This window comes from Balaenoptera ricei, chromosome 13 (genome assembly GCF_028023285.1).
Source record: "Balaenoptera ricei isolate mBalRic1 chromosome 13, mBalRic1.hap2, whole genome shotgun sequence".
Classification (NCBI taxonomy): Eukaryota; Metazoa; Chordata; class Mammalia; order Artiodactyla; family Balaenopteridae; genus Balaenoptera; species Balaenoptera ricei.
The window spans coordinates 94523636-94767428 of NC_082651.1; the positions used below are offsets into that span (position 1 = coordinate 94523636).

A 243793-nucleotide genomic window follows, 5' to 3' on the forward strand; every position below is an offset into this window, starting at 1 on the left:
GGAAGACAGTGACACTAATATATCTTAGTTCTCAAAGTGACTGGAATAATGGCTCATAATGTCAGCCATTATGCCAGTCACTTTGCAGATGGTAATAGACTATTATTTAATCTTTATAATGATTTTATGAAACAGAGTTTTATAGACCAAAAACAAAACTCAGAAAGATTAAGGTCATATATCCAGTTAGCTTAGGATCAAGATTGGGATCAGGTCCCTATTTTTCCAAATGCTGGGTTCCTTCCACTCACCATTGTTTCTCACCATCTTCTCTGCCCATTCATTAATTCAGTTATTTATTGATTCATTCATCTACTCAATCCATCAGCAAATATTTATGAAGCACCTGCCATGTGCCAGACTCTCTTTCAGGCATTTGCAGTATACTGACAAAAGAGAAATGAAGGCTCTACCCTCATGAAGATGACATCCTAGTTGGGAGAGGGTAGTAAATAAATAAATAGGATTCAGGAGGTTGATCTATGAAATATATAGATAGAGGAATATAATTCAGGGGCGGGAGCCTTCCTGCAGAGGGCGACATCTGAGCTGAGACCTAAAAAATGTCCTCTTAAGTGGGTCCAGATGACATATCCTCCTGCCCTTCCACGTATCTTCTTTCAAAAATTGACCCGCAAAGTACTCTAAGCCACCCCCAGGCCTCCCATGGGGAGCAGTTTTGAAAGCTGGATTTACGGATCAGTAGGAACGAATCCCAGCCTGCCTGCCTGCCAAAGTCCCGTCAGCACTTACAGATGGTTTCCACAGATTACTGCTTTCCTATCTGTCTGGGCTGGCTCTCCCCACCCAAGGAGGCAAACAATCTACCAGAGGTGGATGATTAGGAAGAATTTTCCAAGCATCTTTTATGCAGCTACTGGCCCCTATGGTTTTCACCCCTGCAGGAACCCTGGGCTTATGTTCTTTTATCTTCCTACACCTCTCTGTCCCGATAGGGAAAAGAACTACCAGTGATGGTGGATCTACTGTGCTCCAAGCCGTGCACTCTACATACCTATCTGAAAATGCCTTTAGTTATGAGACTCTGCACATTACTTTCTTCTGTTTGGTGGCGCCATCTTGCATGTGCTCACAAAGATGGTGATTGGTTTTTCCTTGATAGAGGTATTCATTTGTAGACAAAGAGTTTGGTCCACCACAAATACATTCAGAGGCAGCCCTCACCCTACTAAACATGCAATATTAGGCTGTAGATGAGAACTACTGGCTCCAAACAGGGAGATGAAAGTATCTGGTAAAGGAGAGACAGCATGAGCTTTGAAGTCAGACAGACCTGGATTCTAAACCTACTTCATCACAACAATGTGATTTTCAAGGAATCACTTAATTTCCCCTATTAAGCGTCTATTTCTCCATCTGAAAAATGAGGTTATGTATATTCAGACAGGTTGAAAATAGTAAAGGAAAAGGGTTGGTCCTAGCCCAAGCATACAGTGTGAAACGTGTCTAAAGGAAAGAATGGCAGACATAGGTACCTTGGAAATTTACTATCATCTAATGTCTGGCCATCAATTATGTGACAGTAATGACATGATTTTTCAGCCCACCAAATGTCCACCCATCTCTCAGGATGGAATCACACTGACTAAGCTCACTGGAGTGATGGGAAAACAGAATATCAACTTTTAAAATGATAAGGAGGATTAGAATTGTGATTAAAAACCTCAAGGTCATATCAGCATGACTAATATTTCTCCTCCCTGGAAAGCACAGGGGAAGCCAAATTATAATCAGGAGGTCGACTCATGAACATGGAATCAGAAAAAGGAGAATTCGATGAAACACCTATTTCAAGGCATCAGGACAATGTGGCCATTGGGACCAAAGTATTCACAGCACCTCTCCGGGGACAGTGCCTGTATGGGCGCTGGTACATTTTGCCTCCATGCCTTCTGCTTCCTGGGCTCCTTTCTGATAGCCTCATTCTTTCCCTTAGAAATACTAACATGTTCCATTGAGTTTCTTCAAATCTTTTAGACCCAAGAAACTTTTTTCTGTTGCAAGTGATTTTGCACTGCCTTGTTATGATCTGCTAACATTGATTTTATAATTTAGCTTTCTGGAGGCAAACTTAGTTGTAGCCACAATATAGGTTTTCTAGGAATAGTAAATGACATAGATTTCATACAGCATTTGGAACATAATAGGTATTGGAGACATTTTGATGATGGTGATGATGATGATGATTTTGTGTATTGGTCAGAATACACTTGTGCTCCAATTCAGGGAATATTTCAAAAGGAACAGCAGGAAATGTAAAGGGTGGGGAATAGGTAAGTCACAAATCATGGTCATTTCATGATTATTTCTTCAAATAGCAAATCCTATGTCTTAACCATGAGACTAGGCATGTGATTCAAGCTGAACTAGCCTTAGAACCCCAGCCCTATAGCAACAGAGACTGGCACAGAAATGAGGCACATACCCAAAACCAGCCTAAGGGTATCCTTTGTAAGGCTGCTATGCTATTGTGCTCTGGTGTTTTGGACCTGCTCAGAGCATAGCCAGAGGCCACATCCCCGTGAGTAAAGGACAAGAGCATCCACTGAAGGAAGAGAAAATTCCCACCGTCCTGAGATGAGGTAGCTTGTGGAGCAGGAAATAGAGACTCAGAAAATGGGAAGATGGAGTTTCTTCTCATTTCTGGGACTTGTCCTTGGGTCTGTACCGTGAGGAGATAGATATATTCAGGGTGCTCCTGGTTGGAAGTCAAACACTGATTGCTGCCACATGCAATTACCCAGAGCCAGCCAGACAGACAGACAGAAACAGCCTGGAAAAACCCATGTGGATGGGCCAGGGTCTGTGTGCTGAGAGAGCAGATGTATATGGTACCCATTTGTGAGCTACTCTGTAATTCCCAGATTTTACTCCAGCCCTCACCTGTGCTCTGAAAAAATGGGGAGGGTTTGTGACCACCCCAGGCAGCATAAATGCCTCAGTCCGTTCAGGCTGCTATAGCAAAGGACCATAAACTGGATGGCTTATAAACTACAGAAATTCATTTCTCACAATCCTGGAGGATAGAATCCAAGATCAGGGTGCCAGCATGGTCAGGTTCTAGTTAAGAGTCCTGGACTGTTGACTTATTACCCTAACATGACAGACAGCAGAGAGCACAAGCTCTCTCATGACTCTTATAAAGGCATTAATCCCATTCATGAGGGCTCTGTCCTCATAATCTCATCTAATCCTAATTTCCTCCTATAGCCCCACCTCCTAATGTCTTCACATCGGGGGATAAACTTTCAACATATGAATTTTCAGGGAAGACAAACATTCAGTTCATAACAAAGAGTAAAAAGTAAGCAGCAACCCTAGGCAGCTTTGAAGCCTCGGCAGCCAGGATTGGTGACTGGCTCCAAGGGGAAGGTGCATCTTCCCACCCACGGTGTGAACTCCAAGAGCTGGCCTCACCCTCCAACCCTGACCTCCTCCACCACCTGACACATGCACATACAGATACACCCTCCACTGACAACCCCAAAGGACTTGGTTTGATGTTATGAAGCGTGTGGCCATTTCTCTTCTCCAGTTGCCTTATGTATAATTATGCTCAGTACGTTTATGCAGATTGATTTGTGGCTGTGGCTTTCCCTTCCTATAGGGAATTTGGGGGCTGCAGATATGGATGTTGCAGCCTAATAGCAGACAGAACCTATGAGCCTAGAAATGAATCCTGATATAATCTCATTAGACTGGGAGAGACAACGTGCTTCTTTAAGTAAAGAGGATATAATAAGGAGCAAAATTACTTTCCTAAAATGCCCAAAGAACCCACGATGTGAAAGAAAAATCCCACGTGTTCTATGGGATCCAAAGAAGGAGAATTAGAACTGATGGGTGTAAGTTATACCAAAATAAATTTTTATCTCATCTTAAGGTAAAAAAATGTGCAGATACCTATACTTGATTGTGAAGAGCAAAGGATGATTCCTGTTTTCCTTCCCACTCACCTTTAATTCCTCCAAAATGTTCTGTAGAGCACAAGTATAAGGGTTATGAGGCTAACGCAATTGTGTGGGGAACAGCAAAGGCACCAGCACCGCTAAGGGTAGCTCCTATCTGTTATGCTATTATCATGGGCAGGTACCTGCCAAGAGCTTTACAGACTTCTTCTCACTTAATCTTCACAGGGACCCAAAGAGGTAGGTACCATCGTTGGCCTCATTTAAGGATGAGGAAACAGGCTTAGAAAGGTTAAGTAACTTGGCAAATCAACTTTGGTTGTAACCAGTAAACCATACTGTATACATGTTTTCTAGAGCTGTTTTCAGTGTTTTGAGCCACTTAATGAAACATTGTGTGAAAAGGACTTGCTACGGAGGATCACCAGGCTATACAAGAGGGTGTTGTCCTGGGATCCCCTGGAAGTGCTGAGTGATCCTCACCCAAGGGCAATGGGGGTCAGGCTCCACGGAGGTCACTCCACCAACCTCCAGGTATGTTTCTTATCAAATGTTTGTTTTGTTGCTTTGCACACTCATGTCCCTAAGAATCTTGAGGAACTGGATTTTTTTCAAGATGAAATGAGAAAATCAGAGCAAGAAAGAAATATGCAGAAAAGTCCTTGGCAGGACATTGGAAGCTGCTAAAAGTTGGATGCAGAGGTGATGAACGGAAACGTCTGAAGGTACAATCTGAGTCCAGATGGCCAGCTAGATTATTCACACGAGAGTAACTATTTTGGGAGAGGCAGAAGTTCTAAAAGATTTTTTTTTGTCACATCCCTCTAAATAGAAGCAGTTACTCTTCAGGGACACAGTGTCACACATTGTATGCCAAAGTCATACTCAGTACAGAGAATTTTGTATTGCACGCTCACAAAACTTTAGCATCTTCTAATAGTTTCACTATAAAGTTGAAATGCCTTAATTTGGCACACACGATCCACATGTTTGGCCCCTACAGTAGCATCTCTCCCCCCTTCTACATATACATACTTGGTCCCAGCGACACTGAGTTGCCTGTGGTTCTAGAAACAAACCTACTGTTTCATGACTTTCTACTTCCGCCTTTATGTCCTCCCATCTTTTTCCTTAACTCTTATTTATTCTTCGAGACTCAGGTCAGCCACACATGGGCCTCCCTGAACCTGCCTGTCTTCTTTGCCTGTGTGGTATAGTATCCTTCTGTGCTCTACACCACTGGTCCCCAACCTTTTTGGCACCAGGGACCGGTTTTGTGGAAGACAATTTTTCCATGGACCGGCAGTGGGGTGGGGGTGGGGGGGATGGTTTTGGGATGACTCCAGCACATTACCTTTATTGTGCACTTTATTTCTATTATTATTACATTGTAATATATAATGAAATAATTACACAACTCACCATAATGCAGAATCCGCGGGAGCCCTGAGCTTGTTTTCCTGCAACTAGATGGTCCCATCTGGGGGTGATGGGAGACAGTGACACCCGAAGTGTGTTGCTTATGTCCAGTCTACTCCGTAAGATGCAGCTTAATTGTCACTTGCCACTCACTGATGGGGTTTTGATATGAGTCCGCAAGCAATTGATTTATTATGGTCTCTGTGCAGTCACACCTCTCTGCTAATGATAATCTGTATCTGCAGCCGCTCCCCAGTGCTAACATCACCACCTCAGCTCCACCTCAGATCATCAGGCATTAGATTCTCACAAGGAGCACGCGACCTAGATCCCTCACACGCGGAGTTCACAGTAGGGTTCGCGCTCCGATGAGAATCTAATGCTGCCGCTGATCTGACAGGACACGGAGCCCAGGGGATAATGTGAGTGATGGGGAGCGGCTGTAAATACAGATGAAGCTTCACTCGTTCGCCTGCCGCTCACCTCCTGCTGTGCAGCCCAGTTCTTTACAGGCCATGGACCGGTATCGGTCCGTGGCCTGGGGGCTGGGAACCCCTGCTCTACACAGCCGCAAGCATCCTGTACCCAACTGCAGCACAATTCATAGCTCACAATGAGTTCTGTCAATTGTCTCCCATCAGCACCTCCATCACTGATTCCACCACCATCAGACAGAGTAAGTGGAGGGAAAGGATCATATATATCTTCATTGATTTTTGTAGCCACAGGAGTTTAGCACTACAAATGATTTTAAAACTAAATGGTTTTAATTTTTAGTTCAGTTCCTTATAAGTTAAATTCAATAAACAAAAACCAATCAGATTTCTATATACTACCAGTGAACAATTGGAAACAAACAAAAATTTACAATAGCTCCCCACAAAATGAAGCATTGAGGTATAAGCTAACAAATCACCTACAGCAGAAGCCAGAAAACTTGATGGAAAGGGCCAGATAGATTTTAGGCTTTGAGAGCTATTACAGTGTCTGTTGCATATTCCTCTTTGTTTTTGTTTTGTTTTGCTTTGCTTTTGTTTTTGTTTTATGACTCATTAAAAATGTAAAAACCCTTCTTAGATCACTTGTCTTACAAAATGGGCCACAAACCAGATTTGGCTCACGGGTCATACTTTACAGATCCCTACAAAATCCTAATGAAAGACATCAAAAGCCTAAAAAATGGGGAGACATAGTGCATTCATAGATTAAAAGACTCAATAAAGTAAAGATGACCAAATGATCTATAGATTTAATGTAATATCAATCAAAATCCCGGAAGAACATTTTTGTAGATATAGACAAGCTGATTCTAAAGTTTATGGAAAGGCCAAGGAACTAGAAAAGCCAAAACTATTTTGGGGGAAAAAAAAGAATAAAGTTAGAAGAATTACACTAATCAATATTAAGATGTTACAAAACTACAATAATCGGGATAGCATTGATATTGGTGAAGGAATAGACACAAAGATCATGGGATAGAATAAACCCACAAATATGTCCATTGGATTTTAGACAAAGGCACAAAAACAATTCAATGAAGAAAGAGTAGTCTTTTCAACAGAAGTTTTGGAACAATTGGATAAGCCATATGCAAAAAAAAAAAAAATTGACCTAAACCTCATGCCTTATACAAAAATTAACTAAAATATATTAACTTAAATATAAAAACCAAATATTATATTATAAAGCTTTAAGAAGAAACACAATAGAAAATATTTGTGGTCATAAACCAAGAACACAATCTGTAAAAGAAAACAATTGACAAATTGGCTTCACCAAAATGAAAACTTTTGCTCTAATGACTTTTCTTTGGCATCATTTCATTAAAGTGAAGAGATGTTTATAGAGATTTAAATAAGTAGATGCCAGTGCCTTTCTGGACATTGTTATATACTCCTTTGCATTAGTCTTGATACAGAGAGCCAGACGTTTCCCTTGGGTTGAATAATGGCTGGAACTATACACCCATTCTAGAACCATCATCAGATACAATCCTTCCTCTTGCATGGTCTGTGCCAAACCGATCATTTTCTCAAAACAGGCAAAAATTAGAAAGCCATGTAGAGGAGAAACATTTACCTAGGAAAACAATAAACTAAATATTACATTTTTACAATGACATTTTCAAGTATTATTTCCTCCTGGAAATCTTCCTCTCTGAAACTCCTCATGTTAGATGTCAATTTAAAATACCACCACTGCATTTCTCTGTCCGGGCATTTCCCTTGAAGAGACTTTTCAAAACCTTGGTCAACGGGCTCTCTCTCATTCAGGATGAATGTTATGTATAAAGAATATCCTTGATATCTTTCCTACTAAGGGGAAGCAGATTCCTTTAAGTTTCATGGTAAATTGGGGGAAAATGTATGCATTAGTGTATTTTCTTCCAGGAGGCAAGAGAAGACTTAAACGGGGGATGCACACCTCAGAGGTGATTCTTTCTTCCCTCATTTCTGATCTCAGCTTATTTTTACTATGTCAAGCACATTACATTTCAGAGCTTTAATATACTTCTTTTTTTAATTTATTTATTTTGTTTATTTATTTTTGGCTGCGGTGGGTCTTCGTTGCTGCATGGGGGCTTTCTCTAGTTGCGGCGAGCAGGGGCTACTCTTCTTTGTGGTGCGCGGGCTTCTCATTGCGGTCACTTCTCTTGTTGCGGAGCAGGGGCTCTAGGCGCACAGGCTTCAGTAGTTGTGGCACGTGGGCTCAGTAGTTGTGGCTCGTGGGCTCTAGAGCGCAGGCTCAGTAGTTGTGGCGCACGGGCTTAGTTGCTCCGTGGCATGTGGGATCTTCCCAGACCAGGGCTCGAGCCCATGTCCTCTGCAATGGCAGGCGGATTCTTAACCACTGCGCCACCAAGGAAACCCAAAGCTTTAATACACTTCTTAAACATTCGATTTATACAATTCACAGCTTCTCAACTATCACGTGATCTGGATCCACTCACTGGCACAGCTGCTTCTGCTTTGGGCTCTGCTTGACCTAATTGGCTTCTGTTCAACTGTTCTTCCTTACAACCTGATTAGAATGAAGAGGAGATAAAAAGGGGAAGAAGAAATTTCTAGTAGAGGCGTAAGCAAGAGGTGGGAAGATGGGAGGACAAATGATAGTTAGAAAGAGGAGAGATTCTTTAACCCAAATTTATTTTAAGCACACAGTTTGGGCAGTTTTGTCCCTATTAAGCTATAGGGATGTGTGCTCCAGAGCAAAGTTTTGTAGCAATGGTCATGGGGAGATGCACAAGGATGAATGGTGGTTGCCTTGTAATGAACTTTTTATGAGTTCTCTCTGGTGGTTAGGTATGTGTGAAACATTCTTTCCTTGGGTCAGAGATTTTATTACCTTCCCAATGGCAGTATTTCACTGTAATAACTGATGGAAAAATCTGTGCAGTATTCAGAGGGCTGAATAATCAGCTCATAACAGCAAGCCACATCTATGGGGAGAAATTGGAGCAGTCTCTCCATTTCAAAGAGCCTAGATCAGTCCAGAAGAGAGCACTAAAGTAGCAAGATAAGGATGCTGGTCCTAGGCAGGCCAACTCAGGACCACCAGCCACAAAAGCCAAAATATCCAAGAGAGAGAGTTTATCCCAAGATGCTCTGGGACCTTCAGCTGCAAGTAGAGACAGAAGCTTCCTGAATCTTGGAAGAACCAAAGAATTTGATTTGACCAAACTTAGGGTGTCATGGTTAATCTTATTTGTCTTTGCCTAGAGCTACTAACTGCAGATCAAGGGTGGAATTTATCAGATTTTAAGTTGAAAACAAAAGATCTGGATAAGCTTTGCCATACTAGCCATGAAGAAACAAGAAAGAGAAAAAGTAAAATGTGGCAGGAAAGAAAAGAAAGGAAAGGAATAAACTACTGATTATTTAACACAGTAAATGTTTGTCCATGTCCTAAGAACTTTGCCTACGATATCTCATTGTTGTGGTCAAGACAAGACCAAATGCACCTTGCTCTCTGTGACTTCTCTTAGAAGACAGGGTCATTCAAACTAGAAGGACCTTAGCAACTGACTGGGTTTAACCTTGTTTTTCAGCAGAAGCAGAAACCTTTGTTCAAATGAAATCATCAAGAAAGTCGCTCTACAAAAAACAGATAAAAGCAGAAATATGATTTGAGAGGACTTGAGTTCCCTAAATAAGTGAGTTGATGATAAATCCAGGCAAGAGCTTGGGTCTCTTTCCTAGTGCATGTTCTTCCCATCATCTCACAATCATCTCTTTATGGAAAAAACCTAATAGACGTTCTTGAATTCATGTCTCATCTCTCCAAAAAGATCATAAGCCTTAAGGGCATATTTCAAGTCTCACATACTTCTTTGTATCCCTCACTGCATATCAACAAGGACTGACACACACCAAGACTCAATACATATCTGCAGACAAACTCTGGGGATTTTTCAGTAAGGTACATAGGTGCAGAGCAACTTTAAAAGTTATGAAGAAGTTGTATTGGGGAGGGGGCATTTTATGCCTCTATCTGGGTGAGCCCACTTCTTTTGAAGTGTACCCTGAACAACCTATGGGTACAGGCCACACAGGTAAGGACACAGGCTATGAGGTCTTACAGTCCTGTCAAACGGGCTTATTCCAAGTGGTGTATCCATGAAGGTACCATCCCAGAGTGGATACCTTCAAAACAAAGGAAAATAAATCATGTGTGTGTGAAGCTGGGCAAACACAAAACTGGAGGATGGGCAAGGATTAGCAAGCCAAGAGGTCCAAGTAGGTCATGATCCTAATTCTGCTAACATGGAGGAATTTGTTCATTAAAAATTGAAGTATTTGAATATTGTTGTTATTGTTAATTCTATAAGCATGTCTTGGAAGAGAATGACCAATTGGTTTCTTAACTCCTTGTCCTCTCTCTTTACTGCTGTATAACAAAATTAGACCAGATGGAGGCTCATGGGACATACAGGCCTCAGGTTCAATCAACACATGCTGTATGTAAGTGTTGGCAAGGATGTGGAGAAGAGGGAACCCTCATACACTGTTGGTGGGAATGTAAATTGGTGTAGTCACTGTGGAAAACAGTATGGAGGTTTCTCAAAAAACTGAAAATATAACTACCACATGACCCAGCAATTCCATTCCTGGGTATATATCCAAAAAAAACACAAAAAAACAAAAACACTAATTCAAAAAGATATATGTGCCCCATATATACAAAGAAGATGTGGTATATATATATTTAATGGAATACTACTCAGCCTTAAAAAAAGAAAGAAATTTTGCCATTTGTGGGAATATGGATGGATTTGGAGGGCATTATGCTAAGCGAAATAAGTCAGACAGAGAAAGACAAATACTGTATGATATCCCTTATTTGTGGAATCTAAAAAATACAACAAACTAGTGAATATAACAAAACACAAGTAGCCTCACATATATAGAGAACAAACTAGTGATTACCAGTTCGGGGGTGGTGCACAATAGAGGTGGGAGAGTGGAAGGTACAAACTATTGGGTGTAAGATAGGCTACAAGGATGTATTGTACAAATGGGAAATATAGCCAATATTTTGTAATAACCGTAAATGAAGTGTAACCTTTAAAAATTGTATTAAAAATAAAAAATTTTAAATAATAGTAATTTTTAAAACCACTTATTGTATGTTAGGCACTTTGCGAAGAGAAAGGATACCAATTTCTTTAACTTCAAGAAACAAATAAAAAAACATAATTCAAAAAGACACATGCACCCCAATGTTCATTGCAGCACTATTTACAATAGCCAGGACATGGAAGCAGCCCAAATGTCCGTCAACAGAAGAATGGATAAAGAAGATGTGGTACATATATACAATGGAATATTACTCAGCCATAAAAAGGAATGAAATTGGGTCATTTGAAGAGACATGGATGGACCTAGAGACTGTCATACGGAGTGAAGTAAGTCAGAAAGAGAAAAACAAATATCATATATTAACGCATATTTGTGGAATCTAGAAAAATGGTACAGATGAACCAGTTTTTAAGGCAGAAATAGAGACATAGATGTAGAGTACAAATATATGGACACCAAAAGGGGAAAGGGGGGATAGGATGAATTGGGAGACTTGGATTAACATATATACACTAATATGTGTAAAATAGATAACTAACGAGAACCTGCCGTATAGCACAGGGAACTCCACTTCACCTCACTGTACAGTAGAAACTAACACAACACTGTAAAACAACTATACCCCAATTTAAAAAAAAGAACCAAAAAACAAAAAAAAAAGAAACAAATAGATGCTCCTTTCCTTCAAGAATAAGAAAAACACATCCCTGCCTTCAAGAAGCAAATAGTCTCTTCAAAAAAATGCTGGGGTAATTTCAGTACAGGGGGCAGTGCTTAACACCATGTCTGGCACCTAATGGATGCTCGATCCACATTTGTTGATGGAGTGAATGAAGGAAGGCTAGAGGTACCACTAGGGTGGTGGGGGAGTGTAGCAGAGAGGAAAGGAGCACAGTCTAAAGCAGGAGGTGACTGTCAGAAAAATCACTTGGTAAAAATGTAATAAATGCGGGCTTCCCTGGTGGTGCAGTGGTTAAGAAGCTGCCTGCCATTGCAGGGAAGATCCCACATGCCGCGGAGCAACTAAGCCCGGGCGCCACAACTACTGAGCCTGCGCTCTAGAGCCCTTGAGCCACAACTACTGAAGCCCACCCGCCTAGAGCCCGTGTTCCGCAACAAGAGAAGCCACCGCAATGAGAAGCCCAAGCACGGCAATGAAGAGTAGCCCCCGCTCACCGCAACTAGAGAAAGCCAGCACGCAGCAACAAAGACACAACGCAGCCAAAAATAAATAAATAAAATAAATAAATTTATTTTTTTAATGGAATAAGTGCAAAGGGAAGAAACATTTTAGAGCACTTTGTATTTTATAAGATACTTTTGCATGAAACATCTCATTTGTACTCGTATCACCAAATAAAGAAGGTGTAATTCTCCCTCAGTCTCCAGATAAGCCAGTAGAGAAATAAGAAGCTGGCCGAGGTCACCCAGCTGGTGAGAGTCAGAGCTAAGGACCCAACCCCATTTCTTTCAGCTCTAAAGTGTGTGTGTTTTCCAGAAGGCCATGCTGACGAGACACGCCAAGTCTCAGCTCTCTTCTGGGAACTTGATATTGAAGGTGTACCTCCTCTTCCACTACAGTTTTCCAGTTGGCCCCTAAGGAATCATTTCAACCTCAAAATGGGAGGGCGGGGAACCTCACTTTCAAAATTTTTGGAGCCATCACCTTGAGTATGAAGGTTTCTTTTTCTTTCCCTGGCCGCATCCCATAGAAAAACAAATGGTGAAAAGGAAAACGATATTAGTAGTAAAATGATAACTTTAATAAAATAGTAGACCATGCTCCTTAACAAAAACTCATGAAATGAATGCAAAATGATCAGTCATAAACACAAGAAGGTATTTTTAGCAAAACAGTATCGCCATGCACACACACACAATTTTCAGGTATGGTTTCATCAATTTACCTACATGAGATATTAAACTACTTTTTGCTGCTCTCTGTGAGCACCGGGTTCCTGTACTTCCTTGCATGTAAATGAGAAGTAACTCAGGCTGTTAATGAGAACTCAACATAAAGGCAGCACCAAAGCGTGGCGCTGCATTTATGAAATGGTTGTTTACATTTGTTTAATTACCAGGTTAATTAGGGGGTCATAAAATCAGAATGAGCTGGGGAATTAAAGGGCTGGCAGAGAAAATACAATTGATCATCTTCTATTCCTTAACAAATAAAGGTTCACCTGCACATAATTGCTCCTAGAAGTTTGCTCCCTATTGCATATCTTGTCAAATCGAAATGAATCTTCCCAACATCGTAAAAGCCCCCAAGACCTCATTCCTCCTTTGGGGGTGGTAGAATGAGCCGTGGACCAGAAGGTGTGGATAGAAGTCTGACTTCACCGTGGAGAAGTCCCCAGGTTTGCTTCACTCTCTTCCTTCCCCTGTCCCACATCAGTCCTCCCCAGACACCCCATCCACAGTCTTCCAGCCAGAGACAGAGCAGTCATCCCAACACGCCTCACTCTCCTGCACCAGAATATTCCACTGATCAACCCATCTAGTCCAATCTGCCTCCTTAACACAGCCAATCCATCCCCTCCTCTCCAGCTCAGTACCATGGCCAGGGCTTACCACTCACCTGGTCTGTGGACATCACCTAATCAGCCTCCCTCAGCTTCCCTCTCTCCAGCCTCCATCCCCTAACTCTGAGCCTTTCTCTGTACTGCCAGAGTAAAGCTCTACATCACAAATCAGAACAAGTCACTCTCACAGCAGAAACGCTTTACTGTTTCCCATCACCTTTGGGGAACTCTGACAATAAGAATTCAATTCTTCCCACCATAAATGTATTGCCTAAGTATCACATCTTTCTTTTCCTCAGTTGATATTATTTGTGGCAATTGTAATATATATATATATATATATATATATATATATTCATTCAACTATATATATATGTACAGTTGAATGAAACATCAACAAAACTCTGGCTGTTTACAACATCAAAATGCACTTTTTAAATTCCAATTTTAAAAGAAAATCTGTGCCCTAGCCTATCACCCCCATTTCAAGTAATTATAGAAAATTCAAATTCACTTTTGCAAGAAAAATGTTTAGGTGATCCATTAGAGATGAATATGATGGGATTGGATGAGTATTTAATACGGCCGAGCATCAGAATGAAGGGAATAACTGTGTTGCATATTAAATTTAATAATAATCAGGATGGATTTTTATCCTTAAGTCCTTTATGTCCAGTCTGGTGGACAAGGGGCGGTTGAAACTCTTCCCAAGCTTGATTAACTCAGTAAGCAAGACAGAACTGGCTGCTGAAACTCTCAGTGGTAGAACGGGGTGTTATTCTTACAATCTATGCAAGAAATCATGGAGACAGCGTTGGTAGTCTCTCAGCCAATCATGGCTTGTGTCCAAAAGATTTTGTCATTTCAAATTCATCAGCCCATTCTCCCCTCGCACTACCAGGGCCACATATGAGCAGAGGTAGAAAAGGGAGTGCACGTCCCGTTGACTGGGTATTGCAGAAATGTGGCCGTCGAAATCAAGGTCTGAGCAGCGTCTGACACTTCACATCCTTGGGGCCACAGGCACAAGGACAGAATGAGGAAACTTAATTACAGCGTGTTCAAGGAGCTCATGGAGCTGCCCAGGGAGGGAGTCCTAATGGGTGTCAACACAATTAAGGATCTTCACACACATTTGACAGTCACGGACTGCGACACAGGCTCAATGTCCATGTCGTCAGCTCATCTCCACAGCGATGTCACATCCTGGATATCAATGCAGAATTGAATTAAAGGAAGCGATTGCACGGCGATTTCCCAAGAAATTGGCTTTCCAGTTTCTCTGTTAGCCAAGGTGGAGCAAGCCCCACGGTCATTCTGGAAGTCCAGCCACCCCACACCCCACCCCAGTCCAGGCTTTTGCCTAAAAACAGACAAAACCAGGATGGGTTCCCATCAGCATCTTGGCTGCCAACACTCAAGACACTCAGAAGAAATGCAGAAGCTGGAACAACGGAATGCTTATCCTAAACACTCCTTAGAGATCTGTGCTCCCAGGACTCCCATTTGCCCTCTCACCCAGCCTCATTCTCTCTTTTTTTAAAAATTTTTATTGGGGTGTTGATTTACAATGTCGTGTTAGTTTCAGGTTTACAGCAAAGTGAATCAGTTATACACATACATATATCCACTCTTTTTTTAGATTCTTTTCCCATATAGGCCATTACAGAGTGTTGAGTAGAGTTCCCTGTGCTATACAGCAGGTTCTTATTAGTTATATATTTTATATATAGCAGTGTGTATATGTCAATCCCAATCTCCCAGTTTATCCCTCCCCCACTTATCCCTGGTAACCATAAGTTTGTTTTCTACCTCTGTGACTCTACTCCTGTTTTGTAACTAAGTTCTTAGTTTGTAAATAAGAAAATTCCATCAATAGTGTGATTTCAGCTGTATGTATACGCTGCTGTACATATGGGCCAACACGAACAACCCAAAAAGTTCATTGGTCTTGATGGTGGTCTTGTGGAGTTTCATCTCCCCTTTACATGTCATTTTTGTAAAATGCTTTTTTTCCAGTGATGGAGATACTGATGAAAAAAGAGTCTATCCCATTAGAAATTAGAAGCCTTAAATAAATCATATTTGCATCTGTTTCTATCCAAGTGTTAATTAGTTTCGGTAAAAGGCTACTGTGTAGCAAGAATGATGCTAGATGTTGGTGCAGAGCAGATGGGAAGGGATGACGGCAGAGTAAGTGCCTTGGCTGGAGAATCAGATGGCCTGAGTTCAAATCTCATCTGAGTTCTACCCCTGAGAAGGGGGAGAAAGTCACTTACCCTGTCTGTTAAGGCTAACACCAAATTAATGTCAAGTAAGTCAGCAGGTAAGGATTAAGTGAAGTCCTTATAGGAAGCACCCTAGCAAGTGCCTAGTATAGAGGAAGCACTCAATAAAGAGAGGCCTTTATTTTATTTATTGAGAACCCCATGCTCAGCGCCATTCTTATTTTTCCACCAGACCCCTTCTCCAGCCTTCTCGCCTTCAACCGCCTTTCTTCCACGCTCTGCTCCCACCCCCTGCATCCCTCCCATGGGCACTCTTCTTCCTCTCCCCGCCCCTTCATTTCCCTCTGTGGCAATCAGTCCACAGTCAGGCTATGTATCTTTCATGCGGTAAGACTCCCTCTTTCAGCAATAAAGACCTAACCTCATGAAATGTGAGAAAAAGACGTCCCGGAGAAACAATCTCTTCATCTTTAGCACTTCAAAGTGACCCCAGCCACCAGATCAAAAGGAGAGAAAGCCTGAAAGCCTTCCATCAAAGGCTCCCACCATCCCACAGACTGGCAGCCTCTCGGCAACACCGTGCTTTCAATTTGTTGCCGCCATTGCTATTCACCACGTGTGAGCTCCCATCACTCAACCTTCACATGGAGATACTTGGAAATCTGGTCTGAAATCTTTCTTACCCGTAACCTTTGATTTATGTTGTTTCTGTCAAAATTACAAGAATTATGGTGGAGCCACTTATAAGATTAGTCACTGAAGCTTAGGAAAAGGGACCTGAACGCTGAGAAACCAACCCAGGACCAGAAGCTCCACAACCCTGGGGGAAGCCTCCCTCTATGGAAACCACAGCACGTGCCCACCCAGCAACAGCCCTGGGAATTGCTGGATAAGACCAGAAGCTCTCGAATACACGAAGAGGCAGACGTACTGCGTCTATCTCATTATGAATCTTTCTTGAAATCAATCACCAGATATTAAATTTGATTTTTAGTAAGTAATACACATTTTTGTAAACCCTGTGGAAAAGTCAGAACATATACAAGGTAAAAAATAACCCATAACCTCACCACTACAAATAACATCAGCAAACGTTTTACTGGGTATAAGAGGACATTCATAATGATAATATTTATAATATCAAAAAGTGGATTGATAGTTAAATATTAAGGAACATATTTATATATATTTTAGTATAATAGTTACATATTTATATAATTTTATTGTATTAATTTATATTGTATAAGTGTATATTTATATTTGTATATTGTATATTTTGTACATAATAATGTTTATACAATGTACAATACATATGATATATAAGACATATCATACAGATATATATATCTCATGTAAGTGTATTACATATACTTAGATTTATAGATTTAGATGTATATATATCTTTTGACATTATACATAATACTGTCATGGATGTCCTGTTACAAAATCATTGTACTGCTGAGGATTCACTTCTCTGGTATTGGGTAGGGATTAATAATCCATTACCCTCAAGGTGCAAGAAATATTTTTTCGTAAGCCCCTCATCTGCCGAGGCTGGCCAGAAAGCCATCTGCGGTCATTTTATGTGGTCCCTCTCCCTGCCATGGGTTGTGCCAGAACCAGGAAAAGAAAGGCAAGCTCTGGGCTTGGTTTGGATTGCTCACCAGTGCGGTTGCTCTGTGTTAAGGCCAGGTGGACCTTCCCAGGCCCCTAAACTCGCCTGGCAGAGCCTGGCCCTGTGCTGGTCCCACCAGGGGGCTTGAGCTATGGCTGCTCCAGCCAGCACTCACTGCCCAAACTCTGCAGGCAGCTGCCTGGCATCGCACGTCCCGTAAATGAAGGGCTTCCGCCTGTGGTTGAAGGCTCCACCTCGTTTCAACACAGGCTCGTTCTTAATTTAGCTTGTGATGTGTTTGCACTGTCACACATAGGATGCTGGGTCAAGTGCTCTCTATATATATGTTAAGACTTTTTTTTTATTGGGTTATAGTTATTTTACAATATTGTGTCAGTTTCTACTGTACACTGGAGTTCCCTGTGCTCTACAGCAGGTTCTCATTAGTTATCTATTTTATACATGTTAGTGTATATATGTCAATCCCAATCTCCCAATTCATCCCACCACCCCACTTCTCCCCTTGGTGTCCATACATATGTTCTCTACATCTGTGTCTCTATTTCTGCCTTGTAAACCAGTTCATCTATATCATTTTTCTAGACTCCACAAATATGTGTTAATAGATGATATTTGTTTTTCTCTTTTTGACTTACTTCACTCTGTATGACAGTCTCTAGGTCCATCCACGTCTCTACAAATGACTCAGTTTCGTTCCTTTTTATGGCTGAGTAATATTCCATTGTATATATGTACCACATCTTAAGACTTTTTAAAAAATCCTTTTAAATGATTACTCATGAAAATATCATATATACAAAAACACAGGAAATGCATAGATAAAGTATGCAGAATTATAAAATAAATATCATTATACCCAGGACCCAAGTGAAGATAAATTCTTACAATTCCTTTCAAGTTCCCCTCTCCCTTCCCCTCAGCCCAAAGGGAAATATAATATTGAATTTTGAGTTTATTAGTATTGTTACCTTGCTTTCACATAAAGTATAACTAAATAATAACTATCTCTAAACTTTGTAAGGTTTTGTATTCTTGAGGACTCTGTACAAACAGTATCACACTCTTTATGTTCTTTAGAAACTTGCTTTTATCATTCAGCTTCAAGTTCTTTTAAGATTCACTGTGGTTGATGCATGAAGCTATGGTTAATTCATTTTGCCAAAGTATAGTGTTCCAACAGGGGAATAACCACAATTTATTCATGCATTCTCCCCTTGATGAATATCTGGGATGTTTCCAGCTTTTTGCTATTACAAACAATGCCACTCAGAACATATTTCTGCAGCTCTCCTGGTGCACACAAACAGGAATGCATGTGGTCTGTATACCTGAGAGGAACTGCTGTGTCAGATGCATTACACAGCTTCACCTGAAAACATAATACCCATTTCTCCAACATGTTCATACACTTTTCACACTTCCCCCAGCATTCTGTCAAGTTCTGTTTTCTCTACTCTTCTTCAGTACATAGGCTTTGCCAATCTGGTAGGGATGAAATGGTATCTACTTATTTTAATCTGCATTCCTCTGATTTCTAATGAAAAAGAACATCTTTGCATGTGTTTATGGGCCATTTCCTATTTCCTTATCTCTGAAATGCTTCTTCTATCTCTTGCCCAATTTTTTTCTGTTTGGTTTGTCTTTCTCTTTTTGATCTGCTGTAGGTCTTTTTAGATATTAAACCATTATTGGTTATGTTGAAAATACAGATTTATAGTTTGTCTTTACACTCGCTTTATGGTGTTCCTTGATAAATTGTTTCCATTTTTAATCTTCTTATTAAAGTATAATTTACATACAATAAATTCCACAAATTTACATGCATAGTTTGAAGAGTTTTGACAAATATTTCACAGTAAGCAATCACCCAAAGTACATAGTTTACATTAGGGTTCACTCTTGGTGTTGTACATTCTATGTGTTTGAACAGTGTATAATGACACGTATCCACCATTACAGTATCATACCGAGTATTTCCGCTGCCCTAAAAATCCTCTGTGTGCCAACTATTCATGCTTCCCTGCCCTCAGTCCTTATCAACCACAGATCTTCTTACTGTCTCCATGGTTTGGCCTTTTCTATAATGTCATACAGTTAATCATGTAAACTTTTCAGATTGGCTTCTTTCACTTAGTAATATGCTTTTAAGATTCCTTCATGTCTTTTCATAGCTTGATAGCTCATTTCTTTTTAGCTCTGAATGATATTCCATTATCTGGGTGTACCATCGTTTATCCATTCAGCAAAGAAGGACATCTTGGTTGCTTCCAAGTTTGGGCAATTATGAATAACACTTCTACAAACATCCATGTGCTAGATTTTTGTTGACATAAGTTTTCAACTCCTTTTGGTACATACCAAGGAGCACAGTTGCTGGATTGTATGGTGAGAGTATGTTTGGTTTTGTAAGAAACTGCCAACCTGTCTTCCAAAGTGACTGCACCATTTTCCATTCCCACCAGCAACAAATGAAAATTCCTGTTGCTCCACAACCTCACCAGCTTCTGGTGTTGTCATGGTTCTGGATTTTGGTCATCCTTATAGGTGTGCAGTGGTAGGTTATGGTTGTTTTATTTTGCATTTCCCTAATGATATACGAAGTGGAACATGTTTTCATAGGCTTATTTGCCACTTGTATATCATCTTTGGTGAGCTGTCTGTTAAGGTCTTTGGCCCATTTTTAAATCAGGTTATTTGTTCTCTTATTGTTGAATTTTAAGAGTTCTTTGTGTGTTTTGGGTAATAGTCTTTTTCATCAGATACGTCTTTTTCATCAGATACATCTTTCACAAATAATTTCTCTCAGTCTGTGGTTTGTGTTTTTATTCTGTTGACAGTATCTTTCACAGAGAAGAAACTTTTCATTTTAATGAAGAGCAGCTTATCAATTCTTTCTTTCATGGATCATGCATTTGTGTAATATATAAAAAGTCACCACCAGGTCATATAAAATTTCTATGTTGTCTTCTAGGAGTTTTATCGTTTTGCATTTTACATTTAAGTCTGTGATCCACTTTGAGTTAATTTTTGTGAAAGGTGTAAAGTCTGTGTCTAGATTCTTTTTTTTTTTTTTTGCATGTGGATGTCCAGTTGTTCCAGCACCATTCATTGAAAAGACTATCTTGGCTCCATTGTATTGTCTTTGCTCCTTTGTCAAAGATCAGTTGACTATATTTATGTGGGACTTGGTTGTGGTGTATAATTCTTTTAATACATTGATGGTTTCAATTTGCTGATATTTTGTTGAAGATTTTTGCATCTATATTGATGAGAGATCTTGGTGTATAGTTTTCTTTTCTTGAAATGTTTTTGGTTTTGGTATTTGTGGGAAGATTTTTAACTATGAGAGAGAGAGAGAGAGAGAGAGATAGGGAGATAGATATGACTATTTCTTCTTCAATTCATTTGTTAAGCTGTATTTTCCAAAGAACCTGTACATTTTGTCTAAGTTATTAAAGTTATTGGCATACAATTCTTTTTAATATTCCTTAAAATCTACAGTGATTTCTTCTCTTTCATTCCTGATATTTATAGTGCATTTTCTCTTTTATTTTTTTCTTTGACTAGTCTTACTAAGGGTTCATCAATTTTGTTCATCTTTTCAAATAACCAAATTTTGGCTTAGTTAGTTTTCTCTAGGTTTTCCTGATATCTATTTCATTTATTTCTTCTCTAATCTTTACTATTTCTTTCTTCCAACTTACTTTTGTTTTAATTTGTACCTTTAACTAGTTTAATATACAAATGTATATCATTAATTTTAAACTTTTCTAATATAGGTGTAGTGGAAAATGGGAACTCTCATTCACCACTGATAGAAGCAGAAATTGGTGCTCCCACTTTAGAAAAGTGTTTGGTATAACCTCAACCAGTTTAACATGGATGTAAACTACAACTCAGAAATCCATTCCTAGTTATATACTCCAGAAAACCTTTTGCCCATTTGTTTCTGTAAGTATATTTACAGAAGCATTATTCATTATGTCAGGAAACAGGAAATAACTCAAATACTATACTAGAATAGTATCAATCAGTACTAGAACGTTAGCATGGATAAATAAACAATGCAATGGGACTTTACAGAGGAGGGAAAATGAATGAACCACAGCTACATTCACCAACATAAATTAATCTATATTCATGTTATAAATCTAAATAATAACATTGCATGAAAGAAATGGGCCACAGACTAATGCAAAGAAAATTATTCAACCCATTTAAAGTTCAAAAACAGACAAAGCAGAACAACTGTTTCTTATCTAGGGTTATTTACAAAGGTGAACTACTATGAAGAAAAATAAGAGAATGATTAACACAAGATTCAGGATTGTGATTTCCTTTCGAGGCAGCAGAGCTGAAAGTGAACAGAAGAAACAGCGGAGCTGGAAAGGGCGGACAGAGGATTTCTAAGGTACTGGTCATGTCTTGTGTCTTAATCTAGGTAGTTGGTGCATGGTTTCCAATTTATTATCATTAACTAATCTGCACATACACTGTTTATACTCTGTAGTATATTTTATATATGTCACCAAAAAATAAAATATTCCTCAAAAGAATGAAAAATGATTTTAAACTCTATGAAAATTCTGAGGCATAGGCAGGGCAAGGTTAGGTCTACTGGTGATCCATTTAACAAATATTTTCTGAGCACCAGCTCTGTTCCAGGTATTGTGTTGTGCGCTAGAGACATAGAGATGAACGGAATGGAGGGCGTGTCCTCAGAGTTCCCAGAAGAGGCTGATACCTACATGAGGGTAACCTCAGAGGCAGAATAAGCTAGAGGGTTTGTGAAGCCATGGAAAATGGTTTACAGGAAGAGCTTAGCATCATTGCCATATCCTTTGACCAATAAGAAAAGAGGAGACTGAGAGTTTTACAAAAGGAGTGCCAGGATCAGAGCCTTTTCTCAGGATGTCTAATGGGGCCAGGTATGCTGAATGGCTTGCAGCAGGCAGAGACCAGGGACAGAAAGCACAAGTGCGCAGACACTAGCGTAAGAGCTCACAGAAGAATTATCAACAGCCTGAACCAGGACAGTGAAATCAGGATGGAGAAACAAAGGATGTTGACGTGCACGTGGCAGCAGAGGTGGGAGGACTGTGTTGAGAGATGGGGATGGTTGTCTGTCAAACAGATGGAGATGTCAACGACGACCCAAAGAGCGGTTCAGCCTGGATGATGGGAAGATGGGTGGAGAATGGAGGTGGAGAAACATGAGCCAAGGAGAGGTGGCAGGGTGCGGGGAAGGAAGGGAAGAGAGCCTAGAGAGTTCTCTGTCAGGGACACACAGGGGCTAAGGTCAGGGTGGGCATCCCGGGAAACATGTCTTGGAGGAAGTAGGGAAAGGAGCGTGACTTCCCTGACTCCCTTCACTCCTGATGATTTTTCCTCCTTTGGGTCAGATGATCCTCTGCAGCTGCATGATCTTCCATTTGCTGACCAGCCTTACAGATTTTGAGAAAGAAATTCCAACCAATATCAGACCAATTCATATTTGCTTCTCTCTCACAGTTTAGGGTCTGCAGTGAAATGTACACTTTCAATCAAGGCTCACCTATGGACCACAGGCTGTATCCACATGGTAGAAAAAGCCGTTGTTCAAAACTTGCAACCTGACAGACTTAGGTTGGAATTTCCATTTCTTTCTAGCTCTGTGACACTGGGCAGTCCAGTCAACCTCTCTGAGCCTCAAATTCTCTCATCTATGTAACGTCAACAATAATACCCGCTCCAGATGTCTCACAAAGTCACTGAGTAGATATCATACAGACGTGAGCTTTACCACGATGGTCATAATGAGAACATTTGGTAAGAGCGGGAAATGCAAGGGATCAGAGCACCAATCGCTGCAATGAGGAAATAAAAAGAGAAAACCAACTGCATGAACTCTTCCCTATTTCATCTGCTGTTCTGGTCTTTTCAATAATTCCAATGAGTGAGCTTCTAAAACCCGTCTCAGGTTCTGGATGGAAGTGATATGGCAAGAGATCCACAGAACACTCTCAGGTTAAATTACTACCAACTAAAGGGGAAATACCAACCAGACCACACACCCTTCTTCAAAAGCAACTCCAGAAACACAGCATTTCCTCAACGCAAAAAGGAAGATAAGGGAGGGAAGGCAGGAAGGAGAGGGGGAGGGGGAGGGTGCTACTTGTAATAAGATCTTCTCTGTGCCTGGAGCTGTGCTAAAGATTTACACACACATTTCCCCACTTAGTCCTCACCACTGCCCTGCAGTGTAGGTATAATTTCCTAATTTAATAGATGAAAAACATTGAGGCTCTTCAGATGCTAAGAAAGCTGCCTAAGAGCCCGTGGTTGGACAGTGTCAAGGTTGAGATTCAAACCCTGGTGTGAGTCAAAGCCACTATGTTCTTACTCCACGCTGTCTCCCAAGCTGACCTGGGACACATCGTCACTGAAGGATTCCACACCCTGCACTAATCATTTACAATTTCCTCCTCAGTTCTTCCAGTTGGAGGAGGAAAGCCTAGCATGTAATTAACTTAAGGATGAGTCCTCCATAAATTATACTTCAATCTGGTTCTATATTTGAATAAGTTTAAAACAGAAAGGCTAATGAAACTAATGGTTACCAAATTACTAGATTTTGAAAATCATTGATTTTCTCATTTGCCTGCTAAAATTAATTGATCTCATTTACATATACAGATTGCATTTGCCTTAGCTTTGAGAATATTTATCTTCCAAGTTTTTCCACCAAAGTTTCAAAATCCATTTGCAAAAATGCAATTCTATTTCAATTATGCTCATTTGCATGGAAACCAAAGCCTTATTGCTTTTCTAATTAATACTATTATGATTGTTCCTTTTATTTGAATACAATGCCCTTGCAACTTAAAGAATAAATCTTTAACCCAGTCAAGCAACTTTAAAACTACATATGGAAATGATCAGTGTAATACAATTTCTTCTGGTAAAAAAGAGAAATAAAAGCATATTCTCCTGTTACAAAACACAAAAAACACTTTACAAAATACATTTTTAACAATATCTAAAACACAAAACCCTAAGATATTATGACCATATAATGTTAAATGCTTATATCTCACATGATTAGAAGGTATCTCTTGGAATGATTAATAAACAGAATAAACCCAACAAAATTTCTAAGAAATAGAGAAACAAAAGGATCCAATGACTTGAAAAGGAGCTAAAAATCTTATAATTCACTGGTTTTTCGTAGAGAAGGTCACCTCCTACAAAATTGGTAGGTTACAAATTAGCATTTTTTGTATTTTTTATATTAGCGTATATGTTTTACAATAAAATATAAGTTGAATAAAAACATATAGAAAGAGCAATTATTGTTTTGAGAAGCTTTTGTTTCAGTTTCATATTTTTATATGGGGGTATAGAAATATGTGTGTGAGCATATCTGTGTGTGTGTGTGTGTGTGTACATGTGTGTGTGTGTGTGTGAGCGTATCTGTGTGTGTGTGTGTGAGCATATCTGTGTGTGTGTGTGTGTCTGTGTGTGTGTGTGTGTGTGTGTACACGTGTGTGAATCTGTGTGGGGAGGGTGTGTATTGCCTGGGTCATTGCCATGACATAAAATGTATTTCTTACTGCAGATCAAGGTCAAGAAGTTTGAAAACCACTCATCTAATTGATCCCCTTTGTGCAGAAGAGTTTTGAAGGACTGATATTTCAAAGACAATAAATAATTGACTTCAGCATCAGGTACCATGGGTTCAAATCTTGGCAAGTAACTTCATCTCCCTACATCTCAGTCTCTTCCTGAGGAAAATGGAGATAATAATTGTAATATCTCACAGGTTTGTTTTTGAAGATTAAGAGAGGTAATATATTTAAAGTGTTTAGCACAGTGCCTGGCATAAAATAAATAGTAAATGTTGGCTATCATTATTTTCCAAGAACTGCTGAAGAGCTTCTTTGTCTCTGATTAAATTTATCTGCTTCTAGTTGTGTCCATTTCCCATCAGGCCACACCCATATTGAGCTCTTCCTCACCTCCAGGTCCTCTGCTAGGGGGAGAGATGAAGGAATGAAAAAACAGGGCACGCATCCATGGACCCCAATCTTATGCTACTTTCAAATAAAAGTGCTAGCACAGCCGAGAAGATTCTTAGTCACCTTAGAATTCCTCATGACATCTGGATCCTTCCTCTCTCACACTTGCCTCTTTCAATATGGTTTACTGCTGGGGCATAAAGTGGGAAAAAAGAATATTCTTTAAAAAAAATTGCAATAACCTACAAGAGAAAAGAATCTGGAATATATATATATATATATAATATATATTATATATATTATATATACAATACATGTTATATATATAACTGAATCACTGTGCTGTATACTTGAAACTAACACGATATTGTAAATCAACTACACTTCAATTAAAAATACATATACATTAAAAAAAAAAAGCAGACAGTCCAAATACTGATGATCCTGGAATAAGGAGATTTAGAGTTGCTAAAGCAAGGAAAATGTATAGGGTACGTGCAAGATATTATATTGAAAATATCACCTATTTAAAGGAGTTTATAAGGCGCGTTAAGGGCTTTGCACTTTATAGGGCAATAATAAAAGTAGGTAACAACTGCTGAGCTCTCACCCTGCCTGATGCCAAGTGCCTTACACATATTATCTGAACTCACGACACACACGATGCAGGTTTTCTGGTTAACCTCAATCTTCACGTGGGAAAGTTGAAGTGTCAAGAGGCCGACAAATGTATTACATGGTGAAGCTGAGATTCACACCCCAGACAGCTAACTCTGGGGCCAACATTCTTCAGGTTCTCGTGCCTTCCGAGGGCCAGAGGAGGCCATCAGAGGCTGGACATGAAGAGATCAGCATTTTCTCTGTTTTTTCTGTAAACTGAGAACAAGCCAAAGCTGGGAGAGCTGGAATCAGGAAGCCCCCTGGGAGGCTGCCAGCTAGCTAATCCAACAGCCCAGGCAGAGGGTGAAAAAGAAAGGAAAGGCATTGTTCTCAGGGTGGAGGGACTAGGGACAGACGTGAGAGATCAGATTGATACAGACTGGTAACTGTTTAAATATGAGGCCTGGGATGACCAGCAGGGACCAAGGACAACTCTTGGGTTTCCACCCCTGGTAGACGGATGCAACAGAGCCTAAAACCCTAAATGCCGCAGGTGCACGTTCACTGAAGTTCAAGTGGAACAACCCGGGGAAGACAAAGCAAATTTGCACACAAAGAGGCAACTGAGCACAGGAGGATCCTGGAGCCAGCCTGCCTGGCGATGAATCTTAATTCTGACACTTAAAAGCTTTGTGAGTAAGGGCAAGTCAGCTAATATATGTAAAACACTGCCTGACACACAGAACGCGGGAAGTGTTAGCTCTTGGTATGATTATATAACCAAATGAAATAAAAATAGGGCGAGGCAGAAAGTTCCTCTGGAATCACTGCTTCCTCCTTCTCCCCCATCCCTGTACCACGTCTTAGACGCCGCTTTAAGATGCTTAGGGGCAGCCGAGGTGCCAGAAGGAGTTTGAGAAGTACCCACCTGAAAGGGGTCCCGTCCTGTTTGTTCCTAAGCTCAGCCCTGTTCCCAATCAGGCCGCAGGACAGAATGGTCTCTATGTTCATCCTTCATTCTTTGCTTACTCTGCTGGGTCGGGTGATTGTGCGGCACTTGAATTTGGGACTGATTCCTTTCAGTGACTTTTTAGATATGACTGAGTCAGTCCTGCCTTCAGCAGTGGGAAAACAGCGCCCTCCTGAACTCCAGCCAGATTTTGCTGATTTACGTTCTCCAAGGGAAAGGGGCAAACGTGGAGAATTCACGTTTATTAAGAGTTTTCACAGTGAAGAGCACTTGATACACATCGGCTCGTCTAGTCCTCACAGTGGACCTGTAAGGTTGGCAGTAAAGTAAGGAAACTGAGGCACGGAGAGATTAAACCATGCTTCCAAGTCTCACAGGCTGGCTAGTGGCCAAGCGGGGTTCTAACCCAGGTCCCCTGACTCCATCACTCCTTACAGTTTGTCATCAGGGGCAAGGCCCCACCCAGAGAGCTGATTAACCTACCCTAAAATGCTATGTCACATTTCCAGTACCTTCCATTCAGACAGGATGCTTCCTAAAGGGTGAAAGACGCAATGGATTACAGTTTTCTCATGCTTAAAGTACTGAATTGCAGAGAGAGCTCACCAACCGCCAGTCATGTTCACTGGGTCCCTTCTACGAGCACCCCTCGAGGTTTTCTATGTGTCAGGCCCTGTAATAAAATAACTGAAAATTACGACAAACTTAAAATATAGTATAGAACAGTATGCAAAGAGATACAACCACCTAGATACAAGAAGCCATCTAGTTAAAAAAAATTTTTTATTAAATATTGACTAAATCTAATCAGGTTTCCCTTAGCAGGGATTCTCTCACATTTGTCCTAGTGTCAGAGGGTTTCTGGCTCTTGTGCATCCCATAAGTTTTTCCAGGCCTTGACACAGCGGTGGCAAGACAATTAGCCTGGTGTCCTTCCCACGAAATAAGACCCGTTGCCCCATCCCCACCTCATTTCAATCAAGACGATGCACAGTATTGGCCACCCCATGAATTTAACTTTCATCCTTTATCAGCTCTTAATAGCCATGGCATCTCTTCATTTCCTGAGCTCTGTGCTCCTAGCTTGGGCTTTAAGAGCTATGTGTGTATGACGTATGTTTCTTTCTTGCGCTGTCGTGTTTGGGCTGGATGCTTAAGTCTACCAGTTTCTTAAAGAGACTGATTCTTTTTTCCTACTTGAATATTTCCAGATTTCCACTTCCAGCCGTAGATTAACTTGTTTCAAACAATCCTCTTTCCAAGATGACTAGAAAAGCTAGACAAAAAAACTTTTTATATATTTGAAGGTATTGGAAGATGACTAAAGGAGCAAGAATTTCAGGGGCTAAAAGCCTGAAAAGAAGGGAAACCAAGAGAGGTGGTTCCAACTTCTGGCATGTTTTTGTTCTTGATCAGAAAGCTAGGGATGAGAAAAGCTGCAGAGATTTCGACAGTCCCGAGGAGAAAAGGCCTGGTAACACCCGGGCTTCCTGAAGAAGTAGAATGCAAGACCTTCACTACTTTGATCTTTATCATATACCCGGGACTGCAAGCCCCGCATATAAAATCTCTGATTCCCCGTGTGTGAGGGGCACAGTTCTGGAGGTGCTAGCCTGCTGTGTCTTCCCTTCTGCCTGGCAGAGGAATAAGGCCATCTCTCTTATCCTCCAAAATCTCTGTCTCCGTATTTCTGTCCGGCATCAGTGCACAGAGAAGCCTAGATTTTGACAACAAATCCCCAGAAAGGCAACATCCCAGGGACAAGAATGAACAAAACCCAACTGCATGCTACACACCTTAAAAACAAGGGTACAGAGAGGTTGAGAGTAAAAAAGAAAGAAAAAAATATTTCATGCTAACACTAACCAAAAGAAAGATGATTCACTAACGAGTGTAAAACAAAGTATCTTTGGCTATAAAGCAAGAAAAAAAAAAATCTCCAGAAATAAGGATGAAAAGAGTATATAAAATATAAAAATTCAAAGTCTGCAATGCCCTGTATCAGTCGGGGTTCATACAGAAGTGAGAGGCCACGCCAGAAAATGGAGCAGGGAAAATTCCAGACACAGAGTTGTCAATTAAGTGAAAAGTGGTGAACTCCTAACAGGGGGAGAAAGTGGACCTGCAGAGCTGAGAGGTGAGCTTGGGGAAGAGTCTAGAACCCAGGGAATGGCCCACAGGCTGAGGAGGAGCTCCTGGAGCCGCCACAGCAACGCCTGGACCCGCTCTCAACTCTGAGATTTACCGAGATGCAGGGTCGCCATAATGGGCCCCGCAAAAATATATATGTAATCAGTGATGAGAATGATATTTTCTGGAATTTAGTCAAGAATTCATCATAGAAGATAGACCACTTTCCTCTTTTAATTTTGTCACGTTTCTTTTCTGAGAAGATCCTGACAAAACAGCAATACTTTGAGAACCGTTCCTCCACAAATTTGCTTCCTTTTCCTTTTTCTTACTCTCGGCCACCAAGACCTTCCGGGCCACCCTCATCTCACACAGGACCACGGGGATTGTCCCCACGATCCTCACAAAGCTGGTCCGAATGAAAGCAGCATGCAAGGCGCTGGGGACCAAAGGAGATGTGTGCAGAACTCAGGACAAGAGAAAGTCCAGCTCACAGCCACTCCGGCACCACCGGCAGCTTGGAAACAGCCAGAGAGGAAGCAGCCTGGGCAAGGGGGACCCCAGCCTCACATACGTGCGCCCCTCTGATGTCAGCCGAAGCTCCGGATGCAGACGAGCGGGCTGAATTGGGTTCCATGCCTTAATCACAATGTTATTTTTCTCTTGGGGGTTCAATTCTGTGCTTGGCATCTTTTGTGCAATCTTTCTCAGCTGCCATGCAACCTTTGGAAATCTCCCGCCATGGCTTGCATCACTCAGGGTTACATGAACAGCTTAAAAGATGAACAAGGCCTAGAAAACTCTCAGAGGGCTTCTGCCACCCACAACACCAGGGTTTTGGACTCCTGGTCGGGGCAGGGCTCCCTCAACACCCACTCACCCAGCTACTCCGAAAGGAGGAACAGACAAATGGGGTAAATGGACACTTTTTTTCTCTTCTCTACCATGGCCTCTTTCCCACCCGGGCTGACAAAAGAAACAGAAAAGTATGTTCTCAGATCTGTTCTGCCCAGTAGGTGGCTGCCAAAGCATCTGCTTTGAATGCTTTCGTGTCTCAAATACCACTGTTACCATCCCGAGCGGATGCCAGGACTCCCACCATTAGAAACCCTTCATTCTGGCCTTGGAAACTGTGGGTTTCCAGATTCTCTGTTCAAACCCAAATAGCCTAACACTTTGAGACAGCATTTCCCAAAGTGTTTTCCTAAGAATGTTCCTCAAAATTTCTTAGAAAAATAGTGCTATGGTCTAAAAAGGAGAAAAAAAAAAAAAAAGAGAGAGAGAGAGAGAGAGAGGGAGAAGTGGCGTATCACGTGTCTTTCCTGAGGGTCATGATGCAAACATGTTAAAGGCTCTAAAGATCCCACAGTAAATAAAATCATTTCATTATGTTTAACAGTGTTTCCCAAAAAGATCTGCTCATGAAACCCTGTGTTGTTTTTTCCGTTTATAAACATCCCCCAAAACAAACAGAGTTTTCTTTGGAAAACCTGACTTAAGCCATCAATTTACAATAACAGTGAAGTGTGTCCAGATCACTGGGCTCCAAGTCAGGAAAATGTGAGCTTCCTTCACCAGTATATACCCCACCAAACCCCTATTTCATTCCTTTGTTGGTTGTTACAAACCTTCTCTGTCCTCTTCCAGCTCTTTCCACTATCACTGCTACCCTATCACAGCAGATACCCTTTCCCTGCTACCCTATCACAGCAGATAACCTTTTCAAATATTTCACTGAAAACACTGAGACCACCAGAAAGGAACTCCCTCAAATTCCTGCCCTGTCTTTGAAACTGTATCTATGTGTTTGCTTCCATGCCTCTGCCTTTTCTCCTGGTTCAGAGGAAGGAGTGTCACCCCTCTACTTGTGTCTACTTGCAGATACACCCTTTATCTGCATCATGATATTGTCACTTCTCTCTTCTGAATATTTATCCTCTACTCTGCTGATCTTTTAAAGCCCATGTCTGTTCCAAGTTGGATTTTAAAAAACTCATTCAGGGGCTTCCCTGGTGGCGCAGTGGTTGAGAATCTGCCTGCTAATGCAGGGGACACAAGTTCGAGCCCTGGTCTGAGAAGATCCCACATGCCGCGGAGCAACTAGGCCCGTGAGCCACAACTACTGAGCCTGCGCGTCTGGAGCCTGTGCTCCGCAACAAGAGAGGCCGTGATAGTGAGAGGCCCACGCACCGCGATGAAGAGTGGCCCCTGCTTGCCACAACTAGAGAAAGCCCTCACACAGAAACGAAGACCCAACACAGCCAAAAATAAATAAATAAATAAATAAATGACTCATTCAACAAATTTTCAGTACTTATTAAAAGGCACTAATTAGCAAACTAACACTCATATCTCACCCTTAGATTTCTTACCAAAAGTAAACAGAGACAGACAAGCAAACAAATGCCACCCTCTGGTTGGGCCAGGGCCCTGAGGGGAGTGAGTGCGGGGACCACAGGCACAGGAAGTCTGGGTGGTTTCCCAGTGGGTATGAGATGGCAAAGCTCCCAGAAGCTAGAACCACGCCTCACGCCACATTCTGGGGTAGCAATCACCTGCTCCCTCATCACTTGCACAGCCATGCTCCAAAAAATATAGTCCACTCTGGATATTTCCTCTTCTCCAACCACCCCTCCATTCACTTCCGATTAATCTGGCTTCTGAGCCAAACTTTCCAATGAAGCTGCTTCCTTGGAGGTCACTAGTCACATGGAACTTTCTACACCAATGGACATTTTCATCACCTGTGTCTTACTTGATCTCCCTGAAGCATTTAACACTGCACTCTGCTCCTTTGGCTTCTGAAGTGCCTCTCTCCCCTGAGTCTCTTCCTGTCTCTTTTATCCATCTGTCCTTCTTTGTCTCCATCATGGACCCCTCTTTTAATATCAAGTTTAACTCCTGACATTCCCCAAGGTCTTTTCTTGGCCCTCTTCCCTTTTCCCTGTACTATTCCTGGATCTATTTGATTCCCACATGCTCTCAGCTCACGGCCCACTCACGACTTTCTCTCTGACCAAGTAAAATCTCCCTGCCACACCCTCTGATGACACCATGTACTGCTCCTTCATAGCACTCACCTATGATGTAATTTTGCATTTATTTATGTGGCTGTTTGCTTAAGATATCACTTTCAAATAGACTGAAATTCCATCTAGGCACTCTGTCCAACAATAACATGCTGTTTAAACAATTTATGGTATGCATACTTGATGAAATACTATACAACTAGTGAAAAAGCATCCCCCCAAAATGTAATGATTTGGAAAACTATTACCTTGTACATTAAATATTACAAAAGCATATTGCAAAGCAATACCTATAGTATGATCCCACTTTGCAAATAAATATGTACATATGTTCAAAAACTCCTGGAAGAATAATCTGCTAAAGTATACATACTGGCATGGTGTAATTAAAAGAGATTTTTATTTTCTAAGTAACAGTAATAAGACTTACAAATGGGGGTTAATTTACAGGAAGATCTGTATGCTTAATGTTTCCCTGGGCTCTTTTTTTTTTTTTTTTTTGTAGCTGAGCACCTAACTGCCAAACTGACTAGCTGTGTTCAAATTTGTAACTATATTAGTACAAACATATCCACACAGGTGTTAGAGATAAGCAGATTTTCTTTGCTTACCAGAAGAGAGAGAAGCATCAGTGGGTCATAAAGGTCCAGAGCTGTGGGCAAGGGCTTCCTAGTCAACTCCTGGTTCCTCTGAAGTAACTTCTGCATCCATTCCACAAGCATTTATTGCACAGCCCCAGCTGGGCACTGGAGGAAGAGGATGAAATTGGATGCACTCTCTTAGCATAAGGAGGGTACAGTCTAGTGAGGGAGAGAGACAGGTAAACAAAAGGCCAATAAGAGTTACAGATGCTATAACAGAAGTTAGTGGGGGCACAAGGCAATGACGGTCATTTCCCTGCAGGAGCAGATGATGAGTGAAGGGCCACTAGGAAGGTTCAGAGGGTGACATAACAAGACTCACGTGTGTGTGGTACTCGACAGGTTTCAAAGGTGTCTTCACACTCTATTCTATCTGCTTATATCCATCCACGTGACTGAGGTTGGTAGTATTATTCCCATTTTATTTGGCAGATGAGTAAGTAACAGCTAAACCTTATAAAGCACTCACTAAGCATTTGACAAGTGTTAATCTCTCCTAATCCCCATCACAACCCGAGGAGGCAGGAACCACTATTATCCTCCTTTTACAGATAGGGATTGAGGCAGAGAGAGGTTAAGCAATTTGCCTGGCTCATCCGTGGAGAGACAGATTGAAAATACAGGCAGTGCGATGCCAGGGACTAAGCCCTGGACGAGAACTCGGTGCCGCCTCGCAGGAGTGCTTCTCTCACGGCCAGGAGGAGGCTGGGAAGAGGCAAATCCCACCCAAAGTTCCAGATACTCTGTCTCAAAGCCCCGCGCTGTGGTCACTCCTCCCCAGTACAAAAATTCTCAGAGACTTCGAAAAACCTAGAAACATTAGAAGGGAGAGGGAGGGAAGAAGCACACTAACTTTGACTGAAAGCCTCTTTCTGTGCCAGGCGCTGTACAGGGCACCTAACAAAGATTATCTCCTTTAGTCTTTCTTACAACCCTGAAAGTCTGTACACGTGATTCTTCCCATCTGCGCCAAGGAGATCTGGTTTAAGAGGAGGGGTGACTGGCAGCGCAGGTCCCACCCCTACAGGCAGTGCCCACTAGATCAGGCCCTGCCGGCCGACCGAGACAGGGGGTTCTTGCTCCTTCTCCACTCGGTACCCAGGAGGAAGCACTGCCATGGCCCACGTGGGCAGACGTGCCCCACCCCCCACGAAGGGCCTGCCACATGCCCCGCGCTGGGAAATAGAGATGAAGCCTGGTGTCCGCCCTGGAGGAGGTGCCAGCATGGAAGAGTCTCCCCACCACCTGCCAGGCTGCGGGGAAGGGCACGGAAGTGGGAAGGGATCCCGACTGTCCCTTCAGCATCCGGTGGTCCCCCACCTCCTCCCACCTCGGAGCAGGAAACAAGAGAGGAAACATCAACGCACGACAGCCTCTGCTCACGTTGCAGCAAGGCCGACGCCGGATGCCTGTGGCGCACTTTTGTTCACGGTCACGGTGAGTCTGGGGAGAGGCCATCTGGGCTACACCCGCGCCCAGCACGGGGCACAGGCCGCCCGGGGGATTCCTGCGCGCCAGGCCCGACTTCAGACACTGTCCTTTACTGGGCGCCTCCCAGCTGGGCCCAGGGGCCTCGCACGTACCCTCTCCTGCTTTGCAACCGGCCCCAGGAGCTGCTGCGGGTATTTCACACGCTGAGAGGGGCAAGAACCGTGGCCTCCCCCAGTGACTTATGCCCTCCGTTTGCAAATCCTGTTGTGCACGTGATGAGAATATGCTTAACCAGACGTGGAGGTAAATTGTGCAGCCTAGCATGGCAGAGGGAGGGGGCTCAGTTATGTTACGGGTTATTTCGGTGGGAATCCCACCCGGGATGAGGATTCCACTGCCCCTGACCGAAGGAGCGCGTCCGCCCAGCCAGCGGCACAGGGCCACCCTCACCCCCGCACGGGAGACCCGAATGTTTTACTTTTTTTAACATCTTTATTGGAGTATCATTGCTTTACAGTGGTGTGTCAGTTTCTGCTGTATCACAAAGTGAATCAGCTATACGTATACGTATATCCCCATACCCCCTCCCTCTTGCGTCTCCCTCCCTCCCCCCCTCCCTATCCCACCCCTCTAGGTGGACACAAAGCACCGAGCTGATCTCCCTGTGCTATGCGGCTGCTTCCCACTAGCTCTCTATTTTACATTCGGTAGTGTATATATGTCCATGCCACTCTCTCACTTCGTCCCAGCTTACCCTTCCCCCTCCCGGTGTCCTCAAGTCCATTCTCTACGTCTGCGTCTTTATTCCTGTCCTGCCCCTAGGTTCTTCAGAACCTTTTTTTTTAGATTCCATAAAAGACCTAAACGTAAGGCCAGACACTATAAAACTCTTAGAGGAAAATATAAGCAGAACACTCTGTGACATAAATCATAGCAAGATCCTTTTTGACCCACCTCCTAGAGAAATGGAAATAAAAACAAAAATAAATGGGACCTAATGAAACTTAAAAGCTTTTGCACAGCAAAGGAAACCATAAACAAGACAAAAAGACAACCCTCAGAATGGGAGAAAGTATTTGCCAACGAAGCAACTGACAAAGGATTAATCTCCAAAATATACAAGCAGCTCATGCAGCTCAATATCAAAAAAACAAACAACCCAATCCAAAACTGGGCAGAAGACCTAAATAGACATTTCTCCAAAGAAGATATACACATTGCCAACCAACACATGAAAGGATGCTCAACATCACTAATCATTAGAGAAATGCAAATCAAAACTACAATGAGGTATCACCTCACACCAGTCAGAATGGCCATCATCAAAGAATCTACAAACAATAAATGCTGGAGAGGGTGTGGAGAAAAGGAACGTTCTTGCACTGTTGGTGGGACCAGAACGTTTTAACACGCACATTTCAACACAGCGGTGGCTTGGGCTGCAAATGTTTCTCTCCTTTTCAAAAGCCAAAGGAGTCAGCCAGACCGTAAAGAGATTTAGGAGAGAAGCCCGAAGGCGAACAGATTTTACTCTTGGGACGCACAGCGCTCAGACTTGGCAATTCATTAGTTTAACTAGAAGTGAGGACCTCTGAAATTTCGAGGAACTCCACCCGGTGGGGGTTTGCCACTTTCGGAGTGTTTCTCTGGCGGCGCCCCAGCCTCGCCTGTGCCCCCCAATAAAAATAAGCGTGGTTCAAGCTCCATTCTGAAAAGAGTGCTGCTAGACCGCTCCAGACACTTCAGCATCTCAACAAGGCACTCGTCTCCATTCAAATGACTCCTGATCTGCTCCTTTAACAAGCTCTGGTATGTTCTATTATTGACTTGAGATGTTAATGCATTAAGAATCTCCATTAAGCACTGCTCTGGAAACGTTACTCTAAGTCATGCATGGTGCTGGATGCTTCACAGGTATTATTTGATTTCATCATCATAAGAAGCTCCTTTTTCAGCCCTAGAAACAGGTTTAAAACCTTGCCCCAAGTTAATGCAGCCAGTAATTCTCTTGGTTAAATTTACTGAACAGTTAATTTTAGCATAACTACAGACAATGCACGTATCATTCAATACACGGAAGGTTTCTTTCATTACCCCCAGCTACCCCCCAGTAGAGAACAGGGGCTCTCAGACTGTGGCCCGTCTTCTACTGACTCTCCTCACTTACTTTTTTATCAGCCCTAGTTGTAGTGGGGTCACCTCCCACCTGGTCTCCACCCTGGTGGTGCCACCTTCAAACACTGATCACTCAAGATGCTCATAGGAAGGGCTGAGTCACAAACAGCAACATGTCTGTGTTCCGGCCACTTCTTAGCCCCAGCTGCTCTGACCCAACTTTGTCCAGTACTAGAATCAAGGGCACGTGTCTTCACCACACACAGACTGCCTCTTGCTAGGTCTGCACAACTGTCTTCTGTGATAAATGGAGTATTTTATTCTCATTTTATAAATAATGAAATCGGGATTCAGGGAAGACCCGTGATAGAGTACAAGCTGTGGAACCACAAAGATAGGGCTTTTAATTCCCACCCCCTTCCTTCCTGAGCAAGCTTGTACAAGTATTTAGATGTCTCCAGTCTCAGGTTCTTCCTCTGTAAAATGGGACTAATCTTCCAGGTCATTGAGAAAACTGAGTTAAACAGCATGAAAAATACAAATCCCTGCCAAGAAATAGGAGACAGAAGCAGTGCTAATAAGCAGGGAAGCCACGCAGCGTCGGTGAAGGTAAAATGAGTTCCAGGCTGACTGAGCTTAATGACTGCAGGAAGCCTTGGGTTCAGAACCTCATTCTGAGTTCAAAGGGGTCAGGAAAGTGAAATCAGATTGTTAATATGAAATGAGTTTAAGAGGAGAGAGCGTCACCCCTCCTTTTGAAAAAGAAGACCACTCAACCCAGGCAATCAGCGAGTGCATCCTGCATTCTCCGGCTCCCCCGGAGTAGAAGGAACACCCAGCTCCTGGTCTCAGATGCGTCAGGCTTTACTGGGAGGCTAAACTCACATGGGAGTAACTGGAAAGGAAAGCTGAAATCTGCGCGCTACAAAGGCAGCCTGGATGGGGAGTCAGGTGGGAGGAAGGTGAGGTTTGGACTTGGAGGTGAAGCTAGGGAGGGGGACCAGTCTGGAAGTTTCTACTCAAGGTCGCCAAGACTGAAAACTATCGGAAGGTGAGTATGACCCCAATTCCTTAGACAAAAATAACAGTGAAAACTTTCGTTGACTGCCTCGTCCATGCAGAGAGTTCACTGGACTTTCTCATAATCCTGAAACTATTTTTACAGATCGTAAAACTGAGACCCAAAGAGTGAAATCCCTTGACAGAGGGCAAACTACTAGTCAACAGCAAAGCTGGGAGTCAAACTCTGATCTGTTGGGTTCTCTCTATGGCGACAGAGAGCAAGGAGGCTTACACCGAGAAAATCTCAAAGATTAGTGGAGGAGACCTTGTCAAGAAGGGTGGATGAGAGCTGAGAGGGTGCTGCTGAGCTATGGCCCTGAAGTGTCTGAGATGTGTCTCCCCTGGCCATTGGGCCCATGTTACTTGGGTGGGGAAGACAGCTTTAGAGACGCAGTAGCTGGTCAGGAAGGATGCTTTTGAATATCAGAGGAACAGGGATCCACAAATCCTGAAGTGTTCATGAAAAGCATCCCGAAGGAGCTGGGGTGGGTCCCACTTCACATCCTTCAGGGTTCCACGACCTCCAGCCTCCTCCAAGCATTCGAGAGGGCACCTGGGGCTGTTTTACCTTCTTTTCCTTCCAGCACTTCTCTTTTACAAACTAGCACAATATCAAGATAACATTTCTCACCCCCTAACCTTTTTTGTCGACTTTACTGATCGTCTCAGTGCCCTCCAGGGTTTGGGGGAAATTGCAGGCACTACTGAAAATTAGTACACCTCTTTTAGGCATAAATGAGGCATTATTTTGGTTGATAACTATTTATTGAGCATTTTCCATAAGCCAAGCACTGCACTGGGTACTAAGGATACAAAGTAAAATACAAGTCACTGATTTTAGGGACCTCAGAAGCTAATGGTGAAGAGAGGACAAGAGAGAAAACTGAAACTCAGACTGCTAAGCTATTTGCACAAGGCACCACTCACCAGGAGACAAGGAATTTGATGTCAGTTTACCCAGTAAGTCTATTTCTGGCACCTGATACGTAATACATAAATATGCTCACTAAAGCACAACTTTTAATCATTGAAAGCAATATATCTGCCCAAGAATTTGAACCATTAAATAATTTATAGTACATCTATTCAGTAAAGAATTTTGCTTCTATTTTAAAAAAATGATGCTTATAAGTTTTTTTTTTAATACCAGGAGGAAATGCTTGTGTTATGTTAAATGAAAAAAAATAATAAATGACACTGTTTAAAATATATATTAAAGGGCTTCCCTGGTGGCGCAGTGGTTGAGAACCTGCCTGCTAATGCAGGGGACACGGGTTCGAGCCCTGGTCTGGGAAGATCCCACATGCTGCAGAGCAACTGGGCCCGTGAGCCACAACTACTGAGCCTGCGCGTCTGGAGCCTGTGCTCCGCAACAAGAGAGGCCGCAATAGTGAGAGGCCCGCGCACCGCGATGAAGAGTGGCCCCCGCTTGCCGCAACTGGAGAAAGCCCTCGCACAGAAACGAAGGCCCAACACAGCCAAAAATAAATAAATAAATAAAATATATATTAAAGAAAAAAAGACTGGAAGACAATAGCCAGGTGAGTACTGACAAATGTTTAACAAGCAAAAATAAAAAAGCCTTGGTTTGTAGTACGTGCTGATTACTGTGATGTAAATATTCCCACCATGACCTAGTTCAAGCTGCCAATGTGACGTCACTATGTCTTTGAACATGAAATCGGGAATAAAAGCACCCAGTTGGCTTTCCCAAGCTGGTCCCAGCCAGTTACAGCACTACTGGCCATAACCTTAAGATGTTGACAATAGTTTGAATGATGCAATTATGGGCAATGTTATTTTTTATTTATACTTTCCAAATTTTTAGTAATGCATATCATGTTTGTAAAGCTCGTTTCTGCAGGGGAATGGCCTCCTAGCGAGTGTGGCCATTAGCTGAAGATCCAATTTGAGCAATACTGTTGGGCTTTTTCCTTGCACACCAAACTAAATACATTCTTGTGATCTGGTTTCACATTTCATTCAGTGAATAATGTCAGGAGCTCGAGTGAGCCAGAGAAGACACACCATTCTTCGTCCTAATACCACCCACCCAGCAACCATGGAATGATGCAAGCAAGGAGGACCCCAATACCTGAGCAGGAAGACAGGGGTCATCACAAAATTAGGCTATAGCTAACTGAGACCCTTACCAATGGTTCAACGTAGTCAACCAAGACAAAATCTTTTTCTTGGGTTGTGCGATTTTTTTCTTAATGAAACTCGAACGCAGCATTAGCCTCTGAGACATATAAGATCATATAAGTGACTCCTTAGGCAAGTTATTTATCTTGCCCAATCCTCAGTTTTCTCATCTGTAAAATGGGGACATTAGTACACACCAGTCACCATGTCACAGTTGAGAGGATCGAAGGAGATAGTAATCATGAAATGCTTGATAGCACTTAATAGGAAATATGAATTCTTATTTGCCTTCTTTTGCTCACTCTACTACCTTAGGAAGGAAAAGAAAGGTCCAAAGAAATGTCCACCAACAGAAAAGGGATTAATGATAAATGAGAAGCTCATGGTCTCGCAAATAGCCGCAGAGGCCTCAGAGCAGCAGTAGCACACATGTTTCCTATCTGCAATGGCACGAAACCACACATTTGTGTTTCTGTAAAAGCCTCCAACAGCTTTGCCCTAAATACACAGCTATCGTATAGCAAGAAAAAAAAAATAAGGCATTTTAGAAAGTCAGATTTATTTTGCATCTAAACCTGCAGCTCAGACAATAAGACATGATTTCAGAGTAGAAAAAACACAGGGTTGTTGCCTGCAATCATAAGACCTGCTTCCAGCCATCACCTTCCTGCCAAGAGATAAAGAATTTAATCAGAAAAGGTGGCAAATTGCTAAGCGCAATTCTGTGCAGCACACACACACGAAAGTATATACCTTGATTGAATTCACAGAACTACACTCCACTTTCGGAAAACAGAAGCGCTAATCGCTCACAACACTAAGTGCAAACAGATACCAGGGCGAAGAGGTTCAGATCCTCTAAACGGCCAGCCGAACTGGCTTGCGCTTTCTCACCTGGGAGGGCTGAACTCATCAGTGTTTCTGCCACTAAAGGAGAGAAAACTGTGGCCTGCTCTGGAGCAGAAAGGGTGCGGTGCTCTCCCGCTTTCTGCAGATGCCACATTCCAACCCACAGGCCCCTCTGGAGACACGACAACCAGCCTTCACTGGTTCTTTTGTCCTACTCTGACCAGAGTGTGGGCAGCAGATCGATTTCATGCTCAGATTTCATTTTTAACCCTTTTCTACATATTTAGCCATTTTTCTTCTTTCCTAGGATTGGAAGGCACTGGGGATAAAAAAAAAAAAGAAATGATTAAAAGCAAGCCAGTTGTGATGGTTAATTTTATGTGTCAACTTGGCTAGATTATGGTGCCCAGTTTGGTCAAACACCAGTCTAGATGTTGCAGTGGAAGTATGTTTAGGTGCGATTAACATTTAAATCAGTGAACTCTGAGTAAGGCAGCTCACCCTTCATCATGTGGATGGCCTTATCTTATCAGTGAAAGACCTTTAAAGGCAAAGACTGAGGCTTCTCAAAGAAGAAGGAATTCCACCTCCAGACTGCAACGTAAAAATTCTGCCTGGTTTCCAGCCTTCAAACTCAAGACTTTTCCCTGAATCTCCAACCTGCTGTGTGCCCTACAGATTTGAGACTTGACAGCCCTCACAACTGCATGAACCAATTCTTTAAAGTCTCAATAGATACATACATACATACACAATACATACATGGCATAAATATGTGCATAGGTAGAAAAAGATAGATGATAGATACACACATAGATACATAAATAGATAGATGTATCTATATATCTATAGCACTATCTGTAGATAATAATCCTATGGGTTCTGTTTTTCTGGAGAAGTCTAACTAATACACCAGCAAACACCCCTCTGTCCTCAAAGAGCAGCCAGTCCAGTGGGCGCAGAGGATTTGCAGGCAGATGTAGGGAGGTCCTCGGCATGTACGTTTGAGCTGCAGAGGAACACAGATACAACCCCTGCAGACTGGCCTGCTCATACATCTCCCAGGAGCTCCATTTCCACGATTACCTCCTGTCAAGGCCCTAGGTAGGTCTGAGGTCCGGTTCATGGGGTGACCATGTCCCCAGACTCCTACCCCACCTCCCCAAGCAATCAGGAAGTGCTGGTCACTTTATTCTCCAAGCAAGGATGGGAATGAGAAGCAGGGCCTCCACAGCGGTAGAAGAGAGAGTGGGGATGCCAGACCATCCAGGGCAAAGATCTGACTCTGTGAGCCCTGCCCTGTGGTGTTGCAAAGCTGCTCAGAGAATCTGGGCCAGATCCGAGTGAGGAGAAGGAAACAACCGAGAGAGAAAATCCAGTGAGAAGGTACGCCCCGGAGCAGTGGTTTTCAAACTTGAAGTTTGCAAAATCATTGCTTTCAAGCTTGCTGGAAAATGCAGATTCCAAAGCTCTAACGGGAAGATTTGGTTCAGAAGGTGTAGGATGGGGCTTAGAAACGAGCTTTCAGGAACACACCGCAGGCGATTCTAGTACAGATGTGTCGGCACCCACAAATGGAGGTTATTTCCTTGGCAAGCTAGACAATACACTGCTGAGAAGAGAGCGAATTCCCCCTTCGCCCTACTCCACGCTTCAGTCCAATCAGCTCCAGAGAAGCTGGACACCGAGGATGGTCGTGGGCGGGCAGGGCCAAAGTCATCCCAGCCTCCCATCTCTTTCTGACTCAGCCAGCTAGGAGGAGAAGTCGGCTAGAACAGGAACAGAAGACAGGGTCCTTGTTGCTCCTCAAGGGAGTGTTGGCTTAGCTTGAAACTTTGGGGAAGAAAAAACTAATTCTCACCGGTGCCATGAGTCAAAGGTTAACTTGAGATAGAATCAGCATTGAACTGACATTCATTTTCCCTCCTCCATCAGCAGAATTGTGATAAAGAAAATGTCATTAGTCAACACGAGGAGCTGGAGAAAAGGGACTCACCTCCTCCTTCTGCCTCGATATTGGAGCAAAGGACTCTCGTTGCTGCGACCTTCTCGGTGGCAGCACTTGACCAGCTCCCTCCCCCTGTTCATGTTCAGTGTCTCACCCCTTCCTTCATTTCCATGTTAATGAGCTATCTCCCAATCTCCCTGTTCCCTTTGCTGACCCCTATCCCTGCTGACTTGCTTACAGCCTGCAGGGCCTTCCTCTCTGCCAGAAGCATTACCCAGCCATCTTAATTACTCCTTCCTTTCTCCTCTGCGACCTGACCAGAGGCTGAAACACCACCTCTATTTCTCCATCAGTCATTTTAACTACTCCGCGGTTGCCTAAGTGTCCTCCGCTCTGTTCATCACTGAAGCACCCGGGGCTCCCTGAATAGCACATAAACCCAACCACACTTGGGGATGAAGGATATTGTAACATTCCACTTTATACCCCTTATCTATAACACGGATGCTCAAAATTACAAAGGGTGAAGCTGGAGGGTAGAGAGAGGGGGGCGGGGGGGGGGGGTGGGGGGGGAGTTGGTTGATTACAGGATGGTTTTAGGCAGTGTAGCTTCGGGAAAGATGATGGGAGTGCATGTCCGTCTGTTTGGAGGAGGGGAGATGGGAGCTGCATGAGGGGACATGGGACCAGGCGAGGGTGCACCAAAGCGTGGTAGCAAGGAGTCTGCACAGGCAGTGCTAAAGCCCACCGCGTCGTGTTTGGAAGACGGGATTGGGGCTGTTCGGGAGAAGATTCGTGTCTCAGGGTTTCCTGCCACAGCTAACAACCCAGACTCAGTGAGTCACTAAGGTGGACGACCGTCTTCTGCTTAAGAGCCGGGCTACTCTGTGTGTCCATAGTCACGAGGCATCTGAGAGGCAGTCATGACGGAGCTTACCGGCAAACGTGTGTGATGAAGCAGCTGTTGGACCCACATAGGTGGAGACATACAAGTCTTCCTAACCTGACAGACTTTCTGGCAAACCTCACAGCAAAGATAAATGTAACGGGGAAGTATCCGCGGCATTGCTACCACAGAAGGAGCACTGCCTGCCATCGTTGCCTCCTCCAACAGTGTGTTAGAGGTCCTAGATAATCCAACAGGCAAAAATAAGAAAAGGAAAACAACTGAAGTATAAGAATTGAAAATAAGGGGAGAACAAAAAAAACTATACTGGGACTCCCCTGGCGGTCCAGTGGTTAAGATTCTGCACTTCCACTGCCGGGGCGCGCTCAGTCCCTGGTTGGGGAATTAAAATCCCACACGCTGCCTGGAGTGGCAGAAAAAAAAGCAAAAAAACACCTATACCTATTTACAAACAATGCCGTTGTCTGGGGAAGTAAGCTGAAACACGCCGCCCCCCAAGATGCCCACTTCCTATCCCCTGGAACCTCTGAATGTTACCTTTTATGGCAAAAGGGACTTTGTAAATGTGACTCATTAAAAAAGTTTGAGATGGGGACATTATCCCCATCTCAAATGGGGGTAAGAGGGAGGCATGAACAAGTGTAACAAATCCGTAAAAGAGCTCAGAAAAATCCAGCAAAAGATGTACAGGATTTTTATTAAGAAAAATTATAAAAATCTGTGCAAGGACATAAAAGAAGACCTTTATAAATGGATATCTCTACCATGCTTATTATAAAGATCATCATCATAAAGAAGGCATTTTCCTCAAATTAATCTGTACATTTAACACATGAATTTCAACAAGGTTTTCAGGGGGTTTTGGGGGGGTCTGGGGGTTGTTTTATTTTGTTTTGTTTTTGTAGAACTTGATAAGCTAACCCTAAAATCCAAAAGGAAGTATGGGCAGGAAAGGGTTAACACAGCAGCCCTAGGTTGCTCAAATCCTGCACATTCCAAAGAAAGGCTTCTCTTCTGGACTGGTTAGCCAGCTCCTGGGAAATACCCCTGAGTCCTTGGAATATTCTGCCTGATTAGAGTGCTTTTGTGTGCTTGATGCCATGGGTCATGCTGTACTACTCTGGCCTGATAAAATCATCCTGAGAATGTGATTTATGGTGAACGACTTTTTCTCTCAGCGCTAGAGGGGGGTGCCCAGAAGGATCTGAAATCCGAGGAGCTGAGGTCAGTCATGCAGGTTGCCACGTGTCTACCTGACAGACCCCCCAATAGAAGTCCTGCACTAGATTCAGGTGTGCTCCCCAGGTCGTGACACGTACATGCGATGTCACACATTGTTGCTGGGAGGACTATGTGTCCCCATGTGACTCCGCTGGAAGCTTGCACCTCATTTCTCCTACACTTTGCCCCACGTCCCTTTTCTGTCTGATGATTTTGACCTGCAGCCTTTTGCTGCAATAAACTGTAGCTTTGAGTACAACATTCTGAGTCCTGTGTGTCCTCCTAGCAAATCATCAAGCCTGAGGGTGATCTTGGAAACTCCTGTCACAAAGAGCAAAGCGCTGGGAATAGCTGAAACCTTTGTGAAGAAAATCGATAAGTTTGGGAGTAGTGGGTTACTACACTTACCAGATTGAGGCTCGTTATAAAACTACCCCAGTTAAATTAGGAGGTGCTGGGACAGATGGACAAGTGGAATGGAGTAGAGACCATAGACACAGGCCTGTGTCTAGAAGCTTGAAAGCTGAACGCAAATGGGGAGGGGGTATTATTAGCTACTCAATAAATGGCGATTTTAAAAAGGAGGTCCCTAGCTGTCACCATATTTGAAAAATATGGAGCCTACATTCTTACTGGGTTGGGGAAGATGATAGACCATCGACATGATAAATAAGCAAATGTATAGTACATTAAAAGATAATCAAGTGCTCTGAGGAATAAAGAAAAAAGGCAGAGGAGGATTAGAGAGGTCAAAAATGATTGATACGGGCTGGCTGCATTTCTAAACAGGGAGTGAGGGTAGCCCTCGCTGAGAATGGTCTTAGTCTGTTCTGGCTGCTATGACAAAATACCACAGACTCAGTGGCCTTATGCAACAGAAATTTGTTTCTCACGGTTCTGGAGGCTAGAACTCCAAGATCAAGGCAGCAGTGTGGTCACATTTTCATGAGGGTCTTCTTCCTGGTTCCGTCCTCACATGGCAGAAGGGGCTAGGGATCTCCCTGGAGCTTCTTTTATAAAGATACTAATCCCATACACTAGGGTAGAAACTCCCAAAAGCCCTACCTCCTAATACTACCATCTTTGGGGTTAGGATTTCAATGTATGAGTTTTAGAGAGACACAAACATTCAGACCATAGCAGGAATATTTAAGGAGGTGAAGGCATTAGTCATGCAGGTATGTAGAGAAAGAGCATTCCAGATAGAGGAGACAGTCAACAGTTCACATGTGAGAAAACTGAGGCTAGGAGAGGTTAAGAAACTAGCATAATTTTACATAACTAAACAGCTGAGTATGGATTCAGCCCTAGGTCTCGCCAACTCTAAAGTCTATGGTCCTTCAGCTACACTGTTTAAAATTATTTTAAAATGTTCTTAAAATTCATAGCAAGGATTTCTTACCCAAAAGTCAAAATATTTTCAAAACATATCTAATAGTCATCCTCAGATGTGACTCTCAGTAACTTTCCACCCTTCTTTTCCACCAGCCCATTCCCAATGCTCCGGCACCCACGCCTCAGCCTCACCAAATCTTCACTCTTCTCCCACACACCACACATTTTCAGGCCTCAATTTCTTTCCTGTTGACCCTTCATTTTGCAACGTACTACCCCTGCTGGTGAACTAATGCCCCACAGTCTTTTCAAGTGGTATTTTCTTCATGAAAATTTCCCCAGCTTCCAAAGAAAAGACATGGCTCCCTCCTCAACGCTCCCACACAAATTCAGTCACAGAGAAGCCAATTGTGTGGCCTGTGTTTGTCTGTCTGTTCCTCCCTCCAGCCTGTGGACCCTAGACGACCCAGTCGGTATCTGATTCATCTTTCTCCCCAGCACACACCACAAGATAGAGGGCCTCAGTAGGTGTTAAATAAATGTATGTCAAGTGGAAAATGAGTGAAATATTAATGATGATGAAAACCAAAACATCATGAAGTAAGTAAATTGTAATGTTCAACAGGAACTATGGTAAATGGTAATAAAACCTAACATTTACATTTGATATAAAACAATGTGCCATGCAATGAGTACGTTCCAGATTTATTACATATTACATAAATAAAGGAAGACGTCAAAAAGGCAAATAATTACAGCCAAGCTACGTGCAGAGCCTGTTAATTTGTTATCTTTGTTGGAAGAGTGTCTCCATGTAAACACATTTTTTCAGAAACATGCTTCACGGAACTGGTGTGCTATAAACATGCCTTGAAAGTTAAACTCTGAAAATTGGGTGATCTCATTGAGTACAGATTTATATAAGACTTCCATTCATGATGGAACTCATCCTTCTGCCTCTAGGAATATCTACTTAATAATTTTAAAGATTCCTGCTTCAAATCTAAGCACTCTTAAACCACATTAATCCATGCATACTAATTACATATTTCTTTACAAAAAAGGAGATAGAAATTAAAGTTTCCCTTTTGCAGTATTCACAGATAAAATATTTGTTAATCAAATGAGTAGGGGTAATACGATCACAGGAAGAATTTGAAACCTTTAAGTAATCTCCCACTTTCTTGCTTAAGTGCACTTGCGCTATGCAATACGGTAGCTACTAGTGGCAGGTGGTTAATGGTCGCCTGAAATGTGGCTAGTACAACTAAGGAATTGAATTGTCAATTTGATTGGGTTTCGATTAATTAAAAATTAAATTTAAATAGCCACATTTAAGTGTAGCCAGTCACTACCATATTGGGCAGAGCAAATACAGAATATATCCATCCCCTCAGAAAGTTCTGCTGGAGAACATTGCTTGTACTGTGCTGTAGATGGCCAAAATACAATAAATACAAATGAAATTAACAAACAATGACCAGTTCATCAAAATACAAACTTTGACATTACGGCATATAAAGAGGAAGGGTGCTCCCTGCCTTCAAAGAGACAAATGTGTAAACAGTAAAATAGAGGGTCGTCCCTAATGCAGGTATGCACAAAAATTACATGAAAGAGAAGTTGACTATATCTACTAGATCAAGGAAAGCTTCAACATAAGACGTGCTATTAGAACCAATTCATATAGGAGAGAAAAATCTGAACAAGCGACAGCGTGGGAGTTGAGAACCATCAAGCCGAGAAAACAACCATGGGAGAAGGCACAGAAAAGCATCTTGAAAGATCATGATGTCGGGTGGCCAGCTCACTGCTTGGTGAGGTTAGAATGTACAAAGTGAGTGGAGAAGGGGCAAGTGACAGCTGAGTGAGGAAGCATGAAAGCCTGGGAAACCATGTGAGGGATTTCAGAACTGTCCCTGGGGACAGAAGGGATTGGATTCCGTTTCAAGTAGAAAGGTGACATAGACGGATCTGTGTTCTGGAAAGGTCATTCTGGCTGTGGAGAGGAAAATGGACAGGATGGAGATAGATTAGAGATGAGGAGATCCAGGAGGAGGCTCTGGACATAAAGCAGAAGAGAGATGACCAAGCTGCGCAAGGGCAGAGCAGGAGAGGCTGGAAAGGAAGCAAGGGAGGTGGGCGTTGTTTATTCGCAATGGATGAATATTTATTTTTAAAAGTTTTCTTAAAAAAAATACAGCAAGTGTGAGACATGTGATCATTCTGACATCCCAACAACATATGTTACAAGAAAAGGTGTTGCATCGATTTTTATGATGGGCTCTGATGAAAGCTCACAAAAACCACTTCAAAATGCTGAGCACGCAGCCAACCTGAGAAAGCCCACTGCTGGTGCTGAGATCAGGCAGCCAGCGTGGCAATGGAGTTATGGATTCCTGAAGATGAAAGAAGATACCAGCCATGACCGGGGAACAAGACATGGGGCAAAGGCAGCTGTCAGCATTTTGTTTTGGCTGCCCTAGCAAACTAATACATAGATATACTACAAAAATCACAATTTTCAGATGATTTCATACCGCTAATACTTGAATTTGAACATGGACTTGCTGTGGAAACTCATGCTTTAACATTACCCTACATGGTTTCCCCTTTTGCAAAGCAGGTTAGGTTTTAGGCATATGTTGTGAAATTATTATTTTTTGAAGTAAGGTTGCATGAAGATATTATCCCTGGAGTGAGTTCCAGTTTCATCTTCCATCTCCAAGTGGTTCCCTTATCCCCAGTCAAAATCAGTACTTTTTTCCAAACACAATAAACACCAGCTATGCCATGAACTTAACTGCAGCTCTAGCTATGGTTTATTAAATTTGCTTTCCTATGACCAAAATAAAGACATACAGAAAGGAATGAAGACTTAGAGCCCTCATATACACCATTCTCCATCTACTACATTAGTAATTATAACTTTTTCCAGTGTATCCAGACAGAATTTGGGGGTTGGTGTGGGAACAAATATGAAGAAAGTGGGATAATGGTGGAAAGAACATAAAGTTGGATCAGGCTGAATTGTGGATAGGGAACCACTATCCACAGAGATTCCAGGTTTAATGGTGTAGTTTGGGAAGGCTAGAAAGGACTTTGTTCCGTTGATTGGTTGGCTGAAACATGGACTAAAGGTGGCCTATACTAAATGAAGTTGAAATGCCAGAACTACCTTGGTTACCGCACAAATACCACACAAATTTTGTTTATTAACATAAGGTCATCTGAATCAATATTTTTGTCCTTTCTTTTTTAAATTACAGTAAGTCCCTTACATACGAACGAGTTCCGTTCCGAGAGCACGTTCTGAAGTCCAGTTTGTTCATAAGTCCAACAAAGTTAGCCTAGGTACCCGAATGGCTTTATAGTACTGTACTGTAATAGGTTTATAATACTTTTCACACAACTAATACATAAAAAACAAACACAAAAAATAAAGAAAACATTTTTAATCTTACAGAACAGTACCTTGAAAAGTACAGTAGTACAGTACAACAGCTGGCATACAGGGGCTGGCACCGAGTGAACAGGCAAGAAGAGTCACTGACTGGAGGAGGGAGAGGAGGTGGGAGATGGTAGAGCTAAAGGATTGTCAGCAATAGGAGATGGAGGGCAAGCTGCAATTTCACTCACGCCTGATGTTGATGGAACGCACGTTCGCAACTTTGAAAGCTCGCAACTTGAAGGTTCGCATGTAGGGGACTTACTGTACAGAGAATCTGTGATTTCAAAAAGTTCTAAAACCCTAGGCTAGACAAAACCAGGTTATGCAGAGTAGTTTTACAGTGGTCATGAAAGCAAAGACTTATTGGTGCAATTTTCTAAACTCTTTAAAGAAAGTCCCTGCTCCAAACCAACATTAATAGAGGGAAGCCCGTCATCCTCCAGGTCTAAGAAGTGCGCTAATTCATCAGGCAATTATGGCTCTTCTAGGTGCTCCCAGGGGCATTTGGAGTCAGCAAAGTATCAGACAGAAATTATCTTCTATATCCTCCCATGGCAGAGGGCTGCCAGGTCCCTCCTCTTCTCTGAACTCCCCCTCAACTGAGAAGAGCAGGACCTTCCATCTGTGTCTCTATCTTCTGTGCTCAAGTCCATCTGGGCTGCCACAGGGACCACCACCATCCAGGGTCAACCACATGTCAGAGTGGTAATACTGTTGCCGTGGATAGCGGCCCAAACTCCAACACCTCCTGTGAGTTTAAGTCTCCCCCGAGAACATTCTGTACAACATTAGGAGTCCATTCTCTCTTCTCCGTGCCTTCATTGCCCATGGCTCTGCAGTGATGATGGCCTGCTTGGAAACAAAGACCTAAACCCCACTGTATGGGCCCCACACATATCATTCCTCACAGCCCAGACCAAGCCCGTAGATGGATGGATGAGGGAACAAAAGTTCCCAGAGGCTGGAGAGCTGCCAGGGGCCATGTGCGGGAGGTTGGAATCTAGGCCGTGCCTCTGGATTTCATTCTAGAGACAAGGGTAAGGACGGGAGGGTGAGGAGAGTACATTCTGATTCCAGGACATGTGGTTGAGACGGCTCCCTCCCTGCCCAGCCCCAGGGTCCTCTCTCGGGCCTAAGCTGGTTTTCACACCCTTGGTTTCTTCTCAGCCCCAGGCCCTGGGAGGCCTCAATCTGCTTCACCACCCACAATGTGTCCTGAGGGATGTCTCCTTCCAGGCCTGCTCTGCTGTCAGGTGTCAGGTTGGTCCCAATTACTCTGCTGTCTGTTGCCTCTGAAGATGCACCTACAGGCCTTCGCATCGGAAGGTCCTAGAGCTGCAGCCAGCAAGGGACGGGATGGGAGAGTCACAGACGTAGGACTCTGAGAGCTCATGGTTTTCACGGTTGCAGGCCAGGTGTCATGGAAGGCCATGGGGCATACCCTAAAACTCTGCTGCTTTGTTCTTCTTCCTAGAAGGGGTGTACCAGCCCTCCTTGTGCCCTGCCAGGGAGGACCAGACCGGTACCGCATGGTGAGGCCCAGGGATGGGGGTCCAGGAGCGCACAGAGCAGGAAGTGCAGCGAACAGGAAACTCTGGTGGCAGAAAGTCGAATCCAGGGTGAGATGTTGCCAGACAACTTAGCTCGGCAGAGACTCAAGCTCATGGGGAAAATTCAGAGACTTGTTTACTGGAGAAGAAGTACCAGGAGGGTCTTGGTCACAAAGAATAAAGGAAAAGCTCTGTTTGCAGACATTCTCTCATTCACGCATTCATTCAGCAAACATTTCTGAGTGCTCCCCTATGCGAGGGTGGGTCTGAGGACCCAGAGAGCAATTGGATTTAGTCCTTGCCTTCCAGGGGTCTCATTCCCATAAAGAAGAAACCTGATTGGAAAACAAAGGTGTAAAGTCAAAAGCCCCCCATACTTATCCCATCCCTCAATGTAAAAATGTTGGCACACATTTATTCAGAAATTGTTCTGGGGTTATACAAAAAAAACCAGAACAGAAAACACTAGAAACACACTTGGCAGGCCGCACAGCCCCACGTCTGGAGGAACGTGCACAGCGGCGTTTCCAGGTGACCAGTGCTGGGTCGGGGAGAGCTGGTGAGCCCTGAGGGTGCGGCGGAAGCAGGGGGAGACACTGCGGGGAGACACGTGCTCCGAGCAGGTGGCGGGACGCTGCTGCAGGGCTGGGTCGCCGAGCCCACCCGTCAGGTTCCCTCTGGGCCCCCCGGGGTCTGGACAGTGCCCTGCACCAGCGAGGCTCGGCCTGCAGAGGACGCGACAGCGCATTGGAGCCCCGAGGGATATCGCTCACACACTGTTCTGAGTCCCAGGGCTGCCTCGGGGGAAGGCAGCGTCGGAGGTGATGCTCGTTGCAGAGCCCTGGGAAACGGACACAGACAAGGAGCGGAGGGTCCAGGTCTCACGGTGAGCCGGGCGGAGGTGGACAGGAGCGTCTCCTCCAGGCACGGACAGGGCTTTACACTGCATCCCACGCCTGCCATATGCTTCGCTGGGGCCTCCTGCAGAGGGAGACGGGAGAAAGCAGCCCCCGCAGAGCCTCACGGAGCCCACGTCAGCCTGGGACAGCTCCTGGGACAGCTTGGCCGTCCTTCCCAAGCACAGGGAATAGAAACCAGCTGGGACCAATGAGGGGCAGCGGCCTGGGGAACCAGCTCGGCCTCTGGATTCGATCCCGGTTTTCTCAGCACCTCTCAGCTGGATGGTCTGAGTCCTAACCCCTCTACCTGCAGCTTCCTCTTCAATAAAATGGAGATCATAAGACCTTTCTCCTGGGTTTTTGGGAGAATAAAGTGAGGGCATGTATATAAAATGCTCAGCCCAGGGCTGCCATCTAATAAAAACGATGACAGTGACGTTCATGAGAATGGTGCACGGGGCATTGCTTTAAGCACTTTGTGTGTCACCTTATTCATTCCTCCTAACAGTTCTAGGAGATAGATATTATTATGATCCCCATATTTGGAAACGAAAGTACAGAGAGGATAAGTATAACCTCTTTGTTGCCCGAAGTCACAAAACGAGAAGGGAGGTGAAGCTGGTGGAGCTGGAAGGGAGGTGAACCCAGGCCATCTGACCCCACTCCCTATGGCCTCAATCACTGGTGTGCACAGCTCCGTAAGTAGCAGAAGTGGTGATGGTCTTATCGTTTTGCCAACCTTGTAAGTTTACTGTGAGAACTAGAAATAAAACATAGAACGTTCCTAGAAAAGTCTGTGGGTATCCAAAACCTAGTAATGAATAATTAGCACTACTATCACAATTATTATCATTCTAACTAAGGCCAGTGGAAAGTGTGTATCTTGGCCCCCTTATAAAGTTCCTGTATGTTATCTATTGCTGCAATAATGCTATATAGCAAGTCCAGTAAGTCCCCTACATATGAACCTTCAAGTTTCAAACTTTCAAAGATGCGAACGTGCATTCGCATATCCAATCATGTAAGTTAGTTCACGTATCTGGCGTCCATTGTCACATGTGTGCATCCTCTACACGCCGTTGTGCTTTTGTGTAGTTTACTGTACAGTACTATATAGGGTACAGTAGTACGTTATCTTTATTTCAAGCCCAGGATGTCCAGAAGTAAGCGTAAAAGCAGTGGTGATGCAGCTGGTACTGTACTGTACTTTTCAAGGTACTGCACTGTAAGATTAAAAATGTATTCTTTATTTTTTCTGTTTGTTTTTTATGTATTATTTGTGTGAAAAGTATTATAAACCTATTGGAGTACAGTACCGTATTACAGTACAGTAGCCGATTGTGTTAGTTGTGTACCTAGGCTAACTTTGTTGGACTTATGAACAAACTGGTCTTATGAACGCACTCTGGGGACGGAACTCATTCGTATGTAGGGGACTTACTGTACCCACAAAACTGCAGTGGCATGCAGCAACAAATTCAGTGCACAGTCTGTGGGGTTTGGGAGCATGAGCTATGCTCAGTTATGTAACCTGGCCTCACTCACATGGCCTTGGTTAGAATCTCCAAGGAAACTGTGTTCTGCTCTGCTTATCTTTCAGCCCAAAGCAGACTAGCCCAGGCACGTTCCTGTGGTGATGACAGGAGGGCAAGAGCAGTAAACCCACCTGAGTGAGGGCTTTTGAAGCTTCAGTCTGCATCCCATTTGCTAAACCCTAGGGGTCAAAGCAAATCACATGGCCAAGCCAAAAGCCAGGTGGGAGGGCCCTCCACAGTTACAGGGAAAAGTTTGTGGATGAGGAAGGGTAAAAAAAATCTATTACAGTGCTCACTTCGGCAGCACATATACTAAAATTGGAATGATACAGAGAAGATTAGCACGGCCCCTGTGCAAGGATGACACGCAAATTTGTGAAGTGTTCCATATTTTTGTTAATATACAGAAATCTGTTGCATTTCTATTCACTAACAGTGAACTCTCAGAAAGAAAAATTAAGAAAACAATCCCACTTACAATTGCATCAAGAAGAATAAAATACCTAGGAATAAAGCTAACCAAGACAATAAGAGACCTGTACTCTGAAAACTATCAGACACTGATGAAAGAAACTGAAGATGACACAAACAAATAGAAAGATACAGCATGCTCATGAATTGGGAAAATTAATATTGTTAAAATGACCATACTACACAAGGCAATTACAGATTCAGTGCAATCAAAATACCAATGGCATTTTTCACAGAGCTAGAACAAATAATTCTAAAATTTGTAAGAAAACATAGAAGACCCCAAATAGCGAAAATAATCTTGAGAAAGAACAAAGATGGAAGAATGACACGCCTTGATTTCAAACTATACTACAAAGCTATAGTCATCAAAACAGTATAGTACTGGAACAAAAAGACACATAGATTGATGGAACAGAATAGAGAGCCCAGAAATGAATCCACACTTACGTGGTCAGTTAGTCTATGACAAAGAAGGCAAGAATATACCATGGGGAAAAGACAGCCTCTTCAATAAATGGGCAGCAACATGCAAAAGAATCAAACTGGACTACTTTCTCACATCATATATAAAAATAAATTCAAATGGATTAAAAACTCAGTTGTAAGAACTGAAATCATAAAACTCCTAGAAGAAAATATAGGCAGTATATGGTCTTAGCAATTTTTTTCTTTTTTTCTTTTTTTTTTTTGGATCTGTCTGCTCAGGAAAGGGAAACAAAAGCAAAAGTAAACAAATGGGACTACATTAAACTAAAAAGGAAATGATCAACAAAATGAAAAGGCAGTCTACTGAATGGGAGAAGATATTTGCAAACAATATATCTGATAAGGGGTTAATATCCAAAATATACAAAGAACCCATACAACTCAACCTTGACAAAGCAAACAACCCAATTAAAAATGGACAGAGAACCTGAATAGACATTGTGACAAAGAAGACATACAGATGACCAATAATCATCAGGGAAATGCAAATGAAAAACCACATGAGCTATCACCTCACACCTGTCAGAATAGCTATTATCAGAAAGACAATAAATAACAAGTGTTGGTGAGGATATGGAGAAAAGGGAACCCTCATTCATTGTTGGTGGGAATGTAAATTGGTGCAGCCATTATGGAAAACAGTATGGAGGGTCCTCAAAAAATTAAAAACAGAACTATCATATGATCCAGGAATTCCACTTTGGGGTATTTTTCTGAAGAAAATGAAAACACTAATTTGAAAAGATTCATGCACCCCTATGTTCATTGCAGCATTATTTACAATAGCCAAGATATGGAAGCAACCTGTGTCCACTGATTGATGAATGGACAAAGATATGATATATATATTCCATATACACAATGGAATATCACTCAGCCATAAAAAGGAATTAAATCTTGCCATTTGTAGCAATATGGATGGGCCCAGAGGGTATTATGCTAAGTGAAATAAATCCCACAGAGAAACACAAGTACCATATGATTTCACTTACATGTGGAATCTAAAAAAAAAGAACAAATAACAAAACAGAAACAGAGTCATAGATACAAAGAACAAATCAGAGGTTGCCAGAGGGGAGGGGAGTGGGGGGATGAGTGAAATAGGTGAGGGAGATTAAGAGGTGCAAACTTCAATTTGCAAAACAAATGAGTCACGGGTATGAAATGTGCAGCATGGGAAATATAGTGAATAATATTGTAATAACTTTGTGTGGGTATGTATGGTAACTAGACTTATCATGGTGATCATTTTGTAATGTATAGAAACATCACATCACTACGCTGTGCACCAGGAACTAACATAGTGTTGTTGGCCAATTGTTCTTTGCTTAAAAAAAAAATCCGTCACAGTTGCAAAACAAGTAGCTTCCCTCTGAGTTGCCACCAGTGTAATTACCTCCTGCCCAGGGTGAACCTACCACTTTTTTGTTGTGGTTCCTGAACTCCCTGTGCTCGGTCAGCACCATTAATCCCTCTGAAGTCAGCTTGTTTAATCATTATTTGCCAGACACCATGGGAGGCACTGAGAACATACCTGTCAACAAGACAAACAAGGTTCCCGCTCTAATGGAGCTAATGTTCCAGCAGAGGAGACATGCAAAAAAAATACCTAACATAATTTCAGATAATGAAAAATTCTATGAAAAAGTTAACCAGAGGGCTTCCCTGGTGGCGCAGTGGTTGAGAATCTGCCTGCCAATGCAGGGGACACGGGTTCAAGCCCTGGTCTGGGAAGATCCCACATGCCACGAAGCAACTGGGCCCGTGAGCCACAATTACTGAGCCTGCGCGTCTGGAGCCTGTGCTCCACAACAAGAGAGGCCGCGATGGTGAGAGGCCCGTGCACCGCGATGAAGAGTGGTCCCCACTTGCCGCAACTAGAGAAAGCCCTCGCACAGAAATGAAGACTCAACACAGTCATAAATAAATAAATAAATAAATAAAAGAACGTGAATTTCTAAAAAAAAAAAAAAGTTAACCAGAATTACTCGATAGAGAGAGGCTGAGAGTGGTCTTAGAGGACAGTGACCTTTGAGATTTACATCTGTATCCTCAGCCCTAAGCCCAACTGGCTAACATGGAATTAGGTTTCAATATATGTGGAAAGGAGCATGAACGGATGGATGAACAGATGGATGGATGGACGGACGGACGGACGGACAGACGTACAGACAGACGGGTGGGTGGGTGGATGGATGGATGGATGGATGGATGGATGGATGGATGGATGGATAAATGGATGGATGGACGGACAGACGGACGGATGGACGGATGGGTGGGTGGATGGATGGATGGATGGACGGACGGGTGGGTGGGTGGGTGGTGGATGGATGGATGGATGGATAAATGGATGGATGGACGGACAGATGGGTGGATGGATGGATGGATGGAAGGATGGACCGACAGACACTGGGACCTACCTGGCACTTCCTGCCATTGCCTCTACTCTCTCTGGCCCACTGGGGCCAAGAAAGATCATAGAGAGAAGACCCAGTTCCCTCTCCATGTCTGGACAGCCAGCCCTGAGACCTCAATTAAGTGTCTTCTCCACAAACCCAGTGGCTGGGGCATCTCAGCTCTCCGTGGTTAGCAAAGGGATTGCCTTCCTTCTGAACTCCCTGCTCAGTGTTGGAAAAACGTCCTCAGAGCTGATGCTGCCCACTGTCCTTTTGGAGAAATTCAGACCCACTCCTTTTGAGTATGTTTAGGTTGTAGGGGGCGGGAGTGAAAAGGATGTGAAGAAACATGGGACGTTGCCAGCTCTGGTCCCGCCCCGCCCAGATTTCCCTGAGCAAGAGCCACAGGTTCACTGTCCCAATATTTTGGCTTCTCACCAAAATGTACCGAATAACTAGGCGCTTCATGTGTATTTACTCTTCACAATAACTCACTGAAACTGGTTACATTGCCTCACTCTACTGAAAAGATGGTGATTTTCTTAAGGTCACCAGTATAGAATGGCAGGGCCACCACGCAGAGGCAGTTTTTCTGAAGCAACATGGTGGAGTGGAACTCAAACAGTCCTTCCTAGTCCAATAGACATGGATTTAAATCCACATTCAACCACTTCTTAGCCCTGTAACTGGGGCACACTGCGGTAGAGTTGAGTGTAACCGTGGCAATTCAAATCCTAGAAACTCGCAGATTCAATCAAGTCAAAAGTGTTTTACAAACATGTTCTAGCAGAGGGCATCTGCTGGAAGCTCATGTTGGGGGCTTACATTTTTCTTTTTTAAAATACTTACTGAAGTGACTGACAAAGTATATTTAAAATCTGAACGAAGTAATAAAAATCAGCAGTCTTCCCAATTGTGTATGCCTATAAGCAAAAAATCATCCTAAATGACACCTCTCCTTCACAGACCCGGTGGCCCATCGAACAAAGTCTCCAGATACGCATTCTGCTCGGGATGAGGGGCCTGGTGCTCCCCGGGGATCCTCTTCACCCCAGCCTCTCTCAGATTGTAGGTGCTGAAATTCGAGGCGGACGAAAAGCTGGAGGAAGCAGGCGGAAGGAAGGGTCTTTGAGCCGTTCTCTGGGGCAATCTGTACCATGGAAAGTTATTTTTAATTTGTTCCATATGAATCGTGAAAAAAACATGAAACATTCAGGGGGTTTATCATAATTCTCTATGAGATAAATACTGTGCTCTGCAATAAAAAAATGGAAAATATGTATTTAGTCCAAAAACTCCATTTAAAAAAAAAGTTAACATAAGGAAATAATTTCCTAAAGAGCCTTTCAGTCTGAGACCAAAGACGGACTCAACCATCTTAAGGATACAGATCAGATTTATCACTCCAGTTATGTCCCTCGACTAGGACAAACTTAAGCCGTGAGTTTTCCAAGCAGCAAGATTAAATTCTGAAGAACCCAAGCATGTGCTCCACCGTGCTGTGCATCTAAAGCCTTGCTCAATCCATGTCCTGCAGTCCCACATACCCTGCTTCAAAATTACTAGCTGTGGAACCCTGGACAAGTCACTGAGTATCTCTGAACTTCAGTTTTCCTATTACCATAATAACTACCCTCCATGGTAGGTAAGAAGATAAAACGATATAACAGAGCTTTGTTTGGTGAACCATCTAACTTATTTAGAGATGTTAGCTACTATTGCTTTTGTGGACTGAAAAGCAGACACAAAATATTTCCAGGACCTATCGGGAGCTCAGCAATATGCTAGACACTAAGAAAACAAACACAAGAAAAGCAGAAGATGTGGTCCCTGAGTCCAAGGAGCTTGTAAGCAAGTTTTCAGACATAAAGAGGAAACAAAGAGAGACTCATGTAAGATAACAAATAAGCAAGTTAGTATTTTTATGAAACGAAAATTAGTATCTTAAGATACAAATGACTAGAAGATTCTGGTGAGAGTTAGGCACATGTGTGTGGCTACAGGAAAACACAGCGGGAGGGAAGGCAGATGCCCAATGAGAGGTGAGCAAGATGGAGAAGACATATCTTAGACGTCAATTTGGCCAAGACAACGAGATCTAATTTTCCCTCTGGTCCTGGTCATCCTCCAGTCAACGCACACCTCCCAGATGTGGCCGTGGCCCAGCCAGGCTAAGTCAGAGGAAGACTTGGAGAAAGCCTGGTCTCCAGGCTGGCCATGGTAGAGTCACCCCTCTGGACACAGGCTCCCCATCTGCAAAACAGGACATCAGTGGCCCCACCCCCCCAAAGGGAGGGGCTTTGAGAGAGGTCATGCAGACTGTGGAAAGGGGACTAAGGACCACCTGGCCCGACAGGGGAGAAACAGACCAACTGGGAGGGAAAGGAGATGAGGAGGAAAATGCACTGAGTTCCTGCTCGGTGCCGGGTACCCTGTTACGTGCCTTGTTGCACATTTTCCCACTTAATTCTCTCAACTGGAGTTGAAATTAATATTCTCATTTTACAAAGAAGGAAATGGAACCTCATAGCAGTTGAGAGACTAGCCCCAGATCCCGTTCAAAGGAGAGATTTGAACCCAAGTCCTTCAGACACCGAAGCCCACACTCTTTATGGCTCCCAGAGGAGGTGGAAAGCCCTGGGCTGGGCAGACGTGGCAGGGAGGCCTCCACTCTGCCTTTTCCTCTTGGTTGAGAGAAGAGAGGCACTCCTTTGGGGGCGCGGAAGGAGGAACCAGAGGACTGCAGCTTAAGAGAGGCTCACGGCTCCCCCATGACAGAGGGGAGCATCCCAGGGGCCCAGCCCGGGTGGCCCCAGCTGGGGATACACTCAGTCCAGGGATGAAGATGGGGCACCTGACGACGTGCTCCCTGGAGGGCATGCGTGGCCCTGCCCTGGGGTCCAGGACCAGTGTAACCGAGGGGCTGGTCTCAGGGACCACCAAGGGGAAGCAGCACCGGGACACTGGGCCCAAAATTCGGGGAGGACTTTACTTCTGAGGGTGCTCAGCCAGATCAGAAGTGGGAAGAAAACTGAAGTTACAGGCAAAAAATGCAGGAACCAGCATGCACAGGCAGCCTGCATGTAACAGGTGGGCAAGGGTACAACAAGCCACAGGAGAAGCAAGGCCCACCTCCTTGCAAGAGCAAAGCTAAGTAGTTTCAAACAGTATTTTCACACTGGCACAAATTTGGAAAAAGGGAATAGAATTCAATAATCTACGAATTTTTAAAATAAAACATGATTTCAAAGAAATTTCACACATGAGGCAACCTCTGGAGCTGCCCCCGAAAAATCTCCCAGCCATTAGGCTGTGTGATGGGAATTTTCTGAAATAAAATCAGAGGAGACAAAGAGGAGGCAACACAAAGGGAAGGCAGCCAGGCCAGTCCTCAGGGGAGGCCGGGCTGGAGGCTGGAGTTAGATACCCAGTGGATGAGGAAGGGGGGCCAGGAAGACAAACAGGTGAACAAAGGACTGGCCTCTCACGGCCCATTTACACAAATTTAGAAGAGTGTCACCCAGGCAAGAGACATCTCCCATGCATCCAAGGATTTAATGTGAAAGAACTTGTCAAACTGCAGGTGTGTGTAAACTGCAAAGGGCTCCAGGACAGAAGGAATTAGCATCTTAATTATGCAGCACTAACCTGGGTGACCTTGCCTGTGTCTTGACTGGTCCTCTCTTCCCTAACCACACCTCCCTCCTCTGTAGCTCCTCCCACCTTCCAAGCTGATGCCCCACCCACAAAGATCTGCCCCTCTGCTCTCCTGGTCCACCAGTGGCAGATGTGAGCTTTGCAATAGTTGCTCCCTTTGGCCACTGTTTCTTAGACCCACAGTCCAGACACATGGTTCTGGCTGAATCACGTCTGCTGCTCTGGCGACTCTGGGAGAGACGGGTCCACAGCCTAATGGGACTGGGAGAGAAGGGAGTCCAGAAACATGCACAAGGGTACCTGCTGTGGGTTGAATTGTATCCCCCCAAAATTCATATGTTGAAGCCCTAATCCTCAGATCCTCCAAATGTGACCTTATTTGAAAATAGAGTGGTAGTTGTTAAGGTGAGGTCACATTGGAATAGGGTGGGTCCCACATCCAACGTGACTTGTGTCCTTATAAAAAGGGAAAATGTGGCGACAGACACACCCACGGGGAGAACACCAGGTGAAGATGAAAACAGATTGGGATGATGCTTCTCCAAGCCAAGGATGCCAAAGATTGCCAGCCAACCAGCAGAAACTAGGAGCGAGCACGGAACAGATTCTCCATCACAGAGGGAACCAAGCCTGGCAATGCTTTAATCTTGGAGTCTGGGCCTCCAGAACTGTGAGGCAATAAATTTCTGTTGTTTAAGCCACTTAGTTTGTGGTACAGTCGGCCCTCCAGATCCGTAGGTTCTGAATCCTTGGATTCAACCAACCCCATATCAAAAATACTTGGGAAAAAAAAAAATCTAGAAAGTTCCAGAAAGCAAAACTTGAATTTGCCAGGCACTGGCAACCATTTACATAGCATTTATATTATACTAGGTATCATAAGTAATCTAGAGATGATTTAAAGTATACGGGAAGATGTGCATAGGTTATATGCAAATACCACACCATTTTATATAAGGACCTGAGCATCTGTGGATTTTGGTATCAGGGGGATCCTGGAACCAATGCCCCACAGATACCGAGGGACCATTGTTCTTTTTAACAGCATCCCTAGCAAACTACTAAATGCCCAACCTCTCACACCAGGGTCAAAAAGGGCTTAAGAAAGTAGTATGGCTTGAGCCAGGTCTTAAAGAATGAAAAAGAGGATTCCAGGTAGAGTAGGGGCATGAAGGTTGTTCTGGGCAGGGGAAAGAAGACAAGATACAGCATGAAGATGTTCCCAATGAGCCACTGCTTGCTTTCCTGAGTGTCTAACTCCTGGAGAAAGAGGGGGCTGACAGTCTCAGTGGCACACAGCAGGACCCAGAGGAAGGGCCTTGGAGATGTAGAACAAATCTCTGGTTTTACGAACAGGGAACTTGAGGGTAAGGGAGGGGAAAGAAGCCACCCAGAGTCACATGGGGACAGGGCCCAGCCAGAAGTAGAACCTGGGACTCCAGACACCACTTGGTACCTTCTGTTTACAACATAATTGATGCAAATGGGCTATGATTAAACACAGACTTCTCTTTAAATCAAGGCTCATTAAAAGAAAAAAAATTATCCATGGGTTTTTTTGCAGCAACATGGATGAACCTAGAGATTGTCATACTGAGTGAAGTCAGACAGAGAAAGACAAATATCATATGATATCACTTATATGTGGAATCTAAAAAAAGGGTACAAATGAACTTATTTACAAAACAAAAGTAGAGTCACAGTTGTAGAAAACAAAACTTATGGTTACCAGGGGGTAAGGGAGGGGAGGGATAAATTGGGAGATTGGGAGTGACATATACACACTACTATATATAAAATAGATAACTAATAAGGACCTACTGTATACCACAGGGAACTCTACTCAATACTCTGTAATGACCTATATGGGAATGACCACTCTTTAAAAAGAGTGGATATATGTATGTGTATAACTGATTCACTTTGCTGTACAGCAGAAACTAATACAACATTGTAAATCAACTATACTCCAATAAAAATTTTTTAAAAAGAAGAAAGAAAAAAAGTATCCATGGCTTTTGTTGGTATCACACAAAATATTTTGTTTTCCAGTGTAATCAGTATAACATAAACTTGGCTCATAGCGAGATTCACACAGGAGAAGCTGCAGGCCTGGCACAGCCTGGGATGCTGTCACCTGCGAAAAGGGAGCTGTTTCTATCAGGGGTTCTCACCAGAAAAGGGGGTTTCGCCTTCCTAAGGGCGTCCTGCCCTGGACCAGAGAGGGAAACAGCGTCCGGTACTTCCCAACCACAGCCCTAATCACTTTAACACGTTTGTTTTTCTGCTCAGATTAAGGCCGTCGGGGACTCACTCTTCTTCTAGCCAGATTTAGGGAGAAATTTTGCTGTAAAAGTCATGGGGTGGTTGCACGGGGAAGGTTCCAAATCCTGTGTGGGTTCACTGGGCTCCTCCACCCGGAGGCCATGAGTCCCGGGCCAGGCGGACGGGGTCCATCCAGGAGGCTCCTCTCCTCCAGACACCAATAGGAAGAACTCAGAATTCGCGGTGGCAGCCTCAGCCCGGCTTCTCCTCTCCCAGGCTGTGTGACACAGGACAAGCCCAACCTCATGAGACGCAGCTTAGCGACCTCACTTGTACGAAGGCAGAGTGCTGGCCAGGTGACCTTGACGTTCCTCCCCTCCCCATTTGTAAAAGTGCTGTGCTCATTTTCAAATAAAAATATTAGGATTAAAGATCAAAATGGGCTTGCGTTTAGGAGCCAGTGACGTAAGCTGTCCTGATTCCCCTCTTCTCCACCCTTCTCCTCTGTGACCTTCCCCCTTCCTCTCTTCCTTTGCTTCAAAGTTAATCCCCTCCTCCAGGAAAGGGGAGAGGACAGAACCAGTGTGCATGTCCATCCTGTTTGGTCCCAGGCCCCTGGCTCTGGACTAAGCCTTTATGCAGTATCATCACTTCATTTAATTCTCAGAACTCTAGGAAGGAGCTATGTTTGTGCCCATTTTACATATTTGAAAGCTGAGGCTCATGGAGGTAAAGCAGCTTTGAGGTCTGGGTCTTGATCTCTAAACTAGCTCATCCTCTTTTCTAATTTGACCCTGCATCATAGTACCAAGTTGTACCTGGGATTCCTAAATCTATCCCCTTCTGCCTCCCCAGGGTCAGGTTCAGGCCCCCATCCCCTCTCTTCTTCACTGTTTCAATCTTACCCATCTAACTCTTGCCATCCAGCTTCTCCCATCTCTGCAAGTTCCCTTGTCCTCTTGAAGGTCCGACTCAATAGCCTTTCCTCCAGCCAATGCGCTCATACCATCAACAAATTCCCCAGTCTCAGGACACCAGAGGCCTTGTTTACCGGTGACTTTCTTCCCTGTGCTTTTGATTACTTCTCCTCTGCCTCTTTCACTCTGGAGTATAATGGAGGAAAATCATGGACTTAGAGGCTCATCCCCAATCAGCTACTTCTAAGTCTCACTGATATTTTTTTCCCTAAATCTTTCTCTGATTCCATCTATTCCCTGCCCGAACCTTCCATGCTTCCCCATAAACTACCACCCGGTTGGAAATAACAGCATCATGCAAGCTATCCACCAGACACAGGGGACGGGCGCAAGTATTTTGTGGATTCATCACAACGTGCTTACAGGGGAAAATAAAAATCAGGTCATCTTGCTTCCTTAAGAATGCTGATCTGAATGCAAAATTCAGATGCCACAGAACCACACTGTTTATTCAGATAGATGCCAAGAAAAAAAGCTTAACCCTTCCTAACTCAGAATAAATTTCCCTCGGCTAGAAAAGTGATCTCTTCTCAGGGGTCTGGAATATATACAATGTTTTACAAAGGCTAAATTAACATCTTTGAATAGAAGATGTATGAAAGGGGCATTAAAGCTCTAGATTTTGAATGCAGTATTACACGATAGAGTAACATCTAGAATGGAGAAGATTTTCTATTCCAAAGTGTTAAGGATATTATGAGATTCAGCTTCCAGTTCTGGCCGCTCCACACTTTAAAAATATCCCCTCTTTCTTCTCAAGTCCTCCTAAATAAAGTAAAAACTTTTTTTAAAAATACCTTAGCCAAGAATACTTAGAACTGGTCATAGCCAGAATATAAACAGTTAACAAGAAAGATGAGAGAGAGAAAGAGGCAGCAGGGTGGTGCTAATCTTATATTGACAATTAAAGGACGAACCAAAGCATCATACACAGAAAAATCAAGTCCAAAGTAACAAAGGGAGAGTTAAGTCCTAATGAAAACCCACTGACTGTTGCCTCTAATAACACAGTTTTCATGCACTAAGAGGTATGAGAGTGTGTCCAAAATTGAAGAGCTCAAATCATTGCCTTGTTTTCTGTTTCATCATTATTGAAAGAATGAGGTGATGTCATGTATACACAGGGTCTGCCTTAGTCCTTGGCACCTGGTAAGCATTTCATCATTTTTAATGCTTTTCAAAGTCAAGTTCAATAGGTCCTTTAGAACTCTCATTCTTATTGGCCACTTGATTGGAGGAACAGACCTATTTATTGAGGGTCTATTGTACATTCATCACTCTACAAGGACTTGTAAACTGGGGTGTGTGGGTGCAACCCATGTGATATTTGGCATGAAATGATTAAAGAGCTCTGCCCCCCAGCCTCCAACCATGGCAGGATTTATTTCTAATAGTGTGATGCATGGTGTCTACATTTCTACCCGACGGCAGACCCTGTTTTCAGCTCAGACTCCAATAAGGAAGTGAGTCTTGCTACCAAAAGACATTCACAACACCCCTCCTTTCTCCACAGAGCAGCGGAATTCAACACTGAAAGAGAAGAGGTGGGAAACTAAGAACAGAAGGGAAGCCATGCCTGCATTCACAAGAAGCAGGCAGCCAACAGTTCCGGCAGAGTGTTGAAGGAAGCTACCTCCCTCAGAGCTACAGGGGAAGTGACTGCACAAAGGAAAATGGAGCAAGTACACGCAGAGACGGGACAGATACAGACTCCTATACAGGAAGACGCCGTGGAAGCAGGTGGGCATCACAGAGGATGGGCAGAGGAGCCAGCCCTCTCGGACCGCGTCACACTGGTTACCAGTAACTCCTGATAAGGGGGTTCTCAACCCTGGGTGCTCTGCACAACCATCTGTGAAACCTGCTTGGTTGCACCCTAGCCTGACCTAATTAGACCCTCTGGAGGTGGTGCCCAGCATCTCACAAATATTAAACGTCATTATCCTGCCTTCTGACCACCACCTCCAATTCTTCCGTATCTTTCCTGCCTTCCTTCTCTTTACATCTGTCTTTGACCTTGAAGAGACCTCCAGGTCCTGGATCCCTCCATTTTCCCACACCCTCCTGGTCTCTCCTCCTTTCTCTCCCAATCTGAAGTCTGGATTAGTCTGTGGTCTTCAGAGAAACAGAGCCAATAGGATATAGAGATAGAGACAGACATAGAGACAGAGACAGAGACAGAGATAGAGAGATGATATAGAGACAGAGACAGACAGAGACAGAGAGAGAGATTGATTATCAGAGATTAGCTCATGTGATTAAGGAGGCCAAGTCCCAAGGTCTGCAGGGCAAGCTGGAGCCCCAGGAGAGCCAGTGGTGCAGTTCTAGTCTGAGGCAGGAGAAGACTCATGTCTCAGCTCCAGCAGTCGGGCAGGCGAAGCTCCCTCTTACTCAGTCTTTTAGTTCTAGAATGGTCCTCAACGGATTGGATGAGTCCCAGTGACATCGGGAGGACAATGTGCTTTACTCAGCCTACCTATTCACATGTCAACCTCATCCAGAAACATCCTCACAGACACACCCGGAACAATGCTTGACCAAATGTCAAGGAATCACGAGGCCCAGCCAAGCTGACACAAAGCAAACCATCCCCATGATAGCTTCTGCCATCTCTGCCAGGTGAACTCCAGCCTTTCTGAATTTCTACACCCAAGTGGCTCGGCGCTCTTGGGGGACAGTGCATACCCTGGAGTGGGACCAACTACAAGATCATCTCTCCAACGCCAGCTGGATCCTCAGCCCCTCCCTTACACCTCTTTGCTTATCCTGACTCACCTCCAACCCAAGTTCCTTCAATAATTATTCCACTCGTTTACCACTCCTCTCAAGTTCCCTACTAAACCCCTCTCATGGCCCTACTACCTCATGCCTCCCGAATTGTAAACCCAAACATACCCACTCCCATAACTACTTTATTCTTCCCAATTTTCCAAACTTTTCTCCACCTGCACTTGATGTCCACTACTATCATTTCCTCTCCTCTATCTGCAATATCTATCTATCTCTCCCCCCTCTCCCCCATCCTCTCTCTTTCCTGCTTCCTTTCCCTCAAACTTCAAACATGCTCACTTCTCTCCCATCCTGTGATTGACAGAACAATGCCCCCACCCAGAATCTGTGAATACATTATTTTATACAGCAAAAGGGACTTTGCAGATTGATTAAATTAAGGACCTTGTGATGGAGAGATTTTCCTGGATAGTCCAGGAGGACCGAAATGTCATCACAAGGGTCCTAATAAGCTGGAGGCAGGAGGGTCAGAGTCAGAAGATGTGATGACAGCTGCAGAGGTCAGAGTGATGCAAAGAGGGGACCACGAGCTAAGAAATGCCGACAACCTCTAGAAGCTGCAAAAGGCAAGGAAGCAGACCCTTCCCTGATAAGGAATGCAACCCTGCAGATGCCTTGATTTTAGGACTTGTCATCTCCAAAACTGTAAGAGAATAAATCTGTGTTGCTTTAAGCCACTAAGCTGGTGCTGATTTGTTACAGCAGCTGTAGGAAACTAATACACATCTTAAAGATAACCTCCCTTGATTCAAATCCCTCTTTAGGCCACCATCCACACTCACCTTTCCTTCTTATACAAGCTTCTAAAATTAATCGTCTGACCTCCTCTCTCATACTTCCTCACCTTCCATTCACTCTTCAACCTACTGCTTCCTGTCGCATTCCTACTGATGCGGATTTTATAATTTATTAGTTATAATAACTCATTGTCAAGTGCAGTGGAAACCGTCCAGTCATATCTTATTATGGCTACTCGATGAGGTTACTGAATGGGGCAGGGGAGGGGTTTGACTGCCACCCATATACTCACGCCCTGAAATCTACAGCTCCAGCCAGACCTCTCCCCATGTGCACGTCCACTGCCGGCTGCACATTTCCTTACAGGCTCCCACTGGAGCCTCAAATTCAAGTTGTTCAAAACAAAACTCATTTCCATTGCCTTGCCCATTCCCCGCCACCCCCCACCCCCCGCAAAATAAAAAAGCCTTTTACTAATTTATCTCAGTTTGAATTACAACCAGAAAACAAGTCACCGATTATCAACCCAGGGTTCATCTGCGATTTCTTGCCCCTCCTTCCGTCACCCATATCCCATCAAGCTTACCAGTCTTACACCCTATCTCCTGAATCCATACATTTCTCTTCATTCCCCACGGTTGCTATTTCATTCAAGGTCACCATTATTTCTTGCCTGGAATTACCTCAATTTATCTACCTGCTTCCATGCGTATTGACCTGCTATCCCCACTGCAACCAGAGTCATTCATCCAAAGTGCAAATCTGACTACTTACTCCTTGCTGACAACTTTCTGTGGCTTCCTGGATGAGACAGAGCAAGCTGTGTGGCTTACAGAGCCCTTGATAAACTCATGCCAACCTACCTCTCCAGCCCCATTTAACTTCAGCCTCTGTCTCAAGCGTCATGCACCAGCAGCAACGCATCGACCCAGGTATTCCCTGCTCCCATGTCTTATTCGTATCCTTCCAATTCCCTTCTTACAGTTACTTATCCTTCAAGACTCAATTGAAGCATCCAAAAGAAAACTTCTCTAGACTCTCCCAGGCTGAGTAAGGTTCCCCTCCTCCACGCTCCCGGAATGGGCTTGCCAGCTCTCGGCACGGGGCCCTGTGCGGAGCAGGCAGTGCTGTCGATGTTTGTTGAGTGAATAAGTGAACACATGAACAGTCCATGCTGGTTAAAGGGTGCACTGATCCAGGTGAGAAGCAGAGGCTCTAGGAGCACAGTGGAGGGTGCCTCGCCCGCCTGGAGAGTCAAGGAAAGCTCTAAGAAGGAAACAGCAGATCTGAGCTTGGGAGGTGACTTAGGGGAAGGAGAGGCATTGTGTGCTGGGCAGATAAGCAGAGGCAGCTTCCCAGGCACGTCACCTGGAAAGCATCATTGCCCAGGGACCCTGCTTGTTCTAATCCTCTGCAGCCACCATCTTGAAATTCTTCACTTTTGAACATGGAGACCTGCGTTTCCATTTTCACTGGACCTACAATGTAGGCACCTGATCGTGCCGATAAGACAAGCTTGTCCAAACGCAAAGGGCCAGGAGAGCCTTTGAAAGGGCTCATCGGGACCCCTGAAGGCAGCTCCAGTCTGATTGGGCTCCTCTAAGCCAGACACTCAGCCACAGTAAGAATGAATGTGTTCTCCCCACCCCATGCATCCTGATCTATTTATAAATGTTTAGAGTTTAGGAGGGAAACACCAAATCCACATTTCCAGGCCTTTTTCTACGCAAGACTTAAACGTGCGTATCGTGCAAATCAAATCCATATGTTTCAGATTCGTTTACACTTTGTTCATCAGAAGTCCCTCCTACTCCCTCCCCAGGAGGAAGTTCTCACATCCAAGAAGGCGTCGAAGCTCTCCTGGAGCTTCTGAGTTTAAAGAAAAAGGGAGGGGATTTGAAAACTCTGAATCTGACTAAAGAAAACTGGATTTAAACCTCAAAAGTTTCAATTACACTTTGCAGCTCTACATCCCCAAGTTAACGCAGCTCAACTCTGTCCCTTGAGTCACCCCAATAACCCTGTGGCAGGCACGGCCCCCAAGGAGGGACGTTTCCTCCCAGGGAGGAGGTGGGGCCTTGATTGTGCATTAGGAACTGGAAACTCGGAGGAAATCATATCGACAGTTGCTTGAGAAAAACTAAGCCTCTTGCTCAGACCACTGCGTTTAAAATCACAAATCTTTAGGACTGAAAGGGATCATTGAGATCATCTACAGTAATAACTACCATGTGCAGAGTACTTTACACTTGATAAATCACTTTCACACTCATTTTCTTATCTAATCCCCGCAGCTATTTTGTAAGGGATGGAGATGGCTATCATCACTTTCAGTTCAACAGCTAGGAAAATAAGGCTCAGAAAGGTTAGGTGGATTTTCCAAGCTCACACAGCAAACAGCAGCAATACCAGACCCAGACTCATGGTCTTGACACTCCCCCCCACCCCAACCCCGGGGCTTGTCCTCGACCCCACTCACCATTTCTCAGGATGAAAGAAGGCCAGCCACGCCCAAGCCCTCCCTTGTCTTGCCAACGTCCGCCCAGTTCCAGGCAAGGGTGACACAGCCAGAGCGTCCACCTCCCTGCATGGCGTCCTTTCTGCCTCTCTCAGCCCCCCTTTCTCTCTTTATTGGAGGAAGTCAGGGAGGAATTCTCCTTTCAGAGAAATGGCTTTATTGTTTCTGACAATGCAACACCCGCCCCTTGGAAATAGCCATAAACAGAGCAATTCAATTTAACCTATGTATCTTTCCAATTCTTCCACAACCTGGTAAAGTAGATATTCTGTAACCTATCTTCCTCAAAGAGGAAACTGAGTGTCAGAGAGGATGAATAACAGCCTCTGTGACATAAACGGTAAATAGCTAACAATGCCAAGACTTAAACCAAGTTTTCCGACACCAAACATAAAGATCTTTCCACTAAGACACAATGATGGCATTTGGCTCCCATCCCATGAGGACAGCCAGTGGCAGAAAATGGAGCCGATGGAAGGAAAAAGGGAGAGAGGAAAGATATCTCTCTAGGCCTGCAAATGGGACAGATTACTATAGGTTTTGCCTATTTGGCCAGGATTATTAAAAACTGCAGGAAAATCTTATGCACAAGGAGCAAGACAGACTGAGAGGAGGGACTGGGTTGGCTTAGAGCAAAATCTGAGAAGCACGTATGTATGTGCATACAAAAGACACGTAGTTTTACCTCTTTCAAGTATATGCAAACTAAGCTATAAATTAGTACTAATCAGTACCCCTGAGGTGAATTAATTAAAAAGTTATAATTCACAAGAGGCCTACATTACTTGATAATGTATCACCAAAGCTTATGAATATGAGAATTAATTACTTGGCCCAGATGTTGAAGGAATGTTTAATTTCCTGATCTCTTGGTTTCAAGTATCCGCTGATTTTATCCAGCATTGAAATGAAACTAACAATTATTATGTTTACTCAATTATTATTTTAACAAACAGTCATCATTTATTAATGAGTTAATATTCAGTGTCTTGCTGTGCTGATTATACATATCATTTCATTTAACCCTCACAACAACTACGTAAGATGGACATAATTATCATCATTTTATATGTGCTAAAAATAATATATATATATATATAGGCTCTGTGATCTAAGAAGCCAAAGTTACACAAATTAAATAAAGTACTGCATACACAAATTTGTGTCTGCCCAATTCTGCCCATGGCAATGACCTTTGCTCCAAATGAACCCCTTGACAATTCTGGATTATGAAGCTTCAAATGACTGAGAATTTATTCCAATGGCTTTGCCTGGTTTTCATTCAAACTTGGGAGTACATTTAAATCTCAAATCTACAGGCACATAAGTCCATTCATTTCCATGCTATGTGTTCATTCCTAACTTGTTTCTAAATTCTGCTTTAACCAAAATCAAAATCAAATGTTTCTTCCTGGTAGGTAGTACAAATATGGAGCCAAATTCCAGTCATCATTGTGAGGACTGGGGGAGCAGAATGAATGTAAACAAGTTATATCCACAAAGTCCCTACGCCCCACTGCATGCAGCTGCAGGAAAAAGGAAGCAGCGGAGAAAGTAGAATTTTTTTAAAAATATGGATTCCATGTGGTTCTGAGTTTTTAAGATGTTTTAAATTTTAATAGTAAGTTTTTATTTTCTATCATGAACATATTTTTCTTTTGTAATAGGAAAATGCATGTTAATTGTTGAAATTACAAAGGACAATTTGGCTGGGTATAGAATTTTTGAGTCATAATCCTCCCAAACTTTATAGATGCTATTCCATTGACTGCCTTTTTATTTTTTTAATTTTTATTTATTTATTTATGGCTGTGTTGGGTCTTCGTTTCTGTGCGAGGGCTTTCTCTAGTTGTGGCAAGCGGGGGCCACTCTTCATCGCAGTGTGCGGGCCTCTCACTATCGCGGCCTCTCTTGTTGTGGAGCACAGGCTCCAGACGCGCAGGCTCAGTAATTGTGGCTCACAGGCCCAGCTGCTCTGCGGCATGTGGGATCTTCCCAGACCAGGGCTCGAACCTGTGTCCCCTGCATTGGCAGGCAGATTCTCAACCACTGTGCCACCAGGGAAGCCCCCCCATTGACTGCCTTTATCCAATGTTGTAGACAGAAGTCTGAGGACTCCTTGACTTTCTCCCACTATACTTTTTTTTTTTTTTCTGTCAAGTTTTTTAGGATTCTTTGGTTGTCCATGGAATTCAATATTTTCTCCAGGATATGTAAAACTGTTTGTCAGATTTAATTAAATCTTCTGGATAAAGTTCACCTGACAGGTTCACAACTTACTTGGTTTTAGAAACATTTTATTCTGTATTACTTTGAATATTTTTGCTGATTTGTTCTTTAGGCCTAGCAGTTATTCTTTTTTCTAGTCCATGTTTATTTACATCATCTTTTCTCTGATTTTTTACATCTGTCATTTTTCTCTCCATCCATATTTCACTTTGATTTGGTGCTCTATTATTATTTTTGTACAACCCTGAATTTCTACTCTGCTATTATTGGTTTTACTTTATTTTCTGGAGTCTGTTTTATCCAGTTGTGGTAATGCAATTTCAATCAAAATACAATGGAATATCTTGGGAGACTTGACATCCTAAAGATTATCTATAGGAATAAATCTATTAAACTAAATGGGGGCTTCCCTGGTGGCGCAGTGGTTGAGAATCTGCCTGCCAATGCAGGGGACACGGGTTCAAGCCCTGGTCTGGGAAGATCCCACATGCTGCGGAGCAACTAGGCCCGTGAGCCACAACTGCTGAGCCTGCGCGTCTGGAGCTTGTGCTCCACAACAAGAGAGGCCGCGATAGTGAGAGGCCCGTGCACTGCGATGAAGAGTGGCCCCCGCCCGCCGCAACTAGAGAAAGCCCTCGCACAGAAACAAAGACCCAACACAGCCAGAAATAAATATAAATAAATAAATAAATAAAAATTAAAAAAAGAAAAACTAAATGGGACATTATGAGGGAGGGAATGGGGAAGAGTAGAAATAAAATGAGGGAATCCATGCAATAAAAGATATTAAAATGAACTTTAAAACTAAAATAACAAAAACAGAAAGAATCATAGCCTCTTGCCAATATAGGCAGGCAAATCAATGGAATGGTATAATTTTGTTTCAGCTGGGAAGAAAAAGGATTCCACTTGGCAAAGGCAATGAAACTCCTTAGGGAAAAAATACCATACTAGAACCCTGACTTATATTTTATAATCTAAGTTCTAAATGAATTAAAGATTTCATTTTTTAACACATAAGAATACTTAGATAAAATTGATCAGTATTTACATAATCTTCATATATAAGAAGACGTTTGAAGTATATCAACAAAGATAAAAACCATAAAGCAAAATCTAACAAATTTAGAAAAATAAACATTGAAGGTAATGGGAAAAGATACAAATGAGAATTTTTTTAAAAAGGAAAGAAAAGAAGAGAGAGAGAGAGGGCAGAAGGAGGGAAGTGTAACCGAGCAGGAGACTGTGGGGTCTTCCCAGAACAGGGCTTCCCCCATGCCCTCTGCCTGCCTTTTGTCTGTACAAAAACTTTAATCAAAGAATAAATTTAATCAGAGAAGTGAGAAAATGCAGAAAGAAAGGAAAACAGTCAAGCAAGACAAAATAATATTAGTTTGGCCATTAAGCAAAGTCAAGGACATTTAGTTCCTCCTCAAGGGCTGTAGATAATATTTGGAACCATGTCCTTTGAGCTGTTTTGCAGATACTGAAACTCCCACCAGGTGGAAGAAGTGAACTGTATGCTGCCCACAATGACACAGACCCCAGATCGGTTGGAACCAGAAGGTTAATGATGTTGACTCCTGATGACCTCACCAGCAACCAATCAGAAGAATGTCCACGAGCTGGTCACACACCCCACAATGCCTCTCCCTCACCCTGTCTTTATAAACCTTTCCCTGAAAGCCTTTGGGGAGTTCCAATCTTTTAAGCACTAGCTATCTGGATTCCTTGCTTGTCGCCCTGCAATAAACGCTGCATTTTCCTTCACCAAAGCCTGGTGTCAGTAGATTGGCTGGCTTTACTGTGCGCGGGCAAGTGGACCCAAGTTTAGTCCAGTAACAGAAGGAAGGAAGGAGGGAGGAAAAAAGAAATATGTATGGCCCAAAACTTAAGAGAAATAGTTAACCTCACTATAATCAAATCATTGATTATAATCAAATCATTATAAATGGAAGGTAACTCTTAACATGTTCTCAGCTTTTATCTCTTGCTTCAGAAGCTCTATTTTTATGCATTTGTGAGATGTAAAAGGATTTAATTGGACAGTCTTGTAAGGCCTGAAGTTGGCAGAACTTGCTGGAAACTGGTTAAAGGGGAGACAAACATGAAGTAGACTAATATAACTGTACCCAAAATAAAAAACACAACAGGTAGGACCAGGCTCAGATGACAGAAAACTCACCACGGCTGATGTCGTCCAAGAAGACATTCAGGAAAACTGGAGTCTTGAACTTGAGCTTGAGAAAAGAAAAATCCAGAACAGTGAACCTGAGTGTACTCCATACTTGGCAACCTGCCTCAGGTGACCAAGATGGCTGTGAATTCACAGAAGATAACTGAGCAGTAGAAAATCTACTCAGCCTAGATTGCAAGAAAATGTGCTTATGCATCATGCTTTATAGTTCAAAAAAATCCTTTGATACATTATTTTCACATAATCTTCCCACAACCCTTAGTGTTAGGCAATGAACAGGTCATAACCCTCCTTTTAAGAAGAGGAAACTGAGGTCTAGAGAGATAGGATGATGCACTTGCACTCGAACCACTAGATGTAACTGGAGGAAGTACTTCAGCCCCATCTCACAAGGGAAGCTTGCCTTCTTCTTCACCACCCTGTTGCCATGTGGAATAAAAATAACCAGCTCCACGCCTCTGCCGTACAGCTGCACCAGCTTCAAAGAGTGGATGCTCATCCAAATTTCAAGTTGCTGTGCTAAGGAACACCAATTGCTGTTGCATGTAAAATGTTCTTTAAAAATTCAGGGCTTCCCTGGGGGCGCAGTGGTTAAGAATACGCCTGCCAGTGCAGGGGACACGGGTTCGAGCCCTGGTCCGGGAAGATCCCACATGCTGCGGAGCAACTAAGCCCATGCGCCACAACTACTGAGCCACACTCTAGAGCCCGCAAGCCACAACTACTGAGCCCGTGTGCCACAAGTACTGAAGCCCGCACGCCTAGAGCCTGTGCTCCGCAACAAGAGAAGCCACCGCAATGAGAAGCCCACGCACCGCAACGAAGAGTAGCCCCCACTCGCCGCAACTAGAGAAAGCCCGTACACAGCAACGAAGACCCACCGCAGCCAAAAATAAATGAATAAATAAATAAATTTATTTTAAAAAAAAAAGAATCCAGATACTCTTACCACCAAGAGAATCCTTTTGCTGTATCTGGAGCCCATTCTCAAAAGAGTTAAGAAACACTGCAATGAAAGTATAAAAGTTGCTGCCACAATGGCATCACAGCTGTAAACAGATAAATCAGAAAACACCTACTAGGACATGCCGCCGACCACGACAGAACTTGCTGTGCTAATACTCCTCATGTTGGGCGTCTGTTTCTCCAGATACAAAACTACAAGTGAGATGCTCTCTAAATACCCTGTCTCCCTTGACTCTGAGAGGTACCATGGTTTGAGTAGGAAGTAGGCACATACTCAGAGAAGACTAAATAGGGCAAGAGGCCTGGAAACCATGTGATGACAAGGAGTGACCAAAGGAACCAGGGACTAGAGATGAGACGCTGAGGGACAAGAGTGATGTCTGCAGGGCTGGCTTAGGGAAGACTGACTCAATTCATCCTGGGTGGCCAGAAAGAGGGAAATTGAGACTGATGAGTGAAAGCCTGGGGAGTCAGAAATTGATTTAAAAAAAAAATAGAGCCATCCAAAGATGAAACAAGCAGCTTCCAGGGAAGGGAAAGAGAAGGGAGAGAGGAAAACAGTTATTGCACTTCTGTCTTGACCTTTGACATGCATGACCTCTGACCTCTGTAACAATCTTGATACCTGGGCATTATCAACCCTATTTTCCAGGTTAGGAAACTACTGCTCAGAAAGAAACCATTTGATCAACATCAGGGTAGTGAGTTACTGAATGCCCCATCAGGAGGATATTGAAACAGAGGACGAAATACTAATTTAAATGTATTTAGGCATCACATGTAGAAGGTTAGAGGAAAAGGTCTTTATGATCCCCTCCAGCCAGGGAATCCCATTATTCTATTGTATTTGGGTGCTACTTCCTAATCACAAAGAAGAATCATGTACTTCAAAATACTGAATGGGAAGAAAAAGCCCCATTGCTACTCAGCCGCCAGCACCATGATGACCGTCACCGTCACTGTCGTCTCTATCAGCAGCACCATTATCAGTAGCAACATCTACTATGTGCTGGGTACTAGTATAAGCTATAACTGGAGATACTGATCGCCATTCAATACAATAGCTGTCAAGGTAAGTTTCTTTGTCATCATTTCACGAGTGAGAAAACTGAGCCTCAAAGAGGTAAGTTATTATCATCTAGCAAGTTAAATGGCAGAACTCAGCCTCAAGCCCAGTTCTGTTTGATTCCAAAGCTGGTGCTATCTTCTGAATACCCCACTCTCTCCCTAATACTTCCTGCATGCCGCCATACCAATCTGGCACCTGAGCACAGGATATACCACATTAGGAAGCAGAGGAGCAGGTGTTAGAGCCGCCCCTGCTCCCATGGTTTAAAAAAAAAAATGCTCTCCTGCATGTAGCTATCACAACAGGTCTTGCTTCGATGTGCTACCACACTCCTTGAGAAACATGAACTTGATGGCATGCTAAGAATCAGCCTGGCTTCTCAGCTCTCTGTGGCTCTCAAAAGGAAGCTCCAGGACACTGGCCACTCCACTGGAAAGCTCTACCGACAGAACCTCAAGGAGGCAAGACGCTACCTTGCAGAGTGTACCTTATTGGAAAGATTCGGCGCCCAGGGCCATCCTCCCCACTCTGGGACGCTGATTTGGTTTGCCTTCCTCACAAGGTACCAAGGCCGTCAGTAACTTTCCCCACACACACACTTTTTCCGACTCTCTGGCTCTTTCAGCTGAGGCTGCAATGTTAAACACATAGTTCTGTAAATTAATTCTTTGAAGATTCACTCTTGTCAGCTAACTTTTCTCACTGCAATAAGCCAAGGAAGTCACTTCCTCGCAACTGAATTTTCCATTTTCATGTACTCCTGAGCCTCTTTAATTTGACAGTGTTCCAAAACCTCTGTTCAGCAGAACTCACGAGTTAGATCCAGGAATCTCAAAAATGTTCACTTAAAATTAACGGGGAAAGTGATAATCCCATCTTGGCCTTGGATTTTAAAAAGTGGGTATATCATCTGGGGTGAGAAAGGAGGCAGAAGATGAAGAAGCTTTCAGTCAGCATTTGACTTAATCCCAGTTTTTCAGTCTTGTTCTCCATTCCAGCCTCAGTACAGCAGTCATCTGTGCCTTGAATAGACTGGCCAGGCTACAGGTAAATGTCACTACAGGTGAGAACTTAGAAGAATGAGTCACAGCCTCTGCCCTCCAAGAGTTCACAGCTGAATAGTAAAAGGACACACCATCCACCACGGGGCAGGACAGACAGTCCTCAAGGTGCAGGGGTGTCCTGGGAGCAGCTCTGGGCCGAGAGGCTTGAGTCCTGGCTTTGGGTTCTGACTGCATCCCTCATTTACTCCATACATTTGGACAAGTTGCTCCCCCTCCTAAATTTCAACTTACTCATTTTTCTAAAACAGAAAGGTAGCACCAGAGGATAACTAAGATTCCTTCTGTCTCTAGCTTTCTAAGAGTTAGGAATAGCAAAGTGTTCCAGGAGAAATACAAAGGTTCTAGCAGAAAATGAGGAGAGTGGTTGATCGGGGAGAGTGCTGGGAAGGCGGCCATCGTGAGCTGGCCTTTGAGAAATGCCTAGAACGTTGATGGATCTGGAGATGAAGTGTTGAGAGACATTTCTGTCAAAGATGACACCCCTGCAGCTGCTGAAGAGGAGAGGGAGGGAGAGTAGAGAGGTAGGGGAAGGGAGAGACAGAAGGAAGAAGAAGAGCAGAGGTAACACCACCTGATGAATAATAATAGTCACAGCTGCACCACCCTTTACAGTTCAGAGAGCAGTTCCCCATACACTGGCTCATTTAACTCTCAGGACACAGCTGGGAGGCAGGGAGCGGCACTTTAGCCCATCTTATGGACTCAGAGTCGCTCGCACGTCTGGTAAGTGGTGGAGCCGGGACTCACCCTGAGGTCTGACCGACAGCAAGCCTCACATCACACAGCACAACTACAAGCTCGGCATGCTGCCACCACACAACATGGTGTGCAAAGGAGGTCTGCACATGTGCCCTCAGCTGTGTCAGTGGCTAACGTGCTCTCCAGAGGCAATGAAAGGGAACGCTGCTGTGTTCTTTTTTTTTTTTTTTTTTGGCTGCGTTGGGTCTTTGTTGCTGCGTGCGGGCTTTCTCTAGCTGCAGCGAGTGGGGGTTACTCTTCGTTGTGGTGCGCGGCCTTCTCATTGCGGTGGCTTCTCTTGTTGTGGAGCACGGGCTCTGAGCGCATGGGCTTCAGTAGTTGTGGCTCGCGGGCTCAGTAGTTGTGGCTCGCAGGCTCAGTAGCTGTGGCTCACGGGCTCTAGAGCACAGGCTCAGTAGTTGTGGCGCACAGGCTTAGTCTCTCCGCGGCATGTGGGATCTTCCCAGACCAGGGCTCGAACCCGTGTCCCCTGCATTGGCAGGTGGATTCTTAACCACTGCACCACCAGGGAAGCCCCCCTGCCGTGTTCTGATCAGCCCAGGACCACTGCTTTCAGCTCTAGGTCCCACACTTCATCAGGGAAATTGCCCCATTGGAACATTGCAGAGAATGGGTAGAATTCCTAAAGCCATGCAATGCTAGTCACAGTTGAGGGTTCTTGGGGCATTCGAGTGGAGAAGACATAGTGGATACGCAGTGTATTAGAATTATCTGAAGGGCTATTGTATCAGCCCGAGTCCCAACTGGAAACAGATGGCTTTATCCAATTGGGTTAATTCGAGGAAGATTTGTTTACGAAGGGACTATTTGCAATGGAATAGGTGTAAAAGGAAAAAAAGAAGAAGGCTAGAAGCAGAGAAGCTGTCCCCCCAAGACAGAGAGTATGTAGGGAGGAAGTAGTTTCTGAAACCTGAAGAAGTCATGTAGAGAGAAGGTCTCCTTGAAAAAAAATCAGTGACAATCAGTAAGAACAAACCCAACCAGAGAGAACCCCACTGGTAGGCGCCTAGGTAATACAGACATCCGAACTCACTCTCCTCTCTCCTTTCAGTCTCCTATGGCCAAAGCCAACCAGAAGTCAGAGCATACAGGACCCCACGGATGAAGCCCCTTGAATTCCATATAGGTCAGTGTCCCAGGGCAGAGCGCAGAGGGACGAGGTGAAGAGAGGGTCTGGAGGGCCAGAGGGATGCTATCAGACACAGCTGGTCTTGTAGAAGAAGTAGACGTGGGCGTGAGACCATAAGGGGAAAGGGGGGGGTGGAGGCAGGTGGAGAAGGAATTAGGACCAAGGAGACTTTATGAGGAAATGAATTTTAGCTAAATTTTAAAATAAGTAAGGAAGAAATTAATAGTCAAAAAGAGGGAGGTATAAATTAGGAGGTTGGGATTAACAGATACACACCACCATATATAAAAGAGGACTTACTGTATAGCACAGGGAACTCTACTCAATATTTTGTAATAACCTATAAGGGAAAAGAATCTGTAAAAGAATAGCCATATCTATATCTGTATCTATATCTATATCTCTCTCTATATATATATAAATATGTATGTATATATCTCTGAATCACTGTGCTGTATACCTGAAACTAACATGACATTATAAATCGACTCTACTTCAATTGTTTACAAAATCTAGTGAAAGAGCTGAACTAGGAAGACTGCAAGTTCATGCTGAGCTTCCCACCACCCAACTTCAAGTCGAAGTTAGAAGACCAGTGACACAAATTCTCTAGAGGAAATTCAGTGGTCAACTGGACTAAATAACTTGTAAAGTTTCCTCTAACCCTGATATTTCAACATTTTATACATAAAAAAAGGATAAAAAGTAAAATAATAGAAGGGTGTTTGGTTTTTTTTTAATCAATTCAGTTCTCCCAACCTTCCTCCTCAATCTTCTTCCCAATTAAGTACCTGCCTTCACTGTGCCTGGAAGATAATAAAAGATGTTTATTGACTAAGGATGGCACCAGAGTTAAAGTTCTGATTAGGTAGAATTTTGAAGTCCTTTGAGTTTTTTAAACAAACCTCTCACTTGCGTATTGTGAAAATAGAATGACCTTGACAAGGAAAAGGAATTTTTTTTTTAGACCAAACAACTGCAGAAGATCACTTTCTTCATCATCTCAAGAAGTGTCACATTTCCTCACAAAATTTTCAGCCATGATTTCCCCAGAATCTCTCTAAAATGGAGTCAAAAATTACAAATGAGGGAGTAGCTGAGAAGTGATTTGCAAACTTTATTAACCTCTAGATTTTTTTTCCCTCTTGTTTAGCAAATAACAATAACAATATGTTTCCCAGCCTTATTTACCAAAAGAGTTACACTGTGATCACTGTCAAGGTTAATTAACATCTGGATTTGCTGATGTTTCCATTTCCTGAATTTTCAAACAAATGCTTTAGAAGACTTTAGCAACTGCATAATTACCCATAATGTATTTCATATACTAGAGGCATCTCACGTGGACTTTGTATTAAATGAATCATAGCAATGTTGTTTTGAGTGAATAGTAGTTTCGTTAAGTCCATTGTTACTAAGTAATTTACACTTAGTTAGAAAACCAAGAAGGTCATTTGGAATTGTGTGCACTGAAATCTGCCATACAGATTAAGTGTACCTCCGTTACACAATGTGTTTCCCATTATTTCACAATGTCTTGAAGAATGGAACTAATAAAGCTGATATTCCATAGTGTAGGATGCAGACTAGCAGTTTGATGTAATGTTTCAGCTCACGATTCCTTTTATACAAGGAACAGATTAATCTATTCAACTGGAGAAAAAGACCACCCAATGTTTAACTGTGCAGGTGAGGTGCAAAGAAAAACTGGCTGACAACTGTTTTCTCCCAGAATTAATGGAACCAATTGGCATATCTGCCAAACAAGCATGACAGAGCCATAGGTCGATGGATTCCATTACTAGTCTACGAAAACCATGAATTAATTCAGTTATGCTCAGGAAGCCAAAATATTGCAGCCATTAGGGAATCTTTTAGGAACCATGGTTTTGATTTCTTTGTTCCCACATAGTCAGTTGTAAGCAGAAGATGTGATCATGAGCTCAAGCCATGTCACGACAGATTAGTAGAGAGCCATTCCCACACAGGCCGCCCCATGAGGAGGGCAAGAGGAACGTTGTGCGTGGCAAAATCTTCAAAATGCGATTCTCAATGCCAGAATTTCACCTAATCCCCGAGAAATTCTTGTCGCCTACATAATCTCTCCTACCCTCACAGTACAAGATTTTCAAGTCCTAAACCAAAAAAGCAATGCCGTCTCTTCTCTTATTCATTCAGCAAAATCCACCTTCATCCATACATTTGTTCACATTTGTTACAGACACTCACAGGCTCTTCGCCTACACTGAGCAGGAGGTCTTCACAGGCCAAGTTTCATCTTATCCACATACTAAGTCTGCCATGTATATACGTCATTGCTGTTTTCATCATTATTTTGTGTATCACTCCCTCCCAGCAATGTCAGTCTATGTGCTTGCTAACACAGCACAACTCACAGATGGGGAAACAAATTCGCGTGGGCAATGGGTTTGCCCAAATCACCTGGTGCCTTAGTCCGCTCAGGCTACTGTAACAAAAACACCTGAGACTGGGTGGCTTATAAACAGTAGATATTAATTTCTCACAGTTCTGGAGGCTGGAGGTCCAAGATGAAGATGATGGCAGATCCGATGTCACGTGAGGGCCTGCTTCCTGGTATATAGTCTTTTTGCTGTGTCCTCACGTGGAAGGGAGGAGGGAGTTCTCTGGGGTCTCTTTGATAAGGGCACTAATTCCATCATGAGGGCTCCACCCTCATGACCTGATCACCTCCCAAAGACCCCACCTCTTCATACCATCACATTGGGGGTTCAGTTTCATCAGATGAATTTGGGGGGGACACAAGCATTCAGTTTATCATACCTGGTTAATGGCCACAGAACTTAGGTATTGATAGCATTCCAGGTCAGTCTGACTGCAAGTTCCATGATCCTTCTACTGTAGCAAATGATTTCAAGTGCTGCAGCATCAACCATTTTCTCATGGGCTCTACCAGCGATAGTATGAGAAACATATTCTGGACACTGTCCAGTGGACTCACACATACAAATGCCTGGTACTCACTGAGCACTTCCTGTGTGCCAGGCACTGTTCTAAACGTTTTACAAGATGTTTTACACATCTTTCAATCCTTACAACTATCATGAGGAAAGTTATTAGTATTATCCTCATTCAACAGATGAGAAACATGAGGCACAGAGGGGTTAAGTAACTTTCCCAAGGTCACACAGCCAGGAAGTAACAAAGCTGAGATTCAAAACCAGGTAGTATGGCTCCAGAGTCTGTGCTTTCAACCTCTACATTACCCTCCATCAACATATGGGATCTTCACTTATTGAATAAAGTAACCATTTACTAAATGCCTCCTGTGTGCCGTTAGTGAACAGGTCCTGGGCACCCAAGAGGTAGTGAGATGATGTGGTCCTTTCTGTGCTAGAATTTATAGCATGATGGGAGAGGCAGATAGTAAACAATTAAGAGCTATGGAGGAAAACACACAGTAAGAAAAAACGATGATGCAGAGGCAGGGGACAAGATCCTTTTTAGACTGAGTGGTCAGAAAATGCTTCCTGGCTCTAATTTGATGAGAATCAGCACTGCAGAGAAATATAAATGATGGATGAGAAGGACACAGATTCTCCCTTCATAGTTCATTTCCTCAGCCTGAGTTTGCATCTCAGCCTGGACCATTACCAGCTTTGGGGCTTTGAATAAGTTACTTCCTTGAGATACCACATTCCCATCTATAAAAGGGAAGTAATAATAATAACTCCCTAGGCTGCTATGATCTTTAGAACGTAGAGAAAGCACCTAGTTCAGGCCTTGCTACCCAGTAGATGCTGAACAAAGGTCTGTCCTTGCCCTTATTTCTCCTCATGAGCCTCATCAGCCAAACCAGTCCTGGGGCCCTGGTACCAACGGGGGCAGGTGTCAATGGAATGGAATGTTCCAGCTCAGTCACCCTCACACCCAAATCCTCTTGGCGAGGCCCAGACCTGCTCCATTAGTGTCTGAAATAAAACACATCTGAGCGTCAGCTGTGAATGCAGCACTGTGAAGGCCATATGGGCAAAGTGAAGCCATCTGCATTTCCACATCTGCCCTCAAGTAGTGTATCAGTCAGAATAAGCTTGGTTCTGCTGCAGTTACAGAAAGAAATAATCCCAAATGCTCAGAGACTTAAAACAACAGAGGCTGATTTCTCGCTTGTGTTATTGGGTTGGTCAAAAAGTGTCTTTGGTCTTTTAAGTAAAAATGAAAGACACATTTTTCATTTACACCAAGAACTTTATTGAACAACGTATCACCCTTTTGTTCCACTACCTTCTGCCATTTTTCTGGCAACTTCATAATTCCATCTTCCCAAAACTTTTTATCTTTTTGAGCAAAGAACTGTTCCAGGTGTCTTTTACAGTCTTCCAGGGTATTGAAATTTTTTCCATTAAGAGAATTTTGTAAAGACGGAAATAAATGGAAATCCAAAGGTGCAACGTCTGGTGAATATGGTGGATGAATCAGAACTTCCCAGGCAAGCTGTAACAGTTTTTGCCTGGTCATCAAAGAAACATGTGGTCTCACATTATCCTGATGGAAGATTATGCGTTTTCTGTTGACTAATTCTGTACGCTTTTCGTCGAGTGCCGCTTTCAGTTGGTCTAATTGGGAGCAGTACTTGTTGGAATGAATCGTTTGGTTTTCTGGAAGGAGCTCATAATAGAGGACTCCTTTCCAATCCCACTATATACACAACATCACCTTCTTTGGATGAAGACCGGCCTTTGGTGTGGTTGGTGGTGGTTCATTTCGCTTGCCCCACCATCTCTTCCATTCCACATTATTGTACAGTATCTATCCACTTTTCATTGCCCGTCACAATTTGTTTTAAAAACAGAACTTTTTCATTCCATTTAAGTAGAAAATGGCATGAGGAAATATGGTCAAGAAGGTTTTTCTCACTTAACTTATGTGGAATGCAAACATCAAAGGGAATCATATAACCAAGCTGGTGAAAATGACTAGCACTTGATTTGGATATTTTGAGTATGTCAGCTATATCCTGCGTGGTGTAACGTTGATTGTTCTCAATTAATGTCTCGATTTGATCGCTATCAACTTCAACTGGTCTACCGGATCGTGGAGCATCGTCCAGCGAGAAATCTCCAGCACGAAACTTCGCAAACCACTGTTGACACGTTTGATCAGTCACAGCACCTTCCCCGTACATTGCACAAATCTTTTTTTGCATTTCAGTTGCGTTTTTACCTTTCTTGAAACAATGAAGCATAATATGCCGAAAATGTTGCTTTTTTCTTCCATCTTCAATATTAAAATGGCTACACAAAAATTCACCGATTTTGATGTCATTTTTTAAATGCACACTGATATGACAGCTGTCACATACAATCTAACAAGATTGTTTCTAATGAAGTTAAAGACAACTAAGTGCTACTAGAGCCATCGTACGAATAAAAACAAACGAACCTTTTGGCCCACCCAATACATGTCACTGTGACCTACTGGGAGACCCTGCCAGAGACCCAGGCTAAGAGAAGCTTGTCCCATTTCCACGATGGCTGAGACTGGACAGAGCAAAAGGGCGAACCAGATGCTGGCTCATGAGCTTCTGCTCCCATGACAAATATCACTTCTGCCCACATTTTGTTGTCTATGACAAGTCCCCCAGTTACACCAAATGTCAAGGGGCCAGGGGAGTGCCTGAAGAACAAGATATAGTCTCTCCACAGCTCCAATGTCCCCACAAGTAGTGTATAAAGATACTGTTCGTGCCCAAGAGGAGGGAACCTTCCTGGGAAGTTCTCTTCCAGGAAGGCTGGGAGGAAACTGCTCCCTCAAATTGCCCTGGTGAGCAATTTCCTTGAAGCCTTATGTTTTTTCCTAGAAGTTCATGTGAATTTTGCATCCAACTCCATTACATATCACTGTGTGTTTTAATATCAAAATCGATGCTTACAGAAGGTGTGCAGTGCTGTGTTTTTGCATTACACCTAACCCATCACACCTCATGTTTCTGGGAAAGCATAGTGACAGATCCCTGACATTCCAAAAAATTATTCTTGAAATTTTCACAAATTGCCAACATCTCTAAACCATCATTTAATTTTTTTTACTTAGATCGCTTTTTTTTTCTGGATAAAAATACTATTGACCGGGATTTCCCTGGCAGTCTAGTGGTTGGGACTCCACGCTTCCACTGCAGGGGGCACAGGTTCGATCCCTGGTCAGGGAACTAAGATCCCCCATGCCACGTGAGGTATGGCCAAAAAAGAAAAAAAAAAACAACTACTATTGACCGTTTACTGAGAACCTATTATGTGTCAACCATAATCTCATTATCTCATTCCATACATGATCTACATCACCTCATTCCATACTCATAACAGTTCTCTGAGAAAGGCAGTTTCTACTAATGATCAGAGGTAGAGGCTCAGGAAGGTCAGTGATTGGTCGGAGCCACATAATAAGAGGCTGAGAGGAATGGGAACCCCGTTCTGAATGGCTCTGTATCCTCCACCTTTTTCCACTACAACCATGTTCCCTCCCAGTTATCACTAGGAAATCAACCTCAGATCCCCATCAGTACAAATGAGAATCTGCAACACCAATGTTATTTCCTTGCATCTTTAGCGCACATCAAGAAAGAACCACTCGATTACTCCACAGGTGGCACTAAAAAGCTACTTTGAAATACAGGAGCTGGACAGGGGTGGCTCTGCTCTCAATCTGCTAAGCAACGCCGTCACACACCAGCCTCACGGCCACTGGGATTCAAGTTCACACCATGGGGAAGACGACAGACTACCACGCAGCGTGGACCTCGGAGTATCTGGTGATGAGTCCAACCAGGATTATAAAAGACACAAAGAAGAGTGTGGTCCCTGCTTCCCGGGATGATGGGAGGCTGGGGCCAACGGTAAGAGGAAAAGCAGCGGGTGTGAGCGAGGTGCAGGCTTCCTGATGGGCTCACCGCATCACCACGAGGCCCCAAAGGCCTTTGCCAAGCATCCTTGTGTCAGTTAACCAGGGACCCTGGAGGCAGTCGACACAAGCTCAGCTGGAGGGGAAATGTCACACAGCAGATCAGCTCTACCTGTCAGTTCTGGTTCCAGAGACAGACAGCCTTTCTGAACATTGCTCTGCTAAGTGGCAAAGCCACTACCTCTTACATTGTTTAAGAGATAGGTCAAAAAAGACGTTCTAAACATGAAAGCAATGGTTGTTATCAAAAAAGAAAGAAAAATAGATTCAACAACAAAACACGTTAAACCCCACAGGTCAAAAAAATTCCACAAACAAAATGAAAAGGCAAATGACAACCTAAGTAGGAAAATATTTGTAATTTAGCAAACATGAATACAGGGCAATTCATACAAATTGATGTAAAATGGACATCTTTTTTAAAGAAAAAGACATTCACAGAAGAACTATAAGTGGTCAATAAGCATTTCTAAAATGTTTATCCTTACTGCTTACCAGGAATGCAAATTAAAATAAGGTACCATTTTTTGCCTAATTGGCAAAAATGATCATTTTTCTCTTTTCAAGATAATACTTAGCACTCTTGAGAGTGCCACAGTGCAGGCTGTGAGAGAGTAAATTCCAGGAAAGCAGTTTAGCAAAATGTATCAAAAGCCCTAGCAATGTTATCTTCTTTGATCTAGTAATTCACTTCTGGGGATCTGTCCTAGGAAAATCACCAGAAATGTGGATAAAGATTTATATTCCAGCGTCTTCAATATACTGTCGTTTATAATACCTAAAAACAAACAAACAAAAAGAAATGCAAGCAACCTAAATAGCAAAAAGAAAAAAAAAACTTGATAAATTAAAGACAGGGTAAGGATAAATATGGTGGAGACATATGATAGAATATTGAAAGGTATCATATTGTCAAGAATTATTTGGTGACATGGGGAAATGTTCAGAATATAATGTCAATTTAGAAGGCAGGCTCTGATATTCTTCTAGAAGAAAATATTACACAAACATATATACACACACAGTCATAAATTCACTCAAAAGCTCATAAGACAGGAGGAAACACTAAAATACTGACAATGATCATCTCTGAGTGGCACATTATAGATGACTTTTGTCTTCCTTTAGATTTTTCTGTATCTCCCCAATTTTCCAAACGAACACAATATACATATAATACATGTATAATATATAAATATATCATACATACATTCATTTTTATCATCTAAAAAAAGTGTTTTGGAAACAAAATGTGATGCATGAACAGTGCCACCAATTATTCCCTCCTGGCACCCACGCCCTTGGGCAGCGACCACCACACAGATTCTGAGCCAGGTAACTTGGTCAGCGGGATGTTAGCCGTTTTGACACAAGCAGAGGCTAAAAGGCGCTCACACGCTGGAGCCTGTCTAAACTGGCTGCTCTTGGATCCTAAGACAACTACCGTGCGACAGAGCCTGGGCTTGTCCGTGGCGTGATGAGACACAAACTGCCCCAGTGCCCCAGCCGCAAGCCAGCTAACCTCGAGAAACAGCTGCCTAGCCAACCAGGAGCTCACCACTGATGCAGAAAAACCACCCAGCTGGTCCCAGTCCAAATCGCCAACCCAGGGAGTCCTCAAATAAGTAAGTTGTTGTTGTTTTAATCCAGTAAGATCTGGGGTGGTTTGTTATGCAACAAAAAATAAATGACATAGAAGAAAACATACTCTAGTCGTAAAATGGGGAAATCTTGGGTTTCTCCATTGGATACTTTATTTGACCTCTCACTGACTCTGTTTTTTAATCTCTAACATGAGAGTAACACTACGTGCTTCACTGGGTAGTTGTGAGAATCAAATGAGTTAATGTACATGAAAGCACCTGACATAGAGTGAGGCTAATGAATCTGAATTACTATTAATCGTTAGGAATTGTTAAGAAAAAAGAAACAGTTAAGAACGTTAGGAATAGATGAATCAGGATACGTCTATCTCCACAGTGCAGGAGTGGGCTAAAAATATTATTTTAGTAGTCAAAGGACTTCATTATTATGAGCAAAGGATAAAGCCTGGGGCTGGAAATTGGGAGCATGAGTTTTACACCCTAACTCTCCCACTGACTTGGAATGTGACATCGGATGCTTTTTTTATATAGCCACTAACTCGTAAGTGGTGGTCCCTCAGGTCCGAGCCAATTGCAACAGAGCAAGGGAAGAGCTCTAGCCAGGGTTATTTCGGATGTAAAGCTTGAAGTCCATCTTCTTACCTGGACTTTTACAAATTAGTTTCAAACTACTTCTGCCATTCACAGCCCATCCTACCCCATAAGCTTAGCACTTCAGCCAGATAAAACATCCCAATATTCTCGAGACAGAGCACATGGCTGTTGTACCTTTCTTATGCTGTTCCTCTGCTTGGAATGTCTTTTCCTATAATCAAATTCCCATGCATCCTTCAAGACTTACCCGAAGGAAGTCTCCTCTGAGCTCCCAGACAAAAGTGTCTCCTTCCCTTCTGTTCCAACAGCTATAGATTTTCGGTCAGGTTCTCTAGAAGCAGGGACTAAGTCAGGGATCCTTGTGCAAGTGATCCATTAAGGGAGGGCTCTCAGTAAGATCCTTATGGAGGAGAGGGAAGCAGATTGGACAGTGGAGAGAGCTAAGCAAAAATCGGGGCTCAGCTGAAGCCTATGTGGACTATAAAAGAAACCCTAGAGTTGTCCTACCTTGAGGCAAGGGGTCAGTCTAGTCTTCTGTATCCCGAGTTAACCTTTGGCTGGAACCCATCCTCTGGGGGAGAGCATAACCTTGCAAGCATTGCCAGGGCTGCAGCCACTTATCCAAGGCAATTCTCAAGAGAAGGAGCTATCAGGTAAAAGGGGTCTACATGGGCATCAACAAGGCAGTCCAACCCTTCACCACTCACATCCCTTGCCTCTCATATTAAGTTCACTCTATTAAGGCACAGCTTCTTGGGGATTCTGATTGGGCATACTTCCTGGGGAAACTTACAAGACAGGGGGCAGTTGCGTTGTTCCCAAGGTCGTATCTGAAGTTCATCGTCTCCTTGCTCCACCGCCCACACTGTTTCCCACCATGTTAGCTAGCACTGCTGACCTATGTGGATTTTCCTGAGGCAGAGGGAGGCCTGACTATCCCTTAAGGGGGCCTGAGCCCCTATTAAGCCATAGCTATGGAACTTGCTCATTTAGTGTCAAAATCGAGTGTGGGAGTGCCAAGAGATGCCCAGGGGACCAACTCAACGCCAAACATATTTCCCCTGCCCTCTTTGTAAAGCAGCAGCCCCACTTCCTCATGATGAGCACAGCCAATTACTTCTACCAGTAGAGGAACTCCTTTCTTTGCCTGATGATTATTGGCACAAAGAGCCCAAAATGGCCAGCAGATGCTGTAGCTTTAAGTCTATGGGTTCTTGTTGTATTCCTTGGTGATGACATTGCCACTCTGGGACCCAAGACCTCTAGACCCTCAGAGCCCAAAGTTGCAGAAGTGACTGGAAACATAAATTCCCCAAGTGGGTCATTAGGGGGTGATGGTGAGCAAAGCCACTCCTGCTCCCACCTCTTAGTTCCTGGACCCGTGTCATCTATCTATTCCACAGCGTGTCTCACTCCAGGGACTATATTTGTGTCTGTCTTCTAATGCCCCCTTGTCTAAGGGCTCCTTGGGGGCCAGGTCTGTTTTCATTGCTCCCTGCACATATCATAACTCACAGCGCCCAGCATACTGTGAGGGTGATGAGTAAAGAAGAAAAGCACTTTCTTACACCGCCTACAGCATGCCTCTGGATGGCCAGACTCACCTTCCTCCAACAAAATATCAATTCTCTGGTCCTAAAACCTGACGCAGGGACAATGGGTCAGAATGGTAAATTAGGACCATCCCAAGATACCTGCAAAACAAATGGCTACCCAATTTGGGATAGTTCCTTGAAGACCTGGCAAAATTAAAAATACCAGCAGCAGCACATGTGTGGTTGGGAAGAGGGAGAGGGAGGGAAAAGGCCAGGGTTTCCAAGGTAAAAAATCAGACTATGAAGATGAAACCCATTTCCCTGCCAGGCAAGACTCCCCTATGTGGGACTTGGGGCTGAGAGACCGTCACCTGGGATCACAGCAATGTCAGGTCTCTGTCCCCAGGACCACATCTGTTTGGGCTCTGGGAGTGGGAGATACGATGGGTGGGCAGAAGGAGTGACTATAGAGAACGCTGGACAAGGACCAGCTCCCTGGCCACAGCCAACACTGGATATCCTGCCTTGGCCAGAAGGGACCTGGAAAGGAAGCAGACACAGAACAATTGGGAAAGGTCGAAAAACCACAGGAGTCTGATGAATAAAGCCAAGAGGCTGCCCAGTGATGCAACTCATGGGAGACAAAAAAAAAAAAAAAAAAAAGAAGAGAAAAGAAAAAAATAAATAAGAAAAAAGAAACTTCCAGTCCTACCCGGGAGCATTCATCCTTCAGCTTGACCTTCCAGGAATCTGCTGACAAACACAAAGTGTTTTGTGCGACTTTCTGCCTGGGTCCTGGAATGACTGAGAAGGGGAGGAAGGCAGGGAAGGGGCTGGAGTGGGTGGGGGAGGCAGGGGGAAGGGGAGGGCCGGGGACCGGGGGAAACCTCGTTCCCAGCACGGTGCGTTGTTGGGCGCCATCTGCTGGTGGCCTGCGGAACCACACCCATCTCCCTGCCCAAACAAAGTAAAACAATGTTTCAGAGAGAAGGTACATGTCAGAGGAGAGCATCAAAAATCTGCCTCTGATGAGCCAGATGCTTCCATATACCTTGAATGTTACGTTCCCGTTAGGTGAGAATTGCTCTGCTAGTTTTACAGATGGGAAACTGAGGTTCAGGGAGATAATTAATTTCACAGAGGGCAAGACGATGAATTTGCTGTCATTGAAAAATCCATCCTCTTTCTGAACTCATAGAGCCTGGAAGAGTTCCTGAAGCATAAACGTCCTCTGAGTGAATAACTGGACCAGGCTTCAGTAACTGGGTCTTTTTGTAATTTGTCTGTATGAATCCAACAGAATAGGAAAAACTAAATGCAAAAATAAGAACAGCAGCTGTGTTTGTCAGTGGCGCTCAGGAAATGCCCGGGGCTTTATCACCCTCCAAGATTACAAACTACTTCAAAGCCTGGGAGGGGTTTGATTCCTTTTGGACCTCTGCCTAGCCCTGAGCTGTTCTGGAGGGGCCACATTAGGAAGGAGGTCAAGCTGCACAGGCAGGGGCCGGATTAAAGGGGCTCCAACCAGTCCTAGGTGGCCGGTGGCAGCCACCACTGAAGGTTCTGAAAAACCATTCACTATTGTGACAGCTTCACCCGCTTTGTTTCCTGTCCCAGACTAGGACCCTTCTTCCTCTCCAATGTCTGGTGATATTCAGGCTCATCAAGTCTCTTCATGCTGGGCCCTACCAACCGTTCCATTCATTTCCCCCCCCCCCCAATCACCCCCCAACACACACACACCCGACCTTTCTATAAACACAGAAGCATACCTACTATCCATACTCCTATACACAGGCAAAAATTGCACCAGTCATGGACTCCGGCACAGAAACCTCAACATCCCCAAACACACTGGGATCTGTCACATCTTTGAATCTTTGTAGTACTTCTCTTCCTCTTGTTCTCTCTGGCTGGGATGACTCTCCTTCTCAGGCAAACTCCTATTCAACCTTCAAGGCCCATCTCCAGTATCACCCCTTTGTGAAACCTCCCCCCCCAACCCCATTCACTCTTTAGTTGTTCCCTTATCTGAATACCCAGAGACTTTGTTCATATTTTACTACCATACATAAAGCACTGTCTTCATCTCTGCATGCCCTAGATAGAAGTAGATACTTGGTAAGTGTTTACTGAATGAGTACAGGAAAGAATGAGCACAAGCTTCTTATAAACCCCCTGAGAAAAAGAAAAAGAGTCAAAGCGGAAGGGAACCTGCACACCATCAGCCACTAGATCCCAGCTTCAGGACCAGGCAGCTCTCAGCCCTTGGTCTGGAGCCTCTCGGCAAGGGGAGCTGACTTTCTGGAGGGGGAGGGGAAGTGGGAGGTTCCTAACTTGTGGAGGAACAATGCACAGCTAGTCAGAGAGAAAAATGACCCTCATGTCAGCAGCATGTCAGAAGTACTGAGATCTAGAAGCTTCTGCATCCAGCTCAGCTCCTGTACAAATGTGGTCCAGCACTGGGCATTCATTTCTTGTGCTCAGGCTCTGATCTCTCTTTATGTTTACCTAGAAAATGGGATTTCCCGCATGCCCAAGCTAGGAAGCAGCACCGTTCCCTCATTTCTAAATGAACGGTTTAAAAATAAGAGGACAAAAATGACCCAAACCGGTGGTAAATCTGCTCATCTGAGATCTTCATCCCTGTCCCAAGGCCCTGAGTCCTGGATTACAATGATCCCGGCCCAGGAAGGGAGAAGAGCAGCGACAGCTAGTGACCATCCACTGTGCACCAGCTGCTTAACCCGCACAAACGGCTTCAAGGTAGATGTCACCATGCTCTTCTGCCAGATGAGTTCAGAGGCTCAGAGAAGCAGAGGAACTTGCCCAGGGCACCCAGCTTGTCAAGTGGGGCAGCCGGCCGCACTCGAGGGGGTGGCTCTCCAGCGCCTCGCCCTCTGCACTGCTAAGACAGCCTCCCACGCGCACTGGGGGCTGGGGAGCAGGTAGCAGAGCCAGCTGGCTTCCTTTGCTGCTTGCCCTCTAAATGACCCCCTTTCAACTCTTTATCCCACGTGGGAAGGACATGGACTCTACAGAGGGTTTGAGGGAAAGCTCCATCTACTCAGGGAAAACTGCAGAGAGGAAGGCAGAAGCTGAAGCCTTTGTTCTTCTTTGGATGAGCAAGTGTACCCACCGCGGACCAGGTGTGCCTGGCCCTCCCCTTCACGGCACCGCGGGAGAACCCACACTGCCCACACCTTGACTGCGGGGCAGTTTGTCAGGCCTTGGGAGTATAACCCTGGTTTAGGGTTGCACATAGGTGCACTACCACTTTTTTACCAAAGCTTGGCAAAGGCAGAGAAGTGAGAAGGTCATATATATAACAGGATGTGAAACTAAGTTTCAGGCTAGCAAACCCTTGATCAGCCTTCCTCAACAGTATCGTTATGGAGCATGTCAGAAACACTCACTGTATAAGCCAAACACTGCCTCATTTCTTTGGAACACAAAGGCAAAGAAAAACACCGAGTTATGATTCTTAACGGCAAAAACAAATGGCACATCAAAACGGCAGGACCTTCCCTCTGGGAGAGCAAGATGCGTAGCAGTGGCGGAGAGATTTGCACCATTATTTCTTACTTATTTATTCATTAACCAAAGTGCATTCGGTGATTACCAGGTCCCAGGCACTGTCCCAGGCCCTGGACATGCAGCAGGGACAAGATGGACAAAATTGCCCCTCTGAATGCAGCTTACATACCAGTGGAGGAAGACAGACAGACGAGGCAAGTTCGCAAAGCACAGGCAACATAAAAAGGTGATGCACACTGCAGAAAAGATACAACGAAGCAGGCAAAGGAATGAGAAGTGCAGGCGGCACCGTGCAGAGCACCAGCTCCCACAGCGCCACTCCCCTAAGGAGCTTCTGGAAAAGGATGGATAAAGCAAGGCTTCCCAGAGGGGGTGACCTTTGAGCAATATTGGCCAGCAGACCGGGGGCAGGGAGGGTGGTCATTTCAGCCAACAGTCAAAGGCCCAAGTGCACACGCAGACAAACGTCCTTAGGGGTGTTGACTAGCTGAACGTATTAGTCAGCTCAGGCTGCTGTAGCAAAACACCATAGACTGGGGGCTCAAACAACAGAAATTCATTTTCTCCCAGTTCTGGAGGCTGGAAGTTCAACATCAAGGTGTCAGCAGGTTGGGTTTTTTGACGCTTCTCTTCTTGGTTTGTAGATGGCCACCATCTCACTGTGTCCTCACGTGCTCTTTCCTCTGTACCCACACATCCCTGGTGCCTCTACATGTTCAAATTTCCTCTTCTTATAAGAACGTCAGTCATACTGGATTAGGGATCACTCTAAAGACTTCATTTTAACTTAACCACCTCTTTAAATGCCCCATCTCCAAATGCAGTCATATTCTGAAGCACTGGGGTTGGAACTTCAGCATATGAACTTGAGGGACATAACCCCTAGGTTATCAAGAAACAATTTCCCATGGATAAAGAAGAAGAAGAGGTGGTGTGTGTGTGTATATATATGTGTGTGTGTGTGTGTATACACACACACACACACACACACAATGGAATATTACTCAGCCACAAAAAAAGAATGAAATGTTGTCATTCGCAGCAACATGGACAGACCTAGAGATTATCATACCAAGTGAAGTAAGTCAGACACAGAAAGACAAATATTATATGATATCACTTATAAGTGGAATCTAAAAAATAATGCAAATGAATCTATTTACAAAACTGAAACAGACTCACAGAAAACAAACTTATGATTACCAGAGGGGATATGGAGGGCAGGAGGGGTAAATTAGGAATATGGAATTAACACATACACTCTACTATATATATAAAGTAGATAAGCAACAAGGATTTACCATATAACTCAGGGAACAATATTCAGTATCTTGTATTAACCTATAATGGAAAATAATCTGAAAAAAATATATATGTAGAACTGAATCACTGTGCTATACACGTGAAACTAATGTGATATTGTAAATCACTATACAATTAAAAAATGAAAGAAATTTAAATTGCCCAAAAAAAAAAGTTCCCCTTGACCCCTTCAGAGCAGAACTCCTCAAAGTGGTTATCCAAATTCATTGCTTCCATGTCCTCATTTCCATTCTTCCGAAAATGTTCTTCTTAGGATTCTAAAGCCTTCCACGGTGCCAAGTCCAATGGACCCATGTATCCAACCACCCAATGGGCATCCTAAATTTAACGTGTCCAACATGGAGTTAAGTGGGCTCCTCCCTTTGCCTTTCCTAATTCGCTTTATCTGCTACCACCGTCCTGCTAGTTTAACCCCAAACACAGGAAACACCCTTGATTTCTCCTTTTCCTTTAAGCCTCCCGTCTAAACAATCAAAATCCCTCTGGATCTACGTCCAGAATATTTCCTAAACCCACCTGCTGCTCACGGCCCCACCACCCCTTCCTTGGGGGAAGCCTCCGTCCACCCGATCCTCCCATTCACTGTTGCCCTCTGTTACTCATCCTTCCCACCACCTCCCCCACCCCCTTAAAATACCTCAGTGACTTCCCCGTGCTCTCAAAACAAACCCCACCTCCTCCCCATGGCTTAGGGAGGTCCTGAGCAATCAGCCACCTGCCATTTTCTCTCGGCTCCCGTCATGTCCCTTCCCTCCCCTGCTGCCACACTGGCCTCCTTTCACCGCTCTGAGCACACCTGGCTCTCTCCAGCCCCAGGTCTCTGTACTTGCTGTTCCCTCTGCCTGGAAAGCCCTTTCCCCAGCTCATCTCATGGGTGAATTGTTCTCACCCTCAATGCTCAACTTTAGCACAGACCTTAGCCGGTCACCTCTCCAAAGCAAACACTTCCCCCACCCGGCCCCTGCAATAATTCTGCCTCGGGGCTTCCCTGGTGGCGCAGTGGTTGAGAATCCGCCTGCCAATGCAGGGGACACGGGTTTGAGCCCTGGTCTGGGAAGATCCCACATGCCGCGGAGCAACTAGGCCCGTGAGCCACAACTACTGAGCCTGCGCGTCTGGAGCCTGTGCCCCGCAACAAGAGAGGCCGCGATAGTGAGACCCGCGCACCGCGATGAAGAGTGGCCCCCGCTCGCCGCAACTAGAGAAAGCCCTCGCACAGAAACGAAGACCCAACACAGCCATAAATAAATAAATAAACAAATACTTTAAAAAAATAAAAAATAATTCTGCCTCACCTCCAGGTAGCACCTTTTAGAGCATCCTCTTGATTACACTGCTACTGTCTGTACTTCAACTACAAGGGCAATGCCACGGCAGCAGGGACCTGGTCTCCTGTCCCTGGACCTGTGCGAATAGAAGAAGGAGCCACAGCTGAGCAGAGTCATCAGCAGGAGACGTGAAGAGAAGCATTGGGGTCTAAGTGCTCACACGGCATCATCCTGGACCAACACACGTGGCCGGCCCTCAGAATGTTCTAGCCTCCAATGACTCAGGCCATTCAGAGGAGGTGTCTCAGGAGGACTTTAGTCCTGGCCACCTGAGATGCATTTCCCTCTCAGCATTCGGGAAAGACCCACTCAACCAAAAACCTTTATCTTTGCAGGAATCCCTGCTCCCTGGCCCCAACTAACAGGACAAGAATTTTCTCCATTGTTTGGTGTTGCGATTCTCCCTAAGACCCTCCATTAGCTCCTTATCACCTACAGGCACTCCAAGCCGTTGCATCCAGCCCAGATTGCCCACTCTGGCCTCATCTCCCACCACCAGCTCAGAGGGCCTGCACTCCAGGCATATAAACCCCAAGACTCCTGCATGCCCCACCTTTAAGCTTTTGCTTACACTTGTTCCCTGAGCCTGGATTGCTTGCTTCCTTTTTCTCCATCTCTCTAGAATTAAGCACTTCTTCCGAGCTAGTCCCACACCTCTATATTGATATTTCCCTTTTGAGCCTCTTACAGCAAGTCTCTTGGATCGATGGATACCAGTTTACTCCACTAGATGGTTGTAAGACCCTAACACCAAACTAAAGTTGTTACTAGAGTATGATCCACCATGAGTCACCACAGGAAACATGGCTGGGGCAGGACAGCTGAGACGGATGCCACAGTAAAGATCTTACAGGATGGTGTGGAACCCAGTATGGGGATGCCGGCCAGTGTAGGAATAGAAGTGGACTTGGAGTCAGGCAGGGAGCAGTGTTCAAAACCCACCTCTGACGCTTCTTAACAAGGCAGACTTGAGCAAGCCACTTCCCTTCATCCCTAAGCAAGATCATGAACCCACGTCGTAGTTTCATGTGACGATTAAATGAGATCACGTAAAATACCTGGTGCCCAATCAGAGTCAGTAATTGCCCGTCCCTCCTCCCTCCCGTCCCTGGCGTCCCCAGGACTCTGCCGTGAGGCACGCTGACATTTTGTGACCTCTCTGCCTCTATCTCCTGCTCTCGGCTCTGACCTGAATCTCTCAGGTCTGAGGGATACACTTTGGGTGATGTCACCCCAGCCTTCCCCAGCTTATTCCCATCCATAGACTTCACTGTCCCAGCCCTGCCCCTGCTCACCTACCCTGATGCTGGCAACCACATGAGATTTCAAATCTCAGACACAGGTTTAAGTTCCAGCTCTGCCGCTCACAGGTCGTGTGATCTTAGACTCAGCAAAACATGTCTACGTGGGGTGGTATTTATCCCCTCACCAGCCATGCGTTCAACCCTCTGGCTGACGTGTGAATGTTCTCTGTGACCTGCAGACCCCACGCTCATTGTTGTTACTTGGAAGTCAGGAAGGGCGTTTTCTCCACTGTTCTCGTATCTGTGAAATTTAGGTTACTTGGCCAAAATTACAGACCGTGTCCTGTTGTATGATCCCTTAGGATAGTCTATCTATCTGCCACTCGACGGTGGGTTTCTTGCAGGTGGAGATGGTGTCTTCTCTCTGTCTTCCCCTTCCCTGGCACAGAGAAGATGCTCAGAATAAGTTTGTCGTGGGCGTCAATGATTCGCTGACTGAGTGACTCCAGTTTAACCGAACCTGTCTTCTAACATCTCTAGGCCCATTTCTTCATCTGCAAGATGGAGAGCACATGGCCCCAAGAGGCAAATGTAGTGAAGGTTTTCTTCATCCATCCCTTTCCTTCTGGAATTCTCCTCTGGACAGGTGCCCCACCTCCTGCCCAAGCTCCAGGGGTTCTCATACACCTCGAGGTGCCTCTGTCCAAAGGAAAGCCTGTAGATGAACTACGTGCTCAGCGTGTGAGCTTGTGACATCAACGCCTCACGGAATGTCTCATCAGGTGCAGTTCATGTGACTTACCTGATGGCTCACCTGTCCAGGACTATCCACACTCACTGAGAAAATGAATCACTTGGGGTTGGGGGTTAAAGGAGATTAGAAGCCTAAGTATTCTAAGCTGGTGAAAATCCAGACACTGAAACCACAGATAGGAAGCAAGTTTCTTCCAGGCTACACTCAAATCCACACCCCAGAGAAACATGGCTGAGAACAGACTATGATGTTTTCCATCCATCCAAATACCTACTGGGGTACAGTTCAAGCCCAGCCACTTCCTAGCTCTGTGACCAAGGGTAGGTTAATTTATCCCCTTGAGCCTCAGTTTCCTCATCTGTAAAATGGTGACAACAATACCTATTTAAAGCATTACTGGGATGATTAGAATAATTAAATAGATATATTAAATAAAATCAATAAAAAGTAGATATAATAACTAAATACATAGGATAATTAGAAACAGAAACCCATTCTATAATGAGTACATTATTTGCCTGCATAATAAATACTCAATAAATGAAATTAAATTTAGTATCTTGACTCTAGACTCACTTTTTGTGTGACTTTGGTCAGGATCTTTATTTTCTGCACCCTAGAGTTTTCATCTGGAAATTAGAAACAACTTCCACCCAGCAATGCCATGGTGAGTGTAATGCAATATCATAGACGTGAAACCATCAAGCCTGCCACGTGGCAAAATGTAATTTCCTTCCACGGCTTATCTGTTAGACAGGAGCTGGGGAAAGCAGGATGCTGAGATCATGTGTCCCTCCCTGCAGCACCAGAAGCCAAGGAGCTGCCCAAATTTGATTCTGGGATTCCACTTGAGCCCCGAAGCAATTCTTAGCAATGATGATGATGTGTGATGTTCGCCCCACCTACTATGTGCTAGGTTCTGAGATAACTGTTTCCTGGCTCCGTCCCAGGCTAGCTCCGGAAAGCAGAAGTTTTGTGAACGACAAACCTGTCCACAGGAGCTGGAGATCCTCCCGGGGAAACAGATCGCCCCTTCTCAGGCTGCCAGGCGCCCTCCCAGGGAGTGCGGGGCACACAGCTGCAGCTGGAGGCCGGCCGGGCCAGTGCACACTTGCCCAATTGTGTCAGGAACCAGTAGGAGAAACAGTGTCCGCTCTGAGATACACAATGCTGCTGTCAGCCTCCCTCTTCAGGTGCTGCCCACAGGGCACCTTTCCAGGGACCACGAGAGCTGTTCCTAATGCGTTCACTGCAGGGTGTCAGGACCTTCCCACGGGTCTGCTTTTTGCTTCAGTAAACTAGCAGATGGCATTCAGGTAACAGCGATAATAGGTGATGCCTTGAAAGGAACTTCCAGAGCCACCTATTTTAGCTCCATTTTCATCGTGAGAGGCCACTCTCCTGCCGGTCGTCATCCCAGGTGTTATTGGTAATAGGTATACTCTGTCCTCTTCGTACATAAGAGGAGAGAATCATAGACTCTTTGAGCCAGGAGGAAACTTAAAATTCACCTAACCAGTGGTTCTCAAACTTTAGGCTATACGAGAACCACCCCCTTCCAAAGGGCCTGGGGAAACAGATTGCTGCACCCTGAGCTCTGAATGCCCGATTCCAAAGGTCTGGGGTGGGACCTGAGAACACACATTTCTAATGACTTCCCAGGTGGTGCTGAGGCCGAGGCTGCCAGCCCAGAGCCCGCACTTGGAGAACTGTGGTCCAGCCCCATCAGTTAACTTAATGGTGGAGAAACAGGAGCCCAGAGAGGGGAAGGGACTCTCCGGGGGCGACACCAGGAGTGAGGGGGTCGGCTCCTGACAAGCAGGGCAGTCTTAGCCCGCCCACCCAGGGCCCTTCGAGCTTGCTTTTGCTGTGTAATTACCGGTGATACTCTTGTCTCTACCACTGGGAACTACTAACAGAAGTTAGGGTAGGGATTGCCTGGGATCTGTCCAATGTTTTCAGAAAATGGTCCCCAGATTTCTCAGGGGAGGAAAGAGCCGGGGCGATGGGGGAGGGCTGGTGACTCAGCGTGGCTGGGCTGGGGGCAGTGGGCCGGGAAGACGTGGCCGGTGAGATCCATTCCAGCCCGACCCCGCAGCCCACCCGGCCGGGCCCCAAGCCTTGTGAGAGATTCCCTGCCCGTACCTCCTTCTCTGCTCACCTGTCCCTCCATTTACCACTGAGCAGCATGGCTCAGGGAAGCTTGCCCCACAGCGGGTCAGAGCCAGTGAAGAGACAGATCCTCACAATCTCCGTGCAGAGAAACTCAGCCCGCTTTGGCACCGGCTTTGGGCTCGAGTCCCCGTCCATTATACACACGGCCTTCATTCCCCTCACCTTGAGGGCGGTCTTGAGCATGAGGTTTATAATAAGCCGAAGCACCTCTCACGATGCCTGGTATATAACACGTGCTCCAGTCATCGCTTCACCTCTTGTAGTTCTAACCCTGGGCCAAATGGTGACTCATCAGATTTTTATACGCGCTGAAGACTGTGCCACACACAGAAAAAACAGCAGAGAATTAGAGATGCCTTCTCTGACGAGGTGAAAACTCTGAAAAATGCCTTCGGAGGCTGTTCTGCAGAGCTGACGGGAGCTGGTCCATTTGGGTAGGAGAAAGGGCCCATGGCGTTAGCATCTCCACCCTTTCTGGGGCTCGTTAAGGGTTTGCAAGAGCCTTTTAAATATAGTCTGTTTTCAACCTCCTTCACGTGTCCCCTGCATTCAGGACCGGCAGCCACTGAGCCACTGAGGCCAAAAGACCAGCCCAATCAGTCTTTAGCAGGAGTTAAACATAAATCTTTAAGTTAAAGGGTCCAGAGATAAGAAAGGAAGCTACCAAAAAACAAACAAAAAAAACCAGATGGGACCAGCTGGGAACAAGGTGGTGATGAATATGACCTCCAACAGACCCCGTCTCATTATACGCTGATTTGACTACATCAGCATATTAAATGACACACCTACCGACGACCAGGGCCAGACATTAAGGACCAAAAAAGGATTAAAAGGGGGTGGCACCCCTCTCCCTCGAAAAGCCCCGTCCCTTCCCCATAGACTGATGCATATGCCTCCCCATCATTAGCCTCACTCCTCCTCCCTTTGTCTTTACTCTTTAAATTAAATTCCTCTTGCCACGTGGGCAAGAAATTGCTCTGTGAACTGAGTTCCCGCTTCTCCATTTTTTGGCCACTGAATAAAGCCTGTGCGGCATTGATCTCAGCTTCAGTTTCATTATTCCGGCTGCTCCTACCCGAACGGAAAAAGAACCCTTCCCACCAACACAGAGAGCCTTGGCCGGGCTAGGGCCCGAGCAGGGTCTATAAAATTTAATTCCATACCAGCTTAGCCTGGGGAAGAAACGACCTGCGGGAGAAAACAGAACACGGTAAAATCAAGTGATTGCACGAGTGTGGTTTATCAGTTCAGTCTAGCAATCAGGAGATATGAATGTTGTCCTATGAATTTTGTCCTTCCCTGACTTGGGTTTTTATGTAGAAACTACTTTTTGTTCAATCTACGTATATTAATTCATTAAATAGTAATAGCTAATACTTAGAATGCACTTAATAGGTGCCAGGAACTGCTTCAAATGTTCACAAACATTAATTCATTTATTCAATCTGCACAAGCTACAGGTATCCTCCCCATTTTAAAGGCGAAGATGCTGAGGCACAGAGAGGTTAGGTAACTTGCCCATGGACACACAGTTAATTAGCCCAGGCAGTGCGGCTCCTGAGTCATTGCTTTGAACCACTACTTACATGCCCTGGGCTACCCTCCCAGGATTCCAATTATCCCTGTGCGTGTCACAGGAAATCATAATTACTGATGTACTTGTTGGTCTGTCTCTTCAACACCCCCTGCCACCAGTCTAAAGATCCTCCTAGCCTTTGATTTGCTCATTGTGTGATCATTAGCTGTGCGTGAGAGCTTGGCACGTGCCTGGTGTCATAGGCCCACAGCAAAAGTTGAAGGGACAAATGCAGGGGTGAAGAGATTATGGGAGAGCAAATTCGCGTATCAGTTTGAAAAAAAATACAGTGCAAGAAGATCTAATATTGATTGGAAAAATCCTCTATGTCAGAAAATTTATATGTATGTTATTATTTTTCATCTGCAAAACAAGCCGGTGAAGAAATGTCAGCCTAATTTTACAGATGAGGAATGAAGGGGTTAAATAACATGCCCAAAGCCATTATCCCAGTATTCCCCAGGGTCAGAAAAAAAATTGTGAAAGTCTCTGACCTGGGAATAAAACAGATTACTAGATGTTCTTTCTAGAGCATCCTTTCAAGATATCTAAAACTTCTGTGCTTCTTTGTGCTATTTACTACTCTGTAAACTGTAGAAAACTGATAGTAATGCAAATAATTCTTGTCCATGGAAATGCAAATGAATTTTGGTCCTTGGAGTCGCAACTGATTATTGCCCTGTGGACACTGAATTGTTTTGCATCTATTTGCAAATTCATTTCCCAATTCCTGACTGCCTGTGTTTGTGTGTTCCTTGAATTCTCCATTGAACCTGTTTTTACATTTTACTGGTTCCCTCATTAATTAATGAGTTAAATAAAATTCTTGGCATGTATTCATTATGTATTTCCATGAGAGTCTTGATTTTACCTTTAATTTTAGCACCAATTAGGATTCAAATCCATGTTTGTTGGTTCTTTCCGATTAATTATACACACACATACACATATGTCACCGCTGATCACAAGTTCTTTATCATAAAGCTCTCTGTCAAAGGCAAACTAAGCTTGGCTAAAATGTCAAAGCAACACATATTTAAATAGGCCTTTTAAAAATTGTATTTTTCAGTACTGTCTATTAAGGACTGAATTAGAAAGGTTTGATTTGAGTAATGCGGCAGGTCACCCTCGGGGGCAGCCCTGGGTTCCCACTATAATATGTACCCCAGTCCTCTTTATTCTGTTCAGTCTTTGTCTCTGTGCTTGCCTGCCTCCCTCTCCACCAAGTCCACAGGGCACGAGCCACGTATTTTCTTCTGTTTCTCCTACCCTACACTGTAGCCCACAGCAAACCAACACATGGTCAGGGCAAAAGAATTCAGGGTGGATTGAATCGAACTGAACTGAACTGGGCCAGCCTCCAGCATCTACCCAGGAATCCTTACCTTCCCACAAAGCCAGGTCTTCGAGAACTGTCTTCCAGAGATGCTATCCTGAGAAACCTGGGGGAATCCCAGATTTTTCTCCCAGAAAGGTGACCAGAAGGTTATCAAGGCAGGAAAAATGGCTGCTGCCATCAGCAGACCCCGGGGTTAATAGGTCCGGTGCCCCTACCCATCTGTACACACACTAAATGAGACGGTGTGGCTTTAATGGAACAAATTCTGGAGTCAGCTCCCGACTCAAGTCCTAGCTACATCAGCCCATGTTTCTCTGAGTTTCAGCTTTATCATCTGTGATGGTTAATTTTTCTGCATCAACTTGGCTAGACTATGCCTGGTGCCCAGATGTTTGGTCAAACACTAGTCCAGATGTTGCTGTGAAGATATTTTTTTAGATGTGATTAACATTTAAATCAGTAGACTTTGAGTTAAGCAGAGGACCCTCCATAACGTGAGTGGTTTCATCCAATCAATTGAAGACCTTCGGAGGAAAAGACTGAGGTCCCCTGAGGAAGAAAGACTTCTGCCTCCAGACTCCCTTTGGACTTGAGCTACATCACCTCTTCCCTGGGTCTCCAGGCTGCCAGCCTGCCCTGCAAATTTCAGACTTGCAGCACCCACAACTCTGTGAACCAATTCCTCTCTCTCACTCTCCCCCTCCCTCGACCTCTTTCTCTCTCTGCCTTTCTCTCTTTAGATTAAAAAATATTAAATGACAGTCCAGGGGTGAACTTGCAGGACGGGGCTGTCTTGGATATTACAGAACAATAAAAAATTTACTTTCATAGACCCAGCGAGAGCCTATCCTACTTGGTTATTGTCCTGCAGATAAATGAAGGGCCAGAGGAAACTCTAATGCATCACAGTGAATTCTCTGCTCTCCGCTCTGTGTGGCCACCTCACTTCCAATAGGTGTCTGCACCTTTGCCTAAATAAACAGAAAACTTAATTCAACCGGAGAGTGGATATTTGCCTGGGATGAGGTGGTATCAAATCCATAATCCACCTGAAATGTTGCACAACTAAAAAATGAAAGATGATTCTAAAATCTGATCTCTTCTGAGGACCACTTTACCAACCGCAGAAAGGTCAGTGAGTGAGTAGGCTGTTGGGATAGTGTTTGGATGTTTTATGTCACCCATAGTCCCCCAGGCTATTCCATCTGATCAAATGCAGACTGAAACCAAGAGGGTGCCTGCTGCCACCAGACTCTGCATTCACATCGAATTGCATGTGTGTCTATGAGTGCAGCTGTCCTCCTGATGGGGACGTCACTCCCCAAGGTGTGAACCCACCCCCTCAATTCCTATCACTATTCCATGTGTACCACCAAAAGCTCTGATGGGAAAAAGCAAGACAATAATTAACTCCAAGGCCACATTTCCCCTCTTCTGAAAATTCACCTTTACTCTATTTCACTTTGTACATAAGTTCAGCCATATAGTCTAATACAGCCCTGGAGAGATTGTACACTGAGCCCAAATATACATTAAAGAATGCTCTCAGGGGCTTCCCTGGTGGCGCAGTGGTTGAGAATCTGCCTGCCAATGCAGGGGACACGGGTTCAAGCCCTGGTCTGGGAAGATCCCACATGCCGCGGAGCAACTAGGCCCGTGAGCCACAACTACTGAGCCTGCGCGTCTGGAGCCTGTGCTCCGCAACGAGAGGCCGCGATAGTGAGAGGCCCGCGCACCGCGATGAAGAGTGGCCCCCACTTGCCGCAACTAGAGAAAGTCCTCGCACAGAAGCGAAGACCCAACACAGCCAAAAATAAATAAATAAATTAATTAATTAAAAAAAACAAATGGATGCCATTATTTGGCATCTATATTTATAATTTACAAAAAAAAAAAAAAGAATGCTCTCAAATATGGACACTAAATTGTTTCCCATTTTTAAATTTCCACATAGGAATTAAAGGCCAAAGAAATCGAATCTAAAATAATTCTCCTTTCAAATGTCTCATTCTACTCAGGATTAGAGAAAGAGATCCTGATGGAAGTAGATTCTGGATGGATTTGTTCCGAAGCGTCTGCTTCCTGAGCTCCTTCCAATGGAAGGGATGTGATTTTTTTTTTAACACTTGCAAAGGGGCAGAAATCCAAAGCCAAGTCTCTCGTATGCCCCATTTTTCCAAAGATCCATGAAGAACCACAAGATTACCTCAGCACCACTCCCCCCCACCCACAAATGTTACAAAACCCTAGCAAATCCCTAGCTCTGTGAAAATTATGGTGGCGAGACCAGTTCACTGCACAGTTCAGCACTCAGCCAAACACCACTACAGATTTCAGAAATTTCTGTGAGAGGACAAGAAATGGAAAATACATGGAAAAAGTTCAGTCTGCTTGGTTTCAGCTTCAGCAGAATCCCTGTGAGTCTGGCCATTTGTTGGTCGTGTTTTTTTTCCAGAAGCACAAATTCAGCAGGAAGCCTTCACCTTGGAGGAGGTTCGCGGTGATGGCTGCAAATAGACTGCTCTTCAGAAAGTGACATTTGAGACACTGCCGTCTTCCTGAAAACCTGAGAAATCTGAAGTCTCTGCATTTATTAGAGGCTCCCTTCTGCCTCTTAAAGTCTCTTCATTTCTGTTTCCCCAGGTGTTCCTGGCACCCCCAGTGCCTAACCATGTATCACATCAATCTCTGCTCCCTCAGCAGAGCATACCACATTTATTTGTAGCGTTTTGTTTCCTGACAATTCCGTTTTGGTTTTTTTTCTCTGCGTTACTCAAGAAGATGGAATAACCCTCATAAAACAACTCCTTCCCCCGGCTCACAAAGGTCTTTATCCTTTTGTAGATAAAATCCACCATCACACTGCTGTGGTTGAACCCAATGTCTGGGTCTTTCAAATCTTTAATAATCAGAGTTTACGATGTGAGCACTTCCGAGCAAGCCGAGCCCCACCTCCCTGGAGGATGGAGATCCAGAGACTCAGATTCAGTTGGTCTGGGGCGGGACTTACACATCAGTGATGTTTAAAATACCACCCCCCTCCCATTAATTCTAACATGCAACCAAGGTCGAGGATCTCTGATGGTAGGACCTCGAAGGTTCTCTGTTCTAAGACTTCTCACCAGCATCAGCCACAGCTGTAATTCTGATGGGGGCACACAGCTGCAGCCTCCCCAAGGACAACGGAGGCCCACAGGGTCTGTAAACGCTCTGCCTCCCCACCAAGAATCTCCTTCTCTTCATGTAAAACTTGCAAAGTTTATGCTCAGAGATTCCCAGCCAGGACGCACCGAAATGTATCAATTACTCCTCCTCCGTTCTGCATGAAGAACTAACAGGCCTGTAGGAACCAAATATCAGGGTTTTTTTTTTTTAACCTGGACAAGGTGTCCACAGCCCCCGCTCTCCTGGAAGAACAGGAGAAGAGCTGGGATGGAGATGACCTGGATCTGAGCCCAGATGAGGCTCCGCCTCCTTCTCCTCAGGTGTGAAGTTGCTGGGAGCCCACCTGGCCAGCCTTGGGCTCAGAGGTTGAGAGAGGAGCGGGCAGAAGGTGGGTCCCCCCGCTCACACGTTTTCGGAGCTGGGCTCCGGGGGGCTCTGAGAGAGTCTGAGACTTGTTCAGCCAGAAGTGAGGCGCATCCTGGCGCAGGGGGCTCTCTGAGCGGACCCGCCCTTCCTCCTCTTGCGGTTTAGGCCTCGGGGACAGGCAGCCAAGCATCCCTGCAGGGGACGGGGACGGGAAGCAGCTTTGAGGGAGGGGCCAGGGCCTGTGTCTGAACCTCTCCTGTCCACCTCGTTGGGGACAAAACGTGTGTCCAACTGGACGCCTTACCTGCCGCCCGTGCCAGCAGGTGGGGTGTCCTCGGGGCTGAACCACACAACGCGTCTCGGGCTGACTCTTCATCTGCCGGGTCCCTGCCCTCGGCTGGTCCTGTTCCCCTGGGCTTACAGGTAGGGGCTCCTCCGGACACTCGCGTTCATGTCGGACATCGGAATTCATCCTGGGTTCCGCCCCAGGGGCCCCAGTTCCCTCTCCTCAAGCCGTATGACCGCCCAGCTCAGGGTCCTCAACATCTCCTCCGGGAGCTGCCCCGATAGTCTCTAGTGAGTCCCTTGGCCCGGCCCATCGCTCTGGCCCATGGCGTGACTGGCACTCAGGCCACCCCCTCCTTCATTCGAATGGCCACCAACTGCACGTGAGGCAAGACCAGACCCTCTGGCCTGGCCACACCGTGACGTGGCCACCTCTCGACCGTGTCTCCACACCCTTCAAACCCCTCCTTTAACCACATCAAGTTCATAAAGCTGCTCCCACCCCCCTGCTTCCCGGGTGGAAAACATCTAGGCATCACTTGAGACTCAGTCCAGGCACCTCCGTAACACCCACCGTCCCCGCCCCCAGATAAACTTGCCCTTCCCTCCACGCTGCCACCCCCGCCTAGGACCCTGGACGTTTCTATCGCTGCACCTGCCCCACCTCAGCACACAGTTTCTTTTTCTTTTCTTTTTTTTTTTTAATTAATTTATTTATTTATTTGTGGCTGTGTTGGTCTTCGTTTCTGTGCGAGGGCTTTCTCTAGTTGTGGCAAGTGGGGGCCACTCTTCATCACGGTGCGCGGGCCTCTCGCTATGGCGGCCTCTCTTGTTGCGGAGCACAGGCTCCAGACGCGCAGGCTCAGTAGTTGTGACTCACGGGCCTAGTTGCTCCGCGGCATGTGGGATCTTCCCAGACCAGGGCTCGAACCCGTGTCCCCTGCATTGGCAGGCAGACTCTCAACCACTGCGCCACCAGGGAAGCCCAGCACACAGTTTCTTAAACATTCATCTCCTCCTGACCACGAGCTCCTCGGAGCCCCTGGCACCTGGCATTTTTATCAGGCGTATAGCGGGTCTGCAATGTATTTTACTCCTTCAGAGGCTGGCTCTATTGTCGAGTACTAGCTCTAAGGTACCAGACACCACTCTGATTGATCCATGAACACTCACTCTAGGCATAAAGCAGCTAATAAATAAATGGATTGGTGCTCTTGAGATTTGGTCACTGGATGGAATAAAAAGGATTATCCTTGAAGAGTTTGATGAGTGAAGAAGCCTTGTCCCTTAGGAAGAGTGGAAGCATGGAGGGGAGGGGAGGCGAGTGCTGGGTCTAGTCTCCGCAGGTCGTTTCTCTCTCCTCTTCCTGCTTCTTTCCTGCTCCTCCTCTGTGTTGCTCTTTTTGTTTCTTTCTCACTTTATTTCGTTGGCGTCCTTTTATAATTTTCATCTGTTTTACTGAAACCATAATAATATATTCGCATAGTCCTAAAAGTCAGAGAGTGTTACTAGGAGACACAGAACCAAAATCTAGCCTGGCCTGTCCACCACACACATAGCCATTCTGCTCCTTGGAGACAGGCCTTTCCAACTCTTTGAGCTGTTGATTCTGGTATTTAATTTTTTCTATTTCTAAATAATATGAACGTACTATAATATTTGCATTAACCAAATTTAGATACTACTTATTGACTTACTATGATAGATGAAGATTTTATCTTTCATAGAGCCTCTTTTCCCATCCCCAAACCTCCTAATATAAACACCATGGTATTTTGTATTTCTATAACTTTTTACTTTTCCTGGGGCTGAGAGTTGCTCCTTTTTTTATTGCTTATCATTCTTTCATTGTAGTTCTAATTCCTCCCTTCTCCAAAAAAAAAAATGTTATGGGAGAAGAAAGCTTCCCAGTAGCATTTTTTCACATTGTCAAATACCTCTCTCCTTTTTTCTCCTTCTTTAACAAACAGAAAAAGAAAACATAGAACTCAGGATGAAACACCACCTCTCCTAAAGCACAGTGACCTCGCTGTCACAGGAGGCCTGGGCGGCCACCTCCCTCCCCAGGACGGCTCTGCCATCATGCTCCTCTCCAATCAGAATCTCTTCTCTCAACTGTTCTCGCGTTCTGTGGATCAGCTAGGTAGCACTAGCTGCTGTCGCAAATAAACCTCTGAATCTCAGAGGTTATCACCATGGAAACTTATTTCTCCCTCTGCAAAGTTCATCTGCGTATTTGGCAGGTGGCCTACTACAGAGTGATTCAGGGATCCAGGTTCCTTCCATCCTGTGGCTCTGCCCCGGAGACCTTCGCTTCCAGTGACGCAGAGAGACAGGGAATGTGAAGAAGGCACACCTGTTTTTCAACTGCTTTGGCCCAGAGGTGGTCAGATGACTGCCGCTTTTAGTTCCGTCGCCAAGATGGGGGTGACACAGCCCCACCTAGACGTGGGGCTGGGGGCTGGGGGCTGGGGAACTTGGTCCCTGGGAGGAAGCTGCTTTTCAGCAACGACTCTCCAGGAGAGCAGGACTCTTCAGAGGACAGCTAACCACCTCTGCCCTACCTCCGAAAGCTCAGGGTCTCCAAATGCCCTGTCCCTGCCCCATTTTCACAGGAAGTCCAAAACCAATTAACATTTCCAGCAGGATATTATACAGCAGGAATTCAGCAACGGAACACGAGTGTCATTCCTTTGTGTTGCTAGGCTGCTGAAACACATCTGTGGCAAACAAAGAACAGAAGGCCGAAGACGAGTGCCGTTCACTCGCTCCCATGCCCCAGACGCTGCTTCCTCAGTTCACGCTCTGGTGCGTCCAATCGGTAGGTCTCATGGTGCCTGGCGGGTCCTCCCGTGCAGCCCAGAGTCGGTGTCTTTGGCAGGAGTTTCAGTGACACGTGCTCCATTCGCCCACCCAAGCAGAATTGGGTGCTTGCAGATATTTCCGAATTGAAAGGTCAAGCTCTGCTTGGTGAGAGGCACAGGGCCTGGGTTGCATTCATCTCTGGTCGAAACAGGAAGTGCTTACCCCGTTTTTCAAAACGTGTTAGCTCGAAAAGGCACTGTGGCGCACACAATGGTTCCACCCTGAGTAATTTGTGGAAGATGCTTCAGGTCTTTCTCACGGCCTGTTCCCTGCTCTGTGTCCTCTTGTCTCCACCAGCTCAGCCAGGACACGTGTTGGTGCCTCTTTTGTGTGCAGAGCTCTGGGCACACGGAGGGGTTGCTCTGATCTTTGCCCACTTCACCTCCATCGCCCCAGGGGCCACCCATACGCCTGCCACTCTCGGTGGGTGCAGTGAGACAGGGCCTCTTAACACTTGAGGTCATGCTAGATTTGGAGACCCCAGTTCCTGCTCTGCCTTTCACTCATCAGAGGACCTTCGACCAATCACAGTCTCTCTGAATGTCAATTTTCTCCTCAGTAAAACAGAGCGAATGTAAAAAGTGATCTGAAACAGCAATGACAATAAAACTTAGGATTGTGCCATGTCCAAAGCACAGACATGCCCATAATTCTGCGCCATTATTTGCTTCATGGCAGCCGCGTGGAGCCAGCAGGGCTAACGATGCTCTCCCACTTCACAGATGAGGAAACTCACGCCCAGGTAGGATGCTGGTGCCCGTAAGGAAAGACCGCAAGACCGGCTCGGGTTGCAAATCAACCTTTCTGGACATACACGAGGTGCCAGGCACTGCGATCATTGCTTCGGAAAAGAAATATAAGAGCATGTCCTTCTATGGGGCTCAGAGTTGAAGTGGGATGACACAGGGAAATGGAGACTTCCCTGTTCCTGGCCCGGCTCGGGCTTGCTCAGCAAGTCAGGATGAACTGAATGACTGGCGTGTGGCAGCCATCCAGAGCGCTTCACAGAGACCATAGGAAGGTGAGGCTTACACCAGCCTTGAGAGATGCTTGAGGCGCGCCCGGGGTGGGGGCGGGGACCAAGCCAGTGAGCTCAGGAATGTGCAAGCTCTCCGTAAACTGGAAAGAGACGCTCAGAGGGGCGCTACTGTAAATGCGGCCTATCGGCACGCCAGCTGAGAAATATCCTTAGAGGACTTGTTCCAATGAACATATTGTCAAAGAAAATAATCAATAACCAATCTATAATAAGAATAAAAAAGCGTTTTATTTGAGCCACACTGAGGACTATAGCCCAGAAGCCACCTTCCCAGATTACTCTGAGCAAGTGCTCCAGAGAAGCATGGATCTCAGCACAGTTTTATATCAGAACAAAGAACATGAAGTAAGTCAGGGATATATTTCTTCAACCTTAAAACAAACAAACAAACAGACCAGCACGTGCACATCGAGTCAGTATGGCCTTGGCACCTGGGAAGGGAGTCCTATCATCAAAGGAGTCCCAGCATTGGTGTCCCAGGAACGGAGGCATTTAATCTTTATTTTAAAAATGGGCATTCTTTAGTTCTGGTCATTGTGCCCTTTTCGTTAATCATTAAAGCAGATGTACAACGTACATCTTTGTGGCTTGGTAGGCCACAAAGAAAGCTGTTCTAATTAGCATAAAATTCGAGTTATCTCATGTATAAGCCAGAATGACTTCCCCGGAACTCAATATGTGAACATTTCTTTTAACAATATGAACAGGCATATCAACTATACCGAAACAAACGGCCTCAGAAAAGCCATGTTTTATCCACAGGCATGGGTGAGACCCTCCCCACAGACATACAGGACATGCTCAGTTTTAATGTCTGCCCTTTTCATAAGCTCACGTTTTCATACATTGTACATCCACAGCCCTAAATTATTTCTTGTATCTGAATTTCAATTTTTGTACTTTAGCTGATGATTTTACACTGTTGTAAAAGGATGCTCATTGCCAGGTACTGCAGTTCTGCTGAGAGAAAAAGCCAGGCCTTCTCTGAGGCCCAAGTCAACCTCATTGTCCTCACCACCCCACCCCACCCGCCCCGTCCCCGTCCCCATCCCCAGAGGATGTCAAGGGTATCTCAGGAACCTAGGTCTGGAGCTTTCTCATCAGCTGCGTATTGCAGGGGTGAGGAGCTGAGAGCTCAGGTGAGATAGATGCCACCCAAGGTCCCATTCATCTCCAGGTGTCAAGGTTAGATCGCTCCCCCATCTTTTCTCCAGGTGCCATGTAAACTGGAACAGACCTTGAGGATCTGGGGGCTGCTCAGCTCCCCTGCCCCAGTTCCTGTGACAGGAAGTGCTCATGGGCAGGAGAGGTGCCAGGCCTGGTTCCCCATTCCCTGGGAAAGCCATCCCAGGGCCCCCCCAAATTCACGCAAAGGTTCTTACCTGACCACTCGCCAACTTTCTCTCAAAGCAAGCAAAACCATCCTTAGAAGTTTCAAAATCGCTTTGGTTCCCTGGAAACAGAATTGCCCACCTGCCTCCCTTAATGCATGCAGATGTGCATTTAGCCCATCAGACCCTCCGCATCGTTGGAGGGACGGTCCCCGTCCTGTGGGAGGAGCTGCCAAGCAGGCCTCCTCCTCGCTGTTCCCTCTGGCGGGTGGGGGGCTGAGCTTCTGTCGCACGATGCGGGTGCAGGCCGGCTGGGCCCAAAAGCGGCAGGCATGCCCCCTTCTCCACGGAGCCAAAGACGGGAGGAATTTTCTAGTTTGGGGGGGTGAAAAGAGATATTTAAACGCTCCAATGAAACTTGAGGCAACTTCCATAACTTCTGTCATTTGGGGGAAAAAAGCTGACCCGTGAGTGCCCATTTTCTTCACTTGTGCTCCATCAACCAGAATCCTGGAGGAGAGAAGGGCGATGGGCTCCCCAGACCCAGCCTCCAAGTGTGCTGATGCATTAAGTACCAAATGATGTCACACGATGTCCAAACGACAGTTTTATGGCACTTCAAACAGATTAGGACAATGGGATCTCGGTAGTGCGAGCCCTGGCTAAATACCAAAGTCCCCATTTCCAAGTCGGTGCCACGCGCGTCCCATCAGACAATTTACTGAGGGGACCCCCATCCTGCTGGAAGAACCTGCAACCGCTCATTAGCCGTCAGTGTTGCTGGAAATGGGAAATAAGGACTTTTTCATGACTGTATTTTGCAGAAGTCAGTGTTAATAATGATTTAAATGATGACCCACCATGCTCAGAAATCAAAAGAATCAAGCTGACAAATGAAACATAAAACACGGATACTTCTATTATAAACCCAAATCCAGCATCATCTCGCTAGCCTTAACACATCATTTTCCACCACATGACATTCAGGTTAATTTGAATTTCATTGGTGCTTTAGTTTTATCTGCTCTTAATTTTAAATGCATTTTGGTTTTATTATTGTATAAGGGCTCTTGCTTTCTGTTTACGCGTACTTAAATACAACTATATAAAAATAATTTAGTTCAACACCGCAACATTTTGAAGATCACTGTATTGTTTGAATTGGAGGAAAGATGCTACGTAGCATTTGTCCACTTAACACACACTCTCCAGTCCTAAGAGGTTCACCTATTCGGGTACCGTAAACTTATTTCTGCGGAAGGTCCAGATGAAAACAATTTTACTGCGTAAGAAATTATTTCCATTATCATCCTTTGTGTTCTGCATGAAAACAAGAACACGAACTTTTGTCCAGAACCAAATCTCCCTCAATAAAACAGAGGTTAACCGTCTCACTCAGTCAACAGGCACTGTTTATTTTTAGGATATCCCTGAAATATGAATCAAAAAGACAAAAGAATAAAAGCGAAACTATCAGGCCACTCTGGAAGGAAAAATATAAAGTTCCCAAATGAATGTGTTCCTTGAAAATATAAACCATTTCTTCTTAGCTTGGCTCTGTCATGCATCTCGGAAAAGGATGTTTTTACAATCAGAGCAGAAATATGACTGGCGCTCCTACATTTACATTTCTTTGTTGCAAAATGAATGTAACTTGTTCGGATTCCAGCAGCGGAGAAAGCAGCAGAAGTCGTGGTTACTTTCCAAAGTGAAACCTAAAACCACCATCTCCGGTTCACAAAAGGCAGAATGAGTCACCGGAAGAGGCTACTTGCTTGCAAAACTCATTAAAAGCAATGCAAGGCTGAATGGACTTCCTGCACCAGTGAAAAGATCGCTGGCAACAGGACAGCAACTCAAGGCTCCAACAATCTGGGGGAGGAAGGGAGCCGTCAGAAATCCGGGCCGAGCCCAGGTCTGCTGGTTCACACGCACTCCAATCTCCTCCCAGCCGGGACCAGCGGACAGAGATGCCCAGGAAGGTGGTTCAGGCTGGCAGCCGTGCCTCCAAGGCTCAGGACACCCTGGAGTCGGTCGAGGCGCTGTATTGGGTTTCCAGGGGCCCCCATCCTTCAGCAGCTCCTTTCTGTGGCCCTGACCAGGCCAAAGCTAGATGTCAGCTGCTATAATACAGAAGCAGCTCCCTGGGGAACAGGATCCGGCCTCAGGTGTGTCCTCTGGAACTTGAGCGTGCATCAGAATCCTGGGGAGGATTTATTAGCACTGACTGTGGGCCCCACACCCAGGGTTTGATTCAGGAGGCCCAGGGAAGAGCCCAGGAACGTGCATTTCTAGCAAGCTCTGATGCTGGCGCTACAGGCCCTGAGACTATATACTTCTGAGAACCACGAATCTAAATGGGTCTTAGACCTGAATGACAAGCAGCCACAAGCCGCTCCCCCCTCGAGGCCGGTTAACGATGTCTGACCAGGGGCCATGCCAACTGAGGGCACTCTGGTACCCGAATGGTCCCGCATGTTACTCCTTTCTCTCCCCATAAGCTCACAACACACCTGGCTGGCCTCCAAGGCAAGCACTGCAGGGAGGGGCCTTTGTCAAGCCAGGACAATGCGTTTAAAGGCTGAACTGCCAACCAAAACAGACTGCGCCCCCCGGTGGCCATCTGGGGGCCGATGACTTCCAGGGCCAGCTTCTGTCTGCTCAAGTTCTGGTTTCCTGCTGACACCACGACCTATCGCAGTGGTGGTGACACCCACCTCCACCTTCCACTGCAGCAGAAGTTGAAAAAGGGGTCAGAAACAGGAAGGAGACTCTAGTGGCGTTTTTTTTGGTTGGTTTGGGTTTTTTTTAATTTTTAAAAAAATTATTTTATTTATTTAATTTTTGGCTGCGTTGGGTCTTCGTTGCTGTGTGCGGGCTTTCTCTAGTTGCGGCGAGCGGGGCAGTGCCCGGGCTTCTCATTGAGGTGGCTTCTCTTGTTGCGGAGCACGGGCTCTAGGAGCACGGGCTTCAGTAGTTGTGGCACATGGGCTCAGTAGTTGTGGCTCGTGGGCTCTAGAGCGCAGTCTCAGTAGTTATGGCACACGGGCTCAGTAGCTGTGGCTCGCGGGCTCTAGAGCGCAGGCTCAGTAGTTGTGGCGCACGGGCTTAGTTGCTCCGCGGCATGTGGGATCTTCCCGGACCAGGGCTCGAACCTGTATTCCCTGCATTGGCAGGCAGACTCTTAACCACTGCACCACCAGGGAAGTCCTCTAGTGGTGCTTTTAACCACCTTATCTTTGCTTAGCGCGGAGACGGGATGCCCCGCCACCCCCCGCCACTGCAGACCCGTAGAAGCAGGGCACGGTGCTTTGTACAGACACTTTCAAGGGGAGGCAGATGAGTAGGAAATGATGGGTGATGTGACAGAGCTCCCTGGAAGAGTTGGTTAGGACGACACTCCTGCTGGAACAAGGAAGTCAGATTCCAGAGTTTCATTTTTTAAAATAGGGCCTGTGTAACTTTCCTCCACTCCTGTCCTCCTGTCCCAGGAGTGTACCAGGGCTGCCTGCGTTACCTTTTATAGGAAAGGTCACTCTGAGGTCCAAAGCCGGCGGTCACTGACCCATCGGCAATGTTCCTTGAGGTCTGATGACGTCACTGGCAAATCTGGTGGGGTGTATCAGGGTTTGAAAACAAGGATAGGAAGTATTTTGAATATTCAGGTGATTACAGCTGAGACATTGGGGAAATGCAAGCTACCGAACTGGTTTCCCCAGCACACGTGTGAGGGCTGCCTGCACAACCGAATGGAAACAGCATAGCCTACTGGCTCCACGGAGAGAAAGTGGTGATGGGCGAGCAGGTGGGGATTGCCGGGCCCAAGACTGCAGTTTATACTGATTTTTGCTTTCCAGGTAAAAGCACCTACAACTTGAAATCGGGGTTGGAATAAATCTGTGATGTTCAGCTAAATGAGAGTTTTGTTTTGTTTTTAAGATACAGAGGCATGAAGAGATGAACTGTTTGGATCTGGGCTTCAGGAAGAGCTCAGCCTGGTACCCTGTGGAGACATCTTTGAAGCATTTAGGGACCAATATTCTTACATTTATTCCCAAAACACTCAGGCTGATGCACACAGGTAAATCAATAGGATGTCTCAGGCATGTCGACAATGCACAAAATCAATAGGAGTTATGATGGCTTTCAAGTGATCTGGGTGAACTCGCCAAGGGTTTTGACTGACTTGTTCAAAATGAGAGACAAATCGGGTACACCACAGAAAGTGTCCAAAAAATGAGGACAGTGGACATGAGGCAAGGGAACCTGTATTGTCTCTTTTATTTTACGTATATTATAGTGTTTTGGGATCTTAAAAAACTTGCTGGCTGGGAAAGACAGGCTGGCCATTTTGTAGAGATAGCAAAGGGCCCAGCTGAAGCATGCCTGTGATATGCAAACTAGCTGATCCAGAGCCAGGCCTCCTGTCTGGCCTGTGCACCTCCAGAAGGCACTAGCCCTCTGCCTTAATCAGCCCAGGGCAAAGGCATCAGGCAACCAAGGGCCACCCCTATAGCTCAGAGGCCACTGAAATGATTCGCACTAGGCAGTCCTAAGCTGTTCACCTTGCCCTGCCTTTCCTGCAGAAGTCCCAGCAAAGGCCGTGGCCTCAGCTCCCCCCCCTCACTTGTCTTTTGCCTCCTGACCACCCTGGTGCTTCCCCACGTGGCCCTGCTGGCGAGCTGCCTCCCATTCTGAGAACCTGCAAGTATAATACGCTTGGTTTTCCTGAGCCTCTCCTGTGTTTTCTCTTGTGGCTGCACCTGACTGACATCCCATTCAAGAACAGGGAACGGAGCCCACCTGTGTAAGAGCCACGTGTCAAACACCGATCATAGGCCAGGTCCTGGGAGGCACCTCAGGTACAGCGTTTAACTGAACCCTCCCTGCTCCAGTCACTCCCAACAAGGTGGGACGAGCCCAGGGGGGCAGCCCTCTCCTCTCCCCTCTGTCTTCACCCCTCCTTCCCCGCCAAGTGCATACAGAGGGTATTTCACCAAAGGCATCAGAAGAGACAGGCTCTTTTATTCCAAATATTGAATGAACAGTTCACAGCGTTAAGGGTTTCGTTTTTTTGTTTTTTGAGTAGAAAATAACATGCTTGATATCACACAGTAGGAAATCAGCATCTTAATAACTTACCAAAAACTATTTAAAATTCACACACCCGATTTTCAGGGAAGTCTTTCATTCGTCTCATTTGTTACAATACATCCTAGCTTTGCATCCAGCACGATGCAATGAAGTATTACAGTGATTTTTATCATTGTACCAGCATATACAAATACAGATCAAGCGTTGTAAATAAAATATATTTAAAGTGGCGATCCAAACCTAAAATGGAAAAGGGACTCCTCTTTGAAGATGTCATCATTTTCTCCAGTGTACCAGGGACATATATTTTTCTTCATCACGTGTGATGAATGTTTGATGACTTGTCGCGATGAAGGGATTCGTTTCCATCGGGCAACTCTGAAATGCGTGGTCCAAATAGAGCATCCTAGCACGTGGCTTTGGGGTCACTGAGTTACGGTTGTGTGAGCACAGATAAAACCAGGTGGCACAGGCGTGAGTGCTGTCCGGGCACGAATCCCATTTTCCGAAGCCACGAGGCAGGTGTGAATGTCACTGCCTCTCCAGGGGTCACACTCTGAACCTGACCCAGACCCGAGTGCGACTTTCTGGAAGGCGTGCTCTGTTTCAGAGGGCAGTGGCGTGGAAGCTTAGCGTGCATCAAAATTGGGGGTCCAAAGTTGCATGCTCTTGCGAGGGAGAACTACAGCTGGTCGTCTTGATGAAGGGTGCCCGCTCCGAGGGACAGGCCACCCGGTCTCACAGCCAGATTCCTCCCAGTGCAAGGGAGAAACTGTGCCGGCCTCTGCAGGCCCGTGAGCTTCTACGTAGTTCACAGCAGTTGAAGTTCACCCCAAAATACCCTCGTGACAGAAAGAATGAATGTAGCCTCTGAAGGTCACTAATGGCTAGCCCAGGTTAAGGCAGGACTATTTTAAATCATTTTTAATGTCTCCAAAAGGGCATCTGCACACGCGGCGTGTGCTGCTCCGCGAATCTGCGACCAGCTACGCACGGGTGTTTGCGTTTCTCCGCGTGGCCACGCGAACCGCTCGGGAAAGGCGTCCGCTGCCAGCAGAGCCCACCGGCGACAGGGAAGGCAATGCTTCTGGGTTTTCTTTCACAGAAAGAGTAAAACTGCATTCAACTGTTTCACTGTTTGCCTCCATGACTCTAACCGTGCGATTTAAATAGGAGAGCATTTCAACCACTGGAGTAAAACGCTCTTTAAAAAAATAAGAGCTCGAAAAGTGAAATCTTTTACCAAAATAATTCTTTCACTTTTCAAATTATTCTCCTCTCCACAGGCCAATTTAACAAACAAGTAAAAGAATCATCTTCTACCGGCTTGATGAATGTCACTCAAATGACTACTTATCCACTTGCCCTTAAATCTGAGTGGGAAAAGCTAAGGGAAATAAAAAGTATGACTCATAAATTCCAGAAGAAGGTCAGTGTTGTGAGAATTACAGAATAAGGCTCTTTGGATGGTCTAACACGTATATCTTTTTAATGTATTACTGACAGTTATAATAGAAAGAACATGGCTAAAATGCTTATAACAGTAACCCAATCAGAGTAAGGTAATAAATAATACTATCTATAAAGAATATAATTTAACTTCTTCAAACTATTTTCTTAAAACCAACCAGTTTCTGTTGAGAGCTCCCAAAAGAAACTGACATCATCACCGCTTGGCATAAGCTCTGTGCGAGCCCACATTTTCAGCAGCGCATTGCTGGACAGGTTGCTGGCAGAGTGTCGAACTGATTCGAAATACTGCCTTAGTAATATTTCCTATAATCTGAACTTAAGGCATCGCAGAGTTACAGGGAGCTGGACAAAGCACATTCTAAATAAAATGTCTGCCACGGGTGCGTTAAGGCATAAACATTCCAGCCTTGTGCCACAAAAATTGGGACAAATATGCCAGTTATATAGGTTAGCTTTAACCAGAGGAATTAAAAACATCAGACCAGTCGGCAAATACCGCAAGGGCACATCCGCAAGGTCAAGGCCCAGAACGGTGGGGTTTGGAGTCCCTTCCAAGACCTCAGATTCAGGTCACGGGACCCTGCACAGCCCTCCACGTGGCACAAATGTGTCCCACACTCTCCCAGAAGTCGTGCACACCTGGCGCCCCTCCTTGGATCCCGTCATCCCAGGGACCCCCCGGGTTCACAGCCCACCTTGCACACTAATCGCTCCCAGCCTGCAGCAGGCTGGGGAGGGCAGCGCTGCCACGGGCTTGAAGCCTCAACCGGGCATGGCCTCCCCACCAGGGATGCACCCGACGTCCCGTCTAGGACGTACACATCACTTAGAAATGTCAACCCCGGCCAGGGGGACAGGGAAAGAAATGCTCCTCTGCTCTTAAGCAAATGACTGCAGGTTCCCAAACCTATCTTTTAATGGGGGCGCCCGATCTTCACAGGATGTCAAGAGGTGGCCCGGAATGTACTATGCTGATGCAGAATGAATGTCCTGGTTTTCAAAGGGTGGCGGCGGTTCTCTCCAAAAGGTGAAGTTACTGAATGTATCTGAGCAGGGAAAGTCGGAAGAATGGCTCCTTTTCAGCAAGGGGAAAACGTGGTCGACCACCTCGCAGAGCCTCACGTACCTGGGAGGAAAACGGACAACGTCACTGCCTGTGAGGGACACTCGGCCACGCGGGACAGCGGCACGTACCCCGCAGCGGTGCCCGGGAGTCAGGAGGGCACGTGCTTAACACTAGGGAGGCTGTTCTAGAATAATCCCTCACTCATTAACGGGAAACCAGAGAGTCTGCCAAGGAGGGGAGTCGGAGACGGCCTCATGGGCGAGGCGGGTGTGACCTGACTTGACTCGAAGGAACAGAAGCAAGACAGCATGACAGACACAACCGCCCGCCTTGGGGACAGTGGAGACAAGAATCACAGAGAAGGCACATCTTCGGAGTGTCACCCAGAGGCTGCCCCACTGTGCAATGAAAGGGCACTGGGCCCTGGGGTTAGGAGACTCCGATCTGACCTTCAGCTCTGCCATTTATGTATGGGCTGTGCCACCTCCGACAAGTGGCTTCATCTCTCTAAGGCACGATTTCCTCAACCGTAAAGGGAGAAAATGAAAACTGTGCACAGTGTTCATGTGAGAATTAAATTAGGTAACGTACGCCACGGTAAGATGATGTGAGCCGATGCTGCATGAATTTATTCAACAATAGATCGTGAACACTACAACATAATTCGCCCTGGCTGATCGTTAGCCTCAGGAAAAAAAGCCATAGTTGGCATGAGGGTCAAGAGACCTGGGATCTACTCCCGCCTTACTGCTGTGGACCCCTGGGCAGGTGTCTTGCCCTCTCTGGGCCTCAGGTCCTTATGAATATGGACTTGGACCTGATCAGTGTTTCTCAACGCTCCCTGCAAGACTCTCTCGCTCTGTTTTCTGTGTATTCCCAGGAAGATGTTGCATATTAGTTTCTGTGGCCTAGAACTACAAAAAGAAAGTTGCTGTGCTGAATATGCATTCTCAGACCTCCGGGCACCTCCAACCAGAAACTGCGACAAGCCCAGGCCCCCCTGCATATCCTCAGAGTCCTCCCTGACAGCCACAGGTCCCTCTCCAGCTCTAATTGGCTAAGAACCAAAAAGGGCTTTTGAAATCCAAACTCAAGGAATTAGCATGTTCTGAGGCATAAAATAACTTTTAAATAAGGATGTGTGTGTGTGTGTATTTAATAAAGGACCTCCAAAGAACTTATGAGAAACATTGTGCTTGCACAAAATGGGGAAAAGCGCTCTTAATAAGCAAGAATCATCTTTCCTAGGGATTAAAACAAAATTTTAAAATACCCCCTGGCTTGGAGACCTGTCTGTTTGAATTTTGTGGCTCTGGAAGGTGGCCCCTCCCTGCAGGGGGCAGTTCACGGCTCGTCATCAGGGTTCGGGGGCGCCAGATCTGAACCCGCTCCATCTGTGTCCCTCTCGGACCAACCCTCCGCGCGCGGGGCTCCTTCAGAGCAGGCAGAGCTCACGCACTGCTGGACGTGAACGCCAAGAAAGAAAGCACTGAAGCCCCCCATCGGCGTGGGCCCCTGACTTCTCCGAGACAATGTCCCAGCTTCCAAGGGGCAAGCACCCACTTGGCTTTGAAATGGTGGTACCGAGTTTGGTGCCAGAGAAAAGTGTGCACTTAAACTGGGGAAGGAGAGTCTCTCCCACAGGGAGAATCACATCTCCCGGTCTAGGTGGAAGACGACACCATTCCTTGGCGATAAATAAAGTTTCCTCCCCCAAGGCGTGGGCAAAGCGAGCATTTTCACCACAGCGTCTCAGCGAACGGGATAACCTCAGAGGCCTCCTGGGCAGCCCTTCGTAGATGCTGGCATCCCCCTGTCAACACCCCTTATGACAAGACTTGCCACTGGGCTGCTGCCTGGGCAGAAACCTTTGCCATTTCAGGGCCGTGTGCCATCAGCTGAGAATTCTTTTGACCCTAAATGGAAATCCGCTCTCTCCTCGAGACGGAGGAAACACTTTGACGTGGGGAACGACGGAGAAGAGGGAACTGAGACGTTATCAGGGCGGCCACTCAGAACGCAGGAGAGGGAGAACCCGTAAGGAAAGGGGTGTGGAAGAAAGAGTCTCTGCTGCCGTTCTGCCCATCAGGCAGCACCACACGGCCTCCCCTTGTGAAGGATGGAGGCGGGTCCTGGCTCCCCCGCTCCCCTCTCGCCCCACATACCCTGGGAGCTGCTTACTTAGGTCCTGGTCTGGCTATGGGGGAGGGAGGCCTGGGGGGCAGACCCCAGGGCGCCCTCTAGCCTGGAACTGTCCTGTTTAAGCTGGATTAGACTCCAACGGGTAAAAGGATCCTCTTGAAAGTGAAAATCTGCCCTAGGGGAACCTAGATCTCTATCAAACAAAAAAACCAATCCCTGGGAAGCCGCTAGACCCGAACTCCCCCAGTCCAACTCCTCCACATGAGGAGGGCCCCAGCAGGCCCCCTGGGGTCGCTCGGGCCAGAGGCCGTTTTCCAGGTCTGCAGGAATCAGGCCAACAGGGGTATGGCCTCTGAAATGGACAAGGCAGGACGACGCCTGTCTGCCCGACATCACCCAGTGGGTAAAGCTGAGGAAGCACTCTCCACTCTAAGAAGTCAGGGACCCAAAGCGAGACACATCCAAGTCAAGGGAGATTCCCGGCCAGCCAGGAGGCCTCACTGCAAACAGTAACCCAGTTCAGCCCACGGCCTCAGGGAGAATGCGCTTCGGCCAAAAATACGAGAAGAATTCTTACCATCACACAGCCATGCTTCTGGTGAGAATATTATTACAGGTCAGTATGTGAAGGGCTACATAGGTTCCTCCTCTTTAAATATAACTTCTCATGATATTTTAATCTGGCTATATTTCTAATTCGCATTCTAGGCTTTCAAAACGAATTCGGCAAATGTAAGCCAGTAGTTTTCAAATTCATGCCATTCCACTCTGTGGCAGCATCTAACCACTCGTTTAAGTTTTTGACCCGGTGGGGATCTGATTTAATGCAGGCTGTCCAAAAGTTAGGTTCTGGACAGAATCCGAGATGTTAACATATGTTTTCCTTGTAGGAATTAAAGATTAAAATATAGGCACCGAAGGATTAAAAAGGTATATACTGTTGACTGTGAAACACCACTCCAAGGTCAAGACGATGCCAAGAGTCACGACACGGCGATCACAGCGAGGGTGCACAATACTCACGAGGAGATGTTGGTCTTCGCGTGCTCCTGCACCAGCTCTCCTTTGGGGTTGACAGTGAATATCCTGTTCAGAGACACCCCCACCTGCTTGTACGAGTACACATCCTGTATTTGGTAAAGGGTTAATTAGAAGGAAAGAGTTCATTGTAAATACAAATATTCAGATTTGATACAAATACAGGCAGACCGCAGAGTTACTGCGGGTTCGGTTCCAGACACCACGACAAAGCAAATAAAGCCAATCATACGAATGTTTCGGTCTGCCGGTGTATATAAAAGTTATGTTTACACTACACTGTACTCTATTAAGTATGCAACAGCTTTATGTCTAGAAAAGGTGCATACAAAAAACACTTTATTGCTGAAAATGCTGACCCACATCTGAGTCTTCAGCGAGTCCTAGCAGTCACATCAAAGATCACTGATCCCAGATCACCATAACGTATAAAATCATGAAAAAGCTTGAAATATTGCGAGAATTACCAAAATGTGACACAGAGACAGGAAGTGAGCAAATGCTGTTGGAAGAATGGTGCCGACAGACTTGCTCAATGCCACAAACTTTCAATTTGTAAAAAAAAAAAAAGCAATATTTGCAGAGCGTAACAAATCGAAGCGCAATGAAACGAGGTCTGCCTGTGTTATAGAAGTTTCATTAAACTCGAAGAATACCTCCAAGTAGTGTAGAGAAAGAATGTCTCTGGATGTGAAACTAGTAAGTCAGTTGTCCTCTCTGGGCCTCAGTTCACCCCTCTATTCAAGAACTGAGTTAAAAAGTAAACCACCTACTACATCCCCTGCAATTCTAACATTCTTTAAGGTTATTCTGTGACCCATTTTCTTGGGCATGAATTTCAAAAGCAGGAGAATTTTCTGACTGGGAAGTAAGTACCCAACTACATTCTCCAGAATGCTGACCTTTCTAGCAAATTTGGGAAGTACGCACAAAATCTCAAAGTATTACTTTTACCATAGGAAATAACACTCTTAAAACTTGAGACATTGAATTCACCTTTGTGCTTTGTGGTTCCATTCCGGTAGAAAGGGTCTAATCCTATTTAACGTTCTTGTTTTACTAATTTAGCAGGCAATTTGGAATTTAAAGTTTCTAGTTTCAAACTTCAAACTGAAACCCACAAGCCCACCTTCAAAGAAAACTAGATGCCACGAAATAATGACGATCTCCTTGCCTTTAGATGCAGGCAAGCGGCTCTTTAGCAGTTATTTCTAGTAGGAGGAGAATCTGGCTTCACATGGGAGTCTAGGCCGGCCTTTCAGATGACAGCTATCTGAACAGACGGTAATTTCAAGAACTCGTATATACCCGACTACTACTTACAGCTGGTCGGTTTCCAAAGGCAGCATAAAAGGGTTCTGTATTTGGAAAAAACAAGTTTCTGATGTCTGTCAAACACTGGACTTTAAACTTCTCTGGCTTCTTTTCGATCACTTCTCTGTTAAAACAAATAAATAATGGGTCAGCATGAGACCGTCAGCTTCATTAGCATCAAACTACTTTTAACCGTCAAAGGTGCTGGGATACTAAGAGCACTTTCGTATCTTCAGAAGTTAAATATGCGTAAGTCGGCTAAGCCATCCCAGAGAAGCACTAGACACAAAGTGAATCCATACTTTCAAGTCTTCCCACAAGGAAAACACCCCAGACAAGTGATTTCAACAAAGACCTCCACCAGTCATCCAAGGAACAAAGAATTCCAGGGCACAGAGGAAGAGAAAACCTCTCCAGACTCACTTCCCAAGGCCAGCCAGCATGACCTCAAAAACTAAACCGAAAGAGGTAGTAAAGTATGGGGAAAGTGTGGGCCAACCTCACTCGGGAACGCCAGTGCAAAAATTCTAAATAAGTTGAAAACTTTATTGCAATATATTAGCGAAGACCTAAATAAATGAAGAAATATACCATACAATTGAATTGGAATACTCAACATTATAATGAGATATTAATTCTCCATTGGTCTACAGATTCACTGTCATTTCAATTAAACTCTCACCAGGTTGTTGTCTGCATGTTTTTATGGAATGTGACTCAAATCGCTACACAGACGAACGAAGGCCAGAAACGGAGGCACACATTTATGGGCCTTCAATTTATGACCACAATGACAAGTCAAAGCAGAGGAGAAGGGCACTCTTTTCAGCAAATGGTGCTGAGACAACTGAATATCCATACAGGAAAAAAAGAAAAAGAAAATAGACCCCTAGCGCACTCTATATACAAAAATCAATTCCTGGTGAATTACAGACCTCAACGTGAAAGGCAACACCTTTAGGTAAAATATAGGAGACTTTCCTCACGCCCACAGTCAGGGAAGGCTTTGTCAACACACAGAAAGTACAAAACTACAGGGAAAATGATCTGTTCAACTAAAGAAAACTCAGATTTATGGTCATCAAAAGCCATAAACTGGGGAAAGATATTTGTAGCGCTCATAACAAAGGCTACGTGTGCAGAATCTACAACACTCTTACAAATCAAAAGGAAAATAAGGGGAAGACGTGAACAGGCACTTCACAGAAGATGAAGCCCACATGGCCAATAAACACGTGAAAAGAGACATTTCTCACCCACCAGAGTAGCAAAAATATAAACGGCTGACAACGTGTAGGTAAGAAAGTAAAGCCGTTGGAAGGAACACTTCGCACTGTTTGCTTCTGGTGTACGAACTGGTTCAACTACTTTGGACAACAGTTTGCAATAGCAGAAGAAAACCAAACATGTGCACGCTCTGTGGCCCAGCAATCCTGCTCCTGGGGGTATACCCTGGGGCAACACTGCACCGGTGCCCCCAGAGGACACACACAAGCGGCACTGCTCCTAAGAGCAGAAAACCGGAAGTGGCTCAAGCACCCACCAACAGTAGGAAAGATAAGCGGGCTGTGGTGAGGTCCAACAACGGGACCTACACAGAAGCAAAGACGAGCCGACTCTCAACAATCCTGGGAACGGCATGTTGAGCAGTAAAAGTGAGTTCCGGAAGAACATATGATTCATTTACATAAAGTTCACAAATGTGCACAATTCAACATACTGGTTAGGATTACACATACACATGCTAACTATTTAGAGGAGCAGGGAATGACTAACGCAAAATCCAGGGATAGCAGTTACTATTACGGCTCAGAGGGAGGGGTGAGAGCACATCCTCTCGCTTTATCTCGGTCGTGGGCAGGCTGGGTTCACTGGTTATTGGATGATCTCAAGGGTCCCTTTCAGCTTGCGTATATTACAGAGATACTGCATATCTATCTATCTATTGACAGATGCCTTGCATATATTTTAAAACTATTCTTCCGCACCTCAACAAAACGTAATTTAGATGATGATGATGCTGATGAGCCCCAAACTGAGTGTCAGAAGCCCCAGGGGCTGGTCCTGGCTCTGCAAGGACGTCTATGGAATCCAGAACCCTCCTTAGCACTAAAAGGGCCTTACAGTCTACATCTCAGGACTCTTATACAGAGACACATGAGTGACTGTATGATTATAAGTCTCAAACTTCAATCCACTGCTTTGAGAGCAGCTTGGGACACTGCCCTGGGCCCCCAGCTCCGGGGAGGCCTCTGCTTTCCTGCCCCCCACCAGGAGGCCAGACTTAGTTTGGCTTGGCTGTCCCGAATGCAGGCATGAAGGGGAAGAGGAGAGGGTCATCAGAAATGGGCTGGTGTTCAACACCCAGTTATGATAAAAGCTCTCCAGAAAGTAGGCACAGGAGGAACTTACCTCAACATAATAAAGGCCATATATGACAAACCCACAGCCAACATCGTTCTCAATAGTGAAAAACTGAAACCATTTCCTCTAAAATCAGGAACAAGACAAGGATGCCCACTCTCACCACTGTTATTCAACATAGTTTTGGAAGTTTTAGCCACAGCAATCAGAGAATAAAAAGAAATAAAAGGAATCCATATCAGAAAAGAAGAAGTAAAGCTGTCACTGTTTGCAGATGACATGATACTACACATAGAGAATCCTAAAGATGCTATCAGAAAAACTACTAGAGCTAATCAATGAATTTGGTAAAGTAGCAGGACACAGAATTAATGCACAGAAATCTCTTGCATTCCTATACACTAATGATGAAAAATCTGAAAGGGAAATTAAGGAAACATTCCCATTTACCACTGAAACAAAAAGAATAAAATACCTAGGAATAAACCTACCCAAGGAGACAGAAGACCTGTATGCAGGAAACTATAAGACAGTGATGAAAGAAATTAAAGATGATACAAACAGATGGAGAGATATACTATGTTCTTGGATTCAAAGAATCAACATTGTGAAAATGACTATACTACCCAAAGCAATCTACAGATTCAATGCAATCCCTATCAAACTACCAATGGCATTTTTCACAGAACTAGAACCAAAAATTTCACAATTTGTATGGAAACACAAAAGACCCCGAATAGCCAAAGCAATCTTGAGAACAAAAAATGGAGCTGGAGGAATCAGGCTGCCGGACTTCAGACTATACTACAAAGCTAGAGTAATCAAGACAGTATGGTACTAGCACAAAAAACAGAAATACAGATCAACGGAACAGGATGGAAAGCCCAGAGATAAACCCACGCACATATGGTCACCTTATCTTTGATAAAGGAGGCAAGAATATAAAATGGAGAAAAGACAGCCTCTTCAATAAGTTGTGCTGGGAAAACTGGACAGCTACATGTAAAAGAATGAAATGAGAACACTCCCTAACACCATACACAAAAATAAACTCAAAATGGATTAAAGACCTAAATGTAAGGCCAGACACTATAAAACTCTTAGAGGAAAACATAGGCAGAACACTCTATGACATACATGACAGCAAGATCCTTTTTGACCCACCTCCTAGAGGAAAAATGGAAATAAAAACAAAAACAAACAAATGGGACCTAATGAAACTTAAAAGCTTTTGCACAGCAAAGAAAACCATAAACAAGATGAAAAGACAACACTCAGAATGGGAGAAGATATTTGCAAACGAAGCAACTGACAAAGGATTAATCTCCAAAATATACAAGAAGCTCATGCAGCTCAATATCAAAAAAAACAAACAACCCAATCCAAAAATGGGCAGAAGACCTAAACAGACATTTCTCCAAAGAAGATATACAGATTGCCAACAAACACATGAAAGGATGCTCAACATCACTAATCACTAGAGAAATGCAAATCAAAACTACAATGAGGTATCACCTCACACCGGTCAGAATGGTCATCATCAAAAAATCTACAAACAATAAATGCTGGAGAGGGTGTGGAGAAAAGGGAACCCTCTTGCACTGTTGGTGGGAATGTAAATTGATACAGTCACTGTGGAGAACAGTATGGAGGTTCCTTAAAAAACTAAAAATAGAATTACCATACAACCCAGCAATCCCACTACTGGGCATATACCCTGAGAAAACCATAATTCAAGAAGAGTCATGTACCACAATGTTCATTGCAGCACTATTTACAATAGCCAGGACATGGAAGCAACCTAAGTGTCCATCAACAGATGAATGGATAAAGAAGATGTGGCACATGTATACAATGGAATATTCCTCAGCCATAAAAGGAAACAAAATTGAGTTATTTGTAGTGAGGTGGATGGACCTAAAGTCTGTCCTACAGAGTGAAGTAAGTCAGAAAGCGAAAAACAAATACTGTATGCTAACACATATGTATGGAATAAAAATTAAAAAAAAAAGCTTCTGATGAACCTAAGGGCAGGACAGGAATAAAGATGCAGACGTAGAGAATGGACTCGAAGACACGGGGACGGGGAAGGGTAAGCTGCGACTAAGTAAGAGCATAGCATGGACATATGTACACTACCAAATGTAAAATAGCTAGCTAGTGGGAAGCAGCTGCATCGCAAGGGGAGATCAGCTCGGTGCTTTGTGACCACCGAGAGGGGTGGGATAGGGAGGGTGGGAGGGAGGGAGACGCAAGAAGGAGGGGATATGGGGATATATGTATACATAGAGCTGATTCACTTTGTCATACAGCAGAAACTAACACACCATTGTAAAGCAATTATACTCCCATAAAGATGTTAAAAAATAAATAAATAAATCTTTTTAAAAATAACCAAAGAAAGAAAAGAACTGGGCTAATGGTCCATAAAAATAAACGGTGTGACCAGGACTCCTCATTACGGGAGGTCTCAGGCCAGGCAGGTGGTGATGGTGGCTGGTAGAGGGGCCATTGAACCCAGCCGAGGTCCCCGACTGGACGGAAAGCACACAGATAGATTCTCAGAGTCACTAAGACTCAGGCCAGCGATGCAGGGAGAGGGGCAGCTCCCCGCGAAGGAGGGGGCAGCACGTGCTAAGGCTCAGAGCAGAGACCATCTGTCTGGGCAACGGAGACAGTTCAGCACGGCTGCATCCCAGAACCCGGAGGGAATGAGACGGGAGAGGAGGACAAGGCAGGCGGCGAGGAGCCCGTGATGCCTAGCCCGCGGCCTTGGGCTTTCTCCCGAGGGCCGTGACGAGCCAGCGAAGGATGCTGATGGGTGACGAGGCCAGACCCGCCCTTGAGGCTGAATCTCCGGGGCCCGGCACGGAGCGGGGGTGTCGGCTGGGAGGACGAGTAAAGCAGCTATTCTGGCAAGACCTCCGGTGAGCGGGAGGGGGGTCCTGAGCCGGGGCGGGGGGCGGGCAGGCCGAGCCCTCACCTGTGCAAGGCGGAGAAGAGGCTGCTGGGGCTGAGAAGCAGCGGCCCCTGGGGCAGCACCGTGCCCCGCTCGTTGACCCAGTGCAGGTAGCCCCGCGTCATGTCCGCCATCCCGATGGCCCGTGCGGAGCAGTAGAGGAACTTGTACCCGTTTCTGGAAAAGAGACGAAACGGTCACGCTTAATTACAGCATCACACGATAGAGCCATCTCGCGTGCACAAACCCTGATCTGTATCTGTTTCAGGAGGAAGGGCGCTGCTCTAACTCCCAAGCAAAAGGCCGCATTCTATAACACCTTAATGGAGAAAGAAGCCTGAACACCTTTCCCTGCCGTTTGCTAAAGGACCCTCGTGGCCTCACTCGGTTTAATCCTCACGGGAACCTTGTTCCGTAGGTGTCTTCCTCTCGCTTTACAGTTAGGGAAACTGAGGCCGGAGGCATCAAACTGTCCAACTTAGCTGCACCCGGACCGTTCATACATCTCCATCCGGCTGTTCAGCTGTATCCTTCATAATACCCTGATAACACAGACTGGTGAATGCGTTTCCCCAAGTCCTGTGAGCCGTCATCAAACCTGGGGAGGGCATGTGGGAACCCTCACTTTGTAGCCAAGTCAGGCAGAAGTGTGGGTAAGCTGAGGACCTACCACTTATGACTGGTGCCTGAATTTGGGGCGGCCTTGCGGGAATGAGCCCTTAACCCGTGGGGTCTGCACTAACTAGGTAGTTAGTGCCAGACTTAAACTACTGGACACCCAGTTGGTGTCTGAAGAGAACTTGGGAATGGTGAAATGTGTGAAAACCCCACACATCTGGTGTCGGAAGTGTCGCGAGTGAAGAAGCAGATCACAGGAGGATTCTTCTGTTAAACACAATTTTATTACTTTAGGAGAACTACATGTCCCTTTTTTTGAACCGCTGAAAACTTAAGAGTCCGAAATGAGATGCTGTGCTATAAATATAAAGTATATGCCAGGTTTCAAGGCCTTACTATAAAGACAGAATATGAGATACCACCCATTCAGAGTTTTGACATCGAGTACATGATTAAATGGTAATATTTTAATATATCGGATTAAATACATGAAAAAAAAAATTTTAAACCCCATCTGTACACTGATATCTCTCAACTTTACATTCATAGCCCAGACCCCCCTCCTCTTAAGCTCCAGAGCAATACACTCAACGGCACACCCCACATTACCCATCAGATACCCACGAGTAGTACCTCAAACGCTTCCAGGCACCCCACCTCGGGGGTGGCACCCCTGCTAGCCCAGGTGCGAGGCCCACATCTCAGGGCCCCCCCTGGGTTTCTAGCCCCACCGCAACCCATCGGCAAGCCCGCTCAGTCCCACCCGTAACACCATGAACCCCGTGCCGCCCCTCAGTCCCCCCGCCCCCATCAGCGGGACCTCTGACCTCTATTCCTGCAAGAGCATCAATCATCTCCCTGCCCCCCGCCGAGCCTCCACAGAGAAAGAAAACTTAATACTCAACTCTCCAAAGCCTTGCCAGTTCTCTCAGATATAATCCAAATTCCTCGCCGGGACCTGCAAGGCCACTGAGACCTGGTCCCCGCCTTTCTCTCCAGCCCCATCTGCTCCCTGGCACCGGGCTGGACACCAGGTGACCTCACTGTCCCCGCACTCGCCACACCCCTTCCTGCTCCTGCCGTTCCTGCTGCCTGCACACTGTTCCCCTGGGCCTCCGGGCTCGCCTGCCCCCTCACCTCGTCCAGACCTGCTCAGACAGCACCTCCTCGGCGGGCCCCCCCTCGTCCGCCTAGCTAATAAAACACATCCTCCCTCACCCTCACCCCAGGCACTAAGCCCTCGCTCTGCTTTTTTCCTCATGCACCACCGGTCACTAACATTACACGACAGCCCCTTGTTTGACTGTGTCTCATTAATCCATGAGCTCCCTGAGGGTGCGGACCTTGTCTCATTCCTCGCTGTTAACTCCAGCGCCAAAAACAGTGCTTGGCAAGTTAGCAGACACTTTGTAAATCTTTGCTGCATGGGTAAATACAAACTATCCGCTTCCTATCCGACTTACTGCTCCACTGTGAATACTTCGTGCTGGCCAAAGGACTTGTCTTGAGATTTGCCTAATAATATGTTCTTTAAAACCAAGAAACAGGAAAGTGCTGGGACGAAGAGAATCTAGAAATATCAGGTTGTTTGGAATACAGGGATGCATCTGAAAATCAAGCAACCATTTTAATGAAACATCTTTGTATCTGAGCTGTCTAATGAATGCAATCTTTTTTTTAAAAATCACTATTTCTGTATATAGCTCTTCACATCAAAGTCCTAAAAGCTGCCACCTGCAGGGGTCTGAGACGCTAATTTTATTTAAGGCTTGGTTTGCAAATATGCTTCATGGCTTCATCCTGCCACTGGCTGTCCTCACCACACAAGTGTTCTGCTTCAAAGGCCGTTACTAAACGTAGCTGGAAAAGCAGCTCGAGGATGTCCTAACGGGAGAAATGCCTGTTGGTGGCAGCAGGGATCACCTCTCCAGAGCCTTCACCCCCGTGAAAGCTGTGTGAAACGCCAGGTCTTCCCATCAGTCTCTCAGGTGGCAGAGAGTCACCAGAAAGCTTACTCTCAACGGTACCCCTCGTGGGTAAGACCCCTCGCTCAGAAGGGCAGCCGGTAGCAGGACACAGCAGGCACACCCACCGGACACTCCCGAGCCAGGCTGGGCTGGGCTTGGCGTGCTCAGGGGCCCAGCACAGTCCTTCCCTGCAGGAGTAGAGTGTACTGCGGGACGAGCTGTGACGGGAACAGGACACGGGACGGAGCAAGGTGGCCACGAGGGACCCCAGGGCAGGAAGGACAGCCCTGCCTGAAGAGGTACCAGTGAACAGAGGTGCAACACACACACGTGGGTCACACTTATCCCTCCGACATCTCAGCAACTAGAACAGGGCTCTGGGGAAACGCCAGAGACAAAAAGAAGGCATCATTCCGTGGCCAGGCTTAGTACAAATGATTTTCTCCTTTCGTCCCAATCTCTACATCCCTCTTAGAGGCCTGGAGAGATACTGAAATAGATTGGAAAGATTCCCTTTGGGTAACCTTCTACCTCTTCTACTTAATTTTCCAAGATAAGCTTCTATATTGGAGTTTCTCAATTACTAGTTGCCAATGACATGCCCCAGTCACGACAATCAAAGATGTCTCCAGACACTGCCACATATACCATGGGGGGCAAAATCCCCACTGAACGCCAGTGATGTAGAGGAAAGGGAAGTCGGTAGCCCTGCCTGCAGCCCTAGAGGAAGGGTACTCGCCTGCCACCTTAAGAAAGGAAAGCTCAGGGCCAAACTCAGGCTCGTTCTCAGCCCCGCCTCCACGGGCCCTGCCCTCTGGTGCCAGCCAACTTCCAGGTCACGTAGGCCACCGGCCCTCTGCACTGCGGGCCCTCTGCACCGCTGGCCCCCTGCACCGCCGGCCCCCTGCACCGCAGGCCCCTGCACCGCGGGCCCCCGCACCGCCAGCCCCCCGCACCGCCAGCCCTCTGCACCGGGGCCCCCTGCACCGCCAGTCCCCTGCACCACCGGCCCCCCGCACCGCCGGCCCCCTGCACCGCCGGCCCCCCGCACCGCCGGCCCTCTGCACCGGGGCCCCCTGCACCGCTGGCCCCGTGCACCGCGGGTCCTCTGCACCGGGGCCTCTGCACCACGGGCCCTCTGCACCGGGGCCCTCTGCACCGCCGGCCCCCTGCACCAGGGCCTCTGCACCGCCGGCCCCCTGCACCGCCGGCCCCCTGCACCGCGGGCCCCCCGCACCGCCGGCCCCCCGCACCGCCGGCCGGCCCCCCACACCGCGGGCCCCCTGCACCAGGGCCTCTGCACCGCGGGCCCCCCACACCGCGGGCCCCCCGCACTGCCGGCCCCCCGCACCGCTGCCCCCTGCACCGCGGGCCACCTGTACCGCCGGCCCCCTGCACCGCGGGTCCTCTGTACTGGGGCCCTCTACACCACGGGCCCTCTGCACCGCGGGCCCCCTGCACCGCGGGCCCCCTGCACCACTGGCCCCCTGCACCGGGGCCCCCTGCACCACGACCCTCTGCACCGCCGGCCCCCTGCACCGGGGCCCTCCGCACCGCCGGCCCCCCGCACTGCGGGCCCTCTGCACCGGGGCCCCCCGCACCGCGGGCCCCCTGCACCGGGGCCCTCTGCACCGCCGGCCCCCCGCACTGCGGGCCCTCTGCACCGGGGCCCCCCGCACCGCGGGCCCTCTGCACCGGGGCCTCCCTTCTGTGAGCGCTCCTCACCCCCATGAACCTGCCCATCTCTCGGCCCCTCCTCCCACTCCTACCTCCACCTGTGATGAGCCTTCCTCTCTTTCAGAACTCCTCTCATCCACTAAGGCTCAGCTCAGGCGCCGCCTTCTCACTGAAGCCTTCTTTGATTCCTCGCCCTTCCAATCAGAACTCACGTCTCCTTCACGGACGTCTGTAAAATCTGCCTCTCTCACCACACCCCGCCGCAGTGCCTCGTTACGGGCCGTGCTGTAGGTGTCCTTCTTGGGGGTCACAGGGTGCCTGACGGGAGGGGCTGGCAGCACCCCCTAACACACCCGGAACAGCGTCCGGTGCACAGCGGGTTTGCCGTCAGGCTCAGCCCACCCTCGGGCTTCTCACGGAGCCTTGGCTTGCAACAGCGCACACGGGCTCGGGACTGACTGGAACCACACGACCCAGCGGCGCAGTGCTGCCAGCCTAGCAGGGACCGACCGAAGCGATGGTGGGACCCAACTCCGCCCTTTAGGGATGAGGAAGCCAAAGCCGCGAGCGGGGGACAGGTCGGAAAGTCTGCGGTGGGTCGACGACTGCGGCCCCTAGAGCCCAGGTCCCCGACTCCCTCCCATTCGCCACACACCCTCTCCCTTCCTGGCAGACAGTGATGACACGATAACCTAGGAAGACCCGAGGTGAGGGGAAGAAAGAACCGCTGTGGGCAGGAGAAGAAGAAAGATGTTAATGAGTCTGCTAATGATCGGTTCCCATCTTCAGCATCTCGGCTTCAGACGACACATTCCTCAGGCCACAGATGAACTAATTTATCTGTGGAAACACAGGAAGCACTCCTCTCACTAAGTCACGGAGCCACCGATTTCCGGTTACATGAATATAAAAATATTTATCAAGGAAGGTAGGAAATTAGAGCACTTATTGTCCCTACTCAGCCCCCCGCAAATCCCCATTGGCTCAATGATCCAGATATTTTAGGAAACGGTCCTGCTTTATTTTCCTTCTACTTATTGAACACGTATATTTGAATACGCGGGAGTTTCACATCTCTTCTATTTGTATCTGCTACAGCTCTTTTAAATCAATAACCAAGTCCGCTTTTTAAAATCAATAACCAAGCGAGCTTTATATCCTCTCTACGAACAAGGTAATAATCAACCTGACAGGTAATTTCTCATGGGCTGACTTATTCAAACAAGTAATTACATTTGGCAAAAAATAAATACAACTGTCCTCATTTTCTGTTGTTTCCAGGCAAGTGGCCATCTGCAAGACTGGTTTTTCCATTAGAAAAATACTGCAGTGTGTAAAATTTGAGGGGTACCCAAATTCAAGGAAAGCAGCATCAGGAAAGAGTCATCAGTCCAAAACTCAGTGAAACGGCCTCTTCTTCCTGGTACTCTATCATGCTAAACATTTCTGTAAATATGTCTCTGGGTAGTCACAAATATGACACCAACAGAAACGGCCACCCAGCCTTTGCCAGTTCTCAGTCAGTCTCTGCCCTTCTCCCAGCTGGGGCTGCCTAAGACTTGGAGGAGGTGGCATGTGAGACGCTACCTGGATGGGCATTTGCTCTAACCAGCTACGAAAGCCGACACCACGTCCAGCCTGAGCTAGAACTCTAGGATGGCACCAAGGCCACCAAGCCAGGCCAAGCCCTTGGGTATCAGGAAGCCTAGAGGAGGAGGCCATAGAGCTGCCCGGGGCACCGATTCTGGCCTGGAGAGGCTTGGTGAGGACCACGGGGTCTGAGCCGGGCATTACAGGCTGAAAAACTGGGGGAGGCAAAAATCAGAGGTAAAGGCACAGCAAGCAGAAGCCACCATGTGAGCAAAGGTGGGAAGATGGGAGAACGACGGATCCGGGGTGGGGAACAGTCAGACTGGATTCGAGCAAGAAGGTCTGCGGAGAAGCGGCAGCACATCAGGAACTAGCAGAAGCTGACCCGAAACCGCGGGGTCTGAGAGCCACTAACGAGCCTGCTCTTGCTCCCATACAGAGCCCCTGAAGGCAATGGCCAAGCTGGGGGACGGCCAGAACGTCACTGGTCTAACCGTCCGGGTGCCACTGAGGACACACATCAAACTCAGTGAACAAGTTAAGCGTCAAGCTCCTTCCCCTCAACCAAAATGAAAACACAACAAGCACTCTGTAATTCTCAGATCCTCACCCACAAATCGGACTCATTCTAAATCAATCAATCGAACCAAAAGAACAATCAGGCATTCTTCGGTAAGCTACGCAACTTTATTTTTCAAGAAGATACCTTTTCTAGGAAAACCCAAGAGAGACACAAATCAAAACCAAAAAAAAAAAAAAAAAAAAAAGGCAAAACACAGTGCCTTTTTTTTTTTAACCTTACAGTAAGAACAGGAATAGCTTTATGTTCCAAAACCCAAAATGAATCAGGCTGTGAACTACTCTGTATCCTGACCCACAGGGGTTTCTTTCGACTAAAAATAGAGACAGTTTTCAGTGTCAGGCCATTCAAGGCAGCTCATCAGTGGATGAATCCTTCGAGGCAAAGAGTCAGCCGTGCGGAGGTGGTGGGGAAGGCCCTGAACACACCGCCTACAGGAGCGAGGCCGGGAGAACCTCTCAGGGGGCAGCTCGGGAATATCGACCAAACCTTTCCGTGTGCTCGGCCTTCCACCGGCAATTCTCCTTCTGAGAATCCACCTTACAGCGGCCCTTCTGTAAGTGTCGTACCTTCTCTACTTATCTATATGCTCGTTGAACATAATAAAGACCTTCTGTAAATGCTTATTGCATCACTATTGGAAAGAGTGAAAAACTGGAAACTCCCTATCGTGTTCACCAACAGAGGAATAATTAAATACAGGATGGTTTATCCACAGCATGGGATTTTGTACTGCAGTTAAGAAGAATGAGGTAAACCTCACACATAATGAAACAGAAGGATCTTTCATTAAATAATGTGCACCTGGGGCGGGGGAGCATGTAAATGAATTTTCAGTACAGACGGAACCAAACCGGTCACAGTAGTTCCACTGGTAGAGAACGTATAATACTCGTAGCCGATAACTTGCAGCTTATTGGTAAGGCAGGAGAAAGATGTGACCTTTGTACTTTTCTATTTCTCTCGTTTTTCTTATTTATTTTTTTCAAAGAAGCACGTATTACTTTTAACATTTCTTAAGGAAGACATCCAGAAAAGGAAAGTCAAATCAATGAGCTGGGCATCTAAGAAGTGAGAAGCTTTGAATCCACCAGGAGAAAAGGTCCTCCCAGGCACCTCGTGCCCCACCAACCCAAAGCGTGAGGTCCGGGAGGCCAGAGACCATGTCTACGTCATCATCACAGCACCAGGCACGCAACAGGCCCTCAATAAATGCTGGATAAATGAATGGATGAGGAGCAGGAAAGTGTACTTCACTCACTTGTGCTCATAGTACTGGCGACAGATTTGAGTGCCCGTTCCCCATCACCACCACCGCCACCGCCACCGTGGGCCGGAGGTGCGCACACCGGGGCGGAGTCCCATCAGCCCAGGGCACCTCCCGGCTCTAACTAACTGGAGGACAGAGAGCAGTGAGGCGGAGAGGTTTCACTTACGTGGGAGACTCTAGTCCACAGAGAGATGGAGACAGTGGGACCAAGCACCTGCTGGCGGTGGTGCAGGGATGGGGACCCCAAGGGCTCTGAACCCTGGAGACGAGCCAGAGCAGATGCACTGGACTTGGAGCCAGGCCGACCAGGGTTTCAGTGCGTCCTGCCTCTTAGCAGCTATGGAAATTTGGACAAATTGTTTTAACCCTCTAAACCTAGAAATGATATTCCTTGCTTCTCGGAACTACTGTAAGAGTTAAGTGAAGTGACAGATGTGCCCGACACACAAGAGCAACTCAAGATCTACCCTCCCACACTGACGTCCCAGGTACGGCCCCTCCGAGCGCTCCCTGGACCAGGTGGGCAAGATGTGCACTGCTGGCCGGCCCACAAAACCTGCTTGGAATCTGGATCTTTTCAGCCTAAAATAACTCCCTTGGTCTACATCAGAGACTACCATGTCCTCACCTGACTATCTGTGCCATTCCTCAGTATGAACTGAACCTCAACCCCTCTCCTAAGGCTGCCACCGCCTTCCTCCTCTGTCAATTTGCAATTCCCCGGCCACTTCCTTTCTTGCCTTTTGGTACTGAATTCAGATCTGGAGTTGGCGGGATTCACCACGCGCTCAGAACCCTCCCTGGCCAAGGGGCACCCGTCGTTGTAAGTCAGCCCGTCAGCAAAGGTTCTGTGTGCAGATTGCCGCAAGTACTTCGGCTGTGTACTTACTGGCTCACTTTATGGTACAGCTTGGCGATGCCCTGGTGGGTCCAGTCCTTCCCAAGGGTAGGCAAAATGTGGCCAAGAGTATCTGATCTAAATAAAAACAGAGACAGGAGAAATAAAGTTAAAAGGGCATCGCGAAAGGGAAAAAAAAAAAGTCATTCTGACTCATCACACCATAAATGCCTCATTAAAAAATGCAAATGGTATGCACGACTTGCTCTCTGGACGGAAACCCCGAAACTGAGCAACAAAGTCAGGGAGCCACCGCCCCAGAGGGAAGCGACCCCCGATCCCCCACTGCAGCTGTTTAGATCAAGGAGCTATGGCTCCGCGGGCGGCCCCAACCACCCCAGAATCTGAACTGCCTGAGCTGCACGATGCCCCAGAAAGAGGAACTGACACGCTGGCTCCAGGCCCCGGGGTCTCACGGCCCCGAGTCGGCGGGACCCACCTAGTGATGGTTCCATCGATGTCAGAGATGATAACCTTATCGTCCCAGTTCCACAAGTAGATGGTGCCTTCGCAGCGGCACGTGCCCTGGTACTGCGTGGTGACGCTGAAGACCACGTCGTTGGGTCCGTTCTTCAACTTCAGGCTTTTCTGAAAGATAAGAACTCTGTGTCCGCTGGAGGGCGAGGCTCAGAGGGAGGAATCTTCGGTTTCTGTTCCACGAGCAAGCAGATCCGGATTTTATTTTTTTCAAAGCACCACCCCAGGCCGCCGTACAGTTCTTTCCCTGTCTTGCTCTCGAGGAGGACTGGTCCTTCCAGGACTTGGGCAACCTGAACCCCAGGCCCCCTCGCAGGCCCCAGGGTAGCGCAGCTCACCCACGTCCCCTGGGGTTTGTAAGTGACAGGCTCTGAGCGTCGCCGCAGGAAATCACAACTTCAGACTGGCATGCACTTACTAGGCCACGGCTGAGCACAAAGGGCCACGGCCGGGGAGACGAATCTAAGTCAAGTGTGAAAATACGTTCCCCGAACCAGCCGTGAGAACTAGTTAATACACGGACACAGACTGGAAGAAAGCAGTCGTCTCAGTTATCAGGTGCATCTCACACCCAGAAGCCCAGAAGCTAGACCCCAGGAAGTCACACCAGATTCAGAAGGCAGAATCCCCTCTCAGCGGCTCTGAATCTCTGCACCGGGGCCCCCGAGTGCAAGCCAGCTGTGGGCAGGAGTCCAGGTCGCCCCCAGCGGCGCAGGGTGTCAGGCCTGACCGTTCTCTTTTCCCATCAGACACCGTCACAACGAAGCCTGGCCCCCACGAACTCTTAGGAGAGCAGCAGAGCGCAGATACCTGCTCGCTGTCTGCTCCTGGGAAACAGGGTCCAGGGATTACAACGGGCGGTACAGCCGCAGAGTGGAGGACACTGTGATCAGGATGGCGCCCTGCTGCCGGAAGCTCCCCGAGTCCCATCACAAGTGCTCCAGTTCCCCCAGTTCGGGAGATGCGGTTGACTTAACAAACACATCTCTGGAAAAGTGGAAACAGCCCTGCGAGATTTGGGCTATCCGTCATTCACAGCTCAGGATAAGTTCACGCCTTCAGGCCGCCTCCCGCCAACACTTGCGGACAGGAGCCTCCAGGGCAGCGTCAGGGCCGGCACAGGGGAAGTGACGCCGCAGAGCCCGGCTGGGCAGCAGCTGACGTGGGGCGCGAACCGGAGGCACCGAGAGGGGGATGTGAGGTCGCGGGGGGGGCAGCAGGCGGTTGGAGAGAGAAGGTGCCAGAGCTGAAGCCGGAGCCGGAGCATGGGAGGGACGCCCGGATCGCGGAACCCACTGAGTCCAGGTGGCCGTGGCTGGGCCAGTGCCCACAGCGTGGGAGAGGGGGAGGACAGGACACTCACCAGCTGCTCTGACGTGAGGCGCAGGGTCTTCTTGTAGCTAACGCTGGACAGCAGGGGGAGGTGGCTTGAGCTGGCCAGCTCGGCGGCCGTGTGCTCCTCATCACTGGAGGATGACTCATGCTTTATTCTGGAACACACAGTGATGTAACTGCCAATTAGGAAGTGCATCTGGGTAGCCATTAAAAATGCATTAGGCCGGAATCGATGACGGAGTCCATCGGGTGTCTCCCGGCGCCGTCTCTGGGGTTGGTCACCGACCAGACGCCGTCACTAATCCCCTCCATGCGGCTCCTGCATTATTCATCCGGGACTGCCTCTCCTCGTTCACGTCCCTGTTACCATCACTCTACTTTAAACCAAGAGGCTCCCCCTCCTCATCAGCGGGGTTCAGCGCCCTCCTGGCCTTGGAGGGTGCTCACATCCTCTCTCTTCCCCTGTCCCAGGCTGCTGGCCAAGCACGAGGAGCCCAAACTTTCTGCACGTCCAAGCTGATCAGTTCCCGGTACACACCGCTCCAAACACACAATTCCAAGTAACGAGGACACTCCAGGCCTTACGAACAGGTGCCGGGGGAGCCAAGAAAGGCCCCCCGATGCTCCCCAGGACCCCTAAGCAGGCTGCCCCAGGAGCAAGAGCCGTACCTTATTCACCTGCACAGAATGCAGCGCTCCGAGCGCTTGTGGACTTCTCCACGTGGTCGGGGGCTGGGAGGTGCGGGTAGGAAGCAGCCTCATTTTCTTTAAATAGCTCAGGTAAGGCATGTCAGCAATTAGCTGTTCCCTGGATTCAAATCCTGCTATGGCATAGTCCCCAACCCAGCGGTACTAGACCTGCTTCCCGGGACCATTTTCTTTAAAAATGCCGTTAGCGCCCTACAAAGTGCTTCGTGAACGTTTGTTAGGCTAAATGGAGAAAGCTAGGCAGCCCCAGAGCAGGCCCCGCCCGACTCCCCGGATGCACGCCCCCCCGCAGAGCTTCTGGCTCAGCTCATCCCTTTATGCAAGACAGGCACACGAGGCTCCATCTTATCTTTGCGTCTCAGTGAACTCCTACCTTGTCCTCCTGCCCCCTTGCCCTCCCTTCCCTTCTACCAGGAAATGATTGGGTGTTTCCTCTGCAGCCTGTTGCTTTCTTGCCCCATGTGCTCGTTCCAGAAGCAGTTCCTACAATCCAACACTGCCCCGCACTAGGGCAGACAAGAGGCAAGACCCCATTACACGGCACCCCGCTTCTGTGTTCTTTTCTACTGGCTCCTTCCATGTCCAGAATGAGCCGCCCCTCCCCAGGCCCCTGCTCCCGGGGCCGTACGAGGGGCGGCCTGTGGGCTGCGGGCCGGTGGGCTGGAGCTCATGCCACCGATGCCTCTAGGCACCATGCCAGGCGCGGAGGATACGGCGAGCAGCCTGGCCCCTGCGCTCCCCGCGGCGATCTGTCTGAGCAATCACAACAGAGCTGGACGGGTGCTATGCTAAGAAGGCAGAGAACATCTGAGCGCAGCCGGGCAAGGGGTCCAGGAGCTGCACAGAACAACCTGCGCTGGAGTCACAGACTTGGCCATCACGGGGACACAGCCCTGGTGAACGAGCCACGGGGACAGGTGACTATGTCCACGGAGAAAGAGCACGCAGCCTAGAATCCCGGTTGGTCCATGGCGGGGTTAAGCTACAACTGGATGAATCTGCACCTGTGACGCTGGGGGCCGGTTCTAGGTAGAGGGGAGACCTGAGAAGCCCGGGTTTGAACCCCAGGAACCTCAGGCTGTGTTATCCTGCTCAGACTATTTTCTTTTCAGACTAGATTTCCTCATCTTAAAGTGCGGGGGAGCAAACGGCATCCCACCCACCAAGAGGTCCCCGAGGCCGGCAGGTACGAGGCAGAAAGAAGTGGACCGGGAAACAGGCGTCCCAGGAAAGGCCTCACAACCACAGGATTCCTCTCTGGGCCTCGGTGGCGCATGTGTAAAATGACACAGAAGTCGCTTCCCCTTCCGACCCCTGCCGATCCTACAAACAACGCCAATCCTTCTGAACCAACAACCTAGAGGTTGGTTTTCAGACAGACGGGTACACGTGGTCCTGGAGCCAAGCGGCCTGACCAGTGCCTGGGTGGGAAGCCAGGAGATGAAGCTACAGGCCCCTCACTGAACTGGAAAATGTTATGCTCCACGCAAACAGTTTGGTGGGAAATGAGATCCAAATGTGAACTGAAGCTCTCAGTGACAACAGACTGGTGTGAGCCTCTGCTGGTGGGACGTGGAAGCAAGGCAGGAGAGCTCTTATCTCCATCTGCCGCTTTAAAACGAAAACCAAACCCCCTAGGTCGGTGCAGCACGCCACGTTTGAGGGAGCGCAGAAAGGAAAACACAGATACAGAAACTGCAGAGGGAGCTGTACACCTCAGCTGGCGGTGCCGGCTTAGGGCGAGGGCACGGTCATCTGCGGACCTGGCCACCCCCTTCCCCACTCCTGCAGCAGTCCTTACTGTCACTGGCTTTGCGGCGTCTGCAAGGAGCGACAGAACGAAACAAAAGGGCTCATCTCACTCGAGTGTCTGCGTTCAGCCGAGGAGCTGGGAACAACATTGAAGTTCGCACTTGTCAGTGTGCAGTTTTTGACGGTATTTTAATGACTTGCATGGTGACAAGCTGTTTGCTCAATTATGAGACTTCAGGGACTGTTCTGTCAATCACAAGTCTGTCAATTAGGAAAGCACTCCGACACTTTTTTTCAGTCAACTGCATGAATCTAATTAGGGGACTAGGATGCCAGTAAAAATGAAAAGATGTACACTGCTCAGAAGACTTCACACGAAGACTTTTCAGAACCTCAAATCCCTTTCGCAAGAGCCAATTCTTCGTGTTTCAGGTTTCGTAAAAAAATGTAGCCTGACTGACTAACTCGGAGTGGCCGATAGTCAAACTCTTTCTACCTAACAGGGCAGAGCGTTTCTGTCAACATCTGAATAGGATCGCATCAGATACTAAGAAAATCCGAAGCGCTTCAGATGGACTGTGTCAGCCGATGTTCCAGCTCAGGAAGAGCTGCAGACGCCCCCTGCTGCTCCCTCCACCCTCGGCCCACGGGGCGGCCGGGAAGGAGAAGAACACACAGTCCGTACCAGCCACCGTCGTGTTCTGTCCCTTTTAAACCTCTCTGAGCCCCTGGCCAGCCTTCCCCAGGTCTCAGACTGGCATATCGCAGGCCGGATTTGGCGGACATCCTGCGTTTGGCCCATATTGCGGAGTATAATTTTAAACACTTGCAACTGCACGGTTAAGATGAGTCTGTGTCCTCCAGGCCACCACAGAGCCACCCTCCTGACCGCAGGCACAGCCCATGTGGCCTTGTTGGGTTTTACGTTCTGCACCTCCTTTCTCATGAGGCTGCGGGGAGGATCAGATGAGCCAACACCTGCGGTGTGGGTGTCAGTCTTGTGCCCATTTCACAGATGAAGGAGGAAACACCGAGGGGGCTGAGGAATTCACCAAAGATCACAGAGAAGAGTGACAAAGTCCCAGCTCATGCTGCCTCTTCTGCTTGGAAATTACTGCAGGACAGAGAGGGTCTCAAAAAGAGCCCCAGGAGAGCAGGGTATTTCCAGTGCAGCCAAACTGCTGCTTTAAACTGCTCAGGACAGAAGGGTGGCATCTTTGCCTGTGTCTCCCTCCCTGGCTGCTCTGGGAACGGACAGCACGCTAGTTCCTTCCCTCAGATACGGAAAGGAGTTTACCCAAAGCCAGGACTCCCAGCCAGATCTGCCTGACTCCGAAGTCTACCATGTACATCCCGCTGCTTCAAACACCTACTTACCGAAAACCCACTGCCTTCTATCCTAGCGGCCTCCTACACCCCTCAGGACTGTGTATTCTTAGCCCGAGCTCCACCTGCCTTCTCCCCTCCAAGCTCACTCAAGGTACACTCAAAATTCCAGGTCGGGAAGGTATCCAGATAACCGTGCTGGAAAGCCCCTCCCCAGAGAATGAGCCAGAGATGGAGGGTGAAGATTGCAAAAGAAACACACAAGCTCTTCAACCCTGCTCCCTTGTCCAGGGCAGACCGGCACGGGGACAGATGGGAAGGGGCAGCGCCAGGGCGCCACCAGGGGGAACAGGAAGGGTGTCCTCTGATAGCATCCCAGCCGAGAGCCGGCCCTGCCATGCAGAGTTTTATCAGGTCCCGCACACTCTTCTCCACAGAGGACAAGAAAGAAATCAGACTGTTTCCTACGTGACACCTACATGAGTTTCTATTTCCAACAATGAGTTCTAGAAATAAAATAGTTTAAGATACAGAGCTATGGCCAGGAATCCAAGGACTTGAAATCTAAGCCCGCCTCCCCTGTGAAACAACAATATACTGGGAAAATCTCATCAGTTCAGCAATAGCACATTTAAGACATGCCTGCTCTGGGTCAGCCACTGGCTTGGCCTCTAAGCCATAAAGAGGATAGAGATATGCATCTTGCCCTCAGTGAACATGTTAGCATTTTCTGCCTGCTAAATGAGAAACGCAACCCTGGGTTTCTCAAGCACAGGAATACCGGAAGGGTGAGGTCATATGGAAAAGGTGTTATACTAGCTCGGATCACTCAGCGTCGATACACAATAACACCGTCGAATTAGTGGGTGATGGCATGGCCCTCACAGAAGTTACCCTCAAATCCCGTACAAGCAGGTTACCCTGAACACAAAACACGACTAATATGGATCCATCCGTATTATCAAAATCTAAGGTCTCCTATACCAAGTTAATAGGAATCCCTATCAATACTTAGGAAAGTATCAATGTAAGTCCAGGTAAGTGTTTAAACTATAGAGAAAGGCAAGTTCCTTCAGAAGGGCAACTTGTTTTCATGCCACTGTCAACGCTGTTGTTCATCCTCATCATCATTATTTACCACCACTGCTATCACCTTCTGTAAACTGAGGGCTAGCACGTGCCAAGACCACGAGGAGTGCTCGTTACATTATCTCATGTACGCCTCACATTTACTTTGGAAATTCGGTATCTAAGGAGCAGATGCTTCCATCTGATTCATGGGAACAACAATTTGAGAAAATTGCTCCAGGTCACTGAGTTGGACCTGGGCTATTCGGTGAACCCTATCAGCATCTGTGCCTTGACCCTAGCCATAGAAAGGAGCCGCAACACCCCAAGGTGACTTGGCACTGTACCTGGTGGCCATGCCCAGCTGTGATGGCTGCTCCTCAGTGCTGTGGCTCTTTCCTGCCAGGCACTGCTCTGGCTTACTTTCCTGGAGAAGAAGAAGACAAAGAATCATGGCCACGCCAAAGGGAAACCACCTACACAACCACTGGCATTCTGTGACGGGCTCCCCAAAGTCCAGAGCAGGGCCCCAATGCCCTCCCCAACGGCACGCCCCCGCAGGGATGGTGGGTCCTAGTTACTCCTTTGCTTAGCCGTCTACAATTAAGCTGAGAAATATTTTTGACAAAAATAAGTCTGTTTTCCATAAGTATCCTTGGCACCAAACCAAACTTCATAATCACTGTAGCTTATGCAAATGCTTTATCAAGGGCTGCTTGGATACGCGAGGGCTTTCAAAATATTTTCTTATAATTGCTGATAGAAATGCCTGAAAATATTTTCACACCATATTTTGCCTGAGAAAAACATGGGCGCATTCTCTTTCTCAATACCGCATGCTCTTAATAGAATATGCTCCTTTGATGTACTGGAAAGAGCTTTGGAGTTCTAAGAGCTCTGGGCCCAGCCCTGCTGCCCTGGCTTAGGAACCTCGGGCAAGTCATGGAACCTTCTGGAGCCTTGTTTCCTCACCAGCAACACAGGGATGATGACATGCATCTCCTAACGCTGCCATGAGGACCACGGAGATGCTGCACATGAACGCAGAGCCTGGCCCACAGCAGGCAAGGGAGGAGGAGAACCTCCACTAGCCCCACAGACGTCACAGGCAGTCGTCACAGGCCAGACAGGTGTGTCAAAGGACAAAGAATTTACAGTCAAATTTCATGGTCTGTGGTCATTTGGTCAGGGGGTAGAGATTGATGTTTTCAATATGAACAAAGAAAATGAGTGATAGAAACAGTGTAACAGGGTGACGAGCTTAACATTTGATGGGTACAAGCTATTTCCAAATATCTTTAGCTTTTTATAAGCACACAAATAACTGACGTGAGAACAGGCCCAGTAATGTTTAATTTATCTGTTGAGGCAGGTAACTTAGCCGCCACTATTAACAATTCTTTATTAGACCAGCGCAGGAATGTGTATCTATCTGAAATATATTTCAGGTTTTTAAGAGATTGCATAACTCTTCCTTATTGCATGCCGCATTCTCCGCAGTTCCAACTAATGAAACTCTGGACACTCTGCAAAAATAGGTCTCTGAAGTAGCCTTCTTCTTAAATTCTCGAACATTCTGCTCTCCAGTAAGACAATCAGAAAGGCCCCTTACACTTTAAGTCTCCTAAAGTAAAGCACATGCTTGCTCTACCGTGTTTATACCCCTTGGAGATAATGGGACAGTCAGCAAAGCTCAGGTATGCGGACAGAAAATGCCCAAGAACAGTTTTATCTTGGAAACCCTCCCAACAGACTCTTTCCCTTTGAACTAATGAAATAAACAAACTGAGCTCCTGGGATTTCTTTAACTCTTATAATAAACAACTTGACTGCTGCCCTTGGGCTTTCTTCACACTAGATTCCAAAAGTATAATCAGCATTCCCTCAAACATCTGCCGAACCCCTGCTCTGGGTCCCAAAAACGGGTGCTCGGGAGACCACAGGGATCAAAGCCACGAGCACGTGTGGTCTCTGCCTTCGTGGAGTTTAGGGTCTGGATGGGACGGGGATGTCAATCAAACAGTCGTACTAATCGGTGTATAATTATAAACGATGAGAAAACCTGTGAAGGAAAAGTTCACAGGCAGGGTTAGGAGAGCAGAGAACAGCAGACTAGACTAACCTGCCCAGAAAGGGCCATTTGAGATGCTAGTTAATTAAGTGAAGAAGGGTGACAGGGGTGCTAAGAACACTAGGCAGAGAAATAGCACATGCAAGAGTCCTGGGGTAGAATGTACTTTCAGCCAGGGCCACCAAAGCACAGAGGGCAGGGGGAGAATGGCAAAAGGTGAGGCTCTACAGAGGCAGGGGCTAGGATACACAAGTCCTGTAGACCATGCTAGGGACACTGGTCTTAATTATAAGAGCGCTGGGAAACCACGGAAAGCTTTTAAGCAGGGAGAAATATAAATGGGGCCATTATACTACATAGACCAATGCCAACTGCAGAGAATGAGGAAGAGAGGGCAAGAATGGATACAAAAAGACCATTTAGAAGCAATCCTCGGAGGGAAGGTGGCAGCCTTGAGTTGTGGGGTGTGGAGCTAGAGAGAAATGGAAAGCCTGAGCGATATTTAGGATGGTTAACTGACAGGAGGGGTGAGGGAAGAAGGAAGTACTAGCCTGCGGACGGACAGTGGTGCCATTTTCTGACGGCGGTCCAACAAAGGAAGAACTCTAGAGAAAACCATCAGATCGATTTCAGAAATGACGAGTTTGAAGCGCTTGAAGCATCCACGTGGAGATATCTGCCTAGTTGGCTATCTGATAAACGGACATGGAGTACAAAACGCCTTCCTTGTTAATAAAAATGGAGTCATCGCATGGGCGTGAATGAGGTTGCCTAGGGAAAAACAGGCAGTCGAAGCAGGAGAGAAGGCTCTAAGACAACCCTTGAGGACCCACTTACAAAGGGGCTGAGCCAGGGGAGGAACAGCCCCCGAGGCGGTGGTGGGGGGAAAGACCAGGCGGACACACTGGCACAGAAGCCAAGTAAAGAAAGTGCTTCCAGAAATAGGTTGAGAGGTTGGCAAAGATCTGAAACAAATTATAGGCATTTATAGAAATGGAAACCAAAGCCACTGAAGTGACACGACTAATGGGAATTAGTCTAGGCTGTAAGTCTACCTCGTTAAAACTGTTCTCACAAGCAACAGGAAGATATTTAACTTTAAAAAAAAAAAAAATTTTTTAAACATCACGTTGAATCTCTTCTTTTTACAGATGAAGACACGTTCCAGAGCAGGAGTGACCCGACCATGGTCCCCAGGCTGAGAGGTAACAGAGCCAGGAGGTGATGGCTACTCCGCTCACCTCTCCGGGCCCTTCTCCACCTCCCCTCATTCTGTGCTGCCTTTGCGTACCCTGTGGCAGGCCTGACTCTTGCACACTCAGTGTGATGGCTTCTTTCACTGACACGCGCATGAAGACAAACCCTACTGCCCAAAACCAAAATTCGCTGAGCTAAGTAGCAACACTCTTGTTTTTCAGACTCACCTCCTTGATTGTGCTGTTTCTTCCCCTCCATGAAAACCACCATCTTCCTCCCTTCCTGGGCATCTTATCCCTCATGATAGATTCCACCGTGGCCTGTTTTAAATGGATGGTAACATAAATAATGGAACCAAAAAAAGATCAACTTAGCACATTCAAACCAAAAGACACACACATGCAAATTAAAGTAAGATTAAAAAAAAAAAAAAATCAGAGAAAACACAACATACTATTTGTGGATTAAAAATTTTTGAGAAGCAAAACCTAATGGAGTCCAAAATTACATTAAGAGAACTTAAGCATGAAGACTTAAGAAGATGTTAAAGGAATAAACAAACAACAAATAAAATACAACACAACAACAACAGAAAAAGAAAGCATTGAAAATCATTAGTGATTAGTCAGACCAGAAGTTTTCAAATTAAAGTGGTTTACTGATTAAGATATTGTTATTCTCAATAAGATGATTATAAAATAAAAAATGAAATGATTAACATGAGGTATAGGGTAAACAGTCTTAAACAAAAGGTAAAATGCACAGGATCTTTTTAGTAAATGTAAGTTTCCAAATTTTGGCACACTGAGTATTAATAGATGCATTTGATTTAAAAGCTCAAGTATTAAAAAGAAAATTCATACTCTTGCCCTAAATAAATGCCAATTGAATAGGAGGAGATTAAATGTTAATTAATAATTTTCTTTGTAAACCAACTGTACTTTAATAAAATAAATTTTTAAAAAATAATAATAATTTTCTACATATTTCCAAAGAACAAAATAGCCATCTTGAGGCTAATTCCAGGACCAAGGTAAATGTTATCTAATTTCCTTTCCTTGGTTTACAGAACTATCAGGTAGCTGATACCTCAGCTAGTAATGAAAGATTTAAGTCTTTCAACCGAACGAGTTGCAGGTAAGTGGAAAGAGAAATAATTCACATATTTAGCCTGATGTGTGCTTCTTTCTATCATTTAAAAATCCCTACCTGACACAAAAGAAAACCACAAAATACACTAAAAAGCAAACCATGCATACCCAATTCACGAATAGGACAATTCATGAAGATGTCAATTACCCTATTCCCCCTATTTCATCCATAAATATAACAAAACTCCAATTAAAAAAAACTAACAGGATTCTTTTCAACCCTAGACAAACTGATTCTAAAGTTCAATTATAAAACAAACAAACAAAACTCGCCAAGAAAACTCAGAATAATAAGTAGGCATGAGCCTTAATAAAATTTATTTTATTAAAATACATTTAAAAACCATAGTATTTAAAGGAATGCAGTGTTGGGACATGAGTAAACATGTTGATGCAACAGAAGACAAAGTCCAGAGATAAATCTAAATTCACGGAGGAAGTAGTAATATGATAAAGTTGTAACTGCCTATCAGTGGGAGAAAGAGTTATCTAATGAAAGGTATCGGGATAATTAGGTAGCTTTGCCAGACCCTCTCGGTTGCTTCCCTGGGTGAATCATCCCCTTTCTTTCTTGCCAACATAGGCAACACTTTGCTCGAGAATCAGACTACACTGTACAGGATGTTCTGGGAAGGCAGGCTCAGCTCCAGAGGAGGAATTTCGATTGGTCAGCACCACTTCGACTGGCCATTCCACTGTGTTGCCAACAACTGGCTTGGAGGTGGTCATGTGACCAAGTTGTGGCCAATGAAGTGTGAGAAGCCTGCCTCTATCCTTCCTATTTTGGATGCGGCTGTATGAGGAGATGATGGGTAAAACAGTCATCTTGGGATCGTAAAGGGGAAGCCAAGGAAATCAAAGAAGCTCACCCAGATTCATCAAGCCTGAAACTACCAACCTCTAGCATTCTTATTATGCCAGGTAATAAACCCCTATTATTTTAGGCACTTGTAGTCATTCTGTTTCTTGCAACCAAAGCCTCCTGATTCAATAACCAGCTGAAGAGAAAAAAAAAAAATACTGATATGGTTCCTGATACCTCACTCATGACTCTCAAAATATCCAAGTGTGATACAAAACCCAGCAGCCACAAAAGAAAACGGTGAAAAATTCTACATATCAAGATAAATTCTGTATTAGATAAACACCAAAAACAGAATGCAAAAAATTACTGACAACCTGTAGAAAGACTGAGAACGCGTACCACAAAGACTCATTTCTTTAAGTTCAGGAGTCATTTCTTTTTCTGTGAACTTTATCACTAAATATCTAGTGCATTGTTCTTTCTTCTTTTGGATCTGTAAGAGCTGAGACACGTAACATAAAAGTCTGTCCTGGGGGACTTCCCTGGTGGTGCAGTGGTTAAGAGTCCGCCTGCCGGTGCAGGGAACACAGGTTCGAGCCCTGGTCCGGGAAGATCCCACATGCCGCGGAGCAGCTGGGCCCGTGTGCCACAACTACTGAGCCTGCGCTCTAGAGCCCGTGAGCCACAACTACTGAAGCCCCTGTGCCTGGAGCCCATGCTCCACAACAAGAGAAGCCACCACAATGAGAAGCCCACACGCCGCAACTAGAGAAAGCCCACACGCAGCAATGAAGACCCAATGCAGCCCAAAATAAATAAATTAAAAAAAAAAAAAAAAAAAGTCTGTCCTGGGCCATGGATACGATGCAGAAGCTGCCGAGGACAAAACAAAAGCCACGCTGGAGAACGTGCCCTCAGCCAGTCCGCAAAGGATACTCACAGATAAAGCACCCCCAGGGATGAGGTCACAACCCCAAAGCACGCACACACACAACCACAAAGGAGAGAGCAGGGGCTCAACGAAGTCGGATTAGACCTTCGGGAACCTCAGAGATGAGGGTTCCCACAGACCACAACATCCACGGCAGCACAAAGCGCTCGCTAAGCACATGAAGGAGGCAGGCGTGAGACGTGGCCTCTGCAGCAAAAAGAACGTAGCATCTGGTAGAAAGACCCAACGCCGGAAAACGGTCAATCCCAGGCGAGGCCCGGGGAACCGGCAGGGGGAGGATGCGGGCACAGCGGGGCCGCAGCAGGGCGTCTGCCCCTCGCCTGCCTCTTCCCTACAGCCGCTCACCTGCGCTCAGGTGCAGCTACGAGCTGCCCAGAGCCCGCACTTGCTCCTCCTCGGCCCATCGGCCCCGGACCTGCTTCCTGGCTGAGGGACGCCTGATGCTGACGGTGGCACCTGGCAGCTGGTACAGCACCTCCCTGCGCCCAACCCTGCTGCCTGCTCCCGCCCTTCACCCTTTCTCCCCTCGTCTCCCTCGGGCTCAGACGTCGGCCCGTCTGCTCTGCCTCCACCTATGTCCCTGGCACGGCAGGTGCGGGGACAGGGTACTGGAGGGGGCCGGGCTCGGACTGGCACTGCCTTGATTGCGAGGAGGGGGGAAGGACAGTCAAGGTGCAACAGAGACCCTGACGTTTACACCCTTGGACTTCCAAACAGCACGGTGTAATTCACCTCCTGGTTTCTAAATTAAAAGCTAAGTTCCAACCCCCCAGATTCATCTCGCCATCATTTTCCGTGTCCCTTTCTTTCTCATGGTAAAGCTCACCTTTGGCAAAGGTTTCTGGAAGGCCTGCATCGCCAGGAGCAGAGGTGCCGCCGTCGTCCAGTTATAGTATCTGACACGAAACAACAAAAAGATGTCAGAAGACCAAGGCTCAGACTGAAAACCTCATGTCCTGAGAAGTGGTCGTGGAAGGCTCTGGAACTCCAGCTGGGTCCTTAAAGAGCCCAAGACTGTGGCCAGCACCCCGGCCCGGCCCTCACATGCCCCGCCCTTGCAGGAGCCCCTCCTCCATCCAAACCCACAGCGGCCACGGCCGTCTGGCAGGACACGCGGCATGGCGGGTGACCAAGCAGCCAGCTGAGAGCAGCCCTTGCCTCGCAGCATATCAACCACCAACGCGCTGGGGCGTTTCTTGCCACCTTTCAAGGAAAAGGAAACTAGGACCCTCAGTTAACGCATAAACGTCCATGGCTTCCTCTTGGAGAGAGAAGTTTGCCAAGTCTGTAAAAACACGTGCACGTCCCTTGACCCTAGACAACGAAGTTTCACGGGGTGTGTGCAGTCTATCGTGCGACACCCGCGCATCATATGGGCCGAGCCCCACGGGCCAGGGCTGTGACATCACACCTCCCATCATGAAATCCCATGCAGGTGAGTGTAGACCCCCCGGGATCCAGTGACGTCAACACTCTCGCTATATAGTGATGCAGCATTTTGCCAAGGGTGAAGAGACAGTAGTAGACTTTTAACAAAGACTTAATTTCATGTATTTCCAAGAGCTATCGTCCAGGTCTCTATAGTTGAGAAACTGAAGCTGAAGCATTATCACACGACGGCTGAAATGACTTTCGGGAGGAACTTACTTATTCCCGATCTTCACCACAAGATTGGGGTCGTCAATGAGGGCAGGGTTGTCCACAAACTGCTGATATGACACGGCTTGTTCCAAAAACGCATCTGTGAAAGCAAGCATAGGGGAAATAGAAGGAAAATTTGGTTCAAAACCCAAGCTTGTTTTTCACCCGCTCATGTTCACAGCTATTTTCTGAGAGTTTGTACATTCCAACTGTGCAGACAATCCTATAAAATCTATTTGCAAAGGGGGCTTCCATTAGTTTGGGGGCAGCGTCTGCACATAAATGGAGGGAGGTGGGGCGGTCGGAGGATGGGGGGCAGGCTGACCCTTAGTCAGTGCACACGCGCTTCCGCGGCAGCAGGCGTGTGGGACTACGGTAAACACACGTGCCCGCAGAAGCAGATGACCGGCGAGCAGGGCTCAAGGTCTGGCCACCCGGGTTTAAGTCACAGTCACTGGTGTGACCTTGGGCAAGTGACCAACCTGCCCAAACCTCAGTTCCCTCACGTGTAACGCGGGGATAGGAACCTCGCCTACGCCCTCGGTGGTCGTGAGCATGGACAAAGTCACAAATGAAAGCGCGGTGACCTGCCTAAGGCAGGTTGGGGTTCGAAACACCCAGGGCCACCAGGTCCAGGAATCATCAGCTGGAATGGCTGACTGCATCGACTGGGGGGTCTCAGGGCCACCTCACCACATAACTGGCATAAGACGCTGGGAAACCACTGTTATAAATAGGGTGGGTGCCCCCTTCGGATGCAGCCGGGATGTGTCCCAGCACTTGCTCAGACATCCCTCCCCCCTCCGGCACTTCTGCACACTTGCAACATACTGTGTTTTCCCCGTGTTGACGCTGCCGCCCTGGGACACCCCTGCAGGACGGGCACACGCTGTGCTCTGCGGGCACACTTGACGACCCGTGACCCCAGTGGCTTTGCTGCCGCCTGGAGCCACGTGTGACCCACAGAACCCTGAGGTCAGCCAACCGCCAGGCAGCAACGTTCGGGGCCTGAGCAACAGTGGGTCACGTGTGCTTCACTAACCGGGCCAGAGAACATCGCCCGTGACCTGAACTCATTCTAGGAGCCCAGGCTTCGGGCCGTTCCCACCGGCGGCCACCAGGGGGCGCTCTTGGCTTGAGGACCGGCTCCCCGACGGTACCTTTGGTGATCTCCCTGTTGTCGCTGAGGCCGCCGCACAGCGAGATGGCGATGGACGGCAGGTCCCTCAGGCTGTCCGAGGTGCTCTCCACGCCACTGTCAACGCCAGAGCTGCCCACGGACTGCGGGGACTGGTTGGCTGAATGGGTTCCATTGTCATTGGCGTGTTTTGTGAGCCCAGGAGGGTCTCCGCTGGAAGCAGAAGAGTGGAACGGGCTGTGAGGTCTCACATGGATATCAAGGGGCTCTGGCAATCAGAGGAGCCAATGATTTCATCCCGGGACAGACTTTCATTCAGGCACCATGACAAAGACAGACAAGCTCAATGAACGACCTCAGGAGGGAAGACGATCATTTTTGGCCTCTACGTCTCCCTGCACCCTCTCCCAGACACACTGAAACTGACGGAAGAGAAAGCACGCTGTCCTAAGAGGCCACAGTCCTCTGTTACACGCTCCGAGGATCTGGCCCTCCCTGCAAATCACGGGAGAACTGAAGATGGGCCCCCAGTGGCCACGGGAGACTCTCCCCGGGGGAGGGACAGGGCCACACAGATGCCCGCTCTTTGCCACTGGTTCGGGGTGCGGGCCACTGACCACTGCGATACCACCCTGGTGTCATCGGGGAGGTGGCCTCGTGCCTGCGTTCCCGCTCAGATGCCACCCCGGGGACACACCCACACGCTCACATCTACACAGAGTCCACTGCTTTTACTGGTTTCTTCTCACAGTAAAACATGAGCCTCCGGCAGCCTTTTCTTACTCACTTTCTAATCAAATGTAAGGAAAAAGCAGACTCCCGGATTAATATTCAGATTACAGAAAATGATATGAAGAATAAAAAGAATTGTTACTTTTTGGGAAAATACAGGGCAGCGACTTCAGGATCCATGTCTGTGAGGTCATCCAAGTAGACGCCGTCGGCACCAAGGTGTCTGCTTCGTTTGTCTAAAACAGCAAAGGGGTCAAATCAGAGCACCGTTCTCCAGAAACAACCTCATGGACTTCTGAGTGTCTCCAGAAAGGGCACTTGAGCACAGTGTGCAGATGTGCCCAAACTGCAAGAAACCCAAGAGCTAGAAGCCAGCGGCACGGCATTGCCGCCGAGGCCGACGGCCCAGATTCGCATGTGGCTCCCACCCTCGCCAGCCGTGTGGCCTGGGCCGGTCGCCTAACTTCGCTGAGCCTCAGCTCCCCAGCTGGGAAGGACCTGAACAGTACTAAGCGCTCAATATATTGACACGATTACCATCATTATTATTATTATTATTATTGGCATTAATGGTATTGGTTCTGTTGTTATTATTATTACTAAACAATAACGCTTTCATTAAGCACTTCCCCATCAAGACTCTGAAGCACGGTACCCTAAAGAGGGTACCATCGGCCCCTGGGCACCATGACTGCAGCCTTCCAGCTTACTTCTGCTGGAGAATTACGTCACTGGTTCATACAAACCTAGAACACTGCACAAAGCCACACGGCTAACAGATAGGCTTAATGTCATTGCTCCAGACAGGCAACCAGGTGGGCATTCAGCTATATGTAAGGAGCCCCCACTACGTGCCAACCACTATTCTAAGTACCAAGGAAACAGGTAAACAGACCAAAAAGACTCTTGACCTCGTAGAGCACATATGTTCTAGTAGGGAAGTCAGGCAAAAAAATGATCATTTGAAACAGTGACACACAGCATGCAGAAATTAAAACAGGATAATGCATGAGAGAGAAACTAGGGGCGAGGGGAGCGGGGGCACAGATTAGCTTAGTCATCAACGTCTTGTGCAGTCCCAGCGTGTGCTGGACCCCAGCATCCCTGACCCGCACAGGGCGGGGCTCACCACACCATCCCCGAGGCCTCCTTCAGGTCGGATTTTCTACGACTAAATTCTGAGAACTCACACATTGAGCAAAAGGGTACAGACCGAACAGGAGAGATGCCCTGTTTCCACTTTGAAGCACCCCGAACTTTGGGGGGAAGAAGCTGTAGTGTGCCGAGCCCCAAGTTCGCAGGAGGGAGCTGGCAAGCGCCGGCATCCTCACCCTTTTTCCTAGAAGGCGAATCCGTCTTGCTGGCTGCCGGGGCAGCGCTGGCGGAGAGGGCTTTGGGCTCCTCGATCGCAGGCAACGGGGGCGCTGCGGCTCCTAAGGCCTCGACATCTTCTTCGTTCACGAACTGCGTCTCCGTCTGCGGCTTGTTCTGCTCCAACAGCAGCTGCACGGGAGACCCCCCAGCCAGTGTCGGTGACGGTTCACTAAGCGCGTCTGAAGATTCACTGGGGATGGCTTGAAAGTGCATCTTATCACAGATTTTTCTACTGTTCAGCGGGCTGGACTCTTTCATCTTGTGTGCAGATGACTAGATCAAAGGGGCAGGGAGGGAGAGAGAAGGTCAGAGAGAAACTGAGTCACCAAAGAACACCTGGGCAGGTAAGGATCTCCAGAGCCATGCCCACACTTGGCAGGACACGGTGAAGCCTCAGGAGTCACCTGGTGATTCCGTACCTGCCGAAAGGTCTGGAAACCAAGAACAGTACTTCCAAAGTGAATGAACTTTCACAGAAAACATCAACTGCCAAATAGCAGTGAGTGAGATTAGCAACGGCACGCAAACGTCCGGCAGGAAAATGGGAAGTGTATTCACACCACAGGGCGTTTGCAGTAATAAGAATAACAAGTGAATTACGATTACACCCAACAACATGATGAATCTTGCAAAACTAATCTCTGCTGTTAGAGCCAAGACTGGGTTTATTCTGGGGGTTTGCGGGGGGGGGGGGTGCGGTCAGTTGGAACAGTAACTGCAAAGGGTCAGAGGGTTTCCAAGTTCTGATTTAGTCCCACTTCCTGGTCTGGGTGCAAGTCACGTGGACACATTCACAGTGTGAAACTTTACTGATCTCGGCACTTAGGATCTGGGTATTTCTCTGAACGTGTGTTATATTTCAGTGAAGTCTACTCTCAAAACGTGAATGAACAAGGGCAGACTTGGTGGCTGGTTCACATGAGTGGGAAATTAGCATTTCTGACTCTATCTCTCCAAGGAGTTTCCAGTTATGGAAAAGATTTATCCAAACAGAAACCGAAATGCAATTTGTGGGCCAGAAAGTGGGGAGAGGGTATGCATTTCTGTATCCGATCCCACAGCTTCGGGCACAAATGAAAACAATGCAACAGTGGATCTGTGGCCGGAACTGTTTTGCCAGAAGAAGTGATGGGTTTGCCCTTTCGTGCCGTTTCTCCAGCAACAAATGACATGAATTTGTAAAGATGGTTGGCTGCATCAGCACTACCACTTGTGGGCAGAGAAATCAGCGTTTTCCGTGAAAGCTAAATAACCTAAATAACCTAGAAAGGGAATCAACCCACAGCTTCAGCCTCAACAGACCTAGTCTCCAAAGAGCTGCCCTTCTTGAGTCATAACAGGAATGCTTTCAATCTTCACTCACTCACTCATTCATTTCTTCGTATCACAAAGATTTACTGGGGATACAAGAGGCCGTAGCATCTTCCAAGGATCTTACAATATTATTATTTAAAAAAAAAAAAAAAAGCCCCAAAGCCACTTACCTTTGCGGCTTGGGGCAATTCTCCCCAAAGCCAGAGCATTTCTAGATTATTCTTCTGCATTGTCCTGTCCGCAGACTTGCTGATCAATTCCGAATCACTTTTAGGTGTTGAAGGTCGGGAAACTGAAGGACTTAAGAAAACACAAACGCATGATTAAAGTGGGAAGGGAAACTTTTAAAATTGTTTTTGGCCCAGAATTCTATGGTTCGGGAGAGCCCAGAAAAATGCACCCAACCCGCCACTGCCTTATGTCCACGGCTTCATGACTATCCCCTCTGTGGCCACCAGGGTTCGACAGAACACGCGCCAAGGGGGAAGGTGCTCCCAATTTGGGTAGCCCTGTCCCAACCTGCCGCCAAATTCCAAGCAAGTAAAGATGAGAAGAAGGAGCATTTAAAAGGGGAAGTTGGAAAAAAGAGAGATGAAACGGAAAAGGGAAGAAAAGTTGGTTGCCATCGTTCCCTGCCTCACCCTGACCTCAACGCTCCTGCAATGCCAATTTCCAAATCAAGCCCCTCAACTCGCAGACAGCTGCAAGAGGGTCCTGGCCATCTCGAACATGCACCCATTATATCCTATACTGAAAATATGTATAAATCTGCACCGGCTTTGAAAACAGGGAAACTGATCATGGGCCAACTTTACCACAAATGCCAGATGCCACCAATAACTCACTAACGTGGCAGGGACCTCCAAGCTGAGATTTTGCAAAATATTATATCTTCCAAGAATACTTCAAAGATTCCTATTTGCTAAGCTCTTCTTCCTGCAACAACACATCATGATGCTTAATTCTCAGACCAGCTTTTAAGTGGCTGTAACTTGGGTTTGCCTCTCTGCGTTTTCTACATTTTCACTCCTGAGCCCTGAGCTGTCACACCTCGGTCCAAGCACAGAAACCACCAACTTATCTACAGAGTTCTCACAGCCTTCTAAACAACATGCGGATGAGAAAAAAGACCCATTTAATTATCTCTGGTCTTCCATCTCCTGCACCATTTCCTCTAAGTAAGATGACAGTTTTAAATGACGTGAGAAAGAAAGCCCCTGCGATTTTCCTTTTGCACCTTCTCTCACAGCCCTCACACGGTCTCCCCTAAGTCACCTCTCATCCATGTGCTTGGTTTCATTCATCTGTTCAAGTTAGATGTCAGCTCCAAGGGAAGAGAACTCTCCTGCCAGGACAAGGAGAGCTCGTGGATGACACACAGCTCGTTTCAGACAAATAGGGACCCTGAATGGCTAAACTGCTCCTGGCTCTCTTTAGTCCAGCCATTCGGACAAACAGACTAAATGCTGCTTCTCTCCATCGTTTCACACGGAGGTGGACGTTGGCTGGCTCCCCCTCCCTGGGGGCCCGCTGCCCTCCATCCACGTCAACGGCACGTGGCAGCCCTCGGGCTCCGCTTGGCCAGTCTGCGGAGAGGAGGACCCTGAGACCACATACCGAGGGCGTGTAAACGACGGGACACCTCTACACGCATGAGCGTGCATGCGCGCGCGCGCACACACATACACACACACACACACACACTCGTGCCCATAAGGAAGGAGTCCCCTGAGGAGGAACGCTGGGCCCTCCAGACATTGGAGAGGTGAAGTGTTCATCACCTCCGACCTGTCCTGCTCCCTCTAGTTTCCTAAGTCTGCTTTTCTACAAAGGGTCAATGCTTTTCTGGCACCGAAGTGTCCAGAATTACACGTTCAGTATCAGTGACATGTGCAAATGGAGCGCTGTGGCCTCCAGCGAGGGGCCTTTGTGCCGACAACTGTGACCTGGGTCATTCTTTCTCCAGAGGCATCACGGGGGAAATCCATCGTAACGGGCTTCCTACCCTCACTGGCGCTGCACCCAAACCTCAAATCATTTGTTTGAAAAGAATACAATTTATTTACATTTTGTTGTAAATTCTTTGGAACAATACATTGTCTTACCCACCGCGCAAAATTAAGTCAAGCCCTTCAGACTGAGCCTGCTCTGGAGTCGGGTGTCAGCAAATGTTTTCTCTAAGACGCCAGGCAGCAAGAATTCCAGGCTTTGCGGGTTACGTGATCTTTGCAGCAACTGCTCAATTCTGCCCTTGTGGTGCAAAGGCAGCCACAGACAATATATGGACAAACTGGCTGAGCCCCATAAAACTTTACAGAAACAGAGGGTGGGCCGGACTGGGGCCACGGGCTGTGGTTTACCAAACCCCACTCTAGAAGAATGCACACACTGAACGCGGTTCTCTGTCACCCCGCTCAACTCCAGAATCCCTAACATTCTGATGCTGTGATAAAAGCTACAAGCCACACGGTTTCCACAGAGGCATTCAGGTGGGCAAATTCATATTCACAAAGGACCCAGCCCTGTGTGAGCCATAAGCTAGACGTGTCACCTCTCACATTCACTGTGCCGCTACAATAAACGCTGGCCCCCAGGCCGCACCAGCCTCTCGGAAGGATGCCGCACCCAAATACATGAGCACGGTCTGCGCTGCTTGTTGAGAGAATTCAGACAGACAGAAGATGAATTAGGAAAAAGACTCCCAGTGCTGAGTGTGATCGATGAGAAAGATGATTCCAGAATTTCTAATATGATTACCAAATATTAGACTTTTAAGATAAGGGTTGTTCAAAAAAGTAAGCTTCAAGGTCACCGATTGATCTTCATAACTAATGCATTTATTAGCCATAATAGCTTTCAGCATTTTCCCTGAAATCCCAATCAGGGACATCAGTTATAACTGCTCACAACTTAGTTGACCTCATTTTAAAATGGCCTTTCTTCTGCACAGTAATCTGTGAGTGAAGTACGTCCTGAGATTGGGTTCTTCAATCAAAAAGAAAAACAGTTTCCCAGGTAGAAGTTCATCACAGCTTCTCTGTTCAGGTTTCTAAAGAAAACCCTGTAGGTCTACAAAGCAGGCAGGTCAAAGCGTGGGCAACGTTGAGGGAATGGAGGCAGGAACCTAAGGCCTCTGCCTCAGATGAAGACTCTAATCTAGGAACCCAAACCTTCAAGTCCATCCTACGCTATTCTCCAAAATTCTATGCTACAAATGCTGTGGAAACATCTGATTATATTACACAGAAAGTCTATAAGCTATTTTTTTTTAGGAATTTTTTTTTTTTGATGTGGACCATTTTGAAGTCTTTATTGAATTTGTCACAATATTGCTTCTGTTTTATGTTTTGGTTTTCTGGCCGTGAAGCGTGTGGGATCTTAGCTCCCCAACCAGGGACTGAACCCACACCTCCTGCCTTGGAAGGTGAAGTCTTAACCACTGGACCGCCAGGGACGTCCCAGAAAGTCCATAAGCTATTTAGTGAGTTATAGTAATAACTCTCCTTATGCTTAAGCAACATCTTAAAAAAGTCTCGTAAACTTATTTGTTGAACAACCCCAGACACAAAACAGAGATCATATTCCCAATTTTCAATGCATTGTTCTATTTTTCAAAGCACTTCACAAAATTAGAAAGAATTATATGCTTGACCCTAATTTCCAGAGAGTTAAATTTAGTACTTTAAAAAAAAAAAATCTAACCATCGACAAATGCTTAAAATGAAAGGAAAAGTAATAATCTATACGTATTTTCTTCATAAGTGATTTGGTTAGTTGGTAAAACAGATTGGTAAGAGTTAAATCTACATTTTCACTTCATAGAATCTACATGTATTTTCTACATAAGTAATTTGGTTAATGGCAACACATAGTTCTAAGAGTTAGATCAAAGTTTTTATTATCAAAGACATCCACGGTGGGAAGATAACCCATCTACCTTTCCGAAGCGTGGAAGTGGGAAGATTGTGGAGGGCAAGAGCTAGAAAGACCGCCCTCGGCCGCAACTGCCAGACGAGGGGGGTGCCTCCTGCAATCTATCAGGCTACTGGATGCCACGTGATCCACATTAAAGGAGAGAGAAATCACAGGTCAATTCAATTAAACAAAATTTCTTATCAATTATTCGACTACTCTCCACGATAACATCTTTAAGAAAGTGAAGGTACTTGGGCATCGAACAATAGCAGAGGATCACATGTTGAAATCACTAAGAAATCAACATGAATCTTCTGAACCACAAAAACAGGAAACTGCCAAGACACCCATTTCACTTTCTATTTCAACCATATGCCCATAAAAGCTCGCTTTTCTTGGGTCAGAATTTAGTGCCTAATCAAATGACTTACTCCAAAAGGCTTGATAATTTGGGCTGGTAACTGTCTCTTAAAAGAAAACACATAAACCCAAGTATGGAAATGTATCTATTTATCCTAATTTGTAATTGCATTTAACAGTGGCCAGATCACTTAATCTGACATGGTCATTCTTCTGGATTCACAGAGCAAAACATGAAAGACAGAGAAACATATACAGGATTGTGTTTAAAACATTTGTTTTAAATGCTTAAAATTAATGTAGAGTGTTTGAACAGATTTTTCTACCTATTAGTGGTTTCTAAATATTCCACATCATTTTCTTCCTAAAAGTTCTGTGTTTTTTCCCTCAGGGTTTAACTCCACAGACCTAGGGAGAGAATGTACGAGGTTCTAGAAAGGTCTTACACCTGCACTGTCCAATATGGTAGCCATGGGCTGCATGTGGCTACTGAGCATTTGAAATGTGACTGGTCCAAACTGAGATGTTCTGCACATATGAGATACACGACTCAAAGGCTTATGAAAATGAGAATGTGAAACAGCTCAATAATGTTTTAAAAAACTGATTACCTGAAATGAAAATATTCTGGATATACCAGGTCATTGAAATAGATCATCAAAATTAATTTCATCAGTTTCTTTTCATTTTTTAAGGATGGTTACTAGAAAATTTTAAATCACATATGGAGCTAGCATTATGTTTCTACTGGACAGGGCTGGCCTGAGGACGGACAGACCCCCATGAGGGGACTCCACGGGCCCCCAGCCCCACCCTGGCTGACGAACTTGCACTGTCATGGTCCTGGCTAGAAACCAGGCACGTGACACATCCATTTTTCTCCAACCTCAACTTCAGCGCACAGGGCTGACCATGCCATCTCATTAATGAGATTACTCGGGTCAGACTGGAACCGGGAGTGGTGTCTACGTGAGCCTGGCTTCAGGTGGGAAGCCCTGCAGCACGTGCCAGGGCTTGGGGGCTCCAACACCTCCCCTTTAGACCAGAAGCAAACCTAACACGTTAGGAGCACGAGTAACCAAAGGATGTCACTGTCACTTAGATCAGTGCTTCCCAACCTCTTTTCCATTCTCGCCACACCTCCGGGATCTTTTCTTTCCCAATAGCCCTCCCTCCACCATGAAATTGTAATGCCATGGATATACTATGTATCTGCTTATGTACTGTGGCCCTTTGGAGGTCACACACTATTATAATATCTAAGATTTTTTTCCCACCCCAGAACCAAGTTTTGTCCCGACAGGGGTGATATTATCCCTGCTGAGAAGGCACGCTTCAGTTCTGTCCCCTCCCCAGTCCTGAAAACTGCTCAGAAGGGCTCACATATCCTCACAGGTTTCGCAGCCTTAAAGACTTTAGAGTCTTCCCCGCACACGGAGCAGCTCTGGTTCTCCAAGTTGATACAGGAAGTCTAGGGCCCCTTGAGAGTTCATTTCAGGGAAATCAATATTCGTAAACGCAGCAAGGGAAGAAGGCATCATTCTCGCAGCCCCGAATGACCGCAGGGGCCCCCGAAGCAACCTCTCTGCTCTTGAATCCCACTTTAGGGCTCAGGTTCCAGAAAGGCTCTGTCACCTGTCTGCTCCTGTTGACAATTAGCTTTATGTAACTTAACAAGTGGTTGGCCTTTCAGTGTCTCCTGGGGAAGCTAAGAGCCATATCTGTAGTTCCATTTTGCTATTAGAAGTTTATGATCTGCACATGCTCTGGTTTTAATCCTGATCTGTACCTCCTACTCTAAACTGTGTTTTTTCCAGTCCTAATTCGTTTCATTTTTTACTTAGATTTCACTATTTTATTAAACATGTTTCCTGTAACTGACTTGGAATCCTCTGGACCAGGACAGGTGAACACACACGTACACACACCAGCCACTCACCTGGTGCTAGGTGACCACTCTCTGTCGGAATTCGGGTAAGATGCTGACTGAGGGTAAGTCATGACTGGGGAACGGTTTTCCTTAGGGATATCTCCTTGGAATGGAGGTATATCATTAGAAAGAGTTCTGCAGACCAAAAAAAAATCAAAGTCAAAGAATTATTAGTGATAAGATTCATAATAAAGGCAAGTTTCCATTTTTTCCTTGATTATCGCTAATACTTCATAGATTAACATGATCTCCTTTTAAACCACCCTGGTGGGACTTCCCTGGTGGCACAGTGGTTAAGAATCCGCCTGCCAATGCAGGGGACACGGGTTCGAGCCCTGGTCCGGGGAGATCTCGCATGCCGCAGAGCAACTAAGCCCACGCGCCACAACTACTGAGGCTGCGCTCTAGAGCCCGCGAGTCATAACTACTGAGCCCACGTGCTGCAGCTACTGAAGCCCACACACCTAGAGCCCGTGCTCTGCAAAAAGAAAAGCCACTGCCATGAGAAGCCCATGCACCACAACAAAGAGTAGCCCCAGCTCGCCGCAACTAGAGAAAGCCTGCACGTAGCAATGAAGACCCAATGCAGCCAAAAATAAATAAATAAATAAATAAATAAAATTTTTAAAAATAAAATAAATAAACTACCCAGGCATATTCCAGGCACATTCCAGGAATGTGGACAGGAAAAAAGTGACTCAGAGAAATGTTTTGTGTGCTCATGCTTTGGCTGAATTATAAATGTAAAGTGATTTTGTTCAAGAATTGGGACTTAGACATGGGCTCGATGACCACACTGCTTGTTACTTACACTGTAGGGCCTACAGAGTTGTCTTTCACATTTCATGTCGCAAAAGCCTGAGAGGTGGATTGGGCCCAAAACCGTACCCAGAGGGTTAATAAAACTCTTGCCATGCACAAGTGAGCTACCAAATCCCTGTATGGCCGTACACAGATAATGTTTCGTCTAGCAGAATAAATAAATGTCACAACCAATCGTAGTCTTTTTTTTTTTTTTTAAAGTGTGAACTTTTGCTCTCTTGCATTTTTTTTTTTTAATTTATTTATTTATTTATGGCTGTGTTGGGTCTTCGTTTCTGTGTGAGGGCTTTCTCTAGTTGTGGCAAGCGGGGGCCACTCTTCATCGCGGTGCGCGGGCCTCTCACTATCGCGGCCTCTCTTGTTGCGGAGCACAGGCTCCAAACGCGCAGGCTCAGTAGGTGTGGGTCACGGGCCTAGTTGCTCCGCGGCATGTGGGATCCTCCCAGACCAGGGCTCGAACCCGTGTCCCCTGCATTGGCAGGCAGATTCTCAACCACTGCGCCACCAGGGAAGCCCCCAGTCGTAGTCTTATAATTACGAAATGGTGCAAATCTACCTCGTTTCAGGTATAGCATACTCAACGAAATAGGATTCACTATTTCACTCACGCAGAGGCCACTGGTCTCTATTTTTGGATGTTATCTGAAATACCTAACACTAAGTTCTGGAACTAAGAGCCACACAGGGAAGACGACTGTAATAAACCCAACCACCCAGCTTCCGAGCCCACAGCAGATCAGAGGCCACAGTTAGGAAAATCGACGTTGCCAATGTGCCTTTATTTTTAGCCAGGAAAAAAAAAAAAAAAAATTCTATTCTAAATAACAAAGCAAGAGGTTAATCCTGATGTTCCTTCTCCCTTTTTTTTTAAATTGAAGTATAGTTAATTTACAAGGTTATGTTAGTTTCAAGTGTACAGCAAAATGATTCAGTTATCCATCCTTCTCCCTTCTTTTGTGTTAACAAGACACAAAAACAACGATCAAAAATTACACTGAATTACATAAAAATATGAAACATCAAATATTCTTTACAAATGTTTTGGCTTTTTAAAATGGCATTTTTCACCAAAACAGTAATACCCAGAAACAGCATTTCGTCACACTATTAAAAGCAAAGAAAAATAACAGGTGTCCATTCAACTTTGGGCCTCATCAAAATTGAAAAGTTTGCTTGTGGAGAAACCGGTCATGTTCTACATTCACCTGTGGCCCTAAGTCTACAACAGATCGGCCTCCAGCTATCCATCAGCCCAACTGCCAGGCTCACAGGTGGTGCTCAAATAGGAATAAGCGGGTTCTGAAACAACGGTTTCGTGCATGAAGTATTCATTTGCTGAGCTCCTGTTTCTTGGTTCTGATCTGGAAAGCTGGAGTTATCACTAAGGATGTTACCAATCGTCTCTCTGTCATAAGCTACATCCCATCTTTATGCTACTTTAGAATCGGGCCTGCAGGATTCCAAAATTCAGTCTCAAATGCATTAACAGAAGAGTAAGAAATTCTGGGGGAAAAAAGTTTATAAGAATAATCCTACTACAATCCCACTGCTGGGCCAATATATGGAGAAAACCACAATTCGAAAAGATACCTGTACCCCAATGTTCACAGCAGCACTATTCACAACAGCCAAGACATGGAAGCAACCTAAATGTCCATCAGCAGATGAATGGATAAAGAAGATGTGGTGTATATATACATAATGGAATACTACTCAGCCATCAAAGAGAATGAAACAATGCCACTTGCAGCAACATGAATGGACCTAGAGATCATCATACTAAGTGAAGTAAGCTAGACAGAGAAAGACAAATATCGTACCATATCACTTATATGTGGAATCGAAAAAAAAAAAAGATACAAATGAACAAAACAGAAATAGACCCACAAACGTATGGTTACCAAAGGGGAAAGGGGGGAGGGATAACTTAGCAGTTTGGGATTAACAGATACACACTGCTATATACAAAATAGATAAACCACAAGGATCTACTGTAGAGCACAGGGAACTCTATTCAATATTCTGTAATAACTTATAAGGGAAAAGAATCTGAAAAAGAACAGATATATATATATATTAAAATAACTGATTCACTCCTGTACACCTGAAACTACCACAACATTATAAATCAACTATACGTCAATTTAAAAAAAAAAAGGATCATCCTAAACAACGAATTCACCCAGCTTTAACTGAGGCCCTCCCTTTCACCCACATTTACCTACTGCTGTCCAGCAGCTCGGCCTCCTCGTCCGAGCTCATCTCTATGGGGAACATGTCTTCATCCTCGGACGTGTTCATGTTGTCGTCCCTTTTCAGGCTGTCCAGCTGCGACTTCCTCCTCCTCTTCCTTCGCTTCTTCACTGAAGAGCCACTTGAAGGGGTCTCGCTGGGAGGTAAGACCTGGGCTGACGTGGTGGGGTCCAGGCTTCTTATCCAGTCTACAGAGTTCCTCTTCAGCTGGGACTCCATCCTCGAGGCTCCTTCCGACAGGATCGGGGAGGTGGCCAGGTGCATGGGGATCACCTCCTGAAAGACAGAACACATTTCCAAGAAGGAGCGTCGTTAGTTGGGGTTAAAGGAGCCGGTGGTGCCGACGACCCACCAGTGCTAATTCCGGAGCCCAAGCACCGTGGGCAGTGGGGAGCACGGGGCACTCACGGCGATCTGCAGACGCGGCTGCCGAATTTGACAGGCGGTCATAAAGTCGACAAGTCACTAACTGCCATTTTGTACTGAATCCTGCGTTTTCGTAATTATAACAAAGTGAGGTAATTATCAGTTATTTCAGGCTACCAAAATTCAACTTGGTCTGAAATTTCCAGGGTAAAGAGGAAAAAATGGGCTTGGAGTCATCACATTACCCTGGGAACTGGACTCCGTTTTGCACTCTAGTGTGTGTGGGGGGGTGTGTGTGTGTGTAAGAGAGAATGTGTGTGTGTGTTTTTAACATGCACTGAATTAAGAGGATAATAATAATTTTTAAAGAAAACATCTGACAGTGTCCCCACACCGTGCCCCAAGTGCCCACCTGCACCAGAGCACACCTAGGTATGTGGCTGTCGAGTGATTAGGTACTGACCCTCTTCTCTAAAAAAAAACAAAAATAACAACAACCAAAAAAAAAAAAACCCTCCACTGCCTGTCAATTTAATAGTTGTTTTATAATGATTCACCAGTTTTTTAAAAAACTATAGCAATCATTTTATTATCAAATGACTCATTTCTTATCAGAAACCTGGTAACAAGTAGTAAAAACTAGGGTTCCATCTCTGATGAGCTATGTGATCTTGGGCAGAGTCACTTAACTTCTGAGTCTGTTTCCCTCATCAGAAAAATGGAAATGATAATCCCAACCTTACAGCGTTGTTAGATAAAATGGAACAATGTAACTATCGTACATACAGCCTGACACATATGCAAAAATTCACAGACAAACATGAATGGATAACAACAGAAAACGGTATTGGAACAGTGGGAATCAGCAATTTTACACAGGAAGCTTTGGGAGATGTTGTTTACTGCAGTCTGCCTGAAGTTGCAACAGAACTGAACAAACAAGAGGAGTTTGGTGCTTTGGAAAACGTGAAAGCTGCTCGTGAACTCTATCCTCCTCTATCAGGAGAAGTAAATGAAATTAATGAAGCTCTATCAGAAAATCCAGGACTTGTCAACAGATCTTGTTACGAAGATGGTTGGCCGATCAAGATGACACCCGGAACTAGGTGAACTAATGAGTGAAGAAGCACATGAGAAATACATAAAATGTACTGAGGAGAGACAATGGAACCCCTAAATAAACTAGTTTGAAAGAAAATCTAGGGAAAAAAAAAGAAGTAAAGAATACATACAAAAGAGAGGGTATTAACAAGCATGCTGCTGATAGTTTAAAGTAGCTTAGAAAGGGACTTCCCTGGCGGTCCAGTGGTTAAGACTCCGCACTTCCACTGCAGGGGGCTCAGGTTCGATCCCTGGTCAGGGAACTAAATCCCGCAGGCTGCGGCATGGCCAAAAAATAAATAAATAAATAAATAAAGTGGCTTAGAGAGCATCAGACAATGTGCTACACGTATAAAATCCACATCTGAGCAGTAAGGCTGAGGCTGGGAAAGACCATCGCACCTTTGGGAAAACCAAAAGGAAGCAGAGCCTGGGATGGTTTTGTCCTGAAATTGAAACTATGGGCATTCATTTTAGAGCCTGGAGCTATTTAGAGGCGTTCCTCTATACAGGCTATCTTCTCATAAAGGAACCAATTCAAGTGGTTTTTATTGAGGAATCTCTACATCAGATCCCTCCAAAGTGGCTTTCCCAGTGAATGAAAGAGTAAAAAGAAATGGTTTGTCTTAGAAGAAAACATGGGGGTAAATCTTCATGACTTGGAACTCGGCAAAGGATTCTTAGATGTGACAACAAAAGCACGAGCCACAAAGAGAAAACAGATAAATTGGACTTCATCAAAATTTAAAACTTGTGTGTTTCAAAGGACAACATCAAGAAAGTGAAAAGACAACTCACACAATGGAAGAAAATATTTACAAATCATCTGATAAGGGACTCATATCTAGAATATATAATGAACTCTTATAACTCAAGGATAAAAAGACAAATAACCCAATAAAAAACGATCAAAGGATCTGAATAGACACTTCTCCAAAGAATACATACAAATGGCCAATAAGCACATGAAAAAATGCTCAACATCATTAGTCATTAGGGAAATGCAAATCAATACCGTGATGAGATACCACCTCACACCCACCAGGATGGCTAGAATCACAAAGTCAAAGAGCAAGTATTGATGAGGGTATAGACAGATTGGAACCCTCGTGCACTGCTGGTGGGAATGTAAAATGGTGCAGCAGCTTTGGACAACAGTCTGGCAGTTCCTCAGTGGTAAATTCAGTGTTACATATGACCCAGCAATTCCACTCCCAGGTATACACCCCCCAAAATGAAAACATGTGTCTATACGAAAACTTGTACGCAGCATTATTCACAACAGCCAAAAGGTGAAAACAAACCCAAGTGTCCACCAACACATGAAAAGATAAACGAAATGTGGTATACAGATACAGTGGAATATTATTCGGCCATACAAAGGAATGAAGTACTGACACAGCCAGAACACGGATGAATCTTGAAAACATTATGGTACATGAAAGAAGTCAGGCACAGAAGACCACAAACTATGTGATTCTACTCAGATGGAAGTTCAGATTAGGGAAATCTATAGAGACAGAAAGTTTGATTAGTGGCTGCTTACGGCTCAGGGTGGTGGGGAGTTAGGGCTTTAGGGATAGGGGAGGTGTAGCTAAAGGGTACAGAGTCTATTTCTGAGGCAATGAAGATGTTCTAAAATTGACTGCGGGGATGACTTGCACGTATCCGTGAAAACACTAAAAACCACAGAACTGTACACGTGAGATGGCTAAAGCACATGGTGTGAGAATTACATCTCAATAGAGCTGTTAAACATTTTTTCATAATAAAAAATTAATGTGATTTGGTCACTTACTAAACAAAAATTCGAACATTTCAGCCGTCTGAGATTTGACACACGAGTATAACCTGTATGCTTTGGATGATGGTTTCAGACCAGGGTCATTCAACTCCTCTGTCTCCCTGGAAACCGGGAGCAAACGCAGCAGGCTGGGACTGATGGTTTCAGGCCAGGGTCATTCAACTCCTCTGTCTCCCTGGAAACCGGGAGCAAACGCAGCAGGCTGGGACTGCTGAGTCTTGGGTAGGCATAGTACACACTCACCCTGTGGCTCAAATCCCCAGGACAGGTAAACAGCCGCTCTTCTCCTCTGCCGTCACGCACACAGCCGGCACCAGTATCACCTCTCCACACACGCCCCCAGATGAGCGCTGCTCAACGCTCAAAACGCGGGCGTAAGCTTCACCACCCAGCCTTCCTTACCTGATCGTTATCAGTCTCTTGAACAAAAAACGCTTCTCCATTATCTCCCAGTTTCATGTGCAAATCCACTGCTTCCCCATTGATTTCTATGTCAACCTGAAGGAAAAACACATGTTCTTCATCACAACAGGAAACCTCACGGGGAATGACCAGATCTCTACATGCGCTTCCGTCACATACATCCCCAAAACACCTCACAATTCCAAGCCTCCGTTGGTCACTCTGGTCGAGAAATGGAGTCTACTCCCCCGCCACCACCACCATCCTGGGTCCATGCAAGCTTGCAATTGCCCCAGTGAGTAGAGCACAACACAAGTGAGGCCACGTGGCTTCCGAGGCTAGACCAGAAAAAGAAGGCAGAGTCCGCCCAGCTCCCTCCCTTGGACGATGCTTGCCCTTGCAGCCAGCCGCCATGGTGTGAGGAAGCCCAGGCCACGTGGAGAGGCCACGTGGAGGCGTCTGGGGGACAGCATCGGCCAAGAGTCCAGCCAAGGGCCACCAGCCGAGTGAGCAAGTGCATCTACACAGGATCCCAGCCCCCAGCCCTGAGTCTTCAGCTGAGGCCCCAGGCAGCAAAGAGCAGAGACGGGCCAGCCTGCTGCACTTGGTGTGAATTCCTGACCCACAGGACCCCCGGAGCTTAATAAACAGTTGGCTTATGCCACTAAATCTTGGAGAAATTTACACAATCAGAACAACCTGAGTAACTGTCAATTCAGGGACCAGCCCTTTCCAACGGAAAGCTAAAACTCGGGGTCCGCGAGGAGCTCCGGATACGTAAGGCCACAGAAGTGCGAGGGTTTTTCTCTAAGGAGAGAACCCGTCCCCCAGGTCACGTACCACCTTCTCTCGGGAACGCAGGACCCCCATCTTCCCAAAGCGGACGTGGAAGGGGGAGCACTGCAGGCTCCCGTTGGGCTGGCGGACCACGATGATGTCAATGCACCCGGACAGGGTGGCAGGGTTCAGCCCCTTGTAGAGCTCCTTCACGGTGACAAACACCTGGCCCGCCAGCTGCCCGACGTAATTCATGGTTTGAGCCTAGGAAACAGAGACACAAGCAAGGCGCACAAACGGTTACCTCGGGGCAGGCTCTAGAGCCAGTCAAGATGAACGTGCACGCGCCACATGCCCGACTTCAAAGACACCCAGCTCAGCGCATCTGGCTCCCCTGGAATGGGCCCCACCCAGCGCTCCGCACCTCAAACCCTGGCCGCCCCGGGAGGCCTGATCTCAGTCGTCACCGGGCTCTTCCTCTCTGAGTCCACGGTACATGTGGCTCTTGCTCTGTCATCACGTGCGGGTTTTACAGACCAAATCTTAAGGCTCTTGAGAAGAGAGACTATATTTGAGACCTCTTCATATTCCCCACCACGCCAAAAAGAGTAGGTGTTTAATAATGCTGGTAGAAAAAAACGACTATTTTCACTTGAGAAGGAAAAACTAAGTGACTTTTATTTTCCACAGTTTCCATCCTGGTCCTTCTCTGCCCGCCCGATGCTCTCACATCTCTAGGGACACTCGTGCTCGGCCGCGGTTTGTCTGCCCAGCCGATCAACCGAAGTCCACTCAGCAAACATCCAGGGCCAACACTCCACGAGGGGCCTGGTGCTGGGAACACAGGTTAAAAAGACGCAGACCCCGTCCCCCGGAGGGACTCGGGCTCGTGAAGGAGAGAGAAGGAGAATACACGTCCGTGTGGTTGTGTCTGCTTGGACTTAAGGAGACGCTGAGGGACTTACGTCCAGGGAAAGAGGAGAGCCATCCCAGAGGGGCCGGCAGTCGACGGGTGGGGAGCAGGGCTGGGATGCCCCCCGGGAGAGGAAGGCGGACAGGCCGCAGCAGACAGACAGGTGTGCGCACAGGCACAGAGGGGGAGGCGCCTGCGGCAGAGAGCACGCAGGGGGGACAGACAGGTGTGCGCACAGGCACAGAGGGGGAGGCGCCTGCGGCAGAGAACACGCAGGGGGGACAGACAGGTGTGCGCACAGGCACAGAGGGGGTGGCGCCTGCGGCACAGAACACGCAGGGGGGACAGACAGGTGTGCGCACAGGCACAGAGGGGGTGGCGCCTGCGGCAGAGAGCACGCAGGGGGGACAGACAGGTGTGCGCACAGGCACAGAGGGGGTGCCGCCTGCGGCAGAGAGCACGCAGGGGGGACAGACAGGTGTGCGCACAGGCACAGAGGGGGTGGCGCCTGCAGCAGAGAACACGCAGGGGGGACAGACAGGTGTGCGCACAGGCACAGAGGGGGTGGCGCCTGCGGCAGAGAGCACGCAGGGGGGACAGACAGGTGTGCGCACAGGCACAGAGGGGGTGCCGCCTGCGGCAGAGAGCACGCAGGGGGGACAGACAGGTGTGCGCACAGGCACAGAGGGGGTGGCGCCTGCAGCAGAGAACACGCAGGGGGGACAGACAGGTGTGCGCACAGGCACAGAGGGGGTGGCGCCTGCAGCAGAGAACACGCAGGGGGGACAGACAGGTGTGCGCACAGGCACAGAGGGGGTGGCGCCTGCGGCAGAGAGCACGCAGGGGGGACAGACAGGTGTGCGCACAGGCACAGAGGGGGTGCCGCCTGCGGCAGAGAGCACGCAGGGGGGACAGACAGGTGTGCGCACAGGCACAGAGAGGGTGCCGCCTGCGGCAGAGAACACGCAGGGGGGACAGACAGGTGTGCGCACAGGCACAGAGGGGGTGGCGCCTGCGGCAGAGAGCACGCAGGGGGGACAGACAGGTGTGCGCACAGGCACAGAGGGGGTGGCGCCTGCGGCAGAGAACACGCAGGGGGGACAGACAGGTGTGCGCACAGGCACAGAGGGGGTGGCGCCTGCGGCACAGAACACGCAGGGGGGACAGACAGGTGTGCGCACAGGCACAGAGGGGGTGGCGCCTGCGGCAGAGAGCACGCAGGGGGGACAGACAGGTGTGCGCACAGGCACAGAGGGGGTGGCGCCTGCGGCAGAGAGCACGCAGGGGGGACAGACAGGTGTGCGCACAGGCACAGAGGGGGTGGCGCCTGCGGCAGAGAGCACGCAGGGGGGACAGACAGGTGTGCGCACAGGCACAGAGGGGGTGGCGCCTGCGGCAGAGAGCACGCAGGGGGGACAGACAGGTGTGCGCACAGGCACAGAGGGGGTGGCGCCTGCGGCAGAGAACACGCAGGGGGGACAGACAGGTGTGCGCACAGGCACAGAGGGGGAGGCGCCTGCGGCAGAGAGCACGCAGGGGGGACAGACAGGTGTGCGCACAGGCACAGAGGGGGAGGCGCCTGCGGCAGAGAGCACGCAGGGGGGACAGACAGGTGTGCGCACAGGCACAGAGGGGGTGGCGCCTGCGGCAGAGAGCACGCAGGGGGGACAGACAGGTGTGCGCACAGGCACAGAGGGGGTGCCGCCTGCGGCAGAGAGCACGCAGGGGGGACAGACAGGTGTGCGCACAGGCACAGAGGGGGTGGCGCCTGCGGCAGAGAACACGCAGGGGGGACAGACAGGTGTGCGCACAGGCACAGAGGGGGTGGCGCCTGCGGCAGAGAGCACGCAGGGGGGACAGACAGGTGTGCGCACAGGCACAGAGGGGGTGCCGCCTGCGGCAGAGAGCACGCAGGGGGGACAGACAGGTGTGCGCACAGGCACAGAGGGGGAGGCGCCTGCGGCACAGAACACGCGGGGGGGACAGACAGGTGTGCGCACAGGCACAGAGGGGGTGCCGCCTGCGGCAGAGAGCACGCAGGGGGGACAGACAGGTGTGCGCACAGGCACAGAGGGGGTGGCGCCTGCGGCAGAGAACACGCAGGGGGGAGGACGAGAGCCGACACCGGCCAGGAGACTCGGAAGGTGCTTTGTAGCAACTGAAGCTGTCGGGGACTCGGGAACCACAAGACCAGGATTCGATCCGTGACTGAGAAAGAGCGCTGCGGTAAAAATGTAGAGAAGGCGGGCAAGAAAAGACACTGAAGGCAGGAAGGCCAACCTGTGGATGCTGGTGATGGTGTGGACAGGAAAGGATGCCAGCCTGAAGGGCGGCAGTGACGGAAGAAACGAGGCAGAGCGCCAATCCGGGAGATGCGGGGCACAGGGCAACGGGAGCCCCGCCGGCGCCGAGCCCTCCTCACGGCTGGGGCTCTGACGGCCACCCCGGTGTGAGCCACCCCGCCCGGCTGCCCAGCCGGCCTGGCCCGCCCTCCAGTTGCCCGTCCCCCCGCCCTGATGTGACTCAGACTGGCCCGGCCTCCCTCGGGGACGCGGCTCTGCTCAGTGGTCCTTCCCCCGCCGGGTCCTTCCTTCTCCAGCCCCAGCCACGCCTACGTTTCGGGGCCGAGTCCAGACTCTCGTGTGCCCTCCTCTCTGCACACTTAACGCTCTGGAGGCTTCCAGTATCACCTGAGCACACAGGGCTCACGCAGCATGACTTCCAGCACTCGCCCACACAGCCCAGTTCCTCGGGGAACCCACCCAGGAGCACGCGGGACCACACGGACGCCACCCGCCCCAGGTCCCCAACGACGGCTCCAGCAGCCGCCGCAGCGCGTGTGCACGCCTGGCCCTGACGAGCCTCTGTTACACTGGAACTGTGAACTTTCTTGCTCTGACCATGTGTCTCTATTTTGCCAGGTGGTTTTCCTGTCACTCGGTGAAGCCAGATTCTCCTGGAGGCCAAGGATCAAGCCTGGTCCTTTCAAGTTATAAAAAAAAAAAACCCAAAAACTACCTTTTATAAGCCTCGCCTCACCCGCTACGACACAACCAGAAGTGATACTAGCATCCCTGCTTCACAAACGAGGTAACGAGGTAACGGAGGCTCAAAAGTGGTCGGTCAAATGCCCTGCAGGCAAACAAGAACTGCTGATTTAATTCTAATTTAGAACAAGCCAGAGACCTAAGGCAGTGAACAAAAGCTTCGAAGAAAAGAGCGTGAGAAAGTCCTCTGGCTCGCTGCTGTGCAACTTTAATAAACGACGCCCTCTGGATTCCCTCAGAGGAGGAAGCAGGCAGACCTTCCGAAGACACATTCAGACGCGAAGACCTGGCTCCTTTAGCTGTGCAGCGCCCACCGCTAACAAAGGCCCAGGCACGAGGATACAGAAGATCGCGCACCTTCTAAGTCTGCTTAGTGGCGCAGATTAACTGACTTCACGCACAGGGGGAGGGGGGGACAGTTCCTGAACAGTACAGAAAAGGATTCTTTGTAACCTTGACACTCCCTCTAGGGAATCATTTTATAAAAGAAATCATCACCGCAATGGTCAACCTAGATTTTAACATACTGGGCTCACTAAGAGAGATAAACTTCTCACTCAATAGCAGTACCCGCAGTAAAAATAACATTTTTGTATGATTTCTTTCATATGCATGGCCTCATGTTCACGTGATTCTCACAATAACCCTGTAGGTATAAGGCCTTTCAGATGGGAAAACTTAAGGACAAGCAAACGTGCAGTGAGGCAAACGCCCAAGATCACAGGCCTGGAATCCTACCTCGGCTTTGGTTCTGTCGAGCCCCCTCTCCCATCCCCCACGGCTTCCCCCAACTTCATCACCCTCACATAGGAGCCCTGCTCACCCCGAATGACAGGGACCACCTCCCCAGCACTGAGGTCCGGAACCCACGCCAGCTCACTGCTCTGCGGGCACCGCTCCTGAGAAGTCCTCAGGCCCCGCCAGCCAGTATTTTTCATTCATAAGAAAGAGAAAGCTCATGACTGGATGCTATTTGCCATCTCTGCATCCTAGCTTCCCATCTGTAAGATGAGGACATCGGCCTAGGTGACCTGCAAGGTCCAATTCCAGCTCCAACTGTCCCAAAGATAAAGGCTGCACTCCTCAATCCTTAGCAACTGAAAGGGCATCTTTAATAATTTGAACGAAATGTTGCTCTCTGCTCTTGGCCTCAAGACCAAAGCATCCCTCCCCCTCCTAACAGTAAATTCCAGGTTATCGTGCAGAACCTGAGAATTCCAAAGCTGGCAGGATCCGGACTGAGTTGTTGCCCCAACATCCTCGTTTTCAAGAAATAAGCCCAGAAACGGTAAGTTACTCAGGCCAAGTTCCCCCCACGGCAGAGACGGAGCCAGACTCAGATTCCTCGATTTCCAGCCCTGTGATCTTCCCTTTGTGGGGGCCACGGGATTGGCTGGTGTATTTTTCCAACCACAAATTTATCAGAAGTTGCTTTGATATCTTTAGCTCCCCCCTCTATTGAATAACTTATCTACAAATCTGAAGACACCTCCATTTGGAGGCAGAAAATCTGGTCTATAATCCTTAACAGATGACAGGGTCAGGGTCCCACCTGGCAACACGCTCCTAGGAACTGTCAACATCTACACCCTGGGGCTGCCAAAACTGGGCGCTGACAATTTTTTAGAAGGGGGAACACTACCACCTCACGTTTATTTGGATGGCTGCTACCTAAAAAGTAGGAAGAAACATGCACTGGTGAGGATGTAAAGAAAATGGAACCCACATGCACTGTTGGAGGAATTGCAAAACGGTGCAGCGACGGCGTGGCGACCCCTCGACAAACTTAAGACAGGGCAGCCACATGACCTAGCAATGCCACCTCTGGGTATACAGTCGAGAGAACTGAAAGCTAGGTCTCAAAGAGATAACCTGCACCCCCGTGTTCACAGCTGCATTACTCCCAACAGCCAAAAGCTGGGAACAACCCAAGCTGCCACAGATGGATAAATGGATAAACAGAATGCAGTATTATAGACACAATGGAATACTACTCAGCCTTAAAAAGGAAGGAAATTCTGGCACATGTTACAACATGCATGAGCCTTGAGGGCATTACGCTAAGTGACACAAGCCAGTTACAAAAGGACAAATACCGTATGCGCCTACTTATCTGACGTACCTAGAGCAGATAAACCCATAGAAACAGAAGGCAGAATGGTGATTACCAACAGGTGGGGACAGGGCAGGGGAAGTTCGTGTCTAAGGGGGACAGAGCTTCAGTTGTGCAAGATGAGAAAAGTTCTGGAGCTAGAGGGTGACCGTCCACTGTGTGAATGCACAACCACGTGCATGTATTACATTAAGTCTACTGAACTGTTCACTCAAAAGTGGTTAAAAGAATAAATTTTATGTCATGTGCATTTTACCACCATTTAAAAATTTTTTTACAAGGAGGGTAAAGGAGAATACTGCCTTAACCAAAACTCATTTCAGGAAGATGAACCATTATTTGGTTAAAAAGTTTCTTTGAGTGACAGCTTGGGCCCACGTCACCTCCAGTGCCTGCCTGGCCGAGGGGCGTGAAGGCAACCACACTCTCCTTGACCTTCCCCTCGTCCAGGGTCTCTTGTAAATACATGCTGGCGAATAGGTACCGAATACAAGAATAAACCAGCTGGGCACCGGTTCCCAAGTTTCACTTCCGTCAGTTCTGTTTGAAGTAAAAGGCTCAAGGAAGAAGCTAATTTGATGTCAGTGAAGAAGCCAGGCCAGCCAGAGTCCCCCCTCCCTGCCACCCTTCACCTCCCTCCTGCCACGGTGTCCGCGGAGACACACGAGCAGGCCCTGAGGGAAACGTTTGCCCTGGAGAAGAAAGTGCCTTCAGGACCTCAAGAGAAGCCAAAGATGAGCAAAACCTGTACACAAAACAAATGCTGCAACTTCCACTGAACAGCTTCGAGACACCTGTCCTCCACTCACCCCATTCCAAGTTACTTTTCAATCTCTTGATTTTAATCTCAGAATTTGGCAGGAAACACCTGCTTCACCTGACAAGGCTTCACTGACCACGTGAAACGGGATTCCACAACCCTCGTTCAAAAGTTTTTCTAGGGGCTTCCCTGGTGGCGCAGTGGTTGAGAATCTGCCTGCTAATGCAGGGGACACAGGTTCGAGCCCTGGTCTGGGAAGATCCCACATGCCGCGGAGCAACTGGGCCCATGAGCCACAACTGCTGAGCCTGTGCATCTGGAGCCTGTGCCCCGCAACAAGAGAGGTCACGAAGGTGAGAGGCCCGTGCACCGCGATGAAGAGTGGCCCCCGCTCACCGCAAGTAGAGAAAGCCCTCGCACAGAAACGAAGACCCAGCACACCCAAAAATAAATCAATCAATAAATAAATTTTAAAAAAAAAACAAAAACAAAAACAAAAACATAGCTCCCCGCTTTCAGGTGCGCACGTGTGTTTAGTCAATGGGGCTCCGAAGGCCTGGACGTGCTCGCCTTCCTCCGGCACTTGTGAGCTGTGTGCACGGCGGCCAGGTCTTCACGTGGCCTCTCTGATGAGAGGTACAAGACAGTGACTTTGAAAAGGTCTTTGCCCTTGGAAAGCACAGGCCAAACGCCTGCCATTTCTTCCCTGAGCAAATGACTCGATAAGTCGGACTCAGTCGTGGGCTCTGGGTGTGACACTTTCACAAGCGTTCACACCTCCCTCAGCTACCCCTCCTCGGGACTGCAGAAGGTCAATCCAAAACCTTCCCCCACAGTCCTCAAGGCCTGAAAGGTCAGACACCCTCGTTCCTTCGGTCTGGGATCCGAAGACATCTTTGGCACTTCTGTCCTCAGGATGACTCATGGCTTCCTGGAGCGAGCCTGCTAGGAATCCACCCGCTGTGCACGCAGCCGTTGTGCTCTGTCACCTCTCCCCTCACAGCAGGTGCCGAAGGGGCTCCTGCGGAATCTGGGTTTAAGGCACACGCAGGGAGTGTCCTGATTGGAAAACCAACCCAACATCACGCAGGGCGAGGCCTCTGACTTTGTGTTCCCGTGATCAGCAGCAGGGTTACCCCCCCAGAAGCCCAACCAGCTACTGCTCTCCGGGGCCAGCATGCCGGCCCGCCAGCTGCTGTGCTCAAAGGAGCGCCTCCGAGGGACTTCTCAACGTCCACTGAGTGGGTATTTACTGGCAACGCTAGGCGAAGACAATAACGCAGCAAACCAGCGTGACACAAACCTTTAAACCTGCTGTCCGTTTTCACATACCATTAAGGCTGGTACACTGTCCAGATGGGATAATAATCAAGAGTTTAAATTGTTTGCTTAGTTATCATAATGATGCAAGGGATATAATTTTCCCAGTTTGCAGAGAGTCTATATATAACCTGGGCAGGGTAAGGGGTGGAAGTACTATCCAAACCCAGGTTCAGTCTATATCCAACACTATGACAATCCTGCCAACCTCCCGTATGACTTGATGGTCCGACCTACATAGGGGGCAGCACACACAGACTTTAAATTATACCTGCGGAAAGGTAAATATAACGCACAGCATTTAAAAATATATTCACTTCTCTTCTCCATATATATTCACTTCTCCAATATATTCACTTCTCCAAATATATTCACTTCTCCACTTCTCTCTTATTCACTTAACTTTGAAGGCAAAGTTATCCACCACAGTACATTTTAAGAGTTTTATCTGCTGGCTTGGAAATTGGTCTGCTTGCTCCAGGGGTACGTCTGTGCTTGCCGGTTGGTCCAGGAGCGGCAGACCAGCCTCATCCTCTGACGTCTCCAGGTGGCACACACAGGTAACCAGAAGGTGCTCGGGGCAGGCGCACAGGCTCGGCTGAGCCCTGCCACCAGCTAATAGTCAGGGCCATGCCCCAGGGACCTTGCAGCTCTGGAAAGGGTCTCATTACTTTTGAGTTAACGAAGAACATGGGCAAAGAGATTTTACCATTAAAATCTAAATTAAATACCCATGGATAAAACCTTCTCCTCCTCCTCCTTTTTATCCAGATCTACCCCAAGCGTCTGAGAGTCACCTCTGAGGACTGGTGAGTAACTAGCCAATCCCACCCCTTCCCACACACGTCCGCTCCCCCTGCACCCAGCAGATGACACAAACGCTCACCTGTGCCCGGCACCGGGCTTGGCACCAGCCAAGGCTAATTCCTGTCCTGAGAAGCTGAAAGTCTTACATCTTAGCTGGCTCAGTTATTGAACAACTGAACGTGGACGTCCATCTATAACCTCTCTGGATGCTGAAGAATTTGCTCTGGGAAAGTCAGCATCTGCCACTGGGCGTATTTAAGCCATTTGGCTTTTATTAGCTAGGACCATTCTTCCTCAAGGACACGACAGACGCTGCCTCCCTGGGGTTCTCCCCGCAGCTCCCCGAAGCCCCGGGACGTCTCTCTCTTCATCTGAGGACGGCTGTGTGGCTGCCCCTTGTGCCCTAGCACTCTAGCCGGGCCTCACAGGGATGCGTGGGGGGCCTCCACCCATCACCCCTGGCTCATCTCCGCTGAGCGCATTCCAGACTCTGTCTCCACGTCGGGGGTCCAAATGTGAGGTCTGACCAGCTCTGAGTAACAATATAAACATCGTGCTGCTTCGGAACTAGCCAAGATCACATTCACCTGGGAGGTTACGAGGCAAACGGTGGTTTTCATACAAAGCATTAAAAAGAGACAATTTCTAAGAAATTCCAAAAATGATATTTTGACTAATAAGACTTACATGGAAATGAAATTGGTTTATAAACAGCGTATCTTCCTCTTGCTATTTATAGTAACGGCAAAGAGGAAGTCTTTCTTCAGAGCACTGTGCATTGATATTTATCAGTTGGCAAGTGTGATAAATTATCTACAAAAGGCCAACGAGGAAGTATGACTTAGGTGCAGCGTGATGCAGGGTAAACAACGCCAGACTGGAAGTCCAGGTGCCTGGGCTTCACGCCACCCCTGCCGCGCTGACAGCACACGCTGGGGCAAGTCTCTTCCCCCTGGCCAGTCTGGACCAGGTGAGTCTGGCAGCAGCTGCCCCTTGTGTTAGTCCGACCATCTTGAACGGAGCGCTACGAGAAACTTCGTACGCAAGAGAGCAAACTTCTGTGTCCGTCAGTACCCCTGGGGATGCAGGGACTTTATTGGCAGGCCAGTGTTCTTCAGGAGGCACTCTGGTCCAAAGTAAGAAAAATTCACCAGAAAAACTTGCGATGCTTTTGAAAAGCTTGCAGGTCAGACTAATATCAATACTTCCTGACAAAAGTGATGAAGCAGCAAAACCTGCCCGTCCTGGGGTCCCCACGCCAAAGCCCTCTCTGAATCAAGCGGGTCCTGCCCGTCACAGGGGAGGAGACCCACACTCTGGGCACACAGCAGATGCACAAACGCGCCAGCTACCCCAGTCTCGTATGGGTCCAGGGGGCAGCGCTGCGAACACGTGTCAACATGAGGTAAGGGAGGTCTCATGACTTCTCACCTCATTGTTAGTTACATCAGAAAAATCAGCATTTCATCCAAAATTGGCAGGCTCCTTCTCCAGGGTTCACAGATTGCCAAGAAACACTGCTTTCTTGGAACTTCTGCCAAAATTCAATACCCCAGCCACAGCTCTCGTAACCCTGTGGTTTTGCTAATACCATCCACCTCTAAAATATTAATGTCAATTTAAGATGGCCTCAGACCAACCCAATAGAAAAATGAGCAAAAGAGAGAGAGTTCACGGAGAAAGAAGTCCATTTGGTCAATGATGTATGAGAAGATACTCAATCCTATTCATAATTTAAGATATGCAAATCAAAGGAGGCATTTCAGGTGGTCCAAAATCAAAGCATTTTGTAAAAACCTGAGGGGCTGGTGAGAACAGAAAAAAAACAAACACTCACCACTCCCTGCCGGTGGGGTAATAAACAGGGGAAGCACTGTGGCAACAGCTGTCATTTTTTGCACACACCAGCAAACTCCAGCAATTCTTCTGCTATGTACAAAACAGTAATCAGAGCACTGATTATAATAAGGAAAATTAGAAACAAATACCTACAGGACTTCAGTTCAGTAAATTAGGGACCACCCGCACCATATAATTGAATATTATGAGGCTGTTAAAAAAAAAGAAAGAGAGGGAGAGGTAGTTCTCCAAATACTAACATGAAAAGGTATATATACTGTGTGAAAAAAGTACAAAAATATTTATAATATGAACCCATTTTTAAGAATTACATTTACACAGATTCTCATATGCACAAAAAAATTATGGACTGATGTACATACCAAACAAGGTTCACAGCGTCACCCTAGGGAACAGGCCTGGGGAAGGGGAGGAGAACTTCACTTTTCATCACGAATATTTCCACCGCGTTGGTTCCTGGGTTTTGTTTTCTACATGCGCATGTACTGCTTTAACATTAATTTTTAATGACCTCAGAGAACTGGGGGAGGGATGGCAAACTCTGGTCTGCTCGGTGTCAAGGTCTCCCCAGCACTGAAACTGCTGGACAGGAGGGGGCAATGCGGGGAGGTCCTGCTCTGGTCAGAAAGGTCAGATGGGTGACCGCTCCTCCAGCGTTGGGATTGTGCAACGCTCCAATCTTACGGTCCCGTGTGATGAGTGTTCTCAGGTCCCTGCCAAGGAGCACAAAAGGCCTGGGGGTGGTGGAGGGTGGAGGCGGCTGAACTACCCCAGTGGCCAATGTGCTGGAAAAACAGGCCCAGGTTTAGACCCCGATCCCCCAGCTCTTGACCCTGTAACTCACGAATGGAGCACAGGGCTTGCAGCCTCTCTTTGCACGGCCGCAAGGGCCCCCTGTCCAGGTCTGTGTCTTGGCCAAAAAGAAAGCCCTGCTTCTGTGACTTCTGCACGACCCCTGCTGCCTCCACCCAAATATCACCTGGATGCTCAAGAGTGCTGCCTACAGCTCAGGGGTAAGAGCTTGAGCCGCGGAGGCAGACAGCTGGCCTTCACCTCCCAGCTCCACCACCTGCTAAGCCGTCACCATGAATGACTGACCGACCCCTCGGCCGCTCAGTCTCATATCTATAAAACGGACGACCCTAACAGCACCCACCTCATAGGATGGGTGTACGAGGAGTTCTTTTCCAAGTGCACGGCCAAACGAAAGCCAGGTGCTAACCCTCTGGTCACCAACGGCGCCAAAGGCCGGACTGTGAGTTAAGGCTGCAGCCTGACAGCGCTTTGCATACGTCAGCTATTTAGGTCGCACCCTCCCGAAAAGACAGGGCCAAAGAATACTACTGGTTTAAATTAATACAGAAATATCAGAAGGGTATGGTTAGATTCCAATAGGCTGGGAATACATTTCCATTTTATCCAAAAATCTGAGCCCAAAGGCAACCCGAAGACTGGGCCACAGTCTGGGGTGATGCAGAGTTCACCGGCAGGAAATTCTCTGGCCAAAGCGGGGAGCTGCCTTGTGGGTGCCCGGTTACCCCAGGACCCTCGCTGCTTCTATCTTTTGTAAACCAAAGGTGGATGCCTACAGAGACCAGTGAATGCAGAGGAAGATTTCACCAAAAAGAGAGAAGACATGTGTCCGAGGAGATAACGGGCCTTCCGGGAACAGGGCACGTGGTGGAAGCGTGCTGGTCGCGTCCCAGGATCACTGCGCACGCAGGGTGTCTCGAACGCAGGGTCTGGGGTCGGCCTTAGGAGGAAACAGGCAGTGGAGGCAGAGCCATGACTCTGCTCTAACAACCTGTAGCTCTTTACTCGAAAGCCCAGCGTCCAGCACCAGGAAAAAACGTTGTCTCAAGAATCCCAAACCTGCTCAGTGTGTTGAGAGATGTGGTTTCCATCACCGGCGTGGAAAAGCATCCTCTCCAGGCAGAGCTCTGTCCCTTCGCTCCCACCCGCCCTCCAGCTGCACAGCGGATGCGGAAGAACCGCCCTGGGCCACCTCCCAGCAGGCGGTGATTGCCGGGGGGGCCAACACCTGACACACGCAGGCCCCTCCCCGCACACCAGGCACTCGGTCTCACACACCCCCCTTCCCTCCACCAGAGCTCGCACGCGGGGGCACGCGTGCACACACACACACACATACACACACACGCATCTCAGCTAAACAAGTTTCACAAAACAATACCTAACCTCAGATTAGTATGTCCGGGTCTGGGATTTTCTTTTCTATTCTATTTCACCTTTTCTAAAATGCCCATGGGGCTACTAAACTGATTTTAGGACCAGAGGGTGACAGGCTGCTCTGTGAAGAATACTGGCCTGAGCCAGTATTCACTTCTTACTGTTTAAATAAAAGGTGGGGCGGGGTCGGGGGGGAGACATGGGAAGAGGAAGGAGAAGGGGCACACAGGGAAGTGTGGAGGACACAGGACAGGGGGGCAGGTCACAGTCTCCCTGACAGCCCCCCCTACTGTCAGGAGAGTCTCCTGAGCCCAGCACATGGCATTCCCCCAGCTGGACCTGCTGCCAGGAATGAAAGCAGTTGTCAGGCCCCTGCTCTCTCTGGACCCTCTGCTCACAGATTAGAAAGCTCCCGCTGATGGGCTTGCTCGGGCTTTGCTCGGCTTCTTTTCACAAATCCCACTCCGATTCTAAGTGAGTGGGCTTAGGGCGTAATAAACCCGGCCAGGGTTCAGTGAAACCTAAGAAGTGGGACTTGACCCGCCCTCCCCAGGGCACTCGCCCCAACACTGAGCGTGTGCATCACGGCCTCGCATGTTCCTTGTCACCTCAACAGCTCCCAGTTCTCACGGCTCGGTCACGCTGAGGAAGCTGAAGTGCAAACAGGTCAAACCACCAGCCTCAGTGTCCTAACTGGACCACCGTCTTCTAGATCTTTTTCAAAGTGCTCCAAAAGCCATCCCCGCCAACAGGCCTTCCCTGGAATGAGCTGCCTGCAGCCTCACCCATCCCCATCGGCACCCCCACCTAAATCAATTCATCACATTTAGGTACCTTTCAGACCTTGAACCCAGAAGAGAAAGGACCCAGGGGAGGCCAACTCACAGTGTGAGAGGGGGTCCCACAGCGCTGATTTACAGCCCAGAGGCCAGTGTCAGGCAGGACTGTCCCAACTCTACAATTAGCCCTCCTCACTGGCACCCTGTGTTCCTCTCTTAAAGTAACAATGACCACAGGGACCCCGCATTCTTTCCCAGGGGCTCTTGTATATCTCAGTGAACTTTTACCATAACTTGCAAATGGGTGTGCTTCTCCCTTCATTTCCTAGGAGAAGAAACACTCAAGAGACACTCAAGAGAATGTGTCTTTGGCCCAAGTTACAAGTGGGTAAGTGGGTAAAACTATAAAGCCAAGTTCTTTGCACCAGCCTGTGTGCCCCATAGGCCTCAGGCCCTTCTTTTGAAATCTCTCTCCATCTCCTGCCCTCCACCCCCGCCCTCTGGTCCAGGGCCCTGAACACAGCTGACTGGGTGGTGGGCAGGCTTACAGACTTCCTTCTTTTGAAATCTCTCTCCATCTCCTGCCCTCCACCCCCGCCCTCTGGTCCAGGGCCCTGAACACAGCTGACTGGGTGGTGGGCAGGCTTACAGACTTCCTTCTGGCCAGGCTGGCCACCCTACCCGCTCCCAGGGCAGACTTCCCAGCCTTTCCGAGGTCCCCTCAAGACCAGGAGATCCATCGGTGCCCCACCCGAGTGCCCAAGTTCTCTCCCTTGCAACAAGACTCAGCAGGTCTGTCCCCTGTAGCCATTCTTTTCCGGAGTGCTGAGATTTTTGACAACTGAGACCCGGGATGGTGAAGGCACCTGGGCAGGGCCCCACTGCCAAGCTAACGCAGAACCCAGACGAGAGCCCAGGCCTCCAGGCCCACTAAGTTCAGGTCCAGGGCTCTGTCCAGGCCTGGCTCCACACCATACGGCCCTCCACACAAACAAGCATAACAGCTCCAACCACACACCCATACACAAAAACACTCGATAATAAAACAGATGTCGGCAGATGTGAATGAAGCATTATCAAAATACAGAACCGGAAGACAAACTCTTAGATTTCCACCATTTCTGGGGGGAAGACGCGTACGTGTGTGTTTATTTCTCAGTTGCTATACATTCCGCGGTTGTTTACTTTAATTCATAAGACCCAAAATATAGAACAGGGACAAAGAGTAAATTTCACAATCACCCCCCACCATTACCCGCCCCCTCCCATAAAAACAGTTGATAAGCTCATCTCTCCAAACCACTCTTGGAAACTACTGGGCTCTAAAAACTCTCTGAATTAACACGGCCAGTTGTTTTAGTCAAGTTCCTGTTTGTTGGTCAAAAACGGGGTTGACATCTGCCTTCTCCAGCCACTACCCTCCACGCAAATTTTCAGCCAGTTATCTATACACACTCTTGCTCCACGTCACTTCAAGTTATTTCCAAAACTCTACTTTTCATCCTACATCTTCCCCGCCTTCCCCAAAATAAAATTATTTGCAGGGGCATCTGATGGAAGGTCTAGCACCCATCAGGCTGCAGGAAAGGCGCACAGAAGCTGGCAGAGGAGGGACCAGACTGTAATCCGAGAACCAGGACTGCAACCCGGGCTCAGCCTGCCGCCCAGCAGCTGTGTGACCTTGGGCACCTAAGTCAACCCCCCCGAGCCTGTTCCCTCAACAGCAAAGCAGGTATCCTAAATAACCCACCCCCACCGCCCCGAACAGTTTCATAAAAGTCCCCGGCTCTAAGCAAGGGCTGCTTGCTGTACAACTCACACGTCCCGCCAGGACGGAGTCCCGCGGCCACCCCTCGAGTTCGCCACGCCGATCAAGGTCAGCCCTTTGGGAGAAGGCCCGAGGGATGCTCACGAGGCCGCCGGGTCCCTGGGCCTGTTCTCCGCCTCCCTCTCCGAAACACCTGCCCCGAAAGGGCCGCGGGGACAGAGTGTGGTCCCCGGGCATCACGTCGTCCCGCATCCCCCGGCCGGCAGCGGCCCGACCGCGCCCCCCGCCCCCGGGCCGCGCCCCGCCCGGCCCAGCCCGGCCCTGCAGAGGCTGTGGCCCCTACCTCGGCGGCGGCCGGGGTTTGGCCGGGGCTCCACGGAGACTCGACACCGGAGGCTGGCGGCGGGGAGGCTGTTACTCACCTTGCGGCGCAGCGCGCTTGGCCGCCTTTGTATGCAAACACCCAGCCCGCCTCGCGCTCCCAGTCTGCGCGGCCCGGCCCCCGGGGGCGGGGCGAGCGGGGTGGCGCGAGGGCCCTCACGAGACTCGGGCCACTCGGCTGCTTTCAGGGCCCGCCCGGCCCCAGGCGGCGGAGCCTCCCTCGCAGGAAGTGCCGGGGCAGCCCGCCCCTCCTTCCTCGCCTACCTTAGTGCTCTTTACTGAGATGCAGAGGGAAGAAGGAAGATGCGGGCTTGGAAGGAAACACGAGTGCAGTTCTGGCCACTCTAAGACTTGAGATTTTTTTTTTCCAGCCATCCCAGACATGTCGGGAAGGGGAAGGCTTCTGGTGCTCGTTGAAGAAGCCGGCTGGCTCTAGGTAGAAGTTTAGGGTCATCTGCTGTCTTTCCCTGCTATCCCCATTACTTCCACTACATCTAAACAAGTCCAGACTCTGCAGGGAGAATTTGTTTCCAACAAGCAATGAGGAGAAAACACTAGATCACGTTTCAGTGTAAGCTGAGCTGGATTCACCAAAGCCCTTGCCCTGCTGATCCTGCCCTGGCTGGAGTCCCCCTGGGAGGGCCCTTGCCGTGCTGTCTGCAACCCAGCAGTCACCCAGCTGTGACTCAGCCAGGACAGCTGAGGTGATCCCCTGGGCCAATCCCTGGACCTGCTGCTTTCAGCCCAACTCGGAAGGGGAGAAGGAAACCACAGGGATGAGTAAACTTGCTCCAGCCTCTGGAGGAGGAAGGAGGGAGGAGTGATGCCAGGGCAAAGCGACGCAAGCACCCTCGATCCTAAAAAGACTCAGACTCGGTTTCACTATCTGGAAAATGGGAGGCAGATGCTCAACACACAGATCCACTTTGAGGATGGAAATGGCCATCATGTGAAACACATGGCCTTTGCTTACTTGAAAGATTTTTAAGTTCTAGAACCCTATACATTAAGGAGTGGTGATTCCCAGGATTTGTTCAGTGCTTAGCCCAGCTGTGATACAGAGAGTGCCCGGCTCGCCCAGCCTCAAGACTCAGCAGGCTGCTGACCTTCCTCCTAGGAGGGACACCTAGAGGAGGCTGATGATGTGTAAGGCTAAACAATTACAACTCCTCGATTGGCAGAACTTTTCTCTACACAGAAAAGCCACGAGAATGATCTAAGCCGCCCTATTCTAGCTGGAAATCTCCGTCCTTCTACCCAGTGACAATAACAATCCTGGGAATTCTGAAGTTTTCCAGATCAACTACCTACACGATTGAAAGGGCTCTGCAAGGGGGAGGGGAGACAGGAGGGTGAAGGCTCGCCCCTCTTCACCTGAGTCTCATGAAACAACGCAGGTGGGTGTGCAATTGACTCATATCGTGACAGTGACGACAGTGGTTAGCTCTGTAAATGCCCTGGGCAGAAAGGATCCCAGAGAAACAACAATGAATTTCCCCCAGAGGGCTATACTTTGTCTCTGGTGCCTGATTTGGTCTCCTAGGGAGGGAGGGAATCTCCGAAGGATGCAAGGCCAGGGTTTGGCTGGAGGCCTCGCGACTTCAGCACAGGCACTCCACTCCCTTGCTCGGGGCCTCAAGAATCAGATGGGAACCAGGGACCAGCCGGTGCTGCCTCGCCCCCTCGGAGGGCAGGGCACAGAGCAGCCTGGAAATCCACCAGAGGTGGAGTGGGTCCCATCCCAGTGGGGTGCCCGTGGGCGGGCTAACCAAAGCGAGTTTCTTGGGAGAAGAGGCAGGTATGAGAGGTCCTGGGTTCCACAGGAGGAGGAGGGAGGGTACACCAGGGGGAGCGAATGCTTGGAACCAAAGCACAGAGGGCCCACCCCCAAATTAGGGGGAGGATCGTAGATGAGGGCTGAGGCATCCAAGAGGGCAAAAGAAGTCGCAGGGAGATTAAGGGGAGCGGCTGACACTTGGCCACAGCTTGAAGGCCACACCAGCCTAATTCACCCTAACAGATACATTAATCAGACAGCACAGTGCACCCTCCCCTGGGCCACGCGCCGGGCAGAGTCCAAGACTCATGGGGCTCAGGCACGCAGCGCAGTGGGGGAGCAAGGAGAGCCCCCAGCCCCAGGGCAGAGGGAGATGCAGGCCCCCCACTGGCTGGCGGGCCACACTGCCTGGCACGGAGAGCCGTCACCAGCCCCGCAACCCCCAGCCCGGTCTGTCTTCCCGCCTTCATTCAGTACTCATGTGTTGAGTGCCGCCCTGTGGCCATGCTGAGTGCTGGGGGCTCCAGCGGGGACCAGGCCAGTCGCGGCGTCTGTCCTCCATTGAGTGTTCGGTTGGGGGCAGTAATGTCGGTCAGTGGCACAGACACACATAAAAATTGTTACCCTATTCAGTGCCACCATGAACTGACCGGTTGGACGTGGCTGCGGGACTTGACCTGCTGGGCCCCAGAGGAAGAGGGGCAGGCACTAATCTCGACTGCTCTAGGCCGGGTGTGCAGGAGCAGACGGACGGGAGGAGGCCGGCCTGTGCAGAGTGGGCTGGCACTCGCAGGGGTTGAAGGAAGACACCCCCCCGCCCCCGGCCCTGCACCGCTGGCCTCTGATGGGAGAGGGGGAGCAACGCCAAGTCCCTTGACCGCCCCGGCAGTGGCTCCCAGCCTGTGTCCCGGTGATCAAGCAGGGCTGGGACATCCTTTCTCCCCTGGCCGCATGGGGGAGATTCCCAAAGAGGCAGGTGAGGACAAGAAATATACTTTTGCCAGGAAACTACATCGTCCTCTCTTCCTGCTCCACAGCCAGGCCTGCAGGACCCAGGTCGCTATGAAGCAGCCCTCACACCTCGGAAGGTATTGCCTTTGGTGTATACGTCACACACACCAAATGTCTGAGTTCCACTTTATAGCCTTCCTCCCGCCCTGTTTTTACCCCAGCCTTGTAGTGAACAAGTGTCTCTCCTTTGCCAGGCCCAGGACTGATAGTCACTCTGTTTGGTCTGGCACAAGCATTTGCCAATGAGAACAGACATAAAGCACAGCAGAGCAGGGTCCTGCTGGATTATGGAGAAGGTTGGGAGGTGAAGGGAAGAGGAGAGATGAGGTGGCAGGAATGAGGCCACTTAGGGAACTTGTGACAGTGACTGGTGACTGGTATTTTAACCATTGGCAAGGCCATACTAGATGAATCTACCTGAGAAGAAAACATATTTGGAGTCCAACTGAGAAATGCATCTGCTATGGACTAAATGTGTATATCCCCACAAATGTATATGTTGAAGCCCTAACTCCCAGTGTGATGGCATTTGGGATGGGGAGGGAATTAGGCTTGTAGATGAAATCATGAAGGCGGAGCCCCACCAGAAAGCTGGACCCCCAAAGCTAAACATAGTGGTCCAGCCTCTGACCTCAGTGAGGGAAGCTGGCTACAGAATAAAATCAGGTTCCTGCAAGAAGACACTATGCAACCCGTTACAGCGCGTGGGCTCAGGGCCAATCCCAAGGTCATTGCTCAGCTACTAGAATTTTCAGCTGATAGACCTTTGCACCCAATTAAGATGCTAACTGATATAATCCTTTGTCATCTCTAAACAAACAATTAAGAAAGCAGAAGGGACTGGATTTGCCAACAAATTCTCATATCTGTAAATATGCAGCATTTAAACTCGCCCATAGCCATGCACATTGGCATCTGCTCGTTGCCTGGAGCTTAACTAAACACAACTTCTTTAATTGTTGACCTAGAACCTGGGGTTGGTTGAGGAAAGTCACTCCATACTCAAGGACTTCAAGTCATCACTCTCATCATCTCTTGTTCTTAGAATAAGTGAATTCATTCTGAATTGGACATTCTCACCCACCCCTAACACGGTAAAGCAGTGTTTACCACGAAAACTTCTCACATATTAGAATCACCTGGGGAACTGTTAAAACTCTCGATGCCCAGACCAGCATTCACATCAAGTAACCACAGTCTCCGGGGACAGGACCCAGGCATCGGTATATCGCAGAACTCCCATGAGATTCCAGTGCACAGTCACGTTTACAACCCGGTGTTCTCCGAGTCCACTTCCCTTCATCCTGTACCCTGGCCGGCTGCCCTTCCTTCTCTTAAAGCCCACCATCTCCTCTCCCAGCACCCTGTGCCAAGGGTCAACTTGTAATTTATATTCCTTCTAAATGTCCTTGTAACAGAACCCATACAAGCCAACTCAAGTAAAGTGAGTGAGTGAGTGAGTGTGAGTGTGTGTGTGTGTGTGTGTGTGTGTGTGTGTGTGTGTGGTGTATGGAGCATGATACATTGAAAGGGGCCAGGGATTCCAGAAATGGGCCTTGAACTGTGGCAGATTTCTCTCTGTCCCTCACTGTCTTTCCACTTGCTTAGCTCTGCCCCCTTCCCCTCTCCCAGCTGCTTCCTCTGCTTCCTCTCCAGGGTTGCCTCCTACACACAGCTCACCAGGTAGTTCTTTCCTTCACATGACCACCTACCTCAGTTCCTCTAACCCCAAAATTTCAAGGAAGAAATAGTATTGACTCGGGTCATCTTCTCCGCCTACAGTACAGTCTCAGGCCACTAACATCCTAGGAATGACTACCTTTGCTTGTCCCTCCCTGGTCCAGTGCTTCCCCAGTTCTGCTCGTACCCCCTTTCCCAGCACCTAGCGTACCCCAGACGCAGTGCTCAACACTGCAGGAGAGAGAGCCGTGAGACAGACACGGCACCTTCCTTCAAGGCCTCCTTAAGTCTGTCAAACATCCGAGCCTTGATGTCAGGGAGTACTGAGGGAGGAAGGGAAGCAGGTGCTATGCAAGAGCGGAGAAGACCGGATCGAGCCTGATGGGAGAGGCCAGGGCGAGGGGCTCCACGCTGGGCTCTGATCCCAGCTTCATCTCTTGCTAGTTATGTGATCTTGACCTCTCTGACCCTCAGTTTCCTTTTCTACTGAACTGGGGTGAAATATCTGTTACACGGGCTGTTTGAAGGAATAAATGATCTAAAGTACTGAGTGCCATGCCTGGCACAATATACATGGTCCACTCTGGTGCAGTAGTGATAATTACTACTACTATTATTATTATTTATTTTGAACACTTAGAAGCCTGATAAGGGGCACAGTATCACGTTTTGGGCCTTCAGGATGGGGAAGACTCCTGACCGATGAAGTGCGAGTGGGAGGAGGTATTTCAGGCTGAAGGAGCAGCACGTGGAAAGGCCCCAGGAAGGCATGCGGGGAAATGGGGAGCCCGGTGCCCTGTGGCTCCTATGTGGCGTGGACTCCCCAGTTTGAATGCAAGAATGAATTCATACCCGTCTCTCTTCCCTGGTGTCCAGTGCATGCTGGGCCGCCGGGGGGGGTCTCAGAGGACACGCTGAATGACTGATGAATTGATTGGCTAGGTTTAGTTAGCCTGGGAAAGGGATTAACCACTCCGGAGAGTTAAAGTCAGTTTCCTGGATTAAAGCACACGTTCCTTTGTGCTTAGGAGAGCTAAAGTCAATTTTCCCTTGACCCAAAGCAGGACATTAACATCACACGTGAGCAAAATGACGTGCACCTACGAGGAGCGTCAAAGATGACGGAGTGTCCACATCGCCTCCTCCGGCATCCATGGGAACGCTGCCTCAGTAAACCTCTGGCCTCTCTCTCCACCCCTCGTCCCTTCCGTTTTGTGGAAGGAAGTACAGAGCTGTAACTCAACTGCTCCTTGCTGGTGTGACGGTCAGTTCAAACCAAGACAAAATTCCATCTTCCCTGGTGCAACAAGGGAAAGAGGTTGCCTGCCCCTCCCCGCTTTTCTTAGCACGTTTACTCTTGGACACTTACTATACATTCTTTCTCTGCCCCTTTGAGAGTAAATCTTAAAAAGTAAATCTTTCTAAAAGCTAAATAAGCCTCTGGGCACCTGTGCAACTCAGAAATATTCCTAGTACCTGGCAGACACCTCTCGGAAAGGTAGACAGAAAGATGGCGCCCCTGTCTCCCAGCATCCCTGGGAGGGCAGGCGCCTAACTTTGGCAGGTGTCCTGCCTCGCTCCACGGTGCAAAACTAGCTCTTGTCACAAAGGAACTAGAAGTTTCATTTTTCCTTTGGATAAAGGCAATAAGCTAACACAGATGGCCACCCCGTTACCAGGTGAACCGTGTGTGACAAGTGGTGCTGTCAGGTCCTCTTACTGAGGACTGGTTGTCATTTAACCCGAGAACACATGTCAGCCTGGCTGCATGAACGTGTGAAATCGCTTAATGTCTTTGCAGTCTCTTATTGGATGGCCTGGTTTAATGCTTTTTCGATAATTAAACGCTTTTCTTTGTCGTCTCCCTTTGTGGAGGTTTTCTGGGCTGGGTGGAGATTTTGTTTTCTACGTTGTGTCCCAGCACCGGCCTGCCTGTCCTCAGGACATAGCCTTCCTGCCCGTTGGTTCCCCGAGCCAGTACAGGGAAGCGTGCGGTGTGGGGCGGCCAAGGTTAACTCACGAGAGAAGCTCTACAATCTGCTTCCGGTCACAGGTCAAGTGATTACCGTTGGCCATCCCTCATTCCGCAAGTTCTCTCTCAAAGCATGCTAGGAGTCCAAAGGATCCACAGAGAGAAAGCACACATTCACGAATTCAATGTGGAAAAAATTAAATCTTCATTTCACTAACTTCTAACTCACATTTAGTAGTGTTCCCTTCAATTATGAAGGTAGGGCAACAACACACAATGGTATCAACAGTTCCTACAACCAACGCCACCAACTACAGATCACAGATATTTTCACACCGCAACAAAGTTGTTGACGATATTGAGAAATATCCTAGACACTCATTACTACTTAAAAATTTTGGTTGTTATTCGATCTGCTGCTCAGGGACAGGGGAACCAAGGCAGCCAGACCTCGGGGAACCAAGGACAGGAGGCAGCCACTGGGACTTAGTCAGAACAACAGAGAATGTCTCCCTCTGCCACCTCACACCTCCGAGCTATAACAGGAACAACAGCAGGGAGAGGAAGAATAACAGGCAAAGGGACCCTCTGTGAGGCCCAGTGCAAAGGGAAGGTCTAAAGCTGAGAGTCAGGCAAGTATTTCTTGGGCAAACCACACCCTGAAACACAAGGTGTTCCCAGAGGAATTTGAAGAGTTCAGTGCACTGTGGGTAACCATAGCAACAAGGAACCTCAAACCTAGCCCACCTTCTACCCAGGTTAACTCCCACCCCCATGCTAAGGGCCTGCCAGGAGGAAAAGTGGGTCCATTTCTAGAGATTAAAAGCAATTTGTCTAAGTTTCTACAGTTCTACCAAGATGTCCAGCTTTCAAGAAAAAATGAGGAGGCAAATGAAAAGGCAAGGTAACACACTTCCAAGAGACAGTAACAATAAGAGATGAGATGTGACACAGATGTTGGGATTATCTGACACGCATTTTTTTAAATCTGACGTATAGGGTAAAGTCTCTAATGCATAAGGTACACAATATACAAGATCAGATGAGTTCACTGGAGAGATGGAAACTATAAGAATCTAAGGAAAATGCTAGAAATGGAAAATACAGTAATGAAGATGAAGACTGTCTTCAGTGGGCTCATCAATAGACTCAACATAGTGAGGAAAGAATCAGGGAAGCTGAAGTAAGGTGACCAGGAACAGCCAAACTGAAACACAAAGAGAAAAAAGAGTAAGGGAGGAGAAAAGAAAGAAATGGGCATCTGAAGTGCTGGGTCAATGTCAAACAGTCTCGCATTCATGTAGCAAATCCCAGAAGAAGAGAGTGAGATAGCTGGGCAGAATAAATCTTTAAAGAAATTATGGCCTAGAATTTTCCAAAATTAGTGAGAGACACCAAACCACAGATCCAAGAATCTCAAAGATCACCAAGCAACCAAGCAGGGTAAATATTCACACACACACACACACACACACACACACACACACACACACACACACATGAACATAGGCATATCATATTGAACCACTGAAAATTAAAGGAAAGAGAAAGTCTCAAAGGCAGCCTGAGAAAAGAAATTACTCAGAGGAACAAGATAAGAATTACAGCATATTTCTCATCAGAAACCATGCAAGAGAGCCAGTGGAGAATCCTGGCAGACATGGCCTTAACCAGGGGATGCAGGTTAACATCTTAGGTGATGCACGGCGACACCACGGGCCCCTGATGGAATGCACTGAGGAGGCGTGTCCCCTCTGTAACCTTCTTCCCAACAGTAGAACAACTTTATCTGATCCTGAAAAAACACCAGACAAACCCACATCGAGGGGACTTCCAACAAAGTAACTGATGAGTACCCTTCAAAAGTGTCAAGATAGTGAAAGACATGGTGAGACCAAGGAACTGTCACAGACCGGAGGGGACTAAGGAGGCAGGGCAACTCAATGCCATTGAGGATGCTGGACTCGATCCTGGAACAGAAAAAGTAATTGGCAGAAAAACTGGTGACATTTGAATAAATTCTGCAGCTTAGCTTGAGAAAAAATAGATGACTGGTTCGATATTGCCACATATGCTTATTTCCAAATGATTGGCAAAGACCCAAAGGCCCAAGGAGTTAGGGAGAAGGAGTGTTGGGAGAGTTCTGGGTGAAAAAAGATGCTACAGGCTTTGCTTAATTTACTTAAGCAGATGGGGTCTGATCCAGACCTTGAAGGGTCATTGCGTGACAACCAGTGCAAATGAATAGAGAAGGGATTTTGCAGGGGTGGGAGGAAGGGGTGCAGGTAAATGTGGAAAGACAAGTTTATCGAAGTTTTGGCAGTGGGCAAGTCAGAAACGTGTTTGGGATTTGCTGTGCAGGTTATCAAAGAGCAAATATCCTCATGGGTTTGTTGAGCAGTTAATATGGGCAAGCAGGCTGAGACCAACACATCATGGCCTCAAATGGCAGCCTAGTATTATAAGCTGGTGTTTTAAACCACATCACTTTATGTTAAGCCCGTGCTTTAGAGGGGGGCTGTCAAGTACTTGTCATCCCTATTATATTAGATAGTACAACTCTTCAGGAAGCTTAGATCTGAATTCACTGTGAATAAAAATAGTAATAGATATTTTATATTTATGGTGAGAATTTCAACCAGCTCTTGATCCCTTTTTAATAAAAATTCTCTGAATCATGTTAACCACTAAAAAATATATAATACTTGGTTCTTCTTGGTTTATGAAATATCTATGTTAATGTGAAAGTAAGTAATTTAGAATTACAATTAAAGTGAACATTTGCCTACTGCAAAAAAAATGGCACCGCAAATGGTGCTTTAAACTGAAGGCCCTGGAGGACCATTAAAAGCTTATAAGCAGGGAGGGAAATGTTATGAAACCTCCATTTTATGGAAATGAATCTGGCCGGGGGGGGGGGGGGGTGGGGGTGGGTGGCTGGCCATGCAGGATGGTGGGAAGACTGGGCGGCAGAAGACAGTAGAGGCAGGCGGCTTCTGCGATGGTCTAGGTATCCAGTTCTGGGGTCAAGCAATGATCAGGCATCGACTGTCATGGAGAACGGGTGAAGGGACAACACATTTCCAAACTCCTCGGGTTTTCTCACAGCCCCAGCGGTAACAACGCTAATCCCCACACTGGCTCCGGGTGGGATAAGTCCTGCCCTAAGCTTTGAAATGAGAGCCCTTAGAACTTCCCGGGAAGTGAAATCCTTCTTGGATGTAGAAAAACGGAGTTTTCATTTGTTTCTGCCATCATCCGTTAAAGAAGGGCAAGAGACCAGGGAGAGAAAGTGATCCGGGAGCTGTGCTCGCCTGTTTCCCAGCTGGGACCCTAGTGTGGGTACCTGTCCACACAAGCTGGCTGTTTGGAGAGGTCTGTGGCTAACACCCTATCCCAGCTCAGAAACATAACAAAACAAAGAAAAGAACCACTCTCTTAAATCCCAATGAAACTGCACTTCCTATAAATATTTGTGTGCAGATGATCATTCACGACTGGCTGCTCTGGGCCCATACGAAGGGGAGGAGGAGGGAGCCAGGAGGGGGTGGAGGGAAAAGGCAGAGGTCACCTGCTTCACAGGGGTGCTGTGGGCTCTGCTTGGGTCCTAGTCTGGGAATCGAAGTTCCTGTCCCTATTGCTTCGTCCTTCTAATGAGAATTAGACTCTGGAGGTTCCTGTTAGGCACCAACTTGCAGAACTCCCTGAAAATACTCTCAGTATCACATGCCTGCATGTACATCTAAGTGGCATTTCCTTTGCATTTCCCATGTTAATAAGACAAAATATTGGAAAACATTTGTATAAATAATGCACCATGGTTTACCATTCTTCAAAGAACTCCACAAGAAGGCAATCAATGACACTGAACAGATGAGGAGACCCGTGTAACAGCCCAGAGCAAACCAGTTCACAGAAGGTAGAATTGAGACCCCAAGAGTCTTGTGATAGGGCTCTAGTGTCCCCAGATTTCAGCCACTGATTCCATTCTTCTGTGGGTTCAGTGGCTGAGGAGCCAGCACGGGGGACATTTGGATGTGTCGTGTGGGGATTGATACCCCATTGTGTCCACCCCCCCAACCCAGCCATTTACCTTCGCTGCCAGCAGAAAGCTGCACCTTCCCCACTTGGAGGGCATGTTGGCAGGACCCCATTCAACTTCCATTCATTTCATATGGAGGTCACTGCTCATGGGAACACTGGCCTCCTGGTTGGTTTTCCTCTTTCTCCTAGTTTTCTGGTTCCCATCAGCCCGGGCCACTGCTTACTGGCTGTTATTAGGACAGGCACGGCTGGCTCCCCGTCCCGGTCTTACCCTTCTCTCTCTTTCCTCCTGATCTCGCCCCTCAACCTGCCTCTTCCACTCCCATTTTCTCTTCTTCTCCACTGTCCTTTCACCCGTGCCCTCTGCAAAGACTCCGGGAAAAGCTCATTGTTGGGTGGCAGGATTGTGATGACCCCACTGGGGTTATGATGTCAGCATTTGGTGGTGCTCGGGGGAGGAGAGAGAGGGTTCAGTAAGGCTGCTGCATGGAGCTGGTTGGAGGCCAGCACTGGATCCAGAACAGAACCTAGTCAAGGGCTGATCGAAAGCTTGGAGCACAATGTGACCAAAGTCTTCCATGAAATCAGATTTTGCCTTGCTGAATTCTGAGTTACAAAAAGTTAACTAGAAGGGACTTTTCATTCACTCTAACAAAGTGAGAAAACATTGAGGGAGGAATTAGCATATCCATTTTTTATAGAGCACAAAAATTTGGTGTTATCTACTAAGTATACTAGTAGGATATTTATATAATAGACCTCTTTGCAGACAAAGCATCAATTCCAAGAAATTTAAGCTGTATAGGAACCCTTTGAAATGCCTAAGTCATGGACAAAAATGATGAGTAATTACAGGATACAATTGTTTAAGTATTATCCATCAACTAAAAATAGTTTTAAATGGTGATAAACTGGAAAGTTATTATACAGTTAGACTGGAATCCTTTAAAATATGACAGTACTGCTACACAGCATTAGAAGTCTTTGCTCAGGTGTGACACTGTGAACTCAAACTTTTAGCTGAATCTCGAGGACCACCTTGCACCCAGTCTTTCTATAGATGCTTAGGCTTACAGTGGGATTGTTTTCTCACAAGCAATCTCTTTAAGCATGACCAGAATGCCTACCACCAGATGTTAGACATGAGAGTAGAAGGTAAAACTTGGAAATATTGGTTCACAAACCATGGGCCTTCTCATTCTTTGGGAGAATCCAGAGTTAGAGCCAGAGTTGGTCTTCCAGATGTACACAACCCGCTTACCCCTTCCCATGTCTTCTTCGGATGGTGCTTTTGAATCTTAATGGAAAAGTCGTGTTTGTAAGACCAATTCTTAACAAGGAAGAGAATTGTTCCTTTCGTCTCTAGCTCATGGTAGCTTGGATAGATTTGTGGTTAAGGTAGAGTCCTGAAAAGGATGTTCTAATGTTAAAAGGCTGAGCAGTAAGTTCCAGTAACTGCATGGGATTTGTACATTGCTCTGTTGATTTGTCACCATGCAACCCAGCACATTTCAGGAAGTCATGTGCAAATCTAGCACATTCTGTCCTGTGTAAGAGAATGCCATTGGAAGCAGCAGTATCTAAACTATCTACAAATCATTTCAACCAAATATGAGGCTCTTCTTGTAGTTTCTCCAGATCATGTCAACCCAGCCTTACCAAAGTTTGGAGGCTAAAAAACATTAATTGGCTTCTTAAATTGTGATTCTCATCTTTAAAGTGTACAGTTTTCTACTGAGATGTGAAGCCAGCATATGCATGGCCACGAGATTCCAGCCTCTGTGCCCCTCTGCCAGCCTCAGGAGAAGAAGATCCCAAAGCTTCACACTTCCCCAAACCTGTGGTATTGGGCTGCGCAGATAGATGACTGTTAGCCTGAAACAAAGGAAGTCATCTTTCCTGGTTTTCTCTGCAGATCACGCCACACTCACAAAACCACATTCGGTGCCATCTTCATACTTGAGCTCCGTAAGGGTGGCACACACCTCTCTGAAAGGAACGACCCACAACCTGAAAGGCGAGGCCAAACCACTCTCTAATAACAAAAGCTGTTTAACCTGCAAAAGAAAACCCACTGGGGGGGAACGGGAGATGGAAAAATGGTGGCCTAATGCGAGGATAGGATCACATCTGCCTGCAGATTCCAAAGGATGTGAAGGATGAACGTAGGCGGATTTGTGATCATGATGAAAAGACCGAAGGAGACAGGTAAGGCGTGTACAGAGACCATCTGGGCTGCGTCTGGAGCCTGGGAGTTCCCAGCTGGATCCCCACTTGGAACAGGGCTGTGGAGGGTTCTGAACGGGAGGCAGATCCAGAGTGAACTGCTGGATCTTTTGCATAACCAGTTTGAGAATTCTGGGCTTAGCCTTGCTGTGTCCCACCCGAGCGGCCCGCAGAGGAACGGTGGTCTGTGTAGAGGTGGGCAGTTAGGGCTCAAAACGCTGCCACCTGATTCTTCGGCTCCTGGATTGAATTAGCTGCTCTCCACCTCCACCCCATCCCCCAAAGAGGACCTGGTTCCAGGGAAGTTCTATGTTGGGTGAAACAGAGGTGAACAAGGCTTCTGCCCCAAGAAGAGAAAAGGGCCAGGGACACTCTGTCTAAAGGCATGCTGAGAGCAAGCTGGTTCCAAAAGCTAATTCTGCACCTGGTCCAGCAGTCAGGCTGCATCTGTAAGGTAACACATGTCCCTAGAGGGAAAGTGGCCTTCCTAGAGCTCCACACTAAAGTTGATCTGGGGGGCTTCCCTGATGGCGTAGCGGTTAAGAATCTGCCTGCCAATGCAGGTGACACGGGTTTGATCTCTGGTCCAGGAAGATCCCACATGCTGCGGAACAACTAAGCCCGTGCGCCACAACTACTGAGCCCACTCACCGCAACTACTGAAGCCCGCGAGCCTAGAGCCCGTGCTCCACAACAAGAGAAGCCCCCACTCGCCGCAACTAGAGAGAGCCCGCGCACAGCAAAGAAGACCCAACGCAGCAAAAAAAATTTTTTTAAAAGCTTTAAAAAAATAAATCTGACTTGGGTCTTGGCCACACTCTGTGATTTTTTTCCTCCCCGAACAGTGAGGACATTGGCCCAGTACAAAAATCCCACAGATCTTTCTGGAATCTGAGGTTTCCTGGGCAGGGTGTGGTTCTGGGGAACTGGAGACCTGGGTTCTGGTCTGTGTTCTGCCACTTATAAGACCCTGCAGATGTCACCTCAGTCTCCGCATCAGAAAGAGAGGAAGTGGGAATAGAGGACCATCAGCTCTGACCTGTCATCTACACATCTGTGCTGTGACTTCATAGGTACAGACAGTCTTGCGTCGTCACCCCTGCCCAACCCCCCAAACACACACGCAGTGTGATAGCTGTCAGTCCTGGGCCCATGACACCCCAGGGCATCTCCGTTCATTTCAGAGGATATTGAGGTAGTTTCAGAAGAAGAAATTAATGTGATTTCACTTGAATTTTAAACTATAACACCCGCACCCAATATTCTCCTCTCCTGTCTCCCTCCCCGGGGGATGTGTAAGTGAAGGTTTGGACATCACTAACCTAATTAGAGGAAATTCTGAGCAGAGTGGGGCATACTCAAGACAAAGAATCAGTTGAGGGTTTCTTGAATTTCCAGTGGGAGGCAGGGACTGGGGGCTGGGCAGACAAGGATTTATCCCGGTCCCAACACAGCTCAGTTTCAGTTCTCTTCTATCGCTCTGTGCTCTGCAGCGTCGAACCCACCACGGTACGATCTGCTCCACTGATGTTCAGCTCAGCTGCAGTGTCCTCAGGAGACTCAGAGACAGACGGATCAGCTAGAGAGCTTCTGAATGGGAAACGCTTCTCTGACAGACACACGTGCCCGCTTCTCCAGCATCAAACGTCTGACTGCGCGTCTGCTGTCCCAGCTGCTCTGGCTCCACTCTTTCTCCACACAGTCTAAGCTCCAGCTGCACTGGATCGTTTTCCTGTCTTTGCGCTTGTCCTGTTCCCTCCGACCGCCAGGCCTCTGTACCTGCTGTTCCCCCTGCATGGAATCCTCTCCCCTCTTCACCTGGTTAACCACTGCTCATTCTTCAACCTTAGCTCAAGCATCACTAACGTCCCCATCTATGTCAATTCTCCCTGTTAGACGCTCACGCTGCTCTGCGTATCTTTCATTCAAAGTGCTGAGCATAGTTTAAATGTTCCATCTGTGTGTGCAATTATTGTAAAATCTCTCCCCAGCAGACAGACTCTGCAGGAAGGAAAAGACCATTTCTGTCTAAATATCTAGCACCGTTTCTGGCACTTAGTAGGTGTTCAATAAATATTTTGAAATGTCTGTGTAATTATTATATAGGGGTCATAATGCCTGGTTGCAAATATATATATTCATCCTAGTAAAAATAAACTAACTAGGGATGCACTGGTGTTAAAGGTACCAGTGCCCTTATCATGAATGAGGCAGGAGGGAAGTCACAAAGAATGCACCCATTTATGCAACTAGCCATTTCTCTTTTTTACAATAAAATATTTTATTAAATTCAATAAATCTAAAATATTACCATTACAACAGGTGATCAATATAAAAATTACTAGTGAAGTATTTTACATTCTTTTCTTTTATACTAAGTCTTTGAAATCCAGTATGTATTTTTTACTTGTAACACACTTAGGTCTGGACCAGCCACATTTCAGCTGCTCAGTAGACACACGTGGCTAGTGGATACCGTATGGGAAAGCTCAGGTGTGACATGTCCTGAACCAGCCATTTCTGAGTGCTTACTCTGTGCTAGGTACAGTGGGGGGTTAACGATTAAGAGATGCCTCTGTCCTCAAAGAGCTCAAGATGAGTCGATACACAGTGTGTCCAGCAAGAGAAAACAAACACAAACAATTCAGAGCAGGATGCCCACTGGGGTGGGAGAAGGATTTGGTGAGAGGGAGGATTGGGAATACACACTAAAATGAGACATTCATAGAACGTTTCTATCTATCGCAAGTGAGAAAGGAGCCCTGGGACATCTCTCTAAAACCTAAGCACTCACTGAACAGGAAATGATCGTTCTCTGTAAGATTCTAATTAAATACATTATCGTTGGATCTGACTGTGCTAGTGCCTGGCACTAGCCCACCCGGGACGTGTACGGCAGAGGGGGGCTATCGTGATTCAGGCTAAGAAACGCAATCGGCTGTAAGAGATATGCGGTGCATTTCTGGATAGGAACACAGTGAATGTCATCGGACACGCGCAGAATAGCTCCATTAACAATGCTGAACAAGGAGGAAAATCCTGGGGCAGGGTAGCAGGTGAAGCAGAACAAACACGGGTGTGTTTATTTTCCCTTTACTTCCAGACACTGCATCTCATTAAATTTCAAGGAAACTTCAGAACTTAAAAACTTACAACAGTGAAGAGAGAGAACAGGAGGGCCACCTTCTGTGGAAAAGACATCTAATCAAATTTGGAAGGTGAAAGCAAAGGGAAAGGTTGAGTAAAGAAATAATGCAGAGCACAAGGGCTTAATCTCCAAAATATACAAACAGCTCATACAACTCAATAACAAAAAAACAAACAACCCAATCGAAAAATTGGCAGAAGACTTTAATAGACATTTCTGCAAAGACGAAATACAGATGGCCAGTAGGCACATGAAAAGATGCTCAACATCACTAATTATTAGAAAAATGCAAATCAAAACTACAGTGAGGTACCACCTCACACCAGTCAGAATGGCCATCATTAAAAAGTCTACAAATAACAAATGCTGGAGAGGGTGTGGAGAAAAGGGAACCCTAGGGCTTCCCTGGTGGTGCAGTGGTTAAGAATCCACCTGCCAATGCAGGGGACACGGGTTTGAGCCCTGGTACGGTAAGATCCCACATGCCACAGAGCAACTAAGCCCATGCACCACAACTACTGAGCCTGTGCTCTAGAGCCCATGAGCCACAACTACTGAAGCCCATGTGCCACAACTACTGAAGCCTGTGTGCCTAGAGCACATGCTCTGCAACAAGAGAAGCCGCTGCAATGAGAAGACTGCTCACCGCAATGAAGAGTAGCCCCCGCTCACCGCAGCTAGAGAAAGACAGCGCAGCTATGAAGACCCAGACCAGCCAAAAATAAGTAATAAATAAAAATAAATAAACTTATTTTAAAAAAAAAAGAAAAGAAAAGGGAACCCTTCTACACTGTTGGTGGGAATGTAAGTTGGTGCAGCCCCTATGGAAAACAGTCTGGAGGTTCCTCAGAAAGCTAAAAATAGAATTACCATATGATCCAGCAATCCCACTCCTGGGCATAATCCAGACAAAATTATAATTCAAAAAGATACATGCACCGCTATGTTCATAGCAGCACTATTCACAACAGCCAAGTCATGGAAACAACCTAAATGTCCATCGACAGATGAATGGATAGAGAAGATGTGGTACATATATACAATGGAATACTACTCAGCCATAAAAAAGAACGAAATAATGCCATTTGCAGCAACATGGATGCAACTAGAGATTATCATACTAAGTGAAGTAAGTCAGAAAGAGAAAGACAAATACCATATATCACTTAGATGTGGAATCTGAAATATGGTACAAATGAACCTATCTACAAAACAGAAACAGACTCACAGACACAGAGAACAGACTTGTGGTTGCCAAGAGGTGGGGGGGGTGGGGGAGGGATGGATTGGGAGTTTGGGATTAGCAGATGCAAACTAGTATATATAGGATGGATAGACAACAAGGTCCTACTGTAGAGCACAGGGAACTATATTCAGTATCCTGGGATAAATCATATTGGAAAAGATATTAAAAAAAGAATGTCTGTATGTATAGAACCGAGTCACTTTGCTGTACAGCAGAGGTTGGCACAGTATTGTAAATCAACTATACTTCAATAAAAAGTAAATAAAATTTTAGAGAAACAAATAGCACGGAGCAAGTTACAACCTGGAATACCTGCAAGGGGGCTGCAGCCAAGGGAGGGACTACCTGCCCAGGAGACCCTCAAACAGGTGCCGGAACCAGAATCACACTGTTCCCCGGGTAACCACCGGCTCCCTGACTGGTTAGGGTGAACCCCAGCCATGGGAGTTTCCAGGCAACCTTCCTACCCCATGCATACAGTCACCTGCCAATCACCAGCCATTTGAGGAAACTCTGCCACATGCAAGAGAAAGAATGACAGACAGGGGAAACCTGACTCCAGAAGAAATAAAAATAATGAAGGGAACAGAAGAGAAATTAATAGGAAGAAATTCCCAAATTCAAATCTCAGAGAGATCTGGGAAGTTATTTCATTCAGAAAACAAAAAACAGGAGAATGCTGTGAAAGAGAAAAAGACTGGAGAACAAAAGAGAACCTGTTAAAGGAAAAATTTGATTGCCAAAAATAATCATAACAAAAATAGAAGATTAAGTGAATGAAACATACCAATTGTAGACCAAAAAGCTGGGCTATACGAGATAAGAGAGACAGAGGGGAACTTGATGGGCCTCCTGTCACCACTCTTTTATTTGTTTTCCATTTTCCTTTAGTCTGTTGACATATTTCATCTGCTGATACTCATTAGCTTACAAGTATGTTGTCCACTAGGACAGTACAGACTTGTGCTCCAGGGTCTAAGGAGAATGCGTGAGACATGATCCACTGCTGGGCACATCACTGTGGAGCTTCAGGACACAAAGGATTAATTGAAGACCCTAACAACTTACAGGTAGAAAATAATAATAGTAGGTCACCCAGGAAGGAACAAAAGTCAGACTGGCATACAGGTAACATTGGTTATTAGAAGTCAATGAAACAATGCATTCAAATTCTGTGAAAAATTAATATCAACCTCAAATGCTAATTCCAACCAAACTATCAAATGTGAAGTCAAATTAAAAAGGAGATTCAGACAGGCAAGGACTCGAAAACTTATCTTCTATCTCCCTTTTCTGGGAGGTTACATGAAAACAAAACTCCAGTTTGCTTATTTTTAAAGAGTGAACTAAGAAGAAAACAGGGATCAGGGTAAAGGTGGATGTAGTGAGAGCCTCCCAAGATGACAGCTCTGGCAGAGGACTGAGAGCAAGCAGGAAGAGCGATTTCCTGCAGAGAGAGGTTATAGGAAAAAAAGGCCTCCTGCACAGAGAGCTGAGAGTTTGGAAAAATTAGGGAACGTGATAAAAGTACTAAGTGCAAGGAATAAATGAAAAGAATTAGAAACTATTGAATGAGAGAAACTTCTTATAGAGGCAGCATGTTGCAGTGCTTAGGAATAAAGTCTCTGGAGCTAGAAGATGTGGGTCTGAATCTTAACCCTGCCAATTATCAGCTGTGTGACCTTGAGCAAGTGGCTCAACCTCTCTGTGCTCATTTTCTCATCTCTCAACTGGAGATAATGATAAGACCAACCTATAGAACTACTGTAAGGAAGTAAATGAGTTAATTTTGTAATACTCTTAGAAAAGAACCTGTCACTTGGTAAGCACCATATAAGGTTTGTTAAACAAATAAGAAAACCAAAGTGCTATATGAAAATCATGGTCATCCAAATAAGAAAATAGATCCCAATTAAAACAAGTTAATGGGCTTAAAAATAAAGACTGTGATAGTTTCCAAGTGATAGACTAAAGTAAAAGCTTAAGGACATCATGTGTGTGTGTTGTGGGAACGGAGGGCACGGGAGAAAGGACAGGCAGGGAATGGGAAGCACAAATTTTTCCTGCTAACAAGGAAAAAGAAAGGCAAACATAACTTCCAGAAAAAACACACTTCTCCCCAAGAAAAACTCTCTATATAAGAAAGGCAGAGTCTGAATAAAGAACAAACTAAAACAGGATAAGATTATACATAAATGGCAGAGTATAAAAAAGGAGGATGCATTAGCATATGATGCTCTGTGAGAATCAGCTAGATTCTCCTCTATCAGTAACTCCATAGGATAAGGTGCAAAGAAGATATGTAAGTAGTTGGCTTTCGTCGTGAGTCAGCATTTCCTAGTAGATTTTCTAGAAAATAGGCACATGAAGCACTTGGGTAAAATTTTTCAAAAATTAATTTAAATCTAACCAAAAGTCACTTCCTCCCTGTACAAAATGTGCTTTCCATCCAAGAAGACATTTTAAATCCTGTCCTTTTTCAAACTGAAAGATAAGAAAGAAAAGGAGTAAGCAAAATATGGTTCCAAGTAACTGTGCCAGGATAATCTAGAATTCTGAGAATTGCTGCTTTTGCTAGAAATGGTGCAATCAAAGCACAGGTTGGCCAAGAGGGAGGCTTCATGTGACTAATTGTACCACGTTCTCTCGCCTGAGTTACACGGGTTACGCAGTTTGGGTGAACATTTCATTGCTCAACTCTCCCTCCAGAACTCGGGGCCTTTTGCCTTGAATGAACCTCTACGTGTGCAGGGATGGGTATGCTGGTGTGTATCTGGGGGGTTTCTGCATCCCACGGCCAAACCAAGATTCTTCAAACTGAGAGCTGGACCTCCAGGAAAGCATTCCTCGGGTCCATGAAGAATTCATCACTGGCTTCTCTGTACTAACCAGCCCACGTGGGACTCCATCACGGCACATTTCACGGAGCCTTGTGGCTGCGTCATTTCGTATGCCTCTGTCTCCTCTACTGGTTGGTGAGCCCTTCAAGCAAAAGACCAACCACGACGCACCCATTAGTGTACCCTCGTGCCTAGAACATTTATTTGCACAGTAAGTAGGAGACAGAGACAGGCACAGGGACAGAGAAAGAGACAGACAGGCAAAGACAGAGATTTTGAGCCCTACTCTCTTGCCCTGTTGTACCTTCCCTTCACTTGGGTTTTCTCATCACTAAGCATTTTTGGAATTTATGAACCTATCTTCTAAGGATAACAACATAAAAATTACCAAAAGCTGTGACAGTAGAGGTTCTGATTGGAAACCCACCTCCCCTGGCCACACACACTCCCTGGGTGATTTTGTCCCCCTTGGAGACTTCAGCGATACTGTTGACCCACAGATCAGTATCTCCAGTCCTGACCTTGCCTCTCAGCTCCAGACCAAACATCCAGCTACCTTCTGGAAACCTCCATTTGGACTGTCCACCACGCACTTCAGCTCAACCAGGCTGACGATGACCTCCTAAATGGCCTCCCTGTCTCCAGCCCCATCCCATGACTACCCTGGAACAGGGCTGCAGATGTGACACGGCACTGCCTGCTTAAGGCCCCTCAATGCCAACACCCTCCATTACCATTACTTGTAGGATAAAGTCCAAGGTCTTTAGAAAAGCAAGTGAGGCTCCCCATCATGGGCACCCTGAAATAAGTCTTCAGGCTTTATCACTTCCTCCCTGGATTATTCCAAAAGCCTTTCCTCGAGCTTTTCCAAGTCTCTTCTCCACAGGAAAGGATCTCAGGTTTAAAATCTAGGGGGTAGAGCAAGTTGTATGAAGTTGCTGAACTTAGGCAAGGTGAGGGCGAGATGAACATATTGTGAGAAAAGAACCAGGATGGGGCTTCCCTGGTGGCGCAGTGGTTGAGAGTCTGCCTGCCAATGCAGGGGACACGGGTTCGAGCCCTGGTCTGGGAAGATCCCACATGCCGCGGAGCGACTGGGCCCGTGAGCCACAATTACTGAGCCTGCGCGTCTGGAGCCTGTGCTCCGCAACGGGAGAGGCCACGACAGTGAGAGGCCCGCGCACCGCGATGAAGAGTGGACCCCGCTCGCCACAACTAGAGAAAGCCCTCGCACAGAAATGAAGACCCAACACAGCCAAAAATAAATAAATAAATAAATAAATAAATAAATAAATTTATTAAAAAAAAAAAAAAAGAACCAGGATGTAGGTGGACCACTGCCAGGGATGCTTCAGCAAAATATCCCCCCAAACTTCAGAGGCTCAGCGAGCCAGATTCACAAGCAGAACCTGGAAGCTGGCATGGGCATGGGGGCGGCGTGGTGCTGGCCCTCGTGCTGCTGAACATGGGGTCTAGGGAGACCCTAAAAGAGCAGAGAGCAAAGCACTAAGTACAGTCACAGAGACAACCTGAAGGGCCCGGCTGAGGCTTGGGGACCGGGCACAGGGCAGTGACAAAAGGGACCAATGGGTGCAGGAGGAAGAGGCAGAATCTTCAGGAGGGCTTTGAGGGGTTCAGGGGCAGCTGCAAGGGCTTTTATTAAATAAACGTGACAGTCCTTTAAGGGCAAACAAATGGCATGAACCTGATATGAACATTTCCCTGTTGGCACTAGGGAGCCATTGAATGCTTTTTAATCAGGGAGGTGACAAAATCAGATCTACGCGTGGGAGAGGATGGCTCGCAGGGAGAAGAGGTTAGAAACTAGCCAAAATGTTCTTAGCTTCATCTGGGGCTCATCTAACCTTTAGAAAGGGCTACAGGCCAACTCTGAAAGCTTCAGTCGAATGGCAGAGTCCTGTTTTGGGGACTGCACGTATCCATGGCAATAAACCAGTTTGTCACAGAGTATTTTCTCTCATCTTGAAATGTCAAAGTATTAATATAATTAGGGCATTCATAGCAACTCTACTCACATTAATGTTTGAAGACCATACATTTCGAATCCAGCCAGGGTCTCTCATTATTGGAATCTGGAAAACAAAAACATTAGAAATTACTTAATAGAAATGTTCTGGAATTAGTGGTAGCGATTGCACAACCTTGTGAATATACTAAAAACCACTGAACTGTACACTTTAACCCGGTGAATTTTATGGTGTGTGAATTATATCTCAATAAAAAAAAAAGGAAATGCAGTAAGAAGAAGGATTTGGTGAGGTTTTTTTTGAACACACTCAGAGTGTGAGGTCTTGGTAAGAAACGACACATCGTGAGGTCATAAATCTCCCTCTCCCACTCCTCTATTCCTCTGTGGTCTCCTCCTTCCCAGAGCACATGGACCAATTATTGGGGTAATGTCAGGAGATAAGGCAACATGGAAAAATGATGGGATTTGGAGTCCGAAGACACGCTTTCACGTGCTGCCTCTACTGTTTCTTGGCTATATGACTGCACAAGGCTGGTTTTCTCTGTAAAATGGGCATAACGACAGCCCCGGAACGGATGGGTGTGCTGTGAGCATTCACTGAGTCTATTCCGGTGAAAAGGCAAAGCCTCATGCACAGATGAGTTGCTAAGACTGTTGCTATGAAATTATCCAAGCAAGTAGCACCTGCACAGTCTGCTTTTCCAACAGGGGACCCCGTTAGAGCTCCCAGCCTAAGGGATGCAATACATTTTCATAGTCCTTAAACTATACTTAAGTTATACTCAGAAACACATATGTTCTGGGACTTCCCTGGTGGCGCAGTGGTTAAGACTCTGCGCTTCCAATGCACGGGGCCCAGGTTTGATCCCTGGTCAGGGAACTAGATCCCACATGCGTGCTGCAACTAAGAGTTCGCATGCCACAACTAAGGAGCCCACGGGCCACAACTAAGACCGAGCACAAACAAATAAATAAATAAATAAAGTAAAATTTTAAAAAACCATATATGTTCTGAGTACAAATAAAGCAGCCCAGAATCAACAACCCTTGAAGCCCCTTACTCCTATTTCCCTCATCCTCTCATCCCCTTGCCCGTCACCCTACCTGCTATTCATCTACAGCATTTAGCTCTTCCAACCCATATTGTTGATTGGCAGATAATTAATGGTGTTGCTTTACCTGATGATTCATTTAGTTTCTCGCAGGGGCCAAGTGCTTTGCTAGGTAGTGGGAACACAGAGATGAGTAAAATAGAAATCCTGTCCTTGAGTCACTCATGATCTAGTGGGGGGCAGGCAGGAAGACATGTAGAAAAGGTTTTCATGGCCAGGACCACCATCAAGACATGCCCAGGGCCGGGTGGGAGCCCGGGAGGGAGGCAATAGTTTGCTTGCGGGAAATATAAGGAAGGTTCTGCGCCTTCTGTCCACAGAAGGTGACATCTGAGCTGCTTCTGAAGGATAAGTGGGGCTCTCGGAGGAGAGAGGAGGAGAAATTCCACTCCAAGCAGAGAAGAGGGTGTGTTCAAAGAAACAAAGGCACCACACATATGTTTGGGGAACAGCGAGGAGTGCCCATGACTGGGGAGTATCCCATCGTGTGCAAGTGATACGGAGCAGGCCCGGGATGGTCTGCAGTCAGGAGACATGGGTAGAGTGGGGTCATTTAAAAAACAGTTTCTTTTTTAACAAATGCCCTCCTTAAACAAAATCTTTTGCAGAAGCCCGTATGTAAATAGAAGGAGAATGCTGTGGTCATTTCAGGGAAGAGGCCTGGAGTCCCCAGTCTTGGTTGCAGAGCCCTGGCTTCAGAGAACACAGTTTGAGAACGATGACGGTACACGGTGGGGAGCTGCCGAGGGGCAGGATGGTCAGACCTGTGTTTTACAGGATCACTCGGACATCTGTGTTTTGGACGCAGAGAAGCAAACTTAAAGGCTTTTTTTTTTTTTCCTTAGCCGCGTAGCTTGTGGGATCTTAGTTCCCCCACCAGGGATTCAACCCCCGAGCCCTCGGCAGTGAAAGCGCGGAGTCCTAACCACTGGACGGCCGTGGAATTCCCTTTTTTTTTTTTCTTTAAAGGCTATTCTAGCAAAGCGTGGCCAGGGTGTGAAGGAAGGTGGTGACGGGGTGGGGGAAGAGGAAGGGGCTGTTGTGAGCACTGCCTAGTGGGAGAGGCCCCCAGGCTTAGTGATTGACTCGGATGGTCGGGTGGGTGAAGAAGAGGGAGATTTTGAGGATGACTGAAGTTCCTGGCCTGGGTGACTTGGTAGATGATGGTATCATTAAGCATCAACCAATGAGGAAAACTGAAAGGATAAATCTGGGGAGGACTCTTAGAGTATTCTGGAACACCTGTAATAAAAAGGATAGATTTTCCTATAATACAGAATCCGGGAAAGAAGGTAGATGTGAGTTAAGGAATTCTATTCAAGTCCAGATCCTGGTAGGGAAAGCGGGCAAGGCGACTGGTTTCTGCATCTATAAATTGCTTAATAAAGTAATTAATTCAGTCCTGGTTTCAACCGATCAATGCATTTGACACACTTGTGGAAGTCCAGTTACTACCTCCATTTTAGCTCCTCTAGAGTATTACAGCATTCTGCAAAAAATCATGCCACTTGGATACAGATGTTCTGAAGCACCCAACTCAAATTCCTCATGGGACACAAACATGGTCACATGCCCGCCAGCACTCGCTGGGTACAATAGTTGCACTGATTTTACACTCACGAGGTAGGCTAGGAAGGCTGGCAGCAGTTTAAATTCACAATGCTTGGATTTGGTCCGAATTAAAAATGAAGTTTCAAATCAAATACCAAATATATTTTTTGCTGCCATGGGAGCAATGACTCTGATCCCCCAGAAATTTGTTTTGATTTCAGAGATTAAAAATATACAAGAACACCAAAAATGGTGAACCCGTGTATTTCAACAGTAATTTCTGTCAAAGCTAAGAAGAAAATAATCTCATTCCACCCCACAGCTATTTGTCTGTTGTCATTCAAAATTCTAACACAAAATGTGAAGCCCACCCTTTGGTCCCTGGGCAACAAGCAGTTAGCAACCGTGGGGTAAGCCAAAAATGAATTTGGGTTTGAACTGAACCCCCATTCTCCCAGTAAGAGCTGTACGGCCTTTAGCAAGGAATTTCACCTTCCTAAGCCTCAATCTTCTCATCTGTAAAAGGAAGAGAACAATAAAATAGTTCTGGAGCGGATGTAAGAATGAAAAGATATAATACTGTGTAAAACAGTAGTGCACACATTTTAATTGCTAATCCTGGACGATGATAACACGGAAGTCTCAATGTCAGGAACAGGTGAGCATCTTCTGAACAGCTGGTTTGCTTTCACCTTATTTATACCATGAAATGTGTAATTGCTCAGGTCCTTCCTGAGACATTGGGGGCCAGAGCCACACTTCTGCTCTACTTCTTATAAATGAGCCAGATTCTATAAAATGCATGTTTGTGTTAGCCTCATTCTTGGCTCTGTCTTCTGCCTCTACCTATTTTTTTCTTTTATTCTTCACTTAATTTAGACATATGTAACTGCTATGGACTGAATGTTTGTGTCCCCCCCAAAATTCATATTTGAAGCCGTAATCCCCAGTGTGATGGTATGTGGAGGTGGGGCCTTTGAGAGGTAATAAGGTCATAAGGGTGGAGTCCTTGTGATGGAATTAGTGCCTTTAAAAGAAGAGATAGGAGCGAAATGAGCTCTCCCTCTGCCACGTAAGGATACATCACGAAGGTGACCACCTACAAGCCAGGGGGAGGGCTCCCACCAGAACCAAACTGTACTGGCACCCACATCTTCTTTAGCCTCCAGAACTATGAGACGTAAATTTCTGTTGTTTAAGCCACCCAGTCTGTGGTATTTTTGTTATAACAGCCTGAGCTGATCAAGACAGAAATTCTGGTATGTTTTGAGCCATCTTTTGTCCTTAGATAAATACAGTAATGGACAGATAGATGATAGACAGACAGACAGAAAAATGAAAAAATGGTTGGAGAATGGACCTAGTAAATGTAGATAGAATAATAGATAGGAGATAGATAGACACTTTCCTATTGTCTTTTCCTTTATGCTGTGTTGATTTGCTTGCTCACTTGACTATATTAATCATTATGGGGTGTAGGGCAGTTGAAATAGAACCACAAAGACTGGTCCTGGTCAGGGCCTCTGCCACTTATAAGTAGAATAATACTGAACCATTGACTCACCCTCGCTGAGCTTCCGTTTCCTCTTCTAAAGAACCTACACGACACTACCCACCTCGGGGCTGCTGTGGGAATTAAGTGAGAGATGTACTTGAAAGTGACCAGCACATGGTAGGTGCTCAGTGAAGGTGAATTTGAATCTCCATGGCAGGCTGATGAAGATCAAGGTCCAGGACACAGTCTCCTGTGTTCCTCGCAGGGCCTTGCTCACTCCTACACCTTTGCCCGTGACTTGCTGGAGGTCACATATATGGGCCTAAATCCAAATTCAAATTCAGGTCTGTGTGACTCCAAAGCTCTTGCTGCCGTTTCACTGATGGAGAAACATTTGGACCACACAGAAGGAGAAAGAGGGAGACTTCAGAGAGAAAGTCTTCCAGATCATCAGGCCTTAAGTCCACAGTGATAGGCCAGGCGTGTCCCAGTTTACACATTCTAAAGTTCATTTGTTCATCTGAACTTCTTTTTAAATAGAGAGTAACATTTTCACATAGAAAGAGTTCCATCCAAGTGAGTTCGTTTTTCCAGGGGAGGAAAGGCAGAGGAAGCCATAGCCTAGATGAACTGAAGCACTGCTGAGCTGTACAGCCAGGGACCTGCTGGCACTACGGTTTATACAGCCTACTTTTATGGGAAAATGCATCCAAACGCCAGCTGAGGATTCCAGGAACACCTGGGAACGGCCCAGGATGCAGTGGGAGGAGCCTTGGTCTGGGGAGGAAGCAGTTCAGGATTTAGTCCTGACTGTCTTACTAACTTGGAGGGGGCCTTGGACAAGGTACTTCCCTTCTCTGGGTTTCAGTTTTTCATCTGTCAAAGGACAGAATTACACTAAGTGCTCTTTATCTCCAAAATTCTATGAGCCTAAATGCACGTGCCCTCCTACATCATGATTCCAATGCCAAGATCCCCCTCTTCTGCAGCCCAGCACCCTCTGTCAATACGATTTGAAAAAAGGGAAGAGGATAAGGAAGGGTTTGCTCTGGTTGGGAGGAGATGGGGTGAAGAGGAGGACACTACAGGTGGGGCTGGAACTGGACCCAGTCAGACTCTAACCTGGGTCCCCCAGGGTCCCTTAGACTAGTGCAGAAATGGAAAGAGAGTCTGTAGTCAAGAGAACTGGATCTAAGCCCTGGTTATAATACTTAATAATGCTTGGTCTTGGGTAGGTCACTTCATGTCTTAGAAATTCAGTTTCTTCAACTACAAAATGAGGTTAATAGCACTTGTTCCATCTTCAAAGCTCTCGAGGGCTCTCTGAAGCTTCTTCAAAGCTTCTCGAGGTTGAGTGCCTCTGATGTCCCATGTCTCTGACCCATTCTCTGAACTCATGGGATTACGTCAGGCGGTAATCCAGGATAATCTCCCTATTTTAAGGTCAGTGATGAGTAATCTTAATTCCATCTGCAACCTTAATTCTTTTTTGCCATGTAATTAACACATTCACGGGTTCTGAGGATCATGGACATCTTAGGGGGGCACTATTCTGCTGGCACAGCCTCCTAATGGGATTGCCCACATTTCCTTTTGCCACGTTGTAGTTCATTCTCCTTGCGGCAGCCAAGGGCATCTTTTTGAAACACAATCTGGTCGTTTTACCTCCATGAGTAAAACCACTCAAATAAATATATAAAATGTATACAATTTTTTAAACCCTTCCTTAACTTGGTGAACAAAGTTTCCACCCACCTGTCCAGTCTCATCTCCCACCTGCACCCTTTGATCTCTCTGACCCAGTCACACTGGCCTTTCACCACCTCCTATTCAATTTATTCCATCCAGCCACAGGGCCTTTGCACATGCTATTTCCTCTGCCCAAGACACATTTCAGCTGGTTAGCTGCTACGGATCCCCCAGACTACAGCCAAGTATCACCTCAGAGAAGTGGTCCCTGGCCTCCTTGACAGTGATCACATCATGACTGCACCCTCCGATAGCACCCTTATTGCTCTTTGCTGGCACTTAGCACAGTTGGCAAAGTTACAATTGTTTGCATAACTCTTCAGCTAATGACAGCTTCCTCCATCAGGGGCAGTGCCTATTGTTCTCACCATTGCACCCCCGGAAGATAGTCAATAAATACTTGTTGAACGAAAGTATAAAAGTGTGACTTTTTCAACATACAGAGGAGGACACTGGAGCTCAGAAGGTCGAGGAACTCAGCCAAGGTCACACAGCCAGCAAGCGGGGGTGGGTGAGCTGGGATCTGACCCAGGTGTGACTGACCTCTAAGCCACAACATCACTCCATCTGCATTGCAGGCAACTGGTAAAGGAAGGGGACTGCGGATGGCCTGATTTTCGTACTTTTCCAGAGGGAAGATGAAGGTGGTGTTGGTCCCTGCAAGTACTTGAGATGTAACTTCCAGGAGAGAACTCTCCCCTGAAAGGAATGATCCCCAGTACAGGCTCTTACCCAAGCCTCGTATTTCATGTGCAGCCACTGGGAGGACGATCAAGACAGGCAGCACCTCCCAGCTCTGCCCGAGGGCATGGCCCTCACAGCTGCCACAGCTTCAGACCCAGAGGCAACCCCAGTGGTGTGCTTAATAGGGAAGCCTGTGTGTGTGTGTGTGTGTGTGTGTGTGTGTGTGTGTGTTAGATTACAGATGGCCTCAAATTCTTTGCTGCCATTGACAGATAAGGTCTAACAGCCCTCCCCTTAAATCTGAGGAAGCCTAACAGACTTGCTTGCTCAGTGATGTGCAGGACAAGTGATATGCAGGACAAGTGACATTCTTCAGCTCCTGAGGTCATTAGAAACCTTCCAGCGTCCCCTCCGCGTTTTGCAATGCTCTTTATGGGGGATGCCGGCTGCGACGTAAGAGGTTTGACTACCCCGAGATATCACATCTGAGAGGCCCGGCAGGCACTCCTGGCAACAGTCCCGGCTGAGGCCGGCCTACCAGTCACCGCCAGCAAGCCACCAGACATGTGAGGGAAGCCAGCGTCGTCCATCCAGGCCAGCCCGTCTAGCAGTCAGGTTCCCTGAGTCATCACATGAGGAGGCGAAGCATCACCCAGCCAAGTCCTGCCCAAATCCTGACCCACGAAATCATGAGATATGATGAGATAGTTGTTGCGTACGTGCACTAATTTGTGAAGCAGTTTGCTCTGGAGGAATAAATAGCCAGAACAGAGGATGTGTGTTGGGGGGAGGGCGTCTGGATTGTATTTCTCTGTTTGTTTACATGTAAAATTACACCTGCGCATCTGTGATTGTGCCTATTTTTGCAAGTGTGTCTATGCGTTTGCCTGTATCTACACAGCCTGTGCTTCTGTGTGTTTATCTGTGTGTCTTCTCATTTTCTCTGTGTCTGTGCGTGTGTATCTATGGCAGAATGATGAGGACGACACTCCCCCTTGAAATCCAGTCCCAGTGCTTACATGTCTCCTTGCCTATTTTTAAGAAGAACCCACACAGACCATAGATGTACGCACGTGTGTGTGTGTGCCTACACAAGGATAAGGTCTGATTAGAAAACAAGGACAGAGCCTCTAATTGGTGGGTTCTATGGGGGAATTCATTCAATACAGGCAATCGCTGAGCACCCACTGTTTGCCAGGCACTGTGCCAGAGCTGGGAATCCAGAGAGAAGCAAGGCCTGGTACAAGGCCCTGGGATGCCGGGAGCCTGCGGACCCAGGGAGGATCAGGCCAACATGAGAGCCCAGAGTTCTGGGCGCAGTGACCTCGGGCTCCTGGGGCACCTGAAGCCCTGTAAGGTCATCAGTCCACGCCCATGAGGGGGCAGCTCAGAGCCAAGCCATCCCCGACTCCACCCGACAAGCAGGCCAGCCTTCCCCAAGGACTTCTCGTGGGATGGTAGTAAGTCTTATGCAAAAACCAGTTCTGCGGTGGGGCAGATAATTCTGGAAACATCAGATAAGACGGACAAAGATTTATTTCCTGCATAACTTCTTTCCTTACTACCTCATTGTATGCTGCCAATCTCCTAAAGGGAATATAAAATGTAGGCTTTCCCCAAACCGCACAATCTTGAAATCCCTTTTCCACTGAGCAAATGGTGGTCTCTGTGTGTCTGGTAACTCATTCAGGGGACATTCTGATGCAGAAATAAGAGGTGTGGTCTCCAACCCTGGGGGTCAGTCATCCACACCTCCCATCTCCACCGTCCCCCCCAGAGAAGGTAAGGTAATAAGTAGTTTTAAGAAATTCAGGGACTTCTCTGGTGGTGCAGTGGTTAAGAATCCATCTGCCAATGCAGGGGACACGGGTTCGAGCCCTGGTCCGGGAAGATCCCAGATGCCGTGGGGCAACTAAGCCCGTGTGACACAACTACTGAGCCTGCGCTATAGAGCCTGTGAGCCACAACTACTGAGCCTGTGTGCCACGACTACTGAAGCCCTCGCGCCTAGAGCCCGTGCTCCACAACAAGAGAAGCCACCGCAATGAGAAGCCCAAGCACCACAACCAAGAGTAGCCCCCGCTCACTACAACTAGAGAAAGCCCACGTGCAGCAACGAAGACCCAACGCAGCCAAAAAGAAATAAATAAAAGAAATAAATTTATAAAAGAAATTCAAGTCTGGGGAATTCCCTGGCAGCCCAGTGGTTAAGACTTCACCTTCCAATGAAGGGGTTGCAGGTTCCATCCCTGGTCCGGGAGCTAAGATGCCACATGCCTCGTGGCCAAAAACCAAAACATAAAATGGAAACAATATTGTAATAAAAATTCAATAAAGACTTTAAAAAATGGTCCACATCAAAAAAAAAAAAAAAAAATGGTCCACATCAAAAATCTTAAAAAAAAAAAAAAAAAGAAGAAATTCAAGTCTGAATGGGGAGGCTAGTGGAAGGAGACACGGGAGGGCTGGGAGGGCTGGGGGGGAGGGAGAGGGGAAGGAGGGAGGGCAGTAAAAATGAACAAAAACAGGAGAAGATGTTTGTGCCATGGGGACAAAGGACAAGACTGAACCAAGGCCAGAGGAAGGGAGGTTGGCCCGAGCCCTCTCTGCTACCACCCCGACACACTCTCCATGCCGGTCTCATCAAAGAGAGAGCCCTGGGCTCTCATGAAGATCTTCTTCTCTAGCCCATGCCAAGTAAGCCAAGGTTTGTCTGTCTCAAGCACCCACATTCCATGGTGTATTAACCACGTCTTTTTATTTTCTGTATTTAATGCTTTAATATCTAGAGCTTTGCTGACCCTGGAGAGACTACCCCTCCCCGAGTAGCCAAGAAGAGAAATTAGTGTCATTTCTGTGCTACTGAACACCTGGTCTTGTGAGTCAAAAGAAAAAGCAGCAATATTTACTTCTTTATTTTCTTAAGCATAAAAACCTCTTATGGAATTCCCTGGTGGTCCAGTGGTTAGGACTCTGCACTCTCACTGCCAAGGGCCCGGATCCAATTCCTGGTCGGGGAACTAAGATCCCACAAGCCTTGCAGCAGACTGGCCAAAAAAAAAAAGAAAAAAAAGAAAAAACTCTTACAAGTGACGCAGTTGAAATCCAGCTTTCCATGACTGGTTTCTCCTTCAGATCCCAGGCTTGATGATGTTTAGGGGCCTGCCTTTCATATGCAAACCAACCAATCCAGAGCCGTGAACTCAACCACCTCTCTGATCAAATGCTCACACTCTGGGCCACTATCCACTTGTCCTAATCACCCCAGGAAGAGGGCCCAGACAACCAGGGACAGCTCCATCCCCCAGAGCCCGCTGCAATCATTCACGCCAGCCGGTCCGAAGCCCGCTGACCCTGCGTGCCCATTCCTTCCCCCCGAAACCACAATAAAGATTCTTGCCCATATGTTCCCCTCTCTCCTTCTACCTCCTGACTGACCCTGGTGCTTCCTCGTGTGGCCCTGGATGGAGCGTCTGCCTCCTGTTTCTAGGGATCTGTGAGAATTACAAACTTCTTCCTTCATGACAGTCATTTCTGTGTCCACATGTCTTACCGTACAGGAATAAAACAAATCTTGGGTATACTTAAAACACTTGGCATCCTGGAGCCACAAGCCCAGAAGGTGGAACTCAGCAGAAGCAGCCATGACAACATCAAGGCATCGATATACCCAGGGAGATTATACAGAATAGCTAAGAATTTTAGTACAGCCACTGATCAAACCAAACAGACACCCAACCAACCAGAAAGGGCACATCAGCCTTGGATACACCAATTAGTAATTCAAGTAGCTTTTTACAGGGTGACTAAAACATAGAGTCTAGAATCTGACCAGCTTGAGCTCAAATCCTAGACCCATCACAAACCATGTGATCTTGATCTAGTCACTTAACTTTTCTGTGCTTCAACTTTTTCACCTGTAAAATGGGGATAAGACTATATTGTTATGATGAGGATTGAATGTGAATGAATTTAAAACACTTAGCACAGGGGCTTCGCTGGTGGCGCAGTGGTTAAGAATCTGCCTGCCAGTGCAGGGGACATGGGTTCGAGCCCTGGTCCAGGAAGATCCCACATGCCGTGGAGCAACTAAGCCCGTGCACCACAGATACTGAGCCTGTGCTCTAGAGCCCGCGAGCCACAACTACTGAGCCCGTGAGCCACAACTACTGAAGCCCGCGCACCTAGAGCCCATGTTCCACAACAAGAGAAGCCACCGCAATGAGAAGCCCGCACACCACAACGAAGAGTAGCCCCCGCTCGCTGCAACTAGAGAAAGCCCACGCGAAGCAACGAAGACCCAATGCAGCCAAAAATAAATAGATAAATAAATAAATTTATATGTTAAAAAAAAACAAAAAAAGCACAGAAACAGATACATATTATGCATTCAATAAATGTCATATTATTATCATTATGACCACTGTGTATAACTGAATGACATAATTGAGGTCTGACGCAGCTCCTCATCGGTGTTAAGAGCCCATTGCGGGTGCCTCCTATGCCAGGGGCTGTGGACAAAACTAAGTGTTGTTGCCGTTCAGAGCAGAGAAACCAGCGAGGACAGGGTTAGTCAAGTCCGGTCATTAATTATCTCCTACAGGCCATGCCCTGTGTTGGGTACTGAGTTCATCACTGGGACAATTGCAAAGTTGACTAAGACGTGATCACTTGAGTGATTCATCGATTAGTGTGGAATAATAACACGCATCGACTGTGTGCCTGGTGCCATACCAGCTGCTTCCCACCTTCAATTCCTATCATTCTTCTCTAAGTATTGTGGGTATTACCACCCTGGTTTTTTTTGGAGAAGCTGAGTTTCAGAAAGGTTGAGTAATTTCCCCAAGGCCACACAGCTGACATGCTCTTTGTACGCTAAATGGCACTGCCCCCCTCTGTCCAGCGGGCAACTCCTACTCACTCCCCATCTGCTTTGCGGTGACCGCTGCTCCTGCAGGTGCAATCAGTCATTTCCAGGTCAGCATCTCCCTAGCACCTTGTTCGTATCTTATCGTTAACACTTGTCATAATGCCTTGCCTGCTTCTCCCTCACTGGACTGGGAGCTCCCCGAGACCAGCCACCAGCTTATCCTTCTTGCTCTTTAGAGCTTAGTACCTGTGGCCACTCGGTGACCGTTAGTGGAACGTCTGAATGAGAGAATGACTGACTGAGGTAACTGCAGCTGTGGTCACACAGCTGTGGTACACAGAACGGATTTACAGCACGTATAGTTTCTCAACATATTAGAGGGAGATTCCTCGAAGGCTTTGCATTTCACATGTGTCAAAGCTTGAGGCGAAGGAAAGAGACACACATGACCCAATGCCATCGGGAAGCAGTGCGGAGCTTTGGTGTCTGTGTTCTCCCTGTTTCATCATCTTTCTCCTGAACACCCTCCAGGGACTCAGACCCCCTTAAGACATGGAGGCGGTCAAGCCTGAGGTGAGGTCCAACCCTAGCAGGGCTTCCCCAAAGGATTGGAAACCACATGGCCTATTAAGTCAAACTTTGTTAATTTGCACCAAGCAGGCTCAAGTCAACTTACAGCACGCTTTATTCTTTTCAACGACAAATAAGGACTTGGCCTGAGCAAGCAAGTGCCCCCTAGGAAGGTTTGTATGTGGATATATATATATTTTATTCATTCTTTTTTTTAATGGCTGTCACTTATTTTTTATTTATTTATTTATTTTTGGCTGCGTTGGGTCTTTGTTGCTGCGCACGGGCTTTCTCTAGTTGCGGCGAGCGGGGGCTACTCTTCGTTGTGGTGTGCGGGCTTCTCATTGCGGTGGCTTCTCTTGTTGCAGAGCACAGGATCTAGGCACGCAGGCTTCAGTAGTTGTGGCTTACAGACTCAATAGTTGTGGCTCACGGGCTTAGCTGCTCCGCAGCATGGGGGATCTTCCCAGACTAGGGCTCGAACCCGTGTCCCCGGTCCTGGCAGGCAGATTCTTAACCACTGCGCCACCAGGGAAGCCCTGGATATACTTTTTTAAAGAGATACAAATAATACAGTATTTTGCATGTAAATGAAGGTTCTAAAGTGCCTGAGGACCATTTATTGATGAGAGTGATTTAAAGGAGGCCGCAAGTATGGGACAAGAATATGAACTTGGCTGATGGGCCTGAGTAACGGCCTCAGGCATGGAGTTGACACCCCCAAAGTGGCAGCTCATATACAGCATTTATACTCTTAAGTTCCATGACAAAGCTTCTGTTCACAAAATGTGCAAAGCCTTGTGTCCAGAACACCACAGATTCCAAATGAGAAGGAATTGAATAAATGAGGGTTTATTCTGTCTAAAAAGAAGAGCCAGCAGCAGCCTGCTGAAGAGCACCCTGCATTTCAGAACCACAGGAGAGGAGAATTCAGCTGATGTTCTCAAGTATGCACACACAGCATCGTGCAGTTTAAAAGCCCAGCTTTTAAAAATGAGGCCCAGGCAACCAGCAACCTGTTCTCTGTGTCTATGCGTTCGGTTTTGTTTCATTTTAGATGAAATGAATGAAGAGGGTCAAAAGGGACAAACTTCCAGTGATAAAACAAGTCCTGAGGATGCAATGGTGACTACAGTTCACAATGCTGTATTGTATATTTGGAAGCTGCTAAGAGAGTACATCTTAAAAGTTCTCATCACAAGAAAGAAAATGTTTAATTATGCATGGTGATGGATGTTAACCAGACTTATTGTGATCATTTCATAATCTATACATGCATCAAGTCATTATATTGTACACTTGAAACTAGTACAATGTTACATGTCAATTATATCTCAATTCAAAAAAACAGCTTTCCTATGCCATCTACCAATTCAGTATTTGTCTGGATTAATAAGCTCATCTTTTAAGATACAGACAGCCTGTGGAGAGAACAAACAGAGCAAACTTTTTACCTACAGTGTCCACAGATTAAATACGCTCAGCAGATTCAGTTGCTCTGAGGAAAAGGAGTTTATGATGGAAGGGTGGGAATGGTACAGAGTAAGGGGGGAAGGCACGTTTGGGAAAAAAGAAAACAATCGGGCCCTGATCCATCAGTTCAAAAGTGGGTGGTTTTCTATGTATAAACAACCACCAAGAAGATGAAGAAATTGCTGCCCCTGAAGACATTAGGTCCACGCAATACAGTTCTTGCATTTCTCAGAAGAGGCGGTTGAGGAGGGAGCCAGTTACAGCAGCCCTGATTCCGGGGAGAACTCTTACATAAAGAACTCGGAGAAAGCCTCCTGACTTTGTGTACATCCAGCTCCTTCTACGAAAGCATCTGGTCTCCTAAGACAGCTACGGTGAAGCTGGCCCCCCGCCAGGCTGGAGAGTGGGCAAGGGGCAAGGGAGGCGACAGCAGGAGAATCAGGACATGACAGGACACGATGTGCCCCTATGTCGCCAGCCTCACCCCAGAGCACCATGGGTTGAGCTGACCCAGATGACAGACACCCACATCCCTGTGGAATTGGGACCTGCGGGGAGGGGCACTGGAGGGAAAGACTGTCTGTTGCTCGGGAGAAACTGACAACGCAGTCAGCGCTGGACACAGTGACATTCTTTGGCCACCCGGCCGCCTACGCCCCAGCCGGGACTGCGGGCAAAGCCTGGCGCTTCCAGATTGGGAAGTCACCAAAAGCTGAGGGAAGCATGACAGCCCTCCCTCTGATGGTGGCCGGTGGCCTGGGGACATGGGGAGGAGGGGGATGTAAATGGGGCGGGACACAGGAGGGGCGTGGTGCCAGGCTCTGCCAGGTGCCCACAGCCAAGAGGCTAATTAGGTGGGAGTCAGGTATTCAGCCGCCAAGAGGGCCAACCAAGAGCTCCTCCATTCAGCCCGCCTGTGAGGGGGGCCTTTCCCTGTCCCCGGGCCAAGCATGGTCCCTACCAACGACAGGCAAGAAAGGAACCAGCAGGTCACCAAGGTTCAGCAAATGCAAGCTTCCCAGGGCTGGGGAGGCGGGCTGAATTCCGCAGTCTTGACGCACAGACCCCTCGGGCTGGCCCGGCTTTCAGGCTGAAGCAGGAGCCAAAGCCTGGTGTGGCCCAGAGTGGCTGCAGGAGCTCCTTCCTGAGCCCCAAGCCTGGCAGCGGCCACAGGCCCCCAGTAGCGGCTGCTCCAGCCTGGAGGGCAGTCAGAGCTCAGGGCTGCCACAACACAGGAGCTGGGCGAGGCTTCTGGAACGTGCAGGAGCCTGGCCTTGGGGCACACAGGGGGCCTCAGGTTTGGGGACTGCCTGTTTGAATGACGGCTTCACTTAAAAACAAAGAGGGAATAAGCCAGAGCTCCACAGAAATGGGTGCATCCTTCTCGGGACTCGAGCTAGGACGCAGCTCTGCTCTTGGGAACAAACACCTTTCTCTGGGCCAGAGGCTGGGTACCCAGAGACAGGGTGGAGGTCCCTGTCCTGAAGGGGTCCCAGGCCCCCACCACCAATGCCTGCTAACCTGAGAACCAGGTAAAAGAGAGCATGATGACGGGGCAGGAGCTCAGGGAGAGTCACGGGGGAGTGACAGCCGAGCTCAGCTGTGAAGGTGGATGGGGGTCTCAAGGCCAAAAGGGGGAAAGAATCCCCGCAGCGGGGAAAGGGGCACAAGGGCGTCACAGCTCGGAGCAGCAGCCCCTGGTGGCCTGTGGCTTGATGCGGGGCCAGGAAGAGGCGCCCTGGGGCCAGGCTGAGCTGGCTGCGCCGCTGGGATGGAGCTGCTTTGCGCCCGCCTCTCCTGCTCTGGCTGGAAGGCCCGCAGCCTGCCCCAGCCTGTGCGTCAGGGCTTCGGGGCTCAGCAGGCTGCCCCCGCACCAGGGACGGAGTGAAGCCCCTCTTAACGCAGCACCAGCTTGCCCCTCTCCCCTGTTGATCCACCCAGACAACGATGAAATACGCTGTCCCTTTGTGTTGCCTGTTTATTGCCTATCAAAGCCCCTCTCTTCACCTGATTCCCCTGCTGGCTGCTGCCCGTTTCTGTTGCCCTTTCTGGCAAATGCCTCTGCAGAGTCGTTGGTGCTTGTGTTCTTCAGTTGCATCTTCTTGTTCTCTCCTAAACCTGCGTCAGGGCGGCTCTCCGCCTCCCCCAGTCTGTCACCAGAACTGTCCGCGTCAAGGTCACCAGCGGCATCCGGGTTGCTAAATCCAGTCAACATTCTCAGTCCTTAATCATGTTTTTGATCCATCAGCAATGTTTGAGGGCTCCCCTGGTGCGCAGTGGTTAAGAATCCGCCTGCCAGTGCAGGGGACACGGGTTCGAGCCCTGGTCCGGGAAGATCCCACATGCTGCAGAGCAACTGAGCCTGTGCGCCACAACTACTGAGGCATCACTCTAGAGCCCGCGAGCCACAACTACTGAGCCCTTGTGCCACAATTACTTAGCCCGCGCACCTAGAGCCCATGCTCCGCAACAAGAGAAGCCACTGCCATGAGAAGCCCACTCACCACAATGAAGAGTAGCCCCCACTCGCCACAACTAGAGAAAGCCCGCGTGCAGCAACGAAGACCCAACGCAGCCAAAAATAAAATTAATTAATTTTTTAAAAAAACTAAAAAAACAACGTTTGACACAATTTCTCACTCCCTCTTCCTTGAAACACTTCCTCCTCTGACCTCCAGGACACCAAAGGCCCTTGTCTTTCCCTCCTGCTCCAATGTTAGCTCTAGGTTTCCTGCAGGTCTCTCCTCCGCCCTCCAGGGACCACCTTGTCCCTCTTCTCGAGCTGACTGACTCTCTTGGTGACCTCATCGAGTCTCGGGGCTTTAAATACCTACAGAAGGCTCGTGACTCCTGAGTGTGTATCTCCAGCAGCTCCAATCTCTCTCCAAAGTCCAGAATCATATACTCAGCTGCCTACTCGTTATCTCCAATCGTGAAATCTAGCAGAATTCTCCAACTCAGCACGTGCAGACCTCCACTGACCCCCATACTGCTCTGCCTGCAGCTTCGCCCCCATCTTGGGTGATGGCAACTATAGACTTTCAGGGGCTTGGGCAACCTTCTCTGCTTCTCTCGCACCCATATCCAGTTCACCAGGAAATCCTGATGGCTCTGCCTTTGGGATGTGTCCGGGATCTGGCCACTTCTCACCCCCTTCACTGCTCTCTCCTTAGTTGGAACCCCCTTACCTGTCTTCTCATTTACTGCAGTGGCCTCCTAGCTGGACTTCCTGCTTCTCTGATCCTACAAACTACTCTCCACACTGCAGGCCCAGGCGTCAGAAGACATCACTGCGCTGCTCAACTCAGACCCGGCAACGGCCAAAATAAAAGCCAAAGTCCTCATAACGGCTTGCAAAACCCTAAAAGCTCCCTCCTCCACTCCACCCCCACCCCTACCCTGACTTCATCTCCTGACGCCCCACCCCCCTTGCACCCCATTTCAGCCTCCTCCTAGTCCCCAGAGGTTCCACTGTAGGGTCCTTGCACTCGTTATTCTCTCCACCAGGAACACTTTTTCCCCCAAATCAAATGACCAACTCCCTCATCTCCTTCAAGTCTTTGCTGAGACATCACCTTCTCTACAAGCCACCCTTGACCACAGTCTGCCCTTCCACCTCAGAATCTCTGATCCTTGTACTGTTTCATTTTTTTCCATTGCACTTTTAACCTCTAGCACATTAGATAATTTACATATTTATTATACTTACTGTTTATGGATTGTCCAGATGTGAACTCCATGAGAGCGAGGCTTTATTTTTTAGTTGTTTTGTTTTGCTTTGGGTCAGATTTGTTCACTGATGCGTCCCAAGTTTCTAGCACAGTTCTTGGCATATAACAGGCTCTCAATAATTATTCTTGAGTGATGGAATTGAATTAATTATAGTCTCATGACTGCCTTGGACTTTGGTTTTAAGATGCTTATTTGATGGGCAGCAAAATCAAACAAATAAACCATATGATGTCACAGATGATGGCCTGTCATGGAGATTCACAGATGGTGAGAACATGATTGGAGAGTGGTACACAGAGCACTTTAACTGTAATAATCTTTTTTTATTTTTTAAAGGAGTAGTAGGGATACAGATGTTCATTATATTATTCTCCGTAACTTTTATATGTATGAAAGATTTCATATTTTTTAAAAAATAGCAGATATTCAGCAAGTTAGCCGTAACTACTACGTGCTCAGTCCTATGCTAGGTATTGGGCTGGGGAGCAGGTGGGGAGCACAAAGAACACTGGTCCTGCCCTCCGAGAGCTTGATACGTACAGTGAGACAACACAGTAACTTCCAGAACATACAAGGAAGACAGTCCAGGATGCATGGGCAGACGAGTGGTACTGACGCTCAATGGCACAGAAGTTCAGAGGGCACAGAGACGGCTGTGGTCAGAGGGCCCAGGGGACCTTCACAAAGACAGGAGGTCAGCTCTGATGAGCCATGGGAAGGAGGAGACCTCGTGGAGAGCAGGAGGTGCCACGGTGCACTCTCGCAGGAAGCTCGTGTGACAATAACAGAGCATCTGACCCTAGAAACATCTGTCAACCTCACCAGAACTTTTGCATCCGTTCACGGGGTCGCTTGTTCTAGACAACCCACAAAGTCTTTTCTGTTTTGAGGATTCTACAATTCTGTGTGCCAAAATGGCCAATTCACTCAATGCTAGGCACTGAGTAGGCAGAAATTTTTTAAGTGTATAGCCCTTGCCTCAAAGACTTCACAGTCTAATATGGGAGTCCGACATTAGTTGCCTTAACAACCTTGAGAAGAAGATACAATGCAGATGAGGAAACTGAGGCTCAGAGACACGTCAAGGACAAAATACAAACCCGGCCTCCAGGAGCTCCCACTGCAGGGCTGGGTGCCCAGGTAAACAGGAAGCACCATTCTCGGTGACCTCTCCCACCCTGATACGCCTCTGAGCCAGCCAGAGGGCTCTTGCAGGTTATGATTCCACCGGCCTGGGGTGGAGTCTGCGAGTCTGCACTTCTGATTAGCGCCCAGGTGACGCTGAGGCTGCCGCTGGTCTGAGGACTGACACAGGGCTCTCGGACTGCTGACCAGACCATTCAGCAGAGTGCCTGGACCACAGTTAGATCAGCCTAGAATCTCTAGATCAGTGCTTCCCAAACCTGTCAGCACATCAGAGTCACGTGGGCAACTTGTTAATGCCAACAATTTGATTCCATAGGGATGGCATTTGGAATTCCGTAGTCTTTTTTTTTTTTTTTTTTTAAAAAAAAACAAGTTGCTCAGGGATTCTGGTGCGTAGTCTTTTCCAGAAACGACTGTCCCAACTCACCTTCCCAAGACCCCAAGGACCAGCTCTCCCTGGCTCTTCAATGTCTCTGACTCTCTAGCTCCACCTGCCGGATCCATGCCGTCTGTCACAACGACCTCAAAGCTTCCTTCCATTCACAGCTGGACTCGAGCCCGAGAAAACCTCGGGGGTATGATCTGTATAAGGAAGCCTGGCCCGTGACCCAAAAGAAGATGTCTCCCCCACTTTAGCTGGTCTCAATGCCTTAAATTTCTCAGGCTGCAATATAATCCCAAGGTCTCCGAGCCAGGATCCTATTTACCTCTGTATCATGGGGCTTACCCAAGGGTACAGAAGATAGACCTAGTAAGTGGGCAGTAAAATTTAAATGAAAACTTTGAACTAAACACTGCTTTTTCTTCTATTTTTATCAAAGGAAAACAGCTGGAGAAGAGCAATTTAAATGAGTTTCCTCCTGTGGTTTTCCTCTGGGACACAAAGTGGACAACACCAGAGCCCTGGGTGTCTCGGAGGAAAGGAGAGGAGGGGATATGGGAGAAGGAAAGGGGATGGGGGCCTCTGCAGGGCACTGGCTGTTTGCTAAGCACTTTACAAACACTACGACTCGGGATCTCAACCTGCTTGCTCGTCAGAATCAACTGGAAAATTCACTAACAGTCCTTCTTCCAGGCCCACTCTAACCCGCTGAATTGAAATCTCTAGCGGGAGAACCCAGGACCTTCTCAAAGCTCCCAGGTCATTCTGGTATTTAGGAAGCATGCATTACATCGTTTAACCCTCACAGCAACCCATTTTACAGATGAAGCCACTCTAGCGCAGAGGGACGTTCTGAAGTCACACGGTCAGTAAGCACCAGAGCCAAAACAAGGAGAAGGAAGTGGGACCAGCCTTTCTGGCGGCATTTTCACAGGAAGCCGAAACATTCAAAATCGTGACAGGAGTAATAGGCTATGACTTTTTACTTTGAATATGCCGGTGTTTCCTTAGGATACATGGTGAGTCAATGTTCCCAGTTAAGGCATGTTCACCATGTAGACTTTACCCTGCATGCCCCCAAGTGAGTCATTCTTAGTGTTAAAAAGCCAGGGACGTGGACAGCCTGGCAACCACCAGAATCCACAAAAAGTAAGCCTGGCAAAGAAAATGCTTTTCTTTTTCATAGAATAGTTAGGCTGGCAGATCAGGAGAATATCATACACGCGCGCGCGCGCACACACACACACACACACACACAAGGGTATTAAAGGTGTGACCAAGGCATTTGATAAAATCTTTCATGATGCCCCTAAAAGATAGGTTGGTTAATTTGGGTTAGGTAATATAGTAATAAGTACAGCTAGTTAAACTAACATTCCTGAGGAACGTGGAAAGGAGAGCAAGTAAGTCAGATTTCCAGATGTAACAAAATCAGTACATTGGAAAACAATTAAAGTACCAAAGGACTCTGACAGGTCTAAATCCAATGAAATGACGTTTAAGACAGCTATACTAAGACTCAAGAAGTCAGTTGTGTAACTAGTAGATAGGGAAGGCTTAGCCATCAGCAGTTAACTCTGAATGCTTTGATCTTAGAAAACAGTAAGAGATATATAAGATCTAGAACAAGGAGACGGGGGCCATTGTACATTGCACTGGTCAGATAAAACTTTAGGAAGGACACTAGCAAACTAGAGTCTTCCCAAAGAGTCCAAGTGGGTGTCGACAGAATCAGAAATCATGTCTCACAACAAAGAGCCAGTGGAAAGAACTGAGCATATCTAGTCTGGAGAAGAAAAGACGAAGCAGGGTCGTGAACGCTGTCTACATACCTTGGAAAAAAGACATAGTCACTAAAAATGTATATATATAATATAAATAATATATAAAAATATTATACATCATATATTTATCATAAAATTTATTATATTTTTATTATTTATTTATATTTTTTATTTATCATAAAATTTATTACTATATTATTATATATAAATAATATATTATTTATATATAATATAAATAATATATAAAAATATTGTACATCATATATTTATATTTAATATATACATCATATATTTATATATTTATTATCCTTAAACCTATATATTTAATGCACAAATACATCTTAAATATATTTATAATTAAATAAATTTAGATATATTTAATATTTTGTTAAATATATTTTTATCTTTGTTAAATATATTTATTTTATTAATACAGCTGACCCTTGAACAATGCAGGGCTTAGGGGCACTGACCCCCGTGCAGTCGAAAACTCGCACAGAACTTTGCAGGTGGCCTTCTGCATCTGCGGTTCTGCGTCGGCAGATTCAGCCAACCGAGGATCGCATCGCAGTATGTATTTATTGAAAAAAACCCTCACATAAGTGGACCCGCAGAGTTCAAACCTGTCTTGTTCAAGGGTTAACTATGTATGGTTAATAATAAGATTGATTTTATTAAATATACATACAAGACTGATTCTGGGTAGCACAGGAGGGTCCAGCGGGAGGCAAGGGTTAACCTTACAAAAAGGTGAATGTTGTTTCCTAAATGCTGGCCTGTAGTTAAGCCACTCCACCTCCCACTTCCATTCGCGGAGCTGCTTCTCTCCCCCAGATCCTGTCAGGTGCCAGGAAACCAGAGAAACGCAGCAGAGTTTCAAGAAGTTCACCATCCAGTAGGGAAACAAGGCTGCAGAGCTAATTGATACACTGAAGTCAGCTCTAGACTGATGGATACGAAGTACCACCAGCGCCAGAGGAAGGTGGAGTTCATTTGCTCTCCAAGAGTAGACAAGAAGTTTCACTAACAAAGTGACCCAGGAATTGGGTTTTGAAGGACAAGTAAGAGCTTGCTGGACAAAGAGGTAGGGAGGGAACTTCGTGAACAGGGGGCAAAGGCATGGAGGGGGTGGATTCGGGGAAAACTTGAGAGCTCAGCGTGACTAGAATTGTGTTTTCATGCCTGGATCACCAGGGGAGCTTCTAAGAAAACAGAGACGCGGGGAGCTAAACCCCACAGATTCTGATTCTGTATTATTTGGAAACCCCGTGAGTCTGATGTCCACGACTGGGAGTGACAACAGGAGTCCCACGAGGCCAGCTGTGAGTTTAAGACTAGATTAGGTGCCGGCCAGCAAGGCCCCTCCCTTCCCATCTAACATTCGAGAAGCCCATATACCAAGAAGTGTACTTTCATCCAAAAAGTCTCCCAGGGCGGGACCCACGGAGAACAGTATCTCTCCTGCTAACCCACCTCCACCGCCGCGTCACCCCAGGAAGAGGCATCGAGCACCAGGGTCAGTTGAAAAATGACCGTCATTCAAGTGAGACGGTCCCTGCTGGAGAGTCAAATCTCTAACCCTAAGCAGCAGGGCTGAGCAGAGACATGAAGCTGGGAGACTGGCTCTGTGAAAGTTAGAGCTCATTCCTGCGAAAGCTTCCAGAGAAAAACAGAAAGGCAGCATTTCCGGTAGAGAGAGCAGATCTTTAGAAGCAGGCATCATGGTTTCACCGCTAGTTGTGAGACCTCAGCCCAGGTAAGTAATCTCTCTAAGCGCCTCTGTGTATAAACTGAGGCCAATAATCCACTCACATGGTACTTAGGAAGACTGATAGGACAAAAAGAAAAATGGTTCATCGGTGCCTGGCATACAGAAAGCACTCAGTAAACAGCAACAACAATAATGAACCTGGACGTTTATCATTTTGAAAGCACTTTAAATTATCCATAAATTGCAAATAACTCATACGTTTGCAAAAATACTACTCTACCAGGTGGCCGCTCAGTGTTCAGCCTGTAAGACTTACTGTTCTTTCTCTTTCCATCTGGTGACCTCTTACCTGTCTGGCATTTCTAATTGGACAAAACCTAGAAACTTGAGCCCATCTTGCTTCACCTTTAAACGTGAAGTGTCTGCCAAATGTCTATTAATAAACTAAGTTTCTGCCTGGGTCAAATCAGGGGAAGTCACTAGCTAGCCCAAGTCCCCATTTCCTTTATCTTGAACTCCTTTGAAGTTCAAATCACCTTAGATAAAAATAATCCACTCAAGAATTTCAACAAAACTCTCTAATTGTTGGCCAAAATGTTTTGTATATTGATTCAGTTTTCATTTGTCCTGCACTTGTATGGAGCAGAGGGGACGTGGTCCCTTCCCAGGTATGCCCTGTCCTGGGTCCCAGTGTCACACGCCCTCTAGAGGGCATTTCTGGGCCAGGACACCGAACGACAGCAGTTAGATGCTCCCTACGAAGGGCTGCACTTTTACGGAGTAAAGGAGGACCGTGCAGGGCCCGATGGATGTAACAGGACATGGAAACAGGGTCCCCCAGCCATGGCTACACAGAAGGGCTCAGCGCACCCATCTCAAGTCCAGAGACTGTCACTCCATTTTGCTCCCCAAAGAATTCCAGGCTGTGATTCCAAGATGGTCCACTTGGACGGACCGCAGGAGGTTACCTCCCCCTCCAGGGGGTTCCGACTCTGCTGCACGGAGCCCTGGGTGACAGTGAAGAGAGCGAGGGCGGGGACAAGGAGGTGGCCGATGTGGGCGCTTGAGAAGGGAGGGCACCAAACTCGCCATCTTGGCATTTCACAAGTTGCCCCATTTTTACTTCATTTACAGGGAGGGGTCTGCAGATATTTTCATTGATAGCAAGGGTTCCGTATCGGGGAATGCAAGCACTGAAAATCGTGGTCAGGCCCAACTCCCCGGGCCACAGCTGGCACACAGGGTCCCTCCGGAGCGCAGAGTGCAGAAAGAGCACCCCTTTGGGTGAACAGATTTCAAAAAGGTGCCCCTTCCTCCCGACTGTCACAGCCACCCTCAGTCCCAGAGCCCAGCAGGCTTGGTGAGCGGAGCGCAGGTTGGCTTTCCGCCCCCGGGTGCCCTCGAGCCAGCACTCTGTGCGGACCGCAAACTGCAGGACCCTACACGGCAGCTCTGCCGCACCCTCATTCTACACAGGCACCTGATAAGGCTTGAGGAATAGTGAGCTTAGCTCTGCAGAGGGGGCACTCCTGTGCCTGCAGCTGCACAGACAGAGTCTCCTGTGATCTGCAGACAGCCCTATGGGGGCGGAGGCACAGCTCCAAAGTGACAGCAGGCCTGCTCAAAGCCACACTGTGAGCTTAGAACCTAGACCTCCAGACGATTCAGATTCTTTGTGTTCCTCTCCTACTGAGAGAGACTCTCATTCTCTTCATCCTGGTGACAATACACTCTTCAAAAGTTCAGAGGCGCCCCTCTTGTCCCCGCTTGCTGTCCCTGCTGAAGGAGATGTCACATTCTTCAGCCCCTCCCCCCAGACTACAGACCAAGCAACCAGGAGTGTCACGTTCCCATAACGTCCTGCTTTCCTGTCAATCCTGATAAATTCAAAAGATATTAGGTATTCCAAACTTTTGCTTATTGTTTGCTTATATCCTTTAACACATGCAGAAAGGATCTAAGCAGCTTAGGGTAAAAACTCAAGTAATCAAACTGTTTAAGACTATGATCAAAAGCCATGCAATGGAGCAGGAATTAGAATTAGGGGAGGAAGTGGAGAGAATTATTCCTGAAGTCTAGTCTCAGAGCAATCCTGCAATTGGGCACTTAGCAAAGCTCAGCCCCCAGGGCAGCTAGGGCAGAGGCGGAAGATGAGAAACAGGGCTCTTGTCTGACAGAAGGACTCATGTCGATTCATCACCGTTAGACCGCATCCCAACCATACACCCTGCAAGGAATGGATTTATGGCAGCTCACACAGGACAGATAACAACAGAAGCTAGCGTGTGACCCACTGGCGCCTCAGGAGCAGGCATCTTCTAGACCACTCGCATGGGATGGGTATGACCTTTCTGGTGAGCACACGCTCTGCTCACGGCGCCCAGGTGGTGGCCATCCACCCCAGTCCTGTGCCTTTAAACCCGGCCAGCTCACCCCCCAAAACACACCACACAGCCTCTGTCCAGCAGCCAATATCCACGAACTTCAGGCATTCCAGAACACCTCACCTGGGCGAGACCCTCCGTTACCACCCTGTCCTATGAGCCGTCTCCTTTCCCAGAGTCTTTCCTTCCTGACATTCTGGTCTTCGCCTCCCATTTCACCCTTGGGCCTAACTACAGAGCCACCTCTGAGATTTCTTTTTTTTCTTTTTTTTTTGGCTGCGCCGCGTGGCTCGCAGGGATCTTTGTTCCCCGACCAGGGATCAAACCCCCGCCCCCTGCAGTGGAAGCGCAGAGTCTGAACCGCTGGACCACCAGGGAAGTCCCTACAGAGCCATCTCTAAATTGCTTCTAGGGCCCACCTACTCTCTGGTTCCTCCCTCTCCAAGTGCATCCCATCCACCCAGGGCAGGGCTGTGGATGACCACACAGTAAGTGCTAGGAGTGGGATCCGGGAGCCTCAGGGCGTAAATGAAGACCAGACCAGGCCAAAGCTCGCCATCGAGTGATAAAGACCTGGGGGCTCTCACTTTGTCATCTCTTTCATTCACCTGTTCCTTCAACAAATGCCAAGCACTTGCTGTGTGCCAGGGACCAGTCTTGGAACAACTACAATGAAAGACCGTGTGTGCCAAGTTCCAAAAAGAGGATGGGGGTTGAGGATGGAGGCACCACTTGCAGCTGGGGTTCCCAGACAAAGGCTGCACTTGGACAAGGCCTTGAAGGATCAGTGGACGACTGACTGTGGCAACCCCTCCCCCGGGTTCTCTACTGATGGAGTGCTCAACTGTCACCTCCTCAGGGAGATCTGCCCTGACCTCTCCATCTAAAAGCTCGTCATCCTCCCATCCTATGCTCCCTACTTTATTTTATAACCCCGCTCTCCATCTGGCATATAGTTTACTTTTTATTTGCTCATTCTTTTCTCCTCCACCTAGAATGTAAGCTCTAGCGGGGCAGGGATATTCGGCCCTTATATCTACTGCTTCATCTCCAGTGCCTAGAAAGATGTCTGCCACCTAATAGAAACTTAATGAGTATTTGTTACTAGAATGAATAAAGGAATAAAGAGACAGTTATCTTTTATTAGTTTTGTTTGGAGGAGCACGGGTGATTAGTGACATAGAATTGTCAACTGTTTATCTTAAGAAAGAAGGAAGGAAGGAAGGAAGGAAGGAAGGAAGGAAGGTGTCATCTACTATAATAATCACCTCATAAAGGAAAGATACTTTAACCTCCCCAAAGTGGGAAGTGCATTCTCTCAGGATAAATAGTAGTCTTTCCCAAGAAAAGGTCACATCAATGCACATGTCACACAACATTGTCCTAGTCTGTATTTCCACTGTGAATCACTGAAGCCTTTGGCACCATCAGCCGTTCATCCCCAACACCTCCCAACCCTCCAGCTCTGGGTCACAGTGCTGCTTCCTTGAAAAAAAGACAAGATGGCCACGTGCCCCTGGCTGGCCCATGCTCCCCAGACGTGCCTGCTCACGTGGGGATCATTCTTGACGCTGAAAAAGGTGGGGTTCCAGCTCCGGAAGCCAGCTCAGATCCAGGGCCACCCCCTGGATCAGCGAGAACCAGCATGACACCAGCCTGTGGTTCACGAACTTTACAATTCACGTTGAATTTTCAGTGAAGTTATACTTTTTCCACAGCTCCTTCTACTGCATTTTTCATGCAGCTGCTAAGAGAAAAATCAAATACGGCTCTACAAACCTCACCCCATTTACCTTCACAGTAAGCTAGCCAAGGCGGTTTATCAGCCCCGTTGTAAAGATGAACAGCCCGAGGATCAGAGAGGCTAAGAGCAAGTTGGCGGAGGTGGGGAAAGGGGAGGCACTGCAGGTGCAGGGGCGGCCCCACCTCCACCTTCTCGCCTCTGCGGAGTCCGGGGGGTGAGGGCCAGGGGCCAGGAGGTGTGCACCTGCAGCTCTCCAAATCAAAAGCTGCTCCAGGCCTCTTTTCTCTCTTTCTCCCTTCTCAGCCCCCCTTCCCAGCCCTCAGGTTCAGCTCCAGGCCCACCTGCCACAAAAAGCCGACTTCCTGAGCTGCCTCACTCCAAGGGTTTCCATCTCTGAAGCTGGCCGTCCTCAGGCTCCAGACCTCACCGTTCAAAGCATAACTAGCCAGCTTTCTGCCACATAATCTGACATTTTAAAATACGAGAACACAAAATTAGACGTGTTGCGTGTTACATGATAGACATCATCTCACGTAGTTCTTGGCTCTCTGGCTAGCGCTTCAATTCGAGAGCACGTGCCCTTCTTCTGCAGCCCCGCAGGGCCTAGAGCAGGCAGAGCGGATACCCACGAGTTCCACTGCATCTCTAGGGAGCCCCACAGTTTGCGAAGTGCTTCAACTCACATAGCTCATCTGAGCCTCCCAGCACCAGGCAGAGAAACTGAGCCTCTCGGAGAAATGACCTTGTCCAAGGTCAGATAACTAGTCATTTGGAAAGCTGGGCCCTCAGCCCTGGTTCTGAGACCCTGGGTCCACAGCTCTAGGGCACCTCGGCATTTTGCTTCTCAATAGCACGTATACATGTGCAACAAAACTTATTGTTGGCAAAGAGTGGAGCCCTCATCATGTTCATACTTTTAATGTAAATGCATTCAATTAATTATACTTTTGGCAAAATAGAGAGGGGGAGAACAAAAAATAATATGTTCAACCGTGCATGGCAATTTCTCTTGCTGTTTTCCAGAGAGGAATGGGATAGAAGATGCAGATCTGCTGTGTCCTCACTGTCTCACTTCCCAGGAGGATCTTAGGGGGCGAACATCGCACATCACGTGAGTATAGTGTTCCAGGAGAGAGGTCACTTGGTGACAAAAAGGCCAATCATGCAAGGCTTAAGAGAGGGAATGGAAATCTGCTTTAAGGCTGCGGGAAACAGGGCCTGTGTTGGATTTAATTAGAACCAGCACTCGTTATGTGCATACTAAGTGCTTTATGGCTTTTAACTCATTGAGTTCTCACAAAATCCTTTTTGCACACAAGGAAAGGCATCTAAGAAAGGTCAGTCACCAGCTAGCAAGCCGGAGAGCTGGGCATTGAGCCCCAACAGAGAAGCTATTTAATCTATTCCCTTAGTTTTTCTGCTAACATGGCAAGGCATGGTGTCTGCAGGGGCCAGCATCGGCAGGGAACTGGACCACACACAATTTCTGCCCCTTGCACTAACGCTAGATCCTAGTCTTTGCATGAAACACAGCGCTACCGCACAAAGCCCTCCACCCGCTCTAGCCCTGACCGGAGGGGTGGGGGAGACGACTAGGACCCCTAAGTGGCAGTGAGAAAAGACCTTTGGGAACAAGATGCGGGTGAGGGGATGGCCCCAAAGCCAGGCACAGGTGTGGACTTACAGGCGTGGGCCAAGTAGAGTGATGATCCCATTCCAGAGCCAAAGGCTACGAGTAATTACATCAAGACAATAAGCGTAAATCCGACTGACCCAGGCAAAGGCAGCCGTGTTAGGAGGTGTGGGCAATGCCAAGATGGAGACACCCTCGCTTCCCTTGGAGCTCATCGCTCAACGGGAGAGAAGAGGCTGTAAATAAGTATGAGAACAGAACAGGCAGGGGGCGGGGAGGGGTGCCAGCTGGAGTCCGAGTTTAAAGGCAGGGTCCCCTGTACTCCAATTCCATAAAGGGAGACAAAATCGGTTTCCATCAGAAACATACAGAACATGAAGCCGAGAAAATTGACTTGTTACTTAACACGAGGGAGCTAGCTGAAACGTTACAGAGATGGTGGCATGTGAACCGGGCCTTAAAGGAAGAGTAGGATTGGGATCATTTGAGAAGGAAGGAACAGCATCTCTCTCTGGGCAAGATGCAGAATGTGTTCCAACAACAGTTTGCTGCTGGGAATTCCCTGGTGGTCCAGGGGTTAGGACTCCGCGCTTTCACTGCCCAAGGGCCTGGGTTCAATCCCTGGCCGGGGAGCAAAATCCTGCAAACCACGCAGCACGGCCAAATAAATAAAGCAGTTGGACGCAAGGAGTTAAATCACAAACAAACATAATGGCGAGGAATTCAACTTGGACCCAGTAATCACTGATTTTGCTGCATTGAGTTTCCGTGTTCATCCTAAATTTCTGACCCTAGTTAAAGTTCCATCTGCCTCATGGTTGTGTTAGGAGGCCGTGGTGGTTCTCCTGTGTGTAGTGGCAGGGTACCGCCTCCAGGGGGCGCTCCAGGCCTCCCGGTGACTTCACTTGGAGGGGGATCGGGTGGGCCCAGGACACTGAGAGAAGGAGCAAAGAAGCCGAAAGCTCTGCTTCCCGGAGAGGGAGGGTGTTTGGGGACGGCTTCCTAGTTTTTCTCTCTCCGCCTCCCCATCCACACACACCCAGGGGGCTGGTGGTTTCAGGCTGATCCCAGACAGTAGCCTCTTGGGAGCCTCCCTGGACCAGGTGGGCAGACAGGTGTTTGAAGTCGGCTGGGGGTCTAGGGAGAGGTGGACCCTTTCCCTGAGTCTGTCTTTCCATGCGCTCACCACAGTCGGGGGTGCAGGCCCCAGAGGTCCCTGAAGAAAGGAGTCCAGGACGGTATTATCTGGCTTCTGTCCAGGCTTCCGGTCAGCTCTGCCAAAGGAATTTAGGTAGCAAACATGTGCTCTGAGCAGCTGAGGCCCAAATTCCAGCCCCTGCCCAAGTCTCAGGGGCTGGAGGTGACAGGATGGGTCTGGGGTCCTGACGGCCACCTCCCTGGAGACCCAGCTAACATGACTGGCTCAGCGCCTCTGAAGAAAGGCACTCGCTGTGCAGCACAAGGTCATGGTAGGAGAAACAGAGCCGAGAGCAGGAAGGTGAGGCCAGCTCTTGAGAGGCCTTGAATGCTGAGTCAGAATGTCTGGACAAAGACTCCCTCAGAATTCTCTGTATTAGTGGACACAGGGGTCTGGATTTGTGCATTTCCTCCTTACAGCGCCAAGACCCATGGTCCAAATGTGAATGATTTGATTTCTCTTCACTGTGATATTTACAGCCCAACCTGTAGCAAGCTTATCTTTTTATCGGGTTTAGGTGCTATTATGAATAATAGCTACCATTTACCCAATACCTGTGATTATTATATTATTAGGTATTGTAAGCCCCATTTTACAGATGAGAAAACTAAGGCTCCAGTTAATCAAAACTTGTAAGTGGCAAAACTAGCCCAAGTGGCAAAACTAGTGCCCGAGCCCCATGGCTCCCGCTTCCCCCACCCCCAGATTCACGCTGGGTCCCACATATTTGGCCCGTAACTGTGTGCTTTCTTTCACAGGCTGGGTGCCTGACCAAGATGAATGTCACCATGCACGCCCCAGCTAAGGAGAACTAAAATCCCAAATGGCCTGAGGAACAAAACCTTCAGACTTAGCTTTAGGGGAACGCCCTGTGCTCGCAAAGCCCAGCCTTCACTCAGGCTGAACCCTTGGCTTAGAAGACTTCACCCACCGTGTGCTCTGTTTATTGAAATCCTACCCTTCGCCAAGGCCTGGTTCCAGAGTCAGCTTCTCAAAGACGCCTTCTCCAGCCCTGCCAGTAGGAATTCCTCCTGATCTGTGTCCCCATGAACTTGGCAGCTGGCTCGATGCAGACCCACCCACTCACATTCCGCCTGGACCGCTTGCGGGTGGAGACTAGGTCTCACCCATCTCTGTGCCCCATGGGGCTCTGCACACACTCAGGGCCTGGAGATCAAGCTCACAGTCTCTGGGAAGGGTTGCGGCCAATGTTCAGGTAGCTGGTGCCAACTTAACAGGTGCCTCCCAGGGCTCAGCTGCCAGCTGCCCTTTCCCAGCCCCAGGAATGAAGGTGCCCCATGGCGGCCGAGCCACTTTTACCCTTCCCACAAGCAGCCAGCCCGGCCCGGGCTCCTGGCCACAGCAGCTGTGGCTCCCGCCTCTCCCATCCTGCTTGGCCGGCTCGCTTGCAGCCGCCTCCTAAGCTTTCCTGCATGGCAGTTTGTCCATCTGGGCATCTGCCTCAATTTCTTGCTTTGTGTTCCAGTTCTGCTTTGCTGAAGCCCGACTCTGGACCTGGCCCTCCTTTGTCCTCCCAGGGCTGGACCCAGCCCCCAGCAGTGGAAGGAGGCCAGCGCTCTCACTGGAGCCCAGATAGGCTCCCAGGATCCCCGCCTTGCAGCCGCCCTTCAGCACAGCAGGTCAGAATCTCCCAGACGTGGGCATCAGCCCGAGCCAAGCCCAAGTTCCCAGGCCCATTTAGACCCCGCACCCAGGGGTGGACGCCCCGCAGGAGCCAGCGGGGTCCAGCAACCCGCCCGCCCTTCACCGGCTCCTGCCATGGACGCCTGCCTCTCCCAGGGAGGACGGTCACAGGCGCCACGCAGAGGGGGATCCAGGCCACAGTGGGACAGCCAAGGGGCCTTTGAGGATTTTAGAATCAAGCACACAGGGCGGTGTACGGGTTGAAATAAAAAGGGACTAGAGGCTTTGAAATCCCTTCTGTGGCCTAACTATAATGAGCCTTCAGGGAAAAGAAGCACGACCTCCGTTTACAAAGTTCCCAGACTACCTCCCGAGGGGTGGGATGACTGGCATTTTACTATCTTATTTACACTTTGCTGTAGATTCTAAATCTTCTGTAATAAACATACTTTTATAACCAGGAAAAATCACTGATAATCCAAGGACGTAAGCAGAAAGCAGATATCGTCAGAGCTTCCTCGGATCACAGCGGCCGTAGGGTACCAGGGACGACAGACAGGCTGGGCTGCCATCCTGTCTCCGTCTTCCGCCGGCCCCCAAGCTGCGGCGGGCAAGTCCCAACTTCAAAGCCTCAGTGTGCTCGGCTGTCAAATGGGAATGACAGTGTCGGCCTGGGCTGCACAAGAGAGATACCCACGATAATAAAACTTGCATCCCAGGGCCGGGGAGACTCGGTCCCAGAGTGGGCCTGGGAGAGGTTTCTGAGAGCGCTCCCCACGCGGGAGAAGTAGGGGCGCTTCCCAGGCAGCACGGGGCTGCTCTGTCCAAGAGAGATATTCCAGGAATGGAAATGAGACACAGCCATCTTAATCCCCAGCTAACCACAAAACCGTCCCTTTAGCCAGAGTGTGGGTGCCATTGATCTGCACAGCGCTGCTGGGGGAGGTCCCGCTCCTGTCCTCAGCCTGCAGAGGGAGGCTCGTTGACCAGTCTCCTCTGCAAGCATCTGTCCACCCAGGAAACACCGGCCCAAAGGGCCAAGCGGCAAATGGTGGGAGCAGAACCCAGATGCTCTTTCTCTCTCGGCCCCCCGCCCCCGGCCCCCCGCATTTTGACCCGAGCACCAACAGCAGGGTCCCTCGCCCCTGCAGGGAAAGGAGCCGCCCTGCGGGGGAACGTGCCCGAAGGGCAAGCGACAGGTGCTTTGGGGAGCCAGCAGCCAGGAGGCTCGTCTGCCCCGCACACGCCATGCCCTCACCCGCTTCCAGTGGGGAGCAGACGGCCCCAGGCTCTCTCTGCCTGCAGGGCGTGTGGAACCTTCCAGTGCCGGCCCAGCCCCTGCAGCTGAGGAGAGTCACAGGCGTCCTAGATGCCATTCGGGGCGGGAGATTAACACATTGTCTTCACTGCGGCCAAACCTCCAGCCTTTGGAAGAAACGACAACGCCTGACTCTAGCCCAGGCTCCATGCTCGGTCCCCACTTCCACTTGGGGTTATCTGAACACCCTCTGCTCTTGCTTTGGGGCTTTACATGAAAATAACTACCTTTGAACAAAGCCTCGGCATCTAGGATGAGATCCAGAAAAGGCAGGATGGTGCAGCCACTGGCCTTGGAGTCCAGTGGCACTCACAGCACACACGTCACACTCTCTGAGACAACCATGCTTAAATGACTGTGTCGGTCCAGTAACTTCAACACTCAGGGCCTCCCTCCTCTCCCGCATGCAGACACAGAAGACAACAAGAGGTCCCAGCACTGTGCCTGGCGAGCGGGAGCCGTCAGATAACTGCCCGTCTTGAGGCTCAAAGCAATCACTATTTCTCTCCATCCAAGGCAAAGAAAAAAGCCTTCACTTCTTGAATAAGTTCTAAACCCTCTTCTATAAATGCAGCCTCCATAGCAGGGGCCCGTGGGCAGCAGCTGGTCCTGTCACTCATTTGAAGAAGTAGGAATGCACAAATCCTCAGTGAGACCCGCAGGTCCCATCAGCGCGCCTCAGCTGGGGGAGGAGGGGGTGTGGTTTGCGAGTGGCCACGCCCTGGCCCTTACCCATGACCAAGGTGAGTCCGGGCGGCTCTTGCCCTGTGAGGGCTCCCAGGTGGAGCTGCAGGCGCGGTCCTGTTCCTCCATGGCCGGGCCCGAGGGAATGCCAGCCGCCTCCTCACCCAGTGCCCGGAGAGCAGTGTCTGCAGCGGCTAATTTCAGGAGCTGGGAGGCTGGGCTGGCGACACCGAGCCCAGAGCAGGCGGCTTCTCTTTACACCCAGGAGCCTGGCCAAGTCACAAGGCTCAGGAAGAGAGCAGGGTGCTGAATTGCAATTCCTCTCCCACCTGGGACCGGCTAACAAAACAACACCGGGACACCTCCCGTTCCCTGAAGGATGCAGAGATTTCCCGCAGATGCCAGTTTCTCTAGACTTTTTGAGAAGGACACCCGGTGAGGGGGCGTGACCGCTGCTGCCAGCGACTGGCCATTCTCTCCTCACCAGCTCTGAGGAATCAGGAGTAAGACTCAGAGATTGACTAACTTCCCCAAGGTCACAGCAACAGAGGACAGAACTGGGATTCAAACCCACGAGTGCCGCCTCCAGAGGGGATTTGAGGGGAGGAGGGGATTTAAGGGAGGGACCACCTCACATGCTGCGTGCAGGGAACCTTGCAGAAAAAGCTGTGCAGATCGTTTCCTCACTTTCTATTCACTTTCTTCCCTACCAGTGCGCCCCACAAAAGCTACGGGGAATCCTTTCTCTCCGTGCCTGGGCACCCCTCGGAGAGTCAGGAAGGCTGGGGTCGGTGGCCTCCCTTCCCCAGTGGGCCACCACCGTCACCTCCATCGTGCTCAGCAGCAACATCACGACCATTCGCTGGATTTGAATGCCCCCCACATACCAGGAAGCTGCTTTCTGGTACGTATTTTGCATCTAAGGTTATGGAAGTCAAATAAGGAGTGTGAAGAGCTGGTCTTGGGTCACAAAGCGGGAAGTGACAAAGCAGGGTCAGCCTGATCCCACATGCGGTGCTTGAAATGTGGTTCTCATCCTGCCGAGAGTCATGGCTTTGTGCTGATGGGGCTGGGCTCTGAGGAGCGCAGGACGGGAGGGAAGGTGTTTCTGGGTGGGGTGGGAGGGCGGGGGCGGGGGAGGGGGGCAGGGAGGGGGAGGGGAGGGGGAGGGGAGGGGGAGGGGAGGGGAGGGGAGGGGAGGGGAGGGGAGGGGAGGGGGAGAGGAGGGGGAACGGAGGGGAGGGGAGGGGGAGGGGGGAGGGGAGGGTTCCAGGGCACGCTGCAGGCATGCGGCTCGGATCCAGTTTGACAGGGACTGAGGGAGACAACTTTCCTGACTCTTAGCACAGAGGGACCCCTTGCCCCACTTGTCCCCCAGAGCTGCTGTCCCTACAGCCTGTGACGCTAAGACCAACCACCTCCTGAAGTCTCTCAACTCTGCTCCATGGGCCGAGAAGCACCTTTTCTGGTCCTCCACCTCCTCCCCAGCCAGGCCTTGTCCCATTCCACTCGCTTCACTCTTCTTCCTCCTTCCCTCCGGAGGAGACCCTGACCAGGAATCCATCCGGAGCTATGCTGAGAGCGGCGTGGGTGAATATATGAAAGGTGCCTGGCGTGTCCTATCTAGCACAATGGGTATAATGACCTCCCTTTACAGGCTGGGGCCAGTGGCTGTCCCGGCACTGCATCTAGGAGGGAGCAGGGCGGTCCTCAGCCCCCGGCTTCCGCACTCCCAGGTCACCACGGTGCTGGCCACACTGTACCGCTGGCCCTCCTCCCACTGGGGAAGAGCAGAAGAGGTAGGGAGACCCCCACCAGCCCAGCCCTGGAATGGCTCCCACATGTCCTCAACGGAAGGGAGAAGGTAACACTTTAAGACATCTATACTGAGCTGGGTCCCCACCACTCTTACTAGTTTTAATTCATCCTGTGGGGATATTTTGAGAACTTCATGACTGACGAGGGATAAGACCGTAATTACACCTGGTCGCGGTGAACATTTAGCCTAGATGCACACAGCCACACAGGAGCAGTCACTCTGCACACAGCACACCAGCGTCACTGCATGCATCCTGAGGCGCTGTCACGTGGCGCCTCGGGATGAACAAGGCGGGAGAGGCGTGGTCCTCGGGGCTCTGGGCCCAGGCGGGTTTCTCAACCCGCTGGCAGGGAGGTCAGGCTGATGGGTGTCCTGCTGCTACGTCGGGCCGCTGACAGCCAACACTGGCTTGGCTGACGCGCCTAGAGATGGGGACGTGTTGACGTGGCTCCCAGAAGCTCCATGTGATGACTGAACCTCATCACCCGAGTCACACAGACCTGGGCCCTGGGGCTGACTCGGCCCCTGGAAGCTGTTCTGACTCAGGCCTTTAAGAACCTTTGTTTCCTTATC

At 47.2% G+C, this 243793-nt stretch overlaps 1 protein-coding gene and 1 non-coding gene across 4 annotated transcripts; one reads left to right on the top strand and one right to left on the bottom strand.

The window, feature by feature from the left end:
- Positions 1–53419: 53419 nt before the first annotated feature.
- Positions 53420–53526, top strand: LOC132347146 (U6 spliceosomal RNA). The gene has a single exon (XR_009497103.1). It is a non-coding gene; the product is annotated as a U6 spliceosomal RNA (small nuclear RNA).
- A 63323-nt stretch (positions 53527–116849) lies between these two features.
- On the bottom strand, positions 116850–241595 carry LPIN1 (lipin 1). Of its 3 annotated transcripts, none has more exons than XM_059942193.1 (22): positions 241450–241595; positions 208584–208640; positions 170729–170929; positions 169889–169984; positions 166184–166491; positions 163150–163275; positions 160873–160977; positions 157106–157235; positions 155579–155894; positions 154390–154483; positions 153538–153728; positions 152384–152477; positions 151563–151632; positions 148056–148148; positions 144908–144987; positions 139735–139861; positions 138334–138482; positions 137886–137972; positions 129319–129471; positions 123981–124095; positions 122643–122746; positions 116850–119537 (listed from the first exon to the last, which is right to left on the bottom strand). In XM_059942193.1, exons 1-22 carry the CDS (start codon positions 241528–241530, stop codon positions 119378–119380), a joined length of 2937 nt encoding a protein of 978 aa, XP_059798176.1. In that variant the 5' UTR covers positions 241531–241595; the 3' UTR covers positions 116850–119377. The 3 variants fall into 3 exon arrangements, with proteins under 3 accessions (XP_059798176.1, XP_059798175.1, XP_059798177.1); XM_059942192.1 differs by having other exon boundaries at positions 160873–160980; XM_059942194.1 differs by lacking the exon at positions 160873–160977 and having other exon boundaries at positions 241450–241594.
- Between the last annotated feature and the right edge of the window lie 2198 nt (positions 241596–243793).

Coding starts and splice junctions, on each gene's coding strand:
- LPIN1 (XM_059942192.1), bottom strand. CDS start 241,530: ATGGAGGAACAGGACCGCGCCTGCAGCTCCACCTGGGAGCCCTCACAG. Junction 139,862..144,907: donor CAGCTGGGCATGGCCACCAG/GTACAGTGCCAA, acceptor TGTGTGTTCCAG/AATAAAGCATGAGTCATCCT. Junction 129,472..137,885: donor CTGTACCATAAAGTGAGCCA/GTAAGTACACAG, acceptor TCTCTTTTCCAG/AAACGGGTACAAGTTCCTCT.